At 44.2% G+C, this 288,358-nt stretch overlaps 2 protein-coding genes across 2 annotated transcripts in view; one reads left to right on the top strand and one right to left on the bottom strand.

Moving 5' to 3' along the window:
* The first annotated feature begins 84,847 nt into the window (after nt 1-84,847).
* LOC120941453 lies at nt 84,848-87,341 on the top strand. Its single transcript, XM_040354843.1, has one exon. It carries the CDS (start codon nt 84,868-84,870, stop codon nt 87,274-87,276), a length of 2,409 nt encoding a protein of 802 aa, XP_040210777.1. The 5' UTR covers nt 84,848-84,867; the 3' UTR covers nt 87,277-87,341.
* A 190,385-nt stretch (nt 87,342-277,726) lies between these two features.
* Nucleotides 277,727-288,358, bottom strand: part of ZFPM2 (zinc finger protein, FOG family member 2) — a 486,407-nt gene continuing 475,775 nt past the window's right edge. Inside the window, exons 7-8 of the mRNA XM_040354842.1 lie at nt 286,914-287,138; nt 277,727-281,871 (exon numbers count right to left, since the gene is read on the bottom strand). Of these exons, the coding sequence (XP_040210776.1) occupies nt 279,389-281,871; nt 286,914-287,138 (2,708 nt within the window). The 3' untranslated portion in view covers nt 277,727-279,388. The remainder of the gene's footprint in view (nt 281,872-286,913; nt 287,139-288,358) is intronic.

Genomic DNA, 288,358 nt, shown 5'->3' with positions numbered 1-288,358 from the left:
ACCATGTAGGTTAAGGAGATATTTCTTGCACATACAGGTAAGCCTTAATCTAGGCTTACCTGTAGGGCCAAGTGGTCTGTAAGAGTTTACAACCACTTTAAGAAGAATTAAAAAACTTATATATAAAATACATGATATATAGTGAGCCCCTGTGCGTCAACGTGTTTTGCTGTTAAGCTTTGTCAGGACACATTCAGGGTTCGTTGGTGGAAAGAAAGAAACGGGTCTCGCTATATAGAATAAAACATATGTGTTGTAGTTTTGTGACATAGTAACACACATCTTAAAAACATTGTCCTGTCAGGATGTAGAGCATGGCACAAAAAGATAAAAAACAGCTGAAAAATACCTTATGGGAGGGTAGCAGCCTTATCCACAAGGTATTTTTCAGCTGTTTCTTATATTATGTATTTTATATACAGTTGACCCTCGGATTACGAGCATAATGCTCGTAATCCAAAGTACTCGCATATCAAAGCGAGTTTTCCCATTGAAGTCAATTGAAATTAAAATAATTTGTTCCCCATTGACTTCAATGGGATGCAATAACAAATGTGGCCAGAGGTGGGGGGCGCCAGAGAGAGCCGAAAAGGCCCAAGGACACTTAGGCTCGTTTCCTGCGCCCCGTACCTCAGGTCAAATGAGGTACTGCAGGCCTATTTTCCGCTCTGCTCGGATTCTGCGCCCCTGTACCTCAGGCCAAATGAAGTACTGCAGGCCTATTTAGATTGAATTCTGCTCGTCTTGCAAGTCAACACTCGCAAACCGAGTCAGAATTTTTTTTAAAAAGTTGCTCGCAAATCAAAACACTCTCAAACAAAGTTACTCGATTTTAAACCGAGGTTCCACTGTATATGTTTTTTAATTCTTCTTAATGCTTTATATGTATCATGTACTTTTTTCAATAAATATTGTATTTTTTTTATATTTTCTCCATTGTCCATTGTGCCTATAAAGTCCGACCTTTGGGTAACCATTTTTGGTACCCTTTTTCTCCTTGATCCATTTCTGAAGGTAACATCGGCTTATGTAAGCCCCTTGTAGTATACATCAGGATGGCATAGGACAGGGTGATAATGAAAGAAAACACATGGAAGAGAGTTGTCACACCATAATACTGTAGAACGTGTCAAAAAGGATCCATCCTGACAGGATCACCAGGTGTTTACAATAATTCTTGAAATTACATTAGCATATTAAAGCTCATATAAAGTTTTAGTGAATGGATTTAGATCTACTTAATATACCCCAACAGGCTAATTGATAATACATATTATGTTCTTTGGATTGTTTCTTTGAGAGCTGAAGGTGTTTGTATTGTACAGAAAAATGCACTAACGTCAGTAGATGCCACCTTACTCGTGTCGTGTTTGTGCTCCAAGAACAGAATGACTCACCATGTAAAATGAAAAGATTTTTTTTTAATTAGCCACGTCTTAAATAACGTGAGGATTGCAGAAAATATGGTTTGACATCCATCTATAAGATAACGAACACTGATCAATAGATAGCTAACAGTCTTTGTTTTCTGTTAGAAGAGCAGAATTGTCATTTACAAAGCCTAGATATGTCAATCACAACAATTTCTGCATGAATTCTCAAGCGTATTCCAGAAAAGATTGTCTGAATGATAAATTGGACTAAAGTTTGTTAGCTCTGTGCATATTTGGGGAAAAAAGATTTCGACAGGGAATTCCTTGAAGAATTAATCCATCTAAAAATGATAATTCAATATTTGGGAGATGCCGGTCAGTTGAATTATTATATTATATATACTGTATATACTCGAGTATAAGCCGACCTGAATATAAGCCGAGGCACCTAATTTTACCACAAAAAAATGGGAAAACGTATTGACTTGAGTATAAGCCTAGGGCAGGGATAAGCAATTAGCGGACCTCCAGCTGTTGCCAAACTACAAGTCCCATCATGCCTCTGCCTCTGGGTGTCATACTTGATGCTGTCAGAGTCTCGCTATGCCTCATGGGACTTGTAGTTTGGCAACAGCTGGAGGTCAAATTGGATATCCCTGGCCTAGGGTGTCCATCTGCGTGCCTCACTGTGTCCATGTGTATGCCTCACTGTGCCCATGCCTCACTGTGTCCATGTGCATGCCTCACTGTGCCCATGCCTCACTGTGCCTCACTGAGTCCATGCCTCACTGTGGCCATGACTAGACTTACGTTTAACATGGGAGTATATAGAAGGGGTGCCTGGCTTTGAAAAATCGGTGCTCCCTGGCCGTAGGTCCCCCAGACAGCAAACTTTGCACACTTGTAGAGGAGAACTGGGGCTACATGTGTGTCTAGAGGACCTACGGCCGGCCGGTACTGGGTCCTCTAATTCCGGGTGATCAGGGGCAAAAAAAATGTGCTGAAAAACTTGGCTTATACTCGAGTATATACGGTATATCTTATTTAATTTCAATGGAAACATGTTTTTGAAATCTCTGGACCTAAATTCCCAGCTCCCCCCCCCCCCATATATATATATATATATATATATATATATATATATATACAGTATTTACCTTGCAACACATGACATCACATGACATTTGAAAGCCATTTAGTGTGGCACTTGTGAGTTCAGGCTGACATGAATACGCATCCCCAAGGTGTGTCTTCATTAACAGCCTGGGATCACAGGAAGGGGTTCAATTACCCTGAGCAGCATTTAACCCAGAAAAAAGTGTTAATGAATGGCAGAGGAGGACATGAAGGGCCACATTGGAGCATGGAGAGGACTAATACTAATTCTAAGACCACTTTCACACTGGGGCAGTGCGGGCATTAGTGGTAATGCACCGCTAGTTTTGGGGGGCGCTTTACCGCTGTTATAGATGGGGTTAAAAAGGGGTTAAAAGCATTGCTTTCCAAGCACTTTTAAGGCGCTTTCAAATCGGTGCCCATTCATTTCAGTGGGCAGGGGAGGTGGAGGAGTGGAGGAATGCTGCTTGCAGGACTCTTTTTCCTGTCCTGCAAGCTTACCGCTCCAGAGCCTGCAAAGTGCTCCAGTCGCAGTGTTTTTAGGGCACTTTTAACCCCTTCGTTGGGGTCAAAAGCGTCCCACTCCCGTCCGCATTAAAACTAGCGTGCGTTACCGCTAACGCTCGGGCAGTCTGAGTGTGGAAGGGGCCTAAAAAATATGAGACCAAGGTTGAGACCAAGATTGACATTGTGAGGCCAGGTTATATTGCCTAATGCCTATGGCCCGGATTCACAAAGCACTTACGCCGACGTATCTCAAGATACGCCGACGTAAGTGCAAATGTGCGCCGTCGTATCTATGCGCCGTACCCACATACTAAGTTACGCCTAAGTTACGCCTAAAAATAGGCTTCCTACGACCGACGTAACTTGCCTACGCCGTCGTATCATGGGCGCATATTTACGCTGGGCGCATTTGCCGCTCCCATTGATTTTCTATGCATATATGCAAATGAGGGAGATACGCCGATTCACGAACGTACTTGCGCCCGGCGCATAATATACGCGGTTTGCGTAAGTTGTATGTCCGGCGTAAAGTTATTCCCCATATATGAGGCACAACTCATGCTAAGGTATGGACCAGGGAACACAGCCGTCGTATTTTACATTGTTTACGTAGTACGTGAATAGGGCTGGGAGTAGGTTACTTTCACATCGTTGGCAGTGATCCGTCGTATCTTAGGGAGTAGTTCCGACATGATTCTGAGCATGCGTACTGGGATACGTCCACGGGACGGCGCATGCGCCGTTCATTTTAAGTACTTGTCTGGCACTTGGCCCATCATTTGCATGGGGTCACACCTCATTAGCATGGCTCACGCCCACTTCCACCTACGACGGCTTACGCCGAGGGAACCCAGCGCAGTTTGGGAGGCAAGTGCTTTGTGAATTCGGTGCTTGCCTCTCTGCGATATGTCGGCGTAGCGTATATTGGATACGCTACGCCGGGATAAATATGCGCCAATATTTGTGAATCCGGGCCTATGTGTGTGATAGGCTTAAATGTTTTAGTAAGTTTAAAATGTTTGATAAATCGGTGATTGGTAAATCCTAATAGAATACAGTATCTGGTGACTATTAAAAAAGAAAACAAAATTCTGAAATATAAGTCATATTCTTATATTTATTTGGTAGATGAAGTAAAAATAATTATCCACTTGAACCCTTGGTATTCACAGTTATCAGCTTAATAAATGGCATTCCCACACCTAATACACTGAAAATTGAAGATTTACATATATATTAGAATTTTGTACACAAACCAATCTTACTCATATCTGCTGAGGCAGCAAATTGCCTCTGTATTATTTATTTCTCACTTGTAATGCTCCCAATAATAAGGGACAGCTAAAAGTAATTTAAGGCTGATATATTGAAATAGATTACTTTAACTTGTCGTCTTGTGAAAATGTAACTGCGCAAATAATGGAGAATATCTGGACAAACTTGTCACCATAGTGTACAGTATCTATCTATCTATCTATCTAGATGGGTAAAGTAGTTATTCCTGCGCTACAGTGGAAACTTTGTGTGCAGAGGGTAAATGTGCGGCAACTACCGTATGGGCCAACCACTACCCACAGTGGGACATGGAAAAAAACAAGAGATGGTGTTGCGCTCCAATAGCATAGAATGGTGTAATTGGTAAAATGTATAAATAACTAAAATAGTATAATTGATGAATGAATATGCAGATATGCAAATAGACTGACTGAAATATTAAAATCGCTATAAATGCTAAGATAAGGTCCTTCCAGTAGTGTGGCGCCTGGGGGGGTTAAGGCTTCCTTACAGGCTGGGTGATCAGCAAGGTAAGACGGATCCATAGTGTGTCACCAGGCAGGGTAGAGAAAACATAGAGGATGCTCTCTAGTGTAATATGTTTTATACACTCAGGCCCGGATTCAGGTATGACTTACGCCGCGTAAGTTCACGGATGCGCCGTCGTATCTATGCGCCTTATTCTCAATACAAGATACGCCTGAATTTTGGCTTGATCCGACCGACGTAAGTCTCCTACGCCGTCGTATCTTGGGCGCATACGCTGGCCGCAAGGGGCGCTTCCATTGATTTACGTGTCGAATATGTAAATGACCTAGATACGCCGATTCACGAACGTACTTACGCCCGTCGCAGCAAGAAGGGGTAAGTCATGTTAGGGTATGGACGTCGGAACAGCCATCGGATTTTACGTTGTTTACGTAAGTCGTGCGTGAATGGAGCTGGGCGTAGGTTACGTTCACCTCGTACTCATTGAGCCGTCGTATCTTAGGGAGTATATGCGATGTGATTCTGAGCATTCACGCGCATGCGCTGTTCGATCAGCCATTCATTTACATGGGGTCACGGTTAATTTAAATGTAGCACGCCCACTACCTGCCTACTTTGAATTAGGCGGGCTTACGCCGGCCCATTTACGCTACACCGCCGTAACTTAGGGAGCAAGTGCTTTGTGAATACTGCTCTTGCCTCTCTATGTTACGTCGGAGTAGCGCATATGAGATGCGCTACGCCCGCACAAAGATACGCCGATCTCTGTGAATCTGGGCCTCAGCGGTTTATATCAGTTATGTCCAGTCATTCATTTTGATTGTTGCATAACACCATCCTGCGATTTCCTCTGTGACTGCATATATTATTATCTTTACGTTGTGATTTTATTTATGCACCTGAGTCACCTTATCTGCACTATTTGCACATTCATTCAGTACACCTTTGGATGCACCTTATCTTAGCATTTATAGCGATTTTTATCTTCCAGTCAGTCTATTTGCATATTTGCACATTCATTTATCAATTATACTATTTTGGTTATTTATACATTTTACCAATTACACCATTCTATGCTATTGGAACACCATCTCTTGATTTTTTCCATATCTATCTATCTATCTATCTATCTATCTATCTATCTATCTATCTATCTATCTATCTATCTATCTATCTATCTATCTATCTATCTATCTATCGTATCTATCTATCTATCTATCTATCTAATCTATCGATCCAGGGGCAGCCTGTCCATTAAGGGTGCACGAGCGCTCCCCCTTCTATCTACGCGGTCGCCACCCCATTCATGGTCAATGGATAGATTCATGCATACTTGAATCTATCCACAGCCGCGGCGGACACCACCTATTCATGCATCCGGCCTCTTTCAGGATGCCAGGCACATGAATTACAATGGCAGGGGTGTTTTTTTGAAGAACCTGATTAGAGCCAGAGGATCTAATAGGCTTCAAAATAAGGTGGGCTCGGAGCCTACCCAGGTGTGTTAGAAAAGCAAATAAATATTTGCTTTTCTAACACTGAATTGCCTCTCTGCCAATCATAAAGCGCAGGTCTAATACCCATTTCCCGATTGGCTGAAAGGTCAGGTGATCCTATCGGATGCCTAGGAGGAGGGGTGAAGATTCACGGCAGAAGCCGCCATGATCTTAGAAGAGAAGAGGACACAGGAGACCCTGCCAGATGTCCACCACAGCCTGATCCCCTGCCTGATGTGGCCGCTGATCCCCGATGCTGTGTGCTTGCCAATCCCATATGCTGTGTGCCCGCCAATCCACGATGCTGTGTGCCCGCCAATCCCCGATGCTGTGTGCCCGCCAATCCCTGATGCTGTTGGCCCGCCACCCCCCGATGCTGTGTGCCGCCAATCCCCAATGCTGTGTGCCAACTAATCCCTGATGCTGTGTGCCCGCCACCCCCCGATGCTGTGTGCCCACAGATCTCCCATGCGCCCATCGATCTCCATCGCCGATGGGGTAAGTGCCGGTGGACCAGCAGACATTGCGGGGGGTTTGAGGTGCCGTGGGGGGTGTTGTATCCATCTATTTTTCTATCTACCGTATATCTATCTACCCACCTAATTATTTTACAAACACATAATACTCATTATTTATAACATATTGTATATATTCAGCTAGAACAGGTTCTGGGATTTTGTGAAATTGACATGTGACACATTTTCATTTATGAGGGTATTTTATACATTTTTTTAAATGAGGATTCTCCTTCTGCTAGCTAAACTAGCTAAGCTAGCTAAAGGAGAAGTCATGAAAAACCATATTACTGTCAATCAGACTCTCCAGACTGATAAACCAACACCAAGCACAATCACTGTGCATCACTAGGAAATACAGCATTATATTTTTTAGAGGAAAAGTGATAAATAAAAAGATTTGTTAAGTAATTTGGTAATTTTTAGCTGTCTGTGCACTGTCTTGTCCCAGAGATGCCAGAGGATGTAAGTGCAAATGGCCAACATATACGCCTGAATCCACAGTCACAAGAAACAAAAGGTCCTGAGTCCTCTTTGAACAGTCTTGTACCTTCCCGGTGAGGTTGATGCTTCATATTGGTGGGTGCTCACAGGGTCCTGAAGATTCCAGCGGTGATGTGGTGATGTCACTACAATGGGTAACAACATGACCAGTTGGGCCCAGACTACAGTGATGGTTCAATGGTCTCTGCTTACAGAAGAGGCACTGGAGGGTTATGTGACAGTGGATTGAGACAAGTAAAAAAGGTTGTTAACCACTTGAGATCCGCGCTATAGCCGAATGATGGCCACAGCATGGACCTCAATTGCCGGGAGGCCATCAATAGACGTCCTCCCCTTCGCACGCGCCCTGCGCTGTGATCACTGAGTCACCGAGACTCGGTGATCACAGATCCGAGTAAGGGGCCGATCCCGGCCCCTTACCACTTGATCAGCTGTCAGCCAATGACAGCTGATCACGTGGTGTAAACAAAAGATCGGTAATCTTTTTTTTTTTTTCACAGTGTGAGGGAAAAAAAAGCCGATCACGGCTTATGAGCAAGAGACATTGGTCCTGAAGAGAAAGAGGCAATTCTGCCTCATCTGGGCCAATCTGTGCCCCCTGCCAGTACCACCTGCCAGTGCCCCCTGCCACTGCCAACAGTGTCCACCAGTGCCACCTATCAATGCCCACAAATGCCACCAAACAGTGCTGCCTATCAGTGTAACCTACCAGTGCCGATCAGTGCCCATTATTGCCACCCATCACTGCCACCTATCAGTGCCCATTACTGCCAGCTATCAGTGCTACCTATTAGTGCCACCTATTAGTGCCACTTCCCAGTGCCAACCAGTGCCACCTATCAAAGTCCTTCAGTGCCACCCATCAGTGCCCACCAGTGCTACCTTATTGGTGTCCATCAATGCAGCCCATTGGTGCTCATCTGTGAAGCCCATCAGTGCAACCTATCGGTGCCCATCAGTGCAGCCTCATCAGCGTACATCAATGAAGGATGAAAATTACCTGTTTGAAAATTTTTACAACAAAATATAAAAAAATATAATTTTTTTTTTTTAATTGGTCTTTTTATTTATTTTTTAACAAAAAATAAAAACCGCAGAGGTGATCAAATACCACCAAAAGAAAGCTCTATTTGCGGGAAAAAAATGATAAACATTTAATTTGGTTACAGTGTTGTATGACCGCGCAATTGCCATTCAAAGTGCATCAGTGCTGAAAGCTAAAAATTGGTCTGGGCAGCAGGGGGGTTTAAGTGCCCAGTAAGCAAGTGGTTAAAGAGCTTTTACCAAAGCCCAGCTGAACATTCAGTTTAAAACCTATTCCAGATGCATCAAAACAAGGCTTAAACCCTGATAAAGGGAGAGAGTTTTTGACTCCCAAAATGCATTGGATTTATTCTGCTCTGAATCAATTTTATCGGTAAATTACCTCGGGCTCTTGGGCATTTGCTTGGTGCTCTCATTAAATTGTATATATGTGAATTCTCAACGTTTCCTTATTTTTTTTTAAGGAGGTCTCTGTTTTGTGGAGTGCAGCTGAACAGGAGTAAGTGTGCCCAGTGACAATTTGAGTGACCCTAGATAATACACTTCCAAAGCCTTGTTTGTTCTTGTGTTTACATCTCCTGCTAGGTTAAGAGCTCTCCAATCTGGAAACATGAGCTTTGCTGATTGCAGAGTTATAGGTCTGACTCAGGAGGAAGCATGTCAGACCTCTTCAGAAAGACCACTGTTTACTCTCAGAGAGCAAGGGTCTTACTTTGTAGCTGTTGGCAGAGGACAGGCTTTTCTACTGAAGCAGTAGGAGCTTTAGTAAGATGTGAACTGAACACCTATTGTTTTAATGCATGTATTTAGCTGAATTAAATTTAAAACCAAATTCCAGGATTTTAGCCACTTTATAAAAAATGAAGGCGCGCTAAAAGGTTGAGATAAAAAAAATATTTAAAGCGGGGGTTCACCCTATATAAAAAAAAAAAAAAAATTTTTCCTCTAGCATTAAATTCGGCATAGTAGCGCGAGCTACAGTATGCCTGTCTGTATTTTTTTATCCCCGCACTCACTGTGCTATTGTACATTGAAGATTCTGGGGAATGGGCGTTCCTATGGAGAGAGAAGGTGATTGACGGCTGGCCCTGGCACGTCACGCTTCTCCGGAAATAGCCGAAATAGGCTTGGCTCTTCACGGCGCCTGCGCATAGCCTGTGCGCAGGCGCCGTGAAGAGCCGAGACCTACTCCGGCTGTCTTCGGGGAGCGTGACGTGCCAGAGCCAGCCGTCAATCATCCTCCCTCTCCATAGGAACGCCCATTCCCCGCGGCAGACGGAATCTTCAATGTACAATAGCACTGTGAGTACGGGGATAAAAAAATACAGACAGGCATACTGTAGCTCGCGCTACAATGCCGAATTTAATGCTATACTGTTGTTAAGGAGGGTGAACCACGGCTTTAAATAACGAAGATGTCATACTTACCTGTTCTGTGCAGTGTTTGGGTCCTCTGCCAGCACTCCTAGCCCCTCCCCCTGCTGAGTGCCCCCAGAGCAAGCTGCGTGCTCACTCCCAAGCCGCCAGTGGGGGGGGGGGGGGTAGTAGTAGTAGTGATGGGCACAGTGTGCTCCAGCAATACACCTATGCCAACTACTCTGAGTTGCATACCCCCAGGGGGTTCTTAAAGCTACGCTAGGTGATGAAACAGGTCACTAACCCTTGCAGTAACACTCCACCCAAGGGCATGTTCACCATTGCCTGGGATCAGGCAGAGCCTCAATCACAGGTGTGCATTACTTAAAATAGGGGGTTTCTCCATAAGCTGCTTCGTTTCATGTCCTACACACAATTGCTCTGATAAATATCTGTTGCATTTGGAGGGACAGGCTGAACCTCTGCCCATCCCACCAGTCAGTGTACCTCTTTTACCTCCCTCTCCACATGCACCCATTGAATAACTCCAGTCCAGGCTCTGAGCAATTGGATCAACTTTTGCTGCAAACTTTGCACAACATGTATAACATGCAATAATGTCTTTCTCCTAACTAAACCTAACTATGGCTGCCCCAGGTTACCTGCACAAGTAAAGACTCTTTGGGAAAAGTCCATACTTGGAAATGCTCAGAGAAGTCCATGTTGTTGGTGTGTTCTGGCGGATCAGTGTTCCACAGCGGATCACAGATCCCAGCAAGTCTCTGCATGTTTCTTTAGTCTGTTGTGTTCTCTGGATATGCCCCCCCCCTAGAATCTGGACCTCTTTCCTTTTATACAACACAGGAGGGATGCTGGACCCCAGAGAAAGCCTGTGAATACATAGGAAAAGACAGCAAGGTGCTTACTAAACATACAGTAGCCCACCTGCCTACATGCCACTCTGTGTCTATAAACCCCCCACTCCCTCCCACTGCCTCAGCCAATGAAGAGGTAGAGGCCCAGGAGAGCCTCTGCTCTTGTGTACATCGCAGGATCAAGTTCAGGATCAGGCAAGTATTAGGGGGGCTGAAGGGGGAACTGCACACTGAAGGATTTTTACTTTCATGCTTTGCTGTAGATTGTATGAAAGTAAAAAAACTTCCGCCTTTAGAACCACTTTAAGTCTTGCAAGGTGCATGACACCTCCTGAACTTATCTCTATTATTTATCACTTGACAGGTTTACTGCTCTGCCAAAGAGACACTCCGAGATCTGAGAGAAGAGAAGCACATAGAGCAGCTAAGTCAATCCTTCCCCTACCCTCTGCTGCCTATTCACAAAAGTCTGTGTTTTTCTTGAATGTGATCACATAATACTAAGGCTTCTGTGATTGGACAGGAGGATTGGGAGGGGCAAGCATAGCAGCTGTAGTAACTCTATTGTTAAAGATGCAGAGATCAGAAAGGTCATCGTCAGGCTCCCGAAAAAATTGTGTCTTCTGGGACTACTATAAACCTGTTAGGGATAAATAAGAGAGATAAGTCCAGGAGATGTCATGCATCTCCTTGGACTAACTGCTTTCACTTTTTACAAAGAAACTGAAATCCCGGAATTGAGCTTTAAATTCAATCGGACCTTGAAAAAAATGTTTGCATGGGAGCAGGTGGGAGAAACTGAGGAGGGACTATATATATATATATATATATATATATATATATATATATATATATATATATAATTTATTTATATACACACACACACACATAGTGCCTTGTAAAAGTATTCATACCCCTTGAGATTTTCCACATTTTGTCATGTTACAACCAAAAACATAAATGTATTTTATTGGGATTTTATGTGATACATAATTGTGAAGTGGAAGGAAAATGATAAATGGTTTTCAACATTTTTTTACAAATAAATATGTGAAAAGTGTGGCGTGCATTTGTATTCAGCCCCCCTGAGTAAATACTTTGTAGAACCGCCTTTCACTGCAATTACAACTGCTTTTTGTCTTTTTGGTGATGTCTCTACCAGCTTTGCACATCTAGAGAATTACATTTTTGCCCATTCTTCTGCAAAATAGCTCAAGCTCTGTCAGATTAGATGGAGAGCATTTGTAAACAGCAATTTTCAAGTATTGCCACAGATTCTCAATTGGATTTAGGTCTGGACTTTGACTGAGTCCTTCGCAGACTGTAAAGCCCTGTACACACGATCGGTTTGTCTGATGAAAACAGACCGATGGACCATTTTCATCGGACAAACCGATCGTGTGTGGGCCCCATCGGTTTGTTTTCCATCGGTGAAAAAAAATAGAACATGTTTTAAAATTCTCCTATGGATAAAAAAAACGATAGAAAAAAAAACGATCGTCTGTGTGGAAGTCCATCGGTCAAAAATCCATGCATGCTCAGAATCAAATCGATGCATGCTCGGAAGCATTGAGCTTCATTTTTCTCAGCACGTCGTAGTTTTTTTACGTCACCACATTGGACACGGTCGGATTTTTGACCGATGGTGTGTAGGCAAGACTGATGAAAGTCAGCTTCATCGCATATCCGATGAAAAAATCCATCGGATTAAATTCCATCAGATATCAGATCGTGTGTACAGGGCTTAACAGGTTTTCTTCTAAGTTTGCCCTATATTTGGCTCCATCCATCTTCCCATCAACTCTGACCAACTTCCCTGTCCCTGCTGAAGAAATGTATCCCCACAAGATGATGCTGCTACCACCTTGTTTCACGGATGGTGTGTTTCGGGTGATGTTTAGTGTTAGTTTTCCACTACACATTTTGCTTTTAGGCCAAAAAGTTCAATTTTGTTGTCATCTAACCAGAGCACCTTCTTCCACATGTTTGCTGTGTGCCCCACATGGCTTCTCACAAACTGAAAACAGGACTTCTTATGGCTTTCTTCCAACAATGGCTTTCTTCTTGCCACTCTTCCATAAAGGCCAGATTTGTGGAGTGCACAACTAATAGTTGTCCTGTGGACAGATTCTCCCACCTGAGCTGTGGATCTCTGCACCTCCTCCAGAGTTACCATGGGCCTCTTGGCTGCTTCTATGATGAATGCTCTCCTTGTCCGGCCTGTCAGTTTAGATGGACGGCCATGTCTTGGTAGGTTTGGAGTTGCGCCATACTCTTAACATTTTCAGATGATGAATTGAACAGTGCTCCTTCAGATGTTCAAAGCTTGGGATATTATTTTAAACCCTACAGTAACTCTGCTTTAAAAACGTCTCCACAACTTTATACCTGACCTGTCTGGTGTGTTCCTTGGCCTTAATGATGCTGTTTGTTCACTAAAGTTGTCTAATAAACCTCCTTCACAGAACAGCTGTATTTATACTGAGATTAAATTACACACAAGTGGACTCTGTTTACTAATTAGGCTTTTGAAGGCAATTGGTTCCACTAGTTTTTTACATATTTATTTGTAAAACATTTTGAAAACCATTTATCATTTTCCTTCCACTTCACAATTACCGTATTTATCGGCGTATAACACTCACAGGCGTATAACATGCACCCTAACTTTAAGGCCTCGTACACACGGACAGACTGTCCGCTGAAAACGGTCCGCCGAACCGTTTTCAGCGGACATGTCCGCCCGGAGATTTCTGTCTGATGGTTGTACACACCATCAGACAGAAATCTGCGCGTACACGATATGCGGTGATGTGGCCGCACCGTCGCCACGGCGACGTGCGCGGCCCTGGAAGTTCAAAGCTTCCACGCATGCGTTGAATCACTTCGACGCATGCGAGGGATGGCGGCCGATCGGACATGTCCAGTGAGTCTGTACAGACGACCGAACATGTCCAACGGACAGGCTTCCAGCGGACATATTTCATAGCATGCTAAGAAACATTTGTCCGCTGGAAACCTGTCCGATCCGCCGGAAAATTTATCGGTCGGACGTACAGACGACCGAACATGTCCGCTGAAACTGGTCAGCGGACCAGTATTAGCGGACATGTTCGGTCGTGTGTACGGGGCCTAAGAGGGAAGTTTCAGGAAAAAAACTTTCCACCGCCTCCTGCGTATAACACGCAGGCACAGTTTACCCTCTATTTTCAGGGTAAAAAAGTGAGTGTTCTACGCCAATAAATACAGTATTTGCCACCTTGTGTTGGTCTATCACATAAAACCCCAATAAAAAAAATAAAATTTTTGGTTGTAACATGAGAACAATTTGAAAATTTCAAGGGGTATGAATACTTTTTTCAAGTCACTGTATTATGTATTTGTAGTGATCCAGAAGGGTTTCTATCGTTATGGGCAGTTATGTTATACAAGATGTTTGTTTTTAAAAGAAAAATTAGTCAGTCTGACAACTTTCACATTTTAGTTATAGCAGCTGCAAAGACAAATGTCTTTCATCTTCCAGGGTTTCCAGTGGTACGCTCTCCAGCCTCTGCTCCGCTGTCTTGGAGTCACTGTGTACAACATGTATTAAAAGAGCCCTCAGTACTGAGAGAGACGCCCTCTTGTTATGACTACATGGGCGGTCAGACTCGGGAACCTGGCTGCTGAGATCTTCACAAGTGAAGTCCTGAGAAGATAAAAGGCTCAGCTTCAACAGACATCTGTTTGGGTAGGTTGACTCTTTACAGAGCAATGGTATGAAACAAAACGGTTCTATCATTTCTAACGACAGAGTCTTTATACAGTCATGTATACCCCAGAAATGTTTCCATAAAATTAAGTATTTCTCACAGAAAAGTATTGCAGTAACACATGTTTTGCTATACACATGTTTATTCTCTTTGTGTGTATTGGAACCAAACTCCAAAAAGGAGGAAAATAAGCAAATTGGACATAATGTCACACAAAACTCAAAAAAATGGGCTGGTCGAAATTCTTGGCACCCTTTCAAAATTGTGCATTAATAAGATTGTTTCAAACATGTGACACTCCTTTAAACTCACCTGGGTCAAGTAACAGGTGTGGGCAATATAAAAATCCCACCTAAAAGCAGATAAAAAGGAGAGAAGTTCACTTAAGGCGGCCATACACGGTTCGAATTTCGAAATCATTTTCTTTCGAAAATCGTATGAAAGAATTTTCGTTCGTATTTCGCACCGTTAGTGGGCTGCAGCAACAGCCGATTTTCGTGCGGCAAGCAAATTTGAGAAATCCGACATGTTGGAAAATTTTAGAAAAATGAACGATTTTCTGATCAATGATGGGAGAATCGTGCGAGAAATGTATGCATGTGCAAGAAAAGAATATTCCCGGAGAGAAAAGAATATTCCCGGAGATTAACGAACATTCCCGGCAACATGAATATTTTGTCGGCCGAATTTCGAAAATCAATGGTGGCATCATCGGATCACAAAAAAAACGAACTTTCTGATTTTGAAAAGAAAATTTGTTCGAAATTCGACTGTGTATGGCCTGCTTTAGTCTTTGCATTGTGTGTCTGTGTGTGCCACACTATACATGGACAACAGAAAGAGGAGAAGACAACTGTCTGAGGAATTGAGAACCAAAATTGTGGAAAAATATCAACAATCTCAAGGTTACAAGTCCATCTCCAGAGATCTGATTTGCCTTTGTCCACAGTGCGCAACATTACCAAGAAGTTTGCAACCCATGGCACTGTAGCTAATCTCTCTGGGCGTGGATGGAAGAGAAAAATGTATGAAAAATTGCAACGCAGGATAGTCCGGATGGTGGATAAGCCGCCCCAAAGTAATCCAAGCCGTCCTCCAGGCTCATGGAGCATCAGTGTCAGCACAAACTATCTGTCGACATTTAAATGAAATGAAACGCTATGACAGGAGACTCAGGAGGAACCCACTGCTGACACAGAGACATAAAAAAAGCAAGACTACAGTTTTCCAAAATGTACTTGAGTTGCCAAAATCCTTCTGGGAAAATGTCTTGTGGACAGATGAGACCAAGATAGAGCTTTTTGGTAAAGCACATCATTCTACTGTTTACCGAAAACGGAATGAGGCCTGCAAAGAAAAGAACACAGTACCTACAGTGAAATATGGTGGAGGTTCAATGATGTTTTGGGGTTGTTTTGCTGCCTCTGGCACTGGGTGCCTTGAATGTGTGCAAGGCATCATGAGGATTACCAAAGGATTTTGGGTCACACTGTAGAGCCCAGTGTCAGAAAGCTGGGTTTGCGTCCGAGATCTTGGGTCTTCAAGCAGGACAATGACCCCAAACATATGTAAAAAATCACCCAGAAATGGATGGCAACAAAGTGCTGGAGAGTTCTAAAGTAACCAGCAATGGGTGCAGATCTGAATCCCATTGAATACCTGTGGAGAGATTTTAAAATTGCTGTTGGGAAAAGGCACCCTTCCAATAAGAGAGACCTGAGGCTGTTTGCAAAGGAAGAGTGCTCCAAAATTCCGGGTGAGAGGTGTAAGAAGCTTATTGATGGTTATAGGAAGCGACTGATTTCAGTTATTTTTTCCAAAGGGTGTGCAACCAAATATTAAGTTAAGGGTGCCAAGAATTTTGACCAGACCATTTTTGGAGTTGGGGGGGTGGTGGGGGCCCCTGGGCTTAATAATCGAAGGGGCCCCCTGGAGCAGAGAAGCAGGGGGGTTGGGTTGTTATCGCTGACCGATCATAGTTGTTGAGGGGGGGGTGGGGGGCTGGGTCCGCTGACCTATCAAAGTTGTTGAGCGGGGGGCCGCTGCAGTGAAGGGGCCCCCCTTGAGCATCGAAGTTGTAAAGCGGGGGAGCTGGGGACTGCCGAGAATTACATCCATCCGCCGAAGTTGTTGAGCGGGGGGGTGCCGAAATCGCTGCGATTGCCGCAAACGGGGGATTTCCGCGATTGCCGCGAAATTGCGGGAGGTTTTTTTTTTTTTTTTAAATGTTTCTTATTTAAAAAAAAAAAATATTCAAAATGATAATTTTTTTCAAAAATGTTTCCAGTTACTATAAGTGAATTCCATGGATTTACATTGCTTCCATGCTTTCCTCACATGCTCACCATGAGTGATCCGCCTTCCCAGGCATGCTATTCAAAATCTCTACCGCTATTGGCCGCACGCTCTGTCTATTCTGGTTTATTAATTCCTTATTGGTCGCTCTCGCCACCAGCTGTCGTACTCTTAGGCCGCCTACACACGATCGTTTAGACCGATGGACCGCTTTCATCGGTCCAAACCGAACGCGTGTTGGCACCATAGGTTATTTATCCATTGGTTAAAAAAAAGCCAACTTGTTTTAAATTTAACCAATGGATTCCTAACCGATAGAAAAAAAACGATCGTTTGTAGGCACGTCCATCGGTTAAAAATCCACGCATGCTCAGAATCAAGTTGACGCATGCTTGGAAGCATTGAACTTCGTTTTTTTCAGCACGTCGTTGTGTTTTACGTCACCGCGTTATGACCAATGGTGTGTAGGCACGACTGACTATCAGTCAGCTTCATCGGTTAACCAATGAAAATGGTCCATCAGACCGTTTTCATCGGATGGACCGATCACGTGTACAGGGCTTAACTGTCAATTGGCTAGCAGACGACAGTCTTCCGCCCTTACTTATCATAGCCCTGCCCACCACCTAGGCGACTATGCTTTCCCTGCTTTATGGGAAATTCTGCCCACCACGCAGACTCCAATGCCTGTTGTGGATTAGTGTAGGCTCCGCCCACCAGGCAGAGTCCAATGCCTTCTAGCGGGTTAGTATAGCTCCACCCAACACACAGGGGCAGATCCACAGAGCGAGTACGCCGGCGTATCTACTGATACGCCGGCGTACTTTCAAATTACCCGCGTCGTATCTTTAGTTTGAATCCTCAAACCAAGATACAACGGCATCTGGGTTAGATCCGCCAGGCGTACGGCTTCGTACGCCTTTGGATCTTAAATGCAATACTTCAGCGTCCACTGGGTGGAGTTTGCGTCGTTTTCCGCGTCGGGTATGCAAATTAGCTATTTTCGACGATCCACGAACGTACGCGCGGCCGTCGCATTCTTTTACGTCATCTCTAGTCGGCTTTTTCCGGCGTATAGTTAAAGCTGGTGTTTTGCGACGTAAAGTTAGACTTGCCATGTTAAGTATGGCCATCGTTCCCGCGTTTATTTTAATTTTTTTTTTTTTTGCGTAAGTCGTCCGTGAATCGGGATGGACGTAATTCATGTCTATGTTAAAAAAAAATGGCTCAGCCGCCTGACGAGTCACGTCCCATTGAATGCAATGGAACCGTTCTAATAGGAGCGACGCAAGTCGCTCCGACTTAGAAAAAGGTTCTTGTACGACTTCGGGGGCGGCTCGGGGCGACCTGCATTGACTTCTATACAGCAGTCGTTTTGCAAATCGCCTCTGAAGTCGTCCTCAGGACGACTTACAGAGTCGCCTTCGAAGTCGTGCCGCTGCAGTGTGAACCGACTCATAAGGTCCAAAAAAATGTAATGTAAAAATAATAAAGCCATCCACGACATTGCCCCCAGCAATATCACCAACCTCATCTGCAGATATAGCCCAAATTGCCCTCTCCGCTCTTTCCAAGATGTCTTTCTCTCTAGCTCCCTTGTCACTTCCTCCCACGCATGCCTCCAGGACTTTTCCAGAACCTCTCCTATCCTCTGGAACTCCATATCCCAATATGCCTGGTCAGATCCTACCTTGTCTGCCTTTAGGCAATCCTTGAAAACTTGTTTATTCAGGGAAGTCACCTTCCTTGACCTAAAAAGCTGTACTTGAGTCACCTTCATAAGATCATCCACTGCAGCCATTACCTTTTAAACCACCCCCCACTCCCTTTAGATTGTAAGCTTCATGAGCAGGGCCCTCCTATTCCTTCTGTAATGAAATGTATTGCAATTGTACAGTTTTCCCCTTTTATTTTAAAGTGCTACCTAAACTGTTGGCACAATATAAATCCTGTATAATAATAATAATAATAATAATAACAATAATAATAATAATAATAAGGGGGAGAATAAGGGGGGATATGATCAACATGTACAAATATATAAGGGGTCCATATAGTGAACTTGGTGTTGAGTTATTCACTTTACGGTCAACCCTGAGGACAAGGGGGCACTCTCTACGTCTAGAGGAAGAGAGATTTCATCTCCAAATACAGAAAGGTTTCTTCACAGTAAGAGCTGTGAAAATGTGGAACAGACTCCCTCCAGAGGTGGTTCTGGCCAGCTCAGTAGATTGCTTTTAGAAAGGCCTGGATACTTTCCTAAATGTACAGAATTTAACTGAGTACTAACATTTATAGGTATAGTTGATCCAGGGTAAATCCGATTGCCTCTTGGGGGATCAGGAAGGAATTTTTTCCCCTGCTGCAGCAAATTGGATCTCATGCTCTGCTGGGGTTTTTTGCCTTCCTCGGGATCAACTGTGGGTATGGAGTTGGGTGTATGGGATTGCATTGTGTTTTTTATTTTGTTTGTTTATTTATTATTATTTTTATTTTTTTTTGTGGTTGAACTGGATGGACTTGTGTCTTTTTTCAACCTGACTAACTATGTAACTATGTAACTATGTAACTATTATGCAGAGGTCTGTGCTCTATTTATGTATTGTTTTTTATATAATGGCTGACAACCACAATTAAAACATCTGCCAACAAACATTTTAGGCTCATATTGCAACATTAACAAACTTCACTAATTATCAAAATCTGAAATGAGATAATTTTTACTGACAGTCCGACTACAAGAGAATCTCCATTGCTTATTATCTAGAAATCAATGTGTAAACCCGTGGAAAATTGTTTCCAAAGCAGCCCTGAAATCTCCTATACTGACAAATATCAGATATGGTCATTGCGATTATCAGACGTATCTTCTGCTTTAGTAACACAGACAGAAGCAAAACTAATAAATATCATTTAGGGTGATCTAATATGTGCAACTCGTGATACATTACATAGGAGGGAAGGCTTCATTTAAACTGTAAAGGTCAAGCAACTCATAAACATTGATTTCTTTGCAGAATTTAACCTGAGGGAAATTTTGACAAGACATTAACAAGTGATACTTAGATGTATGGATCTTCAGTATTAGCACACTGGTACAAGGAAACGCCATGTTTACAGCCATGCACCAAAATACTGTACATTTTGCATTATTAGAACACCAAAACACTACCTGTAGGGCTGTAACTGTAAGGCCTCATGCACACTAGACATTAACCACTTAAGCCAGCTAAATACCCAGGCCAAGTTTTGCGATTCGGTACTGCGTCGCTTTAACAGACAATTGCGTGGTCGTGCGATGTGGCTCCCAAACAAAATTGACGTCCTTTTTTTCCCACAAATAGAGCTTTCTTTTGGTGGTATTTGATCACCTCTGCGGTTTTTATTGTTTGCGCTATAAACAAAAATAGAGCCACAATTTTGAAAAAAATTCAATATTTTTAACTTTTTGCTATAATAAATATCCCCCAAAAACATATATAACATTTTTTTTCCCTCAGTTTAGGCCGATACGTATTCTTCTACCTATTTTTGGTAAAAAAGATCTCAATAAGCGTTAATCGATTGGTTTGCGCAAAATCTATAGCGTTTACAAGATAGGGGATAGTGTTTTTTTTTTCACTACTAATGGCGGCGATCAGCGATTTTTTTCGTGACTGCAAAATTATGGCGGACACTTCGGACAATTTTGACAAATTTTTGGGACCATTGTAATTTTCACAGAAAAAAATGCATTTAAATTGCATTGTTTATTGTGAAAATTACAGTTGCAGTTTGGGAGTTATCCACAGGGGGCGCTGAAGGAGTTATGCTTCACCTAGTGTGTGTTTACAACTGTAGGGGGGTGTGGCTGTAGGTCTGACGTCAACGATTGTGTCTCCCTATAAAAGGGATGACACGATCAATGCAGCCGCCACAGTGAAGCACGGGGAAGCCGTGTTTACATAGGGCTCTCCCCGTTCTTCAGCTCTGGGGAGCGATCGCGAGGGGGCGGCTAGAAACGAATAGCCGCGCCCTCATCCCGGATCGCTCCCACACGATTCCCGACCGCCGCATGTAGTGGAGGGGTCCCGATCGGACCCCCGACCCGCGGAAAGGCAGGGACGTACATGTACGCCCATCTACCTGTACGTGACATTCTGTGGACGTACATATACATGCGGCGGTCGTTAAGCGTTTAATATAACATTATAAAAACGGCAGTATCTTGCAGTGAGTCTTTCAAAATAAATTACGTTTTTGCAATAGCGTATTTTAGCGTTTTTTGGCATTTTTTTGTTGACAAAAAATGTATTGTTTTTTTATTTATTTATTTTCAATGGATCAAAAACTTCAAAAACAGCCACTGTAAAAACATCCAAAAAAGTGCAGTGTACATGAGGCCTAAGCAAAAAAAAAAAAGCGTAGGGCTAGCATGACTAGGAGTACAAGGCCGCTAAGGAGTGATACTCAGACACACTTGACCCAACTGCTGCCACCTGCCGTCCGGGGGTGACGGAAGTCCCCGGACAAAATGATAGCCCACAGTACAGCCAAGCTAGAGCAGAGACCCAAATTTAAACAATCATACTAGTTCAGAGCTAACTATTTCTCTGAACTTTCCCCTAAATTTAACATAGCACCGGCTCTGATAATAGCCAGGCACTACACATACTTGTAACCCACCTAGTGAATGTCTACAAGAGCAAGAAGAGGGTCCTGCTAGTAATAGTGTTGCTCACGAATATTCGTATTGTGAATATTCGGCTCGAATATGGCATATTCGAGTATTCGCGAATATCTCGAATTTCGCGGCCAATATTCGCTATTCCGAATATAAAAAAAAAGCGAAATTTCGCTAATGCGAATTTATTGCGAACATTTTGCGTTTTTTTTTTTTTTTTTCTGATTGGCTCTGATGCAAAAGAAGGGCAGAGAAAGTATTCTCGAATATTCGGAATATTTTATCAAAAAAAAAATGTTGTGAAATATTTTGACAACTGTGGTAGGAGAACTCTGATTGGCTCTGATGCAAAAGAAGGGCGGAGAAAGTATTCGCGAATATTCGGAAATCGAATATTGGTGATATTTTTTTGAAATTTCGCTAATGCGAATGCGAAATTGATTGCGAGATTTTGACAACTCTGATTGGCTCTAATGCAAAAAAAGGGTGGAGAAAGTATTCGCGAATATTCGATTTCCGAATATTCGCAAATACTTTCTCCACCCTTCTTTTGCATCAGAGCCAATCAGAGTTCTCCTACCACAGTTGTCAAAATATTTCACAACATTTTTTTTTTTGATAAAATATTCCGAATATTCGATTTCCGAATATTCGAGAATACTTTCTCCGCCCTTCTTTTGCATCAGAGCCAATCAGAAAAAAATAAATAAAAAATTCGCAAAATGTTCGCAATAAATTCGCATTAGTGAAATTTCGCAATTTTTTTTTTTTTTAAATATCACGAATATTCGATTTTAGCGAATATTTCACGAATATTCGGCTATATATTCGTGATATATCGCGAAATCGAATATGGCGTATTCCGCTCAACACTAGTAATAAAGTATATTTGGTAGGAGTGACAGCTACTGTATGTTATTGCCTGAAGGATTTTCTTACAAGGATCAAAGTTTAATCTGCCTCTGTAATCCCCTTTACAGCAGCAAATCACCTAAACACAGGTCCAAAGAAAACAATGCTCATACTGAAAAAGCTTTGTAAGCCCAAACTCTGATTATCAGTATTCAGCAGCACCATCAGATGATAGGGAAGTTCAATTTTTTTAACCTATTAAGATGATTGTAAAGGATTTTCTTTTAAATAACAGTAACATCTCTATGCTTACTTGCACCGTGCAATGGAATTGCACAGAGTGGCCCTGAACCTCCTCTTCTCAGATCCCCCGCCGGTGCTCCTGGCTTCTCCTCTATTTCCAGTGCTTCCCATGGGGGCACTCATGGGTGACACAGACAGCGGGACTCAGCCTCGCCCCCTGCTCCCTTGTCACTGGCTTTGATTGACAGAAATGCAAGCGACACACAGAAGTGAGAGGAGAAAAGACCTGCAGATGTGCACAACGCTGGATCAAATGAGAGCTCAGATAAGTATAAGGGGGGTGAGGGGCCAAAACCAATGTCTAATTTTTTTTCCCCTTAGAGTGGTTGTAATGCATTTTTTTTAAATAACAACCATGTCTATACTTACCTGCTCTGTGCAATACAACAGCACACAACAGCCCTGATCCTCCTCTTCTCGGGTCCCCCACCGGAGCTCCTGGCTCCTCTACCCTTGCTTGTGTGCTCAATAGGAAACTTTTTCCCATAGGGGCACTCCCGAGACTCACTGCTGCATCCATTGACACAGACAGCGGGGCTCGGCCTTGCTCCCTCACCACTGGAGATAAGGGAGCAGGGCCAATGGCTCCCGCTACTATCGATCTGCCCAGGGAGGAGAGACAAAGCAAGGAGAGTTGCAGCTCTCATGCACATCGCAGGATCACGATTCGGTTTGGGTAAGTAAAAGGTGGTTGAGTCTGTGACCAAGAAGGTTTTTTACCTTAATTCATAGAATGCATCAAAGTAAAATACCTTCAGACTTTAGAACCACTTTAATGCAAGGGATGCATTAAAGTGGTTGTAAACCCCATTAATGAAATCTGAGTTGGACACATATATCTGTACTGTTTACTTATCTCTCCCCAAAGCCCTAAGTCCAGTGTCTATCTTATGCTCCATTCCTCTGTGATCAGCATGATAACTTCTGACAAGCTCTCCAACACAGGAGATAAAAGAAGCTGGAAGTTTGTGTTGGGGAGGGAACTTAGAGACCGATAAGCAGAGAGCTTGTTTATTTAGACTACAGCTCTGCAAGCGGAGGGAGGGGGGTGCCTTTCCTCCAATCAGCTCCCTCATAGTGTATGCCCAGACTCCCCTCCCACTGCTGAAACAGGAAAAAATCTAACACTAAATAATGTAGAAAGCTGAAGACAGCCGATATACATGTAACACTTATGTAGGGAGATTTGTTTAATCTCTGTGTATCACCTGAGGCTGTTCACTTCACTGGGTATATGAGAAGGTTTACATCCACTTTAAGATAAAAAAAATGTTTAGGCTTTGGAACCACTTCAGGTCAGGAGGTTATAAGCCATGATAACACATCATACACAGTGGTGTATTTAGGTTTTGTGCTGCCCTAGGCCTGACTAAACTCGTGCACCCCCTAATTTAAATATGACCCACCCCTTCTGTCAAGACCACACCCCTTTCTGTTTAAGACCCACCCTGAAATTTTCGAGTGGGGACACTAGTTCTAAGGGCCTGGTGGAGGGGTAAATTAATTCCCTTAATTTGCATAGATTTCCTATCACTTCCCGTTTGGCTATGGGGCAGTATGTGAAGGGAAATCTCTGCAATAGGTCAGGGATGGTAAAAAATAAACTGACAGGGGCTATAACCCTCCCTTACTCTATCCAAAATGAAAAGAAAACGTGTGGCCTATAGTTCTTCTTTAAGCACAAATTTCTGATAATTTTATGGAGAGGACTAAGAAGATATAACCATGCCAATGGCACAGCAGAAAACATATATTACAGTGAGGAAGGTGTGTGGTCCAGGATGATAGGACAGTCAAAATTAGAAGCAGCTTGCGCTACACTAACAGTGAAGCACAAGCCCGCGGGGACTCTTTCCGTGCTGCCCCCCTGCAATGTGCTGCCCTAGGCCTGGGCCTTGTTGGCCTAGGCCAGGATACATTGTTGATCATACATTTTCAATAACTTTCATTTGCTACTTTTGGAATATTATACATTTACTTAGTTGCAGCTTCAAAAATAACTCAAGTCAAGTAAGTATTCTGAGGATTCATTTACGTACCATATGCTGTTTTTTGGAATCCCTTTCTAAGAAAAGTTTCTTATTTTTAAGATAATACACAGTTAATAATAACAACGAGACAGAACCTTTTTACGTGCTCAGTAGTAGCTATACTCTGAATATGACCATAACCCAACGTGGATCTCCAAGAGACTTTTGAGTGGACCACTTCGTTATACAATCACAATGAGGCTGCCACAAAGTAAAATATTGCTAAAATTGCTAAATATTGTAAAATATTGCTAATAGAAACCAATCAGGCACTAGCTATTACTTTCATCTTCACTGGGAAAATAAAAAATTGTAATAAAATGCATACTCTTACATAAACACACAGGCAAACCTATCTACTCTACAAAATCTATATGCAGATCAGAACAACAATTTATAACCAATGTAGTCCAGAAATCTCTCTACCATTACATCTTTGAGGCTTAGTTTAATTGAGCTGTTCCAAAGAGATCTGCATGCTGACATAGCTAGGGTCTCCCCTGACACCTACATAGTATTCTCACCAACCCCGATATCCACATATAATAAAAATTGTATACTACCTTATTAGTAACTAGTAAACAAATATTAAGCAATGAAAAAAAAAAGAAAGAAAGGTTAATATTTTATTCTAAGCTAAACTTTTAAAATATCATGAAACAAAAGTACAGTTAAACTTTAAACCTTATTTTGCTACATTAAACAGCAAAATGTAACATTCTAACTGAGAAAGCAAGTCTACAATCAGATGCAGTAGTAGTATTACAGTCCAGAAGTAAACATTAATCCTAAATAATACTAATACGTAAGTAATAATTAAATTAAAAATATTATAACTTAAAAAAACTAATATACAATCAGATTTGGTAGCAGCACAAAAGCCCAGAAGTAAAAATTAATTACTAAATATTGTTAAATAAATAATTAAGTAATAATTAAATTAAAAATATTATAACTGAGAAAACAAGTCTACAATCAGATGCAGTAGTAGCGTTACACACCAGAAGTTAACATTAATAACTAAATAATACTAATCCTTAAGTAATAATTAAATAAAAAATATTATAACTTATAAAAACGAATCTACAATCAGATTTGGTAGCAACACGACAGTCCAAAAGTAAAAATGTATCACTAAATATTTCTAAATAAATAATTAAGTAATAATTGAGTAGTAATTGAATTCAAAATATTATAACTTAGAAAACAAGTCTAAAGGTGCACTAGGAGCATTACAGACCACACGAAATAAAAATAATTACTAAAAAATACTAATACTTAAATAATAATTAAATAACAAATATTATAACTAAAAGATGCAGTAGTAGCACAACTGTCCAGAAGTAAAAAAAATATTACTAAATAATGTTAATTAAACAATTAAGTAATAATTACATTTAAAACATTATAACTTAAAAAAACAAGTCTACAGGTGCAGTAGTAGCATGACGCCCTGGAAGTAAAATTGCATTACTAACTTATACTAATTAAAAAACTAATAATTACATTTAAAATAATATAACTTAGAAAACAAGTCTACAGGTGCAGTAGTAACATGACGCCCTGGAAGTAAAATTGCATTACTAACTTATACTAATTAAATAAGTAATAATTACATTCAAAATATTATAACTGAGAAAACAAGTCTACCGGTGCAGTAGCAGCAGAAGTACAAATTAATTATTAAATACTACTAATTAAATAATTGTTGTAAGTGATAGTTAAATTAAATATATTATAGTTGGTTTAGTTGATTGATTGCTACGGGGTACTGAACTCAATAGCTGATTAAAAAAATAAGCTTAAATGTCTTCTTTTGTTTTTGAAAAAGTAAAGAAGACTTGGCAACTTCCAAGGCATGGCACATATCAGAAAACGTATGGATATATATTTAAAAAAAAAAGAAAAAGAAAGAAAATAATGAAATTACTGGAGCATGTGCTGGTCTTTTGCTGCCAAGCCCAGAACATCCTGTGTTTATTGCTGTCCAAGTCATGGTACAATGTACATTTTGCTGCCAGCTTTTTGTTTTTATTTGTACCAGCATCTCAGGAAGACTGTAGCCAAGGCTCTGCCACATCACGGGCACACGAACAATGGGGAACAGTGTAACCATCTCAACACATATACATATTTCAGTAGCCTGATCTGAATAAGAATTACCAGCACAGAGCAAAAGTGACTGTTATCCATTAGAATATCAAAGGAGGCAACTGATCCCCTTTCCCAGAGCCCTGTACAATATGCTGCCTCATCTGCCTATATTGTGGTGTCTATGAAGCTACCCTCCTGCCTAGGTTTGCTTCATTACAAGTAAGACTCTGCAAACTAAGTGACAGCCATCAGGCACTTGTTTTGCAAGGCATGCACAACACATCAACCACACAGGCAATACAAAAGAACTTGTGATGGTAATAGAATATCACCTTAGTAGATCACCTGCAATAAACCCACAAGTCTGATCAAGCCTTCATAGACGTTGAATGATAATAGCGGAGCCTCCCATTCTAGGCTTCAGCACCAGCACCGCTCTGGACAGCTCCTCTCCCATAACATTGCCCTGACGTTGCAGTTGCCGTAGCTGGCTCCTGTCCCATGAACAGAACCTAGTCTCCTAGCTGCAGCATGATCACACAAAGGAACACAAATATAAAAGGGGGGGAACTCACTGGTAGGCAGGAGGGAAGGCTGCGCACAGTCCCAGCCTGTTCACTTCAGCAATGCACATTGACTGCCTGCTCAAGGACTTTCGCATTGGATGGATTTTATCAGCAAGTGCATATCCTGAGCCGAGCACATCTAGACATGCTCAGTTTTCTGACCTTCTCAGCCTGGGAACTACCAAGACCATTGCAGCAAGGAGGGGTAATCTGGATTCTACCATGAAGTGCTGCTAAAAATAGCACCTGCAAAAGGAACAGCTGGGGCTTAAAGAAACAGTAACCTGTCTGCTTCTCTGAGTAGCCCGCTGTGTGACCTGATTCATTCGCCGGGATCGCGTTAACTCCTCCGCTGCTGAGTGCATGAGGCTCACTTCACAAAGCTAACACACCAGGATCAGGATCCTTAGATTAAAGAAAAAAAAATATGACAGGCAAAATAACAAAACAAAACCTTATTCTTGTATTAAAGTGGATCTAAAGGCAGAAGGTTTTTTTTTTTTTTTATCTTAAAGCGGGAGTTCATCCGAATTTTTTTTTAAACATTAGATTGATGCTCATTTTGTCAAGGGGAATCGGGTGTTTTTTTTTAAATCGAAGCAGTACTTACCGTTTTAGAGATAGATCTTCTCCGCAACTTCCGGGTATGGTCTTCGGAACTGGGCGTTCCTATTTGATTGACAGGCTTCCGACATTCATGTACCTGTACGTCCCTGCCTAGACGTGGGTCTGGGGTCCGATCGGGACCCCCCCCCGGTACATGCGGTGGTTCCCGTGGCTGTCCGAGCGATCCAGGATGAGGGGGCGGCTGTTTGTTTTTGTCCGCCCCCTCCAGATCGCTCTCAGCCAATCTGCGCGCTCCCCCGTGTGTCACTTCCTACTCCTGTGTAAACACAGGAAGAGGGAATTGATGTGATCTCTCCTCTCGGCGGTATTTTCAACCGCCGCTGAGGAGAGATCACATCACACAGTGAGTCTGCATAACACTACACTGACACCAGGACACACAGGCACATAAACCCCTTGCGATCACCCCCCTGTCACAGTGTCACTGAATGCAGTGATCATATATGTACTGATCACTGCATTTAGTGTCAGTGTGACAGGCAGTGTGACAGGCAGTTAGTGTTAGGTCCAGGCTAGCCCCCGTACCCCCCCATATAAAGTTTTAACCCCTTGATCACCGCCCTAGTTAACCCTTTCACTCCCTATTGCCAGTGTCACTAAGCGATCATTTTTCTGATCGCTGTATTAGTGTCGCTGTTCACGCTAGGTAGCTATTTTTTTTTTTATTGAGATTTTTTTTTTACTGAAGACATGTGGCTGAATGAATTTTGGCCTAAATGTTTGACTAAAATTTAGTTTATTTGATTTTTCTTATAACAAAAAGTAAAAAATATTGATTTTTTTTCAAAAATGTCGCTCTATTTTTGTATATAGCGCAAAAAATTAAAATCGCAGAGGCGATCAAATACCATCAAAAGAAAGCTCTATTTGTGGGAAGAAAAGGACGCACATTTTGTTCGGGAGCCACGTTGCACGACTGCGCAATTGTTAGTTAAAGCGACACAGTGCCGAATTGTAAAAACCCCTTGGGTCATTTAGCAGCATATTGGTCTGGTCCTTAAGTGGTTAAAGAGGAAGTAAGCTTCCATCACTAAATTTCACCTATACAGTGCCTTGCAAAAGTAATCACCCCCCTTGGCTTTTTACCTATTTTGTTACATTACAGCCTTTACTTCAATGTTTTTTTAATCTGAAGTATATGTGATGGATCAGAACACAAAAGTCTAAGTTGCTGAAGTAAAATTAGAAAAATATATACATAAAACTATTTTTCAGAAATAAAAAACTGATAATTGGCATGTGCGTATGTATTCATCCCCTTTGTTATGAAGCCCATAAAAAGCTCCGGTGCAACCAATTACCTTCAGAAGTCACATAATTAGTGAAATGATGTTCACCTGTGTGCAATCTAAATGTCACATGATCTGTCATTACATATCATTGCAAAGGGAGAGTATCTAAAGGGGAGACCCTAGTAGGTTACCAACACCCCTGAGTTATATAGGAAAAAGGGAATTATGAGCTGTCATTACATAAACACACCTTTTTGAAAGGCCCCAGAGGCTGCAACACCTAAGCAAGAGGCACCACAAACCAAACAGTGCCATGAAGACCAAGGAACTCTCCAAACAAGTGAGGCTTCGTACACACGGCCGATTTTCTCGCCAAAAACCAGCAAGAAACTTGCTGTTTTTTTTTTTTTTTGCAGAGGAAACCGGTCGTGTGTACACTTTTCGACAAGGAAACTGTCAGGGATCTCGTCGAGCCAAAAAGAGAGCATGTCTTCTTTTTCCTCGACGGGAATGGAGAAATTTGGCTCGCCGAGATCCCCGACAGCCTAACAAGGAACTCGACGAGCAAAACAATGTTTTTGCCCGTCAAGTTTCTCGGTCGTGTGTACGACAATGTTGTTAAGAAGTACAAGTCAGGGTTAGGTTATAAAAAAATATCCAAATCTTTGATGATCCCTAGGAGCACCATCAAATCTATCATAACCAAATGGAAAGAACATGGCACAACAGCAAAGCTGCCAAGAGACGGCTGCACACCAAAACTCACAGACCGGGCAAAGAGGGCATTAATCATAGAGGCAGCACAGAGACCTAAGGTAACCCTGGAGGAGCTGCAGAGTTCCACAGCAGAGACTGGAGTATCTGTACATAGGACGACAATAAGCCATATGCTCCATAGAGTTGGGCTTTATGGCAGAGTGGCCAAAGGAAAAAATTACTTTCAGCAAAAAACAAAATGGCATGTTTTGAGGTTGAGAAAAGGCATGTGGGAGACTCCCAAAATGTATGGAGGAAGGTGCTCTGGTCTGATGAGACTAAAATTGAACTTTTTGGCCATCAAAGAAAACGCTATGTCTGGCACAAACCCAACACATCACATCACCCAAAGAACACCATCCCCACAGTAAAACATGGCGGTGGCAGCATCATGTTGTGAGGATGTTTTTCAGCAGTCGGGACTGGGAAACTGGTCAGAGTTGAGGGAAAAATGGATGGTGCTAAATACAGGGATATTCTTGTGCAAAACCTGTACCACCCTGTGTGTGATTTGAGGCTAGGACGGAGGTTCACCTTCCAGCAGCACAATGACCCCCAAACACACTTCTAAAGCAACACTTCAGAGGTTTATGGGGGGAACATGTAAATGTGTTGGAATGGCCTAGTCAAAGCCCAGACCTCAATCCAATAGTAAATCTGTGGTCAGACTTAAAGCTTGCTGTTCACAAGCGCAAACCATCCAACTTGAAGGAGCTGGATCAGTTTTACAAAGAGGAATGGGCAAAAATCCCAGTGGTAAGATGTGGCAAGCTCATAGAGACTTATCCAAAGCGACTTGGAGCTGTGATAGCCGCAAAAGGTGTCTCTACAAAGTATTGACTTTTAGGGGGGTGAATAGTTATGCACATTGACTTTTTCTGTTATTTTGTCCTATTTGTTGTTTGCTTTGCAATAAATTATTTAAAAAAAAAAAATTGTGGACATGTTCTGTAAATTAAATGATGCAAATTCTCAAACAATCCATGTTAATTTCAGGTCGTGAGGCAACAAAACACAAAAAATGCCAAGGGGGGGGGGGGGGGAATACTTTTGCAAGGCACTGTAGTTAAGCCTATAATAAGGCTTACCAATAGGAAGTGTAAATATCTCCTAAACGGGCACTGTTTCGTTTTTTCTTTTTACTGTACATTCAGCCAGTGACATCACTGGTGCATGCGCTCTGAAGGGACGGCCACCTGCATATGCGTGGGAGTGACGTCATCATGGCTCCGGCCAGTCACAGAGCCCACAAGCAAGACGGGTGAAGATGGAAGCAGCCTCCAGCGATGCAATGTCATCACTGGAAGCCGCTGTTTCTTTAATATATAATTAGAGTTGAGCGGACACCTGGATGTTCGGGTTCGGACCCGAACCCGAACCCGAACTTTAAAAAAAAAGTTAATGTGGACACGGACTTTTAGTAAAAAAAAAAAAAAATGCGCGTAGGTCCCCCCAAATTCAATAACCAGACCCTTTAGGTCTGGTATGGATATTAAGGGGAACCCCGCCGTCAATTTAAAAAAAAATGACGTAGGGTTCCCCCTAAATATCCATAACCAGACCCGTTATCCAAACACGTTGACCTGGCCCGCCGCAGAAAAGAGGGGGGGACAGAGTGCGGCCCCCCCTCTCCTGAACCGCACCAGGCCACATGCCCTCAACATTGGGAGGGTGCTTTGGGGTGCCCCCCAAAGCACCTTGTCCCAATGTTGATGGGGACATGGGTCTCATCCACACAACCCTTGCCCGGTGGTTGTGGGGGTATGCGGGCAGGGGGCTTATCAGAATCTGGAAGACCCCTTTAACAAAGGGGACCCCCAGATCTTGGCCCCCCCCTGTGTGAAATGGTAATGGGGTACACTGTACCCCTACCATTTCACGAAGGTGTAAATTATTGTAAAAACAAAACACACACACACCGTAGAAAAAAGTGCTTTATTAATAAGAAAAAAACTCCAGCGGTGATAATCCACTCGTTCCCGGCTTCCTGCTCCAACGTTGTCCTGATCCAGCGACAGGTGTGGGTGATATCCAGCGATGAGAAGATCCAGCGATGGGTGCGGGTGATCTCCAGCGATGAGAAGATCCAGCGGCGGGTGCGGGTGATCCAGCGACGGGTGCGGGTGATCTCCAGCGATGAGAAGATCCATCCATCCAGAGCGCAGCATCGCCGACCTCCACTCACCGCTAGACACAGCCCAGCGAATGACGTGCTGAAGCTGTGACATTACTTATATAGGGGAGGCAGGGCCACCCGTCACGTGACCCCGCACCCTCTGACGTACCCTCTGCTACGTCACTGGGTAAGCCCAGTCTTCCCCCTTCCTGAGCTTCCCCAGTGACATAGCAGAGAGTGCGTCAGAGGGTCCGGGGTCACGTGACGGGTGGCCCTGCCTCCCCTATATAAGTAATGTCACAGCTTCAGCGAGTCATTCGCTGGGCTGTGTCCAGCGGTGAGTGGAGGTCGGCGATGCTGCGCTCTGAATGGATCTTCTCATCGCTGGAGATCACCCGCACCCGTCACTGGATCTTCTCATCGCTGGAGATCACCCGCACCCGTCGCTGGATCAGGACAACGTTGGAGCAGGAAGCCGGGAACGAGTGGATTATCACCGCTGGAGTTTTTTTATTTATTTTTTATTAATAAAGGACTTTTTTCTACGGTGTGTGTGTTTTTTTTTACAAGAATTTACACTTCCTTCGTGAAATGGTAGGGGTACAGTGTACCCCATTACCATTTCACACAGGGGGGGGGCAGGATCTGGGGGTCCCCTTTGTTAAAGTGGTCTTCCAGATTCTGATAAGCCCCCTGCCCGCATACCCCCACAACCACCGGGCAAGGTTTGTGGGGATGAGACCCTTGTCCCCATCAACATGAGGACAAGGTGCTTTGGGGGGCACCCCAAAGCACCCTCCCAATGTTGAGGGCATGTGGCCTGGTGCGGTTCAGGAGAGGGGGGGCCGCACTCTGTCCCCCCCTCTTTTCTGCGGCCGGCCAGGTCAACGTGCTCAGATAACGGGTCTGGTTATGGATATTTAGGGGGAACCCCACGTCATTTTTTTTTTAAATTGATGGCGGGGTTCCCCTTAATATCCATACCAGACCTAAAGGGTCTGGTTATTGAATTTGGGGGGACCTCCGCGCATTTCTTTTTTCCCGAACTCCGAACCCGGACTTGAACTTTCAGCAATTATTCGGGTTCGGGTCCGGGTTCGCTCAACTCTATATATAATATAATGCTTTATTTTCAGGTAAGTTTCACATATGTCACGTATGTGATGCATACTAGCACATTATGACATTACCATGCAGGTAAGAATATGACAGTTATTTTTTTTTTTTTAGCTTAGTCAAAAAAACAAAACAAAACATGGATCTAAATCAGAAGGTTTTTAGTTTTTTTTTAATCTTAAAGTGATATTAAACAGGAAGTAAACATCCATCACTAAATTTCACCTATAGGTAAGCCTATAATAAGGCTTATCAATAGGAAATAAAAATCTCCTAAACGGACACTGTTTTTTTTTTACTGTACATGCAGCCAGTGACATCACTGGCGCATGCGCTCTGAAGGAACGGCCACCTGCATATGCTTGGCAGTGACCTCAATGCAGCTCCGGCCAGTCACAGACCCCAGAAGTAAGACGGGTGAAGATGGAAGCAGCCTCCAACAATACGATTAATATACAAACAATGGGATAGTGGCGCTGCTGAACCGACTATAGTTAAATGGGGTGTGGGTATCCTGTATTGTTAAGCCTGTGTTGGGTAACCTGGATAAGGGCTTAGTCCAATATGCGGGGACCCCCTTTAGACACACACTGGAAGAAATTAAGGCGTGTGTAGGTTGCCACCGTTGATGGTGCCAAGTTAACCTGGCTGCCAGGTGAGTGGCTAATTATTGGACCTGAACCGTGGGTTGGTATCCAATTAGCAGATGTGTTGAAAAAAAAAAGAAAGTGATAGTAGAAAATAATAAAAAAAAAAACAATACAATTCAGGTCAGGATCCTGTGCAGGCCAGCAATTGCAGGGTAAGCCTGTGATCAAAAATGTGCTCAGGTGTGACTCAATTCCTAGTGCACCTAGATATAAACCTTAATTAGGCTCCTGATTCCTAAAGAACACCAATAAAATCAGTGTGATAATGACAACAAGTGCAAATAAATATATTTAAATGAATGATGTGTCAAACAAAAGCTAGGGTGAACACCAACGGCCTCCGTTGGCTCCCAATGGGGGTGTGTATGATTTAAATTAATTGCGTACAAATGGGTGGTATATAAAATGTGATATCAGGTGTGTGGTCAGGACACTGTGCAGGCCAGCAGGTTAAAAATTGTGGCTGGACCAGATAGAGTAGGGTTGGAGTGGCAAAATTGCCCAAAAAACCCTGTCAATTGTCACAGCCTAGTAGTGAGAGCAGACCAACAAAATATTACAGACAACAATGGTGAACTGACTTTGTCCTAAATCATTAAATTAATTCCCCAATATAAATAAAGGGGAAAAAATTCCCCCTAACAGTGCTAAAGTCCGCAAAGGTGATAACTGTATGAGCACTAGGGGTTCCACTATTCCTGATGGGGATAGTGAGATCAAAGTTCAGACATCAGATGCAATCCCTTGGTACAAGATATAGCAGAATATAAATAGTGACTTTGAGTGCCGATCCCTCGCAGTTCAATAATCAGTGACTGTTGTGCTCCCCCGCTTAGGTCCCCACTCACCAGATGTCGATACCCCTGGGGGGCAAGAGGCGGTTGGTGATGGTACCTTGATCTCTCCTGCTGCACAGTGCTCTGTGTTGGATCCTGGGCAGTGCAGCTTCTCAGAGATGAAAAAACACACTGGGGTGGATTCACGTACCTGCGCTTTAGCTTACGGCGGCGCAGCGTATCGTATTTACGCCACGCCGCTGTAACTTACAGGAGCAAGTGCAGTATTCACAAAGCACTTGCTCCGTAAGTCGCGGTGGCGTAGCGTAAATGGGGCCGGCGTAAGCGCGCGTAATTCAAATGCGCCGTGCATGTACATATCCCAGTGTGCATTGCTTCCAAGTACGGCGCAACGGCATTGGTTTCGACGTGAACGTAAATGACGTCCAGCCCTATTCGCGAACGACTTACGAAAACGACGTAAAAAATTAAAATTTCGAAGAGGGAACGACGTCCATACTTAACATTGGCTGCGCCTCCTAATAGCAGGAGCAACGTTACGACGAAAACGACTTACGCAAACGACGTAAAAAACTACCGCCGGGCGCACGTACGTTTGTGAATCGACGTAACTAGGTAATTTGCATACTCTACGCTGAAAACGATGGGAGTGCCACCTAGCGGCCAGCGTGAGAATGCACCCTAAGATACGACGGCGTAAGAGACTTATGCCAGTCGTATCTTAGGCTAATGTCGGCGTATCTAGCTTTCTGAATACAGAAAGTAGATACGCCGGCGCAGATTTGAATTTACGCGGCGTATCTATGGATAGGCCGGCGTAAATTCTCTCTGAATCTACCCCACTGGGGGTGTATCTCGGGCGGCAGTGATGTGTCACTCAAAAATGCAAAAAGAAGGAGGTCCACATAGCGTGATATGTTTTTTTTTTTAATTCCAAAAATAATTTATTTAGGAAAGGGTTAAAAGTGCATAGTGGAGAAATCTCCACGGGAGGTCCCAGAGGCACCTGGGTTCCTCCCAAATAAAAACTAAAAACAAACAATGAGCAAAGTTAGTTCACCGCCTGTCCCATGTATGCTGCAAACCAGGGCTGCCAACAACGCCGATGGTCTCCTCCGTAGGCGTCCGTGTCAATCCGGGCAACTAGCAGCTGGGATGGATGGCGTGTGGGCGAGCTAGCGTGCGTGCGTACGTACGTGATTGCGTAACGGTTACCTGACGCATTTCGTCATGTGACTTTTTCAAAGGTGATGCAAGCACCGTGCGTACGTAGTTCTCTTATGCACGGCAGCAGATGTGTCCCGCCTCCCCACGGAGAAATAGGTTATGGCGATAGGGTATAACAGTTCCCATGGACAATGCTCCCACCTGTTAACCCTTGGGGGTGCCGAATGTAGGAAGTAGGGATAAACATATGCCGCCGTCTGAAGTGTTACATTACATGGCATATATAATAGAAATAGCAATAACAAACGGTAAACCAACTCTGGTGATAATGTTACAATGTGGATGTTTGATGGTATTATTTCATTGTGTGTTCTCACAAATGATATGTATCTTGATCATAGGAATAAATATAACTTTAAGGCCTCGTACAGACGAGCGGACATGTCCGATTAAAACGTTCCGCAGGCCGTTTTCATCGGACATGTCTGCTAGCAGATTTTGGTCTGATGGTTGTACACACCATCAAACCAAAATCCCCGCGGACAGAATACGCGGTGACGTGGCGGCGACGATGACGCGGCGACGTGCGCGAACCCGGAAGTTCAATGCTTCCACGCATGCGTCGAATCACTTCGACGCCATGCGGGGGTTCTCAGGCCAGCGGACATGTCCGATGAGTCGTACTGACCGTCGGACATGTCCGACGGACAGGCTTCCAGCGGACATGTTTCTTAGCATGCTAAGAAACATGTGTCCACTGGAAACCTGTCCGGTCGGCCGGAAAATTGTCCGGTCGGCCCTACACAGGACCAGTTTAAGCAGACATGTTCGGTCGTGTGTACGAGGCCTAAGGCTGCATTCACACCTCGGCGTACAAAATCGCAGCGTTTTGTCCCGCGAATTGTGGCGACAAATAGCAGCGTTTTGTACCGCGATTTGCGCCGACAAAACACCGCGATTGTGAATGCAGCCTTCACCACCTCTTTGGAGATGTTTCACATCTCCTATGCCGAACGCCGAAAGCCGCCTGAAAAAAAGGTCTGGGACTTTTTTTTCAGGCGGCAGGCGTACGGCGTTCGGCGTGGAGATGTGAACCATCTCCATAGAGGTGTGAACGGGGGCTTAGAGTCATCATAGATGTACTTGTTATTTAGCATCGTTAAACATAAAATGCTAAGAGGCTGAATGCCTCCATGTGAACCAGAACTGTGAACTAGATATATAAAAAAGAGATACCGTGTATATATATATAAAAAAGAGATATAAAAAAAGTTTTTTTTTTTTTTTTAACCTAATGTGCAACAAGAGGAAGCCCACCGCAGGCTATAATCCATTAATAGGTATGTGCAAGGGAAAATAATTTATATTTGTAGAGAACACTGTTGTCCCACAGCTGTAGGTTTACAGTGAAATCGTAGAAAAAGGCAGATGACAAAATAATTTGCCTACTCCATATCTAACAATCCCCCTATTAAAAAATATAATAAAAAATGAAATCCATGATGATACATATGTAGAGATCTAATATTGACCTTAGAAGGATCATATCAGTAGATGCCCTTGAAAAAAATCATGAAATGGTAGGATGTAGTGGATGCACCGAGGGGTTATGTAATACCCGATATCAGGTGTCGGATGTAATCAGTCCCCCAATCGACTCATATGAAGGTGCCGAAGGGGTGGGAATCGAAATGTTAATTCATTTCCCCTGCAATCCAAATTTTCTTAGACTAGTTGGAGTAGATTGATGGAAAATGGGTTCAGAAATATAAGATAAGTGAGGAATCAAAATAGGGTGGGAGCTGCTGACCCTTAACATATAGGCTAGCCTAAGGGCATCTAGATAGTACTATGATGAAAATTCAGAGTGGTCAGTCCATAATGTGGTCTAATACAACATCCAAAACTTGGATGTAGTGAGTACCCCAGCATGGGTCATATCATGATAAGTGAGGAATCAAAATGGGGTGAAAGCTGCTAACCCTTAACAGATAGGTTAGCCTAAAGGCATCTAGTACTATGATGGTAATTCAGAATGGTCAACCCATAGTATGATCTAGAGCAACATCTAAAAGTTGGATATAGTGGGTACCCCAGAATGGGTCATATCGTGAGATGCAGGGCTGTGGAGTCGGTAGATAAATGTTCCGACTCCGACTCCGACTCCGAAGTTTTATGTACTTCCGACTCCGACTCCGACTCCCCGACTCCGACTCCTCTGTATTAATATGCGAATGTATTTTATACATTCCTTGAGGGAAAGAAACGCAACCTACCACAGGACTACTGGCTGGGAAGCCAACAGTCTACTGTATTGCACAGTTTAAGCAAAAGACAAACACAATGAAAACAATCAAGTGACTGGATAGTAGCAGCAGGCATAAACATCAGGAACAGGATCTTTACCAGTTCAAAAATACAAACCACATTATTTGGTTGTTTTAGAACAAAAACAAAGCTTATCTATAATGAACCAAAAACAAAATCTGCAAAACCTAGAAATGGTTTATATTAATCTTGAAATGTAGTTCTAGGCTTAGCAAATGCAAATCAATTCAATGTAGAGTTCTAAGGAAGAGAATTGCCTCTGCCAGATCCTCTTTCATAGAGGCTCTTAAGTCAGACTTTATTATTTTTAGGGCTGAAAATAATCTTTCGACTTGGGTGGGTGGCATTGCAGTAACTATTCTGGCCACATCACTAACGATCTCTGGATAAACAAGGATGGCTTCTTCAACAGTAAGTTTTGATGAGCGATCATACTTTTCAACTTCTTTTAGTGCTTTATAAAACTCCTGTTGGAATTTTTTTATTTGGACACTTACTGGTTCTCTAACATGCGTTCCCTGTAAAAGCAGAACACAACACTATGGAAAGTATAAGTATTGCAGCTCCTAATTGTGCGTTGCGTGCCATATAGTGAAGCACATGAAAAGCATGCTTCTTCACGGTCACTTAACGTGTTCGTTTTGCGGTTACGTGAGGCACTGCATGCATTGGTCTTTATTCTTACAGTAGAGAAGTCATTAATTATAACTTTTTGTGAATTGGGACATTTAAACTTGCTTTTTTTTTTTTTTTAATTCCAATCTAAATTTAGTAGGAGTCGGAGTCGGAGTCGGTGCATTGTTTGCCGACTCCGACTCCGACTCCAGGTACCCAAAATTTCCCCCGACTCCTCGACTCCGACTCCGACTCCACAGCCCTGGTGAGATGTCAGCCCATGATTAACTTGTGATTATAATCGGGGCTTCTAGGCACTAAAAATTTGAAATAAAGCAGTTCAGATCAATATCCAGGTTGAGGCCTCCAGGGGCTAGAGACCCCAACCTGTGTATCCAACGGGTCTCATTTTGTGAGACCTGGATCTTTTTATTGCCCCCTCGCCCAGGGCCGGCCCTTCCATGGGACCCACTGGTACCATTGGTACCAGGCGGCACTTTCAAGGAGGTGGCAAATTGCCGCCCGCCCGTCGTCACACTCCACTGTGTGCAGCTAATTGCCGGCCACCTCTCCTTCCACCGCTTTGCCCGCCTGTTTTTATAGCTCTGTCATAATGCCGCCCAAGCGGCATTGAACAGTGCTGGGTGTCACTGTCACGCCCCCTTCTACATCCACACATGGCTGCAGCCGCTCTCAATGAATGGCGGTGTGGAGGGGGAGGTGAGACGAGGCCATGCCGTGCCGTCAATGGACTCGCCGTACGTGTCTCTCGGTAGCCGTCTGGCATCTCATGTAAGGAGCCCTCGCTCTTCCGGGACTGTCGGGGATCTGTGGACTGTGGTGGGAGGACAGGCAGCAGCGCCGCTCTCCTTGAGGTGAGGCCACCGCACCACCGCCGTTGTCAAGTGTCACATTGTATTGTGTACGGGGGTACAGAGGGGAACTAATGTGTGTGTGTGAGTGAGGGGGTACAGTACAGATATAAACTGATTTGGGAGGGGGAAAAGGGGGAAACTGATTTTGGGGGGACAGAGGTTAACTAATGAATTAATGTGGGGGGGGTACAGAGAGGAACTGATTTGGGGGGGTACAGAGGGGAACTGATTGGGGGGGGGGTACAGAGGTGAACTAATGTGGGGGGGGGTACAGAGAGAAACTGATTTTTTGGGGGGGGGGTACAGGGGGGAACTTATTTGGGGGGATGCAGAGGTGAACTAATGTGTGTGTGTGTGGGGGGGGGGGTACAGAGAGGAACTGATCTGGGGGGGTACAGAGGGGAACTGATTTGGGGGGGGGGGGTACAGAGGTTTACTAATGTATGTATGCGTGTGTGTGTGTGTGGGGGGGTACAGAGAGGAACTGATTTGGGGGGGTACAGAGGGGAATTAATGTGTGTGTGTGTGGGGGGTACAGAGGGGAACTGATTTGGGGGGGTACAGAGGGGATCTGATATGTGTGTGTGTGTGTGTGTGTGGGGGGGGGGTACAGAGGTTAACTGATTGGGGGAGGGGGGTATGTGAGGTGTGGTTTACTAATGTATGCATGTGTGTGTGGGGGGGGGGTACAGAGAGGAACTGATTTGCATCACTGCAGTTCCGCCCCCACTGTGCGGGCAGCAGAGAGATTACATTATCTCTCTGCTGCCTGTCTTTACTCAGGAAGTGGCAATCCGCTACCTGTGGCAGGTGACAATATGTGGCAAGTGACAATTCGTAATGTGTGGCAGGTGACGCGGCAAGTGACAATCCACATCTGAAGGCAGGTGACGTGGCAAGTGACAAGCTTGGGGCTCCCGCTGATTCTGCATTACAGTGAGTTGAACTTTTTTATTTTATATAACAATGTAATAATAGAAATAATGCGCTTCAAGCATTTTTATTATTATTTTTTTTTACTAGTAATGACAGTGATCTGCAATTTTTAGCGAGACTGCGACATTGCGGTGGACAGATCGGACACTTCTGACACATTTTTGGGACCAGTGACATCTATACAGCGATCTGTGCTATAAAATTGTACTGATTACTGTGTAAATGTCGCTGTCAGGGAAGGGGTTAAATGTGTTCCCTGGGAGGTGTTTCTAACTGGGGGGGATGGGATTGACTGGAGGAGGAGAGAGATCTCTGTTCCTAATCACTAGGAACAGCACATCTGTCTCTCCTACCCTGTCAGAATGGGGATCTGTCTGTTTACATGGACAGATCCCCTTTCTGGCTCTGTGGAACGATCGTGGGTGGCCAGCTGACATTGCGGCCGCCGGCCCTGCACAGGTCCGTTTATACTCCTACATACATGCATAGAGCCATGACAGGTCCTTTTATGCTCCTATATACATGAATAGAGCCCTGACAGGTCCTCTTTATACTCCTATACACGTAAACAACTATAACAGGTCCTTTTTATACTCCTATATACATGTATAGAGCCATGACAGGTCCACTTTAGTTACCATGATATAAAATAATGGATATGGGTGCATTTTGCTGGGCGTGATTTTTAATATTGTGTGGGGGGGGGGCAGCATTTCATTCTTGGTACCAGGCAGCACAATGTCGTGGGCCGACACTGGGCGGGAGACAAAAAAATCTCCTGTCAGCAGCATCTTTGGAGCGGTGAGAGGAGCGGCATGTATACCGCTCCTTCCCATTGAAAACAATAGGAAACCGCGGGAATACCGCCCGCAATGCGCCTCTATAAAGGTGCATTGCGGGCGGTATTAACCCTTTATTGGCCGCTAGCGGGGGTTAATACCGCACCGCTAGCGGCAGATTCCCGCGGCAATCCCGGCGGTATAACGCCGCTATTTTTAGCGACGTTATACCGCCACCGCGGCTCCCGCCCCAGTCTGAAAGGGGCCTTAGGCACAAAACCTGCTACCATGGGGCACAAAAACCTGCCCATCTCCACTCAATAATATAGTTGCCAATCCACATATTTTAATATTTAGTCTCCCTCTACACAACCCAGCTCCCCAGCTGATGTAATTTATGCTATTCATAAAACGAGGACAGGCATTAAATAACGTCAGTTCAAATCTTCTACAAATATTAAGACCTCAGTTCCATTTACTATTTAATTTAGAAAATCCCTCCGTATAACAGGTCAGATTCAAATGGAGTTTTACAAGTTCATTGAAACGTAATAGTTTGTAAGGAATAACAGTCACATTGCCATGTAGCACAGCGTTAATTTAATATTCTGCCATTTTAACAGCATTAACTAATGTAGATTTTTTTTTCGGATGCTAAGCAAGTTCCTTAGGTTTCATTTTCTTTTACGCTCGGCAGGATTACTCATTCTTACAGTCCAATAAACAGGCTTTAAAAACCCCATCTAAGTATTGCTAAATATTCTCCATAAAATGTCCATTGTTGACTACTGAAATATTTATTTGACTTCCTGTTTGTTGACTTGTAAATGTTAATGTGACTTGGCTGGCTCTATCTCTGTGTATTTGTATTGGGTCGTATTGATTAAAGTGTCTGAAGAAAACTCAGAGTCATCCTGTTTTCCATGCCAGCCAATCAGACTCTTATTACCCATGCCTGCCGATCATACTTTTTTTGCCAACACCTGCCGATCATACTTTCATTGCCCACACCTGCCGATCAGACTTTCATTGCCCACACCTGCTGATCATAATTTCATTGCCCACACCTAACGATCAGACTTTCAATGCCACACCTGCCGATCAGACTTTCATTGCCCACATTTGCCGGATCAGACTTTCAATGCCCACACCTTCCGATAATACTTTCATTGCCCACACCTGCCGATCAGACTTTCATTGCCCACACCTGCCGATCAGACTTTCATTGCCCACATTTGCCGGATCAGACTTTCAATGCCCACACCTTCCGATAATACTTTCATTGCCCACACCTGCCGATCAGACTTTCATTGCCCACACCTGCCGATCAGACTTTCATTGCCCACATTTGCCGGATCAGACTTTCAATGCCCACACCTTCCGATAATACTTTCATTGCCCACACCTAACGATCAGACTTTCAATGCCACACCTGCCGATCAGACTTTCATTGCCCACACCTGCCGATCAGACTTTCATTGCCCACACCTGCCGATCAGACTTTCATTGCCCACACCTGCCGATCAGACTTTCATTGCCCACACCTGCCGATCAGACTTTCATTGCCCACACCTGCCGATCAGACTTTCATTGCCCACACCTGCCGATCAGACTTTCATTGCCCACATTTGCCGGATCAGACTTTCAATGCCCACACCTGCCGATAATACTTTCATTGCCGACACCTGACGATCAGACTTTCATTGCCCACATTTGCCCGGATCAGACTTTCAATGCCCACACCTGCTGATCATACTTTCATTGCCGACACCTGAGGATCAGACTTTCATTTCCCAGACCTGACGATCATACTTTCATTGCCGACACCTGAGGATCAGACTTTAATTTCCCACACCTGCCGATCAGACTTTCATTGCCCACACCTGACGATCAGACTTTAATTGCCCACACCTGAGGATCAGACTTTCAATGCCCACACCTGACGATCAGACTTTAATTGCCCACACCTGAGGATCAGACTTTCATTGCCCACACCTGACGATCAGACTTTAATTGCCCACACCTGAGGATCAGACTTTCATTGCCCACACCTGAGGATGAGTCTTTCATTTCCCACACCTGACGATCATACTTTCATTGCCGACACCTGAGGATCAGACTTTAATTTCCCACACCTGACGATCAGACTTTCATTGTCCACACCTGACGATCAGACTTTCATTGCCCACACCTGCCAATCATACTTTCATTGCCCACATTTGCCAGATCAGACTTTCATTGCCCACACCTGCCGATCAGACTTCCGTTGCCTATGCTAGCTAATAAGAATCTCATTATCAATGTCAGCCAGTCTCTAATTACCCATGCCAACCAATCAGACTATCATTACTCATGCCTGCCAATTAGACTCTCATTGCCCATGCCTTCCAATCAGACTATCACAACCCATGCCTGCTGATCAGATTCTCATTTCCCATGCCTGCCAATTAAGCTTTCCTTGTCCATGCTAGCCAATCAGACACTTATTACTAATGCCTGCTTATCAGACTCTTGTTATCTATGCCTATTAATCAGAATCTTATTGCCCATGCCTGCCGGTCTGACTTTCACTGTTCATGCCTGCCAGTCAATTTTGGTCCCATCTGACCAGAGCAGCTTCTTCCACGTGTTTGCTGTGTCTCCCACATGGCTTCTCGCAAACGGCACTTATGACTTTCTTTCAACACTGGCTTTCTCCTTGCCACTCTTCCATAAAGGCCAGATTTGTGAAGTGCACAACTAATGCCGCATACACACGACCGTTTTTCATGTCATGGAAAAAAAACAATGTTTTTCTCGACATGATTCCTCTCAAGTCTGCCTTGCATACACACAATCATGATCAAAAATGCTCGAGCAAAGAGCGGTGACGTACAACGCGTACGACGGCACTATAAAGGGGAAGTTCCATTCGTATGGCACCACCCTTTGGGCTGATTATGCAAATTTCCCTTCGTATAACTTGCTTCTGAGCATTCGCGTTTTTTTTCCCCGTTGTTAAAGCGTACACATGACCGTTTTTCACGACGAGAAAACCAACGACGTGAAAACCGATGAGAAAAAATAGAGCAGGTTCTAAATTTTTAATGCCCATTTTTCACGTCGAGAAAAATGCTCTGGAGCCTACACACGGCCGTTTTTCACGACCAATTTATGTAATTTTTTTCGTTGTGAAAAGCGGTAATAGTTGTCTTCTGGACAGATTCTCCCTGAGCTGTGGATCTCTGCAGCTCCTCCAGAGTTACCATGGGCTTCATGGCTGTGTCTCTGATGAATGCGCTCCTCGCCCGGTCTGGAAAATTTCAAGGAATATGAATACTTTTTCAAGGCACTTTATGAGTTATGAAAGATTGGTGTGATTTGCTTATATAGACTGGAGCGCAGCTGATTTACACTTTTTTTGAGCGTGTTATGTGTGTTATATATATATATATATATATATACATACATATATTTAAAGCACTATTAAACCCCAAAGCAATAATTTAATATGTTGCAGATTACCAATTCTTAGACGTGATGCCTCTATTAGTATCCTTTTTTTTTTTCAAGGCTTTGTTTCTTCAATTTTCATTTGGTGATCTGACCAGCAAGTCTGTTGTTTTTCAGAAGCACAAACTCTCCAGCAGAATGTATCAGTTCACATGGATAAAACATACCATTTAACACTGACAGGGGTGACTAAAATGATCAGCTTTTATTTATTCATGTAAAACCTTTATCACAAAAGGAAAACAAACAGGTATGTCTTGTACACACGATCGGAATTTCCGATGAAAAAAGTCAGACGGAATTTTTTCATCAGATATTCCCACTGTGTGTGGGCTCCATCGGACTTTTTTTCCGTCGGAGTTTAGAAATAGAACATGTTTTATTTTTTTCCTGTGGAAAAAAATCCTATCGGAAATTCTGATCGTCTTTGTGGAACTCCGACGGAACACGCATGCTCTGAATCAAGTCGACGCATGCTCGGAAGCATTAAACTTCATTTTTCTCGGCTCGCCGTAGTGTTTTACATCACCGCGTTTTGGACGGTCGGAATTTCGTCTGACAGTGTGTATGCAAGACAGCTTGAATGGAATTCCATTGGAAAATTCCATCGGATTTTACCCCATCGGAAATCCCGATCATGTGTACAGGGCATTACTGTAACTAAATATAAAGTGTGAGCTGGAGTTTGGCTTCAATTTGTTAGTGTAATTAAATCTGCTAATACATTTAACACTCCCCTCCCCCCAGACTGATAATGCTGCTGTCTGCTGTGCCCCTTGTTCACCTTCATCCAGAGTGGGGGCACTCTAATACAGGTGGTGTGTTACTGGCTAGATCATCTGGTGAAAGTAGAGGGAAAAAAGCCAAAGAAAAGAGACCTAATGCGGCCACCACATCTAATAACTGGTAAAATGAAATATTATACATTTTTGGTCTGGGGCTTAATGCTGCTTTAAATACTTGCTGCCCGTGCTATAGCCGAAAGACAGCTACAACGTGGGTGTGCGGCGCACTCTGTGTTCACCGAGTCTATGAGATCCCGGCACCTTACCACATGATGAGCTGTCAGCCAATGATAGCCGATGAGAGCCAATGAAAGCTGTCAGCCAATGAGAGCCATGGCTGCCTCTTCAGCGCCCACCAGTGCCACCTGCCAGTGCCACCTACCAGTGCCCACAGTGTCACCTACCTTTTCCCACCAGTACCCAGGGGCGGACTGACCATTGAGGCACTTGGGCACTGCCTAAGGGCCCCATGCCACTAGTGGGCCCCATCAGGGTTGCCAGGCTCAGTAAAACCAGTGACAGTATGTAAAAATCTATGGGTTTTTTTAGATCTGTCCCTGATATGTCCGAAACCGACATGCTTTTGATGTGAAAATACCGAGATTTTAGCTGCCCCGCCTCTGCACTGCCTCCTGGCGTGGTGGCCATCTGTAAGCCCAGGGGACCCATAATATTCTATTGCCCGGGGGCCCCATGAATTGTCAGTCCGCCCCTGCCAGTACCACCCATCAATGCCCACCAGTGCTGCCAATCAATGCCCATCTGTGCCTCATCATCAGTGCCACCCATCAGTACTGCCAATCAGTGTCACCTATCAGTGCCACCCATCAGTGCCCATCAGTGCCCTCCAGTGTCCATCAGTGCCACCCATCAGTGCCACCTCTCAGTGCCACCTCATCAGTGCTTATCAGTGCCGCCTCATCAGTCCCCATTAGTGCCGCCTTATCTGTGCCTATCATTGCCGCCCATCAGTGCCCATCAGTGCAGCCTCATCAGTGCATATCAATGAAGATGAAAAATTACCTGTTTTCAAACTTTTATAACAAACTATGAAACTGTTTTTTTTTTTTGTTTTAGATTTCTGTCTTTTTTCATTTTTTTTTAGCAAAAAAAAAGAAAGCTCTATTTGTGTGAAAAAAAAATGATAACATTTTCATTTGGGTACAATGTTGCGTGACAGTGCAATTGTCATTCAAAGTGTGAGACCTCGTACACACGACTGGTTTCCTCGGCAGAATCCATCAAGAAACTTGGTGGCAGAGCTTTTTTGCAGAGGAAACCGGTCGTGTGTATGTTTTTCATTGAGGAAACTGTCGAGGAACTTGACGAGCAAAAAAGAGAGCAAGTTCTCTTTTTCCTCGACGGGAGTCTGAATTTCCTCGTTGTGTTCCTCGTCGGGCTGGTTTTCGAAGAGAAACTCGAGCGTGTGTATGCTAAGAAACCCGCGCATGCTCAGAATAAAGTATGAGACGGGAGTAAAAGTAGCATTTGTAATGGAGATAACACATTTTCAAGCTGTAACAGACCGTAAAGTGCAAATCGTCTCTTAACAAACTTTTACTTAAAGCGGGAGTTCACCCATAACATTTTTTTTACCCTTAGATTGATGCTCATTTTGTCTAGGGGAATCGGGTAGTTGTTTTAAAATCGAAGCTGTACTTACCGTTGTAGAGAGCGATCTTCTCCGCCGCTTCCGGGTATGGGTCTTCGGGACTGGGCATTCCTATTTTGATTGACAGTCTTCCGACAGGCTTCCGACGGTCGCATCCATCGCGTCACGAGTAGCCGAAAGAAGCCGAACGTCGGTGCGGCTCTATACGGCGCCTGCGCACCGACGTTCGGCTACTTTCGGAAAATCGTGACCCGACGGATGCCCAGTCCCGCAGCCCATACCCGGAAGCGACGGAGAAGATCACTCTCTACAACGGTAAGTACAGCTTCGATTTTAAAACAGCTACCCGATTCCCCTAGACAAAATGAGCAGGAATCTAATGCCGCGTACAGACGGTCGTTTTTTGTGATGAAAAAAAACCACGTTTTAAAAAACGTCATTTAAAATGATCGTGTGTGGGCAAAACGTCGTTTTATGTCTTCAAAAAAACGCCCAAAAAAAAAATTCGAACATGCTTGAATTTTTTGTGTCGTTTTTCAAAACGTCGTTTTTTGTTTCACAGAAATTGACCGTGTAGCAAAAAACGTTTAAAACTACGTTTTTAAACCCGTGCATGCACAGAAGCTAGTTATGAAGCGAGCTTCAATGGAAAAAAGTGGTGAACGTAACCTCGCTTTGCTAGAGCATTGTGAAAAAACAATGGTGTGTAGGCAACGTCGTTTTTCAAAATGAAGTTTCAAAAACGTTGTTTTATTTCATGATTTATAACCAGGGCTCAAGTCCTGCGGGAACGCATGAGAACGGAGTTCCTGCACTTTTTTCACAGTGGGAACGCAGTTCCCTTTGCAGGACTAGAGCAGCCGAGAGCAGCCGAGCCAATCCTTCACTAAGCGGCGATGCCCAGCTCCAGTCACTGTCAGGGGCAGGCGAACCTTAGTAATCCTTTATGTTACTGGCCGCTTCCTGTATATGGATTCATCGGGTAGTGTGCGGGTATTCCGTCACTTCCTCGATGCCGCAATGTCTCCTGGGAGCTTTTGTCATTGTTCCCAGGAGACATTGCGGAGGTCTGCCGCGAGTTATCGCGGGATTTAGAAAGAACTTGCTTAAAGTTCTTTCTAAAGGTACAGTGGATAGAAAAAAACAAAACATGCGGTTTAGTAATTATGCATATGAGCGTATCATTTTTTATTTTTTTTGGTGGGGGAGTGGATCTTGGGTGGGAGTTCCCACACTTTTTTCCCCAGGACTTGACCCCTGTTTATAACGTCGTTTTTTTCATCACAAAAAACGACCGTCTGTACTGTATTTCCGGGTGAACCTCCACTTTAACACGCAAACACACGAGATTAGCAAAACCAGTCCCAAGAGTTGTGCCAGTGGAATCGAACTTCCCCTGCTGTTGTATGTGTTGTATGTCACCGCGTTTGAGAACGAGGAGATTTTGTCTTGACCGCGTGTACGCAAAGCAAGCTTGTCGAGTTCCTCGACAAGCCTAACTCGTCGAGGAAAACGATGTGTCTTTTCCGACGAGTTCCTCGGTCGTGTGTACGAGGCCTGACAGTGCTGAAAGCTGAAAATTGGTCTGGGCAGGAAGGGGGTTTGTGCCCAGTAGTCAAGTGGTTAAAGAATCACTAAAGGATTTTTTTTATAGCTAAATAGCTTCCTTACCTTACTGCAGTACTGGTTTAATGTCCTTATTGTTCGTTTTTGCTTTGAAGTAGCTGTAATTCTGCTGTGATCTCCACACTTCCTGCTTGTCTGGCTCCTTATAACCATGGTACTGGGAGCTTTTCACGGTGATCTAAGCTGTCATTACTGTGTGTCCTAAAACTTCCCAGAACCAATCAGATTCATTTTAAAAACAAAAACACTGCCCTGGATTTGTTTGTTTTTGTTCTGTGGGTCTCTTTACTTCACAGAAACATGAAACCAGTTTAAAACCGAAAGTGAAACTAGAGGCACAATATAGGATTGAATTTAATCTATTTTTAATCATTTTTAAAAGGAATCAGTTAACTTTTATGTCTCTATACCCTGTAAACAGTCATTTCAGCAAAAAAATGTTTTTCCTTTAGTGACCCTTTAAAGTTTGCATTTTATTCAAACATCCAAACAACAAATGTTCAGCCCGAAATTGCGTTCAAACAGAACAAACTGGGCTGCTTTCTAAAGTGCGTATTAGCATCTCCTACTACAAATTACGCGGCGGCCCTGATTAATCCCTCTAATAATACTAAATAAGAAATGTTGCTTATTTCTGAGCTTTCGGCAGCCCATTGGGCAGAGCACTGGAAGATGGAGATAATTCCATTGCATGCTGGTCCTGTTCAAAGCCGTACATCATGCAGAGTTTATGAAAGGATTCACTACAGGCACAGGTGCCCAAGCAAGAGGCACACTTCACATGAAAGGGATGGAAACTTCTATTGCACTTACAAGTAACATTTCAATCTGCCTTGCTATATATCATTGTTATATAATAATAATCCTCAGATAGGTATGACTGATAAGAAAGATAGAATTATGCAATCATGCACACACAGAGGGCCAGATTCACAAAGAGATACGACGGTGTATCTCCTGATACACCATCGTATCTCTGACTTACACTGGTCCTATCTATGCGCCTGATTCATAGAATCAGGTACGCATAGATATGGCTAAGATCCGACAGTGTTACACTGTCGGATCTTATTTTCAATTTGAAAATGGCGCCGGGGGGCGTTCCCGCTGATTTACGTTGAATAATATGTAAATCAGCGAGATACGCGGATTCACGAACGTACGCGGACCCCGACGCAGTGTTTGTTACGACGTTTCCGTAGCGGTTTTTCCCGGCGTATACTTACCCCTGCTTCTATGAGGCGCAGCCAATGTTAAGTATAAGCCGTCGTTCCCGCGTCGATTTTGAATTTTTTACGTCGTTTGCGTAAATCGATCTGTAATATGGATGGACGTCATAACGTAAGCGTCGAAACCACTGACGTCCTAGCGACGTCAGTGGGAGCAATGCACACCGGGAAAATTCACGGACTGCGCATGCTCATTTTAAATCGGCGCGGGGACGCGCCTGATTTAAAAAGTACACTCCCCCTAGCCGCGGAATTTGAATTCCGCCGGTGGTTTTACGATCCGCCGCCGCAAGTTAGGAGGTAAGTGTTTGTGAATTACCCACCTTGCCTCTCAAACTTGCGGCAGCGTATCTTAAATCACATAGATCACGCGGATCTAAAGATCCGCTGATCTATGTGAATCTAGCCCAGAGTTTCCAATAATTGTGTGTGTTTGAGATTATAGACAAGTTATGTGCATGCTTTCTGCTCTGTCTCCGACTACACGTTTCCCTGTGTAGCGCGACATGCAGCTAAACCCGCCTATGCTGCAACTAAGCCAGACAGTGTCATTTTGAAGCTTGATGTCCTGAGCGGGAGATGCCCGCTCTGTGGGATCTGGCTGGAAATCCTCCCGATGTTCTCCCTGTGATCCCTGCTGCATTGATGGGCACTGACGAGGCTGCATGTATGGGCACTGATGGGCTGCACTGATGGGCACCGATAAGGCTGCACTGAAAGGCTGCATTGATGGGCACTGATAAGGTGGAACTGATGGGGCTTCAATGATGGGCACTGATTGGCTGCATTGATAGGCACTGATAAGGCTGCACTGATAGGCTACATTGACAGGTACTGCTGAGGCTGCACTGATGAGGTGGGACTGAAAAGTTGCACTGATGGGTCTGCACTTATAGGCTACATTGATAGACACCAATACAGCTGTACTGATGGGCACCAATAGGCTGCATTAATGAGCACTAATTGGCTGCACTGATGGCCACTGATGAGGTGGCACTGATGGACAGTGATGAGGCAGCAATGGTGGGCACTGATAAGCTGCACTGATAAAGCAGCAGCGATATTCTGCACTGATGAGGCTGCACTCATGGACACTGATAGACTGCACTCATGGACACTGATAGACTGCACTCATGGACACTGATAGACTGCACTCATGGACACTGATAGACTGCACTCATGGGCACTGATATGCTTTATGTTAATATTGTTAAAGTTGTTGTTGTTAATATTTATTTTTGTAACTTTATTATGCATAACACATTTAACAGTGTCATTTCATCAGATAATTTATGAGGGTGTGTTTTAGGACCGAAATTAGGGGCAGGGTAGGGTAGGGGTTAGTTGGGGCAACTGATGGCGAGTAACGCGAATGCTACTTTCACACTGAGGCGCTTTACAGGTGTTTTAATGCTAAAAATAGTGCCTGCAAATCGCCTCTCTTGTCACTCCAGTGTGAAAGCCAGAGTGCTTTCACGCTAGAGCGGTGCGCTTGCAGGACGCTAGAAAAAGTCTTGCAAGCAGCATCTTTGGGGCGGTGTATACACTGCTCCTAAACCACCCCTGCCCATTGAAATGAATGGGCAGTGCTGCCGAATCACCTGCAAAGAGCTTCTGCAGCGGTGCTACAAGGGTGCTATTAACCCCTTCTTCGGCTGCTAGCAGGGGTTAAAAGCGCCCCGCTAACAGCTGAAAAGCGCCGCTAAAATGACGGTATGAAACTAGCAGTGCTTTAGCGCCGACGCTCTCACTGCCAAAGTGTGAGGCCTCGTACACACGACCAAGTTTCTCGGCAAAAACCAGCAAGAACTTGCTGGGAGATATTTTTTTGTCGAGGAAATCGGTCGTGTGTACATTTCGTAGAGGAAACTGTCGAGAAACTCGACGAGCCAAAAGAGAGCATGTTCTCTATTTCCTTGACGGGAATGGAGAAAATTGGCTTGTCGAGTTTCGACGGCTTCATAAGGAACTCGACGAGCAAAACGATGTCGTGTGTACGATAGGGTGACCAGACATCCCCGGTTCAGGGACAGTCCCCTGATTGAGGACACTGTCCCCAGACAAAGTTTGTCCCCAGTTTTGTCCCGGACTGGATTTGAACAGGGGCTGGGGCAATTTCAAAGACAGTGGCCCGGATTCACATACATCGGCGCATATTTATTCCGGGTAGCGTATCTAAATACGCTACGCCGACGCAGCGCAGAGAGGCACGCACCGAATTCACAAAGCCTCCGCTGCCCAAACTGCGCTGGGTTTCCTCGGTAGTAAGCCGTCGTAGGTGGAAGTGGGCGTGAGCCATGCTAATGAGGTGTGACCCCATGTAAATGATGGGCCGCGAGCGCCATACAAAGTGCTTAAAACAAACAACGCATGCACCGTCCCGTGGAGCATCCCAGTGCGCATGCTCAGATCACGTCGGAATACTCCCCTAAGATACGTCGTATCACTGCTACGACGTTAACGTAACCTCGTCTATCCATATTAAGTACTACGTAAACGACGTAAAATACGACAGCTGTGTTCCCTGGTGCAGGCAATTTGCATGGATGCTGCTGACTTACACCTGCTTTATGGGCATAACTTTACGCCGGACGTACGACTTACGCAAACACGTAAATTATGCGCGGGCACAACTACGTTCGTGAATCGGCGTATCTCCCTCATTTGCATATGTGCATAGAAAATCAATGGGAGCGGCAAATGCGCCCACGATATGACGGTTGTAGGCAAGGTTACGTCGGTCGTAGGAAGCCTATTTTTAGGCGTATCTCAGATTGTGGGCACGGCGCATAGATACGACGGCGCATAGTTATACTTACGTGCCGTATCTCGAGATACGTCGCATAAGTGCTTTGTGAATCCGGGCCAGTCAGTGCAGAATTAAAAAATAAATAAATGGAATTACACACCCCCGCTCCGCCGCGCCTAGTAGTTTAGGGGGTAGTATTTTTTTCCATTATCTGTGCCCTTTCTGATGATCATGTGCTGGTCAGAATGGAGGGAATATTTCTTCAGTTTTGGGCGCATGCCTATTCAGGCTGTGAGGGGGCGGTGGCGGGCAGAGAGTTGCTGATTGCCGCCTTTACTAGTAAAAAAAAAATATGTCCCCTGATTTCATTTTAAAAATCTGGTCACCTTAGTGTACAAGGCCTGAAAGTGGCCTTAAGGCCTGGCTAGTAGCTCAGGACTTGACATTTTTAGCCCTGATCCTATAACAGGGGTGTAAATATAATGTATAAACTGCATACCTCCAAAGCTTCTAAGATAGGAGGGGACACCTTTCAGCACAGTATGTTTAGTCAATTGAGAGATTTCTGCCATGCCTCAAATGACATGAACTATGCTGAAGAAAAGCACAAGAATTATCATTTGAAGCAGAACTAACGTTGAGATACAAAACAATGCTAGGAGGTAGATCTTTTTCACAGAAGAGATTTTGTATGTCTCATCTGAAAAATACAATCATCCCCTTCCTCCTCCTAGCAGTTTTATCTTTTGTACACTGACTATGAAAAATGTGCAATGCAGTATAGACTCCTAGCCCATTTCTTGCAAATGCTCGATGCCAACAGTGGAGCCCGGTGTTGGGATAATGTAACTCCAGCGTGACAGGAGTTACATAATTAGTTATCCCCAAATTGTTGAAAAGAGAAAATCCTGGACCCCCAAAAAGTTCAGGAGAAGATGGATAGAAAGAATGGAGGCGGCAAGTAAACATGTCGGGGCAGGAGGAGAACAGACTAGGTGGAAAGAACTTCATAATGAGCAAGAATGCTGTGCATACACTACACATCATGGCAAGAGTCCTCCATGGCTGGTGGTTCAGTCTTACTTTAACCACTATACTACCGCCGCCGTCAAATGACGGCGAGACAATAAGCCTCTCATTCTGGGAGGACGTCATATGACGTCCTCGCCTTCCCGAGCCACTAGGGGGCACGTGCCCCCGTCGCGTCTCTGGGAACCCGATGCGTGTGCCCAGCGGCCGCGATGTCCGCAGGGCACCCGCGATTGCCCAGTAACTGAGCAGGACCATGGAACTCTGTCAGGGAGAGGAGACCGATGGTGTGTCCCTTGTACATAGGGACACCGATCTGTCACCTCCCCCATTCAGTCCCCTCCCCTTACAGTTAGAATCACTCACTAGGGTACACATTTAACCCCTTGATCACTCCCTATAGTTAACCCCTTCCCTGCCAGTCACATTTAAACAGTAATCAGTGCATATGTATAGCACTGTTCGCTGTATAAATGTGAATGGTCCCAAAATAGTGTCAAAAGTGTCCGATGTGTCCGCCACAATATCGCAGTCATGATAAAAATTGCTGATCACCACCATTACTAGTAAAACAAAAACAATAATAAAAATGCTATAAATCTATCCCCTATTTTGTAGACGCTATAACTTTTGCGCAAAACAATCAATATACGCTTATTGCGATTTTTTTTTTACCAAAAATATGTAGAAGAATATGTATCGGCCTAAACTGAGGGAAAAATTTGTTTTAAAAAAATATATATAATGGCTATTTATTATAGCAAAAAGTAAAAAATATATATATATTTTTAAACTTGTCCCTCTTGTTTTGTTTATAGCGCAATAAATAAAAACCGCAGAGGTATTCAAATACCACCAATAGAAAGCTCTATTTGTGGGGGAAAAAATATAAAACATTTATTTGGGTACAGTGTTGCATGACCGCGCAATTGTCATTCAAAGTGTGACAGCGCTGAAAGCTGAAAAATGGCTTGGGCAGGAAGGGGGTGAAAGTGCCCAGTAGGCAGGGGCGGACTGACAACTCATGGGGCCCCCGGGCAATAGAAGGATATGGGGCCCCCGGGCTTACAGATGGCCACCAAGCCAGGAGGCAAGTACAGAGGCGGGGGCAGCTAAAACTTTGGGATTTTTAATATATAAAAGCATGTCGGTTTTGGACATATCAGGGACAGATGTAAAAAAACACATATTTTTACATACTGTCCCTGGTTTTACTGAGGCCTGGCAACCCTGATGGGGCCCCCCTAGTGGCATGGGGCCCATCGGGGCAGTGCCCGAGTAGCCTCAATGGTCAGTCCGCCCCTGCCAGTAGGCAAGAGGTTTAAAGTAGTCCCTGCACTACTTTGGTTCAACTTTGATGCGACTTGAGGTCCATAGCCCCTCAAAATTACACAGGCATTGCTTCAAGTCACGTCAAAGTTGTGACAAAATTGCTTCAAAGTCCGGGAAAAAAAACGTGTGATAGAGGCAGGTGCACTTTTAGGAGATATTTACTGTACCTACAGGTAAGCCTTATTTTAGGCTGTATAAACCCCCCCCCCCCCCCCCAACATCAGGAGTCTTCTGCTTCAAGAGTTAAGCCAATAGCACAAGGGGACACATCCAATTAAAAGTAATGACTGTCACATGTGCGAGGCTCCAAAAATCCTCCAAAAATGTAATTTCCATCTTAAAGAAGAACTTAAAGTGGTAGCAAAGTCCCTACTGTTAACTTTTTCCCCCAGGTAAGCCTAAAATAAGGAGCCTCGCACATGTGAAAGTCATTACTTTTAATTGAATGCGTCCCTTGTTCTATTGCTTAACTCTTGAAGCAGAAGCTCCTGATGTTGGGGGTTAATTACAGCCCCTGAACCTACCATAGGCATTCATGAAGGAGTTCTGACTATACCCACCCTTACCACGATTCTCCTTCATCCATCAATATTAAGCACTCTATGAATGGAGGAGGTGGATCTTCATTCATACAGTCACCCTCCATTCATAGAGCACTTTGACAGGCCTATGACAGGTCCAGCAGAAGTATTAACCACTGAAAGATTACTCTTGGGGGGGGATGTGGGGGCAGAGGAAGAAGATTTTAAATAAGTGAGCGCCATCAGCACAAAGGGCACTTTTCATTGAATGTAATTACCTCCCTTTATGCTTTACCCCTTTAAATGTAACATGGCACAGCTAGCTTAAAGCGGATGCCCGCTGAAAAAAAAATATTAAAAGCCAGCAGCTACAAATACTGCAGCTGCTGACTTTTAATATTAGGACACTTACCTGTCCTGGAGTCCAGCGCCGTCCACAGCAGAGGACGAGCGATCGCTCGTCACTCTGCTGCCCCCCCGCCATCCTCGGTGAGGGAACCAGGAAGTGAATCGCCATGGCTTCACTGCCTGGTTCCCTACGGCGCATGCGCGAGTCGCGCTATGCCTGCCGATTGGCTCCCGCTGTGTACTGGGAGCCGAGTGTTCCCAGAACACAACGGGGGGGGGGGGGGGGAGGTGACGTCCTGCCCGCAGTCTGCCCGAGACTGTGTGGCCGGAAGTGGGTGCAAATACCTGTCTTTAGACAGGTATCTGCACCCCCCTCCCCCTGAAAGGTGTCAAATGTGACACCGGAGGGGGGGAGGGTTCCGATATATAGTACAATCATAGGTGTGCACACAAGATGTGCCTGGTCACACCCTAATCACCCTGTGCAATGCAGATTCCCCCTGCTGTACCCCAATGGCAGCTGAGGCTATAGATAGAGAATGAAACTGGGGAATCTCTGTTCTCAGTCCCTTTCTCTGCTATTTTATCAATGCTTAGCAATAGGGCTCCTAATATATTGTAAAAAAAAATATATATATATTATGAAAAAATAATTCAACCACTTCAGCGCCGGAATAATTTACCCCCTTCCTGAGCAGAGCACTTTTTACGATTCGGCACTGTGACGCTTTAACTGACAATTGCGCGGTCGTGCGATGTTGCACCCAAACAAAATTGACGTCCTTTTTTTCCCACCAATAGAGCTTTCTTTTGGTGGTATTTGATCACCTTTGCGGTTTTTATTTTTTGCGCTATAAACAAAAATAGAGCGACAATTTTGAAAAAAAAATGCAATATTTTTTACTTTTTGCTATAATAAATATCCCCCCCCCCCAAAAAATATACTGGTATATAAACATATATATATATATATATATATATATATATATATATATATGCAAATTCTCTCTCAGTTTAGCCCGATATGTATTCTTCTACATATTTTTGGTAAAAAAAAATCGCAATAAGCGTATATTGATTGATTTGCACAAAAGTTATAGCTTCTACAAAATAGTGGATAATTTATGGCATTTTTTTTTATTAGTAATGGCGGTGATCAGCAATTTTTTTTCGTGACTGCGACATTATGGTGGACACATCGGACACTTTTGACACTATTTTGGGACCATTGTCATTTATACAGCGATCAGTGCTATAAAAATGTAAATGACACTGGCAGGAATGAGGTTAAACACTAGGGGGCGATGAAGGGGGCAAGTGTGTCCTACGGAGTGATTCTAACTGTGTGGGGGCTGGGCTACAAGTGACACGACATTGATCACTGCTCCTGATGGCAGGGAGCAGTAGATCACTGTCCTGTCACTAGGCAAAACGGGGAAATGCCTTGTTTACATAGGCATCTTCCTGTTCTGCAGCTCCATTACACAATTGCGGGACACCGGCGGACATCGAGTCCGGCGGGCACTGTCACAGAGCACGCGGCGGGTGCGTGCGCCCGCACAGTGACAATTTCAAAGCAGCTTACAGTTACGTTACTTTGCACAGCGGTGCCATTCTGCCGACGTATATCGTCGTTAGGCAGTCGGCAAGTGGTTAAGAAAAAACAATATAAAGTAATAAAAACAAAAAACTACTGACACCAATCTCATCCCTACTAACACCATCTACTGCACATGTGTGTTTGTACTTTGGAATGCACACTGTAATACAATAGGCTGCACACACATGAGTACAATATGCAATATTCCACGGCAACCAATCAGAACTACTGAAAGACGGATAACCGAATGCTGTGAGGTATTACATTTCTTTTTGTTCTTGGTGTTATAATTATGGTTGTCCCGATACCACTTTTTTAAGACCGAGTACAAGTACCGATACTTTTTTTCAAGTACTCGCCGATACCGAATACTGATACTTTTTTTAATCTCATGTGACAGCGGCACATGTGTCAGTAGTTTTTTTTTTTTTATCTTTAACAATTTGTTTTAAATTTATTTATTTTTTACAATTTAAAAAACAAAAAAAAATTATAAGGGGGGGCGGGGGTATGGTGGACCGTGTCAGTGTGTTTTTTCTTTTATTTTTTTATTTTCTACAATCATTTTTTTATTCTTTTGTTTTTGCATTCTTTATTTTTTTTATTTATTTTTTCAGCCCTGTTGGGGGGCTTTTGTGAGATATCAGGGGTCTTAACAGACCTCTGACATCTCCGCTTTGAGACAGAGAAAGGGACTAGGGACACATGTTCCCCTGTCCCTTTCTTAGCAGCATCAGCTGCGTTGAAAATGAAAGGAGAGCAGACAGCGTCTTCTCTTCATTCATAAACTGAAACATTGTAATCACAGTTTACGATGTTTCAGTTATGTGAATGGACAGAGTCAGTGATCACTGACTTTGTCCATTCGGAGCAGTAAGGAGCTGGATTTACCGGCTCCTATCCCGCTCTCCATCCTGACAATTCCAGGGAGTGGAGGAGGAGCATGGAAGGGGAGAGAAACACGGCAGGATACATGGCAGGATACACGGCGGGATACACAGAGGGAGAGAGAAACACGGGGGACACGGAGAGAGAGAGAGAAACACGGCGGGGGACATGGAGAGAGGGAGACAGACTGCAGCAAAATGGAGGGGGCTGGAGGAGGACACGGAACAGTCAGCGGTGATCGTGTGTGGGGGAGTTACAAGCACCGATCACCGCTGATTTTAAAGCAGCTGAAAGCTGCGTGGGGGAAGGGGTGTAGAGAGAAGCGGAGAAATTACTTTTAAATCTATACAGCGGTGCTCGGTGCTTGTAACTTCCCCACGGACTGATCGCCGCCGACAGTACAAGTATCGGGTGAAGCATTGGGAGCATTTGCCCGAGTACAAGTACTTGGGAAAATGCTTGGTATCGGTCCCGATACCGATACTAGTATCGGTATCGGGACAACCCTAGTTATTATATTACTCTCCATATTGCTTAGATAGGAATGGGTGTTAATTAATAAGTCACTAACATATAAAGTAAGCTGCACACTCATCCTTCACATGTCAATACAAGTTAAAGGCAAGATTTTTCCACTGACTACATTCGCAGTGTCACAATAACAAAAGAGAGCCCGCAGAGCGTGCACATACACATATCGGCTTAATGAACAATCACAAAAGCTTCATTGAAATTAGCAAATACGTATAATTACCATCTCTGTCCTTGAGCAATTAACATTTGTGGAGCAAAAACATATTTTCCTCAGAAATGGAAATGAATATAATGGATTCATAATTCAGCTATGCCTTTTGCACAATGGCCTCTTACCAAGAATGTAATCAAATTTTACTATTCCTGGCAGCATTTCACCACTTTGTAAAAATTCAACTAATCCATAACCATGTATAATCGCCTGTAGAATCCTTCAATCAGAAACCGTCCACACTAACAATTAGTGAATTCGCCATAGGCGATTCCATTGAATGCAACAGACGTTTATCCAGCACAAACAATCAGAAACCCACCCATGATGTGCTTCATATAATAATTGCTAGCAAATTAATTTTGTTCAGAATTTTGGGATTTGTATCTAATCTAAAAAAGCGCTCAGTTCTTCATCTCTATTATGAAACAAATGTTGGGGACATCCACTATTGACTTGCTTTTAGGGCTAGTTTACACTTGCTTCAAACAAGGCTTCGGGACAGGCTTTGTTAAAGCTCTCTGAATGCCAGACAAAGTACTGTCACTCGGGTAGATTCAGGTAGCTACGCTATAAGTTACGGCGGCGCAGCGTAGTGTATTTACGCTACGCCTCCGCAACTTACAGGAGCAAGTGCAGTATTCACAAAGCACTTGCTCCGTAAAGTCGCGGTGGCGTAGCGTAAATGGGGCCGGCGTAAGCGCGCGTAATTCAAATGGGGAAGGGGGGGCGTGTTTATGGTAATATGTGATGACCTGACGTGATTGACGTGATTTACGAACGGCGCATGCGCCGTCCGTGTTACATATCCCAGTGTGCATTGCTTCCAAGTACGGCGTTAACGACGTATTGGTTTCGACGTGAATGTAAATTAGTCCAGCCCTATTCGCGAACGATTTACGCAAAACAATGTAAATAATTCAATTTCCTAAGCCGGGAACGACGTCAATACTTAACATTGGCTGCGCTCCTAATAGCAGGAGCAGCCTTACGCCGAAAAAGCCTTAACGGAAATTAGCATATTCTACGCCGACAACAACGGAAGCGCCCCTAGTGGCCAAAGTTATATTGCACACAATTCTACGCCGCCTCAATCAAGTTACGTCGGTGGAGGAAGCCTATTTTTTCAGCGTAACTGCCTTTGTGAATCGGCGTAACGCTACGCGGGTGCGGAATTCAAATTGCGGCGGCGTATCTGGAGATACGCCGCCGCAAAAGGTATGTGAATCTACCCCACTAATTTAAATGGTTAGCTTATAGTCCTGTTTACACCTTGCTTTTGTTTGGTGCTTTGATGAGGCTTTGGTGAAGCTTGGATGAACCTTTGGTGAGGCTTTGTTAAGGCTTTGCCATAGACTTGGAGGCTTTGAAGACGCTTTGAAGCACCACTAAAACTACATGGGGTATAATTTTTGAAGCAAAGCCAACGCAAAGCAAGAGCAAGGTGTAAAAAGGACTGTAAGCTAACCATTTTATTTAGTGACAGGAGCTTTGACTAGCATTCAGAGAGGTTTAACAAAGCCTGTCAGAAGCCTTGTTTTGAAGCATGTGTAAACTAGCCGTTAATGAATGTTCAAACCGAAGCAAGTGTAAGGCCTCGTACACACAACCGTTTTCCTCGACAGAATCCATCAAGAAACTTGGTGGGAGAGCTTTTTTGCCGAGGAAAACAGTTGTGTGTATGCTTTTCATCGAGAAAACTGTCAAGGAACTCGACGAGGAAAAAAGAGAACAAGTTCTCTTTTTCCTCGACGGGAGTCTCAATTTCCTTGTCGTGTTCCTCGTCAGGCTGGTTTTCATCGAGAAACACATTTGTGTGTATGCTTAAAAACCCGCGCATGCTCAGAATAAATTATGAGATGGGAGCGCACCTTCGGTAAAAGTAGCGTTTGTAATGGAGATAGCACATTTGTCACGCTGTAACAGACTGAAAAGTGCAAATCTTCTCTCACCAAACTTTTACTTAACACGCAGTAACATGAAATTAGCAAAAGTAGCCCCAAGGGTTGTGCCAGTGGAATCGAACTTCCCCTGCCGTCGTATGTGTTGTACGTCACCGCGTTTGAGAATGACGAGATTTGGTCTTGACCGTGTGTACGCAAAGAAAGCTTGTCAAGTTTCTCGACAAGCCTAACAAGGAACTCGTCGAGGAAAACGATGTGTCTTTTCCGACGAGTTCCTCGGTCGTGTGTACGAGGCCTAAGAGCTAGTTTACACTTGCTTCAAAACAAGGCTTCGGACACGCTTTGTTAAAGCTCTATGAATGCCAGTCAAAGCTCATGCCACTAAATAAAATGGTTAGCTTACAGTCTTGTTTCCACCTGCTTTTGCTTGGTGATTCTTTTTTTTTTATTATCAAATTTTTTATTAGTTTTTCAACATTTCCATTTAATAATATATTACATTATATCACACCCTTGTACAATAAACATCCTTATCTGTATCCCATACCCCCCACCCCCCCCCGGGGAAATAAAGAGGTGATTCAATGAGACTTCGGTGTGTGGCTTTGGTGGAGCTTCGGTGGAGGCTTCGGTGAGGCTTCGGTGGGGCTTTGGTGAGGCTTCGCTGGGCTTTGATGAGGCTTCGCTGGAGCTTCAGTGTTGCTTCAAGCGAGCTTTGCCAAAGACTTCTACGGAGGCTTTGAAAATGCTTTGAAGCACACTGAAGCTACATGGGGTATAATTTAAGCAAAGCCAAAGCAAAGCAAAAGCAAGGTGTAAACAGGACTGTAAGCTTACCATTTTATTTAGTGACAGGAGCTTTGACTAGCGTTCAGAGAGCTTTGACAAAGCCTGTCAGAAGCCTTGTTAAAGCCTTGTTGAAGCTGGAGCAAGTGTAAATGAGCCCTAAATGTGCTCTAAAGGGTTAATTTACACTTTCTTTGGCTTCAACACACAATAAAGCGCTTACCACTTCAACATGCTTTTATGATGTGTTTTTGATGCTTCAGTGGTGCTTTGATGGAGCTTCGGTGGTACTTCGATGAAGCTTTAGTGATGCTTCGGTGAAGCATCGGTGATGCTTCATGATACTCTGTTGAAGCTTTGTTGACAGATGCCGTGTGTGTATGGATAGCTCATGCCTGCAATTTCTCCAAAACAAAGCAAAGCTAAAGCTAAATTAAAGCCTCTCAAAAGTCGCAGGTGCTTCAAGCAAGCTTCAAGCAAGCTTTGTCATAGAGTTCTATGGAGGCTTTGAAGACACGTTGACGCACCACTAAGGGAACACGTCTAAAGGGATGCAGGCCCAGCAGCTTTCCTCATTAGTGCCCTACAGCTGCCACAGCTGACTGATAATTATGAAACCACTCCCATTAGACTCACTCAGCCAAGAGACACAGATAAACACAGAGGCCCAGATCCACAAAGAACTTACGCTGGCGTATCTATTGATAAGCCGCGTAAGTTCTAAGATGCCCCGTCGTATCTTTGTTTTGTATCCACAAAACAAGATACAACTGAATGTGGGCTCGATCCGACTGACGTACGTCTTAGTACGCCATCGGCTCTTAGGTGCATATTTACGCTGGCCGCTAGGTGGCGCTTCCGTTGATTTCCGCGTAGAGTATGCAAATTAGCTAGATATGTCGATCCACAAACGTACGTACGCCCGGCGCATTTTTTTACGTCGTTTACATAAGGCTTTTTTCGGCGTAACGTTACCCCTGCTCTATGAGGCGTACGCAATGTTGAGTATGGATGTCGGGCCAGCGTCGAATTTTCCGTCAGTTACGTAAAACGTTCGCGAATAGGGCTTTGCATAAATTACGTTCACGTCGAAAGCATTGACTATTTGCGACGTGATTTCGAGCACACGCACTGGGATACCCCCACGGACGGCGCATTCGCCATTAAAAAAAATGTAATTTACGTGGGGTCAAGTTGAATTAACATAAAACACGCCCACATCTTAGTCATTTGAATTCCGCGCCCTTACGCCGACACATTTACACTACGCCGCCGTAACTTACGGCGCAAATTCTTTGTGGATACGGAAAATACGCTGTAAGTTACGGTGGCGTAGTGTATCTGAGATACGCTACGCCTGCCTAAAAGATAGGCAGATCTTTGTGAATCCGGGCCACAGGAATTTCTTCAGAATAACAAAAAGGTAGGAATCTTCAAAAAAGGTTGTTATAATCCTTGCAATGTACATAGATCACTCAGAGGCTGTTCAAGCAGTTCTTCACCTTCTAGGCAATCTTCTCTCCTCCTCCTCCCTCCCTCTCTTTAAATAGTCTTGTTTTTGTTTTTTTCCTTTTTGTGTTAGGCATCCCCAATGTGCACTAGTGCAACGTGCATATGCCAGGAGGCATTATCTCTCTTTTCAGTAAAGGAGGAGGGTATGGGCCTAGTGGTGTGTTATCAGCAGATCCACCTGAACCCGGCAAAGCTGGCGCTTACCGTTCACAACAAAACATGGCGGTGCAGGAACAAGCGGTGGCAAAGCAGAAGAGTCTCAGTGGAAGTCTTCAGTAAAGTTTGCTTTACACTCCTGTGACCTGTATTCAGCCAACAGTGGGCTAAAGTCAGCTGTGAGTAGACATCACTGAGCCAGTTTAGGCTCTGGAGAGGTCCCCTGACCGGCAGCGGGCTCAGCTTCTCAGCGTGCCACTCAGAGACTGAGCCAGCCACTCCCGCTCCCTCCACAGCCAAGCACTCCAATCACAGTCACCGCTCTCTGCTCACTGAAGACTGAAGCCTCGTACACACGACCGAGGAACTCGACGGGCGAAACACATTGTTTTCCTCGTCGAGTTCCTTGTTAGGCTGTCGGGGAACTCGACAAGCCAATTTTCTCCATTCCCGTCAAGGAAATAGAGAACATGCTCTTTTTTTGGCTCGTCGAGTTTCTCGACAGTTTCCTCGACGAAAATGTACACACGACCGGTTTCCTCGGCAAAAAAAATATCTCCCAGCAAGTTTCTTGCTGGTTTTTGCCGAGAAACTCGGTCGTGTGTACGAGGCCTGAGAAGTGAGTAATCAGTGGTTTTTGATCATTTGATTATCCAGTTCTCGGTCTTTGACGTGGCGAGGGGCAGATGAAGCATCGGACCAATGTGGTATCCACCTAGGTGAGTATAAATGTTTTTTTTTTGTAATTCCCATACTTCTCTTTTAATCATAACATCTTCTTAAACTAAACTTAAACTTTTTTTTTTCACCCGACGTTCTGCTTTAAATGGCTGAACCAATAAGCTCTTTTGGGAAATTGCGTCATCCAATATCCAGGCAACATTTTAATCCTGAAGTCGACATGTCAGTAAACCTGAGCAGGTCTACACTAGCATATTAGCTAGGCTAATAAAAGAACAATGTAAAGTTCCTTAAAAAAAATAAAAAAATAACTCTACTTTAGAGTATTTAATAAATTGCTACAAATTGGATATATAAAATCAAATCAAACAACATTAATTAATAAAACATATTATCCTGATTTCATTATTTTAGGAAAAATAAAATTATAACTGAATGGTAAACCACTCAACGTGTGCTCTCTGGAGGATAATGAATTGCTGGAATGAAATAAGAAATCATTTAAAACGTCATTAGTGTCCTTGGTTGCTAGGAGTATGTATAGAAAAGTTGTCCTCACAAATTTGGATTCAAAGCATTTTTTAGATATCTATAATATATTCTAAACAAGGTTTTAGAATTTTATTTTCCATTTGTTGTAATTCAAAATTATAAAAAAAAATAATGCAACTATACAATGTTGTTTATTTGAATAGATAACAGCAGCACAACATCCTTTTTTTCCATCATTATCTATTTTTAGCAAAAAATAATCTTTTAAGATTGTATTAAAGTGCCAGATTTTGGATATGGCAGCACAGGCTATAGTCTAAGCTAAACTCCAACCAAAAAAACCCTGATACACCAAACACCGGTACATAAGAGATACATAAATGTGTGTTGCAGAAACATTTCCACAACATTTGATACTTGACATCCTTCTTTCATAATCATGAAATAAAACAATAATAACATTGGCCAGAAAAGAAACCCAAGAAAGTAAAATTGTATTGCATCTTGGTACATTGATGGCCAATAGAGAAAATGCAGTTTACACCTGTAGCCATGTTATAATCTATTACAGAGTTGTAGTTAGTGTAGTATCCCCTTATTATATTGGTGGTCAATGTAGTACTTGTTGGCTGGTGCAGATGATGCAAAGAGTAATCAGACATATATGGATGGCTGTAGTTTACTTGGATTCATTTGTATTGAAGAGACATACAGCAGAGAGCATGGTGCTCATGTTAGCACACGAGATATAGAAGAACAACAACCATAGATAACAGGAAAATGCAGTAACAGATAGTTAACACAAAGAACATTATGATAGAGTATCTGTGTATAGTGACATCTAGTGGTCATACTCCAAATACACAGGGAAATAAACCAAGCAATGTATAACATAGCATGAAACAATGTTCAGTCTCCAACACCCCTTCTCATTGTGAAGTGCTTAATTAGACAAACCGATTCTTCTTGTTAGATCCATATGTCTCTTTGCAGGCAAAGGCTTAGTAAGGATGTCTGCTAACATTTCCTCAGTGGGACAGTATCGTAGATCCATCTGTCCTTGCTCTTGTAAGTCTCTTAAGAAGTGATATCTCACGTCTATGTGTTTGGTTCTCGGGTTTATCCGCTCTGTCTGTGCGAGTGCTATACATCCTTGATTGTCCTCATAGATTGGCGTGGACTCTGGTTCTGATCTAGATCTTCCAGCAATTGTCTCAACCAGATTACCTCTTGCCCTGCTTGTGATGCAGCCACGTATTCTGCTTCGGTGGAGGACAGTGTCACTGTGGACTGTTTTCTGGTGGTCCAGCTGATCAGGCAGTCTTTAAATAGAAACAGGTGTCCACTGGTGGATTTCCGATCACTGGGGTCACCTGCCCAGTCTGCATCCACATATCCAGTCAGACCACTATTCCCTGTTGATGAAAATTTCAGTTTAAAGTCTATTGTTCCCTTCAAATAGCGTATGATCCTTTTTGCTGCGTTCCAGTCTATCTGGGTTGGCTGGGATACTTTTCTGCATAAGAATCCCACTGCTGTAGCTATGTCAGGCCTTGCCACTGTAGCAATGTATAGTAACTTCCCCATTGCCCTTCTGAATTGTGAGTCATTTTGCAAGGGGTTAATTGAGTTGTTTAATTCTTTAAGATAATTTGTCTCCATAGGCGAGTTGACTGGTTTGGCATCATTGAGCCCAAAAGTTTCAATTACTTCCTGTATTTTGTGATTCTGGTTAATAAGAAAACTACCATCTTCTTCTCTTTCTATCTGCATGCCTAGGAAGTGTTTGACATCACCTAGATCTTTTGTTTCAAAGTCCATGTTTAAGACCTCCAGCAGTCTGGAACAATCCCCTTCTTGCTCATAACATACTAACAGATCATCTACATAAATGAGTACAAAGATCCACCTACCATTTAGTTTCTTGGTGTATAGGCAGGGATCGGCCTTGCTCCTCTGAAAGGATTCTCTCAAAAGCACCTCATTAATCTTCATGTTCCATGCTCTGGCTGCTTGCTTGAGCCCGTAGATCCCCTTCTTAAGTTTACACACCTGTTCTGGCTTTTGTGGGTCTACAAAGCCCTCTGGTTGCTCCATGTAGATGTCTTCTGTTAAGTCACTGTGTAGGAAAGCGGTTTTTTACATCAAAGTGCTTTACTAGCATTTGTTTTGTAGTTGCAACTGTGAGTAGAGCTCTGATTGTGGTATGTTTGACGACTGGGGCAAATGTCTCGTCGTAGTCTTCTCCATATTTTTGGGAGTATCCTTTGGCTACGAGTCTCGCTTTATATCTCTCAACTGTACCATCAGTGTTGTACTTGACCTTGAAAGTCCATTTACACCCAATTGCCCTCTTTTTGGCCGGCAGTTGCGTTAGTACCCAAGCCTGCATGTCCTGTAGTGAGATGATTTCTTCCTCAGCTGCCTTTATCCATCTCTTGGCTTCCCTCTCTGGGAGTTGTGTTATGTCTTTCCAACCAGTGGGTTCTCTTACGCAGGATGTTTCTACTTTGTACGAGAGTCTGTTGGGGGGTTTACCTTTGTTTTCCCTCATTGAGCGTCTTGGTTCAGCGTCATTAGCTGGTTCAGTTTGTTCCAGTCTTTTCTGTGACACAGTATCACTTTCGGGGGTTCGTTCCATAGGAAAGAAAACCTGCTCAGCGTTATTTGGTTCTTCTGCTCTTGGCATGGCTGGCTCCGTTACTTCATTTCTCGGGTCCTCGATAAATGTTACGCTGCTGCTGATTGTCACTTTATCGGTCTTCGAAATTAGGAGGGCGGGACTTTGAATGAGACACGCAGTCCGCAGTAAAGAACCAGAGAATGGTGTATTAAAATGTAAATCAATGACAATCCATGGGTTAAATACATAAAATCACAGCAAAATTCATATATGTACATAGGAACATGATAAACATGACAGTGGGTAGGGGTATGTGCTACACCATCTGAGAACCTTCCCGTATCATAACATCTCAATGACCGTAATAATGTGCAAAATGTCCATGAGAGTGTAGAGAGATACACATGGTCGGCTGAAACATTGCATGTACAAAGGCTCGACGCGTTTCGTGGAGTATTGATATCCACTCTTCAGGAGCAGCAATGTCTGGTCTGAAATAAGACATAAAATGTCTGTGTCAGTGAGGTGGAGGAACAGCGGGTATCTACTGTATCTGAAGAGGTATATATCAAATGGCCTGAAGTGGCAGTACTCACGAACACTCTGTGAATGGGTGTCCTGAGGCCCGAGGACTCCCCTGGGAGGACATCTTTTCCGGGAGCTGTGGCAGCATAAGGCGTATGGAGGTCCAAACGGGGGCACGTGGAGGAGACATGTCCACAAAGTGATGGCTCAGCGTAACCTTAATGGATAGTGGTTCCAGATCATCTGAGCGGCTTCTAAAACACAATGAGTGTTTGTAATGATCAGATACCAGGTAATATTCCTGTGCTTAAATAAGAACAGAGAGTGCAGCTCAGGATAGGCTGCAAAAATTACCTGATACAGAGCATGAGAGGCCAAGATGTGCACAATGGGTGCTAGCCGATATCCAAAGGAGAACCAGCAGAGGGGGACAAGCCGCCACACACGAACCAGCGGTGGTCCGCACGCCAAACAAAGCCAAACGCCACAAGCGTGCCAGAGGAGGAGAGAGCGAGGTGATGCCGTCATACGGCGTCAGACTCCAAGGATCTCCTCTCGTTGGCCGCAGATGGAATAAGACGCTCCCGGCGAGGAGACGTGCAGGCGACGTCACACGCACGGTGCGTCATACGTGGCGTTGATGCGCAGCAGGAAGGACCCGCCCGCTCCATAGAGGGAGAGGGGAGGTCCCATGGTGCGCATCGCAGTTCCCGGAGAGAGGTGTGAGACAAAGCTCACAAGTCCCAGGTCAGGAGTCGTCACTCCCACATCTTGAATGGGTGGGCAGGCAAAATATGTTAAAAAATAAGTAACAGTGATAGACCAAAAGGAAGTGTATACTGTCCCAACAGACAAATACATGTGTAGTAATCCGAGCAAAGAGAACTAATTGTATATCTGGTGTAAATGACCAAAGTATAATTAGAGTGCACGACTGCCTATTCTTGGTCCCATTACATGCACACTGCGTGTCTCCATCCCTAAAATGCTAGTGCAAGAAAAAGAAGGTTTTGGGACTTTGAGTGAGGAAGAAGCCTCCATCCCGGTAGTAAATGAAATTAGGAGGGCGGGACTTTGAATGAGACACGCAGTCCGCAGTAAAGAACCAGAGAATGGTGTATTAAAATGTAAATCAATGACAATCCATGGGTTAAATACATAAAATCACAGCAAAATTCATATATGTACATAGGAACATGATAAACATGACAGTGGGTAGGGGTATGTGCTACACCATCTGAGAACCTTCCCGTATCATAACATCTCAATGACCGTAATAATGTGCAAAATGTCCATGAGAGTGTAGAGAGATACACATGGTCGGCTGAAACATTGCATGTACAAAGGCTCGACGCGTTTCGTGGAGTATTGATATCCACTCTTCAGGAGCAGCAATGTCTGGTCTGAAATAAGACATAAAATGTCTGTGTCAGTGAGGTGGAGGAACAGCGGGTATCTACTGTATCTGAAGAGGTATATATCAAATGGCCTGAAGTGGCAGTACTCACGAACACTCTGTGAATGGGTGTCCTGAGGCCCGAGGACTCCCCTGGGAGGACATCTTTTCCGGGAGCTGTGGCAGCATAAGGCGTATGGAGGTCCAAACGGGGGCACGTGGAGGAGACATGTCCACAAAGTGATGGCTCAGCGTAACCTTAATGGATAGTGGTTCCAGATCATCTGAGCGGCTTCTAAAACACAATGAGTGTTTGTAATGATCAGATACCAGGTAATATTCCTGTGCTTAAATAAGAACAGAGAGTGCAGCTCAGGATAGGCTGCAAAAATTACCTGATACAGAGCATGAGAGGCCAAGATGTGCACAATGGGTGCTAGCCGATATCCAAAGGAGAACCAGCAGAGGGGGACAAGCCGCCACACACGAACCAGCGGTGGTCCGCACGCCAAACAAAGCCAAACGCCACAAGCGTGCCAGAGGAGGAGAGAGCGAGGTGATGCCGTCATACGGCGTCAGACTCCAAGGATCTCCTCTCGTTGGCCGCAGATGGAATAAGACGCTCCCGGCGAGGAGACGTGCAGGCGACGTCACACGCACGGTGCGTCATACGTGGCGTTGATGCGCAGCAGGAAGGACCCGCCCGCTCCATAGAGGGAGAGGGGAGGTCCCATGGTGCGCATCGCAGTTCCCGGAGAGAGGTGTGAGACAAAGCTCACAAGTCCCAGGTCAGGAGTCGTCACTCCCACATCTTGAATGGGTGGGCAGGCAAAATATGTTAAAAAATAAGTAACAGTGATAGACCAAAAGGAAGTGTATACTGTCCCAACAGACAAATACATGTGTAGTAATCCGAGCAAAGAGAACTAATTGTATATCTGGTGTAAATGACCAAAGTATAATTAGAGTGCACGACTGCCTATTCTTGGTCCCATTACATGCACACTGCGTGTCTCCATCCCTAAAATGCTAGTGCAAGAAAAAGAAGGTTTTGGGACTTTGAGTGAGGAAGAAGCCTCCATCCCGGTAGTAAATGAAATTAGGAGGGCGGGACTTTGAATGAGACACGCAGTCCGCAGTAAAGAACCAGAGAATGGTGTATTAAAATGTAAATCAATGACAATCCATGGGTTAAATACATAAAATCACAGCAAAATTCATATATGTACATAGGAACATGATAAACATGACAGTGGGTAGGGGTATGTGCTACACCATCTGAGAACCTTCCCGTATCATAACATCTCAATGACCGTAATAATGTGCAAAATGTCCATGAGAGTGTAGAGAGATACACATGGTCGGCTGAAACATTGCATGTACAAAGGCTCGACGCGTTTCGTGGAGTATTGATATCCACTCTTCAGGAGCAGCAATGTCTGGTCTGAAATAAGACATAAAATGTCTGTGTCAGTGAGGTGGAGGAACAGCGGGTATCTACTGTATCTGAAGAGGTATATATCAAATGGCCTGAAGTGGCAGTACTCACGAACACTCTGTGAATGGGTGTCCTGAGGCCCGAGGACTCCCTGGGAGGACATCTTTTCCGGGAGCTGTGGCAGCATAAGGCGTATGGAGGTCCAAACGGGGGCACGTGGAGGAGACATGTCCACAAAGTGATGGCTCAGCGTAACCTTAATGGATAGTGGTTCCAGATCATCTGAGCGGCTTCTAAAACACAATGAGTGTTTGTAATGATCAGATACCAGGTAATATTCCTGTGCTTAAATAAGAACAGAGAGTGCAGCTCAGGATAGGCTGCAAAAATTACCTGATACAGAGCATGAGAGGCCAAGATGTGCACAATGGGTGCTAGCCGATATCCAAAGGAGAACCAGCAGAGGGGGACAAGCCGCCACACACGAACCAGCGGTGGTCCGCACGCCAAACAAAGCCAAACGCCACAAGCGTGCCAGAGGAGGAGAGAGCGAGGTGATGCCGTCATACGGCGTCAGACTCCAAGGATCTCCTCTCGTTGGCCGCAGATGGAATAAGACGCTCCCGGCGAGGAGACGTGCAGGCGACGTCACACGCACGGTGCGTCATACGTGGCGTTGATGCGCAGCAGGAAGGACCCGCCCGCTCCATAGAGGGAGAGGGGAGGTCCCATGGTGCGCATCGCAGTTCCCGGAGAGAGGTGTGAGACAAAGCTCACAAGTCCCAGGTCAGGAGTCGTCACTCCCACATCTTGAATGGGTGGGCAGGCAAAATATGTTAAAAAATAAGTAACAGTGATAGACCAAAAGGAAGTGTATACTGTCCCAACAGACAAATACATGTGTAGTAATCCGAGCAAAGAGAACTAATTGTATATCTGGTGTAAATGACCAAAGTATAATTAGAGTGCACGACTGCCTATTCTTGGTCCCATTACATGCACACTGCGTGTCTCCATCCCTAAAATGCTAGTGCAAGAAAAAGAAGGTTTTGGGACTTTGAGTGAGGAAGAAGCCTCCATCCCGGTAGTAAATGAAATTAGGAGGGCGGGACTTTGAATGAGACACGCAGTCCGCAGTAAAGAACCAGAGAATGGTGTATTAAAATGTAAATCAATGACAATCCATGGGTTAAATACATAAAATCACAGCAAAATTCATATATGTACATAGGAACATGATAAACATGACAGTGGGTAGGGGTATGTGCTACACCATCTGAGAACCTTCCCGTATCATAACATCTCAATGACCGTAATAATGTGCAAAATGTCCATGAGAGTGTAGAGAGATACACATGGTCGGCTGAAACATTGCATGTACAAAGGCTCGACGCGTTTCGTGGAGTATTGATATCCACTCTTCAGGAGCAGCAATGTCTGGTCTGAAATAAGACATAAAATGTCTGTGTCAGTGAGGTGGAGGAACAGCGGGTATCTACTGTATCTGAAGAGGTATATATCAAATGGCCTGAAGTGGCAGTACTCACGAACACTCTGTGAATGGGTGTCCTGAGGCCCGAGGACTCCCCTGGGAGGACATCTTTTCCGGGAGCTGTGGCAGCATAAGGCGTATGGAGGTCCAAACGGGGGCACGTGGAGGAGACATGTCCACAAAGTGATGGCTCAGCGTAACCTTAATGGATAGTGGTTCCAGATCATCTGAGTGGCTTCTAAAACACAATGAGTGTTTGTAATGATCAGATACCAGGTAATATTCCTGTGCTTAAATAAGAACAGAGAGTGCAGCTCAGGATAGGCTGCAAAAATTACCTGATACAGAGCATGAGAGGCCAAGATGTGCACAATGGGTGCTAGCCGATATCCAAAGGAGAACCAGCAGAGGGGGACAAGCCGCCACACACGAACCAGCGGTGGTCCGCACGCCAAACAAAGCCAAACGCCACAAGCGTGCCAGAGGAGGAGAGAGCGAGGTGACGCCGTCATACGGCGTCAGACTCCAAGGATCTCCTCTCGTTGGCCGCAGATGGAATAAGACGCTCCCGGCGAGGAGACGTGCAGGCGACGTCACACGCACGGTGCGTCATACGTGGCGTCGATGCGCAGCAGGAAGGACCCGCCCGCTCCATAGAGGGAGAGGGGAGGTCCCATGGTGCGCATCGCAGTTCCCGGAGAGAGGTGTGAGACAAAGCTCACAAGTCCCAGGTCAGGAGTCGTCACTCCCACATCTTGAATGGGTGGGCAGGCAAAATATGTTAAAAAATAAGTAACAGTGATAGACCAAAAGGAAGTGTATACTGTCCCAACAGACAAATACATGTGTAGTAATCCGAGCAAAGAGAACTAATTGTATATCTGGTGTAAATGACCAAAGTATAATTAGAGTGCACGACTGCCTATTCTTGGTCCCATTACATGCACACTGCGTGTCTCCATCCCTAAAATGCTAGTGCAAGAAAAAGAAGGTTTTGGGACTTTGAGTGAGGAAGAAGCCTCCATCCCGGTAGTAAATGAAATTAGGAGGGCGGGACTTTGAATGAGACACGCAGTCCGCAGTAAAGAACCAGAGAATGGTGTATTAAAATGTAAATCAATGACAATCCATGGGTTAAATACATAAAATCACAGCAAAATTCATATATGTACATAGGAACATGATAAACATGACAGTGGGTAGGGGTATGTGCTACACCATCTGAGAACCTTCCCGTATCATAACATCTCAATGACCGTAATAATGTGCAAAATGTCCATGAGAGTGTAGAGAGATACACATGGTCGGCTGAAACATTTTATCGGTCTTCGGGTCTATGATTCTGTATCCTTTGGTGTTGTCGGCATAACCAACACAGACACCTTCAATTGCTCGATTCTGGAGCTTGCTGCGCTTTTCTCCCGGAATGTAAGCAAAAGCTTTGCTTCCAAATACCTTAAGGTCTCCTATGCTTGGTTTTCGACTGTGCCATAGCTCGTATGGAGTTTTGGTTGTTGCCTTGGAGTGTAATCTGTTTTGTAAGTAGGTGGCCGTTTGTGCTGCTTCTCCCCAATATTTTTCAGGGAGTCCAGAATCAGTCAACATGCATCTGATCATTTCAGTCAGGGATCTGTTTTTCCTCTCTGCTACCCCGTTCTGCTCTGGAGTATATGGGACAGTCTTTTGATGTTCTATTCCTAGTTCCCTGAGTGTATTCCCAACTTAAAACCCGGTGTACTCCCCACCATTATCACTTCTGAGTACTAATGGTTTTCTGTGAAATTTATTGCTTACATTGGTAACATAGTCCTTCAGCTTGTCGAATACTTCTGACTTATTCTTCATTAGGTATGTCACTGTAAACCTTGAGTAGTCGTCTATAAAAGTTAATATGTATTTATTTCCTCCTGGGGTGGTTGTTCTCATAGGCCCGCATACATCTGTGTGTATTAGGTCGATCGGTCTTGTTGCTCTGCTTTCACTTGCCTTTGGTGGGGTTACTCTGGTGGCTTTGGCCTTGATGCAGCATTCACACCTTAGCGTGTTTGGGCAGCCTGTTAACTTGAAGCCTTTCGTTAAATCCCGTCTGGCCAGCTCCTGTATGCTGTCAGGGTGCCTGTGGCCCAGACGTCTGTGCCATAAATGAATACAGTTCTTGTGTTTATGTGTGCAGAGCTTTGTTTCTTGCTCAACAACATCAAGTTCATAAAGGTGCTTGCCCGCTTTAGCTGTTGCTATCACTCTTTCCCCATCTTGGATAGTGCATTGGTCACCTTTAAACGTTGTGGTTAGTCCTTTGCTTGCCAGTCGCCTGACTGATATAAGGCCGCCATTGAGTCCGGGAACATACAATACATCCGTCATTGGTATTTTTAACACTTGTCCATCCTCATTTTTACAAGTGACTATTCCATGTCCTGTTCCTTCAGCAGTTGTGCAACTCCCGTCTGCAAGATATATGGCTTCTTTCTTGTCTGGATTGAGCTCTACAAAGAATTCTCTGTCGTTAGTCATGTGACTTGTTGCTCCAGAATCTATATACCATTTATGGTTGGTGACGGCATCTGTCACTTTAAAAGTTCCGTGCCACGCTGCTTGGTCGTTGTTTTTCATCATGGTTATGAGTGCCTGATTGGGATCTTTTTCCCTCTGCTCATTCCTCCACAATGGACAGTCGCGCTTGAAATGCCCGGCCCTGTTACACCGGAAACATAGTTTGGCCTTCCAGTTTGGCATCTTAGTGTCTGTTGCTTTAAGTGCTGCTCCTGTATCGCTCTCTTGCCTGTGAGAAGTTTGCTCCTTTCTGTGCTTGTATTCATCTGAAAGTCGAGATTTCACTAACTGTAATGTGAGTTCTGCTTCAGATCTTGTCTCTAATGCATTAATCAGAGGGTTGTATGACTCTGGCAGACTGCATAAAAGTATTGCTGTCACATGGTTATCTTTGATCTCCTCTCCGAGGTCCCTGAGTTGTGCAACAATCTCCAGCACGCTTCTTATATGTTCTTGCATATCCCCTTCTGGAGTCAGTTTTGACTGGTACAGCTTCCTTAGTAAATATAACTTGTTGTTTAAGCTAGAGCTCTCATGTAATCTACGGAGTGCATTCCACATACCTTTGGCAGTATCTTCCCCTTTTATGTGGATAAGCTGTTCATCTTCTACCAGTAGGGCTATTGTGGCTCTTGCCTGCCTGTTTTTCTTATCCCACTCCTGGTTGTCTACATCCGGCCTGTCTGTGGTGAGGACATCCCATGTGTCATCTTTGCTCAGCAACATCTCCATCTTGAACTTCCACATCTGGTAGTTGTCACTATTTAGCTTAGTGATTCCCAGTTTAAGATCCCCGCTGCTAGCCATGATTGATGTACCTTGCTCGTATTCCAAGCGCCTGGATACCTCAGAGCAGATTTCCTCCGCAGCTTGATCAAAGATGGTGTGCAGGTGAAGACTAGGCCTCTGTTCCGGCTGTCTGATGATTCACGTTGTCTGGGCCCATAACCTTTGTTGGCTGGTGCAGATGATGCAAAGAGTAATCAGACATATATGGATGGCTGTAGTTTACTTGGATTCATTTGTATTGAAGAGACATACAGCAGAGAGCATGGTGCTCATATTAGCACACGAGATATAGAAGAACAACAACCATAGATAACAGGAAAATGCAGTAACAGATAGTTAACACAAAGAACATTATGATAGAGTATCTGTGTATAGTGACATCTAGTGGTCATACTCCAAATACACAGGGAAATAAACCAAGCAATGTATAACATAGCATGAAACAATGTTCAGTCTCCAACAGTACTTCCCCTTCCTCTGTTATATTGGTGGCAATTGTAGTCCCCCAGCAATACCAATTGGTTGTTTCTCCAGCCTGCCAATGGGACAATGAAGGAGCATCAACACATCAAAAAAGCCATTCCAGTCCTCCTCCCTCCTGTAAGCAACTTCCAGAGACCACTAGCTGGATTCAGGTAGAGCGTATATTTGAGCAGGCGTATCGCAGCTCATATGCGCTACGCCGACGTAACATAGAGAGGCAAGACCAGTATTTACAAAGCACTTGCTCCCTAAGTTACGGTGGCTTAGCGTAAATGGGCCGGCATAAGCCCGCCAAATTCAAAGTAGGCAGGTCGTGGGCGTGTTGTATTAAAATGAATCGTGACCCCATGTAATTAAAAAAAACGATGCAAATAAAAAATATTGTTTCTTACCAGTCCTTAGATGTAGTTGCTGCATTAGTTTTCCCTTATCAGGCTTGTATTCCGTTATTTTTAGCTAGTGATACCGTCAGTAACACACATTCTGTCCAACTGTATGCATGGAGAAGCAGCATTATCACCATAGGACAGGACTACATAATCTCTTCTATGTAACATAGCAAGGAAAGGTTCTGTAGTCTTTAGGACAGCTGAGAACCAATAAGAGTACAGCACAGTCAGAGAGCTGAGAAGATTCCATGCAGGATCAGTAGGTATTTTTTGAATTTATTGAACCATAATAAATCATGTTCAATGATATATTTAACAGAACAAAAGGCACCAAATAAGAAAACGGTATTGTTAAGAGTTGCAGTACATACCCTTTAAAGAGAAATTTCAGGTAAGCCAAGTTGGACCATTGCTCCAAGCTGGTCCAAAATGTAAAATTGCCATAAAAAACCTTTCCTGGAAGGATTACAAAAGGTTGCAATTGCTGACCTCCTTCTAAAAAAAAAAATACTTGCAACGCATAAATCTGTATTCTATAATTAGCAGTAAGGTACAAAACTTTTTTTGTATCCTCATGGGAACCCTTGAGTCTGGGGTCCCAGACAGCTGCCCATTCTTTCCTTTTAACCCCACAACCTACTAGGGAGGTCATAATTGTACAATACAAGAGTTAGGACTGCAGATAATACTAGGGGGCCTTGGAGTGGCTCTGCATTTAGGCCTCGTACACACGACAGAGGAACTCGTGGGGCGAAACACATCGTTTCCCTCGTCGAGTTCCTTGTTAGGCTTGTCGAGAAACTCGACAAGCTTGCTTTGCGTAGACACACTGTCAAGACCAAAACTCGTCGTTCAGGGGAAGTTCGATTACACTGGCACAACCCTTGGGGCTTCTTTTCCTAATTTCATGTTACTGTGTGTTAAGTAAAACTTTGGTGAGAGTCGATTTGCACTTTTCAGTCTGTTACAGCTTGAAAAATGTGTTATCTCCATTACAAATTTACTTTTACTCCCGTCTCATACTTTATTCTGAGCAAGCGCGGGTTTCTTAGTGTAGTGCCCCTTTGCTTTCAGCATGGGCACTACGCTAAAGTTAATGGGGAATGGGAGAGTTACTTTGCTCCCATTCGTAATTTGTTTGAAATTTGTGACTCCTGTCATTCCAGAAATGTCCACTGGGTCAATCTGTGGTCCAGGGATGCAATACCATCAGTGGCCGGCAGTTGGCGCCAGAGGGGTTCTGGCAGAGTAAGTTTCTCCAGCAGCCAATTAGAGGAGCTTTTTCCCTCACGGGGCGTGCTGGAGAGGAGTATATCTGTGACAGGTGTCATGTGTTCTAAAATCTTCGCGGGGTCCCCGTTCCAGGTGCGGCATCCACCTTCAGGGTGCGTGCATCCATGGACCCTGCCGGCGCGGCCTACCTAGCCAAAGCTGCAGACTGCATCGAACCTCAACCGGAGGTAAGAGGGGACCCCAGTGCTTCACTGGGTTCCTGGACCTATTGAGAAAATCCCAAGCTGGGATCGGGTGACCGGACCATTGACAGGTATGCTTGCTGTCATCCGGGGACCTATATAGAAAAGTCTATTGGGAGGATTCGCTCTCTTTATCCACCTAAGTCCTTTATTGAAATTGGTCTGTGGCAGAGGCCCTAGAGCCAGGTCTGTGAGAGAGGCCTGTTCCTCCCAGAAATCTAAAGTGACGCCTCGGCTGCCAGGCTTGTGGCAGGGGTCTGTCCAGGGGCACTTCACCCACTCCAAGCAGAGTGGTGACGAGTTGCAAATTGATACTATACAGAGCAGTACTGACTGCTCCATTTAATATCCAGGCCTGATACTGCAAGGTGCTCTCTCTCTTCCTTCATCAACCTTGACCATCCCAATTTATGTTGATGTTGGCCGTGTTTGGCCTGGAGAATAAAGCATTGAAAAAACCTTTATTCACTGCCCGGACCTTCGCTCACTACCTCTGTTCTCACAATTACACCCCTAGACACCGCCAGGGTAACTCAGTAGGCCGATCCCAAATTCAACCAGCGGCTCCTTCGGGGGTGAGCGCTACATTAGCATACACACGCTCGAGTTTCTCGGCGAAAACCAGCCCGACGAGCAAATTGAGACTCCCGTCGAGGAAAACAAGAGAACTTGCTCTCTTTTTTGCTTGTCGAGTTCCTCGACAGTTTCCTTGATGAAAAATGTACACACGACCACACGTTTCCTCTGCAAAAAAGCTCTCCCACCAAGTTTCTTGATGGATTCTGCTGAGGAAACCGGTCGTGTGTACGAGGCCATAGGCCTCGTACACACGACCGAGGGACTCGTCAGGCGAAACACATAATTTTCCTCGTCGAGTTCCTTGTTAGGCTTGTCGAGGAACTCGACAAGCTTGCTTTGCGTACTCACTGTCAAGACCAAAACTCGTCGTCCAGGGGAAGTTCGATTACACTGGCACAACCCTTGGGGCTTCTTTTCCTAATTTCATGTTACTGTGTGTTAAGTAAACCTTTGGTGAGAGACGATTTGCACTTTTCAGTCTGTTACAGCTTAAAAAATGTGTTATCTCCATTACAAATTTACTTTTACTCCCGTCTCATACTTTATTCTGAGCAAGCGCGGGTTTCTTAGCATACACAAAAGGAAATTGAGACTCCTGTCGAGGAAAAAGAGAACTTGCTCTCTTTTTTGCTCGTCAAGTTCCTCGACAGTTTCCTCGATGAAAAATGTACACACGGCCGGTTTCCTCTGCAAAAAAGCTCTCCCACCAAGTTTCTTGATAGATTCTGCCGAGGAAACCGGTCGTGTGTACGAGGCCATACGCAAGTATTTGCAAATGTGTGCTTAAGAAACCCCTTGAGACAGGATCATTTGCTTGGTTGAAGACTGGTTGGTGAGTTGATCTGGGATTTTTCTTAGGTTTTTGTTTTGCATGCATTCCATGTGCTCCTTATAGGGGGGGGGGGGGACAGTGGCCATTAGTTTGTTACTCTCCCACAACCTACCCCTCTAGAATAACAAAGATACATAACTACAATAAGAGGATTGGGAAGCTGAACATTATCTAATATTAGATTTCTACCAAACAACAGGTTTTCGATGGCATTTAGTGGCAGGCCCTGCTATTTCTTCGCTTTCTCTTATCTCGTTTCCTGTTAGTAGAGTTAATTTTCTTCACTGATTAGTTTATCTTTTGACCAGTGGCGGCCCGTCCATAGGGGGCGCTCGGGCGCCGCCCCCCCAAGCTGTGTAAAAAAAAAAAAAAAATTATTTTTTTTTAAAAATGTCACTTTAAGAGTGACCAGGCGCCGGACATGCGGCGGTCTATGGGAAGCTTCCCAGCCTGCAATCAGCTGATCGCAGGCTTGGAAGCTGATTTGCCCGTGTTTAGGGCGTGTGCAGGGCACACACTCCCACTGTCATTTGATTTGCTAGAATGCATGGTGTTCTCATGGGATTGGCTCGGTGGGGACCGGAGGAGAGGCCAGTGGGCAGTGCCATTAATATTATATCACTTCCGGTATTCTGGTGTTATCTGGAGCGCGTGTGGGGGCATCATAGAGGAGCGGCGCCAACCATTGAAGGTAAGGAACAGACCGGCTCCTTCCCCCACTCCAGCACCAGCAGCACCCCCGCATCCATTGCCTGCCAGCCCCGCCACCACCACCGAGCCCCACCGCAGCTGAACAATTCTCTCTGCGCTAGTACTGCCAGTGACAAGCAGCAGCGGCGGCCCCCCCTCTCCCCCCCCCACCCGGAGTTCACTCCGAGTCCCGCCGCCACACTCCGCTCCGGATCAGCAGTGTGCACTCGCAACAGCTTCGGGTCCCCCCCCCCCCCCACCTCAGTGTGCCGATCAGACGTCTGATCGGCACATTGAGGTGGGGGGGGGGGGGACCTGAAGCTGTTGCGAGTGCACACTGCTGATCCGGAGCGGAGTGGGTCTGGGCGGCAGGACTCGGAGTGAACTGGGGGGGGGGAGGGGGGCTGCTGCTGCTGCTTGTCAGTTGTCACTGAACTTAGATGACAGAGCTCGGAGTGAACTGGGGGGGGGGGGGAGGGGGGCTACTGCTTCTGCTTCTGCTTGTCACTGAACTTACACACTGACAGGACTCGGAGTGAACTGGGGGGGGAGGGGAAGGCCCCCTCCCCCCCTAGTTCACTCCGAGTTCTGTCATTGTGTAAGTCTCCTCTCCTCCCCCCCACTTTCTCTGAAGTTCACACTGCCCGAGCGGAGTGAAGCTGGCGCTGCTAAGGTAAGCCAGCCAAGCCACAGAATTCAGTTCAAAATGGATTTGATTTGATTTATCGCCCCATTAGGTCATCAGCGGACAGCGGTGCACTGCCTGATCCCCACCCATCCACCTTGGAGCCTGTTATTGTATTTAGACTGCTGGGACTTGTAGTTCTCCATCATCTCCTGGGGCTCAGGTGCATGCAATCCACCATCTATGGGACTACAAGTCCCAGCAGTGAGAAAAACTGAACAAATATGGTGGATTGCATGCACCTGAGCCCCAGGAGATGATGGAGAACTACAAGTCCCAGCAGGTTATAATATAAAGCTCCGAGGTGGATGGATGTCTGGACAGTGACAATTGATGGGCACAGTGGTGACAATTGATGGGCACAGTGGTGACAATTGATGGGCACAGTGGTGACAATTGGTGGGCACAGTGGTGACAATTGGTGGCATGACACAGTGGTGACAATTGGTGGCACAGTGGTGACAATTGATGGCACAGTGGTGACAATTGATGGCACAGTGGTAACAATTGATGGCATGGCACAGTGGTGACAATTGGTGGCACAGTGGTGACAATTAGTGGCACAGTGGTAACAATTGATGGCATGGCACAGTGGTGACAATTGATGGCATGGCACAGTGGTGACAATTGATGGCACAGTGGTAACAATTGATGGCATGGCACAGTGGTGACAATTGGTGGCACAGTGGTGACAATTGGTGGCACAGTGGTGACAATTGATGGCATGGCACAGTGGTGACAATTGGTGGCACAGTGGTAACAATTGATGGCATGGCACAGTGGTGACAATTGATGGCATGGCAAAGTGGTGACAATTGATGGCATGGCACAGTGGTGACAATTGATGGCACAGTGGTAACAATTGATGGCATGGCACAGTGGTGACAATTGATGGGCACAGTGGTGACAATTGGTGGCACAGTGGTGACAATTGGTGGCACAGTGGTGACAATTGATGGCACAGTGGTAACAATTGATGGCATGGCACAGTGGTGACAATTGATGGCACAGTGGTGACAATTGGTGGCACAGTGGTGACAATTGGTGGCACAGTGGTGACAATTGATGGCACAGTGGTAACAATTGATGGCATGGCACAGTGGTGACAATTGATGGCACAGTGGTGACAATTGATGGCATGGCAAAGTGGTGACAATTGATGGCATGGCAAAGTGGTGACAATTGATGGCATGGCAAAGTGGTGACAATTGATGGCATAGTGGCTGTGTTTGATGGCATGGCACAGTGGTTGCGTTTTGATGGCATGGCACAGTGGTGATAATTGATGGGCCCAGTGAGGCTGCAATTGTTTTATTTTTTTCGTTTGCGCCCCCCCAAACAATTTGAGCACCAGCCGCCACTGGTTTAATCCCAGTGCCTCCCGGAGTCTCCCTCCTCACACTACAAATGTACACACCGCCCAGAGGGCTGCCCTGTCTTCCCTTTGTTAAGATTTCAATTTGCCTTGATTTTTCCCCTCTTTGATGTAAAAAATTGTGACCTCCGAGCCTTTGAAGTGCTGTATTAGGAGAAAATGAACCCCCTATTTTGCCTACTGATAGCTATTCGAGATTCTTTTTTTTATAGAGATTTTAAGGTGTGAGACGTGGTGCAGAGAAAATCCCACACAATCCCAATTCTCTCCCCTTTGCTGTCACTAATCAATGACTGTTGTTTGATATAATGTTACTAATGGGAGACAACACAAATTACTAGGAACGGATTTGTTGGGAACCAGTTTATTGTATTTATGCTACAGAAAGGGAAACCTTGTTCTAAAAAAAAAAAAAAAAAACTACATTATTTAAAATCAGGATCCGATTTTTTTTGACACACGATTGCATACGATTTTGACAGATACGATTCCATCCGATTTAACGGTCCGTTTGTCGGATGGAAAAATCGTGATGTGAACCTAGCCTAAATAGGTAGAATAAAATGATGGTACATATATGTGTAAACTAAGGGCTCTTTCACACGTCCGTTCAGTTTTTCAGATCAGTTTTTTTTTCATCAGTTGATCCGTTTTTCCATCAGTTTTTCGTCAGTTTTTCATCAGTTTTTGCATCAGTTTTTGCATCAGTTTTTCCATCCGTTTTTTCACTCTTTTTTTTTTTTTGGGCTTTTTACATAGAAAAACGGATGTTAGCGGAACGGATGATAAACGGATCATCCGTTAACGTCCGTTCTGTTTTTTAGACGGAAGAAAAATAGGGTTTTCTTCCGTCCCAAAAAACGGAACTGAACGCAGACGGATGCTAACGGACGTTAGCGGATGCTCATCCGCTAACGGACGCTAGCCCATAGGGAAGCATTGCGGTCCGTTAACGGACGTCCAAAAAACGGACGAACGGAACGGACGTGTGAAAGAGCCCTTAATCATGTAGCATACGGGCATCAGGTGTACCGATGAGTTTCGCAAGGCCCAGCTCGCTCTTCAGGGGTAGATGCGTAAGAAATGTACCGCTATACATGACCGAGCCAGCGGATGTGTAGCTTCCAGACAGCGGAAACAGGCGTCTCGCCAGGGAGCTGAGGAGGCGGAGCTAAGCAGGACTCCACCCAGGGCAAAATGGAGGAAAAGCACCACATGGATGAAAAGTGTGTATCCCTAATAGACATATGCAATTCGTTTTAGTTTCTAATTCGTTTTTTATCGGAAATTCGTTAATTTTGCATTTTTGCTTTCACAATTTTTTTTATTTCCGAATTTTCGGACTTCCAAAAATTTCGAATTTTCGTATTTACGAATTTTTCAATTTCCGAATTTTCGGACTTCCGAAATCTCGAATTTCGGCATTTTTAATTTCCGAATTTTCGTATTTCCGAATTTTCGTATTTCCGAATTTTTACATTTCCGAATTTTTAAATTTCCGAATTTTTAAATTTCCGAATTTTTCGTATTTCCGAATTTCGGAAATTCGCAAATACGACAAATTTTCGTTTTTCTTTTTTTATTTAAAAAATCCCGAATTTTAGAATTTTATTTTAGAATTTTTCAATTTTAGCAATTTCGAATTTTTCATTTTCGTATTTCCGAATTTTAAAATTTCCGAATTTTCGTAAATTCGGAAATTTTTCGTTTTTTTTTTTTTTTTTTTTAATTTTCGAAATTTCGAATTTTGGAATTTTTCTTTTTCGAAATTTCGAAAATGAAAAATTCGAAGGTTCGAAAAATAAAAACATTTAAAATTCCAAAACTAAAAAAAATCTGAATTTTTGAAATGGTGGAATTTTTGAAATTGTGGAATTGTGGAATTTTCGAATTTTAGAAATTCCGAATTTTCGAATTAAAAATTGTTCGTACTTCGAATTTCATTTTCGTTTCATTTTTTTTTTCTCGGAAATTTTGTTTTATTCGTTTTTTGCTTTTTCGGAAATCCGAACATTCGGAATTTTCAAATTTTTGAATTTCCCGAATTTCCAAAAAAAGCAAAAAAACGAATACAACGGAAAAAAAAAATTTGCCGAATTTCCAAAAAGATAAAAAAAACGAATGAAACAAACGGAATTTTTTTTTTGAGATTTTCCCGAATTTCCGAAAAAATAAAAAAAACGATTTTTTTTGGCAGTGCACATGTCTAAATATTAGTGTAAATATTTCTACAATTAATAATATTACATTAAAATAATAAAACACATTATTACATTGTATTACTATTATATGACTATAAAATATAGTATCATATATGAATAAAAATAGGGAATTCACATACATAAAATATATAATAAATAATGATGTGATGTAATAATAACCGTGTGTGTGTGTATGTATGTATATATATATATATATATATATATATATATATATATATATATATATATATATATATATATAATCTCATAGACTCAAACAGCCACCCAGAACACAGATCAGCCAATCACAATGAAGCAGCTGCAAAGGCTGGAAGTTGTTTACATTAACAGACAGGATGTTTTTTCTCAGTGCTGGTCATGTGACCTGCAGTGTAAAAATAGCTGCACACAGAGAAAACCAACATTCTGTTACCATGGTAACATGACCTGCTGTGATGTCACAAAACTCAAAAAATAACTGCCAGAAGCACACAGACCTACTGTGATGTCACACCTGCAGCAAATAAATAGCCTGCAGGGGGGAAATTTGTCACTTGACATTTGGTCTTGACAGGAGAAGCAACTATCTTGCAGAGCTCCTGAGTGATTGGATTTGTATTTCATCACATTATCTCCAGTGATTGGAATTCAGTCTATTGATTGATTGGCATTTATTGTCTGATCGTCTATTACTAGTAATTGGCATTTTCTGCCAGTTATTTTCTACAAACAACAATGAGGAACCAAATCCTTGTTATGTGTGTTACTCTGATACTCTCTTTGGGAGTACAGAGACACATCATCATACAATCCCCAGCGGTCCACATGGATCAGGAGGGGCCCTCAAATGTCATCAGAGGGCCCCCAGAGGTCCATATGGATCAGGAGGAGGGGATTGTGGAACAGCCAGCAGAGATTCCGATGATTTTTAGGATCCTGTACCCATGGGCTGTACCCAGGAATACCATCAGAGGGTCAGAGACCCCAATGGGGGAGGAGCCCAGGATTGTCAGAGGGCCCCCAGAGACCCCCATGGAGGAGAAGAACATGAAGACGGAGCAGCCAGCAGTGATTCCGATGATTTTTAGGATCCTGTACCCATGGGCTGTACCCAGAAATACCATCAAAGAGACCCCAATGGGGGAGGAGCCCAGGAATGTCAGAGGGCCCCCAGAGACCCCCATGGAGGAGAAGAACATGAAGAAGAAGACGGAGCAGCCAGCAGAGATTCCGATGATTTTTAGGATCCTGTACCCATGGGCTGTACCCAGAAATACCATCAAAGAGACCCCAATGGGGGAGGAGCCCAGGAATGTCAGAGGGCCCCCAGAGACCCCCATGGAGGAGAAGAACATGAAGACGGAGCAGCCAGCAGTGATTCCGATGATTTTTAGGATCCTGTACCCATGGGCTGTACCCAGAAATACCATCAAAGAGACCCCAATGGGGGAGGAGCCCAGGAATGTCAGAGGGCCCCCAGAGACCCCCATGGAGGAGAAAAACATGAAGAGGACGGAGCAGCCAGTGGAGGAAACAGTCAGTGGAACTGAACATGTCCCTCCAGAACCCATCAGCTGGTTTATATTCCTGACCCGTCCTCCAGTCTGGTTTAGTTTGGCCGTCCTGATGTGTTTTCTGATTGTGAAATACATCCTGCGCCAATATCACCTGGCCAGAATATTAGGAAGTTTTATGATGTTCCAGGAGCTGATCGGAATGATTTATTTACTTATCGATATCTGGAACAGACGGGGGCCAATCTTTGAGAACATAATTCTACCCATCTATATAAATGATGGAGTTTGGCATCAGCGGGTGGTCACCGGGCTCTGGTCAGTCTGGTCCAAGGGGTGTGTGGCCCTAGACAACACAGTGCCACCCGTACTTATAGCAATTGTTACTGAGCACCGGTCAGAATGCATTCTGGGCGTTATCACCATGCTGGTGGTGCTGCTCCTAATATACTTAAAGCCATTCTACCGACTGCGCCGACCAACAAGTAGCAACATCACCCCACCACCGAGCGGCGCCCTTCCACCACCGAGCGGCGCCCTTCCACCACCGAGCGGCGCACTTCAACCATCGAGCGGCGCCCTTCCACCGACGAGTGACACCATTTCACCACCGAGTCACGCCCTTCCACCAACGAGCGACACCATTTCACCACCGAGTCACGCCCTTCCACCACCGAGCGGCGCCCTTCCACCAACGAGTGACGCCATTCCACCACCGAGTGGCGCCCTTCCACCACCGAGTGGCGCCCTTCCACCACCAAGCGGCGCCCTTCCACCACCGAGTGGCGCCCTTCCACCACCGAGTGGCGCCCTTCCACCACCAAGCGGCGCCCTTCCACCACCAAGCGGCGCCCTTCCACCACCAAGCGGCGCCCTTCCACCACCGAGTCGCGCCCTTCCACCACCGAGTGGTGCCCTTCCACCAACGAGTGACACCATTTCACCACCGAGCGGCACCCTTCCCCCACCGAGTGACACCATTTCACCACCGAGCGGCGCCCTTCCACCACCGAGCGGCGCCCTTCCACCAACGAGTGACACCATTTCACCACCGAGTCACGCCCTTCCACCACCGAGTGAAAATGCAGCAAGCGCAATGGAGGAGACGGCCTTTCCCATCCCCAGCGTAGCACCTACCAGGAACAACACTAGGCCATGGAGTGATAGGATCCTTCCAACCGAATACAGGCCCCCAGCAATAAATTCCGGCCTTGGCCCACGATCGAAAACATTAACTGAACATCCCAGCGTCGCACGTCATAGGGAAAATGAGGCCAGAGCTATGAAAGAGACTGCTGTTCCTGTTTCCAGAGTCAAACCTCCTCGAGCTTCCTTTAGTGCTAGGCTAAGCAAGCGTACAAAGAAGCTCAAATCAAAAATGGTGTCCGGGCACAGGAAGATCTTCCCACGAAAGAGTGACATCCCACCGAGTGATGTCATCATTTCACCAACAACTCCAACTCTCACCCCCCTTCTTCCTCCAACCTCCCTTCACCTGGACGTAGAGATGTGGGGGTTCCCCCGATCCCTCTGCCCCCTTTGCCTGAAAGATGAAGGGTGGGGGTTCCCCCCATCCCTCATCCCCCTTCGTCGTCAACTCTATTTTCCCCCGGAAGGGCTGTGGGGGTTCCCCGAACTCTTCACCGAGTGAAAATGCAGCAAGCGCAATGGAGGCATTGGGGGTAGATAGAGATGGAGAGAGAAGGAGAGGGAAAGAGGGGGGTAGTGAGAGAGGGGGTGTAGGCATTGGGGGGTAGTGAGAGAAGGGGGTGTAGGAAGTGGGGGGTAGATAGAGAGGGGGAGAGGGAGAGAGAAGGAGAGGGGTGTAAGAAGAGGGGGTAGTGACAGAGGGAGAGAGGGGGTGTAGGCATTGGGGGTAGTGAGAGAGGGGGTGTAGAAATAGGGGGGTAGTGAGAGAGGGGGAGAGGTGGTTGGGGGGTGTAGGAAGAGGGGGTAGTGAGAGAGGGGGAAGAGGGAGAGAGAGAAGGAGAGGGGTGTAAGAAGAGGGGGGTAGTGAGAGAGGGGTGTAGGCATTGGGGGTAGATAGAGATGGAGAGAGAAGGAGAGGGGAAGAGGGGGGTAGTGAGAGAGGGGGTGTAGGCATTGGGGGGTAGTGAGAGAAGGGGGTGTAGGACGTGGGGGGTAGATAGAGAGGGGGAGAGGGAGAGAGAAGGAGAGGGGTGTAAGAAGAGGGGGTAGTGACAGAGGGAGAGAGGGGGTGTAGGCATTGGGGGTAGTGAGAGAGGGGGTGTAGAAATAGGGGGGTAGTGAGAGAGGGGGAGAGGTGGTTGGGGGGTGTAGGAAGAGGGGGTAGTGAGAGAGGGGGAGAGAGAGGAGAGGGGTGTAAGAAGAGGGGGTAGTGACAGAGAGAGAGGGGGTGTAGGCATTGGGGGTTGTGAGAGAGGGGGTGTAGAAATAGGGGGTAGTGAGAGAGGGGGAGAGGTGGTTGGGGGGTGTAGGAAGAGGGGGAAGAGGGAGAGAGAGAAGGAGAGGGGTGTACGAAGAGGGGGTAGTGACAGAGGGAGAGAGGGGGTGTAGGCATTGGGGGTAGTGAGAGAGGGGGTGTAGAAATAGGGGGGTAGTGAGAGAGGGGGAGAGGTGGTTGGGGGGTGTAGGAAGAGGGGGTAGTGAGAGAGGGGGAAGAGGGAGAGAGAGAAGGAGAGGGGTGTAAGAAGAGGGGGGTAGTGAGAGAGGGGGGTAGTGAGAGAGGGGTGTAGGCATTGGGGGTAGATAGAGATGGAGAGAGAAGGAGAGGGGAAGAGGGGGGTAGTGAGAGAGGGGGTGTAGGCATTGGGGGGTAGTGAGAGAAGGGGGTGTAGGAAGTGGGGGGTAGATAGAGAGGGGGAGAGGGAGAGAGAAGGAGAGGGGTGTAAGAAGAGGGGGTAGTGACAGAGGGAGCGAGGGGGTGTAGGCATTGGGGGTAGTGAGAGAGGGGGTGTAGAAATAGGGGGGTAGTGAGAGAGGGGGAGAGGTGGTTGGGGGGTGTAGGAAGAGGGGTAGTGAGAGAGGGGGAAGAGGGAGAGAGAGAAGGAGAGGGGTGTAAGAAGAGGGGGTAGTGACAGAGGGAGAGAGGGGGTGTAGGCATTGGGGGTAGTGAGAGAGGGGGTGTAGAAATAGGGGGGTAGTGAGAGAGGGGGAGAGGTGGTTGGGGGGTGTAGGAAGAGGGGGTAGTGAGAGAGGGGGAAGAGGGAGAGAGAGAAGGAGAGGGGTGTAAGAAGAGGGGGGTAGTGAGAGAGGGGTGTAGGCATTGGGGGTAGATAGAGATGGAGAGAGGAAGAGGGGGGTAGTGAGAGAGGGGGTGTAGGCATTGGGGGGTAGTGAGAGAAGGGGGTGTAGGAAGTGGGGGGTAGATAGAGAGGGAGAGAGAAGGAGAGGGGTGTAAGAAGAGGGGGTAGTGACAGAGGGAGAGAGGGGGTGTAGGCATTGGGGGTAGTGAGAGAGGGGGTGTAGAAATAGGGGGGTAGTGAGAGAGGGGGAGAGGTGGTTGGGGGGTGTAGGAAGAGGGGGTAGTGAGAGAGGGGGAGAGAGAGGATAGGGCTGTAAGAAGAGGGGGTAGTGACAGAGAGAGAGGGGTGTAGGCATTGGGGGTTGTGAGAGAGGGGGTGTAGAAATAGGGGGGTAGTGAGAGAGGGGGAGAGGTTGCTGGGGGGTGTAGGAAGAGGGGGTAGTGAGAGAGGGGGAAGAGGGAGAGAGAGAGAAGGAGAGGGGTGTAAGAAGAGGGGGGTAGTGAGAGAGGGGTGTAGGCATTGGGGGTAGATAGAGATGGAGAGAGGAAGAGGGGGGAAGAGGGGGGTAGTGAGAGAGGGGGTGTAGGCATTGGGGGGTAGTGAGAGAGGGGGTGTAGGCATTGGGGGGGGGTAGTGAGAGGGGGGTGTGGAAAGTGGGGGGGGGTAGTGAGAGAGGGGGTGTAGAAAGTGGGGGGGGGTAATAAGAGAGGGGGTGGAGGATGTAGGAAGATGGGGTAGTGAGAGAGTGGGGAGAGGTGGTGGGGGTGTAGAAAGAGGGGGGTGAGGGGTGTAGCAAGAAGGGGGGTCATGAGAGAGGAGGGAGGGAGGTGTAGGAAGTGAGAGAGGGGGGTAGTGAGAGACAGGGTGTAGGCAGTGGGGCAGTGGGGGGGGGGGGTAGTGACAGAGGGAGAGAGGGGGTGTAGAAATAGGGGGGTAGGGGGAGAGGTGGTTGGGGGGTGTAGGAAGAGGGGTGTAAGCATTGGGGGTAGATAGAGATGGAGAGAGAAGGAGAGGGGAAGAGGGGGGTAGTGAGAGAGGGGGTGTAGGCATTGGGGGGTAGTGAGAGAAGGGGTGTAGAAATAGGGGGGGTAGTGAGAGAGGGGGAGAGGTGGTTGGGGGGAGTAGGAAGAGGGGGTAGTGAGAGAGGGGGAAGAGGGAGAGAGAAGGAGAGGGGTGTAAGAAGAGGGGGTAGTGACAGAGGGAGAGAGGGGGTGTAGGCATTGGGGGTAGTGAGAGAGGGGGTGTAGAAATAGGGGGGTAGTGAGAGAGGGGGAGAGGTGGTTGGGGGGTGTAGGAAGAGGGGGTAGTGAGAGAGGGGGAAGAGGGAGAGAGAGAAGGAGAGGGGTGTAAGAAGAGGGGGTAGTGACAGAGGGAGAGAGGGGGTGTAGGCATTGGGGGTAGTGAGAGAGGGGGAGAGGTGGTTGGGGGGTGTAGGAAGAGGGGGTAGTGAGAGAGGGGGAAGAGGGAGAGAGAGAGAAGGAGAGGGGTGTAAGAAGAGGGGGTAGTGAGAGAGGGGGGTAGTGAGAGAGGGGGGTAGGCATTGGGGGTAGATAGAGATGGAGAGAGAAGGAGAGGGGAAGAGGGGGGTAGTGAGAGAGGGGGTGTAGGTATTGGGGGGTAGTGAGAGAAGGGGGTGTAGGAAGTGGGGGGTAGATAGAGAGGGAGAGAGAAGGAGAGGGGTGTAAGAAGAGGGGGTAGTGACAGAGGGGGTGTAGGCATTGGGGGTAGTGAGAGAGGGGGTGTAGAAATAGGGGGGTAGTGAAAGAGGGGGAGAGGTGGTTGGGGGGTGTAGGAAGAGGGGGTAGTGAGAGAGGGGGAGAGAGAGGAGAGGGGTGTAAGAAGAGGGGGTAGTGACAGAGAGAGAGGGGGTGTAGGCATTGGGGGTAGTGAGAGAGGGGGTGTAGAAATAGGGGGGTAGTGAGAGAGGGGGAGAGGTGGTTGGGGGGGGGTAGTGAGAGAGGGGGAGAGAGAAGAGAGGGGTGTAAGAAGAGGGGGTAGTGACAGAGAGAGAGGGGGTGTAGGCATTGGGGGGTGTAGAAATAGGGGGGTAGTGAGAGAGGGGGAGAGGTGGTTGGGGGGTGTAGGAAGAGGGGGTAGTGAGAGAGGGGGAAGAGGGAGAGAGAGAAGGAGAGGGGTGTAAGAAGAGGGGGGTAGTGAGAGAGGGGTGTAGGCATTGGGGGTAGATAGAGATGGAGAGAGGAAGAGGGGGGTAGTGAGAGAGGGGGTGTAGGCATTGGGGGGTAGTGAGAGAGGGGGTGTAGGCATTGGGGGGGTAGTGAGAGGGGGGTGTGGAAAGTGGGGGGGGGGGTAGTGAGAGAGGGGGTGGAGGATGTAGGAAGATGGGGTAGTGAGAGAGTGGGGAGAGGTGGTGGGGGTGTAGAAAGAGGGGGGTGAGGGGTGTAGCAAGAAGGGGGGTCATGAGAGAGGGGGGAGGGAGATGGAGAGGGTGGGTTGATCAGTATATGTGCTATGTCCCACACCATTATACTGTACAGTACATCTCCAACCCACGTGTCTCCTGTCAGAGTGATCTCTCCCCTGTCTGTGTAGAAGACAGGCTGTTACACTCCGGTTCTCAGCTGCTCGTCTGTCCCTCTCCTTCGCCTCCTCGCACCGTCCGTCACATTCAGTAACACTTACCCTGCCAGTGTCCAGGAAGTGTCCTCCTCTTCCCCGGGCTCTCTCGGTCCCTCTCCTCTCAGGCGCCGACCGCTATTTTCGTCCAAAATAGAATTAAGATTAAGAAGTTTAATAAGGGGGGGGGGGGGCGGCCGCTAGCTTCACTGAACATTAGGCAGCTAGCTTTGCTGTGAAAACTGCTCTGCTGCTGAGGGGAATGTATAATGCTGCAGACTTACCTTTCCTTCATGCTCGGCTCACGGAGGTGCGTCCCTTTGGTCTGCAGAGTGCCGACGTCACTTCCTGACGTCGGCACAGGCACAGAAATATACTGGGTGCCGTGCACGCGCCCGGCCTCAAGTCCAAGTCAATCGCGCCAGAAGCTGTGGCGCGATGCGCTCCGCCACAAAGGCATTTTTGTTCTGCCAATGTAGCGCCACATCTGCAATCTCGTGATTGCACAGACGTGGCGCTACTCAATCTGCACTTGCCCGGCGCCCGGCGCTCGGACACAGTGCACATAAGGACGTTTTTTCGTTTTTTTTTTTTTTTTAAAGGGACATGTTTAAATAAAAATTTTTTTTTTTTTTTTTACTGACTTGGGGGAGGGGGAAGCGCCCAGGCGCCCCCTATGGACGGGCCGCCACTGCTTCCAACCGAATACAGGCCCCCAGCAATAAATTCCGGCCTTGGCCCATGATGGAAAACATTAACTGAACATCCCAGCGCCGCACGTCGTAGGGAAAATGAGGCCAGAGCTATGTAAGAGAGTCTGGCGTTGCTGTTTCCAGAGTCAAACCTCCTCGAGCTTCCTTTAGTGCTAGGCTAAGCCAGCGTACAAAGAAGCTCAAATCAAAAATGGTGTCCGGGCACAGGAAGATCTTCCCACGAAAGAGTGACATCCCACCGAGTGATGTCATCATTTCACCAACAACTCCAACTCTCACCCCCCTTCTTCCTCCAACCTCCCTTCACCTGGAAGTAGAGGTGTGGGGGTTCCCCCAATACCCCTTCCCCTGAAAGAAGAAGGGTGGGGGTTCCCCCCATCCATCATCCCCCTTCGTCGTCCACTCTACTTTCCCCCGGAAGGGCTGTGGGGGTTCCCCGAACTCTCACCCCCCTTCTTCCTCCAGCCTCCCTTCACCTGGAAGTAGAGGTGTGGGGGTTCCCCCAATCCCTCTCCCCCTGAAAGAAGAAGGGTGGGGTTCCCCCCATCCATCATCCCCCTTCGTCGTCCACTCTTCTTCCCCCGGAAGGGCTGTAGGGGTTCCCCGAAATCTCACCCCCCTTCTTCCTCCAACCTCCCTTCACCTGGAAGTAGAGGTGTGGGGGTTCCCCCCATCCCTCTCCCCCCTTCCCCTGAAAGAAGAAGGGTGGGGTTCCCCCCATCCATCATCTCCCTTCGTCGTCCACTCTTCTTTCCCCCGGAAGGGCTGTGGGGGTTCCCCGAACTCTCACCCCCCTTCTTCCTTCAACCTTCCTGAGTCATAGAATAAACCAACACTTGGTTGGCAATCTCCTGCAATATGAACCTTCCTCCCCCCTGTGTCCGGGCACAGGAAGATCTTCCCACGAAAGAGTGACATCCCACCGAGTGATGTCGTCATTCCAACAAGCAAAAGTGCAGAGAGCGCCATGGAGGAGATTGAATTTCCCACTCCCAGCGTCACGCCTCCTAGGGATCCCAGCGATGACATCTCAGAGAATGGCGGTGTCTTCTCAATTCCGAGTTCCCTTATATAATATATTAATTCCCTGACACATCCTCTATTAACTCCCAAACCTCTCCCTTTCCCCTCACTTCTGTTTGATAAAAAACATAACAAAATCCAAAAAATAAATAAAACATTTTGTAAACATAGATAAAATGTAGCTACAAACACAAAATATAAACAGCAAAGCACATTTTCTCTGTATGTTTCTACCTCCTTCTGTCATGCTTAAGATAGATGAACACAGACAGACAACCCAATTAGGAGAGAGTAGATCGCACACACAGATTATAGGATGAGGCCTACTACAAACTAGGGTTGTCCCGATACCGATACCAGTATCGGTATCGGGACCGATACAGAGTATTTGCGGGAGTACTTGTACTCCCGCAAATACCCCCGATGCCTAAATAGAATACTTGGCCGTCGCCGTATATCGCAAATCCGCCGCTGCCGCGTTAATCACCATGCGGCGAACATTACAGGCACCTTTAGTTTGAATAGCTGTTTTGCCCGCCGCGCCGTGTATAGACACTCCCCCTTGGACGGATCTGTCCAATCCTGAGCAAGGGGGCGTGTCCTTTACACGGCGTTGCGGGGAAAACAGCTATTCAAACGAAAGCTGCCTGTAATGTTCGCCGCACGGTGATTAACGCGGCGGCTGCATCATCATTAGGTATGGGGGACATGGCTGCATATGTTTGGGGACATGGCTGGATATATGTTTGGGGATATGGCTGCATATATGGGGGACATGGCTGCATATATGTTGGGGGACATGGCTGCATATATGTGGGGGGACATGGCTGCATATATGTTGGGGGACATGGCTGCATATATGTGGGGGGACATGGCTGCATATATGTGGGGGCACATGGCTGCATATATGGGGGACATGGCTGCATATATGTGGGGGGACATGGCTGCATTTATGTGGGGGGACATGGCTGCATATATGGGGGACATGGCTGCATATATAGGGGGGACATGGCTGCATATATGTGGGGGGACATGGCTGCATGTATGTGGGGGGACATGGCTGCATATTTGGGGGACATGGCTGCATATATGTGGGGGACATGGCTGCATATATGTGGGGGGACATGGCTGCATATATGTGGGGGGACATGGCTGCATTTATGTGGGGGGACATGGCTGCATATATGGGGGACATATCTGCATATATGTGGGGGATATGGCTGCATATATGTGGGGGGACATGGCTGCATATATGTGGGGGGACATGGCTGCATATATGTGGGGGGACATGGCTGCATATGCATATATGTGGGGGGACATGGCTGCATATATGTGGGGGGACATGGCTGCATATATGGGGGACATGGCTGCATATATGTGGGGGACATGGCTGCATATATGTGGGGGGACATGGCTGCATATATGTGGGGGGACATGGCTGCATATATGTGGGGGGACATGGCTGCATATATGGGGGACATGGCTGCATATATGTGGGGGACATGGCTGCATATGTTTGGGGACATGGCTGCATATGTTTGGGGACATAGCTGCATATGGGGGGGACATGGCTGCATTTGTGGGAGGGACATGGCTGCATTTGTGGGGGGACATGGCTGCATTTGGGGACACATTTAAAAAAAGTATCGGTATTCGGTATCGGCGAGTACATAAAAAAAAGTATCGGTACTTGTACTCGGTCCTAAAAAAGTGGTATCGGGACAACTCTAGTACAAACATACACACAACATTAGAAAAAGGATGACTAGCATCCAGTAGGGTAGCTTAGTGTAGGTCCTGCCCTAGAAGAGTCTACCTTGCCGTGGTGGGCAGGCTTGGAATCTCTTGGTCAAAAGTGTGTCCGTGATTGGGCGAGAGGATCACTAGATCTTCACTTCTGGCCAATTGATTTTACCAAAGGACTCTTGGTTTATTCAGAGTATTTATAGTTGGAAAAGGAAAAAATGTGTATAGATCCATAATTATACTTTCATAAAACACACAATAAAAAAATGGTATATTTACATTTGAATTGCTTCCTCTTTTATTTTTATTCTTTCATGACCGGGGCTCATTACCACTTGGATGCACAGGACACATTTGTAAGTCTGGAAGGTGCTCTATGGCTACTTCTTCCTCTTGTGGTGTGTGTAGGGATGTGTAATAAGTGTTTATGTATTAACATGTGTCCTAACCATGTATATATGTATGTACTGACAAGCCCCTTATGTGACAGTAGTGACAACAAGGTCCTCTCAATGGAGACATCAGGGATCTTCTAGCTTCACCCCAAGAACATGATCTACAATTAAATCCTGTACAGAAACATTCCCCTTAACTAGGAAAAGATATCGAGTTCTCAGGGAATTTTATATACATTTTTAATAAATGTTCTATTCTTACACATTCTCCTCACAAGATATATAGGGAATTATTTCCTGTTATCCAGGGCTAGAGGATCTGCTTTATTCAAAAGAAGTGTTTTCCTTCCCTCACAATCTGTACTTTGGTATTAAAGCGGAGTTCCGGCCACAATTTTATATTTAAATATAAATACCCCTGTAATACACAAGCTTAATGTATTCTAGTAAAGTTAGTCTGTAAACTAAGGTCAGTTTTGTTAGGTTGTTACAGCATTTAGACACTTTATAAAATAGAAATTGACTGGGGCCATCTTAAAGCGGTAGTTCACCCTCCTTTCCATCATTAGACCATTAAATTCGGCATCGTAGCGCGAGCTACGGTATGCCGGTCTTAAATTTTTAATCCCCGTACTCACTGTGGTATCGCTGATTGAAGAAATCGACTCCCGCGGGGAATGGGCGTGCCTATGGAGAGGGAGGATGATTGACGGCCGGCTCTGGCACGTCACGCTCCCCGAAGACAGCCGGAGTAGGTCTCGGCTATTCACGACGCCTGCGCACAGGCTATGCGCAGGCGCCGTGAATAGCCAAGCCTATTTCGGCTATTTCCGGAGAAGCGTGACGTGCCAGGGCCGGCCGTCAATCACCTTCTCTCACCATAGGAACGCCCATTCCCCGGATTCTTCAATCAGCGATACCGCAGTGAGTACGGGCATAAAAAATGTAAGACCGGCATACCGTAGCTCGCGCTACGATGCCGAATTTAATGGTCTAATAAAAAAAAACTTTTTTTTTTTTTTTTTAACAGGGCGAACCCCCGCTTTAAGTGTGGGCATCATGAAGCCAGACTGTATGACTTCCTGGATTTCAGCCTTTCAGATCTCGCACATGCTCAGTGCTGCACAAGCAGTGTCAGATCAGGTTTCAGCACCTGTGCTGTCCAAGTCACATGATTCTTTGAGACTGGGGAGTGCACAGACTCCTGGAAAGTTACACCCACTACATTCCCAGGAGTCTGGTTAGGAAGCATTAAGCACCTAGGTGCAGGAAGTGGGAAGATTAACTATTCTGCCTAGCAACAACACTTTGAAGGCATCTAAAAAAATAAAAATTTTTCGTAAAGGACTAATGACATTTTTTTAAAACTACTGATGTAATGTTATATTTATGGGTGGAACTCCACTTTAAGCCTTTCTCTAGTCTCCAATATAATTGTAAAATTCTCAATTTTAAAATCTCTTGCTTCTTAAAGTGAATGTAAAGCTTTACACTTTTTCATTAAAATAATAAACGTGTTATACTTATCTGCTCTGCGTGATGGTTTTCACAGAGCAGCCCTGATCCTCCTCTTCTCAGGTCCCCCATCGTCGCTCCTGGCTCCTCCCCTTGCCTGCTATGGGGCACTTGTGCGTGCTCGATCCGGAGCCTCACTGACTTTGGCGATTGTGTAAAAACACGACTGCACTTGGTGACTATTAAGTTTTTACGTTGACAGAATGGCACGGCTGCGCAAATGGGCGTATATATACATGTCCCCTTTAATTTGCCGCCGTGTGGTCACAAGCTCCATGACCGTGTCCGCGGGACCCGTGGACTCGATGTCCGCCGGTGTCCCGCGATCGGGTAAACACAACATCTCCCCGTTCTTCCTAGTGACATGTCACTGATCGTCTGTTCCCTGAGTGAGTGAGTGAAAAACTTGTAAAGCGCAACACACGCGAACTGAATCGCCTCTGGGCGCTGTATCCATTTCATGGGTAAGGAACCCCTTGACCTCAGATGAGATGGGTTTTAATCTTTCTCCTGAAGGCCAAGTGGTCCGACTCCAGTCAGATGGTGGTTGGTAGGGATGAGCCGAACACCCCCCTGTTCGCATCAGAACTTGCGAACACACCAAATGTTCCTGTGAACTTTATAACCCTGTTAAAGTCTATGGAACTCGAACATATGAAATCTAAAGTGTTAATTTTAAAGGCTAATATGCAAGTTATTGTCCTTAAAAGTGTTTGGGGACCTGGGTCCTGTCCCAGGAAACATGTATCAATGCAAAAAAACGGCCGTTTTTTCAGGAGCAGTGCATTTAATAATGCTAAAAGTGAAACAATAAAAGTGTAATATTACTTTAAATTTCGTACCTAGGGGGTGTGTAAAGTCAGCATGTGAAAAAGCGCATGTTTCCCGTACATAGAACTGTCCCTGCACAAAGTGTCATTTCTGAAAGAAAAAAAGGCATTTAAAACCGGCTTTGCGGCTCTAATGAATTGTCGGCTCTGGCAATTCAGAGATGATTCATTCATAAAAAAAAAAAGCCTGGGGGTCCCCCCAAATTCCATAAACAGGCCCTTCAGGTCTGATATGGATATTAAGGGGAACCCCGCCGTCAATTAAAAAAAAAAATTACGTGGGGTTCCCCCCAAATATCCATACCAGACCCTTCAGGTCTGGTGTGGATTTTAAGGGGAACTTAAAATCGCATATCGCATAAACAACTCTGCCTAGTACATAATAATAAAATATTGTTGAAGAAGATTTTCAGCCCCTAGTATTTTTTTTAGTTATGAATAAATTGGAGAATGATTAGAATTTCTAATTTCTAAAAAAACCTCATCAGCTCTGTCGAGTTAAATAATGTAAACAGGTTATGTCTGGAGTTCTGTATGAGGCCCCGTACACACGAGAAGACATGTCCGATGAAAACGGTCCGCGGACCGTTTTCATCGAACATGTCTGCTGGGAGCTTTTGGTCTGATGTGTGTACACACCATCAGACCAAAATCCCCACGGACAGAGAACGCGGTGACGTAGAAGACACCGACGTTCTCTGACACAGAAGTTCAATGCTTCCACGCATGCGTCGAATCAATTCGACGCATGCGCGGGATTTCGGGCCGCTGGTTATACGTCATAACCAGCGGACATGTTCGATAAGTCGTACTAACCATCGGACATGTCCAACGGACAGGTTTCCAGCGGACAAGTTTCTTAGCATGCTAAGAAACTTTTGTCCGCTGGAAACCTGTCCGCTAGGCCAGGAAACCGGTCCGCTAGGCCGTACACACGGTCGGACATGTCCGCGGACCAGTTTCAGCGGACATGTTCGGTCGTGTGTACGAGGCCTTAGATAAATTGTTGACTTCATCATTAAGATGTGTAGCACAGCACTACTGTACCTCCTAAAAGACCGCTGGATTTTAGGTTCTCCCTTCACCCGCACAGCCAGGCATCACACATTGTTAGCAAGCACTCCGCAGTCAATAATTCAGCCTGTGAGCTTGGTTTTGATCATTTATTGAATCATTTATTGAGGGAATGTAACTTGGATGGGGTTAGGGCACCCAGCTGCTTTCTCCCTTTTTGGATTTGAGGGGTAAATAGATAGAGGTTACTCACTCCTTTGAAATCCTCCCACATGGTAGTGACTTCTGCCCAGGCCTCCCGCTGTACAGGTCCCACTTGTTTGACAGGGTATTTCCTGGATGAGACTAAAGGGGGTGAGGGTCCCTGTCAGGACATGTGTCATTGTTTGGGTCACCTGCTGGTGGCACTGTTGTGTTTAAAACCAAAGGATGCAGTTCTGGTGGCCACCAGCGGGTTTCTCCCAGCAGATGGTCTATTCAGGTATTTAGGCTGCACCCGATACGGTAGGACTCCTGGGGTATATATGCCCGCCTTGCACTGAGGTCCAGTGCTTCAGTATTTTTCCTGCAAGCCATGTCACTACCTGAGCCTGATCTGTTCCTTGTACCCTGATCCAGAGACCTGTCCCCTGGCACCTTCTTTCTGCTGCCACTACCTGGTTTCCTGCTCCCCTTGTCTCTTGTCTTTGCCTGTCTTTCTCATGTGTATTCCACCCACATGTCTTGTACATAGTTAGTTTGGTTATTTATTTAGGGTTTTCATTGTTACATTTATTTTTTACTTGTTTGTTTATGATTTGCTGGATTTGGTATTGGATGTGTGTCATTTTCTTAATAAACATATTGGGCCAGATCCTCAGCCAGCGGTGCAAATTTAGTTTGTCCTAACTTATGTCATTTAAGTTACGTTGCCCTAAGTTGGTGTCGTAAGTGCCGTATCCACAGCGCATTTGCGTCTAAATTTGCGCCAGCGTAACTTAAATTCAGAGGCGTAAGGAGTGGTTTTTGCAAGTGGGAAGGAAGTGGGCGTGCTTCATTGTAATGAGCCGTGACCCCATGCAAATGAGGCGCGGGCCGTACTGCGCATGCGCGCACGAATCGGGACCTCACTGGGCATGTGCAGAACTGGTCTCGGCGCAATCAGTGAGATAGGTAAAAGGCCAAGTGTACTTAGTTTGAGGATCGCCCTGTGTGTAAAAAGCACCACACACACACTTTCCTTGCAAAAGTATATCCCATTGTTTCCCTTCCATGAGCAATTTGCTTCTGCTCTGTTTGTTTGTGTGTTGGTAAGTTGTGTTTGTGAGAAAAGTGTTTGAGGAGTGGAGAGTCTAGTTGTTGTTTGTTTTTGCTGAGGCTGCATTCACACCTAGGCGTAGGGCGTACAGGCGTTTTTACAGGCGTTTTTTACAGGCGTTTTTGTCGCGCGTATATGCGCGTTTGCGCGCGTATGCGCGCGTTTTCGCAGTGGCGTTCGACGTTTTTGTACTTTGTCTTTTTCCATATTAGCCAATAAGAAAAATGATCATCCCTGACATCACTTGTTGCTCTCCTTGGAATTTTTTATTCCTCTTCCTGGGTGAATATACCTCTTCCGGGTCATCCTTGTGCTTCCGACTCCTGAGCCTCTGACTGAAGTACACAATGAGTGATGATGAGATGGCTTTAATGCTGACAGCAGCCACTGCTACCTATATGATATACCAGGGACAGAGGAAAAGGAAGAGGGCACGGAGATATTGGATCCACCCCGTGATTGCTGGTCGGGAAGAGACAGGCCAATTTTGGGTTCTGTACAATGACCTTCGTGAGCATGAAGACAAATTTCTAGACTACACCAGGATGTCAATAAAAAGGTTAGTAAAAATTATCTGTATTCTATCTTTTTGACATTGTACCTTTCCATGTCCACTAAAAAATCCCCATTTATCTTTTTACAGCTTTGATGAGTTGCTCGAACTGCTTAGCAGTAGATTGGCGAGGATGGACACCTTTTTCCGCAATAGCATACCCCCTGTGGAGCGACTTATTATCACACTGAGGTAAGGTTAAAAATCGTTGTCGAATTTATCATGCAGATGTACGTGTTTTTAAAAAAAATTGTTACAGACTGATGTTCTAGTGCGACGATATGCAATTAGCGGACCTCCAGCTGGTGCAGAACTACAATTCCCATGAGCCATAGCAAGACTTTGAGAGCCACAAGCATGACGCCAGAGTCAGAAGCATGATGGGACTTGTAGTTTTGCTACAGCTGGAGATCCGCTAATTGCATATCCCTGCGCTAGTGCCCAAAAAAAATAACATAAAAAAGGCGAAGTATATGCATTTAATTAAAAAGAAACTCACATTTTAGAAGATCAAAAAAAATTTAATTTTTTTTTAAACAATTTTACAAATTATGTGGCTAAACTTGTAGTTTCTTCATAAACTGACAAAAGAAAGAGAGCAAACGTTGCTCACAGAACAATGTTTTTTTTGAACTTTCTGCAAAAAATGTCAAAAGACATAGAGCAAACGTTGCTCACAGAAAAATGTTTTTTTTTTTTAGAGACGTTGAAAAACGGATTCCTCTGTATCATCAGGTGACATTACCGCATTCATTGCCTGGCCGAATTGTGACCAAGTGGGAGTTGAGGGGCTAGAATTCGGCCAACGGGAAGGTGGTGGTGGTGGTGGTGGTGGTGGTGGTGGTGTTGGTGGTGGATGGTAAGTCGAAGGTTGTGTCGGTAGATGAGTGTAGGTAGTCTGAGGATGGTAAGTGGAAGGTTGTGTCGGTAGATGAGTGTAGGTAGTCTGAGGATGGTAAGTATAAGGTTGTGTCGGTAGATGAGTGTAGGTAGTCTGAGGATGGCAAGTTGAAGGTTGTGTCGGTACATGAGTGTAAGCGGAAACTGTTGTGGAAGTCTGAGTCGGGTAAGTAGAAGGCGGTGTTGTCAGCTGAGGGTGGGTAGATAGTGTAGTCGTTTGAGGAGGGTCAGTATAAGGTGTTGTGGGTTGAGGTAGGTGGCTGGGAATCGGTGGTGCTGACACAAGAGGAAGCGGTCGTGCTGACAGATGCTGTTGGGGGCAATTGGCATAGGGACCATAGGCTGGAGGTTCTGGAAATTGATTGGGTTCTTCAGGAGGAATAAAAGTTGCGATGTACTTGATGGTACCTGCCATCATCTCCGGCTGTAGGTGTTTGGGAACCCTTTCCATAAGCTCCCCCAGAGATCTAGCCGACAATTGAGCATAGGAATGATTTGTTGCCATTCTGTTGTTCATGTTTGACATTATATCCAATATACTTTGCAAATTGGGGTCTGGTTCTGGAGCCTTTCTTCTAGTTCCTCTTGTAGGCCCACGGGGTAACACCGTTGGCGTTGACTCATTGTCTCTAACTGGTGTAGCCGATAAGGACCTCGATGGCATGGCCAGCTGGCTTTCCGGCTCCTGACCCGACAATACCTGATCGACTGAAGCCTGGCTGACATTCTCCGCGTCGACAGGTTCAGTTGGAGCAGCTTCCCCCCAGCTGTTTTCAGTACTGAAAATATAAAAGAGTTATTATAACTTACGTATTAACATTTCGTTTACTGACCTAAGTACAGATAATAGCTTACCTCCCCAAAGCCACCAAAGGTATAAGGAATTCTAACTCCTTGGCATGTACGTATTTCCTTTGTTGGACATGCTGACGAGCCACTTCGGCTTTCCCTTAGATTCTTTAAATGGCGCATGAAGGCATCACGATAACTTTTCCATTTTGTGGTGATCATTTTGACTGTCAAAAACGAAATAGAATAATATATATTATTTTCCTTGTAGGTATCTATCGACTGGACAGTCTCTAGCAAGTCTACATTATGCCTTCCGTATTGGCAAGTCTACAGCGAGTTACATAGTACGTGACACCTGCTCTGCTATATGGGAGGTTCTCCATGAAGTTGTGTTTAAGAAACCTACTGCGGAGGAATGGGCACAGATTGCGGCGGTATTCTGGCAACGCTGCAATTTCCCCAATTGTTTAGGAGCAATTGATGGGAAACACATTCGGATTGTGAAGCCCATGGCAAGTGGAAGCCGATTCTTCAATTATAAGAAATACTTTTCGTTTGTGTTGATGGCTGTGGCTGATGCAAACTATTGTTTCAGATACATAGACATTGGGTCATATGGCAGCAGCGCGGACTCCGCTATCTTTGGGAACTGTTCCTTTGGTCAAATGCTGCGAACAGATGATCTTGACCTACCTGTAAGCAGTCCACTCCCAGGCACAAATGGCCCTCCTCTACCCAGTGTATTTGTGGGTGATGAGGCCTTTTCTTTAGGTACACATCTCCTAAGGCCTTATTCGGGGCATAATTTAACTGTGGAGAAGAGCGTATTCAACTACCGCCTAACCAGAGCACGGCGAGTAGTTGAATGCGCTTTTGGTATACTTGCTAACAAGTGGCGGCTCCTGCACACTCCAATAGTGCTAAACATGCAGAATGCCGTCACTGCTGTCAAAGCTGCGTGTGCCTTGCACAACTTTGTTAGGCAGCGCGATGGCTTTGACTTTGAAGAGCCGGTTACTGAGACTCTGGAAAGAGCACAGTGGACTGGTGTCCGTGGGAACAGGCAGGGTTCATATGTCCGCGACCAATATGCTGCATATTTCATGTCTCCTGCAGGACAGGTCCCATGGCAGCTGGATTCTATTTAAATATTACCATTTTTCTTTTTGTGTGGAACTGTAATCTTTGCTGTACCTTTTTGAATCATATGCTGTAGTGATAAAATAATAAAAATATTTGATTGATGTATAAAGAAGTCTCATGTTTATTTTATTTTGATAATTTTTTTTTATTTGGTGCAGTATCCCTACGATATCAAATCGGGGTCAGCGTGTCAGGATGGGAAGAAAAATTCACGGGCCCTGCCTCAGTGGGAACATTAGGGTTGGTGGTTACTAGGAAGAGGAGTATCCCCCCTACAATTAGGTGGAATAGTATACCATCATTGTTATCAGTGAATAATACAGTACAGTGGCCCATAGGTGGTGGCAATAGATATTTTATTTAACCACTTCCTGACGGTCGTCATACCATATACGGACACACGGGGTGTTTCTACTTCTCTGGTGGTCCGTATTTGTATGGCTGACCCTTTCCTCTTTCCCCAAGTGCGCTCCTGAGCGCCCAGCGGGGAACTTCTGTCCTGGCCGTGTACCTTGGACACATCCAATGACAGAACACTGTGAAAGACACATTTGAGTGGCCGTTTGCTAGTAAATCTTTGCGGCCAATTAGAGATGATCTCATATGTAAACAGATGAGATTATTTCTCATTGACGGATAACAAAATGACAGCGTCCTGGGAGAGTGGAGACCGATCTTGGGACACAGATCGGTCACCTCCCCCAGTAAACCCCCTCCCCCCACAATTAGAAGACTATATAGGGTACACATTTAACCCCTTCCTCAACCCCCTAGTGTTAACCAAAACCCTGCCAGTCACATTTATAAAGTGATTAGTGCAGTGCATCTTACTGTACAAATGTGAACTGTGTTAAAAATGTGTCAAAAGTGTAGGATGTGTCCGGCATAATGTCACAATGAGAATATACCTACAGCTAAGCCTTTTTATAGGCTTACCTGTCGGCAAAAGTAAAAAAAACAGAGGGTTTAGAAACATTGGCCCAGATTAAAAAAGCAATTGCGGCTGCGTACTAAAAAACAATCATCCTATTATCTCACTATGGTAAGTTTGCTGTTTGCAGACTTTACCTTTTTTATCCTTCTCCTTTATTCTATCCCAGTTCGGGTACAACTGAGTGCCAATCTCGTCCCATGCCCTCCTCCGAACAGTTCGCAGCTTGTAGGCAGGATGACTAATGTCATAAAGGACAGGGTGCTGCTTTACCATGCTGATGAATTTTTCAGCATCCACGCCAGAAAGGATTTCATCCAATTCAGCCTCCATGCTGCTATGCTGCTGGACTCCAATGTATTTTTACAAATAAAAATGGTGATTTGTGGACTTCCTGTATGATATTTTGTACTTTTTTTGCCATTTCCTGTATTGGATTTCAGCAACACAGGCGTCAAAACGCTTGTACAAGCGCGTGTTTACGCGCAATACGCGCGTATCAGGCGTTTTACATTGACTTCAATGTAAAAAAAAAAACGCTCAAATACGCGCATATCGCGCGCTAGGAGCGACAAAAAAGGGTCCGGAACTTTTTTGAGCTACAGGCTACAGGCGTTTAGGCGTTCAGATGTGAACCATCCCCATTGCCTTTCATTACTTTTCGTCCCTCTGGCGTTTGTGCGCGTCGCGCTACAGGCGTAAAAACGCCTAGGTGTGAATGGAGCCTAAGTGTCTTTATTTAATTTGTTTGTTAGTGTTTTTGCTGATTGTTTTTTGGTGTTTGTTTTTTGTTTGTTTGTTGGTGCGTGTTTGTTTTTGAATTACTATTAGCTGTGTCCTTGTGTGATTAGATTTTGGTTACTTTTTTGTGGTGTATATTTTTGTCTGGTTTTTGGGTGTGTATTGTAGATTGATTGTTGGGTGTGTTTGTTGTTGCTGGGTGGTGTATGTGATGCCCCCCAAACGCAGGAAGCTTAATTTCACCCTGGGAGAGAAGCAAATTCTTGCTCGGGGCATTGTGAAATATGGGCGATTTCTGCATGGCCCTGAGAGCCAGAACACCACCCCGGCCAGGAGGAGGCAGCTTATTAAAAAAATCACTGACCAGATCAATGCGGCAGGGGGGGGGGGGGAGACCAGGACCCCCGCTGGCATACAGAAAAAAATAAATGATCTGAGGAGCGTCGTCCGGAATAAGATGGCAAGGATCGACGCCCATACCAGGGGCACTGGAGGAGGGGGACCCTGCCCAGTCAGACTGACGGAGGAGGAATGGGCAGTGGCCCAGTGTTTCCACCCACAGCAGGTGGTGGGCCTGCCTGGCTATACGTCAGATGTTCCTAGGAGGACAGGTAGGTTTTTTTGTTTATTCTCTGTTGATTAGCATGTGTGGGTGGGGGAAGGGAAGATGTGCCAAGTGTGTGGTTCCTCAAACATGTGATTGTTTTGTGTCCTCCACAGATGGCCAGGAGGTTGCAGGCCAGGAGGTTGCAGGCCAGGAGGTTGCAGGCCAGGAGGTTGCAGGCCAGGAGGTTGCAGGCCCATCGGGCCAGGCTGCAGCACCACCCCCAAGACAGGCTGATGATGAGTCACAAGAAGGGCAGGATTCCCCAGGGGAGGGGATTGGCCAAACCTCCACTCATGAGGAGGTTGAGGGGGAGGAGGTTGAGGGGGAGGAGGATGAGTGGGAGGAGGATGATGAGGGGGAGGAGGACGAAAATATGCAGATTGGCCGGGAAGTCCTCCTGGCCACTGATATGATGACCTTTGAGTCTTCCCCTGAGGCTACCCCTGAGGCTGGCACCAGTCAGGCCACCATCAGGGGTAGCCCCTCCCACTTCTCCCCCAACAGGCCTCCAGTCACAAGGGTCACTCTCTCCCCTCCTCCAGGCCCGCAAGACTCAGCGGCAGCCAGGGGGCCAACCCAGGAGACCGTGGCTGTGGGCGAGCGTCTGTCGGCCAGTGTGGTGAAGGACAATGCCCGGCAGACCCGCACTCTTGGGAAAATACTTGAAAAAATTACGCAGATGGAGCACAGCCAGGGTGAAATGATGGAGGCACTCAGTGATGTGGCCACCAACTCAACATCGGTCATTACATGTTTGAACGACATACAGACCGCCACAACACGCGTGGCCCATGAGCTGAGTGCCCTGACCCAGGCTGTGCAGGACAATACTAGGTCTGGCCAGGCCAATGCGGCTGCCCTCACTGCCTGTCTCACTCGCATTGCAGGGGCCATGGAGGGCAGGCCAGCAGGGGCGGCTCCTCCTTCCCCAGCTCACCCCCCCAGGAGGCTCCTCCTTTCCCAGCTCACCCCCCCCAGGAGGCTCCTCCTTCCCCAGCTCACCCCCCCCCAATGGGCATCCTCCGCGACGGCGTGGCCGTGCCCGTGGCCGTGCCCCTGCCCGTGCCCCTGCCCCTGCCCCTGCCCGTGCCCCTGCCCAGCCAAGGCGTAGCAATCGCCGCCGCTAATTAATTTGCTGGGATACTTTTGTTTTTTTGTTTATGCATTTTTTTTTTTTATTATTTAATTTGGTCTTCTGTACTTATGATTTGATTTATGTGTGTGAATGATGTGTGAATGTGGGGGGTGGCATTCCTGAGAAATTAAGGGTGTCACCCTCAGTTTTGGTGGAGTAGGGATCCCCAGGACCAGGGAGAAGTGCAATCCCAGGTTCCTGAATGGTGTATGAATGCACAGTGAAATAATTGGAGCCGTGGCGTGGCGTTACTGCTCCCAAGTCCCAAAGGGGGGGGGGGGACTTGGATCTAATCCAATTCGATGTGCATGTGATGTGTCTGTGCTAGGAACCACAGTGGTGTGCATTCATGCATTATCATTGTGACTTTATTGATGTGCATTTACAGGGAAAAGATACATTCTTATTGTGACATTAATCATGTACGTTTACTGGGAAAAAATGCCTTCTGCAAGGCGTCTCCTGGCTGCTGTGCCCTCAGCAGACCGGGTAGAGTTGGTTGGGGGGGTATTGCCTGGGTCGGGGGTCAGGTCATCACATAAGTCAATATGCAGTCCCCTTCTGAGGGCAAAGTTGTGGAGTATACAACATGCCCCAATTATTTGGCACACAAAGTCTGGGGAATACAGCAGTATACCCCCAGACTTATCCAGGCATCTGAAGCGGGACTTCATAAGCCCAAATGTACGTTCAACCACTCCCCGGGTACGTATGTGCGCCTGGTTGTAGCGTTGCTCTCCTGGGGTTTGGGGGTTCCTGAATGGGGTCATCAGGTGGGGTCCCAGGGCATATCCAGAGTCACCTGTAAGAGAAAAGACAGGAGGATATTAGTCATGCATGTGCCCCTTGTGATGTCAGCATCATGGGGGGGACATACCTGACACACATGTCACTCACCAATCAGCCAGCTGTCTCCATACATGTTCTGGTCCAAATCTCTGGAGTTCTGTGTTTGCCTGAAAATATAGCTGTCATGGCAGGATCCCGGAAATTTAGCACAGACGTGCCAGATGAGGCCATGGGCATCTACGATCACCTGCACATTTATGGAATGCCAGCCTTTACGATTCCGGAACATGTGCTCAGTATCATGGGGTGGTTGTAGTGCCACATGGGTACAATCAATGGCCCCGATGGTGCGTGGAAATCTGGCAATGTGATAGAAGTCTGTCATGGTCTTCAAACGCTGGTCCTCCTGGGTGGGTTTTTGAAATTGATTTCCCATGCGCCGCAGGATTGCAGGGACCACTTGGTGCACACACCTGCTGATGGAGGATTGTGCCATCCCAGCCACGCCTCCACTTGTGCGTTGGAATGAGCCAGTGGCAAGAAAATGCAAAGTTGCCAGTACTTTGGTGAGTGGCTGCAGGGCATGGGAGCGTTGTGTTGGGCTGGTCAGATCATCCTGAAGTATTGTTGTTAATTCCAGGATGGCCTCACGGTTAAATCTGTAGTTGCGGAATACTTCAGAAGCAGGCATGCCAAACAAATCTTGGCGTGGGCAGTATACCCTCTCCTGTGCCCTCCTCCTCCTCCTCTGTGCCCTCCTCCTTCTTTGTGCCTCTATAGACACTAATGCAGCTAGGATCATTGATGGTCCTGGCATTTTGGCAGACAGATTGTAGTCCTGAAAGTGTGTGTGTGCTGAGCTCTTCCTGAATGGTGTTGCTTCAGCAGACATTCAGACGGCATGTGTAAAATTAGGGCTGCTTTTATAAAGTGTAAATTCCCACCGGGAAACTAACAGGTGCGCACAGGGCGTAATCTACGGCGCACACACTTAATTCTGTGGATCGCCCTATCTCCCTCATTTGCATCTTTGCCTATCAAATAAAGCGGCGTGCCTAGCGTAATTTGCGCCCGAGAATGCGCCGGTGTAATTATTTTAGGTAGGACGGAAAAGCCAGAATTTCAGGCGCTTCTCGTTTTGAGGATCGGGCGCAAAGACACAAGCTGTGTAAATTTAGAAAAATCGAGTTAAGTCGGCGTATCTCTTTTGTGGATCTGGCCCCATGTTTATTTATTCATCTGGTCCTGATTTCTTAAAGCGGAGGTTCACCCAAATAACATCTTTATAAGACCAAATTCTTTATACTTCTAACATGTACAGTAGGCACTTTCTTTTGTTTTTTAGGCTGTACATACCTTATTATCGCTATTTTCAATCCGGCTTCCGGGTACTCACTCCCGCGGGAGTAGGCGTTTCTAAACTGAGCCACAATGTAATCTGGGAGTTCGTCCAGATGATTGATGTCCTTCAAAAAAAGTCCCCCCGGCGGATAAGGGCCCCCCGTATTGCGTAGGTGCGTCACGAGAATCACAGAGTTTCACGAAAGTACTCGAACATGTAGAGCCGCTAGTTAGCTCTACATGGTGCCTGCGCACCGACTAGGAGCCGTGTAGAGCTGACTGCGCAGGCGCCGTATAGAGCCGACCCGCAGCTCTACATGTTCGGCTACTTTAGAAAACTCTGTGACTCTCGTAACGCACCTACGCAATACGGGGGGGGGGGCCTTATCCGAAGAATTCTTCCAAATGACTAAGTGTGAGGAGCATTCTTTCCACTGACAATCACACTAATGTATAGAGGGCTGTAGATATTTTAATTAGTAGTAGGGGTTTACAGAGATGGGAAAGATATTTCAAGGGTTCCTTCATGTTAGAAAGGTTGAAAAACACTGGATTAGACTGAATGAAGTGCATTTATTAAATAACACTGTAATTTACCAGCCACAAAGTAACTGATAAAGCCTGTTTAGATATTTTATAACAGGTGCCCTCATCACTTGCTTGTTAAGGTTGGTGTTTATTAGCTAACCTTTACATTGCAGCCTCTTTAATGACTATGCAGTAAGCCTTCTATAACAAACACTTCTGAGCAGCACTGATAATAGGAACCAACACATACAGTAAGCTCTTAATCTATACATGATGTTCTTGGTAATCATAAAAAGGTGTGAAAGATATAATGGAATAAATATAACCAGTATTGTGCATGAGTTTCATGCAGGTGTGGAAAATGAAATTCAAAGAACTTCATTGCAATCGCTTTAGAAGAGAGTATAGCACTACTATTACCATATAACAGAATCGTGACTAGTGATAAATCCACTCGAAAAACAACTGGTAATGATTAAATCTCAGATGTCGTAAAAAAAAAAGATTCCTTGAAAATTGGATTTTGAGAAATCTTTTTTAATATCAGTATTTGGGGTGGGACGTACAGGCAGTTCAGTCTTTTAGATGAGGCAAACCCCCCCCCCCCCTTTTCCAACCTCAGATGTCTGTGTTATCAATACCAAACAATAGACTAGTGCAAATACTGCTGCTCACACCTTTTGCATTCCCACAAGTATACTTACTACATACAGTTGTGCTCATACGTTTACATACCCTGACAGAACGTATGACATCTTGGCCATTTTTCAGAGAATATAAATGATAACACAAAAACATTTCCTTCACACATGGTTAGTGTTTGGTCAAAGCCATTTATTATCAATCGAATGTGTTTATTTTTTTTAAATCATAATGGCAACAGAAACTAGACAAGTTACCCTGATCAGAAGTTTACATACCCCAGTTCTTAACCCTCCTGGCGGTATTCCTGAGTCTGACTCGGGGTGAGATTTTTTGGCTACGATCGGTAACCCTGAGTCAGACTCTGGCTCGCCTCGCTGAATCCACAGGCAGTGTTTACTTACCTTTTCCCTGGATCCAGCGATGCCACCGCGCTGTGTGAGCGAGCGGGACCTTGCTCGATTCACAGTGTCCTCCTGTGCCGCCGATCTCCGTTCCCTGCGACGTTACGACGCACGAGAGCGGAGAACGGCGCCAAATTCAAAAAGGTAAATAAACACATTACATACAGTATACTGTAATCTTATAGATTACAGTACTGTATGTAAAAAATACACACCCCCCCCCTTGTCCCTAGTGGTCTGCCCAGTGCCCTGCATGTACTTTTATATAATAAAAACGGTTCTTTCTGCCTGCAAACTGTAGATTGTCTATAGCAACCAAAAGTGTCCCTTTATGTCAAAAATGGTTTTAGATCAGATAGAAAACAGCGATAATAAATTATAATCACTTGCAGAATTGTGCGACAGCGATTTGTGGGGAAATTCGTCATAAAAAAATAAAAGTAATGACAGCGACAATTCTGCAACTGAGCAAATTTCTGTGATTTTGAGTTGATTACATTATTGAATAGTTTTTATAATAAATATTATATAGAATATAAAGAAACCTGCGCTAGGATGTCAGAGGTCAGAGGCTGCTGCCTTCCTAAAAAGACTATCCCCTCGGGGACAGGATAAATATGTGTGAATGAGTAGGAATGGTGGCGCTGCCTAAGTGTGTGCCTGTGTCTGTGTGGGCCTGATGGTGGTCCACCCAGACCAGGGTCAACTATGGAGTGGCCCAGTATTCCCCGTTGGGCTAAATGGGTCCTACGCTGGTAAGAGTCCCAAAGCTCCACGAGAGCTAGAGAGCAACCACTCTGAGGCTGTCAGCTACACTTAGAGTGCTCTATGGATTAATCCTAACGCTAGACGCCAACAGAGGTATAAAGAGGGTGTGTTACTAAACAATGAGACGCCTCAGGTGCCAGGGTACACCTGAGTTTGAACAAGGGGTGCTGTCTCTATGTAGCAACAATACCAGATGTGAAGTTCCAAAGTATAAGCGGATGCCTATAGGGGGAACAGTAATGTGAGACAAGTATCTTGTACCAATATATGTAGCTGAAAGGTGTGTCAAGTTGTAAATGGGTATATACCAGAGACCATCAATATTATAAACATCACATTAAATATCAACAAGATGTATAACAATTGCACAAATCCCAGTATCACCAATCCAGCCTGTGATTAGGCCGGGCAAGTATGCTCAGTATTGTCCGTGACCCTAGAATGTGAAGGAAGAAACTGATGGTGTATAACAACCTGTAGGTGTCACATATATAGTCCATACATGTCCATTAAATCATTAAGCATGGGAAATACAGGAATCCTGGTAATGCAATTGGAGTCCGATAGCAGAGTATAGATGTGATAAAGGGGTGCTCCTACGACACACTGCGGCGTGATCCCGGTGCTCCCCTCAGGGTTCCCCACTCACCAGATAGAGGTCCCCTCTTGGGGTGGCGTACATGTATTGTGGGGTCCTATGTCCGTTGCTCCGCTCCTATCCTTCCTCCAAAGAGAGATGTCAGGCTCCCGATGTTCCCAGGACTCTGCTTCCTTGTTTCCTCAAGAAAAAATCCAAGAGCTCCAATGGTGTGATAAAGTATGAGACCACGTGGTATAACTAAAATAGTGGTATTTATTGGTTGATAAAAATAAAATAAACATATATATTTATAACCTGCTGTGGGGCTGGCTCCTACAGCAATGTAATAATACCAATAACCACGCTACTCCAATGATGGAGTGTACAGGTGAGGGTAAAAAATCATATTTAAAAAATCCATAGTAAAATGACAGATGTAAAAAACAAAAGTAAAAAACAAAACCAAAAAAACAGTAGAAAGATCCGTGGTCTACAGCGGGCAGCGATACAGGCTTCAAGTGGGCAGCGTGTATCAGCACTGGCTTGTCTATGAGCCCAACGTGTGCTGCCTAGGTGTTTGGCGTGCGCTCCAACCAAACCACCTGCCGTAACCCGGAAGTGCCGTAACCCGGAAGTGACGTAACGCGTGACGTAGCGTAGCCTGACGTACGTTTCGAAATCTGATTCGTCTTCTTCGAGTCTTCTTCGAGTCCCAAAGCTCTCGTGGAGCTTTGGGACTCTTACCAGCGTAGGACCCATTTAGCCCAACGGGGAATACTGGGCCACTCCATAGTTGACCCTGGTCTGGGTGGACCACCATCAGGCCCACACAGACACAGGCACACACTTAGGCAGCGCCACCATTCCTACTCATTCACACATAGTTTTTATAATAATTATATTATTATTTGTTATAATGATTTATAATTATTTATTATATTATAATTTATAATTTTGTTTTTAAAAAAAATTCATACCCGGGATGCCTACTAGACTCTTGTTTGGTCAGATTTAAGTGAGTTATTCCTAAGAATTACAGGCCTACAGTATAAAACACCAAATTTTCTTGCAAATAATGGTACCGCTTTCAGCACCTTTTTTCTGAAATAATCATACCGCCAGGGAGGTTAATACTGTGTATTGTCCCCTTTAACTTCAATGACAGCTTGAAGTCTTTTGTGGTATTTGTGGATGAGGCTCTTTATCTTCTCAGATGGTAAAGCTGTCTATTCCTCTTGGCAAAAGGCCTCCAGTTCCTGTAAATTATTGGGCTGTTTTGCATGAATGGCACGTTTGAGATCTCCCCAGAGTGGCTCAATGATATTGAGGACAGAAGACTGAGATTGCCACTCCAGAACCTTCACTTTATTCTGCTCTAGCCAATGATAGGTCGACTTGGCCTTGTGTTTTTGACCATTGTCATGTTGGAATGTCCAAGTATGTCCCATGCGCAGCTTCCTGGCTGATGAATGCAAATGTTCCTCCAGTATTTTTTGATAACATACTGCATTCATCTCGCCATCAATTTTGACCAAATTTCCTGGGCCTTTACCGGGGTATGTAAACTTATGAGCACAACTGTAAATATACTTCAAACAGTGCCGCTCAGTACAGAAATAGTGTACAAATCAATTATATCAGGCGTCTCAAAACATTCTAAACAAGGGGCCAGTTTATTGTCCTTCAGGTTGTAGGAGGGCCGGACTTTGGCCAGCGGAAGTGGAATTTTTCCTGGCATCAGTGGGAGTAAATATCAAAAGTCCATGAGTGATCATATGGAAAATAATGAATAAAATCAAAAGTCCATAAGTGATTGTGTGAAAGAGAAATCCAAATTAATTTCATTAAAACGGTGCGGGTTCCAATCAAGTGACCAAAGAAAGATCCTCCACCAAGAGAAACAGATGGCCTCTCACCTCAATCATTCGACCCTCAAGGAGTCACAAAGCATGGTATACAATCAAGGATCCTGATTCTGACAGTAAGCAGGTCAATTAACAGCTCCCGATGGCAATAATGGGCTCAAGAAAGATATCAGCAAATGTGGACATATAAAAGAAAAGAGGGAGAGATTTAATACTCTCAGTAGCAAAAAGGGGTATTTATTAAAACCAATAAAAGCCACTCACATGGTAAGGCACTCAGAACCGAGTGCAGGCAAACAGGCAGATAACGCTATCAAGCGTGTACAGCATAAGGTTGAAACGGTGATTGCGGGTGACGTCAACACGTAACTCCTCCCCCTCGTACGTTACGTCCCATGGACGGGACTTCTTCAGCGTCGGGTATGGAGATAGGCCTCTCCATACCCGACGCTGAGGAAGTCCCGCCCATGGGACGTAACGTACGATGGGGGGGAGTTACGTGTTGAGTTGACGTCACCCGCAATCACCGCTTCAAGGAGGAGGAAAGAGGGTCAGTCCCTCAAAATCAGGGGCAGTTGGGAGCTATGGCTGTGGGACAGGAAGATGAAAGTAAGGCCGCGTTCACACATCAGAGGAACTCGACGGGCAAAACACATAATTTTGCTCGTCGAGTTCCTTGTGAAGCCGCCGAGGATCTTGGCGAGCCAACTTTCCCTGTTGACTAACGAGGAAATAGGCCCGGTACACACGACCGAGTTTCTCGGCAGAATTCAGCCAGAAACTCGATCGGAGCTGAATTATGCCGAGAAACCTGGTCGTGTGTACACTTTCGGCCGAGGAAGCCGACGAGGATCTCGTTGAGGAAATAGAGAACATGTTCTCTATTTCCTTGTTAGTCAACGGGGAAAGTTGGCTCACCGAGATCCTCGGCGGCTTCACAAGGAACTCGACGAGCAAAACGATGTGTTTTGCCCGTCGAGTTCCTCGGATGTGTGTACGAGGCCATAGAGAACATGTTCTCTATTTGCTCGACGAGATCCTCGTCCGCTTCCTCGGCCGAAAGTGTACACACGGCCAGGTTTCTCGGCAGAATTCAGCTCCGATCGAGTTTCTGGCTGAATTCTGCCGAGAAACTCGGTCGTGTGTACCGGGCCTCAATCTCCCACATGAGACAATGAGGACAAAAATGTGTATCGGCCGGTCCATAAGGGGCACAGGGGCATCGCCCCTAATCTCCACGCAGCGCTCCAGAAACATTGATTTCTATGAGTTTTTTTATGCACATGATTAGAGCCAGAGGCTTTAATTGGCTTCAAAAAGGTTGGGCTTGAGGCGCAGAGCACTGCGCTCTGAGCCCACCCACTTGTGACATTAGCAAATCAACATTCGCTATTGTTTTCCGGCTTCTCCTCCCAGCCAATCAGCAGAAGAAGCGGGTCCTAAGACCGGATTGGCCAGGGGGGAGAAGCGACTGGATTGGCCGGGAGAAGCCGCCATAGCAACCCCTGGATGGGGTAAGTGCAGGGCAGGCTGGCGGGCAAGTGAGCGGGATGTACTAAGTGCAGAGTTGTCGAGCGAGCGGGCTGGGGTAAGTGCGGGGCTGGCTGGCAGGCAGGCATGGGGTGGAGGGTTTGTTTGCCCCCCCAAAAAATGGAGCACCAGCCGCCACTTTGACCAGATGCAGTTAAATAAATAAACAGGAGACTTTGTGACTTCTGCACAGTTGTAATGTATCCTTCCTGAACAGATTTACCCATGCAGTGAATGTTAAGGAGATTTTTTTTACACTTTTAGTACAGTAACTGAAAAAATTGTATACTTTAAAGCTGCAGACCGGTTTTATTAGCCCTTAATAATATTTTTAGATTGGCAAATAAGGCGCAGTATTCTTCTTTTACCTTTTTGAGGAGTCTTTTATTGTATCTGCTTAACACAATTGATTTTAAGATACACTTAGCACATCACAGGGAAAGCTCTTCATTTTCAGCCTCTCTGAAGCCTGGAGACAGAAATACGATTTTCCAGGAACAGTGCCTCGCCTAGGAACCCATAACTAATAGATCTTACAAATAAACTTGTTATATAGAACAAGGGAGAAATAGATAGCTTATTAGGAATATATATAATAAAAATGTATGCGCTGGTTTATCAGCTTTGATATTAATGTCCAGTAGGCAAGCACCATACAGTTTATCTTCACAAACGGCAGAAGAAAGATTATACTTTGAGATGTTCAGCAAGTAATACCGATCACATCCTGTCACTTGCAATCATTAGTAGTGTTGAGCGGAACACGCCATATTCGATTTCGCGATATATCACGAATATATAGACGAATATTCGTGAAATATTCGCTAAAATCGAATATTCGTGATATTTTATAAAAAAAAAAAATTTGGCGAAATTTCACTAATGCGAATGCGAAATTGATTGCGAAATTTCGCTAATGCGAATGCGAAATTGATTGCGAAATTTTGAAACATTCAATTTCACCTGCCCTTTGGAAAAAGTGTGGTTTTACGTAATGGACCCTGCAACTAACAACAAGGTATTAATAAAATAAATACATTATTATATAGATTTGAGGGTTTACTTTGACCAATTTGTATATTGATTAGTTTAATAAATATTGAATAACCATAGATTTGGAAAATACAGATCTCTCCTCTAGACTGACCTGTATTGAGTTAGGTAAAGATCAACCGCACACTGGGGCCCCTGATTCTGTTGAGTTAAAAAAAAAGCCAAGTAAACCGTTTACGATGACATCTCTTAAATGTCTTTATGTTAAACAGTTATTATTCTCATTAAAGAGGTGAAATGCAAATGATGACACGGGACAATAGATGGAAAATTCTTTGAAGATGTGATACACTGGAAAAACGCACAGAAACACTCCACTCTCTCCTATGACAACTGTGGTAGGAGAACTCTGATTGGCTCTGATGCAAAAGAAGGGCGGAGAAAGTATTCGCGAATATTCGTAATACGAATATTCGCGATTGAGAATATTCGGCAACATAAAAGGATCGCCTCAGCTTAGCTACTCGGCCCAGGGTCTCTAATCATACCAGCAATGCTTTTAGACGTCGATGGAGATCACTAGGATGTGATCTGTTTTAAAAATAAATTTGAAAAAATACGAATATTCGGAATAGCGAATTTTGGCCGCGAAATTCGAGTTATTCGCGAATATTAGAATATGCCATATTCGTAATGAATATTCGCAATGCGAATATTCGTGAGCAACACTAATCATTAGTGGTTGTAAAGCCCAAATATTTTGTACCCCATTTTTTTTTTTTTTTTAAGGATCATATGCTGCATCTGTCCCCCGCTGGCTCTAAAGCCTCGTACACACGATCAGATTTTCCGCAGACAAAGCGTCAGACTTTTTTTCCGATGGGTGTGTGCCTGGATTTTGTCTTGCATACAAACGGCACACAGTTGTCAGCCAACAAACACGAACGTAGTGTAGTACTAGGCTCTGTACACACGAGGAGACATGTCCGATAAAAACGGTCCGCGGACCGTTTTCATCGGACATGTCTGCTGGGAGCTTTTGGTCTGATGTGTGTACACACCATCAGACCAAAATCCCCGCAGACAGAGAACGCGGTGACGTAGAAGACACCAACGTTCTCTAACATGGAAGTAAATGCTTCCACGCATGCGTCAAATCAATTCGACGCATGCGCGGGATTTCGGGCCGCTGGTTATACGTCATAACCAGCGGACATGTCCAATGAGTCGTACTAACCATCTGACATGTCCGACGGACAGGTTTCCAGCGAACAAGTTTCTAAGCATGCTAAGAAACTTTTGTCCGCTGGAAACCTGTCTGCTAGGCCAGGAAACCTGTCCGCTAGGCCATACACACGGTTGGACATGTCCGCGGAAACTGGTCCGCGGACCAGTTTCAGCGGACATGTTCGGTCGTGTGTACGGGGCCCTAGACGTACTACATGTTTTTTCAGCTCTTTAGCGCCGCCTTTTGGGCACCTTCTGCTAATGTCGTGTTTGGTGAGCATTGCTTCCGAGCATGCGTGTTTGTACTTTGGACTTTTGTCTGACGGACTTGTGCACGCATGATCGGAAAATCCGTCAAGTAGCGGAAAATTTAAAAGCCTGCCATCCAACATTTGTCTGCGGAAAATCCGACAACAAGTGTCTGATGGAGCGTACAAACGGTCGGATTTTCGGCCAACGGGCTGTTATCACACAAATTCCCATCGGAAAATCCGATCGTCTGTATGAGGCTTAAGACTGAGAACTGAGCGATGAAACACCGCTGGTCGCTCGGTTCTCATAACTCCCTGAGCAGAGAGCTGGTGACTGGCAATAACCAATGTCTGTTTTGTCCCCCCCATCCTCATAGGAAAAAAAAAAAACTTTACAATTTCTTTTAAAATATAAGTAAGTCCACTTTTGTTAAGGTATATACAGTATAATTGCAAATCAAATTAGATTTACAATGTTAATATAATTTAAAATATTGTTTTCAATATTTTTAATTGAGATAACATGCTATGATATTGCCATAAAGGTTCTTGTGTAGATAATTCCTGTTACTGGAATGAAAACAGAAGGGACATTTTCTAAAGGGGACCTCTGCCTATTAGCCTAGAGCAGTGGTCGCCGACCTTTCAGACCTCATGGACCACTAAACTGACAATTTTAAATCCCGCAGACCACCGACATGAATTGTACATGGCTCTCTGCCCTCCCCCCCTCTAGATCACACTGCTGCCTTATACACACAATGCTTTGACTCTGCATCACACTGCTGCTTTACACAGACTCACCATTGGATCTCACCTCCTTATCCAGCCATGTGCTTGAGCTCTGTGCTCCCTCCCACAGTCTGAGGCCGCGTACACACCATCGGACCAAACTGATGAAAACGGACCGAGGTTCAGTTTCATTGGTCCAAACCGTCCGTGTGTACGGCCCATCGGTCTGTTGTCCTTCGGACAAAAATGAGAGAACTTGCTTTAAAAACGAACCGATGGACAGCTGACCGATCGGTCCAAACCGATGGTTAGTACACAAAAGCATCGGTTCAAAACCCACGCATGCTCAGAATCAAGTCGGTGCATGCTTGCAAGCATTGAACTTCGTTTTTTTCAGCACGTCGTGTGTTTGACGTCACCGCGTTCTGACCCGATCGGTTTTTGGAACGATGGTGTGTACGCACATCAGACCATCAGGGCGCTTCAGCGGTGAACCGATGAAAGCGTTCCGTCGGACCATTCTCATCGGATGGATCGACCGTGTGTACGCGGCCTTAAAGGTGCTGCCATTGGAAGTCCCCATCTTCTTCACCTCCCATTCTCTGCACTACTTCTGGCCAGTGGCTGTGCGTCCATAAAGGGTGCAGGAGCGCCGACCCCCTTGCCTGCTGACACCGTCTCCTGCTCTCTACCGCCCCCTATTCATGTGCCTGACCCCTTGTCGCCGGGCATATGAATTACAGCGGCGGTGGTGTTTTGGAAGCGCCTGATTAGAGCCATAGACTCTAATAGGCTTCCTGATTAGAGCCTTTGGGCTCTAATAGGCTTCCAAAAGGGTAAACAGTGGGCGCACCGCTGTGCGTTCGCTGATACTCAGTGTTGTGTTTTTCAAAATTGTCAATGGCTCTTTGTTTGTAGCGCAAAAATAAATAAATGCAGAGGTGATCAAATGCCACCAAAAGAAAGCTCTATTTGTGGGGAAGAAAAAGAACATACCGTATTTATCGGCGTATACCGCGCACTTTTTTGCCCTGAAAATCAGGGCAAAAGCGTGGGTGCGCGATATACGCCGATACCCGCTTCCTGCGCTGTGTTCGAACCACTGCGCCAACATATACCGAGCGCAGTACACTCGGGTATAGGTAAGGAAGCTGCCGCTCCAGGTGAGCACACCTAAGGTAATCACAGTCCACTCAAGAACCAACGGGTGCCGGCAATGCGCAGGATATGCAGAGAAAGGGATATATGGACAGCCGCACTCCAAAGTCTTAAAAAGACGTGCCCTATTGGGTAAAAAGAAAAATTCACTACAGGAACCAGCATACAGTGGGAACAACAGCTGACGCGTTTCGCATTCAACTTCAATGCTTAGTCAAGACTTTGGAGTGCGGCTGTCCATATATCCCTTTCTCTGCATACACTCGGGTATAGTCGGGCAGGCTCGGCTCCTCTCGCAGTCACGTCCTGTGCGTCCTGTACGTCCTTTACGCGAGAGGAGCCGAGCCTGCCCGACCATACCCGAGTGTGCTGCGCTCGGTATATGTCCGCTCAGTGGTTCGAACACAGCGCGGGAATCGAGCGTGGAGGACACCACGAAGGACGCCGGACCAGACGAGGCTGCCGATGGACGACGGGCAGGATGACGGGCAGGACGCAATGGACGACGGGCAAGACACCGACGAGGGGCATCCAAACTGTAAGTATTTTTTTTTTTTGCAGGAATTTTCCTTCATGTTCGGGGGTGCGCGCTATACGCCGGGGCGCGTTATAGCCCGATAAATACATTTTTATACATTTTATTTGGGTACAGTGTTGCACGACCACGCAATTGTCAGTTAGAGTAGCGCAGTACTGTATCGTAAAAAAATTGCCTGGTCAGGATGGGGGGGGGGGGGGGGGGGGGGGGGGTAAATCTTCCGTAGTTGAAGTGATTAATTGCAGCAAAGAAAAAAAGGTCCTCTGCTCTGCCAGACAGAAATGTGCTGTGTGGCGGGTGTGTAAATCTCAGGACTGGATGAACAGAAATATACATCCTCTGGAAAACTCTCCCCTACTATGTATTTCATCATTCTATGTTGCTGTTTTCCTGGAGTCCGTCTTTAAAACAGAGGATTAGTAAGTACATTTTCTAAAGATTTCTGTGTTGACTGAAATTTTCTTTTAGGAGAAAAACGTAGCTTCAAAATTACCCTTGCAATGCCCCGCTGTGTTTTGATTATTAACAGATTGCAAGTCACTGCTTTTCTAGCGTAATGCACAGTAATCATAGTAAATTGGGAGCATTAGTTTCCCTGTAAATAAAGTGAGCCAGCATGTAGTACATCAGTCAGACACAAAATAGCAGGATGAGGTACAATTATTAATTATCAAGCTTAAACCATCATGTAGATCGATATAGAGAAGTATCCAGGGAGCAGCACACGGCAAGCATGTTATATAAATGGCAGTGATTTGTCTAGGAGCAATATTGTGTACAACAAGCAAAGTATTCTACCCACTTGTGGCAGATATACAGTATGTCACTGGTGGACTGGTTATTACTGTTTTCATGTACAGTACTTTTAAATACCTTCCAACTTTTGAACTTCAGAATGAGGGACACTTGAGGGAGGAAGCAACTGACGGCGCGCTACACGCACTGTGGCAAAAGTGGGTGTGGACAAACTCTAAACAGTGGGAGGGGCTTAACGAGCATGGTTAAAAAAAACAGGTTTCCTCGTACCTATAAAATATGTTTTGATTGCTGTGCCACAAGAAGAAGTGTCACGAACATATACAAACCCCTGCACAATCATAAAAAAAAAAGAGTAAAAAGCTTCTAATACAAATGTGTATTTCACAAAGTGTGAAAGGATTCAGGAATGCATTACATACAGAGTTCAGCGTTCAAGAGTGCGTTATGTGCAGAGTGCAGTGTTTAAGAGTGCGCTATGTACAGAGTGCAGGATTCAGGAGTGTGCAATGTACAAAGTCCAGAGCTCAGGAGTGTGCTTTGTACGAGTGCAGGGTTCAGGAGTGTGCGATGTACAGAGTGCAGGGTTCAGGAGTGTGCGATGTACAGAGTGCATGATTCACTAGTACAGAGTGCAGGGTTCAGGAGTGTTGTAAACCCCCATCTACTCTCTAAACTATTAATATCTTCTTAAAGACAGTGTCCTGCTGCATCCACCGATCGTTATGTAATAAATGTACTTATTATTATTATTATTACGGTTAAATCCTTACTTTTGTGCTTTCGCTTTCTTGTACTATGCCAGCGCCATTCTTCTTTTGGTCTTCCGCATCTGCTGCTGTAAAAACTTCCGCCCACAGTTGACTACGATTGTTGTAATCCCGCGCGTGCGCACTACGGCAAATATTCAAGCCTCTTCTTCGTTTCTCTCGAGGAGGAGAAGAGAAATATCGCGCGATGTCGGGGCTGACGTCAACAGCAGGAAATGATGCAGCCCCAACATAAACTATGTTGGGGCTGCGTCAACATGAGCTATTGACCGGCAGGGTCTCGGCTGGCCGGATTTCCGATCAGACGGCGCATGCGCGGAGTGACGTCATCAAGAGAAAAAACAAAGACATAGACGAATTGGGGATATTAGGATGACTCTAGAAAAAGAAAGAACAAAATGTAGGTTTACAACCACTTTAAGTACAAGGTACTGGGTTCTGGAGTGCGTTATGTACAGAGTCCGGGAGACTGCTAGGCACAGTGTATGGTTCTGGAGTATGTTATACGTACAAAGTGCAGGAGTGCTAGGCACAGTTTATTGTTCTGGAGTGCGTTATGTACAGAGTGCAGCGTTCTGGAGTATGTTATGCACAGGGTTCAAGTTTCAAGAGCACTAGGTACAGAGCGCTATTGTGCCCCTCTCCTCAGCTATAACCTCTGCACCCCCCACCCACATACATATTTTGACAAAATGTTATTTGAGCTAATTAATTTAAAGTCAATGGGGAAGGCGAAATGAAAGCCTAGTATACACTGGCCAAATGTCGGGTGGCATCGGCCAGTTCAATAGAACTGGCCGGCATTTGACCCGTATGTACTGGATTCAGCCTGACAGAAGTTGGCCAAATAGGGCATGACCAAAAAAGGTCTGCTGATCGGCTCTGGATCAGCGTTTTCAGCCAATGGCTCCTCCCGAGCTGTCAGTTTTTTTTAAGTAAGGTCCCTTCCAGCCTATTGTACAATGGCGACTGGGGAGATCGCTCTTTTTCTGGTAGGATGTCATATGACGCCCTTCCGTTCTTGCCGTGGGGAATGGTGGTGATCTGTGTCCCTCACTGATCAGGGTAAAGAGTCAATTACGTTCTCTCCTTACCTAGTGATCAGCTGTCTCCAATTAGAGCTGACCATACGTAAACAAATGCCAGTTATCGGCATTTACTTTCCTCAGTACTGTCATCGTCTTTTACACTGATAATCAAAGCAATAATCATCCGTGCCCTGATTGTCAGTGCAGCCCCATCAGTTCAGCGTATCAGTGCCCATTAGTGCAGCATATTAGTGCCTCCTATCAGTGCAGCCTCATCAGTGCCACCTATTGGTGTAGCTTATAAGTGCCAATCAGTGTTGCCTCATCAATGCCCATCAGTGCCATCACCTCAGTGTAGCCTCATCAGTGCAACCTCATCAGTGTCCATTAGTGCCTTGCACATCAGTGAAGAAGAAAAATACTTATTTATGTTTAATTGGTTTGTAGTTTAAAGTGCCCTGTGAGGATTAGGGGTGTTTAGTTTTGCAGCTGCAGTAGAATCTTAATTAATAATCCTCAATGTGCGCTGTTTTATTTTATATTACTTTTTCTGAAAGGTTTCCCATGTGAAATCCAGTGCTTTCAAGGCAATTACTGTATCGGGTATTTTTTTATGTTCTGGTTCTTGCGGGTTTGATTTCTTCAATTGTATGTTTTGGTAAAACTGTATATCCTAATGTGAGTTAATTACACATTTTAGTTGTGCTTGCCCTGCTGAGGTGAAACTCCTTGGGAGGTAAAGGTTAACTCTGCTGCCTAGATTTTTCTGAGCTTTTTGGAGACGTACTTGGGGACATGACATAAAATAAGACAGCCATAAGGACAGTTCCAGGACTTCACATTAAAGGAGCAGAATGCTACTCAAGAACCCATTGGGAACCCAATCGGGGTTCCAGGGATATGGGCTTCTGCCACAGCTAAATGGACTTTGGTACTTAAAAAGGACTGTCCCACCTGCATAAGGTATGACTACCTCCATGGGCGTCCGCTCCATAGGGCAATGGGGGTCGTTTGCCCCCCCCCCTGAAATTGCCAGGGAGAGCCAGGAGCAGGGCCGAACTGGCCCTGGGGACGATTTAAGCAGTGATTAGTTGTCCCTTATTAAGAGTGCCTGTCCCTCTTCTGGAATCAAATCCATTTGTCCCTCATTCCGAAAGGTTCCTCTTTTAGACCTGAAATAAATATACTGTCAATATAGTGTAGTGTTTCAGTCAAGGGAAAGAGGTGCTGTGTAATGTGCTTTTAACCCCCGCTAGCGGTCGAAGAAAGGGTAAAATGTGACTGTATCGCCGCTGCTGAAGCGGATGCCCATGACTACCTCGTGGGCATTTAGGGGCTTCAGGAGAACAGCAAGTGCCACTTAACAGAACATGTACAGGGATGTGTATTGAAGATGTTGTGTGAACTGTTTAATTGTTATTTTTCAATATCTTCAGTAAAGAAAGTTTATTGTTATTTAACTTGGCCTGGTCTGAAGTTACTTAACCTCTTCCCACTGGCCTATGATGGCTGGGCTGGAAGAGCTTACAGGCTGCGCTCCGCCGCGATCTATCTCCCGCCGTGTCCACCGGTGTCCGCTGCCAGTACCATTAATCGCATGATACAATGAAAGGATTTGTTACATACCTTTCTTTGTGTACTATTGCAATAATCTCTGTGATTGGTCACAGTCATTAAATGGTACAGACAGGGCTAATCACAGCCCATCTGTACCATGTAATTATCTGTGGCCAATCACAGCTAATCACAATAGTAAACATTGAAAAGGTTGTTTTTAGTCAGAAAAAATAGTTGCTCACAGCTGTAAAATGCACAAATCATTGTGTGTAAAAAAAATCTCTATCACCTTCCCAGAGTAGTAAAGTGTTACTGTAATAACACTGTATTGCTCTGGTCACTGTATATAAAAAAAAAAGTAAAAAAAGAAAACAAAAATGGAAAATGGAAAGAAAAAAATATTATTATTATTTTTTATTTATTTTTACATACTGTCACCAATAAGTGTTCCTAATCACTGACACAGCAGTTATACGATGATATATCACTGGTGACAGTATGCAAAAAATAATTGTAAAAAAAATTAACAAATTTTTATTTCTTAATTTTCCAAATATTTGTGCCAAAAAAATCACAACTTCAAAAAACTCGCCATGCCTCTTACCAAGTACCTTGGACGGTCTAATTTCTTATAATGGGACATTTGGGGGATATTTGTACTGTCCTGGCATTTTCGGGCCTCGGGAAATGAGAAGCCATATATTGTAGTGTGTGGACTTTCCTACAGACTAAATAATATACACTGATTTTGGTTATTTTCACCAAAGAAATGTAGCAGTATACATTTTGGCCTAAATTTATGAAGAAAGATTATTTATTTGCAATTTTAAAACAGTAACGAAGAACATTTTTTCCCCCCAAAGTGTTCAGTCTTTTTTTTTTTTTTAAACTGTGGTGATTAAATACCACCAAAAAAAAACCCCTCTATTAGTGTAAAAAAAAATCAATAAAAATGTCTTAAGAGTACAGTGTTGCAATTGTCATTCAAAGTGCGACAGCGCTGAAAGCTGAAAATAGGCCTGGGCAGGAAGGGGGTGAAAGTGTCCAGTATTGAAGCTGTTAAGGACAAGAGGTGCAATGTGTATCATCACAAAGAACAGGGCTTAATTTTGTTGTTGTTCAGTCGTTTAAGTCGCATCTGACTCTTCGTGACCTCATGGACCATAGCGTGCCAGGCTTTTCTATCCTCCACTGCCTCCCGGAGCTTGCTTAACTTCATGTTCATTGTTTCGATGATGCTATCAATCCTTCTTGTTTCCGACATCCTCTTCTCTTTTTTCCTTCCATGTTTCCCGGCATCAGGGGGCCAGATTCTCGTAGAATTACGTTACTCCACGGCAGCGTAAACGTATCCCATTTACGTTACACCGCCGCAGGTTTACAGCGTAAGTGCCTGATTCTCAAAACTCTTACCTGTAAACTTGCGGCGGTGTAACGTAAATGCGCTCGGCGCAAGCCCGCCCAATTCAAATGGGGCGCGCACCATTTAAATTAGGCGCGTTCCCGCGCCGAACGTACTGCGCATGCTCCGTCGGGTAAATTACCCGACGTGCATTGCGCTAAATGACGTCGCACGGACGTCATTTGTTTAGACGTTAACGTAAATGGCGTCCAGCACCATTCACGGACGACTTACGCAAACGACGTGGTTTTTTAAATTTCGACGCGGGAACGACGGCCTTCCTTAACATGGCTTAGAACAAATAGGGCTCAGCCCTAATTTTACGCGGCGTAACTCGACGGAAACAACGTAAAGTTAGATCGGCGGGCAGCGCGGACGTTCGGGAATCGCCGTAACTAGTCATTTGCATATTCTACGCCGACCGCCATGGCCTCACCACCTAGCGGTTGGCCTAGAATTGCATCCTTAAGATCCGACAGTGTAATTCAATTACACCTGTCGGATCTTAGGGCTAGCTATGCGTAACTGATTCTATGAATCAGTCGCATAGTTAGGACGGCCGTAACACAGAGATACGACAGCGTATCAGGAGATACACCGTCGTATCTCTTTTGTGAATCTGGCCCAGGGTCTTTTCCAATGAGTCCTCTCTTAGGTAGCCAAAGTATTTGAGTTTTATCTTCAGGATATGTCCATCCAGTGAATATTCAGGGTTGATTTCCTTCAAGATTAACTGGTTTGATCCTTTTGTCGTCTAAGGGACTTTCAAGAGTCTTATCCATTACCCTAGTTCAAAAGCATAAATTCTTCAGCGTTCAGCCTTCCTTATGGTCCAACTTTCACATCCATAGGTTACTACTGGGAATACCATAGCTTTGACTATAGGGGACTTGGTCAATAGGGTGATGTCGCTCCTTTTTTTCAATGTTGTCTAGGTTTGCCATTGCTTTCCTCCCAAGAAGCAACCGTACGTACCTTAATTTCATGGCTATAGTCACCATCTGCTGTGATCTCGGAGCCTAGGAAGATAAAATCTGTCCCAGTTTACATTTCTTCTCATTCTATTGCCAAGGAGTGATGGGACCAGTTGCCATGATCTTTTCTTTTCTTTCTTTTTTTAATTGTTTATTTGTAGAAGTTTGTGAACAACTTACAATGCAATACAAAAAAGAGAGAGCATTTCAACTTTCGAAAAGTACAGAGCAGAGCGAACAATCATATGTAAAACACTTCATGGATACAGGTACATTTAGGTGAAACATTTTTCAACAAGGGATCATCAAAGCATATTTAACATACTGTATCCTATGACAATCATAACAAAGAAAATGATTAGCTCTGGATAAAAGAAAAAGAAAAGCATAGTACATTCAAAAGGTGGCACCAGGAGAGTCGGGTATCATGAAAATTTTCAGATTCAAGTGCAAATACTCTGATTCATCCCATAGTTTTCATATTTTATTAGAGAGGTAGTGTGTCTTCTATCTTAGCGGTCAAATGTTCCATCCTACGTGTATCAGCCAATATTGAAAGAATGTGATTGAATGCAGGAGGGTAGGTGGAAAGACAATGCCTAGGGATGGCTCTCTTTGCGGGCAAAAGAATAAAGGACATAAGTTTCTGCGACGCTTTGGGTAATCCCTGGAGAGGCAGGCCCAAAAGGAAATGTATAGGCAACAAAGGTATAGGCATAGGTGTGCGCAGCCTATTACATTAGGGTGTGCACCCCAAAGCTTAAACACACATGCGTAATATATATATATATATATATATATATATATATATATATATATATATATATATATATAGGGCAGTAGGGCAACGGATGGTGTCAGTAGAACAGTGGATGGTGTCAGTGGGCAGGGACTGTTGTCAGTAGTATCTTTTTATTATTACTTTTTACAACAACAAAAAAATATTTTTTTTTACAATTTTTTTTATTATTATTTACAATTTTTTTAATTTTTTTTTTACAATAATGTTTTATTATTTTCTTTTACAATTTTTTATGAGCACCATAGGGGGGCTTTGGTGAGAAATCTTGGACCTAAACAGACCCCTGATATCTCACTTTTGAGAAAGATGACAAAGATTCCTGACTCCCTTTCTCTGCAGCCAAGCAGCAGGGGGAATCTGTGCAGAACAGGGTAATTAGGGTGTGCCTGGGCACACCTGGCACACCCTGTGCGCACACCTATGGGTATAGGAATAGGTAATGTTTTGTAGGAGTTCTTGCATTTTAATCCAAAAAGGGCCAATGAAAGGGCATTCCCAAGCAATATGAAAAAGGGAACCTACAGATTCGTTACATCTCCAACAGAGCTTAGAGAGGATGAGGTCACGGGCGTGCAACAAATCCAGGGTCCTGTACCAAAATAACAACATTTTAAAGGCAGTTTCCCTCTGCACTACACAGTGTGAGATTTTTGGTGTAGCGTCCCATATTTTCCCCCAATCCAGTAGATCTTTTCTTTTCTTAAAGGAGTTGTAAAGGAAAAACATTTTTGGCCTAAAATTAATGTCTGCAAGGTGAACAGACAGAATAGTGTAATGATTCTGTTCAAAAACGAGTAAATACCTATTAAATTCCTTCATCTATATCACCTCCGGCGTTCTAGTTTCTGTTCTCTCATTCACTTACTGGTTTGCGGCTCTCGTTCACGTAAGAACTACATTTCCCAGTATGCACCCAGTAATTCACACCTCCTTGAAGTCTCTAACACGTAGAGAGCGTTCTGCCGCACAGATGAAGTTCCCAGGAGGGGGCGAGCACGTCACTGACCACCGCAGTAAAGCCTCCCTTTACTGTGGTGAGTTACAATCAGACAAGCAGGAAGTGAACAGAACAAAGAAGAAATAGAGCAACTTCTGAGCAAAAACGAACAATGAGGAAGTGAAAAGAGGAATGTCTGCAGGTAAAGGATGCTTATTATGAACAAAATATAATATTTCCTTTACAACCCCTTTAATATTAAATTTCAGGCCAGCTTTTGCGCTCTCCTCTTTCACCTTCATTAGGAGAATGAAGGGCTTAATTTGGGGACAAGAAAAGTTAGAGAAGATGCAGTACAAATGTCTAATGTGCAATGAAGCTATTCGGAGGAGGCTTATTGCCATTGCTAACAGCATAGCACAGAATATAGTCTATGGCCGCGTACACACGATCAGTCCATCCGATGAGAACGGTCCAAAGGACCGTTGTCATCGGTTAACCGATGAAGCTGACTGATTGTCTGATGTGCCTACACACCATAGGTTAAATAACCGATTGTGTCAGAACACGGTGACGTAAAACACAACGACGTGCTAAAAAAAAACGAAGTTCCGAGCATGCGTCGACTTGATTCTGAGCATGCACGGGTTTTTAACCGATGCTTTTGCATACTAACGATCAGTTTTGACCTATCGGTTAGGCGTCCATCGGTTCAATTTTAAAGCAAGTTCTCATTTTTTTGACCGAAGGTTAACTGACCGATGGGGCCCACACACGATCGGTTTGGACCGATGAAAACTGTCCTTCAGTCCGTTTTCATCGGTTTTGACCGATCGTGTGTACGCTGCCTTAGTGAATTCTTTTTTTTTCCGCCATTTACATAAAACAAATGTAAATACACTTTCAGTGGATGTGAATTATTTTTAAATCAACTAACTACCTACCTGTTTTATTAAAAATTGGAGTCTTATATTGTAGCTTCTGTGAAGAAGAAAGAAAGGTTTGAAGTAGACCCGCTCGGTGTATGGGTCTGTAATGATTGCTACCTGTATTGCCCCTGGGCTGGATTCAGAAAAGAGATACGACGGCGTATCTCCTGATACGCCGTCGTATCTCTGAGTGAGGGAGGTCGTATCTATGCGCCTGATTCAGAGAATCAGTTACGCATAGATATCCCTAAGATCCGACAGGTGTAAGTGTCTTACACCGTCGTATCTTAGGCTGCAATTTCAGGCTGGCCGCTAGGTGGGGCTTCCGTTTGTTTACACGAGGAATATGCAAATTAGTATTTACGCCGATTCAGAAACGAACGACAGCCCAGTGCTTTTTTTTTAACGTCGTTTGCGTTCGGCTTTTTTTCGGTGTATACCGTATTTATCGCGGTAAAACGCGCTCCCGCGTATACCGCGCACCCCTAAAGTGACCCCCAATCCTGTGGAAAAAAAGTTATTTTGGTACTTACAGTTTTGGTGTCTTGCGCGGCGTCCATCGGCGGCCTCGTCGGGTCCGGCGTCCTTCTGCGGCTTCGGGTGTCCTTCTGCGGCTACGGTGTCCTTCTGCGGCGGGTCCGGTGTCCTCTTCGGCGGGTCCGGTGTCCTCTTCGGCGGGTCCGGCGTCCTTCTGCGGCGTCCTCGCGTCCTCCCCGCTCGTTTCCCGCGCCGAGTTTTGAATACTGCACCAGCATATACCGAGCGCAGTACACTCGGGCAGGCTCGGCAACTGTCGCGCTCACGTCCTGTACGTCCAGGACGTGACCGCGGAAGAAGCCGAGACTGGCCGAATATACCCGAGTGTACTGCGCTCGGTATATGTCGGCGCAGTATTCAAAACTCGGCGCGGGAAAGCGGGTATCGGCGTATATCGCGCACCCACGATTTGCCCTATTTTCAGGGAAAAAAAGTGCGCGATATACGCTGATAAATACGGTAGTTACCCCTGCTATATGAGGCGTAGCTATGTTAAGTATGGCCGTCGTTCCCGCGACGAAATTTGAAATGTTTACGTCGTTTGCGTAAGTCGTTCGCGAATACGGCTGGACGTAAATTTACGTTCACGTCGAAAGCATGATGATTTGCCGACGTCATTTGGAGCATGCGCACTGGGATATGTCCACGGACGGCGCATGCGCCGTTCGTTGAAAACGTTAAAAAACGTGGGGTCAGTACAATTTTACATAGTACACGCCCCCAACCAGTCTATTTTGAATTAGGCGGGCTTACGTTGGTCCAGTTACACTGCGCCGCCGTAAGTTTAAGCGCAAGTTGTATGTGAATACACAACTTGCTGCTCAAACTTACGGCGGCGTAGTGTATCTGAGATTACGCTATACGCCCGCCTAAAGATAGGCAAAGCTCTCTGAATCCGCCCCCCGTTTCTATATCACTGTTATGCGTTTATCATGGAGACAGGAGAGCCTTCTATACAGAAAAGTAATTGGTATTTCATTGAAGATGAACATTACTGAAACAAGGAATACCCCGGAGACAAAACATTACACATTTTCCTCTGAAGTGTAAAAATATCAGCCAGAGAGCTTGTTACACAGTATATTACACATTCTACAGGAATTCACTGTTTTATTACTGCACCACCTAAATGATCCCAACATAGTCTCTGTGTGATTTGTGATTTGCTGTAGAGGATACTGGAAAATTGCCATTTGTCAGTGTATTGGAAAAATTCATCATATGCAAAAGCAATATGGAAAAAATAGTCCTTGTAGATATATTGTGAAAGCCCAATTGAACATTCAGTTTAACCACTTGCCTACTGGGCACTTTCACCCCCTTCCTGTCCAGGTCAATTTTCAGCTTTCAGTGCTGTCGCACTTTTGAATGGTAATTGTATGGTCATGCAATGCCGTGCCCAAAAAAAAAATTGAGACAGATAGAGCTTTCTTTTGGTGGTATTTAAAGCGGGGTTCCAACCACAATTACCATTTTTTAAATGTATGTCCTTTCCTCATGCGTTTTTATAATATAAATCCGGTCACTTACTATTTTACAATCCGCCGCCGCTCCGCATAGTTATTCAAAAAAGATAGTTTATAAAACTATGTCCACACCGTTGTCATTTTGCTTGTGGGCATTGTGAAGCCCACAAGCACTTAGGGCCAGATTCACAAAAGAGATACGACGGCGTATCTCCTGTCCTAACTATGCGGCTGATTCATAGAATCAGTTACGCATTGATAGCCCTAAGATCCGACAGGTGTAATTGGACTTACAACCGTCGGATCTTAGGATGCAATTCTAGGCCGGCCGCTAGGTGGCGATTCCATTGCGGTCGGCGTAGAATATGCAAATGACTACTTACGGCGATCCACGAAGATACGCCGCGTTCGTCGCAATCTCTTACGTCGTCGCTAGTCGGTTTTTCCCATCGCAAACTTCGGCCTGCTTTATCATGGCTTATCTTTAGAACAGCCATGTTAAAGTATGGGCGTCGTTCCCGCGTCAAATTTCAAATATTTTTTTTTTGCATAAGACGTCCGGGAATACGAAACGACGTAACGCTCGTCGCCGTTCAAAAAAAACGTTGGGAGCCGTAATTTCGCGCAAAGCACGTCGGGAAATTTCCTAACGGAGCATGCGCAGAACGTTCGGGCGCGGGAACGCGCCTAATTTAAATGGTGCCCGCCCCATTTGAATTAGGTGGGCTTGCGCCGAGCGGATTTACGTTACACCGCCACAAGTTTACAGGTAAGAGCTTTGTGAATCAGCCACTTACGCTGTAAACCTGCGGCGGTGTAACGTAAATGGGATACGTTACGCCGCCGTAATTCTACCTGAATATGGCCCTTACTTCCTGGAAGTCTTGGATGGGGAGTGATAATTGGACAGCGCACTGCATCCTGGGAAATGATGACACACATTTCCCAGGAGCATTAGAGGGAGATGATGTCAGAATTCTAGGTGATTCCAAAGGCAGATTTTGTGGGACTGCATAGCAACAGGCATTTCCAGATGAGTACAATATTTTTTTTTCTTTTTTAGGTCTAATGAGCACAATAATGAAAAAAAAAAAAATTTGGGATGGAAACTCCACTTTAATCAGCACTGGATTTTTTAAATTTTTGCTAAACAAACAAAAATAGAAAAGTTTTTCTTAGTTTCTGTTATAGAATTTTGTAAATAAGTAATTTTTCTCATTCGCTGATGTTTGCTGATGAGGCTGCACTGATATGGTGCATTGATAAGCACTAATAGGCTACACTGATGGGCACTGAGAGGCTGCATTGATGGGCACTGATGAGGAGGCACTGATATGCGGCACTGATAGGCTGCAACAGGTGGGCTCTGATAGGGGGCAGCATTGATAGCCAACACTGAAAGGATGCACTGATGGGCACTTATAGGCAGCACTGACATGCAGCACAGATGGGCAGCATTGATAGGCAGCACTGATGGCACAGGTAGGTGGCACTGATAGGCATAACTGATAGGAGACACTGATTGGCACTGACAGGTATCACTGATGGGCACAGATTGGCGGAACTGGTGGGCACAGATTGGCAGAACTGGCGACAGATTGTCATCACTAGTGGGCACAGATTTCAGCACTAGAGGGCACTGTTGGGGCTGCACTGATAGTTAAAACACTGCTGATCAGTGCCCTGATTGTCATTGCAGATATCCCCTGTGTGGATTTGTCTGTTTTTGGCTCTCCTCACGCCCTGTCAGTTGGAGGATTGACGATTACTGGCAAACCCTGTTTAAATCCATGATCAGCTGTGATTTGACACAGCTGATCATTTGGTCAAGAGCCGCCGTGATTGGCTCTTTACTCCGATCACAGATCACTGCCGATGCATGCTGCAGTGGGTACACAGGCAACGCGAGCCCAGGAGGATGTCATATGACGGCAAATAAACTAACATGCTTAAACACACCTAAATGCTCGGCAAATTTGGCGCTTGACCCTATATTAATTTCAATGGCCAGAATAAATGAACATTCTGGCTAATAGAATGCGTTTGCAAAATGTGGCTTTATGGGCATTTTGCATGCTGCTCTTCTCCAGCTAGGAGAAAAAGAGTTCAGAAGAGCTGGGCAAATGCGCGGTGTGAATGAGGCCTTATGCCCTGTACACACGATCGGATTTCTAATGGAATCAAATCCCATGGATTTTTTTCGTCGGATATCCGATGAAGCTGACTTTCATCAGTCTTGCATACACACTATCAGACTAAATTCCGTCCGTACCAAAACATGGTGACTTAAAACACTTCGACGAGCCAAAAACAATGAAGTTCAATGCTTCCGAGCATGCGTCGATTTGATTCTGAGCATGCATGGATTTTTCTCCAATGGAGTTCCACACAGACGATCGTAATTTCCTATAGTTTTTTTATCCATAGGAAAAATGTAAAACATGTTCTATTTTTTTACACTGATGAAAAAAAACAAAAAAACAATGGGGCCCACACACGATCGGTTTGTCCAATGAAAACAGTCCATCTGTCTTTTTTCATCGGACAAACTGATCGTGTGTACAGGGCTTTTACAGTTACTGCCAGCAACTGCAGAGTTGGACACTTGCTCTCTGTGTGGAGGCATTGGTCTTTCTGCAGAGGTCCAACTCACCCCTTTCCTTATTGATACAGAAATTAACAAAAATTTACTTTTCAGGCACGTTTTTCTTATGGTTAAGAAGTAACAATATTTATCACAAATCATTGATGAAAAAAAGGGTAGGACAAAGACATTTACATAAGTGAATGTGATTTAAAAACGTCTCAGTGACCAACCATACAGTCCGAAGTTCAAAATTAGCCTCGGTGGGCTGAGTTGGTGGGATACAAAAGGTTTCCTCTGCTTGACTAAAACCCAGAGGAAAAATACATGTGTGTGTGTGTATATATATATACGTAGGTACAGGAACTCAACCCACACCCTATTCAGTTTTTCACAAACAGTAGAAGGGTCTTAAAGGGGCATTAAATACCAGGATTGTATTACATACAGAGTTCAGAGTTCAGGGGGTTACACACAATGTAGAGCTGTCACTTGTAAACACAGAAACCAGACTTCTGTGTTTACAAGTGGATATAACCGCCAATCTTCCAAGGATGACTCAGAATTAAAAGACAGAAACCAACATAACTACAGTAGCAATAAGTCTGGTTGATTCGAACATCTTTTTAAAATGGAGGTTCACCCTGAAATGACAATTTTTAACATTAGATTGATGCTCATTTTGTCAAGGGGAATCGGGTAGTTTTTTTTTAATCGAAGCTGTACTTACCGTTTTAGAGATACATCTTCTCCGCCGCTTCCGGGTATGGGCTGCGGGACTGGGCGTTCCTATTTGATTGACAGTCTTCCGACAGGCTTCCGACGGTCCGCATCTATCGCGTCACGATTTTCCGAAAGTAGCCGAACGTCGGTGCGCAGGCGCCGTATAGAGCCGCACCGACGTTCGGCTTCTTTCGGCTACTCGTGACGCGATAGATGCGACCGTCGGAAGCCTGTCGGAAGACTATCAATCAAGAAGGAACGCCCAGTCCCAAAGACCATACCCGGAAGCGGCGGAGAAGATCGCTCTCTAAAACGGTAAGTACTGCTTAGTTTTTAAAAAAATAGCCAATTCCCCTAGACAAAATGAGCATCAATCTAATCTTAAAAAAAAATTTCGGGTGAACTCCCGCTTTAAGCTGTTTCACCGGTCCCATAAGAAAACAAGTGCTGGTTAAGTCAGCAACATTTCCTAGTGCATAAAATACAGCAAAAAGTTTTATTGCAGCACCAGGAATCCAAAGTAATGCACTCCCTAGAATTGAAAATGCAATTCCCAATGTAAAGAATACTGCAAACCACTTCACACGTGTGCCAAAACTTAGCGATGTTGAATCCAAAACCTGAGTTGTGAGCCTGCGCTCCTCATCTTCATGGCCATTTAACACTCTGCGCGGAGGCGCATTCCCGCTAGCGGGGGTTAAAACCGCACCACTAGCGGCCAGATATCGTGGTAAAAACAACGGTATACCGCCAGCGCACCTCCCGTGCCCAGTGTGGGCCTTAGGGTAAAGAATAGTATGTGGGTTATAGAGGCATGGTCATGGCAGCCGCAACATCAGCAATACTTTAGTCATGGGTTGGAATGGGTTTGTAATCTCGTCTATTAAACAATGTGGAATGTAATTTCTGTGTTGTGATGTCAAAAAATAAAGTGATACTGGATGTTTTTACTTAAAGTGGATGTAAATCCAGATAAAGACCAAAGTCCTTGCTTGAGTGACAGGTTATTTACATACCTCTTGCACTAGCTTGCAGACATGCACAGTTCACATCCCCCTCCCCTCTCCTCCTCTCCTCTCCCCTCCAGCTCTCCCAGGATTGGCTGTCTTTCCTGTGTTTTGATTAAATGTTTTCAAAATATGGGGTGATCCACAGTTCAGTGTAATCAGCCATCAGAATTTACATAGACAAGAAGTTGTACATGTCTGCAAGCTAGTGCACGAGATATGTAAATAACCTATCACTCAAGCAAGGACTTTGGTCTTTATCTGGAAGTCTGTTTTATTTCACTGAACAATACAAAGAGAATTGCTCAGCGCTGGATTAACTCTGTGTGGCAATACTGGGCACAGATGATAGGAAATCGTATTCTCTACATTGTGACATAAAAAAAAAAAAACATCCACTTTAAATTAAAGATGAAGTAAACTTTCTTCTATAACTTTTAAATATAGGTAAGCCTATAATAACTTCTCATGAAGTTTAATTGACTATATATTTTAATGACACTAAACTGTTGTTGATGTACAGTATATGTACATCAGTATATGTACAATAAATTATGTTATTAGTGTTTATAAATTATTGTGTTGAAAATTTCCCCTAATGTTACAATTGCTCCCATACACGGGTGATTTTCTTCTGTTACAACACACATATGTCATGGTCCTTTTACCCACAAAATATGCTTCCATTACTGCTACAAGCGAGAGTCTTATGCCTCGTACATACAATCAGTTTTTCCAACAGGAAACCCGTGTTTTTTTTCAGCAGGAAAACGGCTGAAATTTGTCTTGCGTACACACGGTCACACTAATCTTGTCTGAAATTCCGAACGTCAAGAATGCGGTGACATACAACATGTACGACAAGCCGAGATCAATAGGCAGTTTGGCTCTTCTGCTTGATTCTGAGCATGCACGTTTTTTGTGCGTCGTAATTGCATACAGACGACCGCGATTCACGATAGGAATTTTTCCTGTCGCGAAAATTGAGATCCTGCTCTCAATCTTTTCTTGGCAGGAAAACTGACAGAAAAAGTGTGGTGGAGCATACACACGGTCGGAATTCCTGACAAAAACCTCACACCGCACTTTTCCTGTCAGGAAAAACTGATCGTGTGTATGAGGCATAAGCAGGGCCGGTGCAAGGATCTTTGACACCCTAGGCGAATCCTAATTTTGCGCCCCCCCCCTCCCCGCTGCGCCCCTGACATCACTTTACTCTGCCCTTGCAACACATGTGACCTATCTGACACCCCCCTTATCTGACCCCCCTTACCTGACACAATGACCCCCCCTCACCTGACACACTGACCCCCCCTCACCTGACACACTGACACCCCTTACCTGACACATATACTGACCCCCCTTACCTGACACATACACTGACCCCCCTTACCTGACACATACACTGACCCCCCTTACCTGACACACTGACCCCCCCTTACCTGACACACTGACCCCCCCTTACCTGACACACTGACCCCCCCCCCGTACCTGACACACTGACCCCCCCCTCGTACCTGACACACTGACCCCCCTTACCTGACACACTGAAACCCCTTACCTGACACACTGACCCCCCCTTACCTGACACACTGACCCCCCTTACCTGACACACTGACCCCCCCTTACCTGACACACTGACCCCCCCCTTACCTGGCACACTGACCCCCCTTACCTGACACACTGACCCCCCCCCCTTACCTGACACACTGCCCCCCCCCTTACCTGACACACTGACCCCCCCCTTACCTGACACACTGACCCCCCTTACCTGACACACTGACCCCCCTTACCTGACACACTGACCCCCCTTACCTGACACACTGACCCCCCTTCACCTGACACACTGACCACCCCTTACCTGACACATACACTGTGACTGGCCCACCTGACTCTCACACACACCACACAGACAGCACCCCCACTCGGCACTCCACAGACAGTGTAATGTAGTTCGGAAGGGATCCGTCCTCCTCCTACCTCGGCTGTTTGTGGCTTCATCATCATCGACCATCATCCAGTCTCTACTCAGGGGCCAGGCTAGCGCCATCCTCCCGCTCCACAGTGTCCCCGCCGAGACCAGGCCAGCGCCATCCTCCCGCTCCACGGAGGTCAGCTGCTCCTCTCAATGCTCCGGGCTCCCATCTCCATTGAGCCCCGCCCCTCCGCTGCACACACAGACACACAGCGCTGCACCAGAGGGACAGGCTAGAGCAAAGGAGTCCCGGAGCAGCGCTGTGTGACCGGTCTAGAAGATGTAACAGTGCAGCGGGGCGCTCAGCGGGACACATGAGGGATTAGTGGTGGCGGCGCACAACGAGCGCTCAGGAGAGGAGAGACGAGCTCACACAGAACAGGGGCTGTGGTTGCACCCTAGGTGGTAGTGCGCTCCAAGCGGCTGCTTACTTCGCCTAGTGGTAGCGCCGGCCCTGGGCATAAGGGCTTGTTTACACTTGCGTTGGTGTCTGTAAAGTGATTATTGCTTGTTTTGTGGATTGTGGGTGAGTTGCCATGGTAATGGTGACTCCCACCAGTGATCATACTGGCGAAAATGGCCTCCTGGGGATTGTCGCAGTTTTGAATGTTCCTGGTGACCTGCTACACTGTGTCCCATGGACATTCTGCCATCACATGCATTTTGCCAACCCCCACCTTGGTTGTTAGGGTGCAGGTGTGGCAACCAATGTTGCTGTAGCACAGCAGTCATCATCCTGGCAACTAGGGTTGTCCCGATACCACTTTTTTAGGACCGAGTACAAGTACCGATACTTATATTCAAGTACTCGCCGATACTGAATACCGATACTTTTTTTTAAATGTGTCCCCAAATGCAGCCATGTCCCCCACATATGCAGCCATGTCCCCCACATATGCAGCCATGTCCCCCCACATATGCAGCCATGTCCCCCCACATATGCAGCCATGTCCCCCACATATGCAGCCATGTACCCCACATATGCAGCCATGTCCCCCACATATGCAGCCATGTCTCCCCATACCTAGATACCGTTGCCTAGTTAATCAGCGTGCAGGGAACATTACAGCTTTTATTTGAATAGCTGTCTGTTCCCCGCCGTCCCGCGTATAGACACTCCCCCTTGCTCGGGATTGGACGGGTGATCTGCACTTTGATAGACAGATCACCCGTCCAATCCCGAGCAAGGGGGAGTGTCTATACGCGGCGGGGACGTTGCGGTATGCGGCGGCGGGGGGGTAGAATCGTATCTGGCATCGGGGGCATTTGCGGGAGTACAAGTACTCCCGCAAATGCTCAGTATCGGTCCCGATACTGGTATCGGTATCAGGACAACCCTACTGGCAACCAATGTTGCTGTGCGACGCAGGTTGCTAGGATGCTGGCAGGTAGTCATTGGTTTCTATACAGCAGGCACATCAGTGTCCTAGCAACAAGAACAGTAATGCTGCCCTGTATGTACTGCGTATCTCCAAGACAACCTGGCCTCAGTGCCACCCCAATCACCAGAGTGCCACCTAAGGTACTCACCTCAGTTTGCCTCATTGGCAACACGCTGCTGATTGATGCAACTATTTATGTGACAATTAAAACTAGGAGAGGCGCATAAACAGAACTTTATTGTCACTAATATCCATACATATAAAAAGAATAGGAGAAAAATGAGTTTAATGCTAAATGACAGAGCTTACTAATTACATAGTAACAGTGTATGAGAAAACGCATACACAAATAGAAGAATGTTTATGTTGCCTTTCCAACAGACAAATTAAAATCAGAGCTAATTTGTGTTAATCTTTGCATTGTTAAACCTATTCTTGCCTATCCATGCGGAGTGACAAATGATTGTTTAATTAGGCTGAATATGTCATGTTACATGCAAGTATTATTAGCACTACACAGGAGGAGCAGGGTGCAAAATACAACAGCGCTAATATAGAGCATACCAAGGGATTGATTTATTTATATAGCATGACATAAACTAATAAGCTGTGAACTATACAAACTAATCATATAGTAAAGGTCAGCAGTTCAAGGTAGATAGGCTCAGAAAAAAAATTGTTCTCAACACCAGAGGGATCAGATCCAATCCCAACATATTATCTAATACAATAGGAAAAAAAAACGAGCTCTTTTACTGCAAGTGATAAATATAACCTGGCCTGGATAAGAAAGTTATCCAACACAAATGTTCAAGAGACCAAGGTCATTTAATGAAAAAATTAATTCATCATAGTTTAACCACTTCAGCCCTGGAGGATTTGGCTGCCCAATTACCAGGCCATTTTTTGTGATTCGGCACTGCGTCGCTTTAACTGACAATTGCGCGGTCGTGCGACATTGCACCCAAACAAAATTGATGTCCTTTTTTTCCCACTTAGGCCTCGTACACACGTTGGACCAGTTTCAGCAGACATGTTCGGTCGTGTGTAGGGCCGACCAGACAATTTTCCGGCCGACCGGACAGGTTTCCAGCGGACAAATGTTTCTTAGCATTGTATACTGGAAGCCTGTCCGCCGGACATTTTCGATGGTCAGTACTACTCATCGGACATGTCCGCTGGCCCGAGAACCCGCGCAAGACGTCGAAGTGATTCGACGCATGCGTGGAAGCATTGAACTTCCGGGTTCGCGCACGTCGCCGGGTCATCGTCGCCGCCACATCACTGCGTATTCTGTCCGCGGGGATTTTGGTTTGGTTTCATCGGACAGGTCCGCTCGTCTGTACGAGGCCTAATAGAGCTTTCTTTTGGTTGTATTTGATTACCTCTCCGGTTTTTATTTTTTGCGCTATAAAAAAGCATTTTTTTTTACTTTTTGCTAAAATAAATACCCCCCCCCCCCAAAAAAAAAATATATATATATATATATAATCCTCTGTTTAGGCCGATATGTATTCTACATATTTTTGGTAAAAAAAAACATCGCAATAAGGCTTCATTTCCACTGGCGTTTTTACAGCCACTGTTGTTAGCCTTTTTTACAGCTTAAAAACGCCTGTCCATGTTTATTTTGTAAAAAAAAAAACAAAAAAAAAATTTTTTTTTGTGAGCTGCAGCTTTAAAAATGCAGTTTTTGAGCGTTTTCGCGCGTTTTTGAGCGTTTTTTAACGTCTGGCGTTTTTACAGCTCTACTCTGGAGCTTCAGAACGCCCTGGTCCTGCGTTTTTTTTACAGCTCAAAAACGCCTATGCCATTTGCAGCTCAAAAACGCCTATGTAGGCATGATGCCATAGAATAACATGGACAGGCGTTTTTAAGCTGTAAAAAACGCTCAGAAAAGTGGCTGTAAAAACGTCAGTGGAAATGAAGCCTAATGCCCCGTACACACCATCACTTTATGTGATGAAAAAAAATGACGTTTTTAAAAACATCACTTTAATTGACTGTGTGTGGGGGAAAACGTTGTTTTATGTCTTGTAAAAAACGACCAAAAAAAATTGAAGCATGCTTCAATTTTATGTGTCGTTTTTCAAAACGTCAACTTTTACTTCACAGAAATTGACCGTGTGTAGCAAAAAACGTCGTTTTCTAAGACGTTTTTTTCATCCACGCATGCCCAGAAGCTACTTATGAAGCAAGCTTCAATGGTAAAACGTGGTGGAACGTAACCTCACTTTGCAAGATCATTGTGAGAAAACGATGGTGTGTATGCAACTTCGTCTTTGAAAATTGAAGTTTCAAAAACGTCATTTTTTACTTCACAGAAAGTGTCGTTTTTTTTCATCACATAAAGTGATGGTGTGTACGCGGCATAAGCGTTTATTGAATGGTTTTCTCAAAAGTTATAGCTTATACACAATAGGGGGTAGTTTTTTTTTTTAAACATCAAAGGTTTATTAAGGCCAAAAATTGCGATACATAGGCAATATAAAATAGACATGTCATGCAGTGTTACTTAGAATGACAGTGTAAAAAAAAGAAACATTACATTTGATTCTATAGGTACATCTATAAAGGTCTATCCCATGTCGAAACAAATGCGTAGCAAATTGCGTCTACCTGTTTGCCCATGGATGCACTGAGCAGTTACTATTATAAGGGTGAGATTTAACATTCAACAATATCATTGAAGGGTGCCGTCTGAACATGGCACAACATGTAGATCATAGAGCTTTAGAGAAAAAAGAAAAGAGGGGAGAAAAAGGAGGGGAAGGTGTGGGTGTGGTAAGGGGGAGCAGTTGGTGACTGCTGCAGAATTATAGCGTTCATACGGGCAGTTCTGGTCAGTACCCGAGACCTTGGCAACAGCTAGTTAAAGAGTATTTCAGGGGGTTAATAGTAAATCATATTCTTGGGAGGCCTTGAAAGCGAACCACGCAGACCATGTGTTGTGGTAAGAGTCCACGTTGTCTGAATTTTGTGCCAAAGTATCTTCCATATAACATGTGTCAGACACTTTTTTGAGCCAATCTCGAATGGAGGGGGGGTTTGTGCTCTTCCATAGAATAGGTATCAGAGATTTTGCGGCATTCAAGAGGTGTTTAGTGAGCGAACATTTGTACCGCTTCAGGGAGAGGTTGTTGATGTTGAGGAGGCAGCTTGCTGCATCCAGTTCTAAGTTTGTCTCCGTGATTCGCCTCACCACCTCCCGTACCTTAGACCAATAGCCCTGTATCACTGGGCAGTCCCACCATATATGTTTAAGGGTACCTGTGTCGGTCCCACATCTCCAGCATTTGTCTGAAGCCTTTGGGTACCACTTGTGGAGTTTGTCTGGTGTGGTATACCAATGTGTCAATAATTTGTATGAGGTTTCTTGTGTCTTGGTATTTATGGAACATGTGTGTGCTAGGGTGCAAGCATTTGTCCATTGTTTGTCAGTGATGGTAATATTCAGGTCATTAGACCATGTTCGTCTAAACCTATCATTCGGTGTAGTAGTTGCGTCCTGTAACCACATGTACAGTGTGGAGGTAGCTTTGTCAAATTGAGCGCCCTTTTTACATGCCTTTTCAAGCTCCGTCAGTTCTCTTGAGAAGGTGAGCCTTCCTTTCCCTGAGTTGGCGTAATCTCTAATTTGGAAGTACGTCAACCAGGACATCGTTGGTAGTCCATTGTCATGTTTGAGTGCCGTTAGGGTTTTAAATTTCCCGTTTGAGAAGCAATCCGTCATTAGTATGGGATCACCAGTCCCAGTAGGGATCAGGTTGTCGTTCCGTATGCCTGGGGGAAAGTCAGGGTTATTTTGCAGTGGGGATAGTGGGCTATTGTTGTCTGTTAGATTTGTCTTGTTGGCCACTTCAAAGAATAATGTCAAGGTGGTTCCAGTTATTGGGTTGTTTTTTATTGAGTCGTGTTGGTACCTCCAAGCGGTCCAGGGAAGGTATAAAAGGGGTGTCTTGAACAAGGATTCTTCTAATCGGACCCAGGCCTTAGAGCTACTATGGCAGTGCCAGTCAATAACCCTCATCAGGTGTGAAGCTAGGTAGTAGTGATAGAAGTTCGGCAATCCCATTCCTCCCCTCTCTTTTGGTCTGGTGAGGAGCAGGTATTTTATTCTAGATTTTTTATGTTTCCAAAGGAACTGAATAAGAGTGGATTGCAGGGACTTAAAGAATGTTCGTGGAAGTTTAATTGGCAGGGCTCTAAGAAGATAAAGCAATTTTGGCAAAATAACCATTTTCAGGATCGCCGCCCTCCCAAACCACGAGAAAAATTTGGTATTCCATACCTGTAAGTCCTTACATATTTCCCCTAGTAACCTAGGGAAATTTTGTTCATAAGTAGTGGTCACATTGGGGGTTAACCATACACCTAAGTATTTAAGTGCTCCCTTTACCCACTTAAAGGGACAGTTAGCTTGCGTTTTAGTTAAGGATTCTTTTGTCAGAGAGAGGTTCATTGCTTCTGATTTTGAAAAATTGATTTTGAGATTCGAAATATACCCGTAGATCGAAAATTGTTTCATTAAATTAGGGATTGTAGTGTGTGGGTTTGTCAGGAAAAAAAGTAGATCATCAGCGTAAGCTGCGATCTTATGCTCAGTTCCTGCGACTTCGAAACCTGTAATCGAATCATCTTTGTTAATCATTCTGATAAAGGGTTCGAGTGACAGTATGAATAAAAGAGGGGACAGGGGGCAGCCCTGCCTAGTCCCGTTTGAAATCTGGACTTCTTTCGATAGTGAACCGTTTACTTTCAGTCTGGCCGTGGGTCTATCATACAGGGCGTTGATCCAAGACATCATGTGGGGACCAAGGCCTATGAATTCACAGGTGGTTTTCATATAGTCCCATGCGACTCTGTCGAAGGCCTTCTCCGCGTCAGTGGACAGGAGAAGGCCTCCGACATTACTCCCGTGTGTCGTGTTTATCAGAAGCAAAGCCTTAATTACGTTGTCTCTTGCCTCTCTATTTGGGACAAAGCCCACCTGGTCCTGTCCCACTAATGAGGTCAGCAAGGGTCTCAGTCTGTTAGCCATAATCTTTGCTAGGATCCTGAGGTCCAAATTCAATAAAGATATGGGCCTATAACTGGAGCATTCTGTATGGTCTTTTCCCGGTTTCGGGATTAGAGTGATATGGGCTGAGAGAAAGTCAGTCGGCACCGATCTGGGTGAGGACATAGTGTTTAAGGCTCTGGTCAGGTGCTTCGACAGGGTCTCGCTGAAGGTCTTATAATAAGTTGATGGAAAGCCATCTGGCCCTGGGCTTTTCCCTGGTTTCAGATCCTTAATTGCCGACTGAGTCTCCTCAACTGTTATTTGTCCCTCTAAGGGTTTTAGCAGAGTGTCGTCGAGTTTGGGGAGGCCACTTTGGGTCAGATATTCTAGTATGGCAGTTGTTCTGTTGCCTTCCACCGTTCGCGGTTTATGTTGTGACGGGAGATTATAAAGCTCGGAGTAGTATCTATGAAATTGCGCAGCTATGGCCTCTGTAGAGACTTCTAAAGATCCATTGCTTGTCTTAATGCTTGGAATATGATTGACAGCGTTCGCTTCCTTCAAGGCTCTAGCTAAAAATTTCCCTGATTTATCGCCTGTCTCATAGTAAAGTTTCTTTTTGAAAAAAAGCATCCTTTTTGTTTTGAAATCGAAGATTTCTCTTAGGGATTTTCGTGCCTCTAGGAGCTCCGACGCAGATTGCTGTGACAGGGTATGTTTGTGTTTGCTCTCTAATTTATGTATTTTGTTGGCTAAGTCCATGATCATTTGGGAGCGTTGTTTCTTTTTTTGCGAGCCCAGTCTGATCAGTTCCCCCCTCATGTAACACTTGTGTGCTTGCCAGACCATCATATGGTCCATGTCATTTGTGTCATTTATATGAAAGTATTCCTGTAGGGAGGAGGTGATCCCCGGGAGTAACTCTGGGTCAGTTAAGAGTGAGGTGTTCAGCCTCCAGGTATTTGATCTGGGTTTTGTTTGACCCAGGTCTAGTGTCAGGGATATGGGTGCGTGATCTGACAGTGATTGGATCCCGATATGTGCACCTCTCACCAAGTGGAGGTCCCTCTGAGTGATGAATAAATAATCAATCCTGGAGTAACGGTTGTGTGGGATTGAATGGAACGTAAAGTCCCTCGTATCAGGATGTAGGAATCTCCATGTGTCTATCAATTGTAGAGAATTGAGTAATTTTTTAAGCGTTTTGAGTGCTCGATATGTAATACATGATTTACCCGATGAGGAGTCTGCGGTTGGGACCAAAGGGACATTAAAATCGCCACCTAGTATAAGGGGGCCTGATGTGAACCCCATTAGTTCTTGTGTTATTTTCTACAGAAAGTGACGTGTGCGGTATTTGGAAAGTATGCGTTCGCCAGGGTTATTGGTTTGCCCAGGTATGTGCCTTTTAGTAGAACATACCGTCCTTCAGGGTCTATCAGTCGGTCCGTGAGGGTAAAGGGTGCGTCTTTGCTGATCAGGATTGTTACCTAGGGGGTAGTTTTATGGCATTTTTATTATTATTTTTTTTACTAGTAATGGCAGCGATCAGTGATGTTTATCGTGACTGTGATATTGCGGCGGACACATCGGACACTTTTGACGCTATTTTGAGACCATTGTCATTTATACAGCGATCAGTGCTATAAAAATGCACTGATTACTGTGTAAATGACACTGGCAGTAAAGGGGTTAACCAGTAGGGGCTGAGGAAGGGGTTAAGTGTGTCCTAGGGAGTGATTCTAACTGGGTTACCAGTGACACCACATTGATCACTGCTCCCGATGACAGGGAGCAGTAGATCACTGTCCTGTCACTAGGCAGAACAGGGAAATGCCTTGTTTACAAAGGCATCCCCCCCGTTCTGCCTCTTCGTGACACGATCGCGGGACACCGGTGGACATCGAGTCCGCGTGTCCTGCAGGCATGGTTACAGAGGCCGCGGTCGGTGCGCACTCTTGTCCGCTAGGCGGCAGATTTAAAGCAATATACCTGTACGTTGCTGTGCCTGCCCATGCCATTCTGCAGACGTAAATGTACGTTAGGCAGTCAGCAATCGGTTAAGAACGTTGACTGTGCCTAAACAGGCTCAGGTAAACAGATATCAGATAGACGGACCTGCAGTGTGATTTACTGTTTGCAACATGTTAAGGAGGGCAGGTTAAGCCACTGCTAGCGAATGCAGCCAAAGAGGGTCTCTGTGAAAATTGGGTTAGTGTGTTTGGTCCCTTAAATGTGTAACATTTTTTCTGCTTTGAATACATTTTCTTGGACACTTGTTCGGCACTCTCATTGGAATGTATGTATATTTTCAAATCTGGGTCCTTTTCCTGTTCCTGGAGGTGGTCCCCATTTTGTGAAGTGCTGCCGAACTGGAGGCAGTGTGTCTAGTGACAATTTTAGTGACCCTTAGAAAATGTTAATCCAGCTCCCCGTGTGCCCTTGTGTTTGGATTGGAAAGTTGGCATTTCTCACTTTTGCCTGAACATTGTGATTAGGGATAAGCCAAACACCCCCCCCCCCCCCCCCGTTCGGTTCGCACCAGAACCTTTGAAGGGACCGAACGTTACCGCAAACTTTTAGAACCCCATTGAAGTCTATGGGACTTGAACTTTCGAATTCAAAAGTGCTAATTTTAAAGGTTAATATGCAAGTTATTGTCCTAAAACGGGTTTGAGAACCTGGGTCTTGCCCCAGGGAACATGTATCAATGGAAAAAAAAGTTTTAAAAACATAATTTTTTCTGGAGCAGTGATTTTATTGATGCTTAAAGTTATTTTGACGAACGATCGAACATACGATGTTCGAGTCGAACGTGAGTTCGAAGCTCACCCCTAATTGTGATGCTGGTTGGCTTTCTATAGCTGCTTTCTTTCTTTCCCTTCTTCCTTCCTTTACCTATCTATCTATCTACATATCTATCTATCTATCTATCTATCTATCTATCTATCTATCTATCTATCTATCTATCCATCTATCTATCTATTGATCAATCCATCTATCTTGGTATTGGGGGGATTATACTCATGTGGTAGGCACTTTTCCAATGAGTTGCGCCAGTCCAAACTGTACTTTGGGGCATGGCAGACCACTTTTATTGAACAAAACAGAAAGTTAGTTGCCCACTTAGGAGTTCTTCCACATCAACATGAATAGTCATTTGAAAATTCTGACCCTTGTTAGCAGTGCTCTTCTTACCAGTAGTATCTACCAGTATCCACTGTAGTTCTGCTGCCTTTAATGTGCAAGTAAGCACAGACAGATTAATGATGTGTCAGAATTGTCCCTTGTCCCTCCATCATCTGTGGCCATCTACCCCTTCTTCTGGGTTCCTAATGCTTGTCTGAAGCCATTGGGCAGCCACTAATAACCTAACTCCAATGCATGGTATACAAGTAGGGTGTGTATACCGCTCAGGTGAGCACTCAAATGCAGCCCAGTGTGTGTGCCCGCCCCGGTTTGCCACTGCAGACATCAGAGATAAAGAGAAATTGGACGTACACTTTTACAGGTAGATGCCAGTTTTAGTTGCCATTTTAGATTGGGCGTACACTTTTAGATGCCAGTAACAGGTCAGGATGTGGACTGCGTAGCACTGTGCATGTGCCAAAAGTTGTGTATACTAAAAAACAAAAGGAAACGGAGGAGATATATCTTCTAGCAAAAACACAGGGCCAGATTCACGTACAATTGCGCCTTTGGAAACTTAAGCCATTTAAGTTACACCGCCGTAAGTTTTCAGGTTTAGTGCTCGATCCACAAAGCACTTACCTGGAAACTTGCGGCGGTGTATCGTAAATGCGTCCGGCGCAAGGCGGGCCAAATCGAATGGGCGGCTAACATTTAAATTAGGCGCGCGCCCGCGCCGGACCTACTGCGCCGTGCTTTGCGCGAAGTGACGTCATTTTTTTGAACGGCGACGCGCGTAGCGTAATTCCATATTCCCGGACGGCTTACGCAAACGACGTTAAATTTAGAATTTCGACGCGGGAACGACGGCCATACTTTAGACAGCAATACGCTTGCTGACTAATGTTAGGGCACCAAAAAAAACGACTAACTTTTCGACGGGAAACTAGACTAGTGGCGACGTAGCGAACGCGAAAATCCGTTGTGGATCGCCGTAACTCATAATTTGCATACCCGACGCTGGTTTACGACGCAAACTCCCCCCAGCGGCGGCCGCGGTACTGCATCCTAACATCCGACAGTGTAAAACAATTACACCTGTCGGATCTTAGGGATATCTATGCGTAACTGATTCTATGAATCAGCCGCATAGATAGAAACAGAGATACGACGGCGTATCAGGAGATATGCCGTCGTATCTCTTTTGTGAATCTGGTCCACAGTCTCTTAGCAATGTTTTTCCTGTGCAGTACATTTGAGTTAAACATTACAAAACATACATACTTTGTAAATATTGTATACAGAAATAAAATAAATTATTGCAAAACAAGCAATTTTTAAAAAAAACTAAAGTTGTCTGTCTGTCTGTCATACACTATATTGTCAAAAGTATTAGGACACCTGCTTTTCCACACACATGGGCCCAGATTCAAGAAGCTATTGCGCCCGCGCAACCATAGGTTGCGCGGCGCAATAGCTGTTTTGCTCCCGCGTAGCAAATGCCCCTGATTCAGGAACATCGCTACGCGGACTTCAGCCTAGGATATGACAGACATAAGCCTCCTCCGTGCGCGGGCCCTGCGCACGCAAGGTACGGAGTTTCCGTACGGCGACTTTAGCGTAAGGCTGCTCCTACTCATAGTACGCCATTCACGTTCACTTAGAAGCAAATGACGTCCTTGCGACGTCATTTGCCGCAATGCACGTCGGGAAAGTTTCCCGACGAAGCATGCGCTGTTCGCTCGGCGCGGGACCCCGGCGGGATCATTTACATTAGGCGCCCTTACGCAGGGCAAATTAGCATAGCGCCCGCGCAATTTACGGAGCTACTGCTCCGTGAATCGCGGGCAAATCGAAATATTTGCGTGGGCGCAGAGCAAAAATCGTTGCCCTTTGCCCACGCAAATATTGCGCGGTTCTACCTGAATCTGGGCCCCGAACTTTAATGGGATCCCAGTCGTAGTCCGTAGGGTTCAATAGGCCAGTCAAGTTCCTCCACCCCAAAGTTGATCATCCATGTCTGTGAGTTGAGTTGAAGCTGTTATAGCTGCAAAGGGTGGGCCAACTCAGTATTAAACCCTACGTGTCCCAATACTTTTGACAATATAGTGTATCTATCTATTTCTCTATCTCTCATTCATTTTCATGCTATGGAATGTTCTATATATTACTGTAAATGCTCATTATTTATGGAACTATACCTCGTGCTGTGTCACGTTACAATAAAATCAATAAAGTGTCAGGGCAGATTGAACTTTTGCTGTCATACACATTTTGTTGCTTGGGAACAGCAGTCAGGAATAGCAGCAATGATGCAGCTTCTCAGCATCTGGGGACCATCCACAGTAGAAGGATTAAGGGTTGACAGTCAGCTATCACACAGTCCAGTGAAGACAAGCTTCATAGACAAACTGGCCATTTTCACTGTATATTTTTTTTTCTATGATGTCCAACACAGGAGCCAATATATAAAACATCAATAAAGGAAACAGAGATGTTCCCTTTAGCAACCAATCAGAATCTGAGTTGGTCTTTATGTTACTGCTCAGACCCCGTACACAGCTAGCTAAGCCCCATTAGGCCGGATCAGCTTATTCTTTATAGCTAATGTACAGCTTTGAACAGGTTTTACAACTTAAAAGTGTATTTAACCCTTTTACTGCTGGAGTGTTTTTTTGCATTTTATGTACACATCATCAAATATTATTTTAGGGCTGAAGATTTGTTAAAACCCCCAAGCATTAAATATTTTCAGAAATCACAGACCCTAAGGCCCCGTACACATGGTCGGACCAAACCGATGTGACTGGCCCGTCGGACCGTTTTCATCGGTTCACCTCTGAAGTGGCCGTACGGCCTGATATGTGTACACACCATCAGTCCAAAATCTGATAGGGTCAGAACGCGGTGACGTCAAACACACAACGTGCTGAATAAAACTAAGTTCAATGCTTCCAAGCGAGTTTGGTTTGAAGGAACTTGACTGGCCTGTACGGAGTCCTGACCTCAACCCGATAGAACACCTTTGGGATGAATTAGAGTGGAGACTGCGAGCCAGGCATTCTTGTCCAACATCTTTGCCTGACCTCACAAATGCGCTTCTGTACGAATGGTCAAACATTCCCATAGACACACTCCTAAACTTTGTAGACAGCCTTCCCAGAGGAGTTGAGGCTTTTATTGCTGCAAAGGGTGGGCCAACTCAATATTGAACCCTAGGGACTAAGACTGGGATGCCATTAAAGTTCATGTGCGTGTAAAGTCAGGCATCCCAATACTTTTGGTAATATAGTGTATGTGACAGGTTCTTTTTAATGAGATATCAGGGGTCTGAAATCACACTCTATTAGCTCATCCAGCCACAGCAGCCAAAAAAAATGACAGCAGAAACTGGAAATGACAAAATCCTCATCATTTCCAGGTTCCTACTAGGTGATCGGGTTTGAATTTCTAGATTAGGCTTTCTCAGCCAGGGTTCTGTGGAACCTAAAGCCTCATACACATGATCAGATTTTCCGACGGGAATTGTGTGTTAACAAACTGACTGTTGGCTGAAAATCCGATCGTTTGTACGCTCTATCGGACAATTGTTGTCGGATTTTCCACAGACAAATGTTGGATGGCAGGCTTTAAAATTTTACACAAACAATGGTCTGTTGTCAGATTTTCCAATCGTGTGTACACAAGTCCGTCAGACAAAAGTCAAAAGTACAGGCAGTCCCCTAGTTACAAACATCCGACTAATGCCCCGTACACACGATCGGGATTCCCGGCGGTAAAAAGTCCACCGGGAATCCCGGGGGAAAAACCAAGAGCCTGCTCAGTCACTTTCCCTGTGTACACACCAGAGGTTTTCCCGTTGGGAAAACTGCGGTGAGAGCTTTGGCCAGGAATCCCGGCCGTGTGTATGCTTCACCTCAGTGTTTCCCATAGAAAAACTGCCGGGAAAAAGATCGCCGGCAATCACGGCAGGAAAAAATTCTCAATATATGTTCTCAATATTCCTGCCGTGCTTCCTGGCGGTTTTTCTGTTGGGAAAACTGCCATGGAGCAGTTCCCGGCCAAAAGCTGTCATGGCAGTTTTCCTGATGCTCGAATCGATGCTCACCAAACATGACATTAGCAGAAGGTGCCCAAAGGGTGGCGCTAAAGAGCTGAAACACCACATAGTACGTTTAGTACGTCATTACGCTCGTGTTTGTTGGACCGACAATTGTGTGTCGTTTGTATGCAAGACAAAATCCCCTTCGGACAAAAGTCAGACACTTTGGGCCAGATTCTCGTAGATCCGGCGTATCTTTGTGGCGGCGTAACGTATGTCATTTACGTTACGCCGCCGCAAGTTTTACAGGCAAGTGCTTTATTCACAAAGCACCTGCCTGTAAAGTTGCGGCGGCGTAGCGTAAATAACCCGGCGCAAGCCTGCCTAATTCAAATTAGCCGGGTAGGGGGCGTGGAGCATTTAAATTAAGCGTGTTCACGCGCATGCACTGTCCGGAAAATATCCCAGGGTGCATTGCTCCAAATGACGTCGCAAGGACGTCATTGGTTTCGACGTGAACGTAAATGGCGTCCAGCCCCATTCACGGACGACTTACGCAAACGACATAAAAAAATGTAAATTTTGACGCGGGAACGACGGCCATACTTAACATTGGTTGCCCCTCATATAGCAGGGGCAACTTTACGCCGCGCAAACCTAACGTAAACGTCGTAACTTCACTGCGGCGACCGCGAGTACGTTCGGGTATTCGCGTATCTAGCTAATTTGCATACTCAACGGGAAAAACGACGGAGGCGACACCTAGCGGCAAAAAAAAAAATGCGTTTAAGATCCGACAGCGTAAGAGCCTTACGCCTGTCGGATCTAATGGATATCTATGCGTAACTGATTCTAAGAATCAGTCGCATAGATACGACGGCCCAGATTCGGACTTACGATGGCGATGGCGTTGCGCCGTCGTAAGCCCTTTGAGAATCTGGGCCTTTGCCTGCGGAAAATCTGATCGTGTGTACGAGGATTTAGAGTTCCTCCAGAGGTTGATCAGGCAAAGACAAATTCTGCCTGTAAGATAAGTTCTCACTGATGCCAATCATCTTTTTTGCTGTCTGTGAGGAGCGAGTTTTTCCCATTAACCATAAATTAGACGCACATTGGGCCAGATCCACGTAGCGGATCGTAATTTTAGTCCGGCGTAGCGTATCGTATTAACGCTACGCTGCCGCAACTTTGAGAGGCAAGTGCTGTATTCACAAAGCACTTGCCTCTGAAGTTACGGCGGCGTAGCGTAAATCTGCCGGCGTAAGGGCGCGGAATTCAAATGTTAAAGATGTGGGCGTGTTTTATGTTAATTTTACTTGACCCACTGTAAATGACGTTTTTTCTGAACGGCGCATGCGCCGTTCGTGGGGGTATCCCAGTGCGCATGGTCGAAATTAACCCGCAACAAGCCAATGCTTACGACGTGAACGTCATTCTACGCAAAGCCCTATTCGCGAACAACTTACGCAAACGACGTAAAATTTTCAAAATTCGACGCGGGAATGACGTCCATACTTAACATAGGATACGCCTCATATAGCAAAAAAAGCCTTACAGAAACGACGTAAAAAAATGCGCCGGCCGGACGTACGTTCGTGGATCGCCGTATCTAGCTAATTTGCATACTCAACGCGGAAATCAACGGAAACGCCACCTAGCGGCCAGCGTAAATATGCACCTTAGATCCGACGGCGTACTAAGACGGCGTATCTTGTTTTGTGGATACAAAACAAAGATACGCCGGAGCAAACTAAAAGTTACGGGGCGTATCAATACATACGCCAGCGCAACTCCTTTGTGGATCTGGCCCATTCTTCTCATTGACCATCACACTAATGTATTGTGAATGTTAAGGCCCATACACACGATCTGACTTTTTGACAACAAATATCCGACAGACCTGTTTGATCGGACAATCCGACCGTGTGTACGTTCCATCGAACAAATGTCCGATGGAGCATAATCCGTTCGTGTGTCCACAAGTCCATCGGACTAAAGTCTAAAGTACAAACACGCATGCTCAAAACTAATGCTAAAGATCAGACAACAATAGCAGAAGTTGCCCAAAGGGTGGCGGTAAAGAGCTGAAAAACCACGTAATTTGGTGAAAGTTGGCTGAAAATGTTCGGCCGTCTGTATGCATACCAAGTTCACGGCCAACGCCCCTTCAGAGCGAAATCCACGGAAAAGTCAGATGGAAGCCCGATCGTGTGTATGAGGCTTTAGATGTAGAAATTTTTAGCTGGGGTTCCCTGAGTCTGGACATTTATTTCAAAGGTTATTCTGTGCTACAAAGGTTGAGAAAGACTGGTCTGGGTCAATAAACGTGAAAACCCCCCTTTATAAAGGGGCCTCATTTCTCTTCTTCTCTTGGTCATGTTAAAGTCAAGAGATGATGCACATTGAATGTTATGAGGTTCCTTTCTGCATACTGATGTATCATGCAAGCGGCGCCATTACTCAATCTCATCTTCTAGGGAACATCAATTATGTTGATGCACTTAAAAAATAAAAAAGGGTGGATGTCAAGTAAGACATGAACGTTTCCAACATGAAAGGATTCTCAGATGTTACTCCGCACTGCTCTTTATAGTGAATGTGCTTCTCTGTTTATCCTTGATGTCTGTCCTTTTCAAAAATTCAATATTGCATATTTTGTTACAGTTTATTATTAAAGGAGGATGTTGTATACAGCTGACGATGATGGAAAAACAATTCCAGTAATAATAAGAACAGATCTGCTTTAACCCTTTCTTTGGCTAGCATCATAGTTTTCATAATTCACATAGGAGTTTTTTCTTATTACTGTATGTCCTATTTGTTATTTTTTTTCCTTAAACAATCTAATTTTAGTTACCTAAAGACATTGTTGCACAAATCAGTTAAACGTATTGCACATTATATTTAGGATTTTAACCGCTTTAGCCCTGGATCATTGTGCAGCTAAAGGACCGGGCCACTTTTTGCGATTTGGCACTGCGTCACTTTAACTGACAATTGCGCGGTCATGCAACGTGGATCCTAAACAAAATTGATGTCCTTTTTTTTCCCCACAAATAGAGCTTTCTTTTGGTGGTATTTGATCACCTCTGCGGTTTTATTTTTTGCGCTATAAACAAATAAAGAGCGATAATTTAAAAAAATATATTTTTTTTCCCTCAGTTTAGGCCGATACATATTCTCCTACATATTTTTGGTAAAAAAAAAAAAAAAATCACAAAAAACGTTTATTGATTGGTTTTGCGCAAAAGTTATAGGGCCAGATCCACAGAAGAATTACGCCGGCGTATCTACTGATACGCTGCGTAATTTCAAAGTTCCCGCGTCGTATCTTTGTTTTGTATCTACAAAACAAGATACGACTGCATCTGGGCTCGATCCGACAGGCGTACGTCTTAGTACGCCGTCGGATCGTAGGTGCATTTTTCCGCCGGCCGCTTGGTGGCGTTTCCGTCGAATTCTGCGTCGAGTATGCAAATTGACTAGATACGTACGTCCGGCGCATTTTTTTACGTCGTTTGCGTTCGGATTTTTTTGGCGTATAGTTACCCCTGCTATATGAGGCGTACTCAATGTTAAGTATGGCCGTCGTTCCCGCGTCAAATTTTGAATTTTTTACGTTGTTTGCGTAAGTCGTTCGCGAATAGGAATTTGCGTAGAATGACGTCACCGTCGTAAGCATTGGCTTGTTCCGGTTTAATTTCGAGCATGCGCACTGGGATACCCCCACGGACGGCGCATGTGCCGTTAAAAAAAACGTAATTTACGTCGGGTCACAGCGTATTTACATAAAACACGCCCCCATCACATCGATTTGAATTGCGCGCCCTTACACCGCCAAAGATACACTACGCCGCCGTAACTTACGGCGTGCATTCTTTGAGGATTTGGAAAAAAAAGTACGTTACGGCGGCGTAGTGTATCTTAGATACGCTACGCCCGACGGAAATATGCGCTAGGGTACGTGGATCTGGCCCATAGTGTCTACAACATAGGGGATAGTTTTATAGCATTTGTATTAATATTTTTTGTTTTACTAGTAATGGCGGCGATCTGCGATTTTTATCGTGACTGCGACATTATGGCGGGCACATCGGACACTTTTGACACATTTTTGGGATCATTGTCATTTTTACAGCGAACAGTGCTATAAAAATGCACTGGTTACTGTGATAAATGACACTGGCAGTGAATGGGGTTAACCACTAGGTGGCGCTGTAAGGGTTAAGGCGTGATTCTTACTGTTAGGGGGCGTGGCTTGCTGTGACACATCAATGATCGTGTTCCCGATGACAGGGAACGCGATCAGTGACAGTGTCAGCGGCGTTCTGACGTCACCGCATCACGAGTGAGGACCCGGAAGAGACGGGTATACGCTCCTACAAGCCGGCCGGTTGATTTCTTATGCTGTTTTTATGCTGTTTACTTCTGGATTGCTGTAAGTGCGCACAATCTATCTTTTAATATTAAACCCATACGTTTTTACACTATGTGAGTTTCCTGATTCCTTTTCATATCCTGGAACGCTGTCAACCTGTGCCCATTTGAGATATTGATTTGTACTGATTGACTGCACTGGACGGATGGTATTGCCATAATTACATTGCTGATGGTGGATGTCTCCTCATACATGCTGTGTTTGATCTCTGAGGCCTCGTACACACGACAGAGTTTCTCGGCAGAATTCGCCGAGAAACTCGGTCAAAACCCGGATTCTGCCGAGAATCTCTGTCGTGTGTACACTTTTGGCTCGATGGAGCCGCCGAGGAACTCGACGAGAAAATAGAGAACATGTTCTCTATTTTCTCGTTGTCCTCGTTGTTCTATGGGAGAAGCCGGCCCGCCGAGCTCCTCGGCGGCTTCATCCCAAAACTCGACGAGGAACTCGACGTGCCAAGCACGTCGAGTTCCTCTGTCGTGTGTGTACGGGGCCTGAGAGATCTTTGGCTCTGGTAAGGGTCAGTGTTTTCTGTGGGTGGAGGTCTTTGTTCGTCACCAGTTACACCGTGGGCCAGATTCACAAAGAGATACGACGGCGGATCTCCTGATCCGCCGTCGGATCTCTGAGTCCAGCCGGTCGGATCTATGCGACTGATTCATAAGAATCAGTTCCGCATAGATCTCCCTTAGATCCGACTGGTGTAAGTGACTTACACCGTCGGATCTTAGGCTGCAATCTCCCGCCGGCCGCTAGGTGTCGCCTCGGTCTTTTACGCGTCGAATATGCAAATGAGGAGAACCGCCGATTCAGAAACGAACGCCCGCTTGTCGCTTTTTTTTTACGTCGTTTGCGTTCGGCTTTTTCCGGCAGATAGTTACCCCTGCTATATGAGGGGTAGCTAATGTTAAGTATGGCCGTCGTTCCCGCGCCAAATTTCAAATTTTTACGTCGTTTGTGTAAGTCGGTCTGGAATACGGATGGCCGCAATTGACGTTGCCGCCGAAAACAATGACGTCCTAGCGACGTCATTTGGAGCATGCGCACTGGGAAATTTCGCCAGCGGCGCATGCGCAGTTAAATCTGCGCGGGAACGCGCCTGATTTAAATTGTACACTCGCCCTAGCCGCGGAATTTGAATTCCGCCGGGGGAGTTACGATCCGACGGTGCAATTTTCGAGGTAAGTGCTTTGTGAATACTGCACTAGCCTCGCTAAATTGCACCGGCGGATCGTAAATCACATAGATTACGGGGATCTAAAGATCCGCTAATCTATGTGAATCTAGCCCCGTGTGTGGATCTACTTTGCACCTTGGACTTACTATTATGACCTATATCTACTAAATGGACTCTGCTTATTATTCTTCACTTTTTCAATTTGTATTCACTTTGTGCATATATCTGCTACAGTATTCACCTGGTATTGTGTCCACGTTATTAGTGGATAATAAACAATTGTTTATATTTGTTTTTATTTTTTTGATATATAGCACGACTCCTTTTTTTGTACAGTGTCAGCTAGGCAGAACGGGCAGATATTGTGTTTACACTAACATCTCCCCGTTCTATGTCTCCGTGAGACGATCATGGGTATGCCCACGGCGATCGAGTCTGCGGGACCTGCGGGCGTGCTCACGGAGATCGCGGCACGCGTGCGCCCGCAACGACTGCTTCTTAAAGAGGACATATATATATGTCCTTCTGCCTGCCCGTGCCATGCTGCAGACGTATAATCTGCAAGCGGTTAATTCAGAATGTATATCACATGTGTTTTAAAGTGAGGCTAAACAGAGAAGTATTAATTGCCATAATTTAATCACACAAATCATATACATCATGCCACTGTATTACCGTATTTTCCGGTGTATAAAATGACCTTTTGGATGCAAAAAAATCCTCAGAAGTCGGGGGACGTCTTATACGCTGGTACCTGTCTCAGTCAGGCTGCAGGCATCCATAATTCAAAAGCCGCGCCTCCTCCTCAGACTGTTCCGTGATAGGCGGAACACTAATTTTCCCAGCACGGACGAGAGGACATCCGTGATAGGCGGAACACTGAACAGAGGCTCTGCTGGGAAAATGAGTGTTCCGCCTATCACGGAACAGTCTGAGGAGGAGGCGCAGCTTTTGAATCATGGATGCCCACAGCCTGAAACCCAAAATCTGAAAACAAAATAAGGTAGGGAGATCGTCTTGGCACAGTGAGGTCGGCAATGGCACAGTGGAGGCATGTAATGACACAGTGGAGGCATGTGATGGCACAGTGGAGGCATATAATGGCACAGTGGAGGCATGTAATGTAATGGCACAGTGGGGTAATGTAATGACACAGTGGAGGCATGTAATGTAATGACACAGTGGAGGCATGTAATGTAATGGCACAGTGGACTGGAGGCATGTAATGTAATGGCACAGTGGAGGCATGTAATGTAATATAATGGCACAGTGAGATTTGAAAAAAGCCTGTTTCTGTCAGCGGTTCATCCTGTCAGCGGTTGTTCTGGCTACCTCTCAGCTTCCAGACTAGTAGGCAGGGGGTCGTCTTATACGGCAAGTATATCTCAAAACCAACATTTTTCCTGAAAAAATAGGGGGTCGTCTTATACGCCGGCAAATACGGTATATGCTTTGTTTTATATTTTTTACGTTCAAAGATTTTTATTAGTTTTGTACGAGAACAAAAACAAGTAGTACAGAATTTCCATAATCGGAATGCAATCACAATTTGGCAACATACAAAAAGAGCAGTTATAAAGTACAACATTCGACCTATGTCTGGCACTAAAATCCCTGAGAATCTGTCCTACTACTACAACATTGTAACCGGATCTATGAGGGAAGGACCTCTGGCACCCCCAATAGGAGCACACTGTGCCTGGAGGATTCCCCCGTCGATCCTAGAGGTAGCTAAGTACCATGTAGACGGAGGTTGAGTACTAGCTCTGAGCTAGCAAGCTCAGGGGCCAAGGTAGCATGTCATACTATCATTCTGAACTCAAGCCTGAATAAAGTTCAATTCAAGTTGGAAAGTCCTAAGGTTGAGAAGAGAGAGAAAGATATGGACGAGAAGAGAAAGTCACAGAGCGAGAAAAGAGATGAGAAAAAAAGCCTATCTACCAGGAAGGAGCTGTGGGCCCTTTGCCAGCATCTTCTGGTTGGGCCTGGAGTCCAGGTCGTAGGGGGATGCCCACATGCAGGGACCATGGTTCCCAGATAGATTCAAACACTGGGACCATGTCTGCTAGTGTACTAGCAAGTTTCTCCTGCAAAATGATCCAGGAGATCTTACGTTTGGCCGTTATGAGGGTAACCTTGGGTTGTTTCCAAGCTTTGGCTATGGTCATCTTGTTATATATTTAATCCTCTAAGTACCTTATTCCTTCACATCTGTTGTGTGGTCCCATGAGCTTTCCCCTGTTTATTGGCATCTGTAGGGGAAAATCTTTGGGAGGAGCTATTATTCTGTTGATGTATGCTCTACAGCAGTGATGATCAGTGTTTAATATATTGGGGACGGCAAACTAACACCAAACCCTCCTACCCCAACCCCCCGTGGGAGATCAGGGGGAATGAAAAGCTGGGCCATTAATTCTCCTCCCGGGAAAATAGGAAGTGTGTCCTGAGACACGATTGGATAGGGAGTCCTAAGACTCCCTTGCCAATCGGGTCACAGGAATGTCCTCCTGATTGGCCAGGAGGAGAATCAGGAATATAATAGCGGATATTAATAATAGCGGATAAGAATAGGGAAAAATGTAACTCTCTAGCAAAGCTGGTAGAGACATCCCCAAAAAGACTTGCAGCTATAATTGCAGTGAAAGGCGGTTCTACAAAGTATTGACTCAGGGGGGCGCTATACAAATGCATGCCACACTTTTCACATATTTATTTTTGAAAAACATTTATCATTTTCCTTTTACTTCACAATTATATGCCACTTTGTGTTGGTCTATCACATAAAATCCCAATAAAATGCATTTACATTTTTGGTTGTAACATGACAAAATGGAAAAGGGGTATGAATACGTTTTCAAGGCACTGAACTTTTTAGGCTTCTGACCTAGATCAAAATGATTTTATACATCCCAGGAGTCTCCATGGACATTTTTTCTTTCATCTGGAGGAGGGGGGTTTCTTGGCTAAGCACACCCTTCTGTCTGTATGTCTGGGCTAAGGGCAGATGGATTCCAGGAAGTAAATGCTACATGAATAATGTATCTGTCCTTACTCAGCATGGCTAGAAATGCAAGGGGGTATTTGCTAAGGTGATTTCCCAATAAAATACAGCATAGAGGCATAGATGGGTGGATGAGTTTACTTTGATGAATTTTGTGTTTTCAGTTTGTGGTTCTCAGATACAGTTTAAATTAGTGCTCAAATAGCACAATTTTCTTTACATACCATATTATATTAACATTATATAAAAAAATGTGTATGGTAATTATATTTGTTATATACATTTTTAACATAAGTGGAATTACCCGTTAGGATCTGACTGCAAAAAAAAAGTGAGATTGCAGTTTAAAAACTTTTCCATCAATTCCAAAAGCATTTTTTATGTAAAGATTTGACAGTAAGTTGTCCTTTTGGTATTTGTATCCAAGGGAACTGGCTTCCTTTACATCCACCCCTATCAGCAAATATCAGCTCCCCTTCTCTTTCAACCTAACATGCCTAAAGTTCTGAGAGGTGACCTTTAGCTTCTCTTTCTCCATCTAATTTGCTGCAGACTCGGCACATATACTGCCTAAAAGTAAAACAAACCGCACATTCTACTTTCATTATCTTGTTAGAGTCTCATTAGGATTTCTATTTTATTTACTGATTTATATTACGTTCACTTTGCAGGGAAAATGTTACGATTTCTATCTGAACGATTTCTAGCTGTATATATAGTTCTTAGCAAAAGTTTTTGGTAGGTATGAAGAAATGATATAAAGTAAGAATGCTTTCAAAAATACAATGTGGTTATAGAAAAGAATCACTCCCCTTTAAAATAATCACTGAGTTGGAAAAAGGATCACCCCCTTGTGTCAGCATTTTGTTGAACCACCTCTTGCTAGTATTACAGCCTTTAGTCTGTTGGGATTTGTCTCTACTAACTTTGCACATCTAGACTTTGCAATATTTGCCCACTTCTCTTTGCAGAACTGTTCAAGTTTAGTTCAATTTGATGGTTAACGTTTGTGGACTGCAGTCTTCAAGTCACTCCACAGATTTTCAATGGGGTTTAAGTCTGGGCTCTGACTCAAGCCGTGTACACACGATCAGTTTGTCCGATGAAAAAAGACTGATGGACTGTTTTCATCGGGCAAACCGATCATGTGTGGGCCACATCTATTTTTTTACACCGATGGAAAAAAGACCGAACATGTTTAAAAATGTTCCTATGGATAAAAAAACGATAGGAAATTCCAATCGTCTGTGTGGAACTCCATCGGAGAAAAATCTACACCTGCTCAGAATCAATGGACGTATGCTTGGAAGCATTGAACTTAATTTTTTTCGGCTCGTCGTAGTGTTTTACGTCACCGCGTTTTGGCACGGTCGGAATTAAGTCTGATAGTGTCTATGCAAGACTGATGAAAGTCAGCTTCATCGGATATTCGACAAAAAAAATCCATCGGATTTGATTCAATCAGAAATCCGATCGTGTGAGCCATGAAAGGATATTCACCCTTTTCTCCTTCAACCACTGTGAGGTCATTTTTGCTGTGTACTTTGGGTCACTGTCATGTTGGAAGGTAAATCACCTTCCCATTGACAATTTGAGAATTTGATGGTATTTTGCCCCATCCATTTTTCTTCTATACTGACAAGTGCTCCAGTCCCTGCTCCAGAGAAACACCTCCATATCAGGAAATTAACACCTCCATGCTTTACTGTAGGAATGGTGTTATTTGGATGGTGAGCTGTATTGGATTTCCACCAGACTTATCATTTGGTGTTGAAGTCAAATAATACAATTTTAGTCTCATCTGACCATAACACCTTTTTTCATGTGGCCCTTTTTCTTCCAACCCTCCCATACAAGCCAATTTGTGAATTTGTGATATTGCTGTCACATGCACACAATGACCACTCTTTGTCATAAATTCCTGCAACTGCTTCAGAGTTGCTGTGGGCCTCTTGGTAGCCTCTCTGACCAGTTTCCTCCTGGCTCTTTCATTCAGTTTGGAGCGATTTCCTTATCCAGGATCTGTCTGTGTTGTACCAAATACCTTCCACTTCCTAATAATAGACTTCACTGTGGCCGGTTAGCTTGGCTCAGGCTTGGTGGAGAGGGGGGTGTACAAACGGGTGCATCTGCTGCTGAGAGTGCCGGCAGGGGATGGATCCCATCCTGGCTCCTGAAATGGCTCGAAAGAAAGAGGGGTAACCCCTGAATGCCGCACATCTAGAAGATCCTATGGAGGTGGAGGGAGTGGCAATCTCAGCCTGGACTCCGACCAGGCCATGCCCCCAATGTGTTTTTCTCCCCCCCCCCCCCGGAGCTTAGTCATAGGGATAGAGATTACATACATATGAGGAGAATGCATGACCATGAGGAACACAACATATAAGCTCTAGTATTATGGACATGTCACAGATTATCAAAGTTGGCTATTTTCGTATTTATCATGTCTGCAGTTCTTGACCATTTCTTGTATCATGTCTGCAGTCTTTGACCATCTCTTGAATCATGTCTGAAGTCTCTGACCATCTCATGTACCGTATCTGCAATCTCTAACCATCTCATGTACCATGTCTGCAGTCTCTGACCATCTCCTGTATCATGTCCTCAGTCTATGACCATCTCTTATATTATGTTTGCAGTCTCTGACTATCTCCTGTATCATGCCTGCAGTCTCTGGCCATCTTCATGTTTACCATGTCTTCATCTACCATCTTCATGTTTACCATGTCTTCATCTACCATGTCTTCAGTCTCTGACCAGCTCTCATATCATATTTTCAGTCTCTGACCAAATCATTTATCATGTCCACAGTCTCTGATCATCTCCTGTATCATGTCTGCAGCCTCTGACCATCTCCCATATCATGTCTGCAGTCTTTGACCATCTCCCATATCAAGCCCATAGATGTTGTATCCTGTTGTGTGCCTGCTGTCTCTAACATTGAATATGCACTGCATTTAATAAATGAGACCCTTTGGTGATATCGAGGGATGCACTTGAGGCCCTTAAATTTCAAAAAGGTTGCCCGCCACTGGGCTATATGAACAACTTTACTACATTATCTTTTAAGCATTGCAAGAAGCTTAGGGATTCACTGGAGCTAGCTGTACAGTAGCATGGATAAGATCAATACCAACATGAATTGTTCATCAGTCATACCATATCCCTGATTGAGTTCAAAGGGATTCTTTTTTCGTGTATGCCCGCATAGCCCGGAGTGTCTCTTTAAGTGAGATGAGTGGAAATAAGTAATGAACACTGTCTACTTTTATCCAGCCCTATGTAACACGCACATACTAAAGTGTTTGTGGAGGTTGAAAGATAATGATGTAGACTCCAGTAATGATGATTCCTGATGACATAAATATAACCCCTGGGGTGAGAAGAGTATGACAAAGTGTACTTCCGTGTACAGACTTTGAGTTCTTGCTTATTAAGACAGTAATTATTACTTAGTATCTCTGCAAATGAAAAAAAAAAACACAAAGAAGAGGCGATTCCATGTATTCAATCTATCAAAAGGGACAAGGGCTGTCTGTTTGGTTTATTATTTAGTTTTAATATACACACAGGATAGTTCTCATATATAGGCTGAAGCATAATTAGCCCATTTGTAGATCATGTATAAGAAGCATGCATTGCAAGGACAGCAGTAGGGGTTTATAACCATCCTGACACTGCCAGTATTAAATTGAATTAATGTCACTGCTACTTAGAAATATTTACTATGTAAAGATACTTTACAGAGCTTCAGGGTGCCTTGGGCATTTTGGGATGTATTTTCCATCTGTCAGATTAATGTGTTGTATTAAAACTATTATTATAACCTAGAAGTGAATGGTTATAAGAACATTTAGGTTTCAATTCCATGCAAATCTTTGATTTTTTCAAAAAATAAACAATGTTTATCCCACTCTAAGGCCCCGTACAGACGAGCAAACATGTACGATGAAACCGGTCCGCCGGACCGTTTTCATCGTACATGTCTGCCTGGAGATTTCTGTATGATGGCTGTACTCACCATCATACAGAAATCCGCGCGTACTCGAAACGTGGCGACGAGGCCGTGCCGTCGCCGCGACGATGACGCGGCGACGTGCGCGGCCCTGGCAGTTCAATTCTTCCACGCATGCGTCTAAGTCATTCGACGCATGCGAGGGATGGCGGCCGCTCGGACATGTACGGTAGGTCTGTACAGACGACCGAACATGTCCGACGGACAGGATTCCAGCGGGCATGTTTCTAAACATGTTTAGAAATATTTGCCCGCTCGAAAAAGGCCCGGCGGGCAAATGTACGGTGAAATCCTGTCCGCTCGGCTGTACAGACGACCGAACATGTCTGCTGAAACTGGTCTGCGGTTAAACCGCTTCTTAAGCATTTTCAGTGAATTGCAGCGTGTCTTAACCGGTTCGCGACCAGCTCACGCAGATATACTGCGGCAGAATGGCTCTCCTGGGCGAAATCCTGTATATACTGTATATACGCTTCGCCCAGGAGAGCCACCAGAGGGCATGGCAGGGAACCCGATGCACATGGTCGGTGGGCGCGATTGCAGCCGGCCACACGCAATCGTGTGCACGAGAGGGAGCATGGGGGTTTGTGTGTGAAAACACATTAATCCCCGTGCTGTCTTAGGAGACAAGACAGATGTTTTACAAAGTCGAAAACACGATCTGTCATCTCCTATAGTCAGTCCCCATCCCCCCACAGTTAGAACACAAAATAGGGAACACATTTAACCTATTGATCGCCTCTAGTGTTAACCCCTTCCCTGCCAGTGACATTTACATAGTAATCGGTGCATTTGTATAGCACTGATCGCTCTTGTAAATGTCAATGGTCCCAAAAATGTGTCAAAAGTGTTTAGACAAAAACGCAGATCACTGCCATTACTAGTAAAAAAAAATGCCATATAAATTCCATAAATCTTTCCCATAGTTTGTAGACGCTATTTTTTTTTTTAAATTGGGATATTTACTATAGCAAAAAATAAAAGAAATTTTTTTTTGTTTATAACACAAAAATAAAAACTGCAGAGGTGATCAAATGCCACCAAAAGAAAGCTCTATTTGTAGGGGAAAAAAAGGACATCAATTTTGTTTGGGTACAACACCGCACAGCCGTGCAATTATCAGTTAAAGCGACGCAGTGCCGTATCGCAAAAAATGGCCCGGTAATTGGGCAGCCAAATCCTCCGGGGTTGAAGCGGTTCAATTCCCTTTTACTGAAAAGCTTTTTCGTATGTTAAGGTCACCAGTACGGTATTTGTATATCAATATCATATCCCCTCTTCAGCCACTCTTCGCCAGAGGGAATAAGTTCAATGCTTGTAGTCTTTCCCCATAACTGAGGTCCTCCATATCCTTGATTAGCTTTGTTGCCCTTCTCTGGACCCTCATTAGTTCCAGCACATCCTTCCTGAGGACCGGTGCCCAGAACTGGGTTGCATACTCAAGATGCAGCCGGACCAGAGTCTTGTAGAGTGGAAGAATTATCGTTTTATCTCTGGAATAAATCTCCTTTTTAATGCATGCCAGTATTTGGTTGGGTTTGCTTGCAGCAGCAAGTGATTCATGTGATTCAAAGTAAGAGAAATTATGAAATCAACAATAATCATATTCATGTGCCCATAAATATTTGTAAAGTCCCAAGTGCAAAAATCTGGAGTCCACTAATCAGTGAAAGTACCGTAATTAGATTGTTGCTATCCTTGGATGTAGAATCTAGCTTATTTAGGCTCCATTTACACTTCAAAGTTGCATGACAAGTCGCTCGCCATGTTTTCCCTTTATAATTATTCATATAAGTGTGACTTAAAGTTGCAGCAACTTCAAAGTAGTTCATGCAGTACTTTGGCCAGACTTTCATGCAACTTGAGGGCCATAGACTTCAATGTTAACCCTCAAAAGTTGCTTGAAAGTCATACCTGACATTATAACTGGCCAAAGCCAAAGTCGTATCCAAGTTGCACCTATCCAAAGTTGCATCAAAGTTGCATTCCAAAGTGAGCGCAAAGTGCTAGAGCCTTATAGGCAAGTGTAGGACTAATTTTTATATGACTTGTATAGAGGGATATGTCTTTTGTTATTTGTAGCTTTAGAACATACCTACCGTATTTATCAGCGTATAACACGCACAGATGTATAACACGCACCCAAACTTTAAGAGGGAAGTTAAAGGAAAAAAACTTTCCACAGCCCCCTGCGTATAACATGCAGGCACAATTTACACTCTATTTTCAGGGTAAAAAAGTGAGTGTTATACGCCAATAAATACAGTAATTCTCCTAAAAAACAAACAAAAAAAATGTTTAAAAATGCATATTACAATAAAATCTACTTTGTTTAGTCTGACCATGCATTACACATTAAAGCTTTAAAGTCAAATTCCAGTTAAATGGAATCATCAATCCCAGCACAGTTCATACCTCTGTACCATGTTTCTCTGTTGTCTGCAGATCCCCGATATGTTCTGGGTTTAGTTGTGGTTTTGTATCATGTGACACTCTGTATATCCTGCTAATAGACTCTGCCCCTTCCACTGCCACTTCTTGCAACAGCTAGAGTCTGTGACATTCCCCTTTGTAGCCTTTCAGACATTGCAAATGATGTAACCTCCTTCCAGCACAGATGGTGAGTGGGAATAAGTACATCCTAATTTGTATTCAGTTCCGCCCAGTCACACCTACAGGAGGAGGTGTGACTTGGGAGTCCAAAACTCCCAAGTCTCACCCAACAGATCCCAGCATTATTCAAAATCAAATAGGAAATGCCTTCATACACAGCCTGTCCTGAAAGCTAGCTGTGCTGCTCATGGGCAGGATTAAATGGATCATAATTAGAATTCAATCCTGCCCAGGTAAATACATTGTCGTAAGTCCGAATGCGCGCCGCCGTATCTTTAAGCGTATGCTCAAATTGAGATACGCTTCTCTGTTGCTAAGATACGACCGGCGTAAGTCTCCTACGCCGTCGTATCTTAGCTGCATATTTACGCTGGCCGCTAGTGGCATGTACGCTGATTTAAGCTGAGAATATGCAAATGAGCAAGATACGCCTATTCACGAACGTACGCACGCCTGTCGCAGTAAGATATGCCGTTTACGTAAGGCGTTTTCAGGCGTAAAGATAAACCACCAAAAAGATGGCGCAGCCAATGTTAAGTATGGACGTCGGGACAGCCGTCGAATTTCACGTCGTTTACGTTGTTTGCGTAAGCCGATTCATAATGGGGCTGGGCGTAGGTTACGTTCACGTCGAAAGCAAGGAGTATTTGCGCCGTGATACTGAGCATGCGCGCGAATGCGCCGTGCTATCGGCGCTTCATTTACATGTATGGTAATGAATCGTGAATTCATTACCATACAACACGCCCCCTACCTGCCTATTTTGAATTAGGCGCGGTTACGCCGGGCCATTTGCGCTACGCCGACGTAACTTAGGAGGCAAGTGCTTTGTGAATACAGTACTTGCCTCACTATCTTACGTCGGCGTAGTGAAAATTGGATGCACTGCGCCAACCTAAAGATAGGAGGCTCTACCTGAATCTGGCTATATATCTTTTGCACAAACCAATCAATATACTGTACGCCTATTGCAATTTTTTTTTACCAAAAATATGTAGAAGAATGTATATTGGCCAAAACTGATGAAGAAATTTGATTTTTAAAAACATTTTGGGGATATTTATTACAGCAAAAAGTAGAAAATATTGGCTCCATACCACTGCATGATGGAAGCCATGGGAAACGTCACTTCCGCCCTGTGGTCTTAAAGGGAAATAAAATGTCATTTCATTTACATTTTTTTTATTTATTTTTTATTGCTTTTTAGTGTAAATGTGAGATCTGATTTTGGCCCCAGATCTCACATTAAAGAGGTCCTGTCATGCTTATTTTTCTATTACAAGGGATGTTTACATTCCTTGTAATAGGAATAAAAGTGACCCAATTTTTATTTTTATTTTTAAAAAGACAGTGTAAAAACAAAAATAAAAAGTAAAGTAAATAAGAAAAAAAAATGAAGTGCCCCATCCCACCGAGCTTGCGCACAGAAGCGAACGCATACATAAGTTGCCCCTGCATATGAAAACGATGTTCAAACTACACATGTGAGGTATCGCCACGATTGTTAGAGTGAGGGCAATAATTTGAGCACAAGTCCATCTCTGTAACTCAAGACTGTTAACTTGTAGACATTTTTAAACGTTGCCTATGGAGATTTTTAAGGGTTAAAGTTTGTTGCGGTTTAGGGGGCGCGCGGCTCACGCTGTAATTAGATACAGTGGGAGCCAATCTGCAGGTCCGGCTCAACTCACCCTTACAAACTTGCACCTACAAGTAATCTTACATGTTCTGTATTAAGGTGTAAATGTAACTGTACGCATGCTCGGGAGTAATGTCATTGCGGTGGGAGGGGAGAGGAGGCAGGAGCAAGAGAGAGCAAGCTGACAGATAGAGATTAACAGCCCACAGCTCTCAAGCCACAAACCACTTTGACAGGTGAGCGGGGGGGGGGGGGGGGGGGCTGCTGACACATGGATACATTAGCTCAAATTATTTTCTTGGGGGAGGGGTTTAAGTGGCCCATATCATTCCTCTTACTATCCCACCTCACAGTACCTGTGCAGAGGGGTTGTTGTAAAGTCTTTGTGGTTTTCTCTCATCTGTCACAGTTTTCTAGCAATTCCTAGATAGCTTCTGTGAAAACTGTGTAAAAATCATCCCGGATAGCAAGGATACCTTACCACAATTTTGTGGCAGTGTTGAATTGTCAGTCTGTTTTAACATTCCCACTGGCAAGTTGTACACTTGCAGAGCACTTGAAGCACAAGTTCTAGACTTTTCCAATTCGTAGCTAATTTGCATGGCAGATCTCTAGCAAGAGCAAAGTTGCAGTGGGGAGTCTACAGCAAGAGCTCTGCAATTCCACAGCATGGAAACTCAGCCACAGTGACTCCTTGTGGTGGGATGACTATTTTACAATATAGATGAACCAGAACTTGCAGCAGACTTGCAGAATGTTGGCAAAGAATGTTGATCTGGTCTTGCAATGCGGAACAAACGTGTGAAGCCTGGCAAGTCTAGCAATAGCTTAGCAAGTCATTTTCAAACTTGCAGCACAATTGCTTGATATCTGGAATCTTTACCTCAAAATTGATGAAAATACTCCTCCTTTCCTGACTGTCTGGAGGGATATAAGAAGCAAAGTTAATTTTTACAGAAAGTTTTCACAGCTGCTGCCTAGGGATTGCTAGAGAGCTGTGACATTGGAGAGTGGGCATTAAAGTGCATGCCATGACAAGATACATGGCATCAGAGTCCGTTATCTTAAATTAAATTTTATTTGGTGCACTTAGCACTGTAATAGTCTGCTACTGGGGAGGCAGGATCTATCTTGATCAGACGACTGTAAATAATATCCAGACAGTTAAAGACCATGGGCTAGATTCAGATAGGTTAACGGATCTTTAGTTTTTGAGGCTAGTGCTTAATTCAGAAAGCACTTACCTCAAAACTTGCGGCGGCGTATCGTAAATCCCCCGGCGGAATTCAAATTCCGCGGCTAGGGGGCGTCTACAATTTAAATCAGGCGCATCCCACGGCGATCCAACAGCGCATGCGCCGCCCGCAAATTTTCCCAGCGTGCATTGCTCCAAAAATTGGTTACGGCGTGAGCGTAACTTGCGTCCATCTCTATTCTGAATCAACTTACGCAAACGACGTAAAAAATCAAAACTCGGCGCGGGAACGACGGCCATACTTAATATAGGATTAACTATACGCCGGAAAAAGCCGAACTCAAGCAACGTAAAAAAAAGGAACGGGCGGGCGTTCGTTTCTGAATCGGCGGAACTCCTCATTTGCATATTCGTTGCGTACAAAAAAACGAAACGCCACCTAGCGGCCGGCCTGGAATTGCAGCCTAAGATCCGACAATGTAAGTCACTTACACCTGTAGGATCTTAGGGAGATCTATGCGGAACCTGATTCTATGAATCAGGCGCATTGATACGACGGACGGAACTCAGAGATACGACGGCGTATCAGGAGATACGCCGTCATATCTCTATCTAAATCCGGGCCCTTGACATTTTCTCCATCTTCCTCATGGAGGCGATACCCATACCTATTGATGTAACCCAAAGTGTCAGAGTATTTAATGGCAGCAGGACAGACAATGCAGAAAGAACTTTCTTCTAAAGAGAACACACACAAAAAAAAACTCTACTACCTCCAGAGGCAGGGGAACTAGGGCTGTCATTATTCTGTCTTTTTGGAATACTGTGAGATAGACACTTCATTTTCAGCTGTCAGAGGCAGAACATGCAGTAAAAATAGACTTGTTTTATCAGTGTATACATTTTCACTTTACTTTATTTATGATATGCTTTGTCTCTTGGATGTCATTTGCACAAGCCTATCTGTCTCCGGAACTTCATATTCTTTGAGTGCGTGGGAACTGATTAAAGTTTGTGCTGTACAGCGCAGCTCCTGTAGACCTGTCTGTCTGTCTAGCAGGCATGTGAAACGTCCTCATTTTTACCTGAATCATCCCACATATTCCCTGTATCACTTTGTATTTTGCATAGATTCAGCTGTCCTGTCACTAGTCATTAGGCAAGTTTTGCTTGCATTTTATCAGTGGAAAGGTTTTGCATGGAGCTATAATTAGGCATGTGCAAAAGGGAAAATTTCGTTTCGTTTCGTTTCGTTTTAATTCGTTATTTAATTAATTTCGTTAAGTTAGGTTCGTTACATGTGTTAAATTCGTTTTCGGAACTCGTTCGTTTTCGACCGAATTTCGAAAAATCCGGTCGAATTCGAAAATTCTCTCTTCGAATATAATTTCGAAATTCGATCGAAATTCGAAAAAAAAAAAAAAAATTCGAATTCCAAATCGAAAACCCGCGGACGAAATTCGATCGGAATTCCAAAAAAAAAAAAAAAAAAATTGTTTTTTCGAATTCCAAATCGAAAACCCGCGGACGAAATTCGATCGGAATTCCCAAAAAAAAAAAAAAATAATTTTTTTTTTCGAATTCCAAATCGAAAACCCGCGGACGAAATTCGATCGGAATTCCAAAAAAAAAAAAAAAAAAAAAAAACATTTTTTTTCGAATTCCAAATCGAAAACCCGCGGACGAAATTCGATCGGAATTCGAAAAAAAAAAATTCGAATTCCGATCGAATTTCGTCCGCGGGTTTTCGATTCGGAATCGAAAACGTTCGTTCGGATTCGGTAAATTCATTAATATTGCAATTCGGGAATTCGTATGCATCCGAATGTCCGAATAATGAAAAATTCGTCCGAATTTCGATTCGGAACGAAACGAAATGCACATGCCTAGCTATAATAAAAGGTAGATAAGGCATCATTATGACCACAAAGACATTTTACTTTCTTCTCCTTATAATAAATTATATTCCTGGTGTTTTACATAAAGCAATAGGGATTTTTTTTTTCATGAAAAAAAATAATAAAAAATGTGATAAACCCTGCTTGTTTCAGTGCAAATTTAAAGTGTATCTTAACCACTTAAGACCCGGACCTTTAGGCAGCTAAAGGACCCTGCCAGGTTTTGCGATTCGGCACTGCGTCGCTTTAACAGACAATTGCGCTGGCGTGCGACGTGGCTCCCAAACAAAATTGGCGTCCTTTTTTTCCCACAAATAGAGCTTTCTTTTGGTGGTATTTGATCACCTCTGCGGTTTTTATTTTTTGCGCTATAAGCAAAAATAGAGCGACAATTTTGAAAAAAATTCAATATTTTTTACTTTTTGCTATAATAAATATCCCCCAAAAATATATAAAAAAAACATATTTTTTCCTCAGTTTAGGCCGATACGTATTCTTCTACCTATTTTTGGTAAAAAAAAATCACAATAAGTGTTTATCGGTTGGTTTGCGCAAAATGTATAGCGTTTACAAAATAGGGGATAGTTTTATTGCATTTTTATTATTTTTTTTTTTTTTTTTTACTACTAATGGCGGTGATCAGTGATTTTTTTTCGTGACTGTGACATTATGGCGGACACTTCGGACAATTTTGACACATTTTTGGGACCATTGTCATTTTCACAGCAAAAAATGCATTTAAAATGGAGCGCCCGCGACCCACGGCTGGGTACTAGCACAGGACGTACCTGTACGTGCATGTGCCCAGCCGTGCCATTCTGCCGACGTAAATGTGCAGAAGGGGGGTCCTTAAGTGGTTAAAGGGGTTGTAGAGGTAAAAAAAAAAAAAAAATCCCTAAATAGCTTCCTTTACCTTAGTGCAGTCCTCCTTCACTTACCTCATCCTTCCATTTTGCTTTTAAATGTCCTTATTTCTTCTGAGAAATCCTCACTTCCTGTTCTTCTGTCTGTAACTCCACACATTAATGCAAGGCTTTCTCCCCGGTGTGGAGAAAGCCTCTTGAGGGGGGAGGGGGCGGGCAGGAGTGTCAGGACGCCCACTAACACACAGCTACTTTCTCTATCTGCAACGTAGAGAGTGTCCTGACTTGCCTGCTCGCCCGCTCCCCCCTTAAGAGGCTTTCTCCACACCAGGGAGAAAGCCTTGCATTACTGTGTGGAGTTACAGACAGAAGAACAGGAAGTGAGGATTTCTCAGAAGAAATAAGGACATTTAAAAGCAAAATGGAAGGATGAGGTAAGTGAAGGAGGACTGCACTAAGGTATAGGAAGCTATTTATGGGGGAAAAAATTACCTTTACAACCCCTTTAACCCAAAACCAAAAAGTTAAAGCAGACCTTCACTTGAAGCCAGGGTTGCAAACCGTCAGTAACTTTACTTACAGTTTGTAAAAATCTGTGATTGTTATCATATCATGTACTGATAATTTGTCATGCTGTGTTGAATTTTTAAGTGTAAACCAGACAAGTTACTTGTTATGGGTATTTTCAGTGTTTCCTACATGGTGTTTATACTGTTTACCCACTTCCCGCCAGGAGGACGTCCCCCGGTTTCGATGGTTATACCGGAATGATGCTTGCACCTACAGGCATCATTCCAGTATGGGTATTTTCAGCAGGTGATTCTCTTTCATGCAGAAGTGATCTGCATGGCTAATTAGCAACTCGATCACTTCTGGGGGTGGCGGAAAGGGGTCCCACCCCCCTCCCGCTGCCGCCTCTCCCGGGATCTATTGTATGCTCTCATAGGCCAGGAGAAATGCAACCAGCGCCGGTGGCTGCCCTGAACAGAGAGAGAGGTACTGACCTCATTCCCCTCTCTCTGTAGCCCTGAAAACTGGGAGCGATGAGTTATGTCGTCACTTCCGGTTCCGCCTCTTTGTTTACCTGGCCACCAACGGCCAGGAAAGCAGCCGATCAGACCGATTTGCCTCTGATCGGCTGCATGGGAGGCTAGAGGAGAGATTTGGGGTCTATAAGACCCCAGATCTCTCCATAAAGAGGACGTGTCATGGCCCAAGCTGTGGGGATGTTGTTCATCCCTTGTCATAGCAATAAAGTTAATGCCCAAAAAAAGTGTTAACATTTTTTTTCTTGTACAAAATAAATACCGTATTTATTCGAGTATAACGCGCACCCGTGTATAACGCGCACCCCTAATTTTCAATTAAAAATCGGTATAAAATCATTGTAATTGCCAAAAATCATTTATGTCCAGCCATGCCCCCTGTATGTCCAGCCATGCCCCCTGTATGTCCAGCCATGCCCCCTGTATGTCCAGCCATGCCCCCTGTATGTCCAGCCATGTCCCCTTACCTTTAATCACGCGGTGCGCGGGAACATTACAGACAGCGTTCGTTTGAACAGCTGTTTTCCCTGCCACGCATAGACACTCCCCCTTGCTCGCGATTGGACAGATCCGTCCAAGGGGGAGTGTCTACGCGCGGCAGGGAAAACAGCTATTCAAACGAAAGCTGTCTAATGTTCCCCCGCGCCGCGTGATTAACTTTGTAGCGGCGTTGGTGGCTTCGGTGGCGGCGGCGGTAGCAGCGGCGTGTGCGGCAGCGGCGGTGGTAGCAGCGGCGTGTGCGGCGGCCTCGAGTATAACGCGCACCCAAACTTTGATCTTTTTTTTGGGTATAAAATTTTGCGCGTTATACTCGAATAAATACGGTAATAACATATAACAAAAAAAAGCACCTTGTCCCACCATGCTCACGCACTAATGCGAACACATACGTTACTCCCGCACGCATAGGTAAATGCACCACACTTGTGAGGTATTATCGTGAACATCAGAGCGAGAGCAACAATTCTAACACCAGACCTCCTGTGCAACTCTAAACTGGTAACCTGTAAAGACGTTTAAAGTGTAGCCTATGGAGAATTTTAAACACCAGAGTGTGCCACTGTTCCACGGGCAGACACAATTTTAAAGCGCGACATATTCGGTATCTATTCACTTGGTATAACATCATCTTTCACATTATACAAAAAATTGGGCTAACTTTAGTGTTATGTTTTTTCTTTTTAATGCATGAAAGTATTTTTTTAGCAAAAATAAATTGTGTTTGAAAAATTGCTGTGAAATATTGTGTGACAAAAAAAATTGCAACACCCACCATTTTATTCTATTAGGGCCTCTGCTAAAAAAAATACATAATGTAAATAAATGGTAATCAAATAAACCCGCCCTCTTGAAAACTAGGAAAAATAGCTGCCGCTTTAAATAATGTGAATAAATATAATGACCACAAAACCAAATAAGTGTCAAAAATAATCAGCGCATAAATTATTACAAACAGTGAATGTGTGCAAATACCTTTCAAATAAATAAATCAGAAATACTATCAAGAGTATTAAAAATACTATCAAGAGTATTATAAATGTGTAAAACCCATGGTGTGGTGGAAGATTTGAAGATTCAAGGAACACATATCATTTATGAACTTTGGGGCAGATTCACATAGAATTAGATCGGCGCAGTGTATCAGAGATACGCTACGCCGCTGTAACTTACTTTTGGCTGGTTCGAATCCTGGAAGAATTTGCGCCATAAGTTACGGCGGCATAGTGTATTTCTGGCGGCGGAATTCAAATCGGCGATTAGGGGGCGTGATTCATTTAAATGAAGCGCGTCCTCGCGCCGAATGAACTGCGCATGCTCCGTTTTTAAATTTCCCACCATGCTTTGCGCGAAATGACGTCGCAAGGACGTCATTTTTTAAACTTAGACGTGACTTACGTCCATCCCGATTCACGGACGACTTACGCAAAAAAAAGAAAAAATTCAAATTTCGACGCGGGAACTCTGCCCATACTTAACATGGCAAATCTAACTATACGCCGCAAAAAAGCAGCTTTAACTATACGTCGGAAAAAGCCGACTAGAGACGACGTAAGAGAATTCCACCGGCCGAGCGTATGTTCGTGGATCGTCGAAAATATCTAATTTGCATACCCGACACGGAAAACAACTTAAACGCCACCCAGCGGACACCAAAGTATTGCATCTTAGATCCGAAAGGCGTACGAGGACGTATACCTTTTGGATCTAACCCAGATGCCGTCGTATCTTCGTTTGAGGATTCAAACCAAAGATACGACGCGGGTAATTTGAAAGTACGCCGGCGTATCAGTAGATACGCCGGCGTACTCTGTCTGTGGCTCTGGCCCTTTATGTTTAATCACTTTTGTCACTATTTTCACGGGTTCTACACATTTATAATACTCTTGATAGTATTTTTAATACTCTTGACAGTGTTTCTGATTTATTTATTTATTTGAAAGGTATTTACACACATTCACTGTTTGTAATAATTTATGTGCTGCTAATTTTTGACACTTATTTGGTTTAGTGGTCATTATATTTATTCACATAAAAAAAAAATATATATATATATATATATATATATATATATATATATATATATATATATATATATATATATATATATATATATATATATATAATGTTTGGGGGTTCTAAGTAATTTTCTAGCAAAAACAAGTATTTTTTTTACATGTAGGAAGTGTTAGAATTGGCTCGGATGTCAAGTGGTTAAATATCGTTTGTCTTAGTTGTTTCTGTATTTTTTTTAAGTTTTCACTAAAATGTGCTCCATCAGTAAATTGTTCATATTTTGTCAGTAAAAAATGCAGTGGAAGGTTGACAACACTGCCTGGACCATCAACAATAAAGTAAAGGCCCCATTTAAATTTTTGTGAAAAGACATCATTCAAGAGAAACTTCATCTTAAAAAATAAATAAACAAATAAAGAAAAGTCAGCAGCTACACATACTGTAACTGCTGACTTTCAAAAACTGGGGATGGTCCCTATCCCAGCTTATTTCCATGTGGCTATCACGTACAGTTGGGCTCCGTCTTTACATACAGGGTCTCAAGGCGTCATGCTGATGTTCAACCCAAACCCATATACTGTTTAATATGCACAGATGTCAATCCTAGCCCTCTCCTCTTCATCCTGTTGATCACTGTACACATTAACCCCTTCACACCTGGAGTATACTCACAGAGGCCTAGGCGGGGAACTCTTTTTAGCTCCATCACTACTCACTATAGAGCCGAATAGGCTTGCACTATTGAAGCACATAACTCCTCACTCCAGGCATCGTACTTAGCACATCACTCACAGTAGAATATCACTCAGAGCCTCAGGCTTCTTGCTACCAAAAGTGTTTCTTTACTCTGCAGTATTGCAAACAGAACAGTCCAAATACTGGGTCACATTGCTTCCAAATATTGGTGAATAAACATGCTCCCAACTTTGAAGCATAGTCCCATTAGCGTAAGAGAACATGGTAGTGCGTATACCAATGTAGCACCCTTCTAGGTAGGTGCTAAAAGAGAGTATCGTTTTTGGTTTTTCTGCTTACCAGGAAGATGGTCAGCTAAAACTTAGAGTGCTCTCTGCCTACCAGGGGGCAGGATCTATTGGTTAGGTCTGCTCATTGTACTCAGGTGCAGCTCAGCTTGTTCTGACTGTCCCCCACTGGTCCAATAGGGAGGCATATTGGAAAGTGGGAGGGGACCTGCCAAGTGAGTGCACAGGCTTTGTTACAGCCCTGGCAATTGGCAGAAGGAAAATGCTGCATTGCATTGTGGATACTGAATATAAAGCCAGAGTACATGTGCTTAGAGTTAGTTGAGCCAGGGAACAGAGCCTAGGAGGGAGAGGGTTGGCTGCCCTCTCCTCTGCAGAGGAGGCAGTGCTGCCATTATTGGTTGACCCAGGGGCTTAGAGAGAGAGAGAGAAAGAAGCTGAACCCAGAGGTCCTTCAGCACTGACTAGAAGGGAGACACCAGGAAGGATATGATTCTGCCTACTATGAGTACAGATCTGTATCTTTGGGGCCTGTCGAGTGAGGGCTGCCCCCTTCAGCTAGAAGAGTCAGTGGATGGGTGTCAGTAAAGAGGATGCTAGAGAGTGTCCTGAAGATAATGTAGTGCATCAAGTCTGTTGCTAGTGAGAGCAGGAAGACTTAACCCTTCCAAACATACAGTGAGAGTTGTCCTCATCTATTGTGAATAGTTCCAGTTGGAGTATCCCACTCATCCCTTCGCCCATCCAAGTTCCAAATAAAATACAAAAAAAAAAAAAATACCCTGCACTGGTCATTGAGTATTGAGCAAGCTGGAGTAAGGGTGGGACAACAGGGAGCTCCTAGCAATCAAGCAGGAACCCCTTAGCAACCAAGTGGAAACCCTCAGCAACTACTGTAAGCAGGAACCCTCTGTGCCTAAGTGGGGATCCTCAGCAACTAAGTGGGAACCTTTGGCAACCAGGTCCAGCTGCAGTTAACCAGAGAGAGAGAGGCATATGAAGCACTTAACATACGTTAGTATACATTTTTTCTCCCTTAAACATGAGCCAGTACACATTGTCTAATTGGGAAAAAATTACTCCAAGATCTCTTGATCAAATTATAGGAAATCTTGTGAGATCTTGCTATTTACACAGGAGATTTCCCTGGAAGACACAGTGATAAAAACACTGTGTATGGTGACAAAACCAGGGCATCACAGCTGTCCCCTGGGAAGGCTACTTTACGAGGCAGAGCTTTTATCATTGAATGACATCCCTGATTTTTGGTCTTCTACGTCTGTATTTGCCAAATGATTTATCAGGGGTACCTATTTGCAGTCAGTGCATCCTTCTGTAAATATTAGAATCCCCAAGAGAGATACAATAGAATGTCACAATTGCAATCATTATAGTGTAATTGCCAGCTACAGTAATAAAGATGTTTTGTGAAGTTTCCCTGTAAGAGAGACTTCTTAGAATTCCTGGGAGAAGTTTGTATTGTTACAGCAAAATGTCAGCTGTGAGTTTAGATAAATGGTGAGGTCAGGGAGAGACAATTATTATACATGACATTTATGCACTGGCCAGTGTTAACCTTTGTTTCTGTTAGCTTAACTCTCAGCTCTGAGATATGGCAATGTAATAAAATTAGAAAGTTTCCACTTTATCCAATATAAAAGTGTCAAGAAACTTTTCTATTTTAATATTTTATTTGATCAAACGACAGCATCCATAGCATCAAAGCAGTGGATGTAAGCATTAACAGTATAACATAGTACAGCACAGTATGACATCATATAAGAGACAAAAGAAAAAACTGCACTCTGCGGTTCTGGCCCGTATCTCTACAAGACATAACAGTTTAACTATACAAAAATGAGGAGACATCTTGTTGGATGAAAAAATTAAAAAAGGTTCTATGAATCCCACCCTGACTAGTTTTCTCTTTTTCTAAAATCTAGAGAAGTAGAGGGTAGAGCGAGTGTCTGAAAGGTCTGGAATTTAGTTAATCATCTCCTCCGAAATCCATATGTCTCTCAGGAGAGGTATCAGATGAATTCAGTTGACTGTATCATTTGCAAAGAGCGCTTGCCCCTCACCAGAGAAGATGAACAAACTTTATAAGGTCCAAGTTTTGGAATATCGGTCAGGTTGGTGTCTTGATGAGAGGACAAGGTCTTCCATTGTGTTTATTTTGTTTATATCCCTGCACTTTTCTAAGCCAGAGATTAATGGTCGGTGGGTGTGAAGATTTCCAGTTATGAGGGATACATGCCTTGGCAGTGTCAAGAAGGTGGCAATTAACTGACTTCTTATACATTTTCTCTGGAATGGCAGAGGCATGAAGAAGAAAGAAGGCTGGGTCGTCGGGAATTGGACAATCCGTGAATTTTTGTATGATTCGACAGACATCTCTCCAAAATTGTTCAAGTTTGGGACATGTCTAAAATATGTGCAAACGTGTTCCTCAGTCTTCCTGACATCGCCAACAATGGTCCGATGTTGAGGGAAAGAATTTGTGTAATTGTGATGGTGTACGATACCACCTGGACAGAATTTAAAAATTAGTCTCTTGTATTCTTGTGCAGATGGAAGATTTGTATGTAAACCTAAAAATGTGGTGTCGTTGGTTTGCACTGAATTTACGGTCTAGGTCTTTCTCAACTAGTCAAACCGGGAAGCTGATGGTTTTCTGGGGGAGTAATCCACAGGTTATATGTTAAAGAGAGTACGTTCAGTAGAGATCCGCTATCTGAACAATATTCTTCAAGAGTGGTGAGGGGTTGACTAAAATTCCCTGGTGGTGGTATTGACTTTAACTACTTCCCGACCCGCGTATTGTAAATGTACGTCCTCTTTTTAAACATGGATATCTCAGTAACGGCAGCAGCTGCTGCCACAACTGAGATATCCATGTTTTCAGCGGGCGGCCGTGTAAACGATAACGGCGGTCTCCGCGGCGGATTCGCCGCAAGATCGCCGTTATCGGTGGCGGGAGAGGGCCCCCCCCTCCCGCCGCTTTTCCGCACCCTCCGCCGCTTACCGGAGCCGTCGGTAGCGGCAGAGGACATCCGATGCTGCCGCCTGGAGAGTGAGGACTTGAGTGAGGGCAAGATGGCCCCCACCCGTCCTCATAGCTCTGCTGGGCGGAAGTGACGTCAAAACGTCAGTCCTGCCCAGCCTCTTAAAGAGACAATTTTTTTGCATTTAAGCCTAAATATGAGATCTGAGGTCTTTTTGACCCCAGATCTCATATTTAAGAGGACCTGTCATGCTTTTTTCTATTACAAGGGATGTTTACATTCCTTGTAATAGGAATAAAAGTGATCATTTTTTTTTTATATATTTTAGTGTAAAAAATAATAAAATCAATAAAATTAAATAAGAAAACCAAAAAAAATATTTTTTAAAGCGCCCCGTCCTGACGAGCTCACGCGCAGAAGCGAACGCATATGCGAGTAGAGCCCGCATATGAAAACGGTGTTCAAATCACACAAGTGAGGTATTGCCGCGATCGTTAGAGCGAGAGCAATAATTATAGCCCTAGAGCTACTCTGTAGCTCAAAAAATGCAACTTATAGAATTTTTTAAACGTCGCCTATCTAGATTTTTAAGGGTAAAAGTTTGACGCCATGCCACGAGCGGGCGCAATTTTAAAGCGTGACATGTTGGGTATCATTTTACTCGGCGTAACATTATCTTTCACAATATATAAAAAAATTGGGCCAAATTTATTGTTGTCTTATTTTTTAATTAAAAAAAGTGAATTTTTTCCAAAAAAAGTGCGCTTGTAAGACTGCTGCGCAAATACGGTGTGACAAAAAGTATTGCGATGACCGCCATTTTATTCTCTAGGGTGTTAGAAAAAAAATATATAATGTTTGGGGGTTTTAAGTAATTTTCTAGCAGAAAAAACTGTTTTAGTCTTGCAAACACCAAATCTGAAAAACACCTAAGGTCTTTAAGTGGTTAAGAAGTGGCAAAGTTGGAAGGCTCTCCAAAAGTCCAACTGAAATGTACCCGACATCTATGGCCAGTTCCCTGCTATCAGGAAGTGAGAGGGTTGGAAGGGGCCTGAGTTTAACAAATTTAGAAAAATTACATCTCGGACATTTATGGGAAATAGTGGTGAGTTCTGAGCAGATAGAGACGTGTGGGTGAAGATATCTGAGCAGAGTCGTGCAGTAGGGCCAACAAGGGGATGGCTTTCCGCCTCTCTGGACCGTGACTGATAGCACCAAGGAGCTCTTTTGAATGGAGTGTCACATTGGGCTTGTTGCAGCTGAAGTCAGAGTTTGGTATCTTGTTGTCGACACCAGTCAACGACCCTACCCATGTGTGTTGTATGTTCGTATGTCTGGCACTGACAAACCCCCGTATGGTAATGAGAGTTGTCTTCTATGGAGACGTGTTTTTTTTTGTGGGTCCAAATGAATTCAGTAAACAATGACTGTCTGTTTAAAGTAACTGGAAGGAATAGAGATTGGTAAGGTCTGAAAGAGATATAAGAATTTGGGAAGAATGCTCATTTTAAGTATATTACGAATGTGGTCCAGTGTGCCATTTATTTAGGAGAGTCCTGACCGTTTTCAGAAGCTGGGGATAGTTCAAGTCATGTTGTGAAAATGTAGGAGGGATGAACGTGGCTAAGTATTTCAACGCGGACTTCATCCATTTTGGTTTAAAGATTGCTTGAAGATGTAAAAGAAGTGGCTGCCATACCCCCACCCCCATTGGTTTGGACTTGGTGAAGTTAATTTTCAGATTCGATAGTGCAGCATCAATCTTAAATTTGTGCAAAAGCTTTGGTATTGAGATGAGGGGGTTCGTAAGGGAGAACAGTATGTCATCTGCATATGCTGACACCTTCTGTTGAGAGTGTCCCACTGTCAACCCTGAGAGATCAGGGTTCAGGCGTATTTTACATAAGAAAGAGACAGGACAAAAATAAGGGGTGACAGAGGGCATCCCTGTCTCATCCCATTAGAATTCTTAAAGGGATCGGGCAAGACACCATTATGACATGCACTAATGGCCATTGGCACCAAGAAAGAATGTGAGGGGAAATCTATGAGTTGTCTTCAAAAAGAGATAAGGGAAAAACCTGTAATGAGAACACTTGTTCCAGGAATTCTCAGTTTTGGAAATTGAATCTACAGTATCTCACAAAAGTGAGTACACTTCCCTCACATTTTTGTAAATATTTTATTATATCTTTTATTATATCTTCAGTGACAACATTGAAGAAATTACACTTTGCTACAATGTAAAGTAGGGAGTGTACAGCTTGTATAACTGTGAAAATGTCCAAATTAGGAACAATTAGCCACTTTCCCTCCCCAGTGTCATGTGAATCATTAGTGTTACAAGGTCTCAGGTGTGCCAGCATTTCTGCCAAGGTTGAAGGGGTGGGGGTCAGCCTGTCAGTGCTCAGACCATACGCTGAACACTGCATCAAATTGGTCTGCATGGCTGTTGTCCCAAAAGAAAGCATCTTCTAAAGATTATTCACAAGAAAGCCTGCAAACAGTTTTCTGAAGACAAGCAGACCAAGGACATGGATTACTGGAACCATGTCCTTGGTCTGATGAGACCAAGATAAACGTATTTGGTTTAGATGGATTGAAGCGTGTGTGGTGGCAACCAGGTGAGGAGTACAAAGACAAGTGTGTCTTGCCTACAGTCAAGCATGGTGGTGGGAGTGTTATGGTCTGGGGCTGCATAAGTGCTGTCAGCACTGGGGAGCTACAGTTCATTGAAGGAAACATGAATGCCAACATGTACTGTGACATACTGAAGCAGAGCATGATCCCCACCTATTGGAGACTGGACCGCAGGGCAGTATTCTAACATGATAATGACCCCCAAACACACATCCAGGACGACCACTGCCTTGCTAAAAAAAACTTGGGGTAAAGGTGATGGACTGGCCAAGCATGTCTCCAGATCTAAACCCTGTTGAGAATCTGTGGGGCATCCTCAAATGAAAGGTGGAGGAGCGCAAGGTCTCTAACATCCACCAGCTCCATGATGTCACCATGGAGGAGTGGAAGAGGACTCCAGTGGCAACCTGTGAAGCTCTGGTGAACTCCATGCCCTAAAGGGTAAAGGCAGTTTCACTTAGGGGTGTAGTCACTTTTGTTGCCAGCAGTTTAGACATTATTGGCTGTGTTGAGTTATTCTAAAGGAACAGCAAATTTACACTGTTTTATAATCTGTACACTCACTACTTTACATTGTAGCAAAGTGTAATTTCTTCAGTGTTGTCACATTAAAAGATATAATAAATTAGTTACAAAAATGTGAGGAGTGCACTCACTTTTGTGAGATACTGTAACTTTCTGTTGCTTATCTGGGACTTAAAGTGAAGAACATTTTTTTCCAATGGTAAACAGACAGCAAAAAATAATCTGACAGGCTTACCACTTTAAAAAAAAGTTTGTGCTATACAATTTTTTTTACATCAACTGCAGGTGGAAAGCACATAAAAAATGATTGACTGAAGCGTTCTATGTATCCGTTGCCATTTTGTGGGTATATAAACATCTAGGCTAGTTGGAAAACAGATTTATAAATAAACATTTCCACTTTGGTAGCTTCTGAACTTACTCACCTATAGGTTCATTATCTCACTACCAGCTTGGGAAGGCTTTTAGGCCTAGATTCTCAAAGGGCTTACGACGGCGCAACGCAATGAGGGCCGTCGTAAGTCCTAATCTGGGCCGTCGTATCTATGCGACTGATTCTTAGAATCAATTACGCATAGATATCCATTAGATCCGACAGGCGTAAGGCTCTTACGCTGTCGGATCTTAAATGCAATTATTTTTTTTGCCGCTAGGTGTCGCCTCCGTCGTTTTCCCCGTTGTGTATGCAAATTAGCAAAATACGCGCGGTCGACGCAGTGAAGTTACGTCGTTTACGTTAGATTTGCGCAGCGTAAAGTTGCCCCTGCTATATGAGGGGCAACCAATGTTAAGTATGGCCGTCATTCCCGCGTCAAAATTTTAAAATTTACGTTGTTTGCGTAAGTCATCCGTGAATGGGGCTGGATGCCATTTACGTTCACGTCGAAAACAATGACGTCCTTTTAGGGACGGCGCATGCGCATTACATTCGGCGTGTGAACGCGCTTAATTTAAATGCTATACGGCCCCTACCCGCCTAATTTGAATTAGGCGGGCTTGCGCCGGGTGATTTACGCTACGCCGCCGCAACTTTACAGGCAAGTGCTTTGTGAATAAAGCACTTGTCTGTAAAACTTGCGGCGGCGTAACCTAAATGACATACGTTACGCCGCCGCAGAGATACGCCGGATCTACCAGAATCTGGCCCTATGTCTTCAACAGAGCAAGTCTATGTCATGAAATCACCCTATTTTCTGAAAGCATTGTTCTACTTCACATGCTAATGGAGTAATGGAGTATTTTCCCTTGACAACCGGCAAGCCGAACTTTAGAAAGTTTTAGTTAAACTCTCATTTGATTCCCTCCTGCACTACTGTAACCTCCGTCAGAGCATTTCCTATATGACAGCACCACAAACAATAGAGTGAAATATAAACCAGAAAATGTAATTAATGGGTTTCCCCTGCCTCAGTCTGTGAGTTGAATAAGTATCTAGGTGCCATTTAATTGGAAAAGTTGATGTCAAAAACTTTGGATGTGACAAATGTTTGCTATCGTCTCCAATACAAAGAGATCATCCAAGTAAATTAACACGTTGAAGCAATTAGAAGGCAGTGAGGAATCGGGTGGGAATTGATCAGATAGCTGTAATGGGAAACAATAGTTCAAAAGAATTGTTGGTGGTTTTAGAAGGAAAGTACAAGAGAGACACAAATGGTACTTTAAAAGAATTCCTGTAGAAACAAAACGTTCCTATAACTTCTAATTGCAGATCTGTTTTGGACGCTTACTTGACCTGTTATTAGAGTGTAACTAAAGCCAAAACTTTTTTCTTTGTTTTGTATAAGAACCCTTTCAAATTTGTGATTGCTGTCTTCATCCATGCTGGGGAAATTCACTCTCTTTATTTGTCCAAGCAACCAGAACTAGAAAATGATGGAAAACCCATAATTTCTTATTGTAATTGCAACGGGAGGAGGAAGTATCCCGATTGGCACATTTGCTGTGGCCCCTGTCAACTAAGACAGGATTTCCGTTTACTTTGGAGACATTTCCTCCTCATTTGAAGAGGATGTGAAGAGAAGTCTTCCCAATCGGACACATGAAAAAAATAAACCTGATAGGGGTTTTAACCTTTTTATATATAGAGATAGTTTACATTTGTCTCAGATTCAGGTGTTGGAGGCTGCCAATATGCAACCAAATGCAGCAGCTCTTCAAGCAACCTAGAAAAATGAATTGTGTATGCGTACCCTGTTTTAACCACCACCTCCGGAAGATTTACCTCCCTTAACCTCTTAAGGACCGCCTCCTGCAGATATACGTCGGCAGAATGGCACGGCTGGGCACAAGCACGTACCTGTACGTCCTCTTTAAGTGCCCAGCCGTGGGTCCGAAGCTCCGTGACCGCGGCCGCTGTGTGCAGTGGTGTATTTAGGTTCTGTGCTGCCCTAGGCCTGATGAAACTCGTGCACCCCTAATTTAAATATGACCCACTCCTTCCCTGTCAAGGCCACACCCCGATTTAAGACCCGCCCTGACATTTTCCAGTGGGGACACTAGTTCTGAGGACCTTGGGGGTGCAGTAGAGTCCCTTAATTTGCAGGGATTTACTCTGACTTCCTGTTTTGCTATGGAGCCCGTCTGCTGACTTTTTGACAGTTTTTAGCTTCCCGACAAGGAATCTGTCTCTCTCTAGCTGAGAACTCATGATAGGACAGTCAAAACTAGAAGCGACGTAAAGCCCCCCCCCCCAGTTGTGGAACACCACCCACTCCTCCATGTGTATGGGGTGTCCCTCCCCCTGATGGTGGCCCTGCCAGTATTATTACTATGGGGGCACTAGACTGATTTGCCTCCAGGCCAAGTCCGCCCCAAGAGTGGCGCTACACTAAAAGTGTAGCGCAAGCCACGGGCACTCTTTTCGTGCTGCCCCCCTGCAAAGTGATGTCCTAGGCCCGGGCCTTGTTGGCCTAGGCCAAGATACAGCATTGGCTGTGTGTAAACACAGCTTCCCCATTCTTCACTGTGGAGCTGTCATTGATCGTGTGTTCCCTGATATAGGGAAACACGATCAATGACGTCACACGTCCAGCCCTGCCCCCCTACAGTTAGAAACACAGATGAGGTCACACTTAAGCCCTTCAGCGCCCCCTAGTGGTTAACTCCCAAACTGCAATTGTCATTTTCACAGTAAACAATGCATTTTTATGGTTCCAAAAATGTGTCAAAATTGTCCGAAGTGTTCGCCATAATGTCGCAGTCACGAAAATAATTGCTGATCGCCGCCATTAGTAGTAAAAAAAAAAATGCACAAAAACTATCCCCTATTTTGTAAACGCTATAAATTTTGCGCAAACCAATCGATAAACGCTTATTGCAATTGTTTTTACCAAAAATAGGTAGAAGAATACATATTGGCCTAAACTGAGGAAAATTGTTGTTTTATATATATTTTCGAAGGATATTTATTATAGCAAAAAGTAAAAAATATTGCATTTTTTTCAAAATTGTCTCTCTATTTTTGTTTATAGCGCAAAAAATAAAAACCGCAGAGGTGATCAAATACCACAAAAAGAAAGCTCTATTTGTGGGGAAAAAAGGACGCCAATTTTGTTTGGGAGCCACTTTGCATGACCGCGCAATTGTCAGTTAAAGCGACGCAGTGCCGAATCGCAAAAACTGGCCAGGTCCTTTACCTGCCTAAAGGTCCGGGTCTTAAGTGGTTAATGACCACTTGACCAGGCCATTTTTTGCTATATGGCACTGTGTTATTTTAACTGACAATTGGGCGGTCATGCCACGCTGTACCCAAATAAAATGTATGTCCTATTTCTTCCCACAAATAGAGATTTCTTTTGGTGGCATTTGATCACTTCTACATTTTTTCTTTTTTCCACTATAAACAAAAAAAGATTGACAATTTTGAAAAAAATATATATATATTTTTTTTACTTTCTGCTCTAAAACAAATCCAATAACAAAGTTGTATACATGACCTGGTGCCATCATGTAGCAGTTAAAAGAACAAACCTTAAGTGGTTAAAGTAAACATGTAGTGCTGAAAAACCTAGTACAACAGGATCCACAGCCATTGGCTCCCACTGCCATCAATCAAATCCAATGACGCGGCCACTCGGGGGGGGGGGGCGAGTCATATACTCGGCATGTATAGACTGTATCACACGGGAGAGCGTTTGCAAGCTAACCCTCCTGGGGAGAGAGCTTCCCAGAGGGGATTAGCTATTGTGGGGAGGAGTCGAGACAGTCGCCGAGGGACCCCAGAACAGGAGGATCGGGGCCACTTTGTGCAAAATGAACTGCACAGTGGAGGTAATTTTTACATGTTTGTTATTTAAAAAAAACAAACAAACAAACACAAAAAAAAACAAAAAAAAAACCTTTACAACCCCTTTAACTACTTGCCGACCGCCCACCGTCGTTATACGTCATCACTTTGAAAATGGATATCTCGGTAACGGCAGCAGCTGCTGCCACAACCGAGATATTCATCTCTTCAGTGGGCGGTCTGGTACACGATAACGGCGGTCTTCATGGCGGATTCCCCCCCGAGATCACCGTTATCGGTGGCGGGAGAGGCCGCTTACCGTAGCCGTCGGTAGCGGTGGAGGAGATCGGGACCGTTCGGCAGCTGTGCGGGGTTGCGAGTGAAGGACAAATCTCCTTCACCCGTCCCCATAGCTCTGCTGGGTCATTTAAAAAAATTACAGTTTCAAATATTTTTTTTTTTTTTTTGCATTTAAGCCTAAATATGAGATCTCAGGTCTTTTTGACCCCAGATCTCATATTTAAGAGGACCTGTCATGCTTTTTTCTATTACAAGGAGGGATGTTTACATTCCTTGTAATAGGAATAAAAGTGATAATTTTTTTATTTTTTATTTCAGTGTTAAAAATTGTAAAATAACTAAAAATAAATACGAAAACCCAAAAAAAAATGTTTTTAAAGCTCGTGCGTAGAAGCGAACGTATACGCGAGTAGCGCCCGCATATGAAAACCACACAAGTGAGGTATCGCCGCGATCGTTAGAGCGAGAACAATAATTCTAGCCCTAGGCCTACTCTGTAACTCAAAAAATGCAACCTGTAGAATTTTTTAAACGTCGCCTATCGAGATTTTTAAGGGTAAAAGTTTGACGCCATGCCACGAGCGGGCGCAATTTTTAAGCGTGACATGTTGGGTATCATTTTACTCGGCGTAACATTATCTTTCACAATATATAAAAAAATTGGGCCAAATTTATTGTTGTCTTATTTTTTAATTTAAAAAAGTGTTTTTTTTCCAAAAAAAGTGCGCTTGTAAGACCGCTGAGCAAATACGGTGTGACAAAAAGTATTGCAATGACTGCCATTTTATTCTCTAGGGTGTTAGAAAAAAAATATATATATAATGTTTGGGGGTTTTAAGTAATTTTCTGGCAAAAAAAAATGTTTTAGTCTCGTAAACACCGAATCTGAAAAACAGGCCCGGGGCTTAAAGTGGGGGTTCACCCGTACATGACACGTTTTCCCCTTAGCTGGATGCTCGTTTTGTCTAGGGGAATCGGCTAGTTGTTTTAAAATATGAGCTGTACTTACCGCTTACGAGATGCATCTTCTCCGCCGCTTCCGGGTATGGGCTGCGGGACTGGGCGTTCCTATTTTGATTGACAGTCTTCCGAGAGGCTTCCGACGGTCGCATCCATCGCGTCACGATTTTCCGAAAGAAGCCGAACGTCGGTGCGCAGGCGCAGTATAGAGCCGCACCGACGTTCGGCTTCTTTCGGCTACTAGTGACACGATGGATGCGACTGTCGGAAGCCTCTCGGAAGACTGTCAATCAAGAAGGAACGCCCGCTCCCGCAGCCCATACCCGGAAGCGACGGAGAAGATGCATCTCGAAAACGGTAAGTACGGCTCATATTTTAAAACAACTAGCCAATTACCCTAGACAAAACGAGCAGGAATCTAAGGGGAAAAGAGAAAAAAAAAAGATCATTGGGTGAACTCCCGCTTTAAGTGGTTAAAAGTAAAGTAAAATCGTCTTCAGCTTAGGAAGCTGCCATCTTTGCCTCTGTTCAATCTACAACTGCCATGACGCTGCACATGTGATCAGTTATGACACCAGCCTTTGGATGGTTTGACAATTTGGTTGAGAGCACAACCAATGGCACGTGCACGTGCTGGAAAATAAACTATTTTATGGATAGGTTTAATTCAGCTTTAATGCAGAGAATACATTAAAGAGGAACTTTTCCATGCTTACATGTGTTTAACACAGTAAGCTTACTCACCTAGCCAACAAGTCCATCGTTAAGCTGTTGGTATTCTCTCCTCTGCTGCCACTGCACTGGCCTGGCGCCGCTATGTTGTCTGTGATAGCCGCCGCTCCTCTTTGCTGAATAGGACTGCATGCTATGCATCCCAGATGGCACCTGGGGCATTGCGTCATTCTTTCGCCTAGGCAAATTTCTGTCACTGGGGGTAGGCCAAGCCTTTGATGCAAAAAAAAACCCAAGGGTAAACAAACACCACTGTGGAGGGGGAAGCAGGATGGAGAGGAGGAGAGTGACATGGGAGGGTGAAGGTCCGCTTTAAGGTAAAAACCTTTAGCGTTTAGAACCACTTAAAATACTAGAAATGCATTCAATTCCTCCCACAATTTCCATTATAAAAAGTAGAGAAAGAAAACAGACAGGCACTCATTGGCTTAAATCTACAACCACCAATCAGAATGTATTTTCCACTCATCTTCCTGCAGTACATACAATGACTGATTGCTGTGGGTTATTGTACCTTGCATATCATCACTGTTCCTTCCATCCCCTAATGCTTGAATATGTGTTCTACTGTGTGCATAGAGAGGTGAGAGGTAAAAGGGCTATAGAATGTATAAATGTTATCCATCCCTAATTGGTACACTATCAAACAGTATCACCGTGAAGGAATTCTGAACCAAACGTGTTAATTCTATTCTGTGATTCCAATGGGTATAGCCTCAAGTGCTTCCATGAAATAACTTCACCTCTTGCACTGCATTGAGAATTACATTTTGCCTGCAGAGATTGAAGCCTTGGCCCATAGGCTTAGATTACGTTAGTTTTAGAGAGACTGTAAAATTAAACCTTACTGTAGGATTAGTTTAGAAGTGATCAATTCTGACACTGGATGCAATTAACGAAGTATCTAGTTTTATGGAAAATGTCATAAGCTGAGTACAAAGCAATGATCATGAGGCTGGTAGGTATGGAAACTCATAACCTGCAACTCAGGATGAAGAATATAGTTACATGGTTAATAAATTTGAAAAAAGGCCATTGCCCATCAAGATTAAACTCTTCTAATTCCTGTGATTTTGGTCCAAACAAGGGAAACTTCAATTTGCCAACTTTGTTTTACAAGAGAAAAAAACCTTGATTACATTTTATACAATCGGCAGTAATTTGCAGTCAAAGTTTTTTGAATAGCATATTTAGGATTCTATCTACCCGTATTTGCCGGTGTATAAGGCGACCGGGCGTAAAAGACGACCCCCTGATTTTACAGTTTAAGATTTTTTGCCTGTACTCACCGTATAAGACAACCCCTCGTCCGAGGCTTCCGACACTTCATATTTCTTCCTTCTGGAGCCATATTCTTCTTCCTTCTTGCTGGAGCTTGAGCCAATCACAGCGAGCGATGTATTCTATTAATTAATACAAATCCTGCTTGGATTGGCAGAGCCTGTAACATCATTAGCCCACGTCTCTCTGACTCTCAAAGCCAATCCGAGCAGGCTACTGTATGTAGCCTGCTCGGATTGGCAGAGGTTGTTACTCCAATCCGAGCAGGCTCTGTATTTATTTGAATACATTGCTCACCAGGATTGGCCAAGCGGCATATACTGTATGTAGCCGAAGCTACATACAGTATTACCGTACATCCAGCAGGCATCCGAGCAGCTGACCCGGCGTATAAGACAACCCCTGCTTTTTGGCCATTTTTTTTAAGTATAAAAGGTAGTCTTATACGCCAGCAAATACAGTAAAAGGGTTTTTTTTAAAACGAAGGACACTTTCACACAGGGCAGGAGAGGTGCGGTGGCGGTATAGCGGCGCGTTTTTTAGCACCGCTATACCGTCGTATGTACCGTGATATTCAGCCACTAGCGGTGCGGTTTTAACCCCCCGCTAGCGGCCGAAAAAGGGTTAATACCGCAGAGGCGCATTACCGGCGGTATTACCGTGGTTTCCCATTGATTTCAATGGGAAGGAGCGTTATAGGAGCGGTAAACACCCCGCTCCTATACCGCTCCAAATATGCTGCTTGCAGGAGATATTTTTTCCTCCTGCCAGCGCATCACCTCAGTGTGAAAGCCCTCAGGCTTTCACATTGAGAATGCCGGGGCAGGATTATTTCAGGCATTATTTATGCGCTATTTTTAGCGCTAAAACACCTGAAATACGCATCAGTGTGAAAGGGGCCTTAAAAGCAGAGAAGTGTAGTGTTTAAAATGTTTCTAAAGACAAAACCTTTTTTTTAAGTTTTGGATAGAGTATGGAAAATTTTGAATATCTGTCAAGATTTTTTTTCCTGCCTGTCCCCCTGCTGAGTAGACTGACCCTCTCTATTTATCCAGGGGACCGTGACCTTTGTAAACGAGACTCAAAATTAAGAGAAAGATGGAAAAATATGAGATTTTAGAGTTCCAGGTAAATCTTGCAATAGGGACACTTGTTCTAGTAACACTTGTAGAGATTTTCTCTCACTTTTTATTGTGTTTGCAGGACATAAGGAAAACGATACCATGACAGGGGTTTTAAAACCCACCTCTGGGCTATTTTTTTAATGCTCCTAGAGGTTTATAAACGTTTGTTTTTCGTCCAAATTTTTTTTTTATTTAGTAACTCCTGACATTCAATTTTATTTATTTTGTTTCGTTAAAAAATGCATTAGTCCGAAAATCTGAATTAAGGTTGAATCTGTCAATTTAAGGCTTATGGTGTCTGTCAAATGTTCTAAGAATATTCGATGAAGCAGCTAAACTGTACAATGCCGCAATTGTACATTTCCAGCCAAATGCTCCACCCACAAGCTATAGTAGAATTCTAATGTTGTATGACTAGTAATAATTATATTTATTAATAATTTTTACTAGTCAACCAACATTAGAATTCTTCTATAGCCTATGGGTGGAGCATTTAACTTTAAATGTCTGCTCACGGCGACTGCTTCGTCGAATCTTCATGTCGAATATTCTCTCTATGTCGAATTATCTTGGACTAATAGAGTTAGGTTACGCACATTCAACTACAGGTTCGATAGACACAGATTGCTATTGTCACCATCATGTTGAATCCTCTATCTCTATGGAACCGTTGTCACAACAAAACGAAAATAAAGCTTTTTTTATATTGGATATTTTGGATTCTGCGCTTTCGTTATTTGTTAAAACTAACATGAAAATCCCCAAAATTCGGATGAAAATGTATTCGGACGAAAACGAATGCACATGTCTAGCACTTACTGCAATGTCCAGATCTGCCTGAAGGTGGAAAAACAACAAAGGGTTTAAACCCATGGAGTCAGGTGACCAGCCAGATGACATCTGAAAAAGGCAAGTTAAAATTTAAAAAAAAAACACTGCTGGGAGAGACATCAAACTGGAGATAGGGCCCTTTTGGTGGATAACAGCATGGAGCCTGTAGCTCATGGTTGGACTTTCACTGTTACAGAACTTTGTCATATGTTGGCAGCAACAGTGGGTTTTATTCACACTCCGGGCTGCTGCAGCAGCTTAAAATTCATGTATACGTCACAAGCCAAATGTCAACTTTACGATCAGTGGTTTCCAAACTGCGGCCCTTTGCTTACCTGTATGTATTCTTTGTGGCACAGTTCCTCCCACTGGTACAAGGCATTATTCCTTCAACTGACATCAACAATGAGATACCATTCACCCCAGAGACACAAACAGTGGGGAAATATTCCTCCCACTGACACCAATGATGGGACACCATTACTTCGACTGACAACAGTGATAGGGCACAATTCCTTCCAGTGACACCAGCAATGGGGCATAAATCCTCCCACTAATATAATAGAATGGGGTGTATTCATCCCACTGACACCGACAATAGGGCACTATTCTGTCTTCTACCGACTGCAGGCATTATGTCATTTGTTTTACTCCCACCGGCCACCAAGCATAAGACATTGTTTACTCCCACTGACCACAGTTTGGTCCTCCTAAAGCCTGAAGGAGTGTAAACTGGTCCTTTGTTTATAATGTTTGAAGACCCCTGTTTTGGGTGATGGTGACTGTACACAGACCCCTTCTCAAATGGGCAACCTCCTGCCATGTTTCCCAGGCTCTACTATCCCACCTGCAGGTGTTGCTGGGTAGAGGGGAGGGAGACCAGCCAACATTTATTTGCTCATCCTCCCTAGTTAGTCAGAACATGGAAGCGACGATGATTTTGTCACTTATGGTTTCTCCTGTTACTTTCCCTGAACTGCTGTGGCTGGGTAAGATGCTAATGGCGCATTATTTACACTCAATTAGTTTCAGTGGAATGTAGGGGAGACCACAAAGAGTCTACTAGACCCCTGATGCCTCATTAAAAGAACGACAAGTATGCTATTACTTAGTGCATAATTAGTTTCCTATGTGTTTGCAAAAAAATTAAGTTAAAAACTAAAGGTACATACAGGCACTTAACCCCTCCCCCCCAAAAATACTTTTTTGAGCCCCCTCATACATACGTAAATGCACATGTCTGGCGCTCCTTCAAAATAAATAATTGATTGCTCTATATTTTATATATTGCTGCACACATCGGAGTGAGAGAAATATTTCTAGGTCTATTATTCATTCTAGACATGTGCATGACGAAAACAATTGTTTTGTTTTGTTTCCTTTTGATTTGTTAATCTAATTATTTAATTTAGTTAAATTTGGTTGATTCGTTCAATTTAATCTCGGAATTAATTTTCGGAATTTGTATTTAGAATTTGTATTCGTAAATTTTAAAATTTTCTTCGATTTTACAATAATTTTTTTTATATTCAAAACGACCAAATCGATCAATTTTCAAATCGGTCGAAACAAAAATGTTATATTGTTTTCGATTTCAATGCAGCAAAGTGAACAAACATACTTCAAATTATTACAATAACTCTTTAAATCCCCTTTGGCTTAACAATGGTACTCTAATAACACACACAGTCTTTGATTTCAGCAATATGTGTAGTGAAAATTCGAATGGAGTTCAATGTAAAATTTGATTGGAATTTCAGTCCGAATTTCCGAAAATCTGACGAATTTCGTTGCGTTTTTCAGAGCATTTGGTAAAAATAATTATATTGTAATTCAGGTATTTGGATATATCTGAAAAACAAAAAATGTGTCCGAATATTAATTTGGAAGAAACGAACCGCACATGTCTAATTCATACTTTACTCTAAACTGATGACTTGTAAGAGCTTTTAAAGTGTTGCCTATGAGTACTGAAGTTTGACGCTGATATACAGGCAAACATTATTTTGAGGCTCGGCATTTTGAGTATCTATTTACTTGGCACAACCTCAACTCATAGTTTTAATGGGTAGAAAAATGTATTTATGTGTGTAGCGGGTGGTTGCTACGGAGTTTTTTAGGTTATTGAACTTGGTTGGGAAAGGGATATGGGATGCCCAGAGAAACAAATGAATAGTTGAAATGTTATAGCAATAGATGCATTACATTTCTTCAGATAGGATTTAGAAATGAGTGCGTCACACTCTTGAGATAGGACAAGATGGCTGACACTAAACTTAACAGACTTTTACCTCAGAACTTATCTTCCTCCAGTACACAGCTTAACAGACTTTACCTCAGAACTTCTGCCACAGTCTTAGTATTCCTGTCATGCCATCAGATATGACTAGGCCTCCCTCTGAATAAGTTCTAGTTTAAAACTGAAACCATGGAAGGCCTGGGGCATGCAGTACCCCCTCATGGCGACAACCAGTCCTTTTAGTATATTTAAAGCTGATGGACTACTGATCCCAGTGGTCCGACTTGCAAATCCTGCCCGCCCTCATGGCTGCATCAACTTGACACAAACTCCACAGTCTCTCTCTGACTCTGCACCCAACTCCCCTGGCATGCCTCTTCCAGATCTCACTGTGCTTCCATTCACCGACACCTGCCCTGGATCCTTCCTGAAGACTTACTCTGACATGCGGACCAACTGCGTCCTCTAGCTCATGTTCCATGACACCTTTCCATGACCATGTAAGGAGATGCTCCCTTCCAGCCCCCGAGCTCCTCCACAGGATTTACACCCCCCGCCCAGATAGAGGTGTTCCTCCTGCACGGCAGTCTAGCACTCCATCCTTCAGTTCACCCAGCTGACAACTCCTTCCCAGCAGGCTGACTGTGGGCACATGCCTGACCCCTGCCAATCCTAGATGGGGATTGGTCAGAGCTCCTCACATGTACCCCATGTCACTTCAACACTCAGCCCTGCCCCTTTTCCATAACATTCTCCACTGGAAACAGGGGACGGGCCCAAGAGCAACATGAAGTACATATCAGTCACCTACTACTACACTAAACCACTCCCCTGCCCCCAGATCAAAAACAAATAGGCCTAGCTCGCAGCAAAGGCCTGCTTAAATTTATCTGCACTGGCAGCTAACACAAAAACACTACTCTTAGCACCTACCTAAAAGTAGAGGGTGCTACCTGTGCAATAGAATACAACATAGTAGGACATATTCTCCAGGTTCTCTGCTTTTAGAAAATGTATTCTAGCTGGGTTTTTTAAGTAATCTTGGGGCCTAAAATTATTATTTTACCATGTGTGCAAAAAAATGGTTTTGGCAGCGAAAGCGTAAACCCTACTCTAATCATCAAAAAATAAATAAATATATATTTAACTAAACATACACTTAAAACTAGATCTGAGTGTGCTTGACACAGATTAGTAATAAGTGACTCTAAAAATGTTTATAACAGCCAAGCAACTTGCAATTTCAAAGGGGTTCAGCAATAGAAAATTCCATATTTCTCTAAGAACAGGTTTCCTTGAAGCCTTCAATGAGGTGATTTGGGGCTTGTTGGTTGTTAAAAAATATGAAAATACGTACATATTACAAAACTTGTTTTTCAACTCTGTTTAACCTTAATTCTTTTTTAAAACTGGAATAAAGATTTGCAGCTAAAGGAGCCTGCAATATTTAGTTGTAATATTTGCTGCACACAGCTGGGTGCCCTTCCATTATATAACTATGACAAATTGTCTGAGCAACTATTACTTTCCTGTTTCATTACATTTTCCAGTAAATCAGCAGAATACTAAATGATTATAGAGTATACACACTAAACAGCAGAAATCTGCTAAATAATATATACAGCTACATTTCTATTATCAGGAATGCGTGCGACTTCCGGATTCCGCTAAAGAGCAACTCCAGGCAAAAACTTTTTTATAGCTATATGGTATGGATTGTTTGGATTTACTGGTGCTTCTACACATATTGTATTCTAAACACATAAAGGTACACGTTTTAAGGAATGAATTAACACATTTTTTTTTTCTTGTTATTCAGTCCAATGAAAATTGTAGACATGAGTAAAATCTTTTTTAAAAAGAGGATTTTATGAACTTGATTAACAAGTCTATTATAAGTGTTAAAATTCTGTTCAGAGCCTAATGTCACGTACACACGATCATTTTTCGGCATTTAAAAAACAAAGTTTTTAAAAAATGTCATTTAAAATGATCGTGTGTGGGCTTCACATAATTTTTCAGGTTCTGGAAAACGACAAAAAAAAGAAACGTGAACATGCTGCATAACGTTAAAAACCCGCGCATGCTCAGAAGCAAGTTATGAGACGGGATCGCTCGTTCTGGTAAAACTACCATTCGTAATGGAGTAAGCACATCACGCTGTAACAGACAGAAAAGCACGAATCGTCTTTTACTAACACAAAATCAGCTAAAGCAGCCCAAAGGGTGGCGTCATCCAAATGGAACTTCCCCATTATTGTGCCGTTGTACGTGTTGTTCGTCACCGCGCTTTGCTAGAGCATTTATTTTTTTAACGATCGTGTGTGGGCAACGTCGTTTTAATGATGAAGTTGGAAAAACAATTGTTTTTTTCTAGAGGCTGAAAAACATTGTTTTTACAAGCCGAAAAATGATCGTGTGTACGCGGCATAAGGCTCCAGTTTGTGTAGTTAGTAGATTGCATGTATTTAGAGTCTATCCAAGTGGCTGGTAGTATTTTCCACATGGCCTTAATTTTGCTATCAATAACAAAGTGTGTTCTAGTATGGGGAAGTAAGACAGTGGGCCAGATTCTTGTACTTTTGTGGCGGGCGTAGCGTAAGCCATTTACACTACGCCGCCGCAACTTACTGGAGCAAGTGCCGTATTCCTCAAGCACTTGCTCCGTAGTGCGGCGGCGTAGTGTAAAAGGCCCGGCGTATCCCCGCGTAATTCAAAGGGGGCGGCTTGTATTTAAATTAAGCGCGCCCCCGTGCCGATCGAACTGCGCATGCGCCGGGCTTAAAATAGCCTAGTGCGCATGCTCCAGTTCTCGACGGAAAACGTCAATGACGTCGACGTGTGCGTCATTGACGTAAAGTCGTATTCAAGAACAACTTAAGAAAACAATGTACCCGACGGGAAAATGACGACGCGGACCCGACGCCATACTTAACATGGCATACGGCGGACTGGCGTAAGGTTACCCCTCATATAGCAGGGGTAACCTTACGCTTACGCAAACGACATAAGCGACGGCTACGCGACGCAAATTCGTTCGGGAATCGGCGTATCAGGCTCATTTGCATAAACAAATGAGACCTGAACGTAAACGGCACCTAGCGGCCGGCGGCAAATTACATTTAAGATCCGACAGTGTAAGTCACTTACACCTGTCGGATCTTGGCCGTATCTATGAGAAAATGATTCTAGGAATCACTCGCATAGATACCCGGGCCAAAAAACAGAGATACGACGGTGTTTCCTGAGATACACCGTCGTAACTCTGCTGAGAATCTGGCCCAGTGATCTAAAATAGATCTTTCAGTTCCATGCATGTGTAGGCATAATGAAAGTGCTAGTAATCAATATTTAGGGACTGTTTTTATTGTACTAATGGCTAAAGCTATATTAAACTGCTTTTAGGGGATTCTACTCAAGGGATACACTAAAAACTGGTTAACGTCTTTGATTCATATAGAATGTATTACAAGAATATGGTGAATGGAGTAAAGATGATCTTAAAGGAATAGAAATCTTCACAAGATAAGCAATTAAAATTGTTCTTTTATTCACATCAGGCCAACAGGACTGCACAGGATAACTGTCCTGAGATGGGGATCCTGCATAGTCCAAAAATACTGCATGGAAGAATGTATAATTATGCTGCTATTACTGTGTAGCACTAAGGTCTTGGGCAGCCACGCACCACTCCTGGGCACCAATCACTGGGAGGCTTTTGAAAGTTGATGTTTGCCCAGGATCCTTGTAGCAGTAACACCAGGGCACTATCTGGTGGACAATGGTGCTACTAATAACTAAAGGTACCAGCGGGATCTCAGTTCACAGTGGGGGACGAGATTCCTATTTTAGCTAATATAAGTTATGCATTAAAGCTGAAATGCTGACAGCAAAAAAAAAAAACAACTTGAAAACTTTGCTAGAAATTGGGGAGGGCTGTGTGCTATTAGGCTCCCACCTGGCTAGCCACACACCAGTTCTTAGAGTGGAGGGCCTCTCGCTTGGCTGCATACCACTTACATGGTTACATAGTAGGTGAGGTTGAAAAAAGACATCAGGTCTAACACTTGCCCAGCTACCATTTGCCTCTTTAGGTGTGGCCTTTTTGAGCTGCCAAGGGAGCAAAACAGATGTGTGCAGGATCCCAGGGAATTGTGGGAAATAAGGGGCCTGCACCTGCATTTGAGCATTGTGAGCACATGGGTACTCCACTACATGTTGAAGAACTGCCTAGCAAATATCATTATCTATTTCATGTAATTGGGGAAACGATCATTGTTGGCAGTGTATTTAACTGAGCCTAAAATGCAGCTTTAAATATGTTTTTAACTAATATAGATATTTTGAAACTTAAAATCTATTTCCTTTAGTCCACTGCACAGTAGCACACAGGACTAGGGATCTACTGCAGTGCAGACAAGATTCCTGCTAAAAGGAAGAGAAGGGAATCATGAATTGAAGACTGCCAAATACACTATGTAATGTCAAATATGGACTTGCTTGACCAGGGCGCAAGTTTCATAGAGGACCTTGGCCTGTCCTTAAAGGGGTTGAAAAGGTTTGTTTTTTTATTTTCTAAATAGGTTCCTTTAAGCTAGTGCATTGTTGGTTCACTTACCTTTTCCTTCCATTTCCCTTCTAATAGGTAGATTCACATAGATTGGTGTAAACTTGCGGCGGCATAGATTAGCGTGTTTAGGCTACACCGCCGTAAGTTAGCTAGGCACGTACTTGATTCTCAAAGTACTTGCCTGCTAAGTTACAGCAGGGTAGCCGTAAGGGCACCTAATTCAAATGTGTCTAAGGGGGCGTGTTTTATGTTAATGGGGCTTGACCTTACGTTTTTGAAGTTTTTTTTAAACTGCCCATGCGCCAGGCGCCTACATTTCCCAGTGTGCATTGCGGCTAAGTACGCCGCATGGGCCTATTGATTTCGACGTGGACGTAAACGGCGTAAATCCCTATTCACGGACGACTTACGCAAACGACGTAAACATTTCGAATTTCAAAGCGGGAACGGCGGCCATACTTTAACATTACTATTCCATCTATTAGATGGAATAACTTTAGGCCTGATAATGCCTTACGGAAACGGCGTAAATGTACTGCAGCGGCCGGGCGTACGTTCGTGAATCGGCGTATCTACTAATTTACATATTCGACCGCAATAGAAGCGCCACCTAGCGGCCAGCCTCAATATTGCAACCTAAGATAGGACGGCGCAAGCCGTCCTATCTTAGATATGTTTAAGCGTATCTCTGTTTGAGAATACACTTAAACATAAGTCGGCGTGGATTCTGAGTTAGGTCGGCTTATCTACTGATAAGCCGGCCTAACTCTTTCTGAATCTACCTATAAAAAATGTTTCCCTTTAGAAAAAATGTAGTTGCGCTATAATAAATTGAAAAAACTATATAAACTATAACAAGTGACAAAAAAATATAATATGAAGCAATAACAGCTGTGTAAATCATGTGTTCAGTGAAGTCCAAAGAAACAAAATTGAAATAAATTCTTCTGCAGTTCAAATTACAGTTCAAAATATTGAAAAAATCCACCACCAAAAGTGAAGACACCATAAGGAATGCAGGCTTACCAGATAAGATGGCTTGCGGCTGTAAACCCCAGCCCGGGCCTTTAGTCATGGACTGCAGCACACACCAGTGGAAATGGATCCTTAAGGCACAGATGTCACTAGATGCAAGGGATACCCAAAAAATAATGGGACTCACAATAGTGAAATACCATAATATAAAGTGTAAAATTTAATGAGATAAAACACTTACAAGAGAACGATCTCATAGAAGCATAAAAATGTATCTGGTAAGCCTGCATTCCTTGTGGTGTCTTCACTTTTGGTGGTGGATTTTTTCAACATTTTGAACTATAATTCGAACTACAGAAGAATTTATTTCAATTGTGTTTTATCTTTGGACTTCACTGAACACATGATTTACACAGCTGTTATTGCTTCATATTATATTTTTTTGTCACTTGTTATAGTTTATATAGTTTTTTCAATTTATTATAGCGCAACTACATTTTTTCTATTGATCGTCTGGTGTGTATATCACTTTTTAGTTGTAGCTTCATATTAGTGTTTCACTTAGCGTGGTAATTTCTTTTCTATATTTGTTTTTTTTTCTTTGTCTGAATTTATCACTTCCTGTTCCTCCTCAGTAAGCTTGCCCCCATGATCCGACTCATTGTGGCTGGGGGATAGTAAGCGTCCTCCCTTGGTACTACATCCCTGCGGGGAGGCACAGTGTAAAACACAAACCTTTACAACCCTTTAATCTAAGCCCACACAGCTCAGACGTGGGCCCTGCCTTCTCTATTCAACAGCCCAACTTAAGTGTTTCTATAGGCCACCAACAAGGAAGAGGCCTGGAGTTAGCTCCAGATTGGGTGTATGATTAGGACAACCAAAAATTTGTAATTTTGCATTATCAATTTGCTTACAAAATTTTAAGTTTTGAATTCCTTCTTGACTAGCGATTCCGAGTGTCCAATTCATACATGTTCTTTCCAGTTCAAAGTGATGATCCATGTTTCATCTCCAGTACCTATCATTTTCCAAAAAGTTTCACATTTGTTAATATAGCCATCTAGTAAGCACTGACAGAGGGTGCTTGCACCCTTCAGTGAGCTGTTTTAGGACCTATCTTGCATAGACTTTAGGAAGCAAAGCCTGTTATGGATAATCTCATATGCGGAACCATGACTAATTTGCACATGATTTTGACATTTCATTGATAGTCACTCAATAGTGGATGTGGATGCTCCTGCTTCATGCTTAACGCTTGTCCATCCATTTTTGAACATCTAAATCCATTATTTTACATTTCACTGTCCCTATATTGTGATGAAAGCCTTCGATGGGTTTCGGCTCTTGGTATACCTTCAAACCACAAAAAACAGATCACTGTTCACAGTTCCTCTTTGGAGCAAACAGAGAGTGGCACAGCCATGTTTACTGTGCAATAGCGATAGAGTTAACTGGCTGATGAAGGTCAAAGATTTGATAAAGCGTTGACAAAGGCACCATCTCTCAACATTCGTTTCTTTGAAATCAGTAAAGCCAACCTAAGGATTATTATAGCAAAAGTGATAGAATAGATAGAATAGATGAATAGAATAGATAGGATAGAATAGATAGATTATATATACACAGTATCTCACAAAAGTATGTACACCCCTCACATTTTTGTAAATATTTGATTATATCTTTTCATATGACAACACTGGAAAAATTACACTTTGCTACAATTATTACAGGTACTTATATAGAATTGTCAATTTACGCAGCACTTTACATATGCATTGTACATTCACATCGGTCCCTTCCCTCAGGGAGCTTACAATCTAAAGTCTCTAACTTACATTCATATACTAGGGCCAATTTAGACAGAAGCCAAATAACCTACCAGCCTACAATGTAAAGTAGTGAGTGTACAGCTTGTATAGCAGTGTAAATGTGCTGTCCCGTCAAAATAACTCAACACACAGCCATTAATGTCTAAATTGCTGGCAACAAAAGTGAGTACACCCCTAAGTGAAAATGTCTAAATTGGGACCCAATTAGCCATTTTCCCTTTCCGGTGTCATGTGACTCATGTCACACAGGCTCTCATTTGTGAATGGGGAGCAGGTGTGTAAAAGTTGGTGTTATTGCTCTCACTCTCTCATACTGGTCACTGAAAGTTCAACATGGCACCTCATCGCAAAGAACTCTCTGAGGATCTTAAAAAAAAAAGAATTGTTGCTCTACAAAAAGATGACCTAGTCTATAAGAAGATTGCCAAGACCCTGAAACTGAGCTTCAGCACAGTGGCCAAGACCATACAGCAGTTTAAAAGGACAGGTTCCACTCAGAACAGGCCTTGCCATGGTTGACCAAAAAAGTTGAGTGCATGTGCTCAGTGTTATATCTAGAGGTTGTCTTGGGAAAATAGACACATGAGTGCTGCCAGCATTGCTGCCAAGTTTGAAGGGGTGGGGGGTCAGCCCACACTGCATCAAATTGGTCTGCATGGCTGTCGTTCCTGAAGGAAAGCCTTTTCTAAAGATGATGCACAAGAGAGCCCACAAAACGTTTGCAGAAGACAAGCAGACTAAGGACATGGATTACTGGAATCATGTCCTTTGGTCTGATGAGACCAAGATAAACGTATTTGGTTAAGATGGTGTCAAGCGTGTGTGGAGGCAACCAGGTGAGGAGTACAAAGACAAGTGTGTCAACCACCTCTGGAGGGAGTCTAGCATCTGTTGGGCATCCTCAAACGGAAGGTGGAGGAGCACAAAGTATCTAACATCTACAAGCTCTGTGATGATGTCATGGAGGAGTGGAAGAGGACTCCAGTGGCAACCTGTGAAGCTCTGGTGAACTTCATGCCCAAGAGGGTTAAGGCAGTGCTGGAAAATAATGGTGGCCACACAAAATATTGACACGTTGGGCCCAATTTGGACATTTTCACTTTCACTGCCAGCGGTTTAGACATTAATGGTGTGTTGAGTTATTTTGAGGGGACAAAAAATCTGTACACTCACTTACTTTACATTATAGCAAAGTGTAATTTCTTCATTGTTGTCACATGAAAAGATATAAATAAATATTTGCAAAAATGCGAGGGGTGTACTCACTTTTGTGAGATACTGTGTATGTGTGTGTATATATATCTATATATATATATATACATATATATATATATATACACACAGTGGCCTGGATTCACAAAGCACTTATGCCAACGTATCTCGAGATACGCCGCGTAAGTGTAAATATGCGCCGTCGTATCAATGCGCCGTGCCCACAAAACTAGATACGCCTGAAAATAGGCTTCATCCGATCGACGTAACTTGTCTACGCCGGCATATCGTGGGCGCATATTTACGCTGGTCGTATTTGGCGCTCCCATTGATTTTCTATTCACATATGCAAATGAGGGAGATACGCTGATTCACGAACGTCCGTCCGTCCGTCCGTCCGACGCAGTGTGCGTAAAGTCATACGTCCGGCGCAAAGTTATGCCCCATAAAGGAGGTGTAACTCAGCAGCATCCATGCAAAGGGAACACAAGCCGACGTATTTTCCGTCGTTTACATAGTACGTGAATAGGGCTGTGCGTAGGTTACGTTCACGTCTTAGGAAGTGATCCGTCGTATTTTAGGGAGTAGTTCCGACGTGATTCTGAGCATACGTCCACGGGACGGCGCATGCACCGTTCGTTTTAAGTACTTGTATGGCACTCAGGCCATCATTTGCTTGGGGTCACGCCTCAATAGCATGGCTCACGCCCACTTCCACCTACACCGGCTTACGCTGAGGGAACCCAGCGCAGTTTGGGAGGCAAGTGCTTTGTGAATTCGGTGCTTGCCTCTCTGCGTTAGGTCGGCGTAGCGTATATTAGATACGCTACGCCGGCATAAATATGCGCCAATGTATGTGAATCCGGGCCAGTATATCTGTATTTTTTAATATGAAATGTATGCATCTTTGCACCATTGTCTAATTTGTTGTAATGCATGAGAGAGACCTAAAGCATGTCTACGGCTGAACAAGTTTGTGATGATGTAAAAAATTGTGATGTATTGTCAGGCAAGATAGAGATATGTATTCCTTCTCTTCCATAATACAGATCCAGGTAAGGTTGATATAGAAGGGACAGGATATCTGTCGGCCTTTGTGGCCTTGGCGCAGAGTTCACTCAAGCAAAACATCTTAATTTGATAAAACAATTGATTTTCTCCATCCAATACATGACAACTTGTCATTTTAATTAGTGTTCTTTCCGCTGCACTGAAGTCTCTTAATATTATTGTAGCATGACTGATTTCTATTTGAATGTTGGCTGAGACAATGCTGGGAAGTATTAAAGTATGGGCGGAGGGGCTTGTTAGTTTTATCCTTCGGCATTGTAGCAGAATATTGGGAAAAGAATTGACAGACTGTAATTTAGCTTGCAGCCAGGATACTAAACTAGAGCATTCGGAAAAAGGGAGCAGTTTCTTTTAGTGACAATTTTTCAGCATTTGGATTAAAGTGGAATGCAAACAAAAAGAAGAAAAAAACGTACTATAATTTTTCATGTTACGTGAATGTCTGCTAATGTGTCGCTGTAACACTTACAGGTATTTTTTCCATCTTTCGTCAGGCAATTAATGCTGATCTGAAAAACAGGATAAGTACTAGACAGCTCAGTCCAGTACTCAACCCTTTCACATAGGCAATGCTGCTGACTCGCCATCCATGGTGGATTATGTTGTCAGCAGTGGCTGACCTGTGGTTAGCAGGTGATAAGGAGATGATATGTAACCCATCTACGGAATGCCTGTTTGAAGTTTGAAATCCTTTCTCTTTCATTAGGCTCTGTTGCAGCATGGCCCCTTGTACTTCTATAGGGCACAGTGACAGATGGTATTGCCTGCTGAATGCGACATGCCCTACATTCTTTGACATGCCATGAGGCAAAGCCTTATGGCTGCGACATAGAGTGTAGGGCCATCCGGCAGCCATTGCTGGGTTTCGTCAGGCAGGTGAGGCATGTTAAAATTGTGCCTCAACTGCCTAGTTTTGCTGCACCAACAATGCCCAAGTGAAATGAGCCCTAAAGTGAGTAACATCTGAAAATGGTAGCCGTACTCTGAAAAAAATCAACCTTTTCTTTGGAATTCCTCCTGAAATGTAGCAGTGTACTTTCATGTGGATAGAGTCCCGCAGCTACAGCATATCTTTGCATTGTGTGATCTAAGACACTGCCCGTCTCTGCTGATAGTCTTAGAAGATCTGGAGTGGCATTTGGTGATATCAAGTAACAAGGTCATTAGGACCCCATAAGGCTGACCCTCCCAGTGGCTGACTGAGTGAGTGAGTGAGTGAGTGAGTGAGTGAGTGAGTGAGAAACTTGTAAAGCGCAACACATGCAAACTGAATCACCTCTGGGCACTGTATCCATTTCATGGGTAAGGAACCCCTTGACCTCAGAAGAGATTGGTTTTGATCTTTCTCCTGAAGGCCAAGTGGTCCGGCTCTAGTCTGATGTTAGTTGGTAGTGCATTCCACAGCCGAGGTCCCTGAACTGCAATTCTTCGATCTCCTTTGGACTTGTATCTCGCTTTGGGTATCTGGACCAGGTTTTGATTGGCGGATCGCAAAATGCGATTGGTGTTGTGGGCTTTTATTTTTTCGCATAGATATTGTGGGGCGTTTCCTTGAATACACTTATGCATTAGGCAGAGTGCCTTGAAAGTGATTCTGTCTTTTACCGGCAACCAATGAAGGGATCTCAGCGAAGGTGAGATTGATTCCCATGGTTTTTTTCCGGTCACAAGTCGAGCGGCCGTATTTTGAACGACTTGCAGACGAGTGATTTGGTATTTGGGGAGTCCGAGATAGAGGGCATTTGCGTAGTCAAGTCTGGAATTGATGATTGTTCCCACCACTACTGCAATGTCCTCTTTCGGGATAAAGGGGGTGAGTCTGCATAGTCGGCGCAGCAGATGGTGGGATCCGCTGACTACTGACCCGATTTGTGCATCCATTGTCATGTAGGTGTCAAAAATTACTCAGAGACTTTTGACTTTGGTGCTAGGGGTGATAGTTTTGCCCAGAACGGGCGGGGAAGTCCATGTTGATGCGGGGTGACTTTTTCGGTTAGCGTGAAACAGGAGAAGTTCTGTTTTCGACACGTTGAGTTTAAGATAACTGTTTGTCATCCAGTTATCTATTAGCGTAAAGGATTTCGCTAGTCCAAGAGAGTGATCCTTTTTGTTGCAGATGCGGAAATACAGTTGAGTGTCGTCTGCATAGGAGTGGTAAAGTAACTTCTGGTTACTGATGATTTCAAAGAGAGGGCGAAGATAGATATCAAACAATACGGGCGATAAGGGAGATCCCTGCGGGACTCCGCATGATACCGTACGTTTTCCAGAAGTGAATGACCCCAGTTTCACTGTTTGTGATCGGTTTTCCAAGAAGGAGGAGAACCAGGGTAAAACACCTTCAGCGACTCTGGCTACTTCAGCTAGCCTAGCCAGTAGTAGTCCGTGGTCCACAGTGTCAAAAGCCGCGCTTAGGTCCAGCAGTATCAGGAGACAAGATTATCCTTCGTCTGCGGCCTCTAGAGCGTCATCCCATATTTTAAGCAGCGCCGTTTCTGTTCTGTGACCAGAACGGAAACCTGATTGAAACGGATCGAGTAATTTATGGGTGTCTAAATGCAGTTGCAGCTGTTGTACAACTTCTTTCTCCAAAACCTTGGAGAAGACATTTAGAAAAAGGACAGGAAAAAGCGCCTCTGAGTCATCTGGTTTAATTCAAATTATTGGTGCTAATATTTAACACTTACATTTTAAAATTGCAGGAACAGGGGTGAAAGTGAATGTATTTTGAATGGAACCGGGTCGTGCCTGTATTCTATGAAGAAGGCTAGTTTCTGCAGGCTGGAATATCCTGGTCTTGTGGCTGTGTGTGAGCGCTGTAAAGGCAAGCCGCTCGTAATGATGAATAGTGATCACTTTCACCCCTGCTCCTGCAATTTTAAAATGTAAGTGTTGGATATTTGCACCAATAATTTGAATTAAACCAGATGACTCAGAGGCGCTTTTTCCTGTCCTTCTTTTTACATGTATGCCTGAGTTGACTTCACTCTTGGAGAGCAGCCCTTGGTTATCTGATGAAATTTGCCCAGTGAATACATATTTATTGCATGGACTTATTGTATTCATATTTATGGACTTTAATATGTATTCTCTGAAATGCTGCTGTCACCACATCTTTGGTTTTACCTTTACTGCTGATTGTCCTCATTGAACTTTCTGAGCGCTGTAATCCTGTGTTAGAGAAGACATTTAGAGCTGTTATGGGCCTCTGGTTGATTGGGTCTTTGGGGTCGAGGGAAGATTTTTTAGAATTGGTTTTATTGTACCTTGTTTCAGCAGGGTGGGCACCATGCCCTCCTTGAATGACTGGTTTATGAGCTGCGTGATAGCTGGCGCCAGTATATCGGCACTTTCTTTCAGCAGTTTGGTGGGGATGATGTCATTGGGCGCTGTGCTGTTATGCAGAGTCCCGATGATTTTTTTTGTGGCATCGATGGAGATGGGTTTTAGAGAGAATTTTGGTGATAGCGACGGATTAATGTGGGTATTAGGTTTGTGATTATTCACAATGCAATAGCAAGACACTCTAATATTTATGGGTTTATTAAATTATTTTCTCCTGTAGATTTTACAATAGCTAATTTGTCAGACAGTAGGCCCTTCCTTCTCAGTGACTGGTTATTGTAGTTTTTTTTTTTTTTGTTTTTTGCTATAGTCTCATAAAAAGTACATTATAGTCAAACTTTTAGCACTGAAATTAGTAAAAATTATGTAGTCTGCATACCAAAACCTTTGCCTTTTTAACCACTTAACCCCCGGACCATATTGCTGCCCAAAGACCAGAGCACTTTTTGCGATTCGGGACTGCGCCGCTTTAACTGACAATTGCACGGTCGTGCGACGTGGCTCCCAAACAAAATTGGCGTCCTTTTTTCCCCACAAATAGAGCTTTCTTTTGGTGGTATTTGATCACCTCTGCGGTTTTTATTTTTTGCGCTATAAACGAAAATAGAGCGACAATTTTGAAAAAAATGAATATTTTTTACTTTTTGCTGTAATAAATATCCCCCAAAAATATATAAAAATAAAATGTTTTCCCTCAGTTTAGGACAATACGTATTCTTCTACATATTTTTCGTAAAAAAAAAATCGCAATAAGCGTTTATTGATTGGTTTGCGCAAAAGTTATAGCGTTTACAAAATAGGGGGTATTTTTATGGCATTTTTATTAATATATTTTTTTTAACCAGTTAAGCCCCGGACCAATATGCAGCCTAAAGACCCAAGGTGTTTTTACAGTTCGGGACTGTGTCGCTTTAACAGACAATTGCGCGGTCGTGCGACGTGGCTCCCAAACAAAATTGGCGTCCTTTTTCCCCCCACAAATAGAGCTTTCTTTTGGTGGTATTTGATCACATCTGCGGTTTTTAGTTTTTGCGCTATAAACAAAAATAGAGCGACAATTTTGAAAAAAATGCTATATTTTTTACTTTTTGCTGTAATAAATATCCCCCAAAAACATATATAAAAACATTTTTTTTCCTCAGTTTAGGCCGATACGTATTCTTCTACCTATTTTTAGTAAAAAAAATCGCAATAAGCGTTTATCGATTGGTTTGCGCAAAATTTATAGCGTTTACAAAATAGGGGATAGTTTTATTGCATTTTTATTAATTTTTTTTTTTTTTTACTACTAATGGCGGCGACCAGCGATTTTTTTCGTGACTGCAACATTATGGCGGACACTTCGGACAATTTTGACACATTTTTGGGACCATTGTCATTTTCACAGCAAAAAATGCATTTAAATTGCATTGTTTATTGTGAAAATGACAGTTGCAGTTTGGGAGTTAACCACAGGGGGCGCTGTAGGAGTTAGGGTGCACCTAGTATGTGTTTACAACTGTAGGGGGGTGTGGCTGTAGGAATGACGTCATCGATCGTGTCTTCCCTATAAAGGGAATGACGCGATCGATGCGCCGACACAGTGAAGCACGGGGAAGCCGTGTTTACATACGGCTCTCCCCGTTCTTCAGCTCCGGGGAGCGATCGCGACGGAGCGGCTATAAACAAATAGCCGCGCCGTGGTCCCGGATCGCTCCCCGAGCGGACCCGACCTCCGCATGTAGCGGGGGGGGGGTCCCGATCGGACCCCCCACCCGCTAATAGGCAAGGACGTACATGTACGCCCATGTGCCTGTACGTGCCATATTGTGGACGTATATGTACATGCGGGGGTCGGGAACTGGTTAATAGTAATGGCGGCGATCAGCCATTTTTTTCGGTACTGCGACATTATGGCGGACACTTCGGACACTTTTGACACATTTTTGGGACCATTGGCATTTTTATAGCGATCAGTGCTATAAAAATGCATTGGATTACTATAAAAATGCCACTGGCAGTGAATGGGTTAACACTAGGGGGCGGGGAAGGGGTTAAGTATGTCACTGGGTGTGTTCTTACTGTGCAGGGGGGGGGGGGGCTCACTAGGGGAAACACTGATCCTCTGTTCATACATTGTATGAACAGAAGATCAGCATTTCCCCCCCTGACAGGACCGGGAGCTGTGTGTTTACACACACAGCTCCCGTTCCCCGCTCTGTAACGAGCAATCGCGGGTGCCCGGCAGCGATCGAGCCTGCCGGGCACACGCACGGGATTCGGGGGCGAGCGGGGGGCGTGCGCGCGCGCCTCCGCCCCTAGTGGCCGCTCAAAGAGCCGCCGTATAGCTACGGGCTCTCGCCCAGGAGAGCCGACCTGCTGCCGTAGAATGACGGCGGCTGGTCGGCAAGTAGTTAATCTTGGAATTGGCTGAGTACACCAAGCCACCCTGCTAAGAAATATTTTCTAGTACCTTGGGTTTTTGTCAAATCTGAATCCCAAAACTATTAATCTCCCCAGAGATTCCCAACAAGTCTCTATGCAGACCACAAAGTACATCCCGATTAGGCAAGAAGCAAATACTTATACCCTTCTTCTACCCCATTAATTATTACAAAAAAATAGAGACTGGTGCCCCCTGTTCCCCACAAGGTGCTTTTTTAAGCATTCCTTAACATTATATAAATAGCTTTTTAAAGTGAAATGCATGGGCTTTTTGAAGCACATCTGCAATGCATCCTCAATTGTATTGGCAGTTGTTAGGAACTGGCCTGCGGCAAAGATGTCCAAAAAAGTGGTTGCTGGTCTTAAAGGAAAAGTCCAGCCTGAGCTTTTTAGGCTGGGCTTCTCCTCTGGATCACAGGAGTGCAAGTCGTTTGCACACCTGTGACCCGTTTTCAGCAGAGAGAGGTCTGAAGTCCGCTCTCCGCTGATGTCACTGCCATCAGTCGGGGCAGCGCGTCATCATGACTTTCAAGTCGGGATCAGCCAGCTGCCCTGATTGATGGCAGTCTCAGGGAGCCACTGAGATGGCCGCTCCCTGCCCCTCCACTGCTCAGCGCTCCAATGAGCACTGAGAAGTAGAGCAGAAGCGATGCTGAGTGACAGTCAGCATCGCTTTACTCGGGGAGGAGTGAGTAAGTACCAAGCCATTGGCGGTTTTCGGTGGTTCGGTACAGAGACGCCGGGGGCAGGTGGAGCTTCAGTCTGATGCTGCATTCACCAAGGAACGTATGAATAGCCCAAAATAACAAACATACTTCTTTTAAGCAGTGCGGCTGCCTGTCTGGGGTCCAGTCCGATATCAATCAATAAACTGTAGATTTGAGCTCACTGGTACATCTTCTTAAAGGGGTTGCAAAGGTTCGGTTTTCATTTTCTAAATAGGTTACTTTAAACTAGTGTATTGTTTGTTCACTTACCTTTTCCTTCGATTTCCCTTCTAAATGAACCTATTTAGAAAATAAAAAACAAACCTTTACAACCCCTTTAATGACCCACTATATTGACCCTTCTTTGGATTCCATTTTTGGAATAGCCCATTTCACACTATAGTTGCCTGCCTTCCGCCCACCCCACACTGCCTTCGGGGACCTGTGCGTGTCCCAGAAGATGACGAGACCATTCAGAAAGTGTTGTGAGACTCGCTCATGCACAGTAGGAAATCAGCTGTGAAGCCTGGGCGGATCAGCTTGGGGTGCCAACATCAAGGTCTCCCTGGTCAGGTAAGTGTCTTTATATTAAAAGTCAGCAGCTACAGTATTAGTAGATGCTGACTTTTAGTTATTTTTTCCCCCAGGCTGGAACTCCGCTTTAAAGTGATTTTTTTTTTAAAATAACAAACATGTCATACTTACCTCCACTGTGCAGCTCGTTTTGCACAGAGTGGCCCCGACCTGCGACTTCTGGGGTTACTCAACGGCTTTCACGGCTCCTCCCCACGTCTCCCAGGGGGGTTACTTTGTGGGCGCGCTCCCGAGTCATTCATTTGGTGTCCGTGGCCACGAAATGTATGACTTGGCCCCCGCGTCATTGATTGACAGCAGTGGGAGCCAATGGTTGCGCTGCTATCAATCTATCCAATCAAAATCCGGGCCCCACCGTGGAGAGAGGGACAACATGTCACCGCCGAGTAAAATCCATGGTTGAGGTAAGTTAAATGGAGTGACCCCCTTTAAAGTTCTATTTAAAAATGTTTTTTATGTAAGATTCACACAAATTTCACCCATGTATTTCAATTGAATCCGAGTAGAGAAATGTATGACTTTTGGATGAAAACAGTGTGGCTCTTCAGTGAAAATATTTCTAAATTGACCCACTCTATCAGCATTGACACCCTTGGACAAGAAGTGCCTTACTAGCAGGATCAACAGGGGAAAACACAAAGAAAAAGAGAGTTAAAACAACTCCTTTAACACAAACTAAAGAGTTGTTTAATTCTTTTTTTTTGGGGGGTTTGCACCATTTTAGACGTGGTGATATCCAGGATATCGGGCTTTCTCCAAGCAGTATTATTACTTTCTTTTGAAACTATGCTATTCTGTAAAATTATTTTCATTTTGGTTCCCTTTGATGCTTAGGTTTTGTAGGGCCCTGTAATTAATGCAACAAAATAAAAGCCTGGCTATTATGCCTCTGCAGGAGCTGTGCACAGCAGGTAGATCTCATATGCGAAAACTGATGCTGGTAAAACCCAATTAAATACTGCTGGAATGATTATGGAAAATAGATTTTCTTCGTGGAAATATCACTTGGTAAACAGTGACCCCTAAAGGAAAGCTGGAAATATTAAATATTATAGTTTAACATACAGTATTAGTTTGAATGTGCATTTAAAGGCAATTTCAAAAAGTGGAAATGTAATAGCTTACTTTGTTTTAAAGCTGAATTGCACAATGAACAATATAAATTAATGGAGCTCTGTATTGATTAATACACCAATATAAATGGAAACAATATAAGTGTTTTTGATCTGTCCTATGGATGCGCGTGGAGGTCCGTGCAGCTAGCTGTGTGTCCTTGATTTCAACAGGCTGCCTGCACATCTCTGTATGGAAGACCTGTTCACCCTGGGCAGCTAAAGATAGCCATTTGCACATGTGTATGCATCGGTACACTCATGTAAATGAAGCCTTAAGCCTGTTTCACACAAGCAGACAACCTACTGTTCTCTATGGGGTGGCAGGTGTCAGCAGGCATATGTCCGCTTTCACCCACCGGCATCCGATCTGGTCTGCTAAAAACAGATAGATGTGGATACATTCGCCATCCATCCGGAGGATTGGAACGGATGACATTTGGATGGAAACGGACATCTAGTCCATTTCCATTCGATCGCCCCATAGAGAACAGGAGACTGTGTCCGTGTCCGCTCTGCATAGCAGGGCAGACAAAGATCTGTTATCCTCCTGCTCAGGTATCAGCGGAGAGATCCCCACTGAGTAGGTTGATCCACTTGGACAATTCCACCCCAAGTGAAAGGGGCCTCTTCCCGTCCGCCGGCCATCATATGACATCCTTGATTTTGAGCAGTGATATCTGAATGATGCCTGCAGTTAGACATCATTCAGATATCTTATTTTTCAGCCAGCGATTTCCTACACCATAAGGATGATCATAGCAGCTGTTCAGCCGCTTGATCGTTCTTACGGGTGGTGAGAGAAGACGTCCCACCTCCCACCACCCTCCGGTGCTTCTCCAGGCTCGCCGACGCCATCGGCGAACCAGAGAAGGGATCCCCTGGACCCAGATGCTAACCATAAACATTTCCAGTGGACCAGATGGTCCCCAGAGTCTCTATAATCATTCGTAGGCCTGGCACAATGTTTTGATGTCACGACCGGCCTCTGCATTCAAAAAAACTGGCGCCGCCTCGACTGGGAAGCTGAGATCGATTTTTTTTTTTATTTCAGGCTTCCCAGCCTAGAGGTGAGATGTGGGGACTTATTGACCCCAGACTGTAAAGAGGACTTGTCATGCTTTTTCCTATTACAAGGGATGTTTAAATCAATAAGACAAACGATAAAATCGTGTATGAAATAGCGATGCAACAAAAAAATTACAATTCTCAAAACTATCCATAGGTCACCTTTTATAAACCTTTACAACTCATTGTTTTAGAGTTAAATGTAAATAATGGCCTGAGAATGATTTCTCTCTCTGGTGATACCCAGTGTGGTACGCAATTGTCATTTGCATATGCTAATGAGTCCTGGAGGTAGACACGTTTACGTATGTGCATGGGGCAAGGCTAAGGGTCTCCTAATTTTTTTTTTTATGTGCTCGCCATCCTGAGTCCCTTGTGGTAACCCTGAGTTTGAAGATAGTGATCTATCTTCTTCTGGTTTGCCATTATTGGCGAATACCCGTCATACTGTATAGGTATGGAGCAATATGGATGTACATTAAAAAACACATTCCCCCCTCACCTCCGTTTGCCTTTAAGCACAGTGTGACATGACTGTGGTGGGAGTGAACAGACCAGTGGTGTCCCGTATAAGGAGGGGGGTGGTGGGGACAGTGGCATATCTATGGTGTGGCAGCCATGGCAACTGCCATGGGCGCCATGGAGAGGTGGGGCGACAAAAAAGTCACCGCCGCTCAAAAAAAAAACACCCGTCCTCCTGAGGCAACCTCTTGTGCCCACCCCCCCGCACTAACATGGCCCCCGGCGCCGCAGCTGGAGCGTGATGCCGGCACTTGCTTCTTTGCCTGTGGAGGGGAGCGATAGGTGCACGCAACCTTGATGGCCAATGTCTTTGCAGGAAAAACTAGCAGAGGCGGAGCCTGATGCTCCGCCTTCCCTCCTCTGCACGGCCATGGCATCATCTTCTCCCCGGAGCGGTGTCTGTGACGTCACGTGACGTGAGAAGGAGAAGAGTCAAACCTTGAGAAAAAGAAGGGGAACCCGCAGGTAGCAGCAGGAATTAACTCTTCAGCCTAGCAGGTACGATGAGCATGTGCATGTGTGCCAGGCAAGCAGACAGTCAAATAAAGTGCTAAATATATAAATATGCATAGCAGCTATAGATATTGTAAATAAAGTGTAAGGCCTTGTACACACGGCCGAGGAACTGGTCGTAAATTAAACATTGTTTTCCTCGACGAGTTCCTTGTTAGGCTTGTCGAGAATCTTGACAAGCTTTCTTTGCGTACACACTGTCAAGACAAAATCTCGTCGTTCTCAAACGTAGTGACGTAAAACACGTACGACGGCACTATAAAGGGGAAGTTTGATTCCACTGGCGCCACCCTTCTGAGCATGTGCGGGTTTCTAAGCATAAACACGAACGTGTTTCTCGTCGAAAACCAGACCGACGAGGAAATTGAGACTCCCGACGAGGAAAAAGAGAACTTGTTCTCTTTTTTTCTCATCGAGTTCCACAACAGTTTTCTCGATGTAAAACATACACACGACTGTTTTCCTCGGCAAAAAAGCTCTGCCACCAAGTTTATTGATGGATTCTGTCGAGGAAAACGGTTGTGTGTACGAGGCCTAATACAGTGATTTGTGCAACAGCAGGTACTACTTAAAAGTAGTACCTGTTGCACAATCACTTTATTACACTGTATTTATGATATCTATAGCTGCTATGCATATTTATATATTTAGCACTTTATTTGATTGGCTGTTTGCTTCTGCCAAGCAGACACAGCCAATTAAATATAGTGCTCAACATGAATTATATAAATATGCATAGCAGCTATAGATATCATAAATACAGTGTAATAAAGTGATTGTGCAACAAGCTCATTAAACTTCGCACGACATGAACTTTCACTGAATGTGGACTGTTTAATGAGCAAGGGCAGACTGACCCATCGGTCCTGGAGCCATTAGGGGGCCCCATAAGGGGCTCTGCAAGACTGCAACGCATACAGTCTAGCATGAGCAGCGGCTGTAATAAGACCTCTCATGGCGCACTGCTCCCCGCCGGCAGCCAGTACAGATGTAGGGGCCTGGGCCTCAACAGGACCACAGGAGGCCCCATGATACTCTCCTGGTCCCCCCACAGTGTCCCCCTGTGTCCCCACCCCCACACAGTGTCCTCTCCACCCCCGGCATCCCCCTGTTTCCCCTGTTCTCACTGCATCCCTCTCTGTCCTCCTCATCACACTGTGTCCCTCTGTCTGTCCCCAGCGTCCCTCTCTGTCCTCATCGCACTGCGTCCCTCTCTGTCCTCATCACACTGTGTCCCTCTGTCTGTCCCCAGCGTTCATCTCTGTCCCCTGCATCCCTGTCTGTCTTTCTGTCCCCAGCGTCCCTCTCTGTCCTCATCACACTGCGTCCCTCTCTGTCCTCATCACACTGTGTCCCTCTGTCTGTCCCCAGCGTCCATCTCTGTCCCCTGCATCCCTGTCTGTCTGTCCCCAGCGTCCTTCTCTGTCCTCATCACACTGAGTCCCTCTCTGTCTGTCCCCAGTGTCCCTCCCTGTACCTTTATTGTGTTAGTGTGTCATTGATTTTGTATGAGTTACTGTGTGCACTAATGTATTTTGATGAGTGTGAATGTGCCAGTGTGTTGGCATCATCAGTGATTTTTATATCGGTGTGTGCCTGCAGGCCATTGTCAGCTGTTTTTTTGTAAAGGGTAATCTGAAAGATGGTTTTAGAATGTTTTGACAGGGGCGCAGTTTCGGTGCTTGCCAAAGGCGCAATTTTGACTGGATACACCTCTGCATGGGGGTGAGGTTGCAACTGTAATCCTGCCATAGCCAACGGAAGTTGCTGCATTCCACTCATTACAGCAAGAAGAAAACCCTAGTCTTTTTTTTGTTTAATTTGTCTTTACCTTGTGTACGAGCATTTGTAGGTGCACATGTTTTTCCTTGAATGTATTTATTTTGATGTTCAAAAAGAAAAAATTCGAAGCAAACATATAAAAAAAGAAAAGAAAAAATGTCTTTCTATTTGTCTTTTGATTTTCACATTTGTTTGTGTTCTTTGTTCTTACCTTGTATGTTTTTGTGTTTACATTTTTTTCTCCTGTAGTAGGTATTACTGTCACAGCAAGCGTTGTCCCTTAGCTGACTGAGATGGCAGTAAAAAGACGGGCAGAGTTGCACAGCTTGGATTTTATGGACAGAGGCTAGAATCAGTGGAAAAACAGTCCCACTAATAGCAATGGAATAAAAAATGGTTGTCTTCTTAGTGGCGGCTGGCAGCGCGGCACCACAACCCCCCCTGCGGCCAGTGGCGCGACCCTAGTGAACCCCTCTCCCCCACCCTCTCCCGGTGTGGACAGCTGCTCCGGTGTCCCCTCCAGCACGGTGGACTGGATCCATCTAGGTGGCGAGGTGAGGGTAGTGGCTCTGATGTCCCCTCCACCACGTCCAATAGGATCGCCAGATGTTTTGGCCATTCTGGAAACAGGTCTCACAACCCGCTTCCTGATTTGCGTTTAGGAGATTTAATGTAAAAATAGCGAATATTCAATCGCTATCTCACACAACGGGGTGGGCTTCAGGCGCAGTGCTCTGCGTCTGGAGCCCACCCTTTTTTTGAAGCCTATTAGAGCCTCTGGCTCTAATCACGTGTTTCAAAAAAAACCTCCCCCTACATTGGAATCCATGGTCCGGCACCCTGTATGTAGATCAGGGGGCCGGACGCATGGGATAGGGTGGGCAGAGCCTGTGCGCCCCTAATGGACGGGCCCACTCTGCTTCTTAGATATATCAGTTATGTTTTAACATTTATGCCACGTTTTTGGAATGGCTTAAGCCCCAGTAAGCGGATGGGTGAGTATTGGCTTCAGGCATGAATAAGTCTTCGTGGCTTTTGGTAGAATCAAGCAATTTTGGCTTGTAAATCCCAGATCAGCCAAAAAGGTATTATTTCTGTATTTATATGGTTTGGGCCTCAATGTCTATGGTTTGTTATCTTTTGAAGCTGTGGCCGATATACAGTATATACATTTACATAAAATATATATCATTCCAACGTGAAAACTATCAGTGTTCTTAGGGGAGTAAAGATGACCCCTACACCACTGCTTTATGCATTCTACAAATCCCATACTCCATACTCCATCACCAGAGGAAGCAGGAAAGGATGGCTACATTCCTACATACAGATTTGGAGGAGGCTGAGAGCAATAGAATGTACCTTTTTGAGTTATTAATATACACTATGTGCCAGATTCACTCAGGCCTCGTACACACGACAGAGAAACTCGACGTGCCAAGCCCGTCGAGTTCCTCGACGAGTTCCTTGTTGAACTTGTCGAGAAGCTCGGCAGGCTTGCTTTGCGTACACACGTAACATACCAAAATCTTGTCGTTCTCCGGCGCGATGACGCTCACGACGTATGACGCGACTATAAAGGGGAGGTTTGATTTTGTTGGCGCCACCCTTGGGGCTCCTTTTGCTGATTCCGTGTTTACGCGTGTTAGTAAAAGTTTGGTGAGTGACGATTCGTGCTTTTCAGTCTTTGTGCTTTCAGATTGATCTCTGCCGTTCAGTTTGTACTTGTGTGGGTCGTATCTAGGCAATCGAGACGTGCGGTCAGGTCATATTGTTTTACATTGCGGTCCTGTCCCCGCGTTTTTCATTGTCAGGGTCGTTCTTCATAGGTCTTGCTGTTCTTCACTGCGGTCTGTTTAGTGCAATTCTGATTTGTCGTTCGTTCCTAGCCTTGTAGCCATGTTGCAGGCACCTAGTCGTCGCCGACTTAGTGCTAAGCATCTTCTGAGTATAGGTCTGTTTGTTTATGACCTAGACGATGAGGAGTTCATGAACAGGAGGAGGACACGTTCATGGACCAAGAATTGGTTGCTCCGTAGGAACCAATTCTCTCACATGCCTTTGCTGCGGGAGCTTCAGGAAAATAATCCTGTTGATTACAGGAATTTCCTGAGGATGTCTGATCCCGTCTTTCAGCACCTGTTGGCTTTGGTGTCCCCCTATATTACCAGGCAGGACACCGTTATGCGGGAAGCCATCAGTGCTGAGCAGAGGCTAGTTGCCACCCTCCGTTATCTGGCAACTGGGAGAAGCCTTCAGGACTTAAAGTTCTCGACGGGCATCTCCCCCCAGGCTCTGGGCCTCATCATTCCTGACACCTGCTCTGCCATCATCCAGGTTCTGCAGGAGGAATATATGAGGGTAAGTTTTCTCCTTTAATATCACATTTTATGTCTATAATGTATGCTAATGTCTTGTAGTTATCTCCTCCTTCCCTAATTACCATGTCTGGAATATGCTGTGAATGTCCCCTTTGCCCCCATGCATGATGTAAACTTTGATGCCCCTTTTTTGGCCTACATGCATATTTTCCATCACTTACCTCCCCAGCATGCTATCCTGGGCCCCAACCTACCTAGTCTAGTCACTTCCCAATGTATTGTGTTATATCCATTGTAATGTCCCCCCCCTCCCCTCCAAAATGTGTTGTAAAGTCTATGTTCCCCAATATTTTTTTTTTTTTTATTTAAATTTTAGGACTCCCAAACTCATCTAGCCCTCCCCTCCAAAATGTGTTGTAAAGTCTATGTTCCCCAATATTTTTTTTTTTTTTATTTAAATTTTAGGACTCCCAAACTCATCTAGCCCTCCCCTCCAAAATGTGTTGTAAAGTCTATGTTCCCCAATATTTTTTTTTTTTTTATTTAAATTTTAGGACTCCCAAACTCATCTAGCCCTCCCCTCCAAAATGTGTTGTAAAGTCTATGTTCCCCAATATTTTTTTTTTTTTTATTTAAATTTTAGGACTCCCAAACTCATCTAGCCCTCCCCTCCAAAATGTGTTGTAAAGTCTATGTTCCCCAATATTTTTTTTTTTTTTATTTAAATTTTAGGACTCCCAAACTCATCTAGCCCTCCCCTCCAAAATGTGTTGTAAAGTCTATGTTCACCAATAATCAAAATTAATTTTTTTTAGTACTCCCAAACTCATCTAGCCCTCCCCCAAACTTGGGCATTGGCCCATCAGAGGGGGTGTTTAATGTGTTAATTGGCTAAATATATTTAGATATAATATGCTAGTTCCCAGAAATGTTATAATGCTTATAATGTCTTTGTATAATCTGCTTGCAAGGTTATGTGGCTAATTTTTTCTTTTTTTCTTCCCCAGCTTCCGTCCACACCACAGGAGTGGCAGTCTGTGGCTTTGGACTTCCAGACCCGATGGAACTTCCCCAACTGCGGGGGAGCCATCGACGGGAAGCACGTCCGCATCGTGCCTCCACCCCGTTCAGGATCCCAGTTCTTTAATTATAAGGGGTTCAACAGTATTGTGCTGATGGCGGTGGTGTCAGCACAGTATGAATTCCTTTTTGTGGATGTCGGGATGAATGGACGGGTATCGGATGGGGGAGCCTTCAGGCAGACGGAGTTCGCGCTTCGCCTTCAGGATGATGATCTGTCATTGCCACCGGATGACCAGAATGTAGAAGGCCTGCCATTTGTTTTCCTGGCTGATGAAGCGTTTGCCCTGGGACCCCATCTTATGAGGCCATTCCCTCAGCGCACCCTCACCCCAGAGAGGAGTGTCTTTAATTTCCGGCTGGGCCGAGCACGTAGAGTGGTTGAGAACTCTTTCGGCATCATGGCCAGCCGGTTCCGCCTTTTCCTCACCTCTCTCCACATGGCGGAATATAAGTGGAATACTATTATTTTTGCCTGCTGCATTCTCCACAATTTTTTGCGGAGACAATCTCCAAATTATATGGCCCTGGTTGGGCCCGAGGCACAACATTTGACCCCTGCAGAAACTTTGGCGGGCCTTGAAGCTGGCCACACAGGACTGCCCCCCCAGAGTGCCCGTGAAGTCCGGGACAAATACATGGACTATTTCATGGGTAGGGGGGCAATACCATCTCAATCAAATTTGCCATAATTGTAGCTTTCAAAAAAATAAATCATAATCTTTTTTCTAAACTTGTTATGTCTTGCTTGTGTTGTTTGGAGTTCTTTACTAAGTGTAACTAAGTGTATTTTCATTATCAACTAGCAAACATTTCCCAGGTGACCCCCAAACCAAACACATAGAAAATTTTACGTATTTTATGAAAAACACCACACACTTTTTTGAGGTTCAAAAGCTCTTTATTTTCTTAATTTATTTATTTTTATTTTTTCATAAATACCCTACAAAAATTTTTGGTATATTTTCTCATACAATATACAATCATTTTTGTATTTTTTTTGGTCATTTTTCTCATACAATATACAATCATTTTTGTATTTTTTTTGGTCATTTTTCTCATACAATATACAATCATTTTTGTATTTTTTTTGGTCATTTTTCTCATACAATATACAATCATTTTTGTATTTTTTTTGGTCATTTTTCTCATACAATATACAATCATTTTTGTATTTTTTTTGGTCATTTTTCTCATACAATATACAATCATTTTTGTATTTTTGTGGGTGATTTTTCTCATACAATATACAATCATTTTTGTGGGTGATTTTTCTCATACAATATACAATCATTTTTGTATTTTTGTGGGTGATTTTTCTCATACAATATACAATCATTTTTGTGGGTGATTTTTCTCATACAATATACAATCATTTTTGTATTTTTGTGGGTGATTTTTCTCATACAATATACAATCATTTTTGTATTTTTTTTGGTCATTTTTCTCATACAATATACAATCATTTTTGTATTTTTTTTGGTCATTTTTCTCATACAATATACAATCATTTTTGTATTTTTGTGGGTGATTTTTCTCATACAATATACAATCATTTTTGTATTTTTTTTGGTCATTTTTCTCATACAATATACAATCATTTTTGTATTTTTTTTGGTCATTTTTCTCATACAATATACAATCATTTTTGTATTTTTGTGGGTGATTTTTCTCATACAATATACAATCATTTTTGTGGGTGATTTTTCTCATACAATATACAATCATTTTTGTATTTTTGTGGGTGATTTTTCTCATACAATATACAATCATTTTTGTGGGTGATTTTTCTCATACAATATACAATCATTTTTGTATTTTTGTGGGTGATTTTTCTCATACAATATACAATCATTTTTGTATTTTTTTGGGTGATTTTTCTCATACAATATACAATCATTTTTGTAATTTTTTTTTTTTTTTTTTTATTAAATAAAGTATAAAATCTGGTTTTATTATTTTTTTGGTTTTTTTTTTATTAAATAAAGTCTAAAATCTGGTTTTATTATTTTTTTTTTTTTTTTTTTATTAAATAAAGTATAAAATCTGGTTTTATTATTTTATTTTTTTTTTTTTTATTAAATAAAGTCTAAAATCTGGTTTTATTTTTTTTTGTTTTTTTTTTTATTAAATAAAGTCTAAAATCTGGTTTTATTATTTTTTTTTTTTTTTTTTTATTAAATAAACTTCAAAATCTGCTATTTAAATTTTTTTTTGGTATTTTTTTCAGATTCAGACTCTCCCCAAAACATCCAATAAATTTTTTAATTTAGTTTCCACCCTCCTTGCTCTTTCATTATTTTTTCTGTTGGCCAAATGTATCTCCTCCACCTCTTCTCTGCAGGCCCATATTTCCGAGATCAGCATCTGTTTTGTATGCCTGTCCAAGCCACCACCTGATCCTGAAATGTGGGACAAAACAATTTATTTAAATTAGGCAGGCCTACATCTACATTACCTGAAGCTGGGTTAGTTATATGTTACTTTACCTGATGTGGTGGCAGGCTGCGCATCATCACCATCCCTCGGGGGTGTGGCTTGCTGGACTTCTTGCTCCCGTGTTGAAGCTTCATGACGCCCTACGAGAATGAAGAAAATGGAAACAGGATTTTTAGAGCTTATAGGCCTGAAAGAGGAATATGATTCACTTTATAAAATTTCTGGGACTATTGATGTTTAGAAAAACCCCTCAGGGCAAAACACAGGATTGAAGGCATTCACAAAGATCCTGACAAATCTTGTAGCTTTGGTCTACTTTTAAACATGTAAGCCAACAAAGTATACACTGGATCACCTCAGCTCTGTGTGAAGCCCAAAATGGGTTATTAAAGGGGACAACAATTATGCAAATGAGTCCACATGTGTCACCGACTGCTGAGCAGACTCTCCTTTTACTGTATATTTAATTATTAAAAAAAGATTTGTGGTTTTAATAGCACATCTACATAATTTTCACGATTGATCTCACCACAATTTTCAAAAAATGTCATAATTTGTAGGATTTAAAACACAATATTTAGTCGTTCCGAATGGACGTCCAGTTTGACGACAAATTATTGTGCCTAAAAAAATATTACAGTACAACCTGAAATAAAAAACACATGGCGCGGAACAAATCTTACAAAATATATAACAAACTTACTTCTTCTAATCACTCTCCTGATCCTCTTCATTTGTTCCGGCTCACGTTTCTTAAGGTCACACCACCTTTTCCGGATCTGCTCCTTGGACCTTTTCACTCCAAATTTGCGATGGAGACTCCTCCTCACCTTCTCCATTATTGCGGCCTTGACCTTGTTCGGGTACTTATATGGCCCATGCCTCCCATCGTAGTCCTCTGCTTTGAGGATGAGGACCATCTCCACCATTTCCTCAAAGGTCATGTTGGAGGCCTTACAACTGATTCGCCGTGCTGCCATATTCTCCAACATGTGCTTCCAACAAAAAAAAGATGGAAAAGGGGCGGGGAAAATACGATACCATGAACGTCAGGGGCGGGGAGACGTGCGTAAAGTCCCACATGCGCGTGTATAAAGGGCTACCACGTGAGTAAAAGGGGCGTTCACAGTTTGTGGAAGACGGCGGAGATAGCGATCGGGTCAAAGACCGGTATGTAACTACATTTTACATGTTTTTCTTGATTGAATGATTTTGTGGCCTACATCTTAGGTTCAGAAATTACAACATAGCCAGTTTGAAATTTGAAGGTAATGGTCCGCTATAGTGCCGTCGTACGTAAACAACGCTTTGATTATGCATTTTGATCCAACTACTGTTGTGTGGGCAATCTCGGTTCTCATCAGGATGTCTTCTAAAAACAAGTCGGTTTAAACATGATGCAAATGGTCGCTTTTATGTCTTGACCAAACTATATCGGGAGTGCTTTTCTCTAACTAACGTTTCATACACAAATGAGGATGAGATCTGGCTTATTAGTTCGACACAACTGGTCATCTGTTTCCTAGGAACTGACCCAACATGATCTGCTGCCAATTCCACCTTGTCGTTTTTGCGACGGAAGATAAGGGGCGGGGGGGAAACATCAAATTTTTTTAAGCATGGGCGGATGTCGTGTGCGGAGTGTATATAAGGCTCGAACACATGTAGCGTCCATACGACCGGGTTGCGTAAGAAAGACGTTTGAACGACAAGCGTGTAGGTATGCTTCGAACTTGGGACAGCAGTGGCATATTCAGGAAAGACAGACATTTAAAGGAGCACTAAGCCAAAATTGTTTGGGGCAGAAATAACTAACTTTACATTATATCAGTCTTGATTTCATGTCCTCATTGTCCCTTTTTGCTTTTAAGCAGCTGTAATCATTTGCATAAATCATCACTTCCTGGTTCTGCTCCCTCTCAAATTTATCAGGGGAGCTTGTCACTGTGGTCTAAGCTGTGTGTCTAAAAATCAACCAAAACAATGCTACTAATTTTTGAAATTAAAATATGCCCTGCTTTTATTTTTTTTGGGTTCTGTGTGTCTCTTTACTTCACAGAAACAATAACTAAATTTAAAACCAAAAGTGAAACTAGAGGCACATTATATGTATGCACTTGTATGTCTCTAGACACTGTAAACAGTAATTTCCTCCAAAAATATAGTTATCCATTAGTGACCCTTTAAGGGCTAGCTTGTGAGAAAGAGTAATTGACTTTCTAGATTGTGTAGTGACATTATTTTTTTATCCTTGGTTTTGGACAGGAAAAGATGAATCTCTTTAACCGACCCGACTTCTTGGAGATCTTCATTGATAGGTGGCAAGAACTTCCTGTTCTGTGGGCCACCAAAGACCCCATCTCTCGAAATAGAGAATTGCGCAAAACTGCACTGGAGAGCCTGCTCCCACTTGTGCGGAGACAGGTGGGGTTTGATGTGACAACTGACCAGTTGGAGGTCAAAATTGGGACCTTGAGAGGCACCTACAGGAAGGCACGCAACAAGGTCTTGGCTTCGATGAGGTCTGGAGCTGGAGCAGGGCGGGTATTTAAACCCAAGTTGTGGTACTACAGCAAACTGAGCTTCCTGGATGAACACCTGGAGGTTAGGGAGTCACTTTCTAGCCTTCGCCCCAGAAGCCACAGAAGCTCCAGCCTTCCCTCCAGCCAACCTGCTGCTCCCTCTGCAGAAGAACCCTCTCAGCAGCCTTCCATCCTGGATGAAGATCCAGATTTGCCCAGCTGGAGCCAGGTATATAGTACTTTCAATGTGCAAATATGTGGTGTTCAAATGTTGTTAAAGAGATGTAAATTAAGATATTAAAGGTAAATAAAAATTAGATCTAAAAGTGTTATTCCTAAAATTTGTCAGTATTGGCCATGAATTTTTGTGGTGTGATTGACCATAAAACATGGGTCAGAATGATTGGCTTAGCTAAGTCGTGACAAAAAAAAATGCAACAGTCAGGAGCTTAAATAAATAAACCAAAAATGTTAAAAAATAGTAAAACTTTACTTTTTTTCCATACACAGGACGAGACCAGGCAGCAGGAGGATCAGGAAAATGCCAGGCAGGAGGAGGACAGGGTGAGTGGCTTGGAGGAGGCTGCAGGCCCAAGTATCTTGGACGTGTTGGCAGGCCCAAGTATCAGTAACGTGGTGGCAGGCCCAAGTGGAGCGGATGAGGTGGCAGGCCCAAGTGGGTTGCACGAGGTTGCTGGGCCAAGCACGAGATGCCAGGTGTCTCCTCTTCGTCTGCGTCCGAGAAGGCAGGTGAGGGATACAAGGGTGCGTGACGCCTCACTAGCCCTCATTCGGGATGCCCATGCAACCCTGCAACAGCCTCCCACTGCTCAGGAGGGATTTGTCACAGTTGTTTTGGCCAAAATGTCAGAAATGACATTAGACCAACGCCTCCTCTTTGAGGGCCTCCTCATCACCCTGGCAAATCAGGGGGTGAGGGGTCTTCTCACAGAGGACACTGTGATTTGCCGCCATCCCCATCCTCACACACCACATAACTCCCAAGCTCCCCCACCTTCTTCTTCTTCTCATGCTCCTTCTCAAGCTCCCCCACCTTCTTCTTCTTCTTCTTTTTCTCATGCTCCTTCTCAAGCTCCCCCACCTTCTTCTTCTTCTTCTCCTGCTCCTTCTCAAGCTCCCCCACCTTCTTCTTCCTCTTCTTCTCCTGCTCCTTCTGAACATTCTTCTTCCTCTTCTTCTCCTGCTCCATCTGAACATTCTTCTTCCTCTTCTTCTCCTGCTCCATCTGAACATTCTTCTTCCTCTTCTTCTCCTGCTCCATCTGAACATTCTGCTTCCTCTTCTTCTTCTACTACTCCTCCTCCTTCTACTGCTCCTCCTCCTTCTACTGCTCCTCCTCCTTCTACTGCTCCTCCTCCTTCTACTCCTCCTCCTTCTACTCCTCCTCCTTCTACTGCTCCTCCTTCTACTGCTCCTCCTCCTTCTACTCCTCCTTCTACTGCTCCTCCTCCTTCTACTCCTCCTCCTTCTACTGCTCCTCCTCCTTCTACTGCTCCTCCTCCTCCTCCACCTCCTCCTCCACCACCGTCGGCTACTCATCCTCCACCACCTTCGTCTACTCCTCCTCCTGGCATGAGTACTACCCCTGTGGCACCACCTCCAGCCAGGCATAAGAGGAAGGCTGCTGAGAAGGCTGCAGAGAAGGTGAAAGAGCAGGCTGCAGGGAAGCCACCAAGGAAGGCCTTGAAGAAATCAAGAAAGTGACTCCCTTACTTCCATGTGGTGTACCAGAGTTCAGGCTGCTGTAGTACCACAACCTGGTGACATCTGCCTGCCCTGCTCCAGTTTCTGACCTCGGGGAGTCCAAGACCTTGATGCGTGACTTCCTGAATGAACCTCTCAAGTCCCCATTTTGGCCTCCAACTGATCACCAGTCACATCAGGCCACACCTGGCTGTGCACAAATGGCAGCAAGCTCTCCAGTGCTGACTTTTGCATATCAAATTTTTTTTTATTACCAAAATAAATGGTACATTTTTTTTTTACAGTTCATACTTGTCCTTGTATTTTTTTACATTTCAATTTTGCAAGTGAGAAGGCAGGTTCTTATTTTGTAAAAATTGGATATAAGGTGTAATTTGAAAGGGACACATAAGATAAGACAAAGCAATAAGGTTTCTATGGGGGAACTTGACATTACAAAAAATAAAAGGATTAGCATTTTTTAAAAATTAAAAAATAAGGTGATTAAAAGCAGGATTTAAAACACACGACCAAAATAAGGTGACAATAAAAAAAAAAAAAAATATTGAGTCCAGTAAGAAAAAGGTTCCACCTAATTTTAAGGAACTCTGTGTGAATATCGTAAAAAAAAAATTATTAGATTGCTGTTTTGTGCCCTTAGGAAAAATTGTGTAAAGCGCTGCAAATAAACGATTAAATAATGTTGGAAGCGACACGAATGTGCTATCTCCAATCCAAACGCTAGTTTTACCTATGTTGGTCTCCAGTGTCTAAGTTTTTGACAAGTTTCTTAGCATACACACGACCGAGTTTCTCGTTTAAAAAACAGCCCGATGAAGAACTCGTCGAGCCAAAATCCACTGCCATCGAGAAAATAGAGAACCTGCTCTCTATTTGCTCGACGAGTTCCTCGGCGGCTCCATCGGGCCAAAAATGTACACACGACCGAGTTTCTCGACAGAATCCGGCTCTTCACCGAGATTCTCGACGAATTCTGCCGAGAAACTCTGTCGTGTGTACGAGGCCAGAGACTTACGCCGACGTATCAGTAGCCGTCGTAAGTCTGAAAATGCGCCGTCGTATCTATGCGCTCATTCTTAAAATGAGCTACGCCTAAATGTTAACAAGATACGACCGACGTAAGTCTCCTACGCCGTCGTATCTTGGGTGCATATTTACGCTGGCCGCTAGGGGCGCTTACATTGATTTACGCATTGAATATGTAAATGAGCAAGATACGCCGATTCACGAACGTACGTACGCCCGTCGCAGTAAGCTACGCAGTTATGCAAGACATACACCGGCGTAAAGATAAAACACCTCTATAGGTGGCGCAGCCCATGAAAGTTATGGACGTCGGAACTGCCATCAAATTTTGTTTACGTAAGTCGTACGTGAATGGGGCTGTGCGTACGTTAGGTTCACGTCTTACGCATTGAGCCGTCGTATCGTAGGGAGTATTTGCGACGTGATTCTGAGCATGCGCGCGCATGAGCCGTACCAACGGCCCTTCATTTACATGGGGGTCACGGTTAATTTACATGTAGTACACCCACTAGCTGCCTAATTTGAATTAGGCGGGCTTACGCCGGCCCATTTTCGCTACGCCGACGTAACTTATGGAGCAAGTGCTTTGTGAATACTGGCCTTGCCTCACTATGTTACGTCGGCGTAGTGCCAATGGGATGAGCTACGCTGGCCAAAAGATGCGCCCAGGTACGTGAATCTAGCTCTATATAGTTCCAAAACTTTTGGTAATATAGTGTATACTTGAATAGAATATATTTTTCTAAACACATATATATACCGTCACTTTAGGTGTTTTTTTTTTTTTTTTAAATCATAAAGGACTGTAAGAAAAAACATATCTATACAATTAGGTTATTGTTAATAAATATTCCCCTGCTGTAGAAGAGCCCAGATCTTGTGTGGTGAAAATAAAATCCAATTTTATTTAACATATATACGATATGTAGCACTTTAACAGCAAAGGGGAAACTACTCCTATTACTCTAAACCATCTTGAAGTTTTTAAACCTACTTTGTGAAGGTCCCCACACATTTACTTCCATGAATTCTATGACATGTAGTCACTTCCCTGCATACCTCCCAACATTCCCGGTATGGGGCGGGACTTTCTCGCATCTTCACCTTTGTGCGGTGGTCCCGCTATACAGGAGGTTTGTAATGCATAATTTGTTTCAGCCTCGGTTAGCCCTGTGCTCACAGCTTAGCACTTTCACTTTAAAACACTGGCTTCTGTATTTGAAAGTGAAAGTACCATAACAGCTCTCCGACGGATCCTACAGCAACCTCCCTGCTCTGCACTTGGGACACGTGCTGGTCTGGCAGAGTGCAGCATGTTCAAGAACATGAGGGGGGAGGGAAGCTCTTGGTGAGCTGCAGCATGATTCCCATTCTCCTACCTGGTCGGGGAAGTTCTGGAGCCGAAAATTAGTGTGCACTGAAAAGGAAGATTTTGCTGCAGTGGATAGAAAATATAGAAATGTAACCATGGGGAAGATAGTGGAGCTCTGGGGAGGGACCAACGATGAGGGTAGAGGAGAGGAGTTGTGATGGGGTGGGGGTGGGGGGGTGCAGAGATTATTGCTGAGGAGGGGTGTAGTAATGAGAAGTGGATGGATGGACTTTGTACCTAGCACTTTTTTGAAAACTGCACCCTGTGCATAACGTACTGCAGAACATTTCACTTTGTGCGTAATGAACTCCAGATCCCTGCATCTGTATGTAGCATACCCAAGAACCCTGCACTCTGTACATAGTGCTCTCCAGAACCCTGCACTCTGTACATGATGCATCCCAGAACCCACTCCAGAGCACTCTCCTGAATCCTACAGTGTGTAACTAGAGCTCTTCTGAACCCTGCACTCTGTACCCCAGCGCTCCTTCAATCCCTGCACTCTGTGCATAACTCACTCCAGAACTCTGCACCCTGTCCATAACGCACTCCAGAATTCTTCACTTTTCTATCTAGCACGCTCCTGAACCCCTACGATTTGTATGTAACACACTCTGGAACCTTGAACCCTGTGCATAATGCATTCCAGAACTCTGCATTCTGTGCGTAATGCACTCCAAAACCCTGTACTCTTTTATTCTTATTTTAATGATTGTGCTTGGGTATCCATGAAACTCTTGCTTGTGAAACAATAATCAAAGAATATTTTATAGGTTCAAGGAGCCCGAGTTTGAAAGTATGAGGAAAATTTGTCCAGCCTGCACAAATGTGTTTGATATTTGTCCAATACATGTTTTATAAATGTCCCCCTTAGTGTTCCAGTTTTCCTAACTGTCTGCCAATGTCCTGTTCAGTTCCAGTTTTAATTGTGTGTCCATACTCTTTCTTGTTTTTATCCCAGGAACCCTTGCTTGACATGCTGCAAACTGTAAAACTCTATCAAAAAGTGTCACACACACACAAAAGGGACCTTCAATATCCCAGGATCATACAACTGCACCTCCAGTAATCTTATGTACCTCATCCAATGCAAACAATGTAGCAAAGGATCTTATGTTGGCGAAACCGGGCAGAAACTGTGAGCAAAGATGCATTTGCACAGACACACCATCAAGGTACATAAAGAAGATTCTGCACACCTGTGGGACATCATTTTTCACAAATGGACCACACTATTTAAGACCTCAATGTCTTAGTTAGGAAATTTCTAAATTATTCAGAAATGGAAAGCCTTTGAACTAAGAATGATAGTTCTATTTGACACAAAAGAAAACGGGCTAAATTTAGACTTGGGGTTTCTTACTCATTATCCACGTTTTATGACCCCCCCTCTGTGACTGTCACCTCCACCCCTAACCCCCCCCCCCCCACCCCAAGTCTGAAGCTTAGCACACACCGGCTGAATGTCGGGGACATTCGGCCCCTATGTACAGCAGCCAGTCCGACAGAAGCCAGCCGTTCGAAAAAAGGAGAGGGGAACAAGACCATAACCAACAGGCCTTTATCTTGACTCAAGCCTGGTCAGAATTCCCCAAAGGGGACTAGTTATCAAATATTTGTTGGACGATTGTCACACACATTTCGTGCAGGCTGGACACATTTTTTAAAGTGTTTTGTGGAAAGCCTTTAAACTAAGAATGATAGTTCTATTTGACACAAAAGAAAATGGGCTAAGTTTAGACTTGGGTTTTCTTACTCATTATTCACGTTTTATGACCCCCTCTGTGACTGTCACCCCCCCCCCCCCAGTCTGAAGCTTAGCACACACAGGCTGAATGTCGGGGACATTCGACCCCTATGTATGGCAGTCAGTGCGACAAAAGCCAACTGTTCGAAAAAGCAGCTCCCGATCAAGTGCATCAAGGTGTCCCACATAATGGGAATATGTAAGACCCCCTGTCACAACATCACAAGTGTGCACAGCCTATTGCATTAGGGTGTGCACCCCAAAGCTCAAACACACCCTGCTGATCACTCTCAATGTTCATTCAGAAAGGGAAGGGACCGGTAAATTACATATTTAATGGCCCCTTCCCCCACTCATCCTAAAACCTCCTGGCAGCAACAGCATTTTGCCGCCATTTTCTCTGCGCCAGCGCCAATTTTTTGTAGCCTGCTGCTTCCACTAGGAAGAGGAGAGGTGGGAAGCCTGCAGCACTGTGGAGTAAAGGGGGTGGGGGCAAGGCCACAGGGCAAATCTGTGCTGCGCAGGGTGATTAGGGTGTGCCTGGGCACACCTGGCACACCCTGTGCACACGCCTATGCACAACATAAATAGTATCTATCTATCTATCTATCTATCTATCTATCTATCTATCTATCTTTCTATCTATCGGGGGATAGGGTGGGAGACTCTATGTAGTCTAGACAGGGTCTGGAAACAGTTAGGATAAAGAACCCCTATAACAATGTTTAGTACTGTAATGGAGGAAGCCACTATCACAGGAGGGCCCCTGGAGCCATTTTAAAGGCAGAAAGATGTGTACTGCAAAGAAGACACCCATAGAATAGAGGAATCAAAGTATGCAGGCTGAAGAGAGTATGGGAGAAGAAGACATGAAGAAATGGGTATCAGGATAAATGGTTGGATTCGAGCTGGTGCATACATCAATACTTGAGTTATTCTTGAACCCTCAGTCCATGAAGTGTTAAAGAAGAACTACATTTTTTCACTCACTTTCCCTAGTTTGTTTAGGCCAGCATGGCCAAAATTAACTATGTCCCTCACTTACCTGTGAGGCCGCTGGATGTGCGTTATAAACTGTATGTAGCTGGAGCCACATACAGCATACCTCACTGTGTTCCGGGTGCGAGCCGAGACCTCCCTGTCTCATACCCAGAACACAGAAGATTATACCGCAGCGGCGCTCAGCCGCTCAGAGAAAGCGATGTGTCAATGAATGCAAAGCTTCCTCTGATTGGCCAAGTCAGAGGTTGTGACATCCTCAGCACGCCTCTCTGACTCTCTTAATCAGAGGCAGCTCTGTATTTATTGATAGAATACATTGTTGCTCTGAGCTGCTGAGCACTGCTGTGGTTGACTCTTCTGTGTTTTGGGTATGAGACCTCACAGGTTAGCTGTTAGCTTGGCCAAAATGAACTATGTAAAGTAAGTGGTAAGTTCTTCTTTAAATAAAGCTTCATTGAAATTCCCCCTCAGAATAATAAGAGATCCATGATTCCAGACCTATTAATATTATTTAAATTTATCATGATTGGATGGCCACCAACTTTTGCTGATACAGTATTTCAAACGGACTAATTACTACTAGATATACAATATGATGGATATATGAGAACCTTCACAGACATTAACTATGAATAACTACATGCCTATAACTTAATAGCTTTTTTCTGTTAGGCAAACACAGTATATTGCTTCGATGGTAGAAAGTACTTACATAAATCAATGTTCTCTTTCTGCCCTCTTGTGGTTAAGAATGGCTACAGCCTCACTATTGGACTCTCACGTGGGTCTGGGGATTTCAGTTTCTTCAGAGCCACGAGTTCAGTCCAGCCTTTAACGGTGTACTTTCTGAATCTAACACTTTAAGTCGACTCCCGACACAGTTTGTGCCCATTAGGGGTGTCGGGATGGACTTTGGAACTAAGTGCACTTATCAGGTTTTCCTGCCTTTATAAGATCTTTTAGTACATAGTTGATTAGGATGACCTATTTAATATTGAGTGACGATTATTAATCTATATCGAATAATTAATATGTATTGTGTGATTTTCACTGCGCCCCAGGATGTTCTGGTGGCATTGAATTGTACTGTACTGCTCTTCAATAAACTTCTTTTAAAAAAAAAAAAAAAAAAAAAAAAAAAAAAAAAGAATGGCTACAGAATCAATAATGATCAACAACAGAGATCACCAGCTTAGTCAGCTAGCAGGGTTGTCACCTAGATGTTATTTTATTGGCCCCATTGCCAAAAATAGTTATTAATAGAAGGCTGCTAATAGAAATAGGATTATGTGGTTGGTATTTTTATGACTCGTGAGCCATGATTAACTCTCTCAGTTTGAAAAGTAGTATTCAGGGACGGACTGACAACTCATGGGGCCCCCGGGCAATAGGTGATTATGGAGCTTGCGGACAATAACAGATTATGGAGCCCACAGGCAATAGATTATGGGGCCACGCAGTATACACACATACAGTATACATACACAGTATACACACAGGGCCAGATTCACATAGAGATACGACGGTGTATCTCCTGATACACCGTCGTATCTCTGAGTTTCGTCGGTCGTATCTATGCCTATCTATTTGCCTAAGATCCGACAGGTGTAACTGTGTTACACCGTCGGATCTTAGGCTGCAATTCCAGGCCGTCCGCTAGGTGGCGTTTTGGTTTATTTACGCAACGATTATGCAAATTAGGAGATACGCCGATTCCGAAACGAACACCGCTTTTTTGTTACGTCGTTTGCGTTTGGCTTTTTCCGGCGTATAGTTACCCCTGCTTTTATGAGGCGCAGCCAGTGTTAACTATGGCCGTCGTTCCTGCGTCAAATTTTTAAATTTTACGTCGTTTGCGTACGTCGATTCACAAAAGCGCTGGACACAAGTTACGCTCACGCCGAAACCAATGACGTCCTAGTGACGTCATTGGGAGCAATGCACGCCGGAAAAATTTGCGGACGGCGCATGCGCAGTTAAATCAGCGCGGGGACGCGCCCGATTTAAATACTACACTCCCCCTAGCCGCGGAATTAGAATTCCGCCGGGGGATTTAAGATACGCTGCCGCAAGTTTTGAGGTAAGTGCTTTGTGAATTAGCATTTGCTTTAAAAAATTGCGGCGGCGGATCTTAAATCACATAGGTTACGCGGATCTAAAGATCTGCTAACCTATGTGAATCTGGCCCACACAGTGTAACGCACCTGATGGGAGACTGGAGTGACGAGGTCGGCCTCTCTTGTATCTCCAGCCCTGGTCCCACTGGAGGTGAAACAGAGGACACCGAGGGACAGGAGGAACACGAGTGCCTGCAGATGTAGACCCAGACAGCAGTAGCGGGGGGTTCGATCCGGGACGAGTAGGAGGACCATCAGATCACGGAGAACAGCAGTACACCGAGGATCAGCCAGGGGTAAGAGGCACTCCACTGGAACAGTGGCACTGGGACGTCAGATGATGTTAAGTCCCTGGAGAACTTGCAGCAGAGTCGCAGAGAGTCGCAGGACAGAAGTCGCAGACACTCAGAGGTTGCAGAGGGGCAACACAGGAAGCAGATGCAGGGTCACAAAGGTAGCCGGGTCAAGTAGCAGGCGGACAGCGCGGTACAAAGCAACAGGCAGAAGCAGGGTCAAATGGATAGCCAGGATTGGGAACCGGTAATCGGAGCAGAAGCAGAGTCCAGAAACAGGGCCAAGGCAAGCCAGGTACAGCAACAGGAGTCAAGCAGGATCACAGCAGGGTTCAGGGTATTGGGTAACAGCTGAAGACCAGTCAGCAAGGGTCTGGGGTCAGGGCACTTCCTTAAATAGGCGGTCTGGCGCCAATTGGCGTGCACCTGCGCGTGCACGCAGTCCGTTACGCACGTGCGCATTGGTGTGCCTAGGCATCTCAAAGCGCCCATGTGCGTGCGCATGCGCAAGAGTGCTCATCGGACAAAAAACTAACAGTTCTCTTACACCAGGGCTCAAGTCCTGCGGGAACGCGTGGGAACGGAGTTCCTGCACTTTTTTTCACAGCAGGAACGCAGTTCCCTTTGCAGGACTAGAGCAGCCGAGAGCAGCCGAGCCGCCCGAGCCAATCCTTCACTAAGCGACGATGCCCAGCTCGAGTCACTGTCAGGGGCAGGCGAACCTTAGTAATCCTTTGTTACTGGCCGCTTCCTGTATATGGATTCATCGGGTAGTGTGCAGGTATTCCGTCACTTCCTCGATGCCGCAATGTCTCCTGGGAGCTTTTGTCATTGTTCCCAGGAGACATTGCAGAGGTCTGCCGCGAGTTATTGCGGGATTTAGGAAGAACGTGCTTCTAGTAATTAAAACATGCGGTTTAGTAATTATGCATATGAGTGTATCATTTTTTTTCTTTTGGTGGGGGAGTGGATCTTGGGTGGGAGTTCCCACACTTTTTTCCCCAGGACTTGACCCCTGTCTTACACACAGACACACAATATACACACACAGTATTTATAAACACATAATAAACATATACACACACTGAAAAGGTACTGTAGAGGTGGGGCAGCTATAATCTTGGGATTTTTTTTAAAACATAGATTTTTACATATTGTCCCTGGTTTTACTGAGGCTGACAACCCTGATGGGGCCCCCTAGTGGCATGGGGCCCTCGGACAGTGCCAGAGTGCCCGAATGGTCAGTCCGCCCCTGGTAATATTCAAAGAGAAGTTATTGTTACTTTGAAAATTAAAGAGACTCTGTCACTTTACCTATTCATGGCAAAATGACAAAGTCTTGAATGTTCACCCTTTGACCTGCTTATACTATTACTCACCTTCCAACCACTTCCCCACCACTCCATTCTGCAATGGTTGACAGGAGTCATAACCCAAATTAAGGTTTGTGCCAGATGATGTTGGAGCTTCCGCAGAGTTGCTGATGTTCTCCTCATGACAGTTTTCGAGTGAAGGTCACACTCCATACCCAGAAGCACTGAGAATTTTGAGAGCGTTCTGACAGATCAACAGAGTATTAGGTGAGCATGGTGATGGTGAGAATAAGTAGGTCAGGCGGTGAGCTTTTGCTGTAAAGGTAAGCCTAACCTGAATATAAAGGTACATACAGTATTTACCTTTCACATATAAAGCAAAAAATAACTCAAACCATATATTTTTGTTAAGTGACAAAACTTATTCACATGTGCAGTACCACTTCCCGATAAGTTCAGTTGCCTCTGGATATGATTCTGACTGTTTTTTGGTCTCTGCTCTCTTCTTGCTGCCAGCCATAAATCTCTGCTTGATCTTCAACTTCACTTGTCTGCTGCCAGCATTGACCCCCAGCCAGCTGCCTGATTTAATACTTCCTTCTGGTCCTTTCTAAACTGTTAGCTGTAACTACCTAGGCAATAAGTCGTATTTTAGTCTACTAAAATAGTATTAATTTAGTCGACTAAAATGTTTTAGTGGTTTTAGTCGACAAAATTAACACTGGTGGCAACTTCTGGTGTAGTAATTTTGTTATGTAATGGTATCAACCAAATCATCAGACAAACAGCAATTAACAACTTGGGGCCAGATCCACATAAAAATGGACAGGCGCAGCGTACGCTACGCCGCCATATCTTACCTGGCTCTAAGTCGAATCCAGGAAGATTTTGCGCCGTAAGTTATGACGGCGTAGTGTATTTCTGGCGGTGGATTTCAAATTGGGTGGGTAGGGGGCGTGATTAATTTAAATGAAGGGCGTCCCCGCGCCGATTGAACTGCGCATGCTCCGTTTTGAAATTTCCCGCCGTGCTTTGCGCGAAATGACGTCGCAACAACGTCATTCTTTGAACTTAGACGTGAGTTACGTCCATCCCTATTCACGGACGACTTACGCAAAAAAAAATAAAAAATCAAATTTCGACGCCCATACTTAACATGGCAAGTCTATCTATACCCCGCAAAATACCAGCTTTAACTATACCCCGGAAAAAGCCGACTACAGACGATGTTAGAAAATGCGACGGCCGCGCGTACGTTTGTGGATCATCGTAATTCGCTAATTTGCATACCCGACACGGAAAACGCCACCCAGCGGACGCCGAAGTATTGCATCTTAGATCCAAAGGCGTACGAAGACGTACACCTGTCGGATCTAACCCAGAAGCCGTCGTATCTTGTTTTGAGGATTCAAAACAACGATACAACGTGGGAAATTTTAAAGTACACCGGCGTATCAGTAGATACGCCGGCGTACTTGCTCTCTGGATCTGGCCCTTGATGTTTACTGAATGAAAGCAAGGTGAATTGACAATACAGAATGGTCGGAAGGTATGTAATATTGTTGATCAAAGAACAACAGTCAAATAAACCAGGGGTCTCCAAACTGCGGTCCAGGCGACAGATGTGGCCCTATGCTTGCCCTTATTTAGCAATTGGAGCACTATTCATCCCACTTACATGAGACACTATTCTACCCATTGACATCAGCAATGGGGCACTATTTCTCCCACTGCCATCAACAATGGACACTGTTCCTCCCCCTACTACCAAAGATGGGTCACTGTTTGCTCTCACTGATGGCAGAAACATTTCTGCCCACAGTCTGTCCCCACTAAAGTCTGAAGTACAATAAGCTGGCCCTCTGTTTAGAAAGTTTGGAGAACCTTGAATTATAACAGATATACTGGAATACTTTCCGCACATGACCACTAGGTGGCAGCACAATCTAGTAAACCAGAATATAAGAAAAGCCATACAAAACAAATGGTGTAACACAGACTATTACTATTATTGTTATTATTACAGATTTTTATAGCGCCAAAAGTTTGTGCAGTGCTTTGCACAATGAGGGCAGACAGTACAGTACCAATACAATTCAATACCGGATGAATTAGTGGGCCCTGCTTTTACAATCTAAAAGGGAGGGTGAAGTATTACAAAAGGTAAAAACTGTGAAGGATGAGCTGATGGAGAAAATAAAAGTACAGTTGTAAATACATCTACTTGCAGTGGCGGCTGGTGCTCAACATTTTTTTTTGGGGGGGGGGGGCGCAAACAAACGAAAAAAACAAAAACAAACAATTGCAGCCTCACTGTGCCCATCAAATGCAGCCACTGTGCCCAAAAAAAGCAGCAACTGTGCCCATCAAACGCAGCCACTGTACCATGCCATCAAACGCAGCCACTGTGCCATGCCATCAAACGCAGCCACTGTGCCATCAATTGTCACCACTGTGCCATGCCATCAAACGCAGCCACTGTGCTATGCCATCAAACGCAGCCACTATGCCATCAATTGTCACCACTGTGCCATGCCATCAAACGCAGCCACTGTGCCATGCCATCAAACGCAGCCACTATGCCCATCAATTGTCGCCACTGTGCCCTTTAATTGTGGCCACTGTGCCAATTGTCGCCACTGTGCCCTTTAATTGTCGCCACTGTGCCAATTGTCGCCACTGTGCACCATCTGTCATCTGCCTCTCCATGGCTTTCAATGGGTTTGAGGAACCTTCAGTGTAGAGGTCTCAGCTTGCTTTGAGTACCCTCCTTCCAGATATCATAGACTTGTATGCCTGCAATAGGTTACTTGAACTGTTGAACTCTTGATGGAAGCTGTTTCCACTCCTGGATCCAGAATATCAGAATGTGCTCCAGTTCTTCAGAAGGGATGGTACCCAAAAGGTTATTGGGTCCCCCAAGAGCAGAGCTTACGCCGCGTAAGTGCACGGATGCGCCGTCGTATGTCTGCGCCTGATTTTGAAATAAGATACGCCTGAATTTTGGCTCCATCCAACCGACATAAGTCTCCTAAGCCGTCGTATCTTGGGTGCATATTTACGCTGGCCGCAAGGGGCGCTTCCATTGTTTTACACATCTAATATGTAAATGAGCGAGATACGCCGATTCACAAACTAGGCAACCATTTTAGCATCATAATCCTCCCTCCTCAATATTGCCACCATTTCCACCATCTCCTCAAACGCCATATTTGTGGCCTTGTATCTCCTGGATCTGGTGGGTGGTACCGCCTGGGTTCGCTCCTGGCTTGAGGTTGGCACTTGCCAAGTGTCCGCCATGTTGTCTTGCACTAGATGACGGAGAAGGGGTGGGGAAAGTACTAGAACGAACATCAGGGGCGGGGAAAACGTGCGGAGCTTCACGCATGCGCAGTGTATAAAGGGATACCGCATGGGTCAAAACGACGTTCAGTGTGTGGAAGAAGGCGGAAGGAACGGACGGACGTATACAACGACGATGCGTAACATGATTTTTGACTTTATTGATCATTGGATGAGTTTGTGGCCTATATATGGTGAGAAAGTTTATTAGTAGAGACTTGACTGACATTAGCTTTTTTGTATTGATTTTGACTTGCAGAAAACATGGAAGCTTTCAAAGAGCATGAAATGAAATTTTTGATTTTTTTTTTACTGAATTTGTGCAGAGATGGAGGGATCTGCCAATATTGTGACAAACAAAAAGCAACCTTAATAAAAACAAAGAGGCCAGGAATCAAGCACTGGAGAGCCTGCTTGTATTTGTACAGACAAAAATCCCCACAGCAACAGTCAAGACTGTGAAAAAAAAATTGCGACCATTAGGGGCACATATCGGACTCAACAAGTGCTAGTCCTGAGCTCAATGAGATCTGGAGCTTCTGCTGATAAAGTATATAGGCCAAACCTCTGGTACTACAGCTAACTCCATTTCCTGGATGACCATCTGTAGTCCAGGGCATCCCTTTCTACCCTTCCCCCCAGAAGGAGCTCCAGCCTTCCCTGCAGCCAACCCTCAAGCATTCCCTGTAGCCAAGAGCAACCAGAGTTCCTGGAGTAGCCTGATTATGACCCATGGAGCCAGGTATTGCAATTTGCTAACGATTTTTTGTAATAAAAGTATAATGATATCAAATTGATGTTACTAGTGCTCAAAATTTAAGGATTGAACAAAAAGTGTTTGACATATCAATAGACAGTAGTGGCCAAACATGGAAAAATACAGGGGTCAGAATGATTGTCTGTAATATATATTAGCATTCAATTTGCATCTGTCATGAGTTGAAAAATGTGTGTGATTTATGAAGACAAAAAATAAACTATGTACCTTTTTTTATACACAGACAGAGCAAAGCCAGGAGGAGGCAGAGCCCACAGGGAGCCAGGAGAAGGCAGGGCCCACAGGGAGCCAGGAGGAGGCAGGGTCCATTGCAAGACAGGAGGAGGCAGAACCCACTGGGAGCCAGGGGGAGGCAGGCCCCAGTGGTAGACAGGAGGCACGGCAGGACACTATCTCGCAGATTCCTCCTCTCCGCACTCCCGCGAAAAGGGCAAGGAGGCTTCTTCAAATGGAGGAGGAGACCCAGGCCCTTATTCGCGAAGCAACTGCGGCCCTCCGAGAGCCCCCCAGCGCAGAAGAGGGTTTTGCAGTGCTCATTGCCAGCAAGCTCCAGAATCTGGAGAGGGGCCAGTGTGTGCGTTGTGAAACCCTCATCTTTAAGGCCATGTTGGGGAAGCTCGATGACAACACCGTCATTGTGCGGATCGCTCCTCCTGTTCTTGCTACCGCTCCTGCTCCTAGTCCTGATCCTGCTCCTGCTCCTCTTCCTGAGCCTGCTCTTGGTCCTGCTCCTGGCACAACCTCGACTCCAGGGACCCAGCCTCCGAGAACTCGGGCTGCAGGGAAGACTGCAGGGAAGACTGGAGGGAAGAGGACAACCAAATCCAGGAAATGAGGAGATATGTGATGCCCCTAATGGTCCCAATTTTTTGGATCACATCCTTGGTAGCATTAAAAAAAAGAAAAGAATGCGCTGCATTACACGATGCAATAATTTACAACATAACGAATGTGCTATCTCCATTACGAACGGTAGTTTTACCAGAACGAGCGCTCCCGTCTCATAACTTGCTTCTGAACATGCAGGGTTTTTCACGTCGTTAAAGCCCACACACGATAATTTTTTACAAAACGAAAAACAACATTGTTTAAAACGTTGTGAAAAAATTGAGCATGTTCGAAAAAAAAATTGCCCGTTTTTCAGAACCCGAAAAATGCTCTGAAGCCTACACACGATCGTTTTAAATTACATTTTTAAAACTGTTGTTTTTTACAACCTGAAAAATTATTGTGTGTACGCAGCATTAGATTCAGGGCCATTCAAATGATATACTTTGTCACAAACATTACCTTTGTTCATGTCTTTCACCGTGTTGTATGGCTGGTATGTTCCTGTGTTTTTAAAAGTGTCTTGTTTACCTGATATTCATTGATGGAAGGATAAAATCTTCTTTCAGTAAATAAACCTATAAACTGTGCGCTAAATAAGATCTTTAGATTTCGCCTGCCTAGTTATTGCAACGTCCATCATTGTGACCTTCTAAGAGGGCTCTTTGTATTGGATTGATGGAAACACCGATAGCCAACTCTACAAATCTTCAATTACATCAGTGACCGTTCTGATTACAGCAACATTCCCCTCCACACAATGGCTCGTATCTACAAGACCGTGTGTTCTTTGTGCCAGGTCCAAATGCAATCTTGGGTTTTAAATTGTAATCGCTGGCCAAGTTTGGATTGATTCTGTCCATTTTTCTGTGGCTTAAAGGAAAGTTCTGAAGAACTCCACAAAACACCAATAGCATTATAACTGGTCACTAATATAATGACTGTTAGGTACTTTATTATTATTAGCAATTTAATTTAAAGCGGAGGTCCACCTACATTTTTTTTTTAAAAGCCAGCTACAAATACTGCAATGGACACTTATCTGTCCAGGGTGCCCGTGATGTTGGCAGCCGAAGCTGAGCAATCACTCACCTCTCGGCTGCCCCCGCCTCCATCCTCGGTGAGGGAATCAGGAAGTGAATCGTTGCGGCTTCACTGTCCGGTTCCCTACTGTGCATGCGCGAGCCACGCTGCATGTCCTCACTGGTCTCCGCTGTTTTCTGGGACCTGTGTGTTTCCCCGAAGACAGCGGGGGGGGGAGTGACTCCCGCGGGAGTCTATTCCCGGAAGTGGGTGCAAATACCTGTATTATACAGGTATCTGCACCCAATTCCCCTCTGAAAGATGTCAAATGTAACACCGGAAGGGGGAGGGTTTTCAGAAAAGCGGAGGTTCACTTTTTGTGTGGACCTCCGCTTTAATAATAATTTGTAAAATAACGTCCAACTTAATTTTCAGCATAAAGCCTAAGTGCAGGCAAAATCACAAACAGAAAAATCAGCACAAGGGACATAACTTCCAGTCAATGAGATGTCCCCCCCCCCCTGCTGCCGTAATCTTGCAGTTAATATAACTAATGCCGCGTACACACGGTCGTTTTTTGTCTTGAAAATGTTCAAAATGCTCTAGCAAAGCGCGGTTACGTACAACACATACGACAGAACTCTGTTCCATTCAAGCTCCCGTCTCATAACTTGCTTCTGAGCATGTGCGGGTTTTAGGCCCCGTACACACGAGGAGACATGTCCGATGAAATCGGTCCGCGCACCGTTTTCATTGGACATGTCTCCTGGGATATTTTGGTCTGATGTGTGTACACACCATCAGACCAAAATCCCAGCGGACAGAGAACGCGGTGACGTGGCGGTGACGATGACGCGGCGACGTGTGCAAACCAGGAAGTTCAATGCTTCCACGCATACGTCGAATCACTTCGACGCATGCGGAGGATTTCGGTCCGATGGTTAGGCGTACTAACCATCGGACATGTCCAACGAACATGTTTCCAGCGGACAAGTTTCTTAGCATGCTTAGAAACTTTTGTCCGCTGGAAACCTGTCCGCTAGGCCGTACACACGGTCGGACATGTCCGCGGAAACTGGTCTGCGGACAAGTTTCAGCGGACATGTCTCCTTGTGTGTACGGGGCCTAAAACGTTGTTTAAAACGTTGTTTTAGCCCACACACGATCATTTTTTATGACACAAAAAACGACATTTTGAAAAACGACATAAAAAATTGAAGCACGTTCGAATTTTTTTTTGGGTCGTTTTTTAGAAGACAAAAAACGATGTGAAGCCCACACGCGATCATTTTAAATGACGTTTTTAAAAACGTTGTTTTATTTCATCACAAAAAACGACCGTGTGTCACAGGCTCTAACGAACAGTAACCAACTAGCCCGCCCTTTCTGTCAGTTCCACCAATCATAGAAGCCATACTACAACTTCTATGAATGAAACACAATCTATGAATGGAACCATAAGTCATACACCCATCTTGCATTTTTAGATTGTGTTCCGTACATAGATTTAATAGTACAGCCTAAATGAATGGAGTAGCTGGTCGGAAAGAAACGGCATAGTGGAACTCTCTTGATGGGAGCCTCTGACAGCCCGTTAGCTGTAATAATCCTCACCACACTGGAAGACTGGAGCAGTGAGGGTGGAAGGTGCAGGTCACGGCAATATACGGCTTTAGGTGTATTTTATGAGCAGCTTTTCTCCTGCCAAGAGTTCTAGCATTTAAAGCAAAGCAAATGTCCTGTATGCAAGGGACATTGAGAGCTCATTCACACCATGTCAGTTGAGCTACACTGATCTGCATAGGACAACACAGGCTCATTTTTACCCAATGCACTACACCTCACTGCATATCACCACATTGTCACATGTTTAACCACTTAAGCCCTGGACCATTTGTCTGGCCAAAGAACAGAGCACTTTTTGCGATTCGGCACTGAGTCGCTTTAACTAACAATTGCGCAGTCGTGCGACGTGGCTCTCAAACAAAATTTACGTCCTATTTTTCCCACAAATAGAGCTTTCTTTTGGTAGTATTTGATCACCTCTGCGGTTTTTATTTTTTGCGCTATAAATCAAAATAGAGGGACAATTTTGAAAAAAAAAGCAATATTTTTACATCTTGCTATAATAAATATGCCCAAAAAATCTATAATAAAAAATAAAAATCCTCAGTTTAGGCCGATACGTATTCTTCTACATATTTTTGGTAAAAAGTTGATTGGTTTGCGCAAAAGTAGGGCCAGATTCAGAAAGATCAGCGGATCTTTCTGCTGGCGTAACGTATCGCATTTACGTTACGCCGCCGCAAGTTTTTCAGGCAAGTACTGTATTCACAAAGCACTTGCCTGTAAAGTTGCGGCGGCGTAGCATAAATTACCCGGCGGAATTCAAATTCGGCGGGTAGGGGACGTGTATCGTTTAAATGATGCATGTCCCCGCGCCGAACAAGCTGCGCATGCGCCGTGACTGAATCCCAGTGCGCATGCTCCAAATGACGTCGGCAACTCGTCCTGCTTTCGACGTGAACGTAAATTACGTCCAGCCGCATTCGCGAACGACTTACGCAAACGACGTAAACATTTTAAAACTCGGCGCGGGAACGACGGCCATACTTAACATTAGCTACCCCTCATATAGCAGGGGTAACTATACGGCGGAAAAAGCCGAACGCAAACGACGTAAAAAAAAAACGTCGGGGCGGTCGTTCGTTTCTGAATCGGCGTAACTCCTCATTTGGATATTCCTCACGTAATAATACGGAAGCGCCACCTAGCGGCCGGCCTGGAATTGCAGCCTAAGATCCAACGGTGTAAGTCACTTACACCTGTCGGATCTTAGGGATATCTATGCGTAACCGGATTCTATGAATCAAGCGCATAGATACGACGGCCGGACTCAGAGATACGATGGCGTATCAGGAGAAACGCCGTCGTATCTCCTTTCTGAATCCGGGCCACTGTGTCTACAAAATAGGGAATAGTTTTATGGCATTTTTATTAATATTTTTTTTTACTAGAAATTTTTATCGCGACTGCAACATTATGGCGGGCACATCAGATATTTTTAGCGCTATTTTGGGACCATTCACATTTATACAGCGATCAGTGCTATAAAAATGCACTGTTTACTGTATAAATGTGAATTGCACTGAAGGGGTTAACCACTAGGGGGCTCGGAAAGGGGTTAAGTGTGTCCTAGGGAGTGATTCTAACTGTTAGGGGGCGTGGCTACGAGTGACACATCACTGATCACTGCTCCAGATGTGAGGGAGCAGACATCAGTGACATGTCACTAGGCAGAACGGGGAGATGCTCTGTTTACACTGGCATCTCCCCGTTCTTCAGCTCTGTGCCATGATCGCGGGACGCTGGCAGACATCGAGTGAATGAATGAATGAATGAAAAACTTATATAGCGCGGCACATGCGAACTGAATCGCCTCTGGGCGCTTGTTGTTTGTGTCCCATGCCTTTCAGAAAAGCAGGGTTTTGATCTGCCTTCTGAAAGACAGGTGGTTTTGCTCCAACCGAATGCTGGTTGGTAAAGCATTCCAAAGCCTGGGGCCCTGGAAAGCAAACCTTCTTTCTCCTTTGGACTTGTATTTGGTTTTAGGAACCTTGACCAGATTTTGGTCGGTGGATCGCAGAATGCGGTTGCAATTGTGCGGTTCGATCTTATCGCATAGATATCTAGGAGCCTTCCCATGGATGCACTTATGTGTCAGGCAGAGTGCTTTGAATGCAATTCTGTCTTTCACTGGCAACCAGTGAAGGGATCTCAGTGAAGGTGAGATTGATTCCCAAGATTTTTTCCCAGTCACCAGTCTAGCGGCCGTATTCTGTACGACTTGAAGACGAGCGATTTGGTACTTGGGTAGCCCGAGGTAAAGGGCATTTGCATAGTCCAGTCTGGAATTCACGATAGTTCCCACCACGACTGCTACGTCTTCTTTGGGGATAAATGGAATCAGTCTGCGTAGTAGGCGCATCAAATGGTGCGCCCCGCTGACTACTGACCCTATTTGTGCGTCCATTGTCATGAAGGTGTCAAACGTGACTCCCAGACTTTTGACTTTGGAGCTAGGGGAGATGATTTGTCCCAGAATGGGCGATGGTGTCCAGTTTGTTGTCGGTGGTTTCTTCCGGCTGGCATCGAAGATAAAGAGTTCTGTTTTAGCACTATTGAGTTTGAGATAACTCTTAGTCATCCAGTTTTCTATTGAAGAGAGACATTTCTCTAATCTGAGATGATGATCCTTTTTATGGCAGATGCGAAAATACAACTGCGTGTCGTCTGCATAAGAGTGATAAAGTAGTTCATGGCTACTGATAATATCAAAGAGAGGACGAAGATAGATATTAAACAGCACTGGTGACAGGGGGGATCCTTGGGGGACCCCACATGGCACCGTGCGTTTTTCTGACATGAAGGATCCCAGTTTCACTGTTTGTGATCGGTTTCCAAGAAAAGAGGAGAACCATGGTAAGGCATCTTCTGAGACTCCGGCGACTTCTGTTAGTCGTCTCAGTAGCAATTTATGGTCTACTGTGTCAAAAGCTGCGCTTAGGTCCAGCAGAACCAGGAGACAGGATTCTCCTTCGTCTGCGGCCTCGAGCGCATCGTCCCATATTTTCAGTAAGGCCGTTTCTGTCCCGTGTCCGGGACGGAACCCGGATTGAAATGGATCGAGTAGGTTGTGGGTGTCCAGATGCTGTTGCAGCTGATTTACCACCACTTTCTCCATTATCTTGGACAGAGCATTTAGACCTGTTATGGGACGGCGGTGAGTTGGGTCCATAGGATCCAAGTTAGGTTTTTTCAAGATCGGCAGGATTGTGCCCTCTTTCAGCAGGGAAGGCACTATGCCTTCCTTAAATGATTGATTTATAAGCTGCGTGATCGGAGGCGCCAGGATGTCGGCACATTCCTTCAGTAGCTTAGTGGGAATGATGTCATTCGGTGCTGTGCTGTTGCGCAGCACACCAATGAATTTTTTTGTTGTATCGATGGAGATGGGTTCCAAAGTGAACTTAGTTGATTGTAGAGTCCGCGGGTTCCGCGAGCACGGTCACAGAGCTTGTGGCAGGCGCACAGCGGCAAATTCAAGCTGACGTAAATATATGTTGATTTGCCTGTCGGTGCCATTCTGCCGACATATATGTACAGGAGCCGGTCCTTTACTGGTTAAGGCACTGCAGTACATAGGGTTGAATGAAGTGTCATTTTGTGACACTTCGATAAAGTAAAAAAAAAGTGAATAGTGTGATACATTGTAACATTGCATCACACCATGCCTTGTAGGGCTTCAACCTGTCTGGGATTAACCCATACAGTCCAAGTTTTTAATCATGTGTCCGGGTTTCAGTCCTCCTGAAACCCGGACACATTATTCAAGCAAAAATGTGGCTCAGAACAGGGCCTGACAGGAGGGTGCACCAAATTACTGTTCTCTTTGGAGTGCCCAAAGGTGTGCCAGGTCTGGTACAATCCTATATTGTAAACTAATAAAAATTAAAAAAACTTTTGCTGTGCTAAAGTGTTCGGGTTGGGCTTGAAGAAAAAGTGGCAACCATAATGCCTCGCTGAACCTACACAATGTACACCAACATGCACATGTTTTAGCACATCCGTTGATCTGCCTAGGTCATTACAAGCTCTGGTGTGCACCGCATGTCACTAGATCTAGTTAAATGAAGTGTAATTTGGTGATGCCAGTGCCAGGTGGTCGATCTTCTGTAGTTAGAATGCAACTGGCCAGCTGCTCAGCGTAAGAACCAGAAGCTAGTGGAGATCACTGAAGTGTCGATTGCAGCTTCCAGAGGCATCAGTCAGGTATGGTATTTACATACAGATAGTTACATTGGTCCAATCTGGACACATGTATTTTTTTTTAAATATCCACATCTGGAATTCTTCTTTACAAAAACAACAAAAGGGAACAGTACAATGCATTGTAACTGTGCACTATAATAAAAAATTAAAATAAATCCACGCAAAAGATAAAAAACTACAAAATGAAGCAGCCACCAAATAATTGTGAAATAAATCGCTAAATAGGAAATATATCAAATCGCAGAACTACATATACAAAAAATTGTTAAATTATAAAGCAATTAAAGTGCAATAAAGTTAATACAACAAATGAATAAAGTTCTTGCACAACAAAGTCCATAAATTAATTCAGAAATATTGTGATTAGTAAGTGAAAGTCCATTCATTTGAATAAGATTCATTTGATAAAAGTGTTACCCCCCCATGTGTCACCACTAGGGATGAGCCGAACACCCCCCCGTTCGGTTCGCACCAGAACCTTCGAATGGACCGACCGTTCGCGCGAACATTTAGAACCCCATTGACGTCTATGGGACTCAAACGTTCGAATTCAAAAGTGCTAATTTTAAAGCCTAATATGCAAGTTATTGTTGTAAAACATCTTTGAGAACCCGGGTCTTGCCCCAGGGAACATATATCAATGGAAAAACAGTTTTAAAAACGGTCGTTTTTTCTAGAGCAGTGATTTTAATGATGCTTAAAGTGAAAAAAAAATCCTTTAACCACTTGAGATCCGCGCTATAGACGAAATACGTCCGCAGCGCGGCTCTCAAGTGCCAAGTGGCCGTTTAAAAACGGCCTTTATGTGCATTACCCGCGCGCGCCACTGGGTGGCGCGCGGCGGGTAAAAACTGTCCCGACGCATCGCCGAAGACCCGATGCGTGTACCTGGCGGCCGCGATGTCCGCCGGGTACACGCGATCGTCGGTGACACGGCAGGTGACAGCAGGAACGTGGAGCTCTGTGTGTAAACACAGAGCTCCACGTGCTGTGAGAGGAGAGGAGACCGATCTGTGTCTCTTGTACATAGGGACACAGCATCGGTCCCCTCCCCCAGTCACCCCCCTCCCCCCACACAGTTATAACACACCCAGGCTACACAGTTAACCCCTTCCTCACCCCCTAGTGTTAACCCCTTCACTGCCAGTCACATTTATACAGTAATTAGTGCATTTTTATATCACTGATCGCCGTATAAATGTGAATGGCGCCAAATTTGTGTCAAAAGTGTCCGATACGTCCGCCGCAATATCCCAGTCCCAATAAAAATCGCAGATCGCCGCCATTACTAGTAAAAAAAAAAATAATAAAAAAAATCATAATTCTGTTCCCCATTTTGTAGGCGCTATAACTTTTGCGCAAACCAGTCGCTTATTGTGTTTTTTTTTTTTTTTTTACAAAAATACGTCGAAAAATACGTATCGGCCTTAACTGAGAAAAAAAATAGTTTTTTAAAAAAAAATTGGGATATTTATTATAGCAACAAGTAAAAAAAATATATATTTTTTTTAAATTGTTGCTCTTTTTTTGTTTATAGCGCAAAAAATAAAAACCGCAGAGGTGATCAAATACCACCAAAAGAAAGCTCTATTTGTGGGGAAAAAAGGACGCCAATTTTGTTTGGGAGCCACGTCGCACGACCGCGCAATTGTCAGTTAAAGCGACGCAGTGCCGGACGCTGAGATTTCGCCTGGGAACGAAGGGGGTTTATGTGCCCAGTAAGCAAGTGGTTAAATATCGTACCTGCTGGGTGTCTATAGTATGCCTGTGAAGTGGCACGCGTTTAGAACTGTCCCTGCACAAAATTAGATTACTATAAGAAAAAAGTCATTTAAAACTGCTTGCGACTTTAATGTAATGTCTGGTCCCTGCAATATGGATGAAAATCATTGAGTAAAATAGCACAGACACAGAGAGTACACACACCACGTAGCTTTAGGTGCACACTGCAGAGGACACGGGCAGTACACACCACGTAGCTTTAGGTGCACACTGCAGAGGACACAGGCAGTACACACCATGTAGCTTTAGGTGCATACTGCAGAGGACACACCACGTAGCTTTAGGTGCACACTTCAGAGGACACATACAGTACACCACTTGAGAATACTGCAGCTAGCACAATCATCTGCCTGCCAGTAAATTAGGAAGTGCTTATCTAGCTAAACTATACAGTGTATAAATTCATATACAATACCTGGGATGCATATATATCCTCTACACACTGTAACTTTAACTGACTAGCCTGCCTGCCTGCCTGCTCTATCTACCTACTAAAAATTACACTCTCTCTCTCTGTCTTCTCTCTTTTAACCACCGCAAGACACTACACAAGGCCGACCTGCAGACGACCTTTTATAGTGTGGGGTGTGTACTAAAACCCCTGAGCCATAATTGGCCAAAGCCACCCTGGCTTTGGCCAATTATGGCTCTCCGTTTTTTGCAAGCTGTGATTGGCCAAGCATGCGGGTCATAGGGCATGCTTGGCCAATAATCAGGCAGCAATGCACTGCGATGCTGCAGTGAATTATGGGCCGTGAAACGCAACTCGAATTTGGCGCGAACGGCCCAAAACTTTCGTAATTCGACGAACGATCGAACATACGATGTTCTAGTCGAACATGAGTTCGACTCGAATACGAAGCTCATCCTTAGTCACCACTCAGGGAGGCTTCTTACCAGATACCATGGACCATTATATTCAAAATGATCAGACAGCGCTCAAGTAACCTACACCACCTGGCAGAGGCGTAACTAGAACCTTCAGGGCCCCGGTGCAAGAAACCATGAAGGGCTTCCCTGACCCTCCCTTTCCATCCAAGCCTCAAGCTTCCAGTTCTGGGAGGGAGACATCCACCCAGAGCCCTGCCTCCCATGTGCCCCCTGGTGCAAGCATCACGCACGCTCTGTGACTGCTGTGTCCTTTGGACATAGCTGATCACAGACCATGGTAAAGGGCCAATCACAGTGGCCCTTTACCATGTGATCAGCTAATCACATGGAAACAGACTTGCCGTTAACCAGCAGTCCTTTTCTCCCATGCCATGTCTATGTAAGGAAAAGAGAGCCGTTAGCTGGCAAGATTGTCAGTACATTGTTTACACTGAAAATCAGTGCCCTGATAATCAGTGCTGCCCCATCAGTGCCACCTATGAATGCCATCTCATCAAAGCCCATCAGTGTCATCTATCAGTGCCGCTTATCAGTGCCTCCTCGGCAGGACTCTGAGCTGAGAGTATCTCTTTCATACAGTCCAGAGCCTGCACTGACAGTTCCCGCTCATTCCTCCCTCACACAAATGGGAAAGAAGAGAGCCAATCTGCTCCTTCTCCTTTGGCTCTTCTTCTCTTGTGTGCACTGCGCAAAGTATGAAACCAAGCAGCTGAATTTGATTATTCACTCGCTGGGCTTCACACTTCAGTGGTGCACACATGGAGAGAGGATCCAGAGTAGAAGGAGCAGATCGGCTCTCTCCTCACCCATCTAAGAGGAAGAAGGGAGGGGAACTGTCAGTGCAGGCTCTGGGCTGTATGAGAGAGACACTCTCAGCTCAGACCCCTGCTGAAGCAACCTCGCTGGGGCACCCTGACAGTGGCAGAACGCCAGGGCCATTGCCACCTGGTGTCCCGATCTCTAACTCGTTCTCCACTGGGATCCCCTCATCTACCATACAATGCCACCTGTTTCTCCCTTAGTGAATTTGGTGATGCCAAAAATACAGACACTCTCAGACAGATGACGAATTCTACAAGGGGTATCAGGATCACCCTCTTCCCCCTTTATTGCCATTCCTACTCCTTTGATGGGAATTTACTATGCAGGTTTGGAAAACTGGTGTCCACAGGATACTACATGGAGACTGGGTGGTGATTAAAAGACATGTCAGGAAATTGAAGGTGCCCATTTATGATTGCCCATTCCTGCTGACCAATGCCCAGTGGTGGCCACTCCATTAGGGGCGCAGGGGCGCCGCCCCCCCTAATAAATGCGCCCGGCCCCTAATCTCCATGCAGGAGTTGTGTGACATTAGTGAATCAATATTTGCTAATGTATTCCTACTTCTCCTCCTTACCAATCAGAAAGCCGGACAAAGTTGGACATATATACACTTAAAATTTTCTTCCACTAAAGACCATTGTAATATGTATGGAGGCAATTGTGAACAGTAAGGTTTTTCTTTCTTAGGCAGATGTTATCTTGCAGAAATTGCTTTTAGGTATCATAATTTATTTGTAGACGAGCTAAAATTACTCTTTCATGGTACACTAGCCTGCTGAAACATTTTGTGAATAGATCATCCAATTAGTTTACAGCTCACATTTTCCACCACTGGGTGGAAGCAAAGCTCCAGGAAACTTTGTCCTCACTAATGAGAAGTTGGCGATTACACTGGTGCATATGCCATCATGATTCATGTTAACTTTTATTTTAGAATCTTTCCTTTGTGTGGTATGAAAGTGCCTGATAAGACTGTCTAATTGCACAACAAATCATTAAATGAAACACTGGCACAAAATCCTCCTATGTGTAATGTGAATATGAACTGAAGACTTAAAAGGGCCAAGAATCCTGAAATACAAGCTCTTTACGTTAAGATTTTTGTCATCTCTAAAAGTGCACCTGTCATCAAAGTTCACACAATATGTAAACCAATATGTTACATATCCGCATTAATAAATCAAATTGTTATTTTAAATGAATATATCTTTTGTTTAAAAAAGCATTGCAGGTCACCTGGTGCCTTTCTGCCAGTCATTAAGACCCAATTTCCCCTACCCCCCGGACTTCCTCCAACAAAGTACATTTTTCTTAGAATCACAATAGCATTTTTTAATTAGTAATTCAGTATATACTGTAATATAAATATATATATATATATATATATATATATATATATATATATATATATATATACATATATATATATATATATATATACATACACAAAGTTGTGTTTAAAAGTTTACATACCCTGGCAGAATTTATGATTTCTTGGCCATTTTTCAGAGCATATGAATGATAACACAAAAACATTTCTTTCACTCATGGTTAGTGTTTGGCTGAAGCCATTTATTATCAATCAACTGTGTGATCAGAGGGGCTCAGGAGGTGGGCCCTGAGGAGGGACTACTTTTCCATTTTCGGGCGGAGGTACACAAACCTCTAGAGTTCCGGCCACTCTTCCCTGTATCTGTACAGTGATTTAACTGCTCCGCTCTTTCGAGGACTGATATGAGCCAGCTGACAGGGAGGGAACGGAAAAATGAATCTTGGCGGCGGCGTATGGGCAGCACATAGTGAGTGAAGTGTTCATGTAATCTTAGCAGAATCGTCCATAGCGTCACAGTGCTTTATGATAATCATTCACACAGCACACAAGGTGCTCCATGGCTCTATCACAGTTTGTCACATGGCTGTTGTCTGCTGACTTTGTTACTTTATGGGCGTACTGTGTGTTACTGATTGTAGCACAGCACAGCCATAGCACACAACACAACAGCATGTGGTAAACTGTGAGAGCCATGGAGCACCTTGTGTGCTGAGTGAATGATTATCCTAATGCTATAAGGTAGGGTGACCAGACATCCCCGGTTTCAGGGGACAGTCCCCTCATTGAGGACACTGTCCCCAGACCAAGTCTGTCCCTGGTTTTGTCCCCAGATTGGATTTAATAGGGAGCAGGGGCAATTTCAAAGACAATCAGTGCAGAATTAAAATAAAAAAAATTGAATTACACACCCCCGCTCCGCCGTGCCTACTAGCATAGGGGGGTTGTATGTTTCCCATTATCTGTGCCCCTTTCTGATGATGATGTGCTAGTCGGAGCGGAGGGAATATTTCTTCAGTTTCGAGCGCTTGCTTATTCAGCTTCGCTCGCATGTTCTTCTGCCTTGGCTCAAATCCTAGCCAGCCACCGGCCTATCTCCTTGCCTTCTCTGGCGGAGTGATCTTCCTCCGCTCCCCATCCAATAGTAGCCAGGGGCCCGAAGAGTAAGACTTGACAGGCTGTGAGGCGGGCGGTGGCGGGCAGAGAGTCGCTGATTGTTGCCATTACTAGTAAAGAAAAAATATGTCCCCGGATTTCATTTAAAAAATCTGGTCACCTTACTATAAGGCCTCGCGCACACCGAAAGTTTAAAGAACGCCCCTCCTCTTGGCAGTAGCCTTTTGCCAGAAAAAAACACCTGACGCTTGTAAAAATGTCTAACACCTGTACAAGCGTTTAGGGTGATTTACAGGCATCAAGCACTTGGGCGTTCATTTCATTGGCCAGAACAAAAGGGGCTTTTAAACAAAAGGGGCTTTATGGTGACTTAAAATTTTTATGTATTTTATTTTGTGCTCCCCAAACATTATATCTTTTTTTAAAGCAGAGGCCCTAGACAAAAAATTGGTGGGTGTTTACATTTTTTATGTCACATGGTATTCGTGCAGCGGTTTTTCAAATGCAATTTGTTTTGGAAAATAAAATAACACAATACATAATACATGACCCAATTTTTTTGTAAAATATAAAAAAAAGATAATGTTATGCAGAGTAAATACATTTCAAATATGTCATGCTTTAAACTAGCACACGCGCATACACCGGCAACAAACTATGTACATTTTAGTATTCATATGCAACACTTTTAAAGCCTTTACAGGTTACCACTTTAGATTTACAGAGGAGGATTGGTGCTAGAATTACTGCCCATGAATTACTGTTTATGGTGATATCTCACATGTGTGTGAGAACCGCTGTTTGTGTGTGTGTGTGGGCCTGACGCGTGCGTTCACCTTTGCACACAAGCTTGGGGGGATGGGGGTGATTTAAAGACATTATGTAGCGGCCTGTTCCTGTTGGGCAGGCGCTTTTTTAAATTTAGGGGGAAGTCTGAGAGTTAGTTGACTCAGACGTGTCTGATTCTGAGCAAATTTGTCTTCTGTTCCAGCCATGGCTGTGCTGTGAGTGACCACTATTGTTTGCCTGGGGTGTAGTTGCTACTCCAGGCCAAGGGTGGCAGCAGCTAGGTCAGGGTGATTTGGGTATTTCCCCTCGGCAGCCAATCAGTGGGGGTTGATCCTCCCACTGTGCTTGCTGGGGAGGGGTACTTAAGGGACAGACGTCACTGGTCTGGGGTCGTCGCCGATCCTGAGTCTGTCGTCCCATCCCCCCGTGTGTGGCCCTCCTGGCTGGGGGTATGTGTTCCTGTAATCCTGGCTTCGGATCATGTCGGTCCAGGGGTTGTGATCTTCTGAGTAGGCCAGTAAGCAGATTGGGTCTACGTTCTTGAGGGTGATCCTGTGCTGTCCGTCCTGAGGGAGGAAGCCGCTTGATGAAGGAGAGGACCGAGCATGAGGCTGGTGTCTCAAGAGGGGCCTTGAACTTCATCAAAGGATTTACCGTTTACTGAAGGCTTGATGATGATCGTCTGTCAGTTTCAAGTTCTACAAGAAGTTAATCTGGAGAAGATCCGGGTGCTGAATCCTGTGCTACAGGGATACCGGACCAAAAAGTATCTCCATCTGTGGGAAAGTCTGTGGCAGAGACTGTACCATGTTCCATTCGACATTCTGGCTGCTAGGTTAGTGAGAGAAACCTATCCGGTGCGCAATACCCACTCTGGCTAGAGTGGCGATGAAAGCTGTGTCGCAGGAAGCAGTGCTTCCCAAATTAAATACCGCACCTGAACCTATTTACTTGTTACCCGTCCACCCTTTCAACCCTTTCAACCACTTTTATTTATTCTTCTACCAAGTTCAGCAAATAAATCTTTAAAAAGGAAGTGTAAAGTGTGGACATTAAACTTTCTCTACTCTCATCCATTATCCTGGACAACGAGGAAATAGAGGTAACATGCCGCCCGAAAATATCCAGCAGCTCCTTCGGGGGTAGTGCTACAATTATATATATATATATATATATATATATATATATATATTGGGGCAGATCTACTGATACGCGGCGTAATTTCAAATTTCCCGCGTCGTATCTTTGTTTTGAATCCTCAAAACAAGATACGACGGCATCTGGGTTAGATCCGACAGGCGTACGTCTTCGTACGCCTTCGGATCTTAGATGCAATTCTTCGGCGTCCGCTGGGTGGCGTTCCCGTCGTATTCCGCATTGAGTATGCAAATTAGCTATTTCCAACGATCCACGAACGTACGAGCGGGCGTCGCATTCTTTTACGTCGTTTCCGTTCGGCTTTTTTCGGCGTATAGTTAAAGCTGCTATCTGGTGGCGTACGTAATGTTTAGTATGGCCGTCGTTCCCGCGTCGAATTTTAAATTTTTTATTTCGTTTGCGTAAGTCGTCCGTGAATGGGGCTGGACGCCATTTACGTTCATGTCAAAACCAATGACGTCCTTGCGATGTCATTTAGCGCAGTGCACGGCGGGAAATTTAGGGACGGCGCATGCGCAGTTCGTTCGGCGCGGGGACGCGCTTCATTTAAATGAAACACGCCTCATTCTCGCCGCATTTGAATTCCGCGCCGTTACGCCGCGAGAGATACACTACGCCGCCGTAACTTACGGCGCAAATTCTTTCTGGATTCGAACCAAAGCCAGGTAAGTTACGGCGGCGTAGCGTATCTCAGATACGCTGCGCCGGTGCAGATCTATGTGGATCTGCCCCATAGTATATATTTAAACACACACACATATATATATATATATATATATTTATATATTTATACTTCCACTGTGTATGCTGTTATTTCTCAGTGCTGTGTTTATCAGGTTAGCTTGATTCAGTATGATTGAAGTCTAGGTTGACTGCCATATCATAGCCTTGTATTGACATCAATTACTTTAATGCAATTTACTGGATCCTTTACCTGTTTGTTGATGCTGGTGTGCTGACATTTACATCGCTTCTTGCCAATATACTTACTTTATTTACAATCTACTAGCCTGGTATTTATTTTCTATATATCACTAGTTGTGGATAGCATTCTAATACCGGAGCTAATATAGGTCCTTGTAGCACAATATTATATAACCATGTGTGTCAGACCTATTTTGACAGATAGAGCTTAATTTTGGTGTTATTTAGTCACCACTGAGTTTTTTTTTACTATACAATTAGAAAAGATACAAAAAAGAGAGAAAAAATGGTTTCCTTTAGATTCTGTTATAAAACGTTACAAATAAATATCAATATATTTATTCATAAATTAAGACCAAATGTATACTGCTAAATTCTTTTGGTTAAAAAAAAAATAAAAAAAAATCCAAACAAATATATAACAGTGTATACAAACAGTGTATAACAGTGGTGACCCGTCCATTAGGGGCACCACCCCCTCCCCTATCCATGTGTTCGGCCCCCTGATCTACATACAGGGTGCCGGACTATGGATTCCAATGGGGGGGGGGGTTTAAAGCACGTGATTAGAGCCAGAGGCTTCAAAAAAGTTTCCTGATGGGCCAAAACGTCAGGCGATTCTAATGCACGCCTAGCGCCTAGGAGGAGGAGAGAGGAGACGCACGGTGAAAGCCGCGTGCTGGAGATGAGGTAACCGGAGCTGCTGCCCGTCACCCACCACCTAGGGTAAGTGCCGGACCGACCGGCAGACAGTGAGCAGGGAGGATGTGCCACCGCCTGCCTGGGGGGAGGAATGAGGGGGGGTTTGTTTGCCACCCCCCCCCAAAAATAAAACCTCCAGTCGCCACGGGTGTATAATATTTAGTCTGTGTGAAAGTTATAGGGCCAGATTCACAGAAGAGATACGCCGGAGTATCTACTGATACTCCGGTGTATTTTCAAATTTGCTGCGTCGTATCTTAATTTGTGATTCACAAACAAGATACGACGGATTTTGGCTAAGATCCGACAGGCTTACGGCTTTGCACGCCTTCGGATCTTAGGCTGCAATACTTCGGCCGCCGCTGGGTGGAGTTTGCGTCGTTTTCCACCGTCGGGTATGCAAATTAGCTTTTACGGCGATCCACAAAGATTTTCGCGTTCGTTACGTCGTCGCTAGTAATTTTTTCCCGTCGCAAAGTTAAGCATGCTTTTACATGGCTTAACTTTAGACGAGCCATGTTAAAGTATGGCAGTCGTTCCCGCGTCGAATTTCAATATTTTGCGTAAGACGTCCGGGAATACGAAAGTACGTTACGCACGTTGCCGTTCAAAAAAAAGACGTCACTTCGCGCAAAGCACGGTGGGAATTTCAAAACGAAGCATGCGCAGTATGTCCGGCGCGGGAGCGCGCCTAATTTAAATGGTAAACGCCCCATTTGAATTAGGCGGGCTTGCGCCGGACGTCTTTACGATACACCGCCGCAAGTTTACAGGTAAGTGCTTTGTGAATCAGGCACTTACGCTGAAAACTTGCGGCGGTGTAACGTAAAGACGATACGTTACGCCGCCGCATTTGTACCTGAATCTGGCCCATAGAGTCTACAAGCTGAGGTATACATTATATATTTGAAATCTATCAACCCTGATGTTCTGGCTGCCTATCTTATTTTTTGAGGCCCTAAAATATCAGGATGGTACAAACAGCCATAAAATTAACCATTTTTGGAAATCAGACACTTTAATCTAATTAGTAAGAGGCACTGTTAGATTTTTGAGGTTGTGATTTTTTTACCACAAGTTTTTCAGAAATTAGAAAATAAAATTAAATTTATTTTTTACACAAAGTTGTCAATTAACAAGATATTTCTAACACACAGTATGGGTATACTTAGAATTGTACTCCAACACACATTCTGCTAATCCTTCCAAAAATTAAGATATCACATGTGAGTCTTTTTCAGAGCCTAGCTGCATAGAGAGGCCCAAAATCCACGGAGCACATTTAGGCTTATAAGGGGAATAAATGTCACATGTAATTTCCAGACTATTTACTGTATCACATTTTTTGAAGGATTTTAATAGGATTCCTCCAGGACAGAAGAAAGACCCATAAAATTACCACAATTTGGAAAAAGAAATTGCAGAAAAGTATTTTTCCAGAAACATTGAGAGTCGATTAATATTTTATAGCAAGTTTTTGGAAAATAAGGAAAAATAAAATTTATTTTTTACACAAATTTTTATGTCAATTAATAGAGTATTTTTAACACATAGTATGGGCATATTTACAATTATACTCCAAAACACTTTCTGCTACTTGCCCTGAGTATGGAGATACCACATGTGTTTGATGTTTTTGCAGCCTAGCCACAAAGAGGTGCCCAAAATCCAAGGAGCACTTTAGGCTTTTGAGGAATATAAATGATGCAACTAACTATCTGACTATTCGTTAATTGTTTTTACAAGATGCTGCCATTTACCTCTACACCAGGATGTACTGCACTGTTGGCATTGCCTCACTTGGACATCTTTGGCAGTGGCTGTAATGTAAACTGATGACACAGGTACTGCAGGTGGTTGGTGATCAGGACATCTGTTCCAGCTAACAATGGTACTAGATCACACTGTATTTGCGATTGAGACACTGTTGCTGGTTGCTCTGGTCTGGTGACACTGGTACTTGTATGGAGGTAATCCGAAACACTGTTGCTGGTTGCACTTGCTCTGATGACACTGGCATTGGTATGGCTAAGGATTAAGAACGCTGTTGCTGGCTTACACTGGTCTGATGACACTGGGACTTGTGTGGCTAGCCATCGGAACCCTGTTGCTGGCTCACACTGGTCTGGTAACAAAGAGACTGGAGTGGCCAGTGATCAGGAACGTTGTTGACGGCTTACTCTATTCTGGCGATACTAGGACTGGTGTGGCAGTGATCAGAACACTGTTGCTGGCTGCTCTGGTCTGGTGACATTGTCACTTTTGTGGTAACAATCAGGAACACTGTTATTGGCATACACTGGCTCTGGTGACACTGGGACTGGTGTCAGGAACACTGTTGCGAGTTGCACTGGTCTGGAGACACTAGCACTGTTGTGGTGATCAGGAACACTGTTGCTGTCTGCACTAGTCTGGAGACACTGACACTCATGTGGCACTGATCAGGAACCCTGGTTGCACTGGCTCTGGTGACACTGGGACTGGTGTCAGGAACACTGTTGCGAGTTGCACTGGTCTGGAGACACTAGCACTGTTGTGGTGATCAGGAAAACTGTTGCTGTCTGCACTAGTCTGGAGACACTGACACTCATGTGGCACTGATCAGGAACCCTGCTTCTGGCTTACACTGGCTCTGATGACACTGAGGTTGGTATGGTGTCAATTGGGGTCACTGTTGCTGGTTTAGACTGATCTGGCAACACTGATACTGGTGCAGTGGCAATTAGAGACACTGTTTCTGGCTCCACTGATCTAGTGACATGGTGACTGGTGTGGCAGGGAACAGGGACACTGTTGCTGGCTTACACTGATCTGGTGGCACTGACACTGGCGTGGCACTATTCAGAAACACTCCTGCTGGCTCGCTCTGGCTCTGATGACACTGGGGCTTGTGTAGGTAGCTATCAGGAACACTGCTGATGGCAACTGGTCTAATGACATAGTGATTGGTATGGCGGTGATCAGGAACACTGTTGCTGGCTTGTCAACAGTCTGGTCTGATGACACTGGTGTAGTGGCAATCAGAGTTTCTGGCTGCACTGGTCTAGCAACATTGTGTTATGGTGTGGCAGAGATAAGGAACACTGGGTCAAATCCACAAAGACCCGGCGTAACGGCGAATTTCTAATTTAAGTTACACTGCCTTAAAATTTCTACCTAAGTGCCCGATCCACAAAGCACTTACCTAGAAATTTCTGGCCTTGTAACTTAAATTCCGCCGGCGCAAGGCGTTCCTCATTTCATGGGGGCGATTCCCATTTAAATGAGGCGCGCTCCCGCGCCGGCCGTACTGCGCATGCTCGTGACGTCATTTTCCCGACGTGCATAGCACGAAATTACGTTACGTCAGGCTTTGTGGATTGCGACGGGTCAATAAAGTTGCGTCGGGAAAAAAAAAGATACGGCGCGAAAAAAAAAATTCAAATTCGAAAAAAAACGCGTCGCGAGACAGAAGGGTCTGCTTTTACATGGTGTACTAACTTTACACCATGTAAAAGCAGCCCTAATTTTGCGTATGCAACTTAATACTTACGGAGAAAAAACGAAGCTGAAAAGCTTCGTGGATCTCCGTAAGTGCTAATTTGCATACCCGAGGTGGCATTTCGACACAAAATGCCCCCAGCGGCGGATGCGGTACTGCATCCTAAGATCCGGCAGTGTAATTCAATTACACATGCCGGATCTTCTCCCTAACTATGGAAAACTGATTCTGAGGATCAGTTCCATACTTAGGACCAGGGATACGACGGAGTAACAGCAGTTACTCCGTCGTATCTCTTTTGAGGATTTGGCACACTGTTGTTGGCTTAGACTGGTCTGCCGACACTGGCACTGGTGAGCTGAAGCATCAGAATCAACACTATACTGGCCCTGTCAAGGCCCTGATGAGCGGATTACGACCCCTTTCACAGAGTGCCGTTGTACGTGTTGTACGTCACCGCGCTTTGTTCGTCATTTTTCAAAATGATGGTGTGTGGGCAACGTCGTTTTTAATGATGAAGTTGGAAAAACATTGTTTTTAGGACATGCTAAAAAAAGTCTTTTTTTTTCATGCCGAAAAACGACCGTGTGTACGCGGCATAAAAAAAAAATAATTAAAGAATTTCTATTAAGATATTTTTTGAAAAAATAAAAATGACACATTTTAATTGTGAAACAATAAATATTTTTGGATACTCACAGACTGACATGCCTACAGCTCTGACAAGAGTGAGTGGGTTTTATTTAAACATTTATTTTATTAAAAACATCCGCACCAGCATCTGCCTGTCACCTCTCTCTCTCCCCCTTTTGATTGCTCTGTAATTGCTTCCCCCGCCCGCTGCTCCGATCCCTATGCTGTCCGGGTCCCACTCTGTGCTGGGGCTTAAAAGGAGGGTGACTGTCATTGTCAATTTTCCGCCTTGGGCGGCGCTGGCGCCATAAGGCAAGTGTACATGTTGCCTTGCACTAGCGCCGGCCCTGCTGGGTACCAATAGCTGTGCAGTTTTGAAGGGTGACCAGATGTTAAAGAGATTTCCCTTATGGTCTAAAGCTGTGAGGTCTTAGACTGTCCAATTATTATTACAGTTGCTTAACCACTTTGCGCCCACCATATAGCAGAATGACAGCTGCAAAGTGATTAAGTTATCCTAACTGGGCGTCATATTATAGCATATTATAAAATGTTATAATAATATTACATTACGAGCATGCGTCGACTTGATTCTGAGCATGCGTGGATTTTTCTCCGATGGAGTTCCACAAAGACGATCGGAATTTCCTATTGGTTTTCTATGCATAGGAAAAATAGGGCCCACATACGATCAGTTTGTCCGATGAAAAAAGCCCATCTGACTTTTTTCATCGACAAACCGATGGTGTGTACATGGCTTAAAGGCTGAGAATTGGCCTGGGCAGGAAGGGGGTGAAAGTGCCCTGCATTGAAGTGGTTAAGGAGAAGATTGTCCTCGCACAACCGATTGCTAACCATTTTGGAGTTTTCTCTGCCCTCATCCTTCTCCTGTTAAATGTTTTACCATAAATCACAAAAAGATAACCCTAAAGGTTCGTACACACGGTCGGACATCCAACAAAATTTCCCTTGGATTTTTGGCTTAATTGATTTGTCCGATCACACCCATAGCATACACACGCTCGGACTTTTCTGCAAACTTTTCTAACACTTTCCCAACATCACGTGGTTTTACTTGCTCTTTACCGCCACCCTTTGGTTAACTTCTGCTATTGTTGGTTGAGTTTAACATTGGTTCTGAGCATGCATGGTTCTGAGCATGCGCATTTGTACTTTGTCCAAAAGTCCGATGGTTTGCTGTACACACGGTCGGACAAGGCACCATCAGACTTTTGTTGCCAGAAAGTTGGTCCGTTCGCAGACCCAACTTTTTGGCCGATGAAAGCCAAAAAATTTGGTCCGATGGAACGTACACACGGTCAGACAAATACGAAAAGTGCCGGATTTTGAAGTTGGTTGGGCATAAGGCTTTAGACTGTGTATTGGATTCGAAGTGAATAATGATGTCTTTATTCTTCAAGGTTTATTTCTTTCATGCAAAGCTTAAACTTGTGTATATTTAGATGTTTATTTGCCTGAATTGTATTAGAGATCTGAGTACAGTTCTGCAGTGACCTGTTGTCTATTCATTTTGTAAATCATGCTAGCATTCTCTTACCTGTTATCATGTTCTCTGTAGTAATGGCAAGTGATGCAGGTGTAAGAATTACCAGCTTATTTTCTGTTCTGTGCAGCTGCATTATTGACCCTCTATCCGCATATTGATTCTCAATTCTCCTCATACAGGTACATTTATTTTAAACCTTTTCACTCTCAAGGAAACCTCTCTGACTCATTAGAACAAGTGTAAACTTCTGATCCCTTTTCTTTGTCATTATCGATTTTAATAAAGCAGACATCAGTGTATTCCACCTCTTGTGGGTAAATAATGCATTTTAGCAATCAAAAGCAATAGAAAGTATGGAGTAAAAGTAAAAAGAGCCTATTAATCAGAAAACAGGTGTTTAATTCTACCAGATGCTCTTTAGAATAAATAAAAATGTTCTAGATAGCTATAGCTAATGTATAAAATATAAATTATGGTAGCTACTATATGTAGCTAAATGGGGTTATATAGCTTAAAGTTTATGTAATCCCAAGAACAATAAATGTAATACATTTCAAGTTAAAAGTTCTGAGGCCCCGTACACACGACCGAGTTTCTCGGCAGAATTCAGCCAGAAACTCGATCGGAGCCGTATTCTGCCGAGAAACCCGGTCGTGTGTACACTTTTGGCCGAGGAAGCCGATGAGGAACTCGTCGAGCCAAATAGGGAACATGTTATCTATTTCCTTGTTAGTCAATGAGGAAAGTTGGCTCGCCGAGATCCTTGGTGGCTTCACAAGGAACTCGTCGAGCAAAACGATGTGTTTTGCCCTTCGAGTTCCTCGGACGTGTGTACGGGGCCTTAGATGTAGTGGCTGCATTTGCTTTTTTTTTTAGGGTTTTTCCCCTTTATATTTACTAGGTGATCCTGCTAGCAACTCACTGGGGTAACTCCATTATGAAGTGTGGGGGGCAACCAGAGTACCCATAGGAAACTCACTCATTCATCAACCATGTCAAATGAAGAACATGCAAACTCCAGGCAGGTAGTGATGTGGTTCGGATTCGAACCAACACCACAGTGCTGCAATCAAGAAAGTGAGGGAAGATCCAGGAAAAAGAGGATACCTGGACAACTGTCTAAGAAGGAAATCCACTCACTTTGGGGTATTTCCTCTAACCACTGGTCTGCTTATAAAACACTCCCCTGTACCTCAATGCCCTTGCACCTCAGGATTCAGATCCAAACCTAAGACCTCTGTTGCATTTGGCAGTGGCTCTTCGAATACCTTGCTCTCCCTATGAACTTCCTACTTAAAGCGGAGGTCCGCCTAATTTTTTTTTATTAAAAGCCAGCAGCTACAAATACTGCAGCTGCTGACTTTTAATACATGGACACTTACCTCTCCAGGGTGTCCGTGATGTCGGCAGCCAAAGCCGAGCAATCGCTCAGCTCTCGGGTGCCCCCGCCGCCATCCTTGGTGAGGGAATCAGGAAGTGAAGCGTTGCAGCTTCACTTCCTGATTGCCTACTGCGCATGAGCGAGTCACATGGTGTGTCCTCACTGGTCCCCGCTGTCTCCTGGGACCAGTGTGTTTCCCAGAAGACAGCGGGGGGTCGGGGGGGCGTGACTCCCGTGTGAGTCTATGCTTGGAAGTGGGTGCAAATACCTGTATTATAGAGGTATCTGCACCCCCCTCCCCCTGAAAGGTGCCAAATGTGACACCGGAGGGGGGAGGGTTCCGAAAAGCGGAGGTTCACTTTTTCTGTGGACCTCCGCTTTAAACAATTCTCTGCAATTCTTTTTTGCCAGATTTTGTGCTCTATCCAGCCAATATCCTGCTCATTGTGAGCCTGCTGCCATCTGTATCTTGTTATCAATCTTTGGCTTGTTCCTCGACTATGCTCCTGCTTGATCCCAACCTGCAACCACTTGCTACCAACCTTTGGCTTGTTTACTGACTACACTTCTGCTTGATCCCTAATTCTACATATGTACAGTTGCCCCATATTTTTTATTCTCCAGTTTTAGTAAATCAACCCCTGTGTGACATTAAAGGGGTTGTAAAGGTACAATTTTTTTCTAAATAGCTTCCTTTACCTTAGTGCAGTCCTCCTTCACTTACCTCATCCTTCGATTTTGCTTTTAAATGTCCTTATTTCTTCTGAGAAATCCTCACTTCCTGTTCTTCTGTCTGTAACTCCACACAGTAATGTGAGGCTTTCTCCCTGGTGTGGAGTGTCGTGCTCGCCTCCTCCCTTGGACTACATAAGAGTCAAGACGCTTTCTACGTTGCAGATAGAGAAAGGAGCTGTGTGTTAGTGGGCGTCCTGACTCTCCTGTAGCTCAAGGGAGGGGGCGAGCACGACACTCCACACCAGGGAGAAAGACTCACATTACTGTGCAGAGTTACAGACAGAAGAACAGGAAGTGAGGATTTCTTAGAAGAAATAAGGACATTTAAAAGCAAAATGGAAGGATGAGGTAAGTGAAGGAGGACTACACTAAGGTAAAGGAAGCTATTTAGGAAAAAAATTGTACCTTTACAACCCCTTTAACCTCATAAGGGGTAACACATAACAAAACCTATCTTTGCTCCTAGGGGGAGATTTCATGAAACTTGTAATTGCAGTCAAAATAAGTGTTTTGCATTCCCCCCCCCCCCTCCCCCTCAAATCACTATTCTTATCTAAATCTCGTTCTGAAGCTCATGACATTGTTTATATCCCTTTGTCGGCTTTTTAATCTGATCTCTGTGCATATGCAGTTTGCTCACCTAGGCTTCTATAGAGCTGGTAGACAGATTGGCTCTGATCTGTCTGCCATCCCCATAGAAGTCTATAGAGTTTAAAACTGGACAGGCGCTGATGTTTTAAAGTCATGAAGCCTGCAGAGGGCTGTAAACAAAGGTGTGAGTCTCAGAGTGATAATAATAAAAGACACACTAATAATAAGAAAATCAGAGTTAATCCCTCTAAATTGGAGGCTTTGCCGCTTATGTACAGCAACTGTCGGGTGTTCATACACCTGAAAGCCTACTGCTATTAAATACCCAGGAGTTCAAATCCCCTCCCAGTATAAATCCCTTTATGATGTTTAAACCACCGTTCCCCTCCATAAGGGACCTGCTTGCTCGTTGGAATCACAATTAGATTTCTTGGCTGGGCCTTATTGCATCAGTCAAAATGACTATACTGCCCAAACTTTTGTATTGTCTTGCTACGTTACCAATTCCTTTACCATCTACACAAGTTGGGTGCCTTCAGATGGACCTTTTGAATTTTGTTTGGGATTACAAGCAAAATAGAGTAGATGCTTCTGTTAATTTTGCCTCCGAAAAAATAAATAACAAATTTCAACTAATACAAAATAAATTATAACGAAAAGAACAAATTCATTTGACATGATTCAATAAAGGTCTAATGAAACAAAAGTAAATCTTACAATCCAATCAGCTGATTTTTTTTCTCAAAGTGCATTCCAGAGAACTGAGTGAGAAGGGTGTGGTAATGTATTTGAGCATAGGAGAAGAGATATTGTCACTGTGTGTGGTAATGGATTCAATTAAAAAGCGACTTTCCGAACTACGAATGGTTATGACGAACATATACATACATAAATAAGAAATACTCTGAAAATTAAACAATTAAAAAAAACAAATCGATTGGTTATAATGAATATCTATACGCTACAGAAATAACAAGTTTTCCAGAAAATTAATTAGCGTAACATATCGAATATAACAGTACAAAATTATGTATTTTATGAATGAAAACGAAACAAAACAAAATTTTCCGTTGTGCACTAGACATGTGCATTCGTTTTCGTCCGAATTTCAGGGATTTTCGCGTTCATTTTACAAACGATAACAAACGTGCAGAATCCGAAATCCAAAAGATTCGACATAAAAAATGTTTTATTTTCGTTTCGTTGCGACAACAGTTCGATGTAGATAGAAGATTTGAAATGATGGTGACAATAGCGATCTGTGTCCTGCGGTCGAATGTGCCTAACCTAAGAGCCGGTTCACACTGGGGCGATCCGACTTCCAGCGCGACTTCCAGAGGCGATTCCAACACGACTTGAATGTGAACCACAGGGCGATCTGGGGAGATTTACAACACGACTTGAAGTCGTCTCCAGGACAGGAGACATTCCAGTGGCCAATAAAACAACAATCAGCTCTGGGAGAGGGAGGGGGAGGGAGGGGTTTGCCTGAGAAATGTATGTTATCTTCCTAGAAAGTAGCTTCAGTTAAGACAGTGATCCGACTTCTGAGGCGACTTCCATTGAAATCAATGGGTACAAATCGCCTACAAGTCGGATTGAAGTAGTACAGGAACCTTTTCTGAAGTCGGATCGCCTTGAGTCGTGTGTATTAACACAGCTCCTATTCACTTCCATTGTTTTTCTCTACAGCACGACTTGGGACGACTTGAGGCGACATGAAGTCGGATCGCAAGTCGCCCCAGTGTGAACCGGCTCTAACTCTATTAGTCCAAGATTATTTGACATAGAGAGAAAAGATTTGACATAGAGAGAAAAGATTCCACATAGAGAGAAAAGATTCCACATTATAGAGACATGAAAATTCGACAAAGCAGCTAAAAACATATGATCGCCACGAGCGGACATACTAACCAAAAAGCTAGTGTGCCATATCTTCATGGCAGCCAAGTGTTTGGTGGTGCTTCATTTGAAAAAATAAACCCCTCCTACTTCAGTGGAACTCTATGCTAGGCTTAAAAACTTGGAACTTACGGAATCTCTTACGGCACATCTTTCTGACAGAATGGAACGTCACAAATATATGGGAGCTCTGGATCCAACCTTGATAGTACTTTTACCCCCTGTCATGGACCTTGGAATGCTGAAGTGTATCTCTTTGAAATCTGTTACACAGTGGGGGGGGGTCTTCTTCTCTGTCTTAAGGCTAACCCCCCCCCTCCAGACATCTCCATTGTCTGGAGGAAAAGCATTGTTCTGGGTCTGGCTGTTTGTTTACATTGATTACCCCCTGGGGCTTCTGTCTCATTACACATAACAGTCCCTCCATTCAAGCTATCGGACCAATCCCTGCTGACTCATGTTCAAGTCCTCATTTGCATGCCTAAGAGGACCTGAAGGAGAACTCCATGTACTTTACAATTGACCAATGGGAAAGCGATTGTTGGGGGCGGGATGTTCCAAATTCTGTTTAAAAGTGTGTTGTGTTCTTCCAATAAAGGTCTTCCTGTTTGAACTTACAGACAGCCTGCCTGGTGTTTGTTTTAATGGATCCTGAACGGCACATAGCTGTAGTTCGGATCCCGGGGGGTCTTGGATGACCGAACCATCAGACGTTGCGATCTGCAAGCTGACTCACTAGTAGCAGAGGAGTGTCGGGAGAGCGGAAGCGAGCGAGCAAGGGTCTCGTTACATTGGTGGCAGCAGTGGGATTTGCTCTCCAGTTACTGGGACACTCCAAACCCCCACAATGAATGACCAGCTATGCAGCATGCAGGAGAGCCACGCTGAAAGACTTACTTGAGAGCCGTGGAGGGACCGGTGGGACAAAGAACAAGGCCACCCTGATCAGTGAGCTAGCCGAGATGGATCAGAGGGATGGTGATGCAAGACCCCGGTCAGTTGAAGACTTGTTTCACGAATGAGTTCGAAAGCAGTTGGCATTATATGGTGCTAACCCATCAGAGACCGCCATACAGAATGCCATTAGAGGCATCCAGCTGCAGGATGAGCGACAAGAGAGAGAACGAGAGCGAAAAAGGAGCTGGAGATCGCCTACAGACAGCTGCTAGACTCTGCTCAGCAGCAGGAACGAGTTCGAAAGCGGTTGGCATTATATGGTGCTAACCCATCAGTGACCGCCATACAGAATGCCATTAGAGGCATCCAGCTGCAGGATGAGTGACAAGAGAGAGAACGAGAGCGACAAGAGGAGCTGGAGATCGCCTACAGACAGCTGCTAGACTCTGCTCAGCAACAGGGTGGGGCTCCCTTTGCCTGGGACTATCAGGAAATATCAGCTGACAACTCTGAAATCCTGGCTGATGAATCAGCAGTGGAAAATCTGAAGATTGCCATCCCTAAAGCCGAAGCGGATGATGTGGAGTTCCAGGGGGCTAGGGCAGTTGGCTCATCTCCCCAGCCGCAGATTACAGAATGTATGGACTTAATGGACTGTTCAGAAGATGTTATGGATTATGCATTGCCAGCTCAAGTACTGGCAACAGGGCAGAGTGCTACCAATCTCTGCCCAGCACCGGAAACAACTGTGGAGTTCCAGGGAGCCGGGGCAGTTGGCCCCTCTCTCCAGCAACAAGCTGAGGTTGTAAAGCTTTTACTCCCAGCTGAATCACTGAGACAGGAGGATGTCAGCCTTGCTTTGCAAGCACCGAGGTTTTTCACCTACCACAAGTGGATGGGACTTCAGTCTCCACTTGTAGACCCCAGGGATGGGGGGCAGTTGGCCCAGATCCCCAACAGCATGATGAACTGAGCCCAGTCACCCTGTCTTCTCTCCAGCGGCTGAAAGGACTCCAGAGAGAAGGGCCAGTCCAAGCTTCTCCCCAGCGGCAGGCATGCTCTCTGAGAGAGGCAGAGGTTGGCTGGGTGAGTAATGCTCGGTTTGGGACAATTTATTTGGGGTACTGTGTGGGTACCGGCATTGGGGTCTCCTCCTGTGTTAGTCTCCTGCCAAAGGGGGAGATGTGTGACAGACCTAGCCGGGACAGAGGCTTTTGGAGAGGACTGAATGTGAGCCTCTTGCCTTCCGATTATGGGCCAGGGCCTCAAAACAGGAAGGCGGATGGGTGGTCCCACTGTGGCTGTTGGACTGTTTCCCAGGGGGGAGTAATGTCATGGACCTTGCAATGCTGAAGTGTATCTCTTTGAAATCTGTTACATAGTGGGGGGTCTTCTTCCCTGTCTTAAGGCTAACCCCCCCCCCCCCCCCCTCCAGACGTCTCCATGGTCTGGAGGAAAAGCATTGTTCTGTGTCTGGCTGTTTGTGTACATTGATTACCCCCTGGGGCTTCCGTCTCTTTACACATAACAGTCCCTCCATTCAAGCTATCGGACCAATCCCTGGTGACTCATGTTCAAGTCCTCATTTGCATGCCTAAGAGGACCTGAAGGAGAACGCTTTTCTCATTATTTATGTGGATTTCACCTATCATTTGTTGGAATTGGCGCTTCATCCACTTGCTTGAGGAGTTCGTAACTTGCTTTATTTGCCGTAACACGAGAGTGTGAGGCAAATAATTCTGGTGAGTGGCCAAACTTATTGGTGGAGGAATCACTGTACACGTCAGGTGTGGTGGAAGATTCCTTTGAAGATCACAGAAGATTTTTATTTACTTCATTTTTATTTTTTGATTTATTTATTTTTCTTCAATCACTTATGAACCTTATTTACACACTTTTAATCACGGGTTCAATCAGCTGTTTTTGTTGTTGTCTGTTTGCATTTAATTAGTCCACAGGTGTGGGCAACCACATTTAGCACTGTTTATATATTTATAGTTCAAATCACATTGTTTGAATACACTTATATATATTTTTTCCATTTCACGTTTACTTAAAGCAGCAGCTGCGGACGTTCACTTTAATTTTCCTTAGCGCAGCGGAGGGAACCATTAGGGCGCATTTTATGGTTACCACCTTTTTTTCCATTACCACAGCCTCTAAACAGACAATTGCAAAGGTCTGGAAGTCTAATACAATAAGTATTGTAGAAACCAAGAGTAGGATTATCCAGGCAATGATACATAATAAAATAAATCTTAACAGATAAGATTGTGAAATACACAAAAGTGTGACCACCATGGGTGGATCACTTCCTTCCCCAAAACTTTGACTCCTCCTTACTGGCTTCAGTGCTACCCTGACCAGACTTACTTCATTATCTGGGTTGTACATATGATACCTCCACCTTCATCCCATCTCCCTATTATTGCTGTCCCTCTACTTCACATTTTATATTTTTACTACTGTGTTAATGTGCTCTTGAAATTCTCCTTTTCTAAATCTGTATAAAACAAACATATGTAATGCTTGGGATCCTGTGTAACTTAGACAGCAATTAAGGTTTTATATGACTAATGCTCAGAATATCCAATGGCTGTTGTAATGCTCAGGGCAACTTATACAATATCTGGCTCTTCTGAACCATCTGTTTTGTACTTTTTGTACCCTAATGTTTTAATAAAGATTTTGAACAGGAAAATACTAGTTGTTGGATGGATTTGTCTTCAATCTAGATTGAAAAAATTCATGACTTTTTCTTTCAAGATTGCTTCTATGGTCTAGTTCATATATGTAGACAGAGCTATGACAGCTGTGCTCTGCTGTCTCTAAATCCACAATTATCTTGGCCACTAGAGCCGACAGTCACAAAAAATATACATATTAGATACACAATCGGGGAAATCTACTAAAACTGGTGCACAAAGAATCTGATGCAGCTGGGCATAGTAATGAATCAGATCCTAACTTCAGCTTGTGCAATTAAGCTTTGGCAAAAAAAACTCTTTTAGCCTGGGTTCACACTTGTCCGACAAACGCTCCGACATTGGGAGATCATGTCGCATGACGTGTGAAAATCAATGTTTCCCTCAGAGAGCCGTCTTAACTAGTCTGGCACAAGTCAGTCCGACTTTGAAAATGCTTCCTGTACTACTTTGGTCAGACTGTGATCCTACTTCAGCCCATTGAATATCAATGAAGTTGGATCAAAGTAGGATCCTTGTCCTAACCATCCAACTTGTGACATCCGACATGTGATTACAGCAGCAGTAAAAATAATTTATCTCACACTGGGATTGTTTTGATTGGTCAAAAAACAAGTCAAACTATCACAAAGTGGGATCAAAGTAGTATCCTGTTCATGAAATTTGAATGGATGTAGGACCAATGTAGGACCGATGTAGGACAGATGTCGCAGAGCAAAGTAGGATGAACGTCGGATGACTGTCGTGTCGTATCTGTGTGAACCCAGCCTCACACTTCATTTCAGCGAGTTCGAGGGCGATCTGAAAGACTATGTGGGTTTATGCACAGATGTCTATTGAAATCGCCACCGTACAAGAACATTTTTTTTTAATCTGTGCGGCGCCACAAAGTGGGTGTCACACTGATTCGGGCAGTGCCGTTGCCAGCAATAGGCTCCAATTTGGCATGCGATTTGACATGACAAAACCGGCTTCGTTCGGGTCCCAGCCTAGCCAGTGGACATTCCTGCTGGTGGCTCGGGTATCCTGGTAAGACGGGAGGCCCAGGAAGAGCGGCGGGAGAGGGGGATACTCCCTCCCACTCCTTAGGATAACAGCCGAGTGGGTTTTAGCCAAATCGGTTTTATATCACTAAAGAGCCAACAGCCCACTCTACTACTAAAAAAACAGTACTGGGGTGATGCCTACAGCTGCAGGCATTACCCTGGTTTAACCCCTTCAAGCCATGGATGTAAATTTGCGTACGATCGGAGTAAAGGGATTAAGATACTTAGATTTAATTATTCCAGCCCATTGTATATTTTGAGGGTTCAGTCTTTCTACAGTTGCTGTCAATTTTACATATACCTTATAAAGATTGGGATGAAGGAGGGAATTGTTTATGATAGTTGACAAACAAAACGGTGTTAGTATTCCAGGGGCCCTCGAAGAAGTAATTTTTATTACTAAACGGACGTAGGGCGGAGCGGCACGCTGTCGTCACCCAAGAAGCTCCAAACGTTCCCCCAGTGGACGGGTGCCTGAGAATTTGTGTACCGGCCGACACATCATATTCAAGGCGATTTTTTAACTGCATGATTGTAAGTGCAATCTTATTTTTTAAATAAATTATTTTACTCATTTAATACACTATGTGGAGCTGTTATTGTTTCTTACATGGTGGGCATTGATGCCGGTGAAATTGCTTGTGAATGAGACCAATTAGGACCATATATATCTGAACCACTGGATTGGGAGTGACTACCTAATACATGCGGTTTATGATCCCCTGTCATAAGGGATTGTGGAAATCTGGTAAGGAGCCAATCTATAGCCTGGTGGAGGATACATCACTGTTTCTTTTGGACACGTTTTTCAACTAATCTGAAATGTGGCTACACGGGTGTTTGACATCTCATTTGTTAAATATTTATGGACTTTTATTGTCACAATTTTGAATTTTCAATTAATTTTATTTTCATATTTATTTAAAGTTATAACTTAACTTGAGTTATATGTTTTTTGATCTAAATGTTATTTGGTTTTTCTTTTTTGTATTAATCACTAATATCACTATTATTGAGGGGTGTTGAGATGGCTGCATAGTGCACCCTAGTGGCCATTATACTCCAATGTTTTGATATAGCAGTGAGCTTTATATATCTCACCATATATTACCCACTTGTAAATGCCTAAAACTTGTGATTGTCAAGGAGGGTTTAGAGGTAGCGCAATTTTTTTTTCTCACATCTTTTTTTCTTGTATTTATTGTTTACATGGTAATCGCAGCTCCTGGAGTGAATAGACTGTGACTACGTTGCAGGTCTTTTTCTCTCCTTCGTTTTATTTTTTATTTGTTATTTTAGCGCAGTTTCTTTCCATTTTTCCTTGTATAGTCATGTAAAGCCATGTTACATTGTAGTCACAACATAAGAGCAGCAAACAAAGGTTAGAGAGGATCACATGATCACTCCATTATGTATGCAGCTCGGAACAGAGATTACGCCAAAAACAAAGTATGTTTAATGTTGTTTTATATAGGAATAACAACACAACTTCCAAATTTCCATTTTTTTTTTAAAGCTAAATCCCTATTTCCCACTTCCCTACACAGTTCTCCAGCCAACATTTTTTTGGGGGATACTTCAGTGAATGTGTGATGCATTTGCAGTGCACGCTGAACAGTGCTCTACATTCAGATCAATCTTAAGAGAGCATTTGACAGGCTGTAAAGAGGCATTGTATTGCCTCCTTGCTGCCTGTTATAACCCTTTGAAAGCTGCCCTAGCAGACCATAACTACATGCATTGCTTCCTTCACTTGAATGGGTGGGTTTTGGTGGGTGCTATTCCCACCTTAAAGCGGAGGTTCACCCTAAAACTATTATATTCCATCCCACCCAGCATACTTGCGTCAGCTACAGTATGCTGTTTTTTTTTTCTCGCTGTACTTACCGTTTAATCGTTCATCTTCTTTTCATCCTATCGCAGGGAATAGGTGTTCCTATGAAGAGGCGTAGATGATTGACGTGCGGCTAAGGCACGTCACACACTCCGAAAATAGCCAAACTAGGACTCGGCTATATACGGCGCCTGCGCAATCAGCTCCTAGTCTGTGCGCAGGCGCCTTATAGCGCCGTGAAGAGACGAGTCCTAGTCCGGCTATTTTCGGAACGCGCGACGTGCCTTAGCCGCACATCAATCATCTACGCCTCTTCATAGGAACGCCTATTCCGGAAGGTACAGTTCCTGCTACAGCCACAAATCAAAGAACGGTACATGTACATCCCTGGCCACAGCCTCTGCAGCTAAAGAAGGTAGTGGTTGGAGGGGCATTTAATGCACCCCAAACCTCACATTGGAACAATCCCTTAGTGATTTTTTAAAAAAAAAACATGCATGAATCATCTTTTTTTTTTTATTCCATAAATATCTATTTTAATATCTAACTCTGCGTTAACTTTAAAGTGTGTGCACATTGTTGATAGAACAGAAGTTTCCCAGTATGTTCTCATCACCCTCCACAAATTGTAGCAGTGTAAGGTAGTGCCATGGGATCAACATGAATAACTGAGGCAGCGTCAGCATTTCACTTCATTAGGAATTCCTTGGGCAACCTCAAAACCTATAAGGCACTGCAAAACAACACTAGTTTATTCACAAGAGGGTCTGGATTCTTGTTAAAGTGATTGTAAAGGTATTTTTTTTTCATAAAATAACAAACATGTCATACTTACCTGCTCTGTGCAAGGGTTTTGGCTCCTCCTCCTCATTGAGTGCTCCCACGGAGAGCAGCTTTCCATGGGGGCACACGTTCGGGCACGCCCCCGAGTCCTGCTGCTGGGTTCATTGGCGGTCCATTGACTCCGCTCCCTGGCTTATGTGTCACTGGATTTGATTGACAGCAGTGAGAGCCAATGGCTCCTGCTGCTATTAATCTATCCAATGAGGACCTGAAACTTGTTCTCGTCACTGGAACGATCGGGTTCAGGTAAGAAAAAGTGGGACTCTAGGGGGCAGCTGCACCACAGAAGGTTTTTCACCTTAAGTTTTGGAATGTTTTTAGATGTACAATCACCCAATCATTTCAATTTAAGGAGTTTTGTAGTGTATCATAAAACAAGTGAACAACCTTGAAAATATTGTTATGTGAACTAATAAAGGCGATTTTATAGCTCTTCGAATCAGTATCCAGTTAAATTTCTTTATTTTCCTCCCTTATAATTTTATTTTTTATTTTTATTGTTGTACAGAACAAATAGAGAAGGTGACTATCCCCACCAGGAACATCCACCCTCTCTATTTGTCCTGGTGGTCCTGGAGACAGAAAGTGAAAAGAAATGTAAAATGTTACAACTGTCACCAAAAGAACATGTGAGAGGCAGTACTCCAATGGGGGCACCTGTTCTAGAGGGGAATTGTCCTTAATTTGGAAAGATTTCCTTTCACTTCCTGTTCTGGCTTCAAGATAGGATGTGAAGGTCAAATTCCTCCTCCTAGATGGCAACAAATAAACAGAGAGGGGGTGTAACCCTCCCCTACACCACCCAAGAATGAGAAAAATGGCTATACAGACAATTTAATGATTCATTTTCATGACCAAAAAATAAATAAACAGACTTTTTCTTTCCAATGAACCGGAATTTTATTCCATCCATATACATGCATAGTAACAACATTTGTTGAGAAATTCTTTCTATCAGAAGTAGAACTTTTTCTCTGTGATCACCAGTCGCAGTACTGTCACATTTATAGGTACTGTAAATATATATTACATTTGAATTTGATTCATACTTGCAGCATTGTGTTTAGGGTTAAGATTGTAGTTATCTTCAAAGACAAAAGTGGCTGTCTACAGTTCATATCTTACAATACTGCTTCCGGTAATTTTGTTCATTCATTATAAAGTATTGCATTTAACAGCAAATTTTTTTTTCTCCTCTTAAAAATTCAGACAAAGATGCATCAGCAAAGGAAAAAACAGTTACTATACAAGAAAAAAATGTCCATCTTCATTTAACATACAGGTTTTTTTTTTTTTTTTCAGATTGAAAAGTGAACAGGAACAGACTGCTACATACAAATGCAAAGCCTAATGACTAGATCCATGTATCTGCTCAAATATAGCTGTAAAGGAGTTATAATGGCAAGGGCTGTATTGCTGCAAAAGCAGCATCCGGGGTCTAGAGTATTGTCCAGTCCAGTGCATTGTCTGCATGAAGTATGTAGGTTTTTATATTCCATAGTAATAGTTTACAAGCCATCAAATGGGAATCGAATGACCACCAGTCTGTTTCAAAAATAGGATATTCTTTAAAATGTAGGCATTACTAATGTAATACAGTAACACTTTTTATTTTCCTGGCAGTTGGAGAGAAGACATAATGGGAACCCAGTTCCTGACAACAGCCTTGGGCTGGTAATCTGGCAAATTAGGCATTTCCCAAAGGATTAGGGTATCTGTCAGTGCTCGGGAGCTGGTGAGTGTTTTTTTGGAGGCTATTTACTTATCATAAAAAGTAATGACCCCCCCCCCCCCCCCCCCCATTTGCCTGTCTTGCCCACCTTTTCCAAAAATCCACTGAAACCCATGCATATAATAAAGAGTTCCTCTGCTGTACCCTGAGCATTACACTCCTGGTATCCAGCATCTCTGCACACCGTACATAGGCTGACACCTGCTATAGAGGTGCAGCCTGCATATGAGAGAGTGTTAGGCCCCGTACACATGTCCGAGAAACTCAACGGGCAAAACACATCGTTTTGCTTGTCGAGTTCCTTGTGAAGCCGCCGAGGATCTCGGCGAGCAAACTTTTCCCATTGACTAACGAGGAAATAGAGAACATGTTCTCTTTTTGGCCCGACGAGATCCTCGTCGGTTTCCTTGGCGAAAAGTGTACACACGACCGGTTTTCTCGGCAGAATACGTCTCCCATCGAGTTTCTGGCTGAATTCTGCCGAGAAAACCAGTCGTGTGTACGGGGCCTCACTTGAAAGTGCCTCTAAGCCATGGGTGCTCAACCTGTGGCCATCCAGCTGTTGTGAAACTACAAGTCCCATCATGCATCAGCCTTTGGGAGTCATGCTTGTAACTGCCAGCCTTGCAAAGCCTCAAGTGACTTGTAGTTCCCCAACAGATGGAGGGTCACAGGTTGAGCACCCATGCTCTAAGCCTTATGATTATATTGAACCTTACTTTATTTGCATATATGCATGATTATGGGTAGCTAGACATTATATGCCAGGGCTGTTCTCTTCATCTTAACTGGAACTGACCAACCCAACCAATGTTTATGTGGCCACCTGTCCTTAATACATAATTCTGAGTGCACAATTTATACAGTAAATACATCAGGAGATAAAATGAGCATGGGGTTTTTGTTTGTTGTTGCTGAAGTGCTAAAGAGGAGTAGCTACACACAGTGCAGCTTAAATTACATTTTCCCCACGTACCTGATGGTAAGAAACATGTATCTTACAAATTATGTTTTTGTGACAAGATTATATTGGGTATAAAATGGTAGTTTTATATACATTTAGCACATTAGTGCCATTGTTAATATTTTAAAGTGTTACAGTGACCTTGCTATGTGCAATTAAATACTTATAGTCAGTAAATGAGTTGTAAAACAAGCCCTCACTGACCTTTGTAGCTGCAGACGCTGTGGAGCAATTCATCTTCAAAGTTCACTGCAAAAGCACTGAAGTTGCTTAAAGCATAGTTCCACCCAAAAATGGAACTTACGCTTTTTGGAATCCCCCCCCCTCCTGTGTCACATTTGGCACCTTTCAGGGGGAGGAGGGAGCAGATACCTGTGTAATACAGGTATTTGCTCCCACTTCCGGGCATAGATCACCGCGGTGACCTACGCCAAGTCCAGCGCCTACTCTGTTCCCCCCGCTGTCTTCTGGGAGACACACGGATCACAGAAGACAGCAGGGACCACTGGGATCGCGCAGTGCGACTCATGCATGCACAGTAGGGAATCGGGAAGTGAAGCCGCAAGGCTTCACTTCCTGATTCCCTTACCGAAGATGGCGGTGGCAGCACCCGAGAGCTTAGGGAGAGATCGGTTTCGGGTGCCGACATTGCACACGCCCAGGACAGGTAAGTGTCCATATATTAAACGTCAGCAGCTGCAGTATTTTTAGCTGCTGACTTTTAATATATTTTTTTCTGCGGAACTCTGCTTTAAGTTGTTCTCTATGTAGCTTATCTCACTATGTTTCCCCTCACAGAGCTCCTGCTCTGTCTTTGTTAGGAATTTGAAGGCTGCTGACTTACCGCTGGAAGAGGGTAACAGAGTGAGTTGAGCTGCTGAGTGACTGCTGGAGGAAACTGAACTGTTAAGGGATTGACTTAACAGACTTATGTCCTGATTATGTCAATGATTGTAAAGGCTGGATTGTTAAAACATGTTATACTTACCTGCTCTGTGCAATGGTTTTGGACAGAATGGACCCAAACCTCCTCTTCTTGTGTCCTCTGCTGGCGCTCCAGGCTCCTCCTCTTCTCTGTGGGCTCTCTCCTGAGCTGGGCTGTGTGTATCTGTTGACACACACAGTGCGGCTTGATCCCACCCCCTCTCTCCCTCCTCACTTCCTTTGATTGACAGCAGCAGGTGCCATTGGCTGTCATTGCTGCCCAAGTACCTCTGAGAAGAAGAAGAGATGGGAGAGAAGGCATGAAGATGGGACAGCACCAGTAAGTAAGCTGACTGGTAAGTAAGTGTTGAGGTGGGGGGGGGGGGATAGTCAGTGGGGTGTTTTTTACCTTAATGCAGAGAATGCATTAAGGTAAAAAAAACACCCATGCTTTGGAACCACTTTAAGTACTTCTGCTTGGAACTTTGAGGGAAAATTCTTTGCAGTGCCTGCAGCTTCAGAGGCACGTGAAGGCTTGCTTTAATGTTCTTTTACTGCTTGATAAGAATATATAAATACTTAAATGTCCATAACCATGCCACTGGCTCACATAAAAGGCTTTGTAAGCTAATAATTGCTGAGCAGCATTTAGAATGAAAAATAAATGTATCCATTTTTAATTTAGAAATGTGTATAGAGTGTGCCATGACATTCCTTGAGGTGGTCACAGAAATTATTTTCAAAGGATAGATAATATGTCCACGATGGAAATGACAGGTGTGTTGTATAGTGGTTTTAAGGCTATAAGTATACACAGTTTAGGCTGCGGACATGCACCTAGTGTGGGGATGTGTTTTTGGCAGAGTTGGCAGAGTTTCGGCCAACCTTCCATCAAGTTTCCATCGTCAGGCACAGCCTGAATACTGCAGGTCTTGTTCCTCTCGAGATTCTATGACAAATACTTAGAAAAGCATACAAATGTTCTAGGCCACTGGGACCAATACACATTAATCAACTGGTCCTATTGATTTGCAGACCATTCTTTTCAAAGCTTGCCTGTATATTAAGCCTAAACCTGGCCACACATGTGATTGTACAATCTCCTTTATACTTACCAACACGTATGTTGTGGGGGGGAACCTACCTAAAGAAAAATATCCATTCAATTGCTATTCAGCTAGGTAAAGTTAGTAAATCTAAAGGAGATTATACAATCAGACTGTAACATATACAGTAAATCTAAAGGAAATTGTACAATCGTATTGTAATGTGGATGGTTGGCTTAACAAGTGTCAGCTATATTTCAGCAAAGACAGCTACTCGTTCTGCAACAGCGTAGGAAAGGAAATCCGTATACACAAGTGCTTCTGAAGCTATTCCTAATATGTCTTTTTTTCTCTGCAATGTTGTGTCTATATTATTTAAAATCTACTATACAGGTGCAAACCATATGTGCTACACAATAACTATACAATAACATTACAAATGACTTTAATATAAAGTTCTTTAAATAAAAAATAACAGAACCACAGCTACAGTCGCATCCAACAGCGACCACTACCCTGGCAAGCTCATAGCTGAACAATAACGGCTGAGGAACGGGAGTCGCTGCTGGATGCAAATGTATGAACGATGCTGGTAAAATAAATAATAAGAAAAATGGCACCAATAATACACTTTTACGCATAACTGTTATGGAATTACACCTTAAATCTTCAAGTCATTTCAAATGTACGGATATCCTGATTGTCCGGATTTCAATTAAGCAGCATTATAGTTTGTTTTTTTCTTTTACTCTGACTGCAGGAAACAAACATACTTCACGTTGTAACAAAACCTCCAGATGTGATTGTTCACTTGACATGTTCGGCAGCATGTGACGAGCAGTAAAACTTTTTGTGAGTAATAAAGTTTGAAAGATTGTTAAACTGGATGTCGCACAGGCGGCAATACTTCCCGCTGGCTGCAGCTGCTCCAGATCCATTCACGGTTTTCGTTAGGCTTGATGCCTGATCCTCAACAGCCGGGGCTGCCGGAGAAACGTTTTCATTAGCTGCCGGAGGTTTGTCAGGTGCCCAGGAGGGTGATTTACACCCGTCTTCTGCTGGAGGGTTCTGGGAAAGGTTCTCTTGCTGAGAGTTTACAGCAGGCCGATCCTCCTGCTTAAGTCCACCATTCACTATTACCATGCCCCGGTTTTTTGGCAATAGTGGGAGCGACTCTTTCTTCAGTAAAGAACATCCATTTGAAGGTATCTGACTTTTGGGAGACTCGCTTTCTACATTTGTGCTTTGATCTAAATCCGCATTGTGTATTACAAGAGACCCAGAAATATAATCACTTGGCTTGATTCCATAATATGGGGAAAGCTGATCGGCGCCTTTCGCTTTTTTTATTGCTCCTGGGTAAAGGCATTGTGAAAAAAAAGCATTTTTGTTTTCCTCTTTCGTGGCGATAAGCTGTGCTGCCTCGCTAAAGACTTTAAGACCTTGAAGAGTCGCTAAGTGTGAAGAGAACAAGTTCCCATTAGGTGAGGACTGTTTTGAGGTCCTGTTCTTTTCACACTTTATGGAGCTCCTTTCGAAGTTGGCTTCAGGGCTGTTCCTTTCGCTCTCAGGGTTGGGGAAAACTTTGCTCTCTAGATTTCCTATGTCGTTACGTTGGCTTGCTGTCACGGGACAGAAGTTTTGCTTGTGGGTAAGGTAGTTCTCAACTTTATTAAAACCTATCTTACAAACTGTGCACTCGTGATAGTCCAGGAGCCTTTTGGGAGAGGAGGCTACTCGATCAGACTGCGCTAAGCATTTTTTGCTAAGGTCTATTGGTGCATCCATCTCCAGGGAGGAAATGGTTGAGTGCGAAGTTTCGCATTTCACCACGGGAACACATTTACTAATTGAAAGTGATGTTTCCAAATGCTTTGGAACAACTCCTGGAAAGATATCGCACCTGGGATGATAACAGTCCCCGGGGTTTTCTGCAGGCTCTTGGACAGATGTGCAAGGGTTGCCAAGATTAGCCACATGAAGAAAATGCTGTTGAACTAGTTGTGGCCTCTGATCGTGCTCAGGAAGGCACATCTCATACATCTTTCTCCTCTTCCTAGTGCGCAGAGTTCTCTGCATGGCAGGCACTTTGTTTGTCGCTGATCTTTTTAATGGGGGGTCATGGCGAGTTGCGCAGTAGTACTGTTTATGAACCATGAATGTTTCCTGCCTACTGAAGGTTATATTACAAGCTGCGCAGGTGGTACTGTTTGGGTCACCACTGTCACCTTCCATTTGTGGGGGTGCAGCATTTTTTATTTCTGCTGCTTTTCCATTAATTTTCTCATCATTGTTAGTCGCATTTGGCAATTTTTTTACATCAGAGGCAAAGTCTTTGTCCCTTGGCTTTAAGTTTGACCCCAGAAGATCTAGAACATTGCCTGAGTTAATGCAGGAGGCTTGAAGCAGTTGGTTGTCATTTTCGGAAGAATGAAGAGTTGTATTGAGAAGGTTGACAGGATTCTGAGCGTTGGTTGGGCTCACAGCTTCTGGTATCTTCTCCGTTACACTGGGAAAGTCTGACTTGCTTATGTGCTGCCATCGGCTATTGCAGTAGTGTTTCTTATGTACCAAATAATTGTCCAAGTTGTTAAATGTTATATTGCACTCAAAGCAAGTGGCTCCCTTTGGCATCAGGGGGCTGTAAATGACAGGGGGGTAGCTATTGCTGCCATGCCTTAGCCGCCGGTGTACCAGTTCAGACATCTTTGCCAGTATTTCTGAGGCTTGAGGAACCACAGTTATATCATGGGGAAAAGCAAACTGAGATAGAAAGGGTGCCATGGGGAAAGAGGGTCCAATAGTGGGCTGTACAGGAGATGAAGCAAGCCTGGGGCTCGATGGCTCAGATTTTATTTTAGTGTAGGAAAACATGTTTTTATTGCCTGTCTCTAGCCGCTGATTGGACAGAAAAGGATGCGGTTTCTTCTCACTCTTTTCCAGTTCACTGTCTGAGCTTGCATCTTTGTTCAGCCCAGTCTTTTGGCTCTGCAGAAGTTCATTTTTATTCAGCAGCTCTGGCGTCTGTTGTGCATTTGCTTCGTTGGCACCGGGAGAGTGTTCGGTGTCAGCTTCTCGTTGCAGTTTACTTCCAGGGACATGAAGCTCCTGGTGTTGTAGGAGTTCCCTCTGAGTCTGAAAGCCAAAATGGCACTGATTGCATCGAAAGGCAGCTTGAGTAAGATGAGAGAACAGGTGTTTGTGGAAGTTAATCACAGATTCTGCCGTGTAGTTACACACTGTACATTTCAGGCTGGCCCCGGGAGGAAAGACATCTTCAACTTTAACACCTGCAAAAAGACAGGATTATGTTAATACAAAAATAAATCTTGCTGATCTATCTGCAAACCTGACAAAATATCTTATCACACACAAAACATTCCCAACCCTTCTGGCTTTCTGAACAACTTGCCATTCTGCATATTTTCTCCAAATAAATAAAACAAAGAATGTTGGACTAAAGGGCCTAACAAGTAAACTACAAATTGGGTAACACAAAATTAGACCTCCCTAACTACTCTGGTCCACACATGCAGATGTATTCAAAAAGAATTAGCAAAGTGTTTACAGTTTATGAACTGCTGCTCTGGAGACACACTGCACACTCTTCAGCTACTTCAGCATGAGGATCGCCATGAGGGAGGAGCCACCTAGTGGGAGAGGAGGAGTCACCTAGGCGGCCCGTAGCTGGAAGGAGCCACTCCCCCCAAAATGAAGAGCCCAAAGTGTGGTTGCTTAGCTCTAAACTAGCTGTAGAGTATGCTGGGGAAGTCATGTATTGGTCTGTGGATTGTCATACCTATGTGCACCTTACCTGTGCTCGATTATAAATTGATCTGAATGGTTGCCATTTTGCTTTGTTGGAATCAGTATAGACACACGGAGGTTGATTTACTAAAACTGAAGAGTGCAAAATCTGGTGCAGCTGTGCATGGCTGCCAATTAACTTCTAACTTCAGCTTGTTCAATTAAACTTTGACAAAAAAAAACCTGGAGCTGGTTTCTATGCAGAGCTGCACTGGATTTTGCACTTGTTTTACCACTTAAGGACCGCCTAACGTCGATATACGTTGGCAGAATGGCACGGCTGGGCACAATTACGTACCTGTACGTGATTGTATAATGCCCAGCCGTGGGTCACGGGTGCGAGTCCGCGACTCGGTCCGAAGCTCCGTGACCGCGGACCGATTGCCGCTGGAGTCCCGCGATCGGTCCCCGGAGCTGAAGAACGGGGAGAGCTGTGTGTAAACACAGCTTCACTATTCTTCACTGTGGCGCCGTGATCGATCGTGTGTTCCCTTATATAGGGAGTCACAATCGATGATGTCACACCTACAGCCACACCCCCCTACAGTTAGAAACACAGATGAGGTCACACTTAACCCCTTCAGCGCCCCCTTATGGTTAACTCCCAAACCGCAATTGTCATTTTCACAGTAAACAATGCATTTTTAATGCATTTTTTGCTGTGAAAATGACAATGGTCCCAAAAATGTGTCAAAATTGTTCCGATGTGTCCGCCATAATGCCGCAGTCACGAAAAAAAAACGCTGATCGCCGCCATTAGTAGTAATAAAAATAAATTTATAAAAATGCAATAAAACTATCCCCTATTTTGTAAACGCTATAAATTTTGCGATAAACACTTATTGCGATTTTTTTTTACCAAAAATAGGTAGAAGAATACATATCGGCCTAAACTGAGAAAAAATATTTTTTTTAAATATTTTGGGGGATATTTATTATAGCAACAAGTAAAAAATATTGAATTTTTTTCAAGATGGTCGCTCTATTTTTGTTTATAGCGCAAAAAATAAAAACCGCAGAGGTGATCAAATACCACCAAAAGAAAACTCTATTTGTAGGGAAAAAAGGACGCCAATTTTGTTTGGAAGCCACGTCGCACGACCGCGCAATTGTCAGTTAAATCGACGCAGTGCCGAATCGCAAAAAGGGGCCTGGTCCTTTAGCTGCATTTTGGTCCGGGTCTCAAGTGGTTAAAGTAAATCACAGTGACAGTTTCTTCAGCTGTCTTAAGGGAGTCTGGTGTGTTGCCTCCAAGGCATTCCTACTTTTAATTAATTTAGTTATATATATATATATATATATATATATATATATATATATGTGTCCCATATTGGAAAATTTGAATAGTTTAGAGATAGAGATCACACTTTACAGAGGTACCTTGACGCAGCAGTGTATGCAACAAAAAACTAAAATATTGAAACCCTTTTTATTGTCTTTTCGAGCTTTCCATCTGGAGAGCGTGTTGGGGAATTTTTATATTTTCATTTACTTTATATCCATCTGAAGTTCAGCTTTAAAATACATCCTCAGCCCCTTGTTTTTTTTTAAAGTATAGAAGAATTAAAACATTTGTTGGGTTTTTACGGTTATCTGGAGCTTGGTTGGAGAGATGTTTCCTCATGTATTGCCACCATTTAACCAGACAGGAAGTGAGAGAAAATCTACAGCAGGGATACATACAGTCATAAAACTGACAGGGGTTCTAACCTTTCCCTGTTGTACTTAAAAAATATATATATATATATTTCTGTCGGTGTTGCTGTGGCAGTTTTTCACTCACTTCCTGCCTAGTTAAAGTGATTGTAAATGATCACCTTGTAAAACAACCCATTCAGTTTAAAATAGAAAGAAAGGCAAAACATTTTTGTATAGATATAAAAAACATTATAAATACTTTTTTCCCTTTTTCATAAGTGATCACATTCCCTTTGTTATCAGCTGTATGAGAGCTGGGGGGATAAGATACAGCAGCACACTGAACTTCCCAATGAATCGCTGTGCAGCGGGGCATGTCAGGAAAAGTCTGATTATTGGAGAAGAACATACTGAGTTCCCAGCATAGCTAGAGAACTGACCAGGGTGTGCTCTCCTGCTTAGTGTGATCAGTTTTTAATACAAAGGCAAGGCAATGAGCAGGAACATCAGGGGTTTCACATCTAGGAAGCAATACAAAGAGAACAGGATACTTTCTCAAACAAGTACATGAAACAGCAGGCACATATCAGGAATATGAAGTGTTGGGGTAACAAATACTTTTAACCTTTGTTACAATGGAACAGCAATAGGGAAACATGTCTCTAACATAGTCAGGGGATTGAATCTTTCTCCACACTATCCAAAAAAATAAAAGTTTTATCTGGACATACACTTTAAGTTTTTTATAAGGGTAAGCAAAACTAGTAGAGGTTATAATGACTTAATGACTTAGTGGCTGCTGTCCATGAAGTTGCTTTTCCCTTTTACGATAATACAGGACTGGTTCTTTAAAAAAGGACATGACCGATTTCCCTACCACTGTGCTACAGTATAAAAGATATCTATCATTACAAAGGAAATAAATTGCTAATATTGCACATCAGATGACTAAAGCCCTGTACACACAACGAATATCTGATGGAATCTAATCCGATGGATTTTTTCGTCGGATATCCGATGAAGCTGACTTTCATCAGTCTTGCCTACACACCATCGGTCAAAAATCCGATCGTGCCAAAACGCGGTGACGTACACCACTACGACGAGCCGAAAAAAATGAAGATCAATACTTTCGAGCATGCGTCGACTTGATTCTGAGCATGCAAGGATTTTTGTCCGATGGAGTTCCATACATACGATCACATTTTTCTATCGTTTTTTTTATCCATAGGAAACATTTAAAACATGTTCTATTTTTTTACACCGATGGAAACAAAACCAATGGGGCCCACACACGATCGTTTTGTCCGATGAAAACAGTCCATCGGTCTGTTTTCATCGGACAAACCGATCGTGTGTACGCGGCTTAACAGGTCAGAACTGACCAGAAAGTCTGAGCTGCCCTGTCATTCAGCATTAAGACACAGGATCATAACACATTTTACAAAGACGATGTGACTTGGACTTTACATCGGGTTGAGGACTCTCTCCCCACCCTGATCTGACATTGTTGGGTGCTTATTGAACCTTGTGAGCTAAAAAATCACAGCACACAAAGTACACGAAGGTACAGAATTGAGGCCAGGCCTCAGTCCCTGAACACCCCGGGGGAAAAGGATTCTGATGGGGCAAGGCCCACTCTAGTCCACCTAGCCAAAACCAGGCATACAATCCTCAGGGACCAGCCAATACCACTGAGCAAGTACTAAGTACAGGCTTAACGGAAGGGAGACCCTTAGTTGGGGAGAGGAAAAGGACCCATGAAGGCCACAGATCCTCCCCGACATCAGGTTAGACCTTGATAAACTTGCACTCTCTGGGCCAGATTCTGAAAGGACTTACGATGGCGCAGCGCCATGTACGCCGTTGTAAGTCCTAATCCGACCCGTCGTATCTATGCGCCTGATTTTTAGAATCAGTTACGCATAGATATCCATTAGATCCGACAGGCGTAAGCCTCTTACGCCGTCGGATCTTAACTGCATTTTTTTGTTGACCGCTAGGTGTCGCTTCCGTCGAATTCCGCGTCGAGTATGCAAATTAGCTAGATACGCGAATTCCCGAACGTATGCGCGGCCGACGCAGTAAAGTTACAACGTTTACGTTAGGCTTTTTCCAGCGTATAGTTGCCCCTGCTATATGAGGCATAAGTGCGGCGTACCAATGTTAAGTATGGCCGTCGTTCCTGCGTCGAAATTTGAAAAAGTTACGTCATTTGCGTAAGTCGTCCGTGAACGGGGCTGGACGTCATTTACGTTCACGTCGAAACCAATGACGTCCTTGCGGCGTACTTTGGAGCAATGCACACTGGGAAATTCCATGGACAGCGCATGTGCCGTTCCGCAAAAACGTCAATCACGTCGGGTCACAGTAGTTTTACATAAAACACGCCCCCCTGATCCAAATTTGAATTAGGTGGGCTTACGCCGGCCGATTTACGCTACGCCATCGCAACTTACGGAGCAAGTGCTTTGAGAATACAGCACTTGCCCGTCTAAGTTGCGGAGGCGTAACGTAAATCGGATACGTTACGCCCGGGCAAAGATACGCTGCTGACTAAGAATCTGGCCCTCTGTCTCTGTGGAGTGTATAAGTAAGAAACCCATGTTCAGTGCAAGTGCTTGTGCAATAAAAAGTAAAAACATGGGAGGAATGGGATTGATTTACATACGTGGATGTACCAGGTTTCTCTCTTCACTCCCCGCTGTCAAACGGAAAGGTGTGGAAGTGAAAGAAAGGTATATGTAACTGGATGGGCAAAGCCCATATTCCCATAAAAGATCCTAAACTATCCACCATCCCCAACTTTACAGTAAACCTTAAATGTGAGAGAAGAACATCTGAATTCTTTTTCTTCACACAGAGAATTGTGATTCAACAGACTTACCGCTGTGGGAGTTTAGATGTACTTCCAGTGCTCTGGCATTAGAAAAGCTTTTGGTGCACTGTGGGTATGGGCAGATACTGGACATCTGTGGCGTGCTTTCCTCACTGTCCTCTGGAAGCTGGGCTGTATCCCTCTGGCGACCACTGCAATAGTACATGAGATGGGCCTGCAAGTTGCGCTCGCTCCTGTACCAAATTCCACAAGATTTGCAGGGGAATATGTCTTCTGCAAAGAAGGCAGAAAAAGGCAACAAATCAGTGAAGCTGAATGCTGAACTCCAGGCAAACAACTGTTTTACCTGCCAAGGAATTTATAACTTTGTTCAGCCAGTCTAGTAATCCAAGCTTCGTTACCAATAAGCAAAGGCAGGTCCTAGACCTTTCAAACTTCACTACAGTTAAGCAATACACACTGGCCTGGGACCCATTCCAGCCTCTGATTGGACAATGAAGGAACAGCAGCACACTGATGAGGTAAGCCCTATACTCTTCCCTGTGTAGGAATGTGCATACCCATGATTGGCCTCTGCTGCTTTCCTGCAGACAATATACAGGAGATGACTGGAGCTTTATAGCCTCCATGTAATCATTTATAATAAGTACATAACTGGATCAGCTGTTGCAATTGACAGTGTTAAATTTGCCACGACTCGGGTTGTATGGTAGGCAGGGCTTTCTTTCTCAGAGAATAGGTGCAGGAACTCCCCTCTCCCTAGTCACCTCTTGTCCTCGAGCCCCTTTCCCACCTCCAAGCACCGTCCTTTGTTTCCACCCCCTACACACCACCCAGTACCACCTCTTTTAGAGAAAACATAAGTATAATTTTGTGGTGCCAAGTAATCTGTATGAAACTTGGTAATTATTACATGAAAAGCAGTAAAATGGATCCAATGCAATCCAATTAGATTTTTCAATTGTCTTTGGTGCAGACACCAGCATCTTCACTACGGAAAACTTGCTGTGAAGCCTGCAGGCTTCACAGCTGGTTTTCTACTGCGCATGCACAAATCGATTGCGTTTTCTAAATAGTCCTACTGTCTTTCAGGACCTGAGGGTGTCCCAGATGGCAGTGGGGGGGGGGGGGGGGCAGACATACTCATAGATAGCCACAGCGATCTTACCTGGAAATGGGAGTAAGTACCTGTCAAAACCAGGTACCGTACCTGCCGCCGATATTGTGTCAATCTCGCCTCTGCTAGCGGCGAGATTGACACCTGCGATCCCCGTCGCAGGAGCCAGCGCCGAGCTATGTTGCTCCTCCCACTCGCGGCCCCCAACGGATTCCTATGGATGTGTGGCATCTCGTGGGGGCGGCTAGTGCGGGAAGCCTCGCATCGCACAGCGCTGGAAACACAAAATCGCCGGCACCTACTGTACCCCCTCCTGACAAAAAAGTGCCAAATGTGGTAGTGGAGGAGGGGGGGGGGGTTTAAAAAAAAGGGGGAG

The sequence above is a fragment of the Rana temporaria genome, chromosome 5 (genome assembly GCF_905171775.1).
Source record: "Rana temporaria chromosome 5, aRanTem1.1, whole genome shotgun sequence".
Taxonomy (NCBI): domain Eukaryota; kingdom Metazoa; phylum Chordata; class Amphibia; order Anura; family Ranidae; genus Rana; species Rana temporaria.
The sequence above is the reverse complement of the archived record's forward strand: the minus strand, read 5'-3'. Positions and strand labels throughout refer to the sequence as shown.

Bases quoted from the DNA above. Each gene is read 5' to 3' on its own strand.
- LOC120941453 (XM_040354843.1), top strand. From the start codon at position 84,868: ATGTGTGTTACTCTGATACTCTCTTTGGGAGTACAGAGACACATCATC.